At 44.1% G+C, this 286,688-nt stretch overlaps 13 protein-coding genes and 4 non-coding genes across 30 annotated transcripts; 6 read left to right on the plus strand and 11 right to left on the minus strand.

Annotated features, from left to right (window-relative positions):
• Positions 1-31,188: 31,188 nt before the first annotated feature.
• LOC106592861 (deoxyhypusine synthase) lies at positions 31,189-43,867 on the minus strand. Of its 2 annotated transcripts, none has more exons than XM_045719914.2 (10): positions 43,765-43,867; positions 42,806-43,008; positions 42,052-42,201; positions 41,621-41,742; positions 35,810-35,906; positions 35,577-35,663; positions 35,073-35,178; positions 32,890-32,993; positions 32,230-32,355; positions 31,189-31,914 (listed from the first exon to the last, which is right to left on the minus strand). In XM_045719914.2, the coding sequence occupies exons 2-10, from the start codon at positions 43,001-43,003 to the stop codon at positions 31,822-31,824; spliced, it is 1,083 nt and encodes a 360-aa protein (XP_045575870.2). In that variant the 5' UTR covers positions 43,004-43,008; positions 43,765-43,867; the 3' UTR covers positions 31,189-31,821. The 2 variants fall into 2 exon arrangements, with proteins under 2 accessions (XP_045575870.2, XP_045575871.2); XM_045719915.2 differs by having other exon boundaries at positions 43,670-43,802.
• Positions 43,868-44,450: 583 nt separating this feature from the next.
• On the plus strand, positions 44,451-45,067 carry LOC106606473 (guanine nucleotide-binding protein G(I)/G(S)/G(O) subunit gamma-12-like). The gene is made up of 2 exons (XM_014202686.3): positions 44,451-44,611; positions 44,918-45,067. The coding sequence occupies exons 1-2, from the start codon at positions 44,519-44,521 to the stop codon at positions 45,041-45,043; spliced, it is 219 nt and encodes a 72-aa protein (XP_014058161.1). The 5' UTR covers positions 44,451-44,518; the 3' UTR covers positions 45,044-45,067.
• Positions 45,068-45,643: 576 nt separating this feature from the next.
• LOC106606463 (F-box/WD repeat-containing protein 9) lies at positions 45,644-67,504 on the minus strand. Its single transcript, XM_014202674.2, has 8 exons — positions 66,945-67,504; positions 64,986-65,119; positions 63,053-63,200; positions 61,687-62,734; positions 61,227-61,375; positions 47,378-47,581; positions 46,738-46,803; positions 45,644-46,582 (listed from the first exon to the last, which is right to left on the minus strand). Exons 2-8 carry the CDS (start codon positions 65,105-65,107, stop codon positions 46,508-46,510), a joined length of 1,812 nt encoding a protein of 603 aa, XP_014058149.2. The 5' UTR covers positions 65,108-65,119; positions 66,945-67,504; the 3' UTR covers positions 45,644-46,507.
• Positions 67,505-67,898: 394 nt separating this feature from the next.
• On the minus strand, positions 67,899-104,692 carry LOC106606464 (transportin-2). Of its 2 annotated transcripts, none has more exons than XM_045719916.2 (24): positions 104,403-104,692; positions 95,445-95,544; positions 94,447-94,522; positions 93,951-94,100; positions 90,168-90,274; positions 89,527-89,660; positions 89,062-89,143; positions 88,605-88,727; positions 88,370-88,488; positions 87,767-87,827; positions 86,840-87,011; positions 85,407-85,559; positions 82,182-82,407; positions 81,554-81,725; positions 81,063-81,149; positions 79,421-79,528; positions 74,825-74,983; positions 74,505-74,592; positions 74,142-74,240; positions 73,020-73,115; positions 72,592-72,767; positions 72,214-72,288; positions 71,788-71,927; positions 67,899-71,588 (listed from the first exon to the last, which is right to left on the minus strand). In XM_045719916.2, exons 1-23 carry the CDS (start codon positions 104,453-104,455, stop codon positions 71,820-71,822), a joined length of 2,724 nt encoding a protein of 907 aa, XP_045575872.1. In that variant the 5' UTR covers positions 104,456-104,692; the 3' UTR covers positions 67,899-71,588; positions 71,788-71,819. The 2 variants fall into 2 exon arrangements, with proteins under 2 accessions (XP_045575872.1, XP_045575873.1); XM_045719917.1 differs by lacking the exon at positions 104,403-104,692 and adding an exon at positions 97,387-97,672.
• On the minus strand, positions 87,969-88,039 carry LOC123743624 (small nucleolar RNA SNORD41). The gene has a single exon (XR_006770480.1). It is a non-coding gene; the product is annotated as a small nucleolar RNA SNORD41 (small nucleolar RNA).
• On the minus strand, positions 89,753-89,823 carry LOC123743625 (small nucleolar RNA SNORD41). Its single transcript, XR_006770481.1, has one exon. It is a non-coding gene; the product is annotated as a small nucleolar RNA SNORD41 (small nucleolar RNA).
• LOC123743623 (small nucleolar RNA SNORD41) lies at positions 90,622-90,692 on the minus strand. The gene has a single exon (XR_006770479.1). It is a non-coding gene; the product is annotated as a small nucleolar RNA SNORD41 (small nucleolar RNA).
• LOC123743622 (small nucleolar RNA SNORD41) lies at positions 95,038-95,108 on the minus strand. Its single transcript, XR_006770478.1, has one exon. It is a non-coding gene; the product is annotated as a small nucleolar RNA SNORD41 (small nucleolar RNA).
• Positions 104,134-143,843, minus strand: LOC106568321 (interleukin-6 receptor subunit beta). The gene is made up of 15 exons (XM_045719918.2): positions 143,541-143,843; positions 140,393-140,491; positions 135,867-136,008; positions 118,903-119,054; positions 118,512-118,657; positions 113,933-114,077; positions 113,742-113,818; positions 112,356-112,593; positions 111,063-111,257; positions 110,838-110,939; positions 110,582-110,716; positions 109,968-110,108; positions 109,519-109,579; positions 107,360-107,432; positions 104,134-106,938 (listed from the first exon to the last, which is right to left on the minus strand). The coding sequence occupies exons 2-15, from the start codon at positions 140,463-140,465 to the stop codon at positions 106,606-106,608; spliced, it is 2,013 nt and encodes a 670-aa protein (XP_045575874.1). The 5' UTR covers positions 140,466-140,491; positions 143,541-143,843; the 3' UTR covers positions 104,134-106,605.
• A 1,737-nt stretch (positions 143,844-145,580) lies between these two features.
• LOC106606562 (relaxin-3) lies at positions 145,581-147,267 on the minus strand. The gene is made up of 2 exons (XM_014202852.3): positions 147,014-147,267; positions 145,581-146,058 (listed from the first exon to the last, which is right to left on the minus strand). The coding sequence occupies exons 1-2, from the start codon at positions 147,204-147,206 to the stop codon at positions 145,793-145,795; spliced, it is 459 nt and encodes a 152-aa protein (XP_014058327.2). The 5' UTR covers positions 147,207-147,267; the 3' UTR covers positions 145,581-145,792.
• A 4,038-nt stretch (positions 147,268-151,305) lies between these two features.
• On the plus strand, positions 151,306-179,245 carry LOC106606563 (MHC class II regulatory factor RFX1). The gene is made up of 19 exons (XM_045719922.2): positions 151,306-151,456; positions 156,917-157,179; positions 157,381-157,509; positions 158,485-158,597; positions 159,336-159,440; positions 163,901-163,998; positions 164,298-164,727; positions 165,574-165,755; positions 166,040-166,159; positions 166,546-166,679; positions 167,059-167,177; positions 169,788-169,897; positions 170,015-170,166; positions 173,392-173,489; positions 173,606-173,755; positions 174,325-174,533; positions 174,782-174,935; positions 175,074-175,119; positions 175,341-179,245. Exons 2-19 carry the CDS (start codon positions 156,939-156,941, stop codon positions 175,493-175,495), a joined length of 2,745 nt encoding a protein of 914 aa, XP_045575878.1. The 5' UTR covers positions 151,306-151,456; positions 156,917-156,938; the 3' UTR covers positions 175,496-179,245.
• Positions 179,246-181,961: 2,716 nt separating this feature from the next.
• Positions 181,962-193,302, minus strand: LOC106606571 (far upstream element-binding protein 2). Of its 3 annotated transcripts, none has more exons than XM_045719931.2 (18): positions 193,064-193,300; positions 192,342-192,447; positions 192,137-192,196; positions 190,757-190,793; positions 190,534-190,592; positions 190,032-190,103; positions 189,843-189,900; positions 189,480-189,651; positions 189,083-189,181; positions 188,805-188,912; positions 188,542-188,644; positions 188,290-188,390; positions 187,576-187,887; positions 187,269-187,372; positions 187,044-187,120; positions 186,287-186,508; positions 185,768-185,943; positions 181,962-185,566 (listed from the first exon to the last, which is right to left on the minus strand). In XM_045719931.2, exons 1-18 carry the CDS (start codon positions 193,187-193,189, stop codon positions 185,558-185,560), a joined length of 2,001 nt encoding a protein of 666 aa, XP_045575887.1. In that variant the 5' UTR covers positions 193,190-193,300; the 3' UTR covers positions 181,962-185,557. The 3 variants fall into 3 exon arrangements, with proteins under 3 accessions (XP_045575887.1, XP_045575886.1, XP_014058336.2); XM_045719930.2 differs by having other exon boundaries at positions 188,266-188,390; positions 193,064-193,298; XM_014202861.3 differs by lacking the exons at positions 181,962-185,566; positions 185,768-185,943 and having other exon boundaries at positions 186,368-186,574; positions 188,266-188,390; positions 193,064-193,302.
• Positions 193,303-193,801: 499 nt separating this feature from the next.
• Positions 193,802-221,939, plus strand: LOC106606569 (ATPase family AAA domain-containing protein 5). Its single transcript, XM_014202858.3, has 22 exons — positions 193,802-194,244; positions 194,452-194,514; positions 194,631-196,399; positions 196,723-196,813; positions 196,940-197,104; positions 197,378-197,516; positions 197,940-198,006; positions 198,130-198,311; positions 199,272-199,420; positions 199,541-200,012; positions 200,163-200,259; positions 201,502-201,584; positions 201,795-201,928; positions 210,556-210,712; positions 211,363-211,542; positions 211,729-211,968; positions 212,113-212,177; positions 212,414-212,603; positions 212,699-212,862; positions 213,043-214,046; positions 214,341-214,496; positions 220,761-221,939. The coding sequence occupies exons 2-22, from the start codon at positions 194,464-194,466 to the stop codon at positions 220,837-220,839; spliced, it is 5,634 nt and encodes a 1,877-aa protein (XP_014058333.3). The 5' UTR covers positions 193,802-194,244; positions 194,452-194,463; the 3' UTR covers positions 220,840-221,939.
• Positions 221,940-222,281: 342 nt separating this feature from the next.
• On the plus strand, positions 222,282-231,948 carry LOC106606572 (arf-GAP with dual PH domain-containing protein 2-like). Of its 4 annotated transcripts, none has more exons than XR_014392613.1 (12): positions 222,282-222,541; positions 225,041-225,171; positions 225,501-225,592; positions 225,995-226,083; positions 226,554-226,666; positions 226,949-227,098; positions 227,521-227,604; positions 228,274-228,336; positions 228,464-228,541; positions 228,658-229,072; positions 229,194-229,279; positions 231,817-231,948. XR_014392613.1 is itself a non-coding variant. In XM_045719934.2 (11 exons), the coding sequence occupies exons 1-11, from the start codon at positions 222,454-222,456 to the stop codon at positions 229,220-229,222; spliced, it is 1,146 nt and encodes a 381-aa protein (XP_045575890.1). In that variant the 5' UTR covers positions 222,283-222,453; the 3' UTR covers positions 229,223-231,948. The 4 variants fall into 4 exon arrangements, 1 of the variants encoding a protein (XP_045575890.1); XR_006770174.2 differs by having other exon boundaries at positions 222,283-222,541; positions 228,658-228,886; XR_006770172.2 differs by having other exon boundaries at positions 229,194-231,948.
• Positions 231,469-262,609, plus strand: LOC106606570 (mitochondrial Rho GTPase 1-A). Of its 6 annotated transcripts, XM_045719924.2 has the most exons (20): positions 231,469-232,254; positions 234,680-234,820; positions 235,063-235,106; positions 235,200-235,253; positions 235,459-235,511; positions 239,233-239,341; positions 244,128-244,229; positions 244,429-244,527; positions 246,035-246,143; positions 246,436-246,556; positions 247,080-247,164; positions 247,419-247,564; positions 247,756-247,856; positions 248,061-248,191; positions 248,600-248,683; positions 249,046-249,168; positions 249,534-249,736; positions 251,074-251,196; positions 258,891-259,022; positions 261,254-262,609. In XM_045719924.2, exons 1-20 carry the CDS (start codon positions 232,218-232,220, stop codon positions 261,369-261,371), a joined length of 2,115 nt encoding a protein of 704 aa, XP_045575880.1. In that variant the 5' UTR covers positions 231,469-232,217; the 3' UTR covers positions 261,372-262,609. The 6 variants fall into 6 exon arrangements, with proteins under 6 accessions (XP_045575880.1, XP_045575882.1, XP_045575885.1 ...); XM_045719926.2 differs by lacking the exon at positions 258,891-259,022; XM_045719925.2 differs by lacking the exon at positions 258,891-259,022 and having other exon boundaries at positions 231,503-231,872.
• Positions 262,610-263,083: 474 nt separating this feature from the next.
• LOC106606586 (uncharacterized) lies at positions 263,084-269,289 on the plus strand. 2 transcript variants are annotated; one of them, XM_014202882.3, is made up of 10 exons: positions 263,084-263,216; positions 263,878-263,955; positions 264,066-264,098; positions 264,318-264,404; positions 264,979-265,076; positions 265,685-266,025; positions 266,270-266,398; positions 266,608-266,703; positions 266,822-266,896; positions 267,524-269,289. In XM_014202882.3, exons 1-10 carry the CDS (start codon positions 263,154-263,156, stop codon positions 267,673-267,675), a joined length of 1,152 nt encoding a protein of 383 aa, XP_014058357.1. In that variant the 5' UTR covers positions 263,084-263,153; the 3' UTR covers positions 267,676-269,289. The 2 variants fall into 2 exon arrangements, with proteins under 2 accessions (XP_014058357.1, XP_014058358.1); XM_014202883.3 differs by having other exon boundaries at positions 267,527-269,289.
• A 2,828-nt stretch (positions 269,290-272,117) lies between these two features.
• Positions 272,118-282,351, minus strand: LOC106606574 (protein Njmu-R1). Its single transcript, XM_045719935.2, has 10 exons — positions 282,085-282,351; positions 281,351-281,434; positions 280,604-280,729; positions 280,095-280,223; positions 279,936-279,996; positions 279,483-279,602; positions 278,890-278,954; positions 278,581-278,714; positions 274,739-274,842; positions 272,118-274,596 (listed from the first exon to the last, which is right to left on the minus strand). Exons 1-10 carry the CDS (start codon positions 282,267-282,269, stop codon positions 274,384-274,386), a joined length of 1,221 nt encoding a protein of 406 aa, XP_045575891.1. The 5' UTR covers positions 282,270-282,351; the 3' UTR covers positions 272,118-274,383.
• Between the last annotated feature and the right edge of the window lie 4,337 nt (positions 282,352-286,688).

The raw sequence follows: 286,688 nt of genomic DNA on the forward strand, positions 1-286,688 counted from the left end.
GACTCAGCAGACTGGCATTCAGAGCCTCCCAGCCTGTTTGTACTAGACTCAGCAGACTGGCATTCAGAGCTTCCCAGCCTGTTTGTACTTGACTCAGCAGCCTGGCATTCAGAGCTTCCCAGCCTGTTTGTACTAGGCTCAGCAGCCTGGCATTCAGAGCTTCCCAGCCTGTTTGTACTAGACTCAGCAACCTGGCATTCAGAGCTTCCCAGTCTGTTTGTACTAGACTCAGCAGTCTGGCATTCAGAGCTTCCCAGCGTGTTTGTACTAGACTCAGCAGAGACACTCTGACTGACTGGTGCCTAGTGTCTGTGTATCCTCCTACGCTTTCCCAGAAAGCCAGTCATGCATAGGTCAGAGGTCTGCGACTGGTCAAGTTAACGGTAAGACAGTGAGAACACAGTGATGACATGGTTACATGGGTCGTATTAATTAGGGCACACAGTAGCAGAATGTTTTGAAACTGAAAACAAAAAGGAGCATTTCTAATTGAGCAAGTCTCTCCCTGTTCATGCCGTTTTCCTTGTATTTGTCATTTAGCAGACACTCTTATCCAGAGCGACTTACAGAAGCAATTAGAGTTAAGTGCCTTGCTCAAGGGCACATCAACAGATTATTCACCTTGTCGTCTCAGGGATTCAAACCAGCGACCTTTTGGTTAATTGACCAGCGCGCTTAACCGCTAGGCTACCTGCTGCCCCTCCACTTGGTTCCTAGTGAATACAGCCCTGTTGTGGGAGCACAGTGATGACATGTACACATACCTATTGTCATTGTTGAGGCTGTGTCTGAAATGGATGTGGAGGTGGTGAGGTCTTTCCAGAGTCAGGTCAACAAATAGACAAGACGTGGGCTGTGTCTAAGAGATTACTAAGATGTTATGTTGACTTTGTAAATCCTAACCTCAACAAATAGGCAGCATGTTCAAAACATCCCTATATCAGCAGAACCATCGGAGTTACAGACATTGAAACCACCAGAAACCACTAAAAAGACATTCTCTGGCCACATACAGTTAGGCTTATCTACATTTACCTCAGCTGTTCACTAACAACTGTAAAAAATAAAAACTGTACACTAACAATTTAAAAAAACAACTGTACAGTAACACTCAGAAACACAATACACATTCAGTCAGCTAGGTGGAGCAACGGCAACAGTGCAAACTAGGGTGTGTGTGTGTACACGCATGCATGCTTGCCTGTCTGCCAACATGTGTGTTTGCGTACGTACGTGTGTGTGTGTGTGTGTGTGTGGAGCCCAGTACATCCGTGCCATACCTGGTCTTTGTGGTAATGCGATGCCACACAAGGACACATTAAACCCCCCAGAGGCGCTGGTGGAGACTGACTACGTTCTAGATGTGAAGCCAGGCAACATCAAAGGATGGACAAGTTCAAAGCAGGCAGCAATTTATCAGAGCAGTAAAAACGGATAAAGGATCCACAGGTGATCATTTCTATTCAGTCTGTCTATACAGGCATGTTTAGCGTCTTCTATTCAGTCTGTCCCTGTCTATGCAGGCATGTTTAAACTCTCATTGTTGTTGGGTTTTGATGGGTGATTGCTCTCTCTTTCCCTATGTGTCTGTCTTTTTCTTTCTCTCTCTGCCTCTATTGTGCTCTCACTCACTCGCTCTCTCTCTCTCTTCAATAACATCTCTCTCCCGTCTTGCTCACTCTTTGCCTCTATTTCTCTCTCTCTCCCCCATTCATCCCTCCCTTCCTCCATCCATCCCTCCCTTCCTCTCCTGCCCTGCCCAGGTTGGAGTAGGGCCCCAGTAGTGCCAGTAGGGCAGCTGTGCCCAAGAGGAGAAACCGGAGCCGAGCCACGGAAGCACACGGGTAGAGGAGGGGGAGAGTAAGGGGGGAAGAGGAGGCGGGAGTCTCCGTAGCCATGGTGACTGTGTGTTTTTGTTAGCGGTGCGTGAGTCAGCCGAGCGATGAGTCACAGTCAGGAGGAAACACACACGGAGGCACTACAGACACACAGACACACTCACATGCACTCCCACTCACTGTGGAGCCAAATAAGGACAACTACACTAACATGCACACAGAGAGAGTAGAAAGAGAGAGAGGAGAGTAGAGAAGGAGAAAGGAGCATGAATGAAGAGAAGGAGAGGGAATAAGTAAGTCTGACTATGAAAAAGAAAGAGAGAGAAGCGCTGAACGATTAAAAATAGAGAGACATGCAGAGAGAAATACAAAAGAAGGGAGTAGAGAGAAGAGTGGAACCACAAGCAGACAAATGTGGATGGAGGGAGGGGAGGAGAGGGAGAGGTTGGAAGAGGGCACGGGCACATACCTCTTCCCAGGGGCACACTTTATGAGGGAGTCAGGGCGGAAATGAACACACCCTGTTAGTGCACACCTTGGCTTAGCTGACTAATCCTACAGTTACAGACTTAAGGCAGTGATTCCCAACTCCAGTCCTCCAGTACCCCCAACAGTACACATTTGTTTGTAACCTCAGACAAGCACACCTGATTCAACTTGTCATCTAATCATCAAGCCCTCAACGAGTTGAATCAGGTGAGTTTGTCCGAGGCTACAACAAAAATGTGTACTGTTGGGGATACTGGAGGACTAGAGTTGGGAAATGCTGCCTCTGGGGATTGTCCTATATGCCTACACATATACAGTTCCCTCCTGAATTATTGTCACCCTATGTAAATATGAACAAGAAAGGCTGTGAAGAAATGTCACTGTTGTTTGTCAGCTTGATCTTACACTCAAAATATAATATGCATCTAACCTTTAATTGAGTTGAAATTGTTTAAAGAAAAAAATCATCAAGAAAAAATAACTTTATTCAAAAACATGCGTGTCACAATTACTGCCACCCCTAGAAATTCTTATGAACAAAATCTAATTGATGTATATTCCGATTAAGATTTGACTTTTTAAAGTTTATCTGATTCTATGGGAACTCTTAAGTGGTCATCCATGACTTCCTGTTTCACTGGGGAATAAATATGCGGTGACACACAGGCTAAACTCCCTTAGTCATCCTTCAACATGGGAAAGGCCAGAGAACACACAAATGAAATGATACAAAAGGTTGCTGACCTTCACAAATCAGGCAATGCCTATAAAAAGATAGCTACACACCTGAAAATACCCATCTCCACTATTAGGGCAATAATTAAGAAATGTTAAACAACTGGATCTGTGATGAACCTGCCTGGAAGAGGACACAAGTGTTTTTTGCCAACACGAACAGTGAGAAGGATGGTTCATATTTGGAGAATTGCAGAAGTTGGTTACATCTTGGGGTCACCAAGTCTCCAAAACTACAATTAGACGCCACCTCCATGCCACCAAGTTATTTGGAAGGGTTGTCAGAAGAAAGCTTCTGCTGTCACCAAACCACAAGCGTAAGCACCTGGAGTTTGTTAAATGTCATTGGAACTTTGATTGGAACCAGATTCTATGGTCTGATGAGACTAAAATAGAGCTTTTTGGCCACAAACACCAGAGGTGGGTTTGGTGTAAAAAGAGCCATGGTCATGCAGAAAATAACCTAATCCCCACTGTGAAGTATGGTGGTGGATCAGTGATGTTGTGGGGCTGTTTTACTTCCAAAGGCCCTGGAAACCTTGTTAGGATACCTGGCATCATGGACTCTTCAAGTACCAGGAGATTTTAGGCCAAATCCTGTCTGCCTCTGTCAGGAGGCTAAAACTGTGTCGTCGCTGGATCTTCCAGCAGGACAACGATCCAACACATACCTTCAAATCCACATGAAAATGGTTCACTGACCATAGAATCAAGATTTTGCAATGCCATCCCAATCCCCTGACCTAAACCCCATTGAAAACCTGTGGGGTGAGCTGAAGAGGAGAGTCCACAAGCAAGGACCAAGGACTCTGAATGATCTGGAGAGTTTCTGTATGGAGGAATGGTCTCAAATCCCTTCCTATGTGTTCTCCCACCTCATCTAACATTGTAGGAGATGACTCAGAGCTGTTATCTTGGCAGAGGGAGGTTGTGTTCTCCCACCTCATCTAACATTGTAGGAGATGACTCAGAGCTGTTATCTTGGCAGAGGGAGGGTGTGTTCTCCCACTTCCTCTAACATTATAGGAGACGACTCAGAGCTGTTATCTTGGCAGAGGGAGGGTGTGTTCTCCCACCTCGTCTAACATTATAGGAGACGACTCAGAGCTGTTATCTTGGCAGAGGGAGGGTGTGTTCTCCCACCTCGTCTAACATTATAGGACACGACTCAGAGCTGTTATCTTGGCAGAGGGAGGTTGTGTTCTCCCACCTCGTCTAACATTATAGGAGACGACTCAGAGCTGTTATCTTGGCAGAGGGAGGGTGTGTTCTCCCACCTCGTCTAACATTATAGATGACTCAGAGCTGTTATCTTGGCAAAGGGAGGGTTCTCCCACCTCATCTAACATTATAGGAGACGACTCAGAGCTGTTATCTTGACAAAGGAAGTGTGTGTTCTCCCACCTCATCTAACATTATAGGAGACGACTCAGAGCTGTTATCTTGGCAGAGGGAGGTTGTGTTCTCCCACCTCATCTAACATTATAGGAGATGACTCATAGCTGTTATCTTGGCAGAGGGAGGTTGTGTTCTCCCACCTCATCTAACATTATAGGAGACGACTCAGAGCTGTTATCTTGGCAGAGGGAGGGTGTGTTCTCCCACTTTGTCGAACATTAGAGGAGACGACTCAGAGCTGTTATCTTGGCAGAGGGAGGGTGTGTTCTCCCACCTCGTCTAACATTATAGATGACTCAGAGCTGTTATCTTGGCAAAGGGAGGGTTCTCCCACCTCATCTAACATTATAGGAGACGACTCAGAGCTGTTATCTTGGCAGAGGGAGGGTGTATTCGACCACCTCGTCTAACATTATAGGAGACGACTCAGAGCTGTTATCTTGGCAGAGGGAGGGTGTGTTCTCCCACCTCGTCTAACATTATAGGAGACGACTCAGAGCTGTTATCTTGGCAGAGGGAGGGTGTGTTCTCCCACCTCGTCTAACATTATAGGACACGACTCAGAGCTGTTATCTTGGCAGAGGGAGGTTGTGTTCTCCCACCTCATCTAACATTATAGGAGACGACTCAGAGCTGTTATCTTGGCAGAGGGAGGGTGTGTTCTCCCACTTTGTCGAACATTAGAGGAGACGACTCAGAGCTGTTATCTTGGCAGAGGGAGGGTGTGTTCTCCCACCTCGTCTAACATTATAGATGACTCAGAGCTGTTATCTTGGCAAAGGGAGGGTTCTCCCACCTCATCTAACATTATAGGAGACGACTCAGAGCTGTTATCTTGGCAGAGGGAGGGTGTATTCGACCACCTCGTCTAACATTATAGGAGACGACTCAGAGCTGTTATCTTGGCAGAGGGAGGGTGTATTCGACCACCTCGTCTAACATTATAGGAGACGACTCAGAGCTGTTATCTTGGCAAAGGGTGTGTTCTCCCACCTCATCTAACGTTAGAGGAGACGACTCAGAGCTGTTATCTTGGCAGAGGGAGGGTTCACAGTACTACATGTACTAAATGCAGGGATGGCATTCATTGTGACATTTATGTTTTCAAATATAATAAAGATTTTTTTAACTAAATGAACGGTTCAATGCAAATTATATTTTGACTTTAAGATCAACCTGATAAACAACAATTACATGTATTTTTTCACAGCCTTTTTTGTTCATATTTACCTATCCTAATCTATATAATAGAGTGGTATCTGCTTTTGTCATCATATAGGCAGTGTTTCATTCTAGTTAGGGATAGTCCTACACCTACACACCAAGAGATGAACACCATCATCTATATAAAAGACAGGTTTCTGCTTTTATCCTATAGACCCATCAAACTCAACTCTGGACCTCCAAGGCAGTTCCACTCCTTATTTTCATCGTTCCCCTCTAATCAGGGACTGATTTAGACCTGGGACACCAGGTGTGTGCAATTAATTATCAGGTAGAACAGAAAACCAGACTGCTCCAGACCTCAGCCCTTGATTTTATTTGAATATAAATCATTATATCAAATCAAACTCAACACATCACTGAGTAACACTCTTCATACTTGCATCATGTTATGTTTTTTTTGTCATCAGCAAGAACTAGTGAGTTTTTTAGGATAAAATAAACTGAATAGAGCTAAGCACAGGCAAAATCCTAGAGAAAAACCTGGTTCAGTCTGCTTTCCAACAGACACTGGGAGACAAATTCACCTTTCAGCAGGACAATCATCTAAAACACAAGGCCAAATATTGCTTACCAAGACGACATTGAATGTTCCTGAGTAAACTAGTTACAGTTTTGACTTAAATTGGCTTGAAAATCTGTGACAAGACTTGAAAATGGCTGTCTAGCAATGATAAACAAAAACTTGACAGAGCTTGAATAATTTTTTAAAGAATTATGAGCAAATAATATATACAATCCAGGTGTGCAAAGCTCTTAGAGAATTACCCAGAAAGACTCACAGCTGTAATCCCTGCCAAAGGTGATTCTAACATGTATTGACTCAGGGGTGTGAATAGTTATGTAAATGAGCTATTTTGTATTTCATTATCAATACATTTTCAAAACTTTCTAAAAACATGTTTTCACTTTGTCATTATGGAGTATTTTGTGTAGATGGTTGAAAAAAATGTGTTTTATCCATTTTGAATTCAGGCTGTAAAATAAAAAAATATATGGATTAAGTCAAGGCGTATGAATACTTTATGAAGGCCCTGTATCTTAGTTAACTATCTAAGATGCACCAAATACATTTTCTCTAGCTCAGGGCTCCAGCTGTGCATTTGGTTTGCTAACTTGCTCACTATAGGTATCTGGCTTGCAAGATCAAGCTTCTTATTTACAGCAGAGACAATCAATCCCCTGCTGTATCAGGTGTGAGTAGCCTTTTGAGATACTGTAGTTGTATAACTTTATGAGCTGGGTTGTCTATCCATGCATTTAGTTTATGTCTGCTTGCGCTAGTTAGCATTTAGCTAGCGTCGGCTATAGCAATTCACTAGTAATTTGATAGCATTTGTTAGCATAAAAAAAAAACGTTTGGAAAGAAATAGAGCCCTTTTTTTATGTTTGGAAAGAAATGGTGCCCCTTGTGTTCACTACCGGTAATACTGTATACAACAGTATGGTACAGGAATGGTATGGAAATCTGGATACTGCTCAGCCCTAGTAAGCCCTGCTCTGTTCTGTCCTGTTCCCTTCCGTGACATACATCTCCTGTTTTTACACTATCATAAAAGCAGTGATATACTCAAGTACTCAACACTGAACATCATACATTTTTTCTCAGAGTGTCCCCGACTCCCCAACTGATGCTAAGATATGCTATACAACTGCTTTGCAGGACAGCCAATGAGATAGCAGGCCATGCATGGCTATAAGTCTTTACTATTTCGTGACCATGTGACCTGACCACCAAAAACTCCTACTAAGGCCCTATAAATAGTCTTCTAGCCCAGTCAGTATGGCATCGACAAGATGGCATTACATGTTCTACCATATGGTCCATTAGATCAGGAGGCTAATTGAAATGTAAATATGTCATATGCGCAATCGTTTGTTCTGTGTGGCCTGCCATCCATCTGTTGTATGTCATGGTAATGGTAAAGCAGACAATTCTATTAACATGGGGTTGTCCATGCAGGACTGACATTGTTACAACAAAGACTTCTGACTGGAGTGGGAGGTCAGTGGGAGGTCAGTGGGCAATGAAGAATAATACATGGATTTTAACACAGAGAGCGGTGGGGGGGAGGGAGAGAAAGAGAGAGCGAGAATGTGACAGAAATCATGAGAGAAACAATTGTGTGTGAGAGACTTAGAGAGATAAGGGTGTGCGTGCATGCGTGCGTGCGTGCATGTGCCTATTTACTTGCATAGATGCCTGCGTATGTGTGTGCCCATGTGTGTGGCACGCCCGTGTGTGTGTGTGATAGAGAGACCTTGCAAGAGCTATTTGATTGATGAACAAGAGGAAGTCACTGGGCTTGTGTCATTACAGATGACCTCAGACAGTTGAATGGAGGAACAAAACACAGACTTCCCCCCTTACCTCAACAGTTTACTCACGCCCACACAGTTTTACAATTAACTCAGTCAGTTCACTAGGATACCACTGCAATACATTCAACACAACACATTTCATTTCCTTCCTTTTCATCACCGTCACTGCTGTTTCACCACGGCTTGCAACACTACAGTTGTGGGTTGGATTCTCGTAGGGTCATGGATATGGTTTCCACAAATAATAAAATACGTGTTGTTTGAAAAATACATACAAACTTTATATAAAGTCTTCAGCTAAATGACCATATCATCACCATCACTATCATGCTCATCATTATAGTTGTCATCATCATCATCGTTATCGTCATTATCATCATCATTATCACTCTCTCTTCCCAGTGTGTTGTTCAGCTCTGCTGGAGTAGTCGACATAGAAATAGAATAACTAGACTAGACAGAGAATAGCTTCTCTAATCATTCCCAACATGACCTCATCTCTGGAACATCCACACCACAGTGTCTCTATTAGTGAGCTGAGATTAGTCTGTGCAGTGTTCATAACATGTAGTGTGTGTGTATGTCTCGGGACTGGGTGGAGAAGCCTTTATCAGAGGGACAGGAGTCAATATCATTTAATTACAGATATTAACTAACGAAGTAGAGAAGGAGACAGAGAGGGTGAGGGATAAATGAGAGAGGAGAGGGGGAGCAGGAGAGGGGAGAGGGGGAGGCAGAGAGAGGAGAGGGGGAGTCAGAGAGAGGAGAGGGGGAAGGAGGATGGCGGGGAAGAGACAAAAGGAGAGAGGGCAGAAGGATTGAGAGAGGGAGAGAAAAGGGGGATGAGGGAGAGAAAAGGGGGATAAGGGAGAGAAAAGGGGGATGAGGGAGAGAAAAGGGGGGATAAGGGAGAGAAAAGGGGGATGAGGGAGAGAAAAGGGGAGATGAGGGAGAGAAAAGGGGGATGAGGGAGAGAAAAGGGGGATGAGGGAGAGAAAAGGGGAGATGAGGGAGAGTAAAGGGGAGATGAGGGAGAGAAAAGGGGGGATGAGGGAGAGAAAAGGGGGGATAAGGGAGAGAAAAGGGGGATGAGGGAGAGAAAAGGGGGATGAGGGAGAGAAAAGGGGGATGAGGGAGAGAAAAGGGGGGATAAGGGAGAGAAAAGGGGGATGAGGGAGAGAAAAGGGGAGATGAGGGAGAGAAAAGAGGGGATGAAGGAGAGAAAGGTGGTTATGGCAGGATATATTTAGCCAGTGAAGGGGTAGAGGGCGGTCTCTTCTCAAGGGGTTTTCCAGGGTATATTTAGGCTAGGCCTCCACTAAAAGAGAAAGAAAAGGAATGATGTGCTTACAGTACAGAAGGACCACCAGTCTGATGTAACACTGTGCAATAAGGGACACACACGCCCCACTTTTCATCAGGGACACATGCTTCTGCTAACAAGTTAACAACACAAGACGGATTTTAGACTGCCAAATACCACAAGGCAACTGTGGACCCCATTTTATTTCAATATAAAAACTCCTTGAGACTTTTCAACACGTCCACCAACACTCAACTCCCAGACACCACAAACGGAGTGGACAGGGGGTACCGTCAGGAGCCAGTCTACAAGTCTGTTTTCCCCACACAAATGTAGCTAACGTAGTGAAAATTAAAGAGAGTAAGACAGACACCGCTGAAAAGTGACGCTAATAATAATGAGGCCAAAGCTGTGCGGTCTCAGTAGCATTAACGATAATAGCATGCGTACTGGCCGGGGAGCGGTGAGTGGAGAGCGAGCACCGAGCCGCAGTGACGTCATTGTGGTTCCACAGCACTTCCTGTCTCTGCTCTGCTGCAATGTTTGTGTGTCTTGTCTCCATGGCGACTGCCAACACATAAATACCAGAGAGAGAGAAGAGAAAAAGAGGGAGAGAGAGAGGGCGAGGGAGAGAGAAAGAAAGAGAGCGAGGGAGAGAGAAGGAAAGAGGGTGAAGGGAGAGAAATAAAGTGAGTGAAAGAAATGAAAGGAGAGTGAAAATGAGGACAAACTCATTACCCACCAAAGTCAAGTGGACCCAATCTAGCCCTCAGTGACTGGCTAACTGGACCCAATCTGGGCCTCAGTGACTGGCTAACTGGACCCAATCTGGGCCTCAGTGACTGGCTAACTGGACCCAATCTGTCCTTCAGTGACTGGCTAACTAGACCCAATCTGGCCCTCAGTGACTGGCTAACTGGACCCAATCTGGCCCTCAGTGACTGGCTAACTGGACCCAATCTGGGCCTCAGTGACTGGCTGAGGGAGGCATGATGGTCCTGACTTTACCACCCTGCACTGAGCCTGGAAAGCATTCTGTTGACGTGGTACCAAGAGAACAGAGACTGTGACCCCAAGTGCCCAGGTCTGGGTCTGTTCTGGGTCTGGTTTGGGTCTGGTCTGGGTCTATACAGTGCCTTAGGAAAGTATTCAGACCCCATGAATATTTCCACATTTTATTACATTACAACCTTATTCTAAAAAAAATCCTCATCAATCTACAAACAATACCATAATGACAAAGCAAAAACAGGTTTTTAGAAATTTGTGCTAATTTATTAAGAATAAAAAACTGAAATATCACATTTACATAAATATTCAGACCCTTTACGCAGTACTTTTTTGAAACACCTTTCGCAGCAATCACAGCCTTGAGTCTTCTTGGGTATGACGCTACAAGCTTGGCACATTTGTATTTGGGGAGTTTCTCCCATTCTTCTCTGCAGATCCTCTCAAGCTCTGTCAGGTTGGATGGGGAGCATTGCTGCACAGCTCTTTTCAGGTATCTCCAGAGATGTTCGATCTGGTTCAAGTCTGGGTTCTGGCTGGGCCACTCAAGGACATTCAGAGACTTGTCCCAAGGCCACTGCTGCATTGTCTTGGCTGTGTGCTTAGAGTCATTGTCCTGATGGAAGGTGAAACTTTACCCCCAGTCTGAGGTCCTGAGTGTTCTGGAGCAGGTTTTCATCAAGGATCTCTCTGTACTTTGCTCCGTTCATCTTTGCCTCGATCCTGACTAGTCTCCCAGTCTCTGCCGCTGAAAAACCTCCCCACACCATGATGCTGCTACTACCATGCTTCACCGTAGGGATGGTGCCAGGTTTCCTCCAGACGTGATGCTTGGCATCCAGGCCAAAGAGTTAAATCTTGGTTTCATCAGACCAGAGAATCTTGTTTCCCATGGTCTGAGAGTCTATAGGTGCCTTTTGTCAAACTCCAAGTGGGCTGTCATGTGCCTTTTACTGAGGAGTGGCTTCCATCTGGCCACTCTACCATAAAGGCCTGATTGGTGGAGTGCTGCAGAGATGGTTGTCCTTCTGGAAGCTTCTCCCATCTCCACAGAGGAACTCTAGAGCTCTGTTAGAGTGACCAAGGCCCTTCTCCCCCAATTGCTCAGTTTAGACAGGTGGCTAGCTCTAGGAAGAGTCTTGGTTGTTCCAAACTTCTTCCATTTAAGAATGATGGAGGCCACTGTGTTCTCGGGGACCTTCAATGCTGTAAACATTTTTTGGTACCCTTCCCTAGATCTGTGCCTCGACACAATCCTGTCTCAGAGCTCTACGGACAATTCCTTCAACCTCATGGCTTGGTTTTTGCTCTGACATGCACTGTCAACTGTGGGACGTTATATAGACAGGTGTGTGCCTTTCCAAATCATGTCCAATCAATTGAATTTACCACAGGTGGACTCCAATCAAGATGTAGAAACATCTCAAGGATGATCAATGTAAACAGGATGCACCTGAGCTCAATTTCGAGTCTCAAAGCAAAGGGCCTGAATACTTACGTACAATTTCTACAAACCTGTTTTCTCTTTGTCATTATGGGGTATTTTGTGTAGATTGATGATGATTTTTTTAGAATAAGGTTGTAACGTAACAAAATGAGGAAAAGGTCAAGGGGTCTGAATACTTTCCGAAGGCACTGTGTGTCCCGTAGTAATAATATTGATTTGTAGAGCAAAATGTAATGGAAAATGCACCCATCTTACTCAGAGTATCTTACAACAGTCATGTTTAGGAGGGCGTATAACTATGAACATTGCCGATAGAAAAGTCATAGAGCTGACTCTACGTGACAGAGAAGTATGTCTCTTCTACACCATATATCTCTATCTGAATGTTCCATAACATTTTGCCTCACTGAATGTGACCCAGGTCTGCAATGTAGTAGCCTGGGCCGCCAGTATTCAAAAAGTACCTTAGAGTAGGAGTGACAAATCTAGGATCAGTTTAGTCTTCTAGATCATAATGAATAAGATTATATGGGCAGGGAAGATCTGATCCTAGATCAGCACTCTTACTTTGAGACGCTTTGTGAATACGGGTCCTGGTCCTAGATCGGTATGGGCTTTAGCCAATTAGTCCTCTGCATGACAACGGTAGTCAGAGGAAGTTGGTGAAAGCATGCATTCAGATCTGGGACCAGTCTAGCAAAACCTTCAAAGAAGTTTGCTGAAACACATACAGATCTGGGTCCCATCCTCACTGAGTCTCAGTGTATTCCCAGTGTAGAGTGATTGAGAGATGAGGGAGTGGAGTCAGGTAGTAGTTCGGTCCAGTGGAGGGACGTCTCTCTCCACTCTCTCAGAGGAAGACCTATTTCCTCTCTGGAATGCTTGTATAATTGGATCCCTGCTGTCATGACAACCAAACGGGATCTTTTTTTTCGTGTCCCGGGGCTGAGTTTAGAGTCACTTATAGTTGTGTGACTCACTGTCTGAGACACACTGACTCTGACACTTCACATGACTACCTCTCACACACACACACACACACACACACACACACACACACACACACACACACACACACACACACACACACACACACACACACACACACACACACACACACACACACACACACACACACACGCACACACACAACAGACAATTACTCTCACATTCATTTTGAAGTCAGATTCAAAAAGATAAGTATTTTAATTTTGGAAAGTACTTGGAAATACACTTGGAAAGTATTGGCATGCATTTCAAAATACTAAAATACACTACACACCCATGCATTTAACCCAGATATTTGAAAATAGTACTTAAAATAAGTAAGCTATTTATAGGAAATTATTTTAAAATACTTTAAAATACTTCCAATAGAAGAAGTTGATTCGGGCCAGATTATTTAAAAATGGTCAAATACACAGAAAATGTGTATTTAACTAACAAATAATCTAATACACATTTTAACCCAGGTCTGACACACACACACACACACACACACACACACACACACACACACCACACACACACACACACACACACACACACACACACACACACACACACACACACACACACACACACACACACACACAACGCACACATAAGAGTCACGTGTTACACATTTCTCTCAATAAACTCTGAGCTGAAGGTGCAAACTGACCCAGCGTGAACATGTACTGTAACATAACATCCACATTCATTACACTGAACTACAACCCCTAAATGTTGCAAACAGGCATTCCTTTATGACCCCCCTACCCTTTACACACATACACTCCACAGACACACACACTGACACACACACTGAGCACACAATCCCATGCATGCACCTTGCACTGTGAACCTGGACCCTCAAGGACACACTCACACTCTACTTGAGCTTTGTTCTAGATTATAGCTCTGCATTCTATATTAGGACTCACATGATGACTTTTTCTGTCTAGACCATGACATTTCATATGCTACGACAGAGGAGCCTTCTTAGTGCTGAGACACACCACTGATTCAGTATCAGGGAGACATTACAGACAAATTCAGTCCATCTGACCCTGACGCACTCACGCACGCAACAAGTTCTTTTTCAGACAGGCCTTACACACATACACTCACACATGTACACACACACACACACACACACACACACACACACACACACACACACACACACACACACACATACACTCACACATGTACACACACACACACACGCACACACACACACACACACACACACGCACACACACACACGCGCACGCACGCACACACACACGCACGCACACGCACGCACGCACACGCACGCACACACACACACACACACACACACACACACACACACACACACACACACACACACACACACACACACACACACACACACACACACACACAGATGCAGATTATTACTGACATACACAAACAATACACGCTTCCCACAATTCAAAAGAAGTTCTATGACAACATAACAAATCCACACAAATCCATGAACATTATCAAATTTGTCAACTGTAATGTCAACCAAAAGACCCATTTCAAGACAAATGTATCTCTGTTATCATCTGCCTTACGGTAAGAATCATTACATATGCCTTTGTTAGTGTTGCTTAGAAACAACAAGTGTGTGTATATGTGTGTGTGAGCGTGTGTGTGTGAGGAATGTGTAACGTACACTACACACTGTGCTTACAGGGGCGTGGTCATCTAAGTAAGGCTCTTTCCTCACACACTACCCACCCTGAGGCTTGTGGCGGTAGGGGAGGAGTGGATGGAGGGAGGAGAAGAGAGAGTAAGGAAAGTCGTAAAGTCTTTAATAGCCTCTCTCAGAGGCTCGTCTTACACGCGGTTGAGGAGAGGAATGAGGAGGCAGGGAGTGGCTGTGTCAACACTGGACAGGTGCGGACCAAACCACACAGGCCCTCTCCTCTCCTTCCCTCCCCGTCCCCCCAAGAGTTACCAACCACTGAGCCTCACAGAGCCATGAGGACTCATAAAGATTGTGGTCCCTAAAAAATCTAAACGAGCACCTGTTGCTTCACAACAAAAACAGAAAGTGGAAACACATGATAGAATCAAACTTAATTGGGAGGCTTAAAAACAACAGAAAGAAGGGCCTCCCGAGTGGCGCAATGGTCTAAGGAACTGCAGCGCAGCGCTAGCTGTGCCACTAGAGATTCTGGGTTCGAGTCCAGGCTCTGTCACAGCCGACTGTGACTGGGAGACTCATGGGGCGGTGCACAATTGGCCCATCGTTGTTAGGGGAGGGATTGGCCGGCAGGGATGTCTTTGTCCCATCGTGCACTAGCGACTTCTGTGGTGGGCCGGGCACAATGCACTCTGACATGTTTGCCAGGTGTACAGCGTTTCCTCCAAACACATTGGTGTGGCTGGCTTCCAGGTTAAGTGGGTATTGTGTCAAGAAGCAGTGCAGCTTGGTTGGGCTGTGTTTTTGGAGGATGCATGGCTCTCGACCTTCGCCTCTTCCGAGTCCGTACGGGAATTGCAGCGATGAGACAAGATCGTAACTACTAATTGGAAACCACATAATTGGGGAGAAGGTGTACATTTTTTAAATAATAAGTAAAAACAACAGAAAGACAAAAATATGAGGCTTATTGAATTTGTGGACTTTGGTTCATAGTTTTCCACCTCAAGCATAATCTGTTACTGATGCAGTAACACAAAATAAAGAGCATAAGTCAGTGATATCCATTTCAAAGAAAACAGGTCAACCTAAAACAGTAAAGTATGTTAAGCATGGGCCAAGACATTACACAATGAACACCCCATAAAATGTTATCCTCTCAGCCCAGGCTAAGTCTTGGTGAAATAGCATTGCCCCTTTATTACCAGCATTACAGCTAATTGCCTCCCTGCCCTCTTTCCTGTGTGTTACAGCGATGTGGGGAAGGGGTGGACCCAAGCTTTGACGTTTACAAAAAGGAATCCCCTCAATGGCTGGGGCTGGGCTGCCCGACTCACTCAATCCGTCTGGCTCCCAGACACACACACACACACTCACACACACTGTCTACTCTGGGAGAGAGACAGAACAGAGAGAGAGAGAGAGAGAGAAGGAGAGACACTGCAACCTTGAAGTTCAACTCAGTCTCTGGGAGAGAGAGAGTGAAAGAGTGAGAGAGAGGCAAACAGTCTCCTCTCAGGTATGTAACACTTATATCTTCTATCACATAGGATGTTCTTTTTTTCACCATTGTCCCAGATAATGGTCTTATTGGATAATTGACGACTTTAACTTTGTTTAGTTTTTTAAGTGAGGATGTAGGCCTAGGTGTATGTTCCTAACAGGGGAGGGAACCACTTCACTTTTCACCAGCTGTTTGTACAACAACCTGTGGATCAGGCTTTTTACTTTTTCCAGTGAACGGTGGATATGCTTATCTGGATCTGCTACTCAAGTGTCGTTTGGATAAGCGACATATCGCCCTGATCTAAGAGTAATCTCTGCCGCCAATGTGAACATCCACCCAAAGGTCATGCTGTACATAGTTTCATTGTCTGTGACAGTCTGTCTAGTCTGTCCGTATGTCTGTCCGTATGTCTGTCCGTATGTCTGTCCGTCTATCTATCTATCTGTCCGTATATCTGTTAGTCTGTCTCTCGCTCTCTCTTTCTGTAAGTCTGTCTGCCTATCCGTCCGTCTGTCTGTCTACGTCTGTCAACCAGCCCTGAGTTAGTTGGGGGCTGAGAGCTCAGCGGATGTCATAAAAAGTTTGTTGGAAAAGCAGGCGAGAGAAGGACGTGGAGCAGACAGAGAGAGAGAGAGAGAGGGAGAGAGAGGGGCAGAGAGAGGAGAGCTCTGAACATTCCTGTCATTGTTCAGAAGTCCTGTAAGTCTGCTACAGCAGCCCAGAGAGGAGAGAACCTCCATGAAAGGGAATTATACAGATCACGGTTCTAGTCAAGGGTTTAGCCAGCCAGGATGTCTGTCTCTGGCTATCTGGCTCCCCCTCTCTGGGGCTCTCAGCATGGGTCTCTACTGGAGCTAACTGGGCCTCCAGTCCTAGACCTCCAGGCAGAGGGAGTGGTGGGGGGGTGATCATTTATCCTCTCACACTGTGCTCATTAAGGCTGCAAGTGTCACCGGACATTGGGGAGAGGGGTGGAGGAGCGGAGGGGTGGAAAGGTGGAAGGGCGGATGGTGACGAAGAGGAGAAAAATAGATGGAAGGAAGGGAGAGAGAGAGAGGAGAGGGAGGTGGAAGAGGGCGAGGAGAAGGAGAAGAGGTGCCGGACAGGAAGGTGGAAGAGGGCGAGGAGAAGGAGAAGAGGTGGAGAAGTAGAAGATGAGGGTCTGGAGCGAGGCCTGGTGTTTGGGGTGTCTAATTTGGGGTGTCTGCGTGTGTATGTGTGTATATACATGTGTGTAAGGCGGCATGGGCGTCTGTGGCAAAGTACAGTGGTGGTGGGGTTTGGCAGGGGATAAGGCCCAGGGTAGGGTTACAGCCGCTGGGCTGAAGGGAGAGAAGGATTGGCCGGGCTGAGCTGGGCTGGTACGGCCATCGAGCTTTTCGTCTGGAAATGCTTTTTATTTTCATACTAATGTACCACATGTGATGCGTTCCCTTGGTTGTTGGTTCGACTTCGAGTGAACTTTGAATTGGCTTTGATTCTGTTACCGCTGTTAAACATAACAATGACATTGACATCTTTCTGTGAATGTCCTTGAATGTCACGGAATCAGCACTAACTATGCCCTCGCACACATGCAAACACACACACACACACTTACTAGGAGGAAATGGAGGCAAGCACACACAAAGGAACGGGTGTGGTAGTGTATCAAGGTGTGTAGGTCTATAGAACTAGGTTAAAGCGAGTGTACCACACACTACTTCAGCTCTCTTGATTGAAGGACTGATTGAAAGGCTTAAGATGATTCATGGTCATTTACGGTAGGCCTCATCCTGTTTGTTACGATGTCATCTTAGCAACACCCCTGATCCCTGCTTATTTACAGTATTGAGCATCATGTAGATCATGGGAATACAGTAGTTTCCATAGTAACACATAGAAATATAATTCAACTAGACATTATGTTCCAGTCTATATTTATCTGTCTATGTACAGCAGTGGAGGCTGTTGAGGGGAGGACGGAGCATTCACTCCATTCCAGACATTATTATGAGCCGTCCTGCCCTCAGCAGCCTCCACCGATGTACAGTATGCTGTAGTCTGGAAAAACACAGTATTACACTTTGGTGAAAGTAGACCGTAGTGGTACGGTTGGTCCAGTTGGTTCTGTATAAGCTAACGGGAGCCAGTTCACACCACCAAGTTGAGTATGATGTCAGGCTGCTACAGTATCGCTTTGGATTCTGTTCTCCTTTTATGAGTCGCTAAGGTCAGAGTGCTGCTAACACACTCACTGTGTTTGCTCTAAAGGACATTGTGAAAAAAATGTTGTTTGTATATTGATTATATGCATACTCTGTGTGCATTGTACTCTGAAGTGTGTGTGTGTGTGTGTGTGTGTGTGTGTGTGTGTGTGTGTGTGTGTGTGTGTGTGTGTGTGTGTGTGTGTGTGTGTGTGTGTGTGTGTGTGTGTGTGTGTGTGTGTGTGTGTGTGTGTGTGTGTGTGTGTGTGTGTGTGTGTGTGTGTGTGTGTGTGTGTGTGATAGGCTGCCTGGATAGGCACACAGGGAGAAGATATGTGTTGAGACAACACACATTGAGATCCAGCTGTCTTCACAGAGTGTTTTCCACTTAGCGTTATGCCCTTGTGTAAACGGCTGTGTAAATGCTACTGCTCAACTCACACACACACACACTACCCAAATATCTGAGAACAGAGAGATTGGTGGCAGGAGGTGTCCACGTCTACACATAGAGAAACACACACACACACACACACCCTATACGCTCTTTTCCATATACACACACACATAGGCTACATACGTACGTATGCATGCACAAACACACACATCCACACACACACACACACACACAGCTTGTCATTGCTAACATACATCTGCTTCTGAACATCACACAGTCAGTGACTACATTTTCCTCCAATTCTTCGCTTTGCTCGGGATTCACAAATTACCAAATTATGATTAGTTGAGAATTAGCCAAAAACTCGTTGACTCAGAATGAGAGAGAGGGGGAAAGCAGTGAGAGATATTAGCCGTCTATCCCTTGAATAAGTGTTTGAGGTGAGGCGGCAGGGCGGCGTGCGTCACCAGCCATGCTGTCATTAAGAGGAGAAGAGGGAAGGAATGAGCTCATATACTAACGGCTGGGGGTTAGAATGGGGAAAGGGGAAAAAGAAGGCGCCAATGGAAAAGATGGGGGGGAGAGAGAGAGAGGGGGAGAGATCGATCCAGCTAGGAGATGAAAGGACATATGGGTACACAGCATAACTGGCTGATATGCTGCCAGAGAAGAGTTTCAGTTCTGGTCTTTCTTATAAGGGCACTGACAAAGACCTTGAATGACCTTCTGTCTCCAGCAGACTAAAGCTTTAGTAAATATTATGAACATGAAACTGTCTTGAAGGCAAAGTTATTCATATGTAACTCATACAGTTAGAAGCATAGATGCAATAAAAGACATCAGATACAACTCAATGATAAAAGGCTAGACATACTGTAGCCTAAATTGTGAAGAAAATTGAGTATTTCTCTAAATCAACTTGCAGCTTCCCTGTGTCCACTGACATGTGAACCAACAACAGTGGCCCTCAATGATGCAAAAACGATAACTCAGCAGGTAATTGAATCAGTCCCCAAATTGAAGTCAGTCACACTCCATACTGTAAGCAGAGAGAGCCAGAGCTAGAGAGAGAAGAATGACATACAGAAACTTCTAGTTGCTCGGTTTCTTCCCAGCAGCCACCCTATCACGTCTAGTCCTGAGCTGTTAATCAAGCTTTGATTGATTAATTGACCCACAGAGAGAAGCAGTGGTGGGACAGAACATTGGTTTGGCAGAGCAACCCAGGTTTTGGTCAGAAAGAGAGAAGCTTGTTAGCATTAGCATGTACTCATAGGGCTGTTATGCACCAGTACAGAGAGAGCGAGAGACGTTTGTTAGCATTAGAAGCGGTCATAGGGCTAGTCTGTTCCATCAAGAGATATTATTAGCATGTGCTGGGCTGGTCTGTCTGTAGGCTACCCAGAGATAAGAGAGATATGTTTGTTAAAGTTTGCATTAGCATGCCAGCCTGCAGGCTACACAGAGATGTTTGTCAGCATTAGCTAACAGTGAGCACTCATAGGGCTGCTTTATACACAGTTCATAGCGTGACCCGGTATGGAATATAGAACCTTTATCTCTGTGGAATCTTATCTCCGAGGGACCATTTACTTCAGGTAGTCCAAATACATACAAGTTACATTTAGACATAAATAGTAACTGTATATCAACATTTTGGACACAATCAAGTGAGCTGTGTACACATTTTGTAATGAGTGTTTATTTCACTGTTTATTATCTTTGGTTTGTGTTAAAACCGCCGGTCTGTTAGACATCAATGACACACTACATTAGCTAATTATAGTCTGACACTACTCTTCATTCACAGATCCAGCTTGGTAAAGTATATTAGGAACTTTACAGCTTTCAGTGCTACAGCTACCATTAGCATCTGCCTATACAGACGACAGTTATATAGCAAGTTAGCATTAGCGATGCTAACACGGGTGTACCTTGGCTGGCACGGCACGGCAGGCATTGTGTACAGACACACGACAGACACCAGACTAACTTATTTAGGGCCTGGAATTCCCCCCAAAAGGTGCTCTAATACTGACTCATATGGTGTGATCTAGAGTCACAAGACTAGAATAAAACAGCTCTCTAAAATTGATATCCGTCCATTAGGTAATGGTTAAATATAGCACTTTGGTAGTACTGGATGTACCAAACTCTGTCTTGACGTGTCATTCACTGTGGCAGAGGAAGAACCCAGCTCCTGTGAGGTTTTGCTGGGGCGGAGTTAAGGACAAAACCCCAGCTCCTGTGAGGTTTTGCTGGGGCGGAGTTAAGGACAAAACCCCAGCTCCTGTGAGGTTTGGTTGGGGCAGAGTTAAGACAAAACCCCAGCTCCTGTGAGGTTTGGTTGGGGCAGAGTTAAGACAAAACCCCAGCTCCTGCGAGGTTTGGTTGGGGCAGAGTTAAGAACAAAACCCCAGCTCCTGTGAGGTTTGGTTGAGGCAGAGTTAGGACAAAACCCCAACTCCTGTGAGGTTTGGTTGAGGCAGAGTTAGGAGTGGTCCTGTCCATGGTGAGTTATGGTTAGGGCAGAGTTAGGTGCAGATCCACTATGAGGTTTGGTTGGGGCAGAGTTAGGAGTGGTCCTGTCCATGGTGAGTTATGGTTAGGGCAGAGTTAGGTGCAGATCCACTATGAGGTTTGGTTGGGGCCGAGTTAGGAGTTAAGAGCAGCGCCACTGTACACTGAGTCAGTTTCCCCAGTCAGGGGCACAGCAGAGGGGCCCAGAGGGTACTGTATAACATCTTAATGGGAGTGACAGAGAGAGGGGCCCAGAGGGTACTGTATAACATCTTAATGGGAGTGACAGAGAGAGGGGCCCAGAGGGTACTGTATAACATCTTAATGGGAGTGACAGAGAGAGGGGCCCAGTGGGTCCTGTATAACATCTTAATGGGAGTGACAGAGAGAGGGGCCCAGTGGGTCCTGTATAACATCTTAATGGGAGTGACATACAGGACCCTTTGGGCCCCTCTCTCTAACATCTTAATGGGAGTGACAGAGAGAGGGGCACAGAGCGTACTGTATAACATCTTAATGGGAGTGACAGAGAGAGGGGCACAGAGCGTACTGTATAACATCTTAATGGGAGTGACAGAGAGAGGGGCACAGAGCGTACTGTATAACATCTTAATGGGAGTGACAGAGAGAGGGGCACAGAGCGTACTGTATAACATCTTAATGGGAGTGACAGAGAGAGGGGCCCAGAGGGTACTGTATAACATCTTAATGGGAGTGCCACTTGGCTATACTTCCTTCTGACCTAATTCTCTACACTATCATTGAAAAGCTATTTTTAAGAGGCCACAGGAAGCTGGGTCTTCAAGAAGCCACAACACACTGCTGAAAAAGGGTATCAACAATGACCTGGGAATGACGAAGATATGACAGTGCTGAAGAAACACACACACCCAGGCACACACACGTACAAACACACACACACACACACTGAGCTGGCTGGAGTTTTAGACATTGTGAAAGGAGGGACCAGGGGAAGATCCAGAACAACACCCTCATGGACTTATACAGAAACTATCTGTGGGTTTTCATCTGGTGTCTTTTAGGATAGCACATCTTAGTGTGCCATGGACACAGACACACACCTCCACCACAAACGCCTCAAGTCTAGTCAACCATGCTGCCGGCCAGGGGAATTCCTGGTAGAGTGATTTTTAAGACTAAAGACTGAATCACATTGCCAGGGATTTCCAATGGCCGGCATGAAGTATGCAACCTGGATCTAATGGGAATAAAGGTGTGTGAACAAACATATATATACACACACACACACACACACCTGGTTGTGCGGCGGCAGGACTTAGCACACATGTGAACACTGTAAGTTTACCTCCATGTTCACAGTGGTTAAGTTCTGCCGCCCTGGGGCCACAGCTTGTATGTCTGAACCCAGGAGAGGAGAGGGGGCAATGGGGAGGATCACTGGGACCCTTACCCCAGCCTGGATCTCTAAGAATGGACCTTAGTATTGCCAAAGTTCAACCAGTTAGTGTTTACGCCATTGTAATACTAAGCATTGGTGGACCTATTTGAAGCATGACATTAGGTAACACTTCATTTGGATAGTCCCAAGTAGATGGTTTGTAGATGTTCAATAACTGTCAGCAACATTTCAGCTAACTATCCATTACCCGTAACCATCTGCAGATCATCTGTTTGGGACTCTCTAAATAAAGTGTGGCCTGACATTATCAGGGCTGTTTATATGTCTGTCTGTAATTCTGATGGATCTGTTGGTCGCTCCTATCTCTCTATCAACTGGCTGTGTGACCAGGTGGGAAGTCGTTCATCCTCTCCAGGTGCATTAATGCTTCTCGGACTGTGTTCATGCATGAATAAAATAAGACAGAATTCATAGTCATCCATCAGTTTCTATTCTCTGTGTGTGTGTGTGTGTGTGTGTGTGTGTCTGTGTGTGTGTGTGTGGTGTGTGTGTGTGCCCCCAGTGCTTGTAATTGAAGTGTTGGTCTTACTTGTGGTTTTAGCAGGGAGTGTTTGTGTACCCACCGTTTCCTGTCATCCGAACAATACAAATTGAATGCTTTGATCACTCCGTGTGTAACTAAAACTTTCCAAATGTCAGTGTTTGGTTACTAGTGTCTATTAGTACAGTATAGGACATGTAGTGTATTCAAAGAACTGTGAAGGTCTCTCTCTCCTCATTAAGAGCAGTAGGTCAGCTATCTCACTGCTGTCTCTTCCTGCTGGGGTAGCTACTGTATGTGTTAGCATATTAACTACTCTGTGTGTGTACATCCGTGCCTGCATGAATGTGTATTATGTGTGTGTGTGTGGTCTCTCTCTGCCCCCTCACTGGGCCTGTCTCCCGTGCCTGCTGTGCTGATAATCAGTGTGTGAGGTTAGCTGGCTCAGTTCAGCAGGAACAGGGGCCTGGCCCATCCACAGTGGCTGGAGGCCAGAGAGAAACATACTAGAACAGGAGAACCATCCTGACCTGAGACCAGTGTTTCACTCCACTAAACCATCAGCAAGAGGTGTATTCATTAGTGCAAAACGTTTTGCAACAAAAATTACAATTTCTTATAGGACAAATTCAAGGTTAGTCCCTCCCAATTTGTCCAGTGTACTTGTTTGGTTCCTAGTGAATACACCCTCGTCTTCCTCCATCATATCCGTCTCTCCATCAACAAAAACGTAGCCATGCTTCTTAAATTGAAGTACGGGACAGGTGAACAGAAAACAGATTGAATTGTTGCATATGTTTTAATGTTATATTATTTAAAAAAATCCTAAATGTGTGTGTTTGATATGAAAGTATGCAAATAAAAGAATACTCTAAAATGCATTATCTTTTTCTTTGTGTTATTTCTCAAGTTTGTTATTTCCAATTAATACCACGGTAACAAAACCTATTCTACAGGTTTATAACAAGATGTACTATCTCTATTTATCTCTCTCAATCTCTATGTTCCTCTTCCTGTCTTTCTTTATCTCTGTGTCCCTCCTCTTTATCTTCCCCTATGTCCTCCTCCTGTTTTATGATCTTATTGTCCTTGACTTGTGCTGTAAACTCTCTCAGCCCTCACAGCAGATGTGATGTGGATTGAGTAACAACAGCAAAATGGAAAACTTCACATAATGTGCTTTCAGTTACATGTGCAAGTTGTGAAACTTCATAACTTAGGAAAAAATATGTTTTTTATTGTCACATATATCAGCTAGGTGCAGTGAAATATGTTGTTTTACAGGGTCGGCCATAGTAGTATGGCACCTCTGGAGCAATTTAGGTTTAAGTGCACATTGACAGATTTTTCCCCTTGTCGATTTCTGTAAACGAACCAGCGAACTTTCGGTTACTGGCCCAATGCTCTAACCACTAGGCTACCTGCCCCCTGAATAGACTAGTACATGTCATAATGTAGTACTAACTACATTGCTGAGCTATGTTTCTCCATTGGGACTTAATCTGTAAATATCTCAATATATTTGTGATATTAATCAATACTGTAATGATGAATAAAGGTTGCTAGAACAAAGTAACTCACAAATATTAAACAAAACACCACACACTAAAGACGATGCCTGCATGCCACACCCTTCTAGCGCAAATCATTTGCAATGATGAAACAACTGAAGCTTAGCTATCTGAACACATCATATAACACTTGTGGTGTACTAGAACATGGTGAACCGTGTTGTGAACCAAAAGGCAACGTGTCTCAACTGAATATCACACCACAATATTACATCACAATCCTCTGTTTCTGGCTTGAGGCTAAGGTTTGTAAAACGCTGTCTATTTTACATATATGGAGGTAGTGTTGCCAGATTTCATGACACTTTACAGATGAATCTGAGCCAAAATCCCACCAAGTCCATTAAAAGGTAGTCCAGTTGCAGGTGAGGAAAACTGCCCAATCTGGCACCACCATATGGGGTAACAAAAGACAGATGAGAGGGTTGACAGAGTTCATGTCTTCTTAAAGGGAGATATATAGAGTGAAATTGATCCCTATCTATGTTTTATTTTTTATTTATTTAACCTTTTAACTAGGCAAATCAGTTACGAACAAATTCTAATTTACAATGACGGCCTACACCAGCCAAACCCGGACGACACTGGGCCAATTGTGTGCCGCCTTATGGGACTCCCAATCAAGGCCGGTTGTGGATTTGAACCAGGGTATCTGTAGTGACTAACTAACTGTGGGAGGTTACCCACAGCAGGTGAGACAGGGTCAACCAAACGATCTATATCAATGGGGTCATATTATCACTGACTTCTACAACCACCAACCAACCCCACCCAGCCTGCGCCAGCTGTCGAAGCTAATGATCATAACGGCAAAGATGATAACGACACCGATTATAGAGGCAATGACGATAATGCTGATGATGGAGGTAAAGAGTTTAGCGTCGGTCCGGATGTTTGTATTCTCTGGGTCGTTGCCGGGCCAACGGAGAAAGTCTCCGTCAGCAGCGGCAACTGGCTGCGTCAGAGGTTACACCGCATCAATCAACTTCCTGTTTCTAAGAAAGCAGTTTGTAGGTGAGGCTAAAGATCTCTCTCTTTTTCTCTCTCTCTTTTCACTCTCTAGGTTGACTCCCTCTCTCTCACTCACTTTCTCTCTCTGTTATTTATTTTTATTTAAAAAATGTACAGGTCAAATCTGAGGGGTCAAGTGCCCCCCGCACTCCCTCACCTGCTGCCACCTCTGCACGTAGAGGCGTCATGCCCATAGGGGGCACAGGGGTACATGCCCCTTCAGATTTGTCCTGTAAAAATAAATGTATAGTGAATAAAAGGGTTTGTATTGCAAATAGAAAATAGAAAATGGAGGGGGGAAAAAAGTTAAATTTTTGGTTGTTGTTTCTTTGTAATACTACTAGCCACCTAGCAATTTTATGAATTTCACTATAACTAGCCCAGATAGGTTTCCAATCTCCAAACATCATAACTAGCTACCAAGAAGCCATTTCAGGCTATCAATCAAGTTAGAGTTGCTAGCTTGTCAAACTATCTACGATGGGATGCCTGCTAGCAAGGTTGGTAGACTTTAGAAAAGCAAGCAATTACTACATGTACTGAATAAAACTCACATTCCTTTCAATACCAAAAAAGATATAACCACCAGTCTGGAGGACACAGACAGCTCAAGAGATATGCTTAGATATGCAGAAAAAAAAAGTTAAATTCTCAACTTCCAGCAAGAGGCCTAGCCCCCGTCCGAACCACCCCCCGGCCATCTTCACAAACTTTGTGCCCCCTCAGATTTTGGGGGTGAATGACGCCCCTGTCTGCAGGTTAGCTTGGCATGGATCCAGGGCGGGAGTCCCCATGGCAACATAACAGATAAACAGTGAAGCAGATAAGAGCATGAGGATGCCGCTGCTAAAGAGTGTACACACAGGACATACACACACTACATACATAGAAAAATACGCACAACAACACACACACGCTGCACTAGACTCTCGACAGGCTCAACCCACCCTGCAGCTGTGCAGCCTGTCATCTTTCACTTTCCCTCTTTCTTTTTTCCTCCTCCCACTCCCTTTCTTTCTCTCTTTCGCTCTCTTCTCTGTCTCTCCCCCTCTTTCTCTCCCCCCTCTGCACTCTCTCTGTCTCTCTCTCCCTCTTTCTCTTTCCCTCCTTCCCTCCCTCTCAGCAGATATCTGCCAATCTGGCTGCTGTACAGACATAATTGCCATTATGACTGTTGTGGCCCCCACATCACACAGAGTAGTGATTGTTCAGCGAGAGAAGGTCCTAACACTGTCCGCTCTGTGGAGACGTCACACAACATTATCATAGCGTGACTAGATAATGCACACACACACACAGCCCTGAGCACGCACGCTCATTCACAGACACACTGCCGTGAGCACACATGCCCACACAGACACGAGACAACTATCCACGCAATATCTTCTCTCTCTCAGACTTTCTGTCTCCTCATCATCCAATAAAGCGCTAAACAAACATAAGCGTCTATACGTGATGGAAAATCCATACAGTGTGGCCTTTGTGCTGTCAATCTAATGTCTAGCCCTTGGTAAACACACCCTACAGCACACCGTGCCACACACACACACCATACAGCACACAAAGCCAATAGAAAATGAAAGGTAGATTAAATGGATGGAAAAGCAGTTTGGGAAAAAAGAGGAACTGCGGAGAGTGTGTGGGGGGAGGACACATTGAGGCTGAGGTTTGGGAAAATGGACCTTGTCCAAACATTCTATTCTGTTTTGTTTTATTCCCATCTTGGAAAGGTCAGATACATTTTGGGCAAAAAATTTATAAAACATTCCTGACGTCACTGTGGCTTTACATGAATAAACACATTTGTGGTTGTTTGGAAAAGTTCCATTTAAAAGGTTGTAATATAATGGGTCTGCATGGTGACGTGTAGGGTGGAAGTTTGGGTATATGGGAACTATGATTAGACATTGGAAGGCTCAACTCCCCTTAGGGGAACACTGATGGTACTATTTCAATGAGAGAAGAGTGCATACTCTCTCTACTATTGAGGTTAAGGTTATAGTGTGAAGTGACTGATGCCAGACTCATAAAAGCTGAGAATGTGTTGACAATTATTTAATCGTTATGTAATGCAGGTTTTTGGTTTTACTATCCTTGTGGGGACCAGATGGAAAATTAGCTGTCCTCCGGCTACACCATGGTGCTACTCTACAGAGTGCTGTTGAGGCTACTGTAGACCTTCATTGCAAAACAGTGTGTTTTTATCAATTATTTGGTGACGTGAATATATTTAGTATAGTTTTATCTAAAAAGGATAACTTTAATGTTTCACAATTTTTATTTTTATGAAATTCATTGAGGATGTTCCTCTCCTTCGTCCTCTGAGGAGCCTCCACTGCTCATGGTTACATTAAGACACCCAGGAGCTGGTGCGAGATATGGGTTTGAAAACGTACCTCAATGCAGGGATGGGATATGCCAATGTACTCCAAATTTGACCTTTACCCACACTGATACATAGAGGAGATTGAAATACTGCTAGTTTTCCCGGAAAACTGCCTTTTTCGTCCTCATGCTAGCTAGCAGTAGCCAATCAGTTCCTTTGTTGTTCAATATGAAGTGCCATTCCATAATGGCTGTTGTGGCTACTGCTAGCTAGCATGAGGACAAAAAGGGCAGTTTTCTGGGAAAACAGCAGTTTTTCAATCTTCTTGATGGACCAGTGTTGTAGAGTAGTGGTTAGTTTTAGGGTTAAGAGTTAGGGTTCTAATCAAGTCAAATCAAATTATATTGGTCACATACATGTGGTTAGCAGATGTTATTGTGCGTGTAGCGAAATGCCTGGCTTCTAGTTCTGACAGTGCAGCAATATCTAACAAGTGATATCTAACAATTTCACAACATATACCCAGTTACACACAAATCTAATTTCACAACACATACTCAATACACACAAATCTAAGTAAAGGAACGGAGTTAAGAATATATACATATTTGGACAAGCAATGTCAGAGCGGCATAGACTAAGATACCGTAGAAAGTATAGAACGCAGTATATAAATATGAGATGAGTAATGCAAGATATGTAAACATTATTTAAGTGACTAGTGTTCCATTTATTAAAGTGGCCAATGATTTCAAGTCTGTGTATATAGGCAGCAGCCTCTCTGTGCTAGTGATGGCTATTTAACAGCAGGATGGCCTTGAGATAGAAGCTGGTTTTCAGTCTCTTGGTCCCCGCTTTGATGCACCTGTACTGTCCTCGCCTACTGGATGATAGCAGGGTGAACAGGCAGTGGCTCAGGTGGTTGCCGTCCTTGATTATCTTTTTGGATTTCCTGTGACTTCAGGTGCTGTACTGTAGGTGTCCTTGAGGGCAGGTAGTTTGCCCCCGGTGATGCGTTGTGCAGACTGCACCACCCTCTGGAGAGCCCTGCGGTTGTGGGCAATGCAGTTGCCGTACCAGGCGGTGATACAGCCCGACAGGATGCTCTCAATTGTGCATCTGTAAAAGTTTGTGAGGGTTTTAGCTGACAAGCCAAATTTCTTCAGCCTCCTGAGGTTGAAGAGGCACTGTTGCGCCTTCTTCACCACGCTGTCTGTGTGGGTGGACCATTTCAGTTTGTCAGTGATGTTTACGCCCAGGAACTTAACTTTCCACCTTCTCCTCTGCTGTCCCATCGATGTGGATTGGGGGGTGCTCCCTCTGCTGTTTCCTGAAGTCCACGATCAGGTCAGGTTAGGTTAAGAGAAAATAGGAATTTGAATGGGAATCAATTGTTTGGTCCCCACAAGGATAGTAAAGCAAACGCATTTGTGTGTGTGTGTGTGTGTGTGCGTGTGTGTGTACAACCGGTAACGGTGCCAACAGACATTTCACAGAACAGCCCACATGATTCTTTCATTAACTCTTCAGGGGAACTGGGAGAGGCGGAACAACATAGACAACAGCCGTGATTGATGGAATGGTTACCTGACATGGCCTCTTGGATCTGGAAACCCATTCAATAACACCCACCAACTGAAAACACACACCAATGAACAAACACACTACCACACATCTCACCCCACAGTAGCATGTAATGGCAGTGTTAATGCCAATATCCTCTCACTGTCAATAACTACACCCTTGACTTGTTTTGAGCTTTATAACTTCATTTACTTACTACAACTGCGATAGGTTGCTGTCTCACCTGGCTATCTTAAGATGAATGCACTAATGTAAGTAGCTCCGGTTGCCAGAAGATACTGACCCTACTGTTACGCTTGTTTACACTGAGCTGCACTGGGGTCAGAACACAATCATGGTTACTTTAAGACACTTAGGAGCTGGCGCCAGATGTGGGTTTGAAAACGTGCATCAATGCAGGGATATGCCAATGTACTAAACATTTTGCCTTTATCCACACTGATACATCGAGAAGATTGAAATACTGCCCTTTTCATCCCCATGCTAGCTAGCAGTAGCCACCGCAGCTATTTTGGAATGGCTGTGTCAGCCAATCAGTTCCTTTGTTGTTCAACATGACGTGCCTTTCCATAATGGCTGCTGTGGCTACTGATAGCTAGCATTAGGACAAAAACGGCAATTTGGATAAAGGTACAATTTGGAGTATAGTGGCATATCCCATCCCTGCATTGAGGTACGTTTTCCAACCCATATCTCTTGCCGGCTCCATGGCGTCTTCATATAATCATGATTGTGTTCCGACCCCAGTGCTGCTCAGTGTAAACAAGCATAATGGTAGGGTCGGTATCTTCAGCACACATTCAACTCAGAGGGCTTGATGATTAATTAAATCAGGTGTGATTGTCCAGGGTTACAATAAAAATGTGTTCTGTTGGGGGGGGCTTGAGGACATGAGTTGGGAAACACTGTGCTAAATTACTAAAATGTAGTGTCTGCTGGTTTCTGTTTTTTCCTTTCAGTTAAGTACTAGACAACCAGGGGAGGGCAGTTCCTTACTAATTATTGACCTTATTTCATCAATTGAGTACAAGAGAGGAGCGAAAACCCGCAGACACTCAGTCCTCTGTGGAATGAGTTTGACATGTGACGTAACTGTTGTGCTGCTGTCATGTTGCTACCATGTTGTTATGTTGTTCTGCAACCACGCTGTGTTGTCATGTGTCGCTGCCATGCTATGTTGTCGTCTTAGGTTTTTCTTTGTAGTGTTGAATTGTCTCTCTTGTCGTGATGTGTTCTGTCATATTTTTATTTGTTATTTTTAATCCGAGCCCGTCGGCTTTTTGCCTTTTGGTAGGCCATCATTGTAAATAAGAATTTGTTCTTAAGTGACTTGCCTAGTTAAATAAAGGTTAAATAAAATAAATGTATAACACTGCACAACAAAAGTGAGCTGCCCAATTCAGTTTTTTTTTCTATACTTGTTGGTTTTTTGACCAATCAGATCAGCTCTTTTTACAATATTTGGGCAAAATATCAGAATTGAGCTGCCTGTACTCAGCTGTAGATTTGCTCACATGATGCTGATTCATGTAAAGTATAAACATTCTGACTGATTGGCAAGTACATCCATGTACACAATGGTAGCTAATGCCTCCAGATCACTGTCAGAGATGATATGCACTGTAGCTAGAAGAGTTGCGGTCAAGGAATATTGTATATGTGCGTGCAAAGTGTTTGAGGCAGGGGAGACCCCTTATGGTCATTTCAAGTACTACAGCACTGCTGAACATCGTTTTTGGGAGAAGAAAACAAGAGGTAGTAAGACAACATCAGATGTTTTATTCTGTAATAATGGAAACATTCTGAGGTTGTTTTTATTAATTTACATTTTTAGATATACATGAGTAGGTACTAGGTAATAAATAAATACATTTCACCTCAGGTAAGCGTTTCTTTGAATAACAGTGCATGCTCCCCTAAAGAGACCCTCTCACTAACTTAAAAAAATAACATCTCATAAGTTTACCATATAGTAATGTCTCACTCAGCAATGGCATTCTCATACGTGCCAGTATGCACGCATACACAAGCCTGTACACACACAACTCATTGCTACATGGCAATTCACGTCATTCAACAACAAAAACACTTTCACTGCGCTAAATGTACCCCGTAGCAAATACTTATTTCTGAAATATCGGAGAGAGAAGTCCGTAAACAGAACATCACATCTAAAAATAGACACAGGGAGAGATCACTGTCATATGATGCATTATCATGATGATGTGGCAAGTGACAATTAACCTTTTGAAAGTTCTATATCTTGAAAACTTGATTGCTGACATGCAAAACATTTTGGGACTGTATCAACAGTTGACTAATGAAACAAAAACATTTTTTTTTTGTGGATTATTCTTTTAAGTGTGGAGTGGGAACACCTTGGATAGTTTGGTTATTCTTTCTTGTCAGGAATCAGCTTGTCAGCATGGTGGGCAAACGTCTCAGCTACCAACAGTGGGAAGACTATGGAAGCATCAGCGTACACCTGGAGAAACAAAACAACACAGAAAGGAAACAGAAGATGGGAACGGAAAGAGATGGGAACGGAAAGAGCCATTGGACAAGGTTCAACATGAGTTTGTGTTTTATCTTTGGTCGATCTAATGCATCTATCAAGAGTTCTGGGGGCACTGCTCTCCTGCTTGACCCCGAGTTACACTTTCACGTCATCTATATTAGCGTAAGGTGAGGCCAAAAGCACATTTCCATCTTCAGGTGGCCAATAAAGTTAGATTATTTTCTATTCTATTCCATCCATTAACCTTCAGACTGGGGATAAGATAGCTGGTGAGTGAGTTACCTTGACTGGCTTGGCATCCATGCGGATCTTCCCCCAAGACACTGCCTCATCAGGCCTGGCCCCTGAGTCTGAACCATCAAACTCCTGCCCAGTGTTCACAAACACTGCATAGTCCGCTCCATTCCTCTGAGGGGGGGGGGGGGGGGGGGGGGGTTTACATTATAATAAATGGTTTGACCTGGTTGGTTAGTTACGGTTGCTAAGCACCTGTGGTGGGGAAGCTACTCTGAAAATAGTTTACCAAGCTACCAACTACTTTGAAAAAGTAGTTCACTACATCCAAACTACTACATGATAAACTATATTATCTCAATCTGAAATGTCCTCGACTTTCAAACGGCAAGAGCAGTAGTTCCAGTAGTTAGCTACACCGCTACCTGGCAGATAAGTCATTAACTACTGGAAACACTACGAAGATTTGAATGTAGTTCAACTACCACCAAGCTACTGCATAATGTAATTACATTACTAGTTGAACTACATGTAATTTACTACTCCCCAACACTGCTAAGCACGTCAACTTTCTAACTGGTGAATTGCGACAGCACAAAATTATAGGATAATAGGTGAATTGAACAGTTCATAATTTACACCAACATTATAATTAAGGAATATGATCATAGAGAACATTTTATAGTAGTAGTAATAGTAGTTACTTACCATCAGATTGGCATTGGCTATATGGTGTTTGACCAGGCCCCCACCCAGAATAATCATCCCTGTCCGTTTGGCAAACACTGCCTTGCTGTTCAACCTGCGGATATCTACAATACAGACCGTGTTATACATTTACATTTTAGTCATTTAGCAGACGCTCTTATCCAGAGCGACTTACAGTAGTGAATGCATACATTTCATTTTTCATACAATTTTTTTTTTTTTTTTTTTTTTTTTCTTCTTCTTCATACTATCAGCACAATACATTACACACCACCCTTCAACTACAAAACCAAGCACCAAAACAGTCACATATACTATTGAGTGCATAGATATCTGGAATGAATGTCACCAAGTGGCAAGTTTGTGGTGGATGAGATATGTACAGTAGAAGTCAGAAGTTTACAGTCACCTTAGCCAAATACATTTAAACTCAGTTTTTCACAATTCCTGACATTTAATCCTAGTAAAAATTCCCTGTCTTAGGTCAGTTAGGATCACCACTTTATTTTAAGAATGTGAAATGTCAGAATAATAGCAGAGAGAGTGATTTATTTCAGCTTTTATTTCTTTCATCACATTCCCAGTAGGTCAGAAGTTTACATACACTCAATTAGTATTTGGTAGCATTACCTTTAAATTGTTTAACTTGGGTCAAACGTTTAGGGTAGCATTCCACAAGCTTCCCACAATAAGTTGGGTGAATTTTGGCCCATTCCTCCTGACAGAGCTGGTGTAACTGAGTCAGGTTTGTAGGCCTCCTTGCTCGCACACGCTTTTTCAGGTCTGCCCACAAATTTTCTATAGGATTGAGGTCAGGGCTTTGTGATGGCCACTCCAATACCTTGACTTTGTTGTACTTAAGCCATTTTCCCCCAACTTTAGAAGTATGCTTGGGGTCATTGTCCATTTGGAAGACACATTTGCGACCAAGCTTTAACTTCCTGACTGGTGTCTTGAGATGTTGCTTCAATATATCCACATAATTTTCCTGCCTCATGATGCCATCTAGTTTGTGAAGTGCACCAGTCCCTCCTGCAGCAAAGCAATCCCACCACATGATGCTGCCACCCCCGTGCTTCACGGTTGGGATGGTGTTCTTCGGCTTGCAATCCTCCCCTTTTTCCTCCAAACATTACAATGGTCATTATGGCCAAACAGTTCTATTTTTGTTTCATCAGACCAGAGGACATTTCTCCAAAAAGTACGGTATTTGTCCCTTTGTGCAGTTGTAAACCGTTGTCTGGCTTTTTTTTATGGTGGTTTTGGAGCAGTGGCTTCTTCCTTGCTGAGCGGCCTTTCAGGTTATGTCAATATAGGACTCGTTTTACTGTGGATATAGATACTTTGTACGTGTTTCCTCCAGCATCTTCACAAGGTCCTTTGCTGTTGTTCTGGGATTGATTTGCACTTTTCACACCAAAGTACGTTCATCTCTAGGAGACAGAACGCGTCTCCTTCCTGAGCGGTATGACGGCTGCATGGTCCCATGGTGTTTATACTTGCGTACTATTGTTTGTACAGATGAACGTGGTACCTTCAGGCGTTTGGAAATTGCTCCCAAGGATGAACCAGACTTGTGGAGGTCTACCATGTTTTTTCTGAGGTCTTTGCTGATTTCTTTTGATTTTCCCATGTCAAGCAAAGAGGCACTGAGTTTGAAGGTAGGCCTTGAAATACATCCACAGGTACGCCTCCAATTGACTCAAATGATCTCAATTAGCCTATCAGAAGCTTCTAAAGCCATTACATAATTTTCAGGAATTTTCCAAGCTGTTTAAAGGCAAAGTCAACTTGTGTCATGCACAAAGTAGATGTCCTAACCGACTTGCCAAAACTATAGTTTGTTAACAAGAAATTTGTGGAGTGGTTGAAAAATGAGTTTTAATGACTCCAACCTAAGTGTATGTAAACTTCCGACTTCAACTGTAGTTACAATGTAAAGCAAGGCAAGTGTGTGGTCTCACATCACCAAAGGAAAGAACTAGCAGCAGCTAGCCTAGCGGTTCGAGCTTTGGGCCAGTAACCGAAAGGTTTGAATCCCTGACACGACAAGGTGAGAAATCGGTCGATGTGCCCTTGAGCAAGGCATTTATTCCTATTTGCTTCGGTAAGTTGCCATGGATGACAAAAACTGAAATGTTCACAGACAGAACCCCAGTCCTCATGTCTCCTCTCTCTCTTACCATCTACTATATCCAGCACCAGCCCAGGGTTTTTATATGAGTGGAAAAAGATCATGTCCCCAATGGATCCATCTGTCAGAGCAGGGCTGAACACTGGGATGTCATTCTGCAACAGAGGTTGAAAATCTATTGATTATATGAACACAGCCTATTGTAACTCAATGAGGGCTACAGGGAGGGAGGGAGGCAGAGAGAGAAAATGTGAATGACAATTTAGTGTATTAGACAGCACCCACAAACAACTGATACAGCAACAAATATGAACAATAATATTATGATCCGTTAACCTTGTAGAGGTCATTGTGATAGTGTAAGGTGAGGCCAAAGAGGGGCATGAGCCCCCTACTGTACATTATACTGGTGAGTTTAGAGAGGGGAATGATAAGGATAATTCACAAATGGAGAGAGAGGGCAAAGAGCACTGGTTTCAATTCATTCCACTGATATCTCCTGTTTTATATCAAGGACAGGCTGATGAGACCAGTGAGCCCCTCCAGTCCTCACCTTATAGGCCCAGTAGTAGACAGACTCTGGGTTGTTGATCTCTTTGCCCAGACGGTGGATCATCTTGGACGGGGTCCAGTGGGTGCCCTAAAGGGTTAAGAGGTCAAATGAATGTCACAATACCAGCAACACCGGGATGATAAACTTTTTTGATACTTTTTACCCCAATTAATACAACCCAGACACAGATACTAAAGATGACATTTCCTGTACGAAGAGTTAAATTAGCTCACCTCATCTTTCTGCTCCTGCACCATCTGGTCCAGAATGGGCATCAGCCAGTCCTCAAACTTACAGTAGTTATCATTAGGTACCAGGAGGTTACCTATCCTAGAAAGAGAGCGAGAGTGGAGAGAGGAGAAAAGAGAGAAAAGATTAATGACAATTTAGTGTATTAGACAGCACCTACAATAATAACAACTGGGTGGTTCGAGCCCCAACTGAGTGGTTCGAGCCCTCTTCACCGTTAACTCAGACACCAGCCAGCTTCAGCTCAGTCAATACCTGCCAGTCTGCACAGCGCGATATCAACCCAGAACATATCGGACTGCTTTTTCTCTACCACATCACCAGATTCCTGCCGCAAGCTCTGGACCATTACACCGGATCATCGGAGCTAGCTAGCTGCAACCGAGTGGCTACTACTGGCTAACGCCTCTGTCCCGAAGCAAGCACCAGTTAGCCTCTCCCAGCTAGCCGAAGAGGTCTACCAGCTAATTATTGGGCTACAATACTTATTTTGCCAATTGGCCTGGCCCCTTTATTGCCGACACGGAGCCCCGCCGATCCATCACGACTGCTCTGCAGACGTAATCGTCCGAGGTGGTTTCAACAGGCTTTTCCGTTGCGATGCCGCCGAAGACCCATCTGCTAGCCCCGGCCCGCTAGCTTTCTGAATCGCCATGTCTCCAGATCACCTAGCGTAGTAGCGACTACCGAACGGCTCCCTGACTCACCTATTGCTGCTCATTGGACCCTACGCATGCCTCTCCCTAATGTCAATATGCCTTGTCTACTGCTGTTTCGGTTAGTTATGATTGTCTTATTTCACTGTAGAGCCCCCAGCCCCGCCCAACATGCCTTAGATAGCTCTTTTGTCCCACCCCCCACACATGCTGAGACCTCACCTGGCTTAACTGGCGCCACCGGAGACACAACCTCTCTCATCATCACTCAATGCCTAGGTTTACCTCCACTGTACTCACATCCTACCTTACCCTTGTCTGTACATTATGCCCTGAATCTATTCTACCTCGCCCAGAAATCTGCTCCTTTTATTCTGTTCCCAACGCACTAGACGACCAGTTCTTATAGCCTTTGGCTGTTCCCTTATCCTAATCCTCCTCTGTTCCTCTGGTGATGTAGAGGTTAACCCAGGCCCTGTAGCCCCCAGCACCACACCTACTCCCCAGGCGCTCTCATTTGTTGACTTCTGTAACTGTAAAAGCCTTGGTTTCATGCATGTTAACATCAGAAGCCTCCTCCCTAAGTTTGTTTTATTCACTGCTTTAGCACACTCCGCCAACCCTGATGTCCTAGCCGTGTCTGAATCCTGGCTTAGGAAGGCCACCAAAATCTCTGAAATTTCCATCCCCAACTACAACATTTTCCGACAAGATAGAACTGCCAAAGGGGGCGGCATTGCAATCTACTGCAGAGATAGCCTGCAGAGTTCTGTCATACTATCCAGGTCTGTGCCCAAACAACTCGAGCTTCTACTTTTAAAAATCCACCTTTCCAGAAATAAGTCTCTCACCGTTGCTGCTTGTTATAGACCCCCCTTAGCCCCCAGCTGTGCCCTGGACACCATATGTGAATTGATTGCCCCCCATCTATCTTCAGAGTTCATACTGTTAGGTGACCTAAACTGGGATATGCTTAACACCCCGGCCGTCCTACAATCTAAGCTAAATGCCCTCAATCCCACACAAATTATCAAGGAACCTACCAGGTACAACCCTAAATCTGTAACCATGGGCACCCTGTTAGATATCATCCTGACCAACTTGCCCTCTAAATACACCTCTGCTGTCTTCAACCAGGATCTCAGCAATCACTGCCTCATTGCCTGCGTCCGTAATGGGTCCGTGGTCAAACGACCACCGCTCATCACTGTCAAACGCTCCCTGAAACCCTTCAGCGAGCAGGCCTTTCTAATCGACCTGGCCCGGGTATCCTGGAAGGATATTGACCTCATCCGGTCAGTAGAGGATGCCTGGTTGCTATTTAAAAGTGCTTTCCTCACCATCTTAAATAAGAATGCCCCACTCAAAAAATGTAGAACGAAAAACAAATATAGCCCTTGGTTCACCCCAGACTTGACTGCGCTTGACCAGCACAAAAACATCCTGTGGCGTACTGCATTAGCATCGAATAGCCCCCGCGATACGCAACTTTTCAGGGAAGTCAGGAACCAATATACACATTTAGTTAGGAAAGCTAAGGCAAGCTTTTTCAAACAGAAATTTGCATCCTGCTGCACTAATTCCAAAAGGTTTTGGGACACTGTAAAGTCCATGGAAAAAGAGAACCTCCTCTCAGCTGCCCACTGCACTGAGGCACTGTCACCGCCGATAAATCTACAATAATCGCTCATTTCAATAAGGATTTTTCTACAGCAGGCCATGCTTTCCACCTTGCTACACCTACCCCGGCCAACAGCTCGGTATCCCCCGCAGCAACTTGCCCAAGCCCCCCCCCCCCCCGCTTCTCCTTCACCCAAATCCAGACAGATGATGTTCTGAAGGAGCTGAAAAATCTGGATCCCTACAAATCAGCTGGGCTAGACAATCTGGACCCTCTCTTTTTCAAATTATCCGCCGAAATTGTTGCAACCCCTATTACTAGCCTGTTCAACCTCTCTTTCGTATAGTCTGCGATCCCCAAAGATTGGAAAACTGCCGCGGTCATCCCCCTCTTCAAAGGGGGAGACACTCTAGACCCAAACTGTTATAGGCCTATATCCATCCTGCCCTGCCTTTCTAAAATCTTCGAAAGCCAAGTTAACAAACAGATCACCGACCATTCGAATCCCACCATACCTTCTCCACTACGCAATCTGGTTTCCGAGCTGGTCATGGGTGCACCTTAGCCACGCTCAAGGTCCTAAACGATATCATAACCGCCATCGATAAAAGACAGTACTGTGCAGCTGTCTTCATCGACCTGGCCAAGGCTTTCGACTCTGTCAATCACTGCATTATTATCGTCAGACTCAATAGCCTTGGCTTCTCAAATGACTGCCTCGCCTGCTTCACCAACTACTTCTCAGATAGAGTTCAGTGTGTCAAATCGGAGGGCCTGTTGTCCGGACCTCTGGCATTCTCTATGGGGGTGCCACAGGGTTCAACTCTCGGGCCGACTCTTTTCTCTTTATATCAATGATGTCGCTCTCACGGCTGGTGATTCTCTGATCCACCTCTACGCAGACAACACCATTCTGTATACTTCTGGCCCTTCTTTGGACACTGTGTTAACCTGTTGGGTCTAGGGGGCAGCATTTGCACGTCTGGATAAAAAAAATGTACCCGATTTAATCTGGTTACTAATCCTACCCAGTAACTAGAATATGCATATACTTATTATATATGGATAGAAAACACTCTAAAGTTTCCAAAACTGTTTGAATGGTGTCTGTGAGTATAACAGAACTCATTTGGCAGGCAAAACCCTGAGACATTTTCTGACAGGAAGTGGATACCTGATGTGTTGTATTGACTTTAAACCTATCCCATTGAAAAACACAGGGGTTTAGGAATATTTTGGCACTTCCTATTGCTTCCACTAGATGTCACCAGCCTTTACAAAGTGTTTTGAGTCTTCTGGAGGGAGATCTGACCGAACAAGAGCCATGGAACGGTGATGTCCCATTAGACACCTGGCGCGCTACTTCATGTTGGGTACCCTCGTTCCAATACGTTATAAAAGGCTATGCATTCGTCCACCTTGAATATTATTCATGTTCTGGTTAAAAAAGGCCCTAATGATTTATGCTATACAACGTTTGACATGTTTGAACGAACGGAAATATATTTTTTCCCCTCGTTCATGACGAGAAGTCCGGCTGGCTTACATCATGTGCTAACGAGACGGAGATTTTTGGACATAAATGATGAGCTTTTTTGAACAAAACTACATTCGTTATGGACCTGTGATACCTGGAAGTGACATCTGATGAAGAGAATCAAAGGTAATGGATTATTTACATAGTATTTTCGATTTTAGATCTCCCCAACATGACGTCTAGTCTGTATCGCAACGCGTATTTTTCTGGGCACAGTGCTCAGATTATTGCAAAGTGTGATTTCCCAGTAAGGTTATTTTTAAATCTGGCAAGTTGATTGCGTTCAAAAGATGTAAATCTATAATTCTTTAAATGACAATATAATATTTTACCAATGTTTTCTAATTTTAATTATTTAATTTGTGACGCTGACTTGACTGCCGGTTATTGGAGGGAAACGATTTCCTCAACATCAATGCCATAGTAAAACGCTGTTTTTGTATATAAATATGAACTTGATAGAACTAAAAATGCATGCATTGTCTAACATAATGTCCTAGGAGTGTCATCTGATGGAGATTGTAAAAGGTTAGTGTATCATTTTAGCTGGTTTTATGGTTTTGGTGACCCTGTCTTTGACTTGACAAAACATTACACACAACTCTTGTAAATGTACTGTCCTAACATACTCTAAATTTATGCTTTCGCCGTAAAACCTTTTTGAAATCGTAAAACGTGGTTAGATTAAGGAGATGTTTATCTTTCAAATGGTGTAACATAGTTGTATTTTTGAAAAATTTGAATTTTGACATTTATTTGGATTCAAATTTGCCGCTCTTGAAATGCACCTGCTGTTGATGGAGTGCACCACAGGTGGCACGCTAGCGTCCCACCTAGCCCCAAGAGGTTAACAAACCTCCAAACGTGCTTCAATGCCATACAACTCTCCTTCCGTGGCCTCCAACTGCTTTTAAATGCTAGTAAAACTAAATGCATGCTCTTCAACCGATTGCTGCCCGCACCCGCCCGCCCGACTAGCATCACTATCCTACCGATCCTTGACTTCGGCGATGTCATTTACAAAATAGCCTCCAACACTCTACTCAGCAAATTGGATGTAGTCTATCACAGTGCCATCCGTTTTGTCACTAAAGCCTCATATACTATCCACCACTGCGACATGTATGCTCTCGTTGGCTGGCCCTCACTACATATTCGTCGCCAAACCCACTGGCTCCAGGTCACCTATAAGTCTTTGCTAGGTAAAGCCCCGCCTTATCTCAGCTCATTGGTCACCATAGCAACACCCACCCGTAGCACGCGGTCCAGCAGGTATATTTCACTGGTCATCCCCAAAGCCAACACTTGCTTTGGCCACCTTTCCATCCAGTTCTCTGCTGCCAATGACTGGAACAAATTGCAAAAATCACTGAAGCTGGACTTATATCTCCCTCTCTAACTTAGAGATTCAGCTGTCAGAGCAGCTTACCGATCACTGTACACAGCCCATCTGTAAATAGCACATCCCCATACTGTAATTGATTTATTTTTTTGCTCTTTTGCACCCCAGTATTTCTACTTGCACATCATCATCTGCACATCTATCACTCCAGTGCTAATGCTAAATTGTAATTATTTCGTCTCTGTGGCCTATTTACTACATTTGCACACACTGTACATAGATTTTTCTATTGTGTTATTGACTGTACGTTTGTTTATTCCATGTGTAACTCTGTGTTATTGTTTTTGTCGCACTGCTTTGCTTTATCTTGGCCAGGTCGCAGTTGTAAATGAGAACTTGTTCTCAACTGGCCTACTTGGTTAAATAAAGGTGAAATTATTAATTATTATTATAAAAAAACATGTTTTTAAATATGGCCAATATACCATGGCTAAGGGCTGTATCCAGGCACTCCGCGTTGTATCATTCATAAGAACAGCCCTTAGCCGTGGTATATTGGCCATATACCACACCCCCTCGTGCCTTATTGTGTAATTGTATTATGATCTGTGATCCATAGTCGAGGTGATAGTGCTCTACCTGTTGATGCCTCTCTGTCTCAGCTCTTTGCCAGACAGGCTGAACTCCCCCAGGTAGGTGGGGGCCAGACACTTGATGAAATCCTCCTCGACTCCCCCCGCTGTAGTCACTATCACGTCCACCTGTTAGGAAGGTCCACAAACACATGTAGCATTTTACTAGTGTATACGATCACCTATATGCACTGGCATCTTGAAGTGAGTGTTTAAGTTGTAGGGGTGTCAAACTTAATTCCTGGTGGGCTGCAGCCTCTGCTGGTTTTTAGTTTCAATAGGTGTCCAATTAAGACCTAGATAACCAGGTGGGGGCAGCTCCTACTAATCAAATTCCTTAATTGATCAAGTACAAGTGAGGAATGACAGCCAGCAGACACTGAGCGCTGGAGGACTGGAATTTGACACACGAGAGTGGGATGTTGTATAGGACTGTACCATTTTGTGCTGTGCCAGGTAGCGGATGGACTCCCTCACTCCAGAGCTGATGAGGTTGGAGGTATACCCCAGGAAGATGGTACAGCCCGAGTGGGAAGGGGAGGAGCCGCATCCTTCCTCTTCCTCCAGTGGCTCCAGACGCTTCTCAATCTGTGGTTATAAATAGATGACAGAAGGAGAGAAATATAGACCACATACAGTATGATAAAAGCTCTCTCTAATAAAGGGGTTTAAACATTTCTCCCTCTTCTTATTCCTCTCCCTCTTCCTCTCCCAATCCCCCAAAAAGCAAGGCCTAGAATCAGACAAGGAATGTCGTATGTCTACATAAATGGCAACAACTTGGATGCTAACATAACTCTCCACATCCCCAACTACTAGGCATCTTATGCCCTTATACGTCCTGGGATGTTTGGAGTAGGATCCCTAGTTCCCCCCTGTACACAGATCTTCGGTCAGGTGATTCTAGATCTGTACCGAGTAGATTGAGTCCTACACAGAGCGGGACATCCTCTAACCCAATGACAACACTAGCCTGCTCCCAGATCTGTTTGTGCTGTGTTGTCAACTCCTATGGTCATCAACACAAACAGATCTGGGACCAGGCTCTGAGAAGGCATCTCAACTCCCTAAATCTCTAGAGATGGATGTCGTCATCTAGCCTGGAATATAACCTTTTATGCTCCGTTTCACCATAGTTTTACTGAGCATATCAGTTAGGATTCCAGGCTAGATGGCCTCCAGTGAGTCTCACCATCTTGTTGATCTCCTGTATGGCATGGGCCACGCTGCTAGCCTGGAAGCCTGTGGTGAGGAAGGACTGGAGCAGAGCATGGTGGTCCACTCCCTGGTTGAAGTCATAGCCCTTGATACGGGGCATGTCGTCTGGGAGGGCCATGCTGGGCATCAGCACCGCATCCATGGCCACGAAGGGGGCGTGTTGTTCCGCCATGCCGTCTGTCAAAAACAAGGAAGCAAATCAAAAAGTTACGCAACGGTTGCATAAAGAGTGTTGAACATTCATTTTACCTAAGTGTCTGCAAAGATAGTTTTAGTGGCTTTCAACCTAGAATAGCTACAAGCAAAATGATCTGACAGCTGGAATCCTGTAGTTCATGTTGAAAAGGTTTGCAGTGTCAGCACCATTATCAACTCCTTAAATCAACTGTCAACTCCCTACAGTAGCTAGCTAAATCAACTGTCAACTCCCTACAGTAGCTAGCTAAATCAACTGTCAACTTCCTACAATAGCTAACTAAATCAACTGTGAACTCCCTACAGTAACTAGCTAAATCAACTGTCAACTCCCTGAATCATTCTGATTCTACTGTATAGCTGGTGGCAAGCAACAAAATTAGGATCATGCCTTGTAGTGTGCTTAGTAGCAACTTATAGAGACAGCATTCTAACGTCATCATTCAGCACATTTCATGACACCGAGATCAAAGTATAACAAGTATAGTAGACGTTAGTTAGCAACTAACACTCCATTCATTGCCTGCTGGCTGCCTGGCTTGCAACTAGCTAGCAGCTAGCTAGCAGCTAGCTAGCAGCTAGCTAGCAGCTAGCTAGCAGCTAGCTATCCATTCTCTATTGGCTTAAATACAATTACACTCACTGACAAAAGAAGCAACATAAAGTTTTTTGAATTAGAGAATGCTGAAACTAAAAAGGTAGCACTGTATAAAGACAGCCAAAACAATAGCAACACACCACAGGTCTAGCGCTCTGACACTCCCCATGCAGTAAACGAAACAACTACGGAAAGCGCAAAGGTTCAAACGTAGCAACGCATTCTGGTAAAAGATTGTGTTCTGTACGCATCCTTCCTATGCTTATCATTATGTGGGTCAACATTAATATCACACACACACACACACACACACACACACACACACACACACACACACACACACACACACACACACACACACACACACACACACACACACACACACACACACACACACACACACACACACACACACACACACACACACACACACACACTTCCTGTCCTGCCTGCTCCTTCCAGTCTCTTTTATCATCAGTGAGGGATGTGTGATGTTGATGTGACATTTCCAGGACTGTGTGTGTAACCTTTAAACCTGACACACATCACAGCAGCTTTGAAGTGGCCTCCACAGTAACAGCAAAGATCAGAGGGGGAAACCAGAGGTTAAAAAGGGAGGCCAGATGCCACTCTGACAGAAATTGGGACCTCAGTTGGACGTAGGCACACATAGCCTAGTGTTAGAGTATAACAGTAACTTTTACATTATTATTTCAAATCTGAATCCATATTTGGTGGTGGAACAGGTTTCTGTGTTCAGCAAGTTGTACATTTTCAACTCTCAACAATTGATTGCAATTCCATTAATTTATTTTCTCTCACTTTGGAGTGGAAAGAAGTGGAGTTTCAGCTTGCTGTCTGGGGCTAAAAGTGGGAGTCTCTCTGGAGGAGGGGATGTCAGGGAAGGTGTGCAGCAATAACAGTGTGATGCAGGCACGGAGGACTGTGGAACAACTACGAGTGGAGGCAAGCATGGAGAGGATCAAGGTGAGAGTACACTAAAGTAGCCTGTGTGTAATGAATTGGTTGGAAGTAGAATTTCAAATTAATTTGGAGAATGACAATTTTGTTGATCAGTACTTTCATTTGATGAATCAAAAATAAGATCAATTGTGGGAGCAGTGCAGTCTGATACAGAACGGATAAAAGAAAACGTGAACTTACCCCCAGCCTCATCTTAGGACACATCAGTAACTCTGTGTATATTGGGCATCACCTTTCTCCTGAATGTACAATAACCTCAGCTTTGAGACAAGCTTTGAGATATGGCTGTTCCTTACTTCTTCCTCCCAGATCTCCACAGCAGCTGCCCAGCTGGTGCAGTACTGTCAGGAGCACAGTCGCAGTGACCCCCTCCTCACCGGCATCTCTGCCTCCTCCAACCCCTTCAAAGACAAGAAGACCTGTGTCCTGCTGTAGAAAGGCTGCCTCAGGACACTGCTCTCTGGTGCTGCATTCAACAGTGCTTCATCATCAACATCAGTGAAACGTTTTGATGCCAGGCTACTTCAAAATGTCCTACTTCATCATGCCAGACAAGACATTAACGTGTTGGCTAAAGCAAAAACTGACTGGTTGGTACAGTATTGGTCATGCTGTAACTTCAGCATATGGCTTGCAGTCTAGAGTGTCTCAATAACAAAGGAGAGCAAACTGTTTATATCTTCTTCTTGACATTACAGAACCACAGGGTACACTGGTAAACAATGAATTGATTGAGTGTAAACATTTTATTCATAAAAGAAATCACACATAGCATATTCACAAAAGCATATTTATAAAATCTGAATCATTTGGATATTTTTATGCAGTCAGAGGACTCTCTTGCAGCAGGTGAAGAGGGGTCGCAGATAAGGAGTTGGCATGGAGATTGATTGTTGCTAAGGACAGACACTGTTGCCTCAGACTATCAGTGAGTGTAATAACAAAAACTTGTAAGAAATAATTAGTGAACAATGCAGTACTATTGGGTTTTGCACTCAAACGAGCCACTTGAGCGAGGTGGATGCTGGGACGCTACAGATTCAAATCAACGTTTATTTTGTCACGTGTGTAACGGTACAGCGCTTTCCTCAACAGTGCAGAATGAAATAAAAAACTAAAAAGAGCATCACGTAACACGGTAAGAGTTGGTAAAGTGGTTACCCTAAGAGAGAATGAGGAAGAACTCAGAACAGTGTAATTGACAAACAGGTGCTGTGGTACTGAGTATAAGAACGCCACTACACACATTATGACAGTTAGACCAAAATACCTTACAATCAGTGTGTCAGAACGGCTTGACTGATCCTTTCCATTGTGTTTCCGAATCCGTTTCAATTGTCAAAGAGAAAAATACTTCATCTATTTTCTAGAGACCAACTGTCTGGAATGCTGGTGGCAGAATGTCCTCATTTTAAATCAACAAGCTGAAATCAGGCCATTGAAAAATCTAAATCATGTACAAGTGTTTAAAACCCTTCAGTAGTGCTGTGCCTCAAATTAACTCCCAAATATACGCTTGAAGCTAAAACCCAGTTTATGCGAAATCTTTTGAACGAGTGCTGGGTCAACAACACAGGGACACAGACAGAACTACACCATACCATGAAGTGTTATTATCTTAGGCCTTTTCTTTTACATTTCTTTACATTAGCTAAGGAAGCCTTTTTGTGTGTTCTTTTCTTATTTTCTTTGATAAAATACATGGGAATCACACAGACACACTAAATATGTTTGGCTTGTATATCGTTTTTTGGGTAAAGCTAAGAGCACTGGTCCTTCACGTCAACATTCTCACAGCATACAGTATGAAGGTTTATCATGTAAATGACAGACCATTATATGTCAGTCATCTTGCATCACTTCAGGAACGTAAGTAGATTAGGGTGGGTGTGGCCCCCCTCACCTCCTGGCCCTCCACACCTCCACACACATTTCTCCTGATGCGATAGCCAGCACTCCTGCTTCCACACTCAACTACAGAGAGCGAGAGAGAGGACAGAGACAGAGAGAGAGAGTAAAACAGATCTTTCTTCAACCAGATCAAGGTAGGAGGCTAAGGAGAGAGGCTATCAGCCATCAGAATCTCAAAATAAAAAAAGTGATGTGAAAAAAAGTGATGTGAGACTCACCCCATTGACGCCTGCTTGGTGGTGCAGTGTGCACAGCGTCCTTGGAGGGGAACAGGGGAGATGCACCTGGAAGATGAATGGTTGATAAGATAGGAACAGGGAATGAAGGAACATGGATTTGTTCATTAATGTCATCAATGCACACGCTCTTTGATAATGGTTTAATGTTGTTTGTAACCGAATGGGCATTTTGATTTTCCTCTTTGAGGACAATAAAGTAGCGTATCCATTTATCTAAAACCCCCAAACTTTGTTTTGGTCTCACATACTGAATGCTCTGGCCATTGGCAGCTGTCCTTGCCCAATCGCGTTGTAGCACTGCTCATACTACAAGACACACAATCAACATTTCTGACGTCAAAAAATTATCGGGACCTCCGACAGGGGTCTGCAGAATGGAACAGCAATCATCGGTGAGTCCTTGACCCGCTCAAACAAACTACACGGGTCCTGACGTACTGATCCTAGTCCAAATTAATAAGATTTCACCCCTATCATGAAAATTAATCTGGGACGGCAAAAACATGGCGAATTCATGGCAAAATCGTGTAGTGTATGCCTGGCATAAACCAGAAAGAATGCCATGCCCACCATTGTTCCACAGCATTCAGACTGGTTTAACCAGGCTAACAGGACGTACCTTGATGGTGCGGTCAGCGGAGCAGGTGTAGAGGCTCCCAGGGGACCTGTGGATGCCGGTGACCAGTGAGGTGTGTCCCACATCGAACTGGGAGAGGGGCTTGAAGAAACCGGCCTGCATGGAGAAGGCATGGAGCATGCCCCGGTTGTCCCCCGCCCACACCTCACTGTCACTGTAGCACATTGACAGCAGGTACGAGCTCAGCTGGGGAGAGAGGAGACAAACCAGAATGAAGACACACATACTAACATATTATAGCCTGGTCCTGGATCTGTTTGTGCCGACTTGCCAAATCCTGTCATTGTTGAACCAAATAAGACAAAACAGCACAAGCGGAAGGGTCAGAAATTAAGGAACTTGTCTGTTGGCCCGGCGTTAAAGAACATTTTTATAAATAAAAAAGTGTACCAGTTTCATTTAAGGACCAAAAACTTGACAGCTGTGCCATATAGATTGCAAAATAGTTTGGAAGAGATTTTCGAGGTACCGAAACCATGGCACATCGTTTATGAACTGATATGCAAAATGACACCGGATTCAAAATGTAGAATGTTTTAATTATTATACAAAATTCTTGCAACCAATAGAATGTTATATATATGGGGGATTCAACCATTCCAGCTGTGCAGATTTTGCTGTGAAGAGACAGAATCATTAGATGACTTGTTTTGGTACTGTCCACATGTAGCTTGTTTTTGGTCGCAGGTTCAGGAATGGCTGAACTTTCAGAATTACCTGGAGCCAACTCTGCACATAGCACTGCTGGGTGATTTGAAGAGTCATAGTCAATCAATCAATAATATAAAACTTTTAGTAAAAAAATCTTTAATTTACAATCTGTAGAAATAATGATAATAGAAAGGTTCAGAACTTTTGTGAAACATCACAGCACAGTTGAAAACTATATGGACAGAGTTAAGAGATAGATGGGAGGGGTTGAGTGGAGCTGAAGGGTGGGACTAAAAACAACAAGATAGCTAATGTGAAATATTATGTACCTGTAAAATGTATATAGGTTCAGAACTTTTGTGAAACAGCAGAGTTAAAAACATATGGCAAATAGAAAAAATAAGTTTGGACACACCCACTCATTTAAGGGTTTTTCTTTATTTTTAATATTTTCTACATTTTAGAATAATAGTGAATACATCATAACTATGAAATAATAAATATGGAATCATGTAGTAACCAAAACAAGTGTTAAAAAAAATCTAAATGTATTTGAGATTCTTCAAAGTAGCCACCCTTTGCCTTGATGACAGCTTTACACACTCATGGCATTCTCTCAACCAGCTTCATGAAGTAGTCTCCTGTTTCCGGTCACAACTTGCAGACTTGTTTACGCTGCTGTGCGTTTTGTTGCCGATCTTACTTTGCTACCTGACGGTTTTTTACTTTTTCATTACCGTATATTTTTACTTTTTCCCTCACTCAACTTTTTTCATTCATATTTTTACTTTTTCCTCACTCAACTTTTTCACCCCGGAGGTTTTATCTGGACATGGTTCGTCAGGACTTCAAACAGCCGAAGCTAAGTAACATTAACATGATGCCTTCTAATTGCAGTCGTTGTACTTATAATATACAGGAGAACGATCGCCTTACGGCAAAGATAGCTGTGCTGCAAGCCCAGCTTCAGACGCAATCGTTAGGCAAGGGTAATTTCAGTGTAGGATAGGATGAAACAGCGTCTGTGCCACCAGTAAGTACAGATAGTAACGTTAGTATAAACCCCCACTTTCTCATGGCTTCTGGAGGGAAACGCTGTAGGAATGCTCAACCGGTGTCGCTTATTCAGCCGACAGAAACTTTCAACCGGTTCTCCCCATTAAGCGAGTCGGAGTCGGAGGCCGAGACTTCTCTGGTCTCTACTCCTCCCGTTGTGGGGTCTGAGACGCCGACGGCTCCCACCATTAGCTCTGACAAATTGAAAACCCTAGTCATTGGCGACTCCATTACCCGCAGTATTAGACTTAAAACTAATCATCCAGCGATCATACACTGTTTACCAGGGGGCAGGGCTACCGACGTTAAGGCTAATCTAAAGACGGTGCTGGCTAAAGCTAAAACTGGCGAGTGTAGAGAGTATAGAGATGTCGGCACCAACGATGTTAGGATGAAACAGTCAGAGGTCACCAAGCGCAACATAGCTTCAGCGTGTAAATCAGCTAGAAAGATGTGTCGGCATCGATTAATTGTCTCTGGCCCCCTCCCAGTTAGGGGGAGTGATGAGCTCTACAGCAGAGTCTCACAACTCAATCGCTGGTTGAAAACTGTTTTCTGCCCCTCCCAAAAGATAGAATTTGTAGATAATTGGCCCTCTTTCTGGGACTCACCCACAAACAGGACCAAGCCTGGCCTGTTGAGGAGTGACGGACTCCATCCTAGCTGGAGGGGTGCTCTCATCTTATCTACGAACATAGACAGGGCTCTAACTCCTCTAGCTCCACAATGAAATAGGGTGCAGGCCAGGCAGCAGGCTGTTAGCCAGCCTGCCAGCTTAGTGGAGTCTGCCACTAGCACAGTCAGCGTAGTCAGCTTAGCTTTCCCCATTGAGACCGTGTCTGTGCCTCGATCTAGGGTGGGCAAAATTAAAAATGGCAGGTGTTCGCTTTAGCAATCTCACTAGTATAAAGACCTCCTCCATTCCTGCCATTATTGAAAGAGATTGTGATACCTCACATCTCAAAATTGGGTTACTTAATGTTAGATCCCTCACTTCCAAGGCAATTATAGTCAATGAACTAATCACTGATAATAATCTTGACGTGATTGGCCTGACTGAAACATGGCTTAAGCCTGATGAATTTACTGTGTTAAATGAGGCCTCACCCCCTGGTGACACTAGTGACCATACCCCCCGTGCATCCGGCAAAGGCGGAGGTGTTGCTAACATTTACGATAGCAAATTTCAATTTACAAAAAAAAAATAATAATGACGTTTTCGTCTTTTGAGCTTCTAGTCATGAAATCTATGCAGCCTACTCACTCACTTTTTATAGCTACTGTTTACAGGCCTCCTGGGCCATATGCAGTGTTCCTCACTGAGTTCCCTGAATTCCTATCGGATCTTGTAGTCATAGCAGATAATATTCTAATTTTTGGTGACTTATTTTTTATTTTTTTATATTTTATTTTTGCATTTTCCAATTAAGAACATTCAAAACAAAAGTGAAAATATGTTAGACAACAAAGGACAAAGTGACGGTAACAGACGAGCGTAATAAAAAATAAAAATTATATATACGGGCATACATAATACATAAAAAACATAGATGATACATAAATCATAATAAAATAAATATTAATAATAATAATGAGACATTGATTCATATGGTCACCTGCTGTAAGCTACATATTATACATTACGTGTGAAACATTATATAAGAATTATATTGAGATTCAATCAATGTGGTGTGGGGGGAGATTCTCCATATAGTCAATAAAAGGTTGCCAAATTCTGTAAAATGTCTTTAACTTATTCCTCAAGCAGTAAGTGATTTTCTCCAGTGGGATACAACTATTAACTTCCGATAGCCACATTGCCACTGGTAGGGGGGAATCCGATTTCCATTTCAAGGCAATACATTTCTTGCCAATCGCTAGCAATATTTCTGTTAGCTTTATAGTATGACTTTGCCTAAGATTGGTGTTAGTATAGTTACCCAGAAGACAGACCTCCGGGTCTAAAGGGAATGCAACCCCGTGGATTGAGGATATGGTATCGCATACCCCCTGTCAGAAACCATGTAGTTTTGAACACTGCCAAGTGGAATGGAGGAATGTTCCTTCATCTGAGCCACATCTAAAACATAGGGAGGAGATATCAGGGTTGAACTTGTGCAGTCTAGATGGGGTGATATAGAGCTGATGGAGGAAATTAAACTGGATCAATCTGTATCTGGAGTTCAATGTGGATGTAACACCATCCCTGCATAGGTCACTCCATAGGCCCTCATCAAGATCAATACCCAGATCTTTTTCCCATCTGAGTCAGGGTTTATCTAGCTCAGGCAGTGTTAGTACTGACATTAGAGCATCGTAAACACGGGAAATGGTCTTGAGTAGTGGTTGGTCTGCATGGCAGAATTGTTCAATAGGTGACATCTTAGGTAGGTTCCATTGTCCCTTGAGAGTCACCCTAATAAAGTCTCGTAGTTGTAGGTAGCTAAAGAAGTCCCTGTTAGACAAGTGGTATTTCTGTTTCAGCTGTTCAAAAGACATAAGAACTCCCTCCTCATAACAGTGTTCCAGAAGAGTGATCCCCTTATCAGACCATGGTCTAAAGTTACTATTCTGGAAAAACATAGGGATCAATCTATTGTTCCATAAAGGGGTTTTAGGGGAGAGAAATCCCCCTCGTCCGAACAGCTCATGCAGTTTACACCATGCCAGGACAGAATGTATGATTACAGGGTTGTCTGTGATGGTTTTTATAGATTTTCTGTCCCATTTGTAAAACAATTCTGCCCCCGTGTCATCATTCATCTCAAGCTTTTCAATGTTCAACCATGAGGGGGAGGGACCATTGTCAAACCTCTGAGCCAGAAACCTAGACTGAGCAGCCCAGTAGTACATTCTAAAATTGGGGAGGTTTAAGACCCCTTGACCGTAATCCAGGGTCAGTTTGTCCAGGCTAACCATCGGGGTTTTGCCATGCCAGATAAACCGTCTGGTCAGCTTGTCAAGAGAGGAAAAGAATGCTGCGGGCACAGGGATAGGGAGAGATTGAAACAAATATAGAAATCTGGGCAGGATATTCATTTTAATCACATTGATTCTACCCAGTAGGGTGAGAGGCAAGTCCATCCACCTACACAGGTCACCCTCCACCTTCTGCAACAAGCCGGCCAGATTGAGTTTATAGAGGTTGTTCAGGTTACCATCCACCATTATGCCCAAATATGTGAAGCCCAGAGGCGACCATCGAAAAGGAAACTTGTGCTTGATGGTATGATGGTCAAAGACAGACAGCGGTAAGATTTCGCTTTTATCGAAGTTAACCTTATATCCAGAGAAAGAGCTATAACACTGTAGTAGGATCTGCAAGTGAGAGAGGGAGTGTTCTGGGTTTGTTAGAAATAAGATAAGGTCGTCCGCAAAGAGTGATAGTTTATGGGTATGGGGGCCCACCTCAAAGCCATGTATGTCAGGGCACGATCTAATAGCCTCAGCCAACGGTTCGATGGCGAGGGCAAAGAGGTGGGGGCTAATTGGGCAACCTTGTCTGTTCCCCCTATAGAGAGGGAAAGAGGAGGAAGTAATCCCATTGGTAGCAATCCTAGCTTTAGGAGATTTGTAGAGTGATTTTATCAAATTTACAAAAACGGTACCTAAACCAAACTTTTCCAAGACGCGAAAGAGGTATGGCCATTCAACCCTATCAAAGGCCTTTTCAGCGTCGAGGGAGACTGCGACACTAGGTATTTTGTTTTTGTTAGCAAGGTGAATTATATCAAAGAACCTTCTGAGATTATTGGAGGACAGTCTATTAATTATGAAGCCAGTCTGATCTGGGTTGACCAACAGGGGAAGACATGACTCCAGTCTCTTAGATAGCATCTTGGTGACCAGTTTACAATCTGTGTTAAGGAGAGAGATTGGTCTATAGGAGGCGCACTTTAGCGGGTTTTTCCCTTTCTTGTGGATTACAGTAATCACTGCTTGAGAGAAAGACTCTGGAAAGCAGTTGTCTTCCCCGGCTTTTTTAAGTACCTCCATAAGGTAGGGGACCAACAGCTCCCTAAATTCTTTATAGAACTCTGGAGGGAAGCCATCCTCCCCAGGAGATTTATTAGAAGGTAAGGATTTAATGGCTTCCACCAATTCAGGAACAGAGAAGTTTTCACTCAGGCGCTCTCTGTCTTCCTCTGACAGGCATGGGAGGTTGAGAGAGGAGAGAAAGGAGTCGATCTCCGACAGATCATCGCTTGATTGGGAAGTGTAGAGGTCTTCATAGTATTTCTTAAAGGTATTATTAATTTCGGTAGGGTCGAAAGATATCTCATTAGTAAGGATTTCTATAGCATTAATTGTCCTCTTACTTTCCTCTGCTTTCAGTTGCCATGCCAGTACTTTGTGAGCTTTCTCTCCAAGCTCGTAATAACGCTGTTTTGATTTAGTGATGGCCCTCTCAGCTTGATATGTGTTCAGAATATTATATTTCAGTTTTTTATTTACCAAAAGCCTATATAGATCTTTAGTCGGGCCTCTTTGGTAGGTTTTCTCCAGCTCAGAGATTTCAGATTCAAGGACATTCAGTTCCGCACCGTATTTTCTCTTCAACCCTTTAGTATAGGAAATGATCTGTCCCCTCAGATAGGCTTTCAATGTGTCCCAAAGAATGAAACTGTCAGGAGCGGAGGGTTTGTTTGTCAAAGTAAAAATATTGATCTGCTCTTTGATAAATGCACAAAATTCTGGTTGCTTTAGGAGTGTAGGATTTAGTCTCCATCTATATGCTCCGTTTACCTTGTTAGGAATGGAGCTTGATAATACCAGAGGAGAATGGTCGCTAAGCAATCTGGGGAGATACTCGATATCTAACACTCTATGAAACAGTTGGGTCGATAGTAAAAAGTTTCCTATGCGTGTGTGTGTCTTGTGTGAATAAAAAGAGTAGTCCCTATCCTGTGGGTGCAACTGTCTCCAGATGTCTAGTAAATTAAGATCTTTCATGAATGACATGGTGAGCTTGGCGGCTTTGGTAAGAAGGGAGGGTTTATCCGAGGACCTATCAAGGACTGTATCTAAACAAAAATTTAGATCTCCTCCAACCAGTAGCCATCCTGGTGGTGCTTGAGCGACCTGAAGTAAGACATTCTGTATAAACATATGGTCATCGAAGTTAGGAGCATAAATATTCAGCAGGGTCCAAGACTCTGAAAACATATGCCCCTGCACCAAAACAAACCTGCCCGAGGGATCAGAGATGGTGTTGTTGACGCAGAAGGGGATGTGTCTACTTATCAAAATTGCAGTTCCTCTTGCTTTGTAGTTAAAAGAGGACGCAAAAACTTGTCCTACCCATTCCCTCTTCAATTTCTTGTGTTCGCTGGCTGTAAGATGTGTTTCTTGTAGAAACACAATATCGGCCTTTCATTTCTTAAGGTATGTATAGACTCTTTTCCTTTTAATCGGGCTGTTAAGGCCTTTTACGTTGAATGTGACATATTTTAGTGGATTAAGCATAGGATGGGTTTCAAATATGTAACCGAATGGAAATCTCTCATATGTAAATAGTCAGGAAATGTTTCAACTTTGGTTTGAACACAGAAGTGACCTATGTGTCTCTTTAGGAAGGAAGCAACAATAAACATGGAAAAAAAGGGGGAAAAAAACCCACCCACCCCGATTGTCAGACTAAAACAACAATCCCAACAATCAAACATGAATCCACTTGTAGAGATAAGTTGCTGCTCGCTTTCCACCTTACACTTACTAGCTAAACCTTGGCGTAAACTAAAACCTGCGAGCTCTATAAATTGAAAACAAACGTTGTGAATAGGCATTTATGGCTGAATAATTACTTCCCACGGTAAGGGCTGCTTGAGTCTCTTTTCGGGAGAGGAGAAACATAAATGGGGGGGAAGCGGTGGGCCTAAACCCACTTATTGCTTCGTCCAGTGGATATTGACTAAACCAAAATATAGTCTCCTGTAAATGTAATAGAACTCACCCCGGGGAAAAACGGTTAGTTGAAAATGTACAAATCAATTATAGCGACCGGATAGCGGGGTAGACGGATCCGATATCAGCAGATCAGTCCAGATAAGAGAAAACAAACAGATTGGATCTTATTCCCCAGAGAGACCGTTTTTCAGTCGCGGTTCGGTTCTTTGAGAAAAGTGAATACTTCTTCCGGTGTGTTGAAGATATGGCATCGGCCTTTGTACTGAACTTTCATCCGCGCAGGGTGGATGAGGTAGCCGGTGATGTCCTTCTCCTTCAGTGCTTTGGCGGCAGGTCTGAACTGCTTGCGACGTCTGGCGAGATCGGCACTCATATCCGGGAAAAGGCTGACCCTCTTGCCATCGAAGGTGATGTCCCCTTTGGCTCTTGCGAGTTGCAGTATCTTCTCTCTGTCTTGGAAACGGAAGAACCTGACCAGAACGGCACGTGGGGGCTCCTCTGGCCGGGGTTTCGGCGCTGATGTTCTGTGGGCGCGTTCGATTTCCAGCGGCTTGGTGAAGTTGATTATGCCTAGGACATCCGGGATCCATTGAGTGAAGAAGCGGACCGGGTCACGGCCCTCGCTGTCCTCTTTCAATCCCACCACACGGATATTACTGCGTCTGCTCTGGTTCTCCATCTGGTCTACTTTGTTTTTGAGGTAGGCATTATCCTTCTGCAGTTCTATCAGAACCTGGTCATGTCGAGCGACGGTGTCCTCAACTGTGCTAATGCGCATCTCGGCCTCAGTCGTTCTCAGAAGGAGATCATTCATGGAGGATTTCAGGTCGTCGATGGAAGAATGGAGTTCAGCCGATTTCTTGTCAATTTTCATAGAAAGACCTTTGTTACCATCCTGAATTTCACGGAGGAGAGTAGCCAGCATGTCTTGCGAGGCTGCCGAGAGCAATAGTCTGGAACCGTCGTCTGAGATATGAGGGCTAATGCTAAACTTGCTAGCTGTGGCGTTATCGTTGTCTTGGGATTCAACAACGTTTTGGTCGTCCTTCTTGCCTCTCGGTCGGAGGTCCATGGCTCTTTGGGAAGGTAAGTATTTGACAATTTATCAGCCGATGTTAGAATATTGTTTCAACGTTGTTATTTAGGTAATAATAGGATCAATTTCAAGAGCTCGGTTTGTCAACGTCTGTTCAGCTCCGCGGCATCACGTGTCTCCATTTTTGGTGACTTTAACATTCACATGGAAAAGTCCACAGACCCACTCCAAAAGGCTTTCGGAGCCATCATCGACTCAGTGGGTTTTGTCCAACATGTCTCTGGACCTACTCACTGCCACAGTCATACTCTGGACCTAGTTTTGTCCCATGGAATAAATGTTGTGGATCTTAATGTTTTTCCTCATAATCCTGGACTATCGGACCACCATTTTATTACGTTTGCAATTGCAACAAATAATCTGCTCAGACCCCAACCAAGGAGCATTAAAAGTCGTGCTATAAATTCTCAGACAACCCAAAGATTCCTTGATGCCCTTCCAGACTGCCTCTGCCTACCCAAGGACGTCAGAGGACAAAAATCAGTTAACCACCTAACCGAGGAACTCAATTTAACCTTGCGCAATACCCTAGATGCAGTTGCACCCCTAAAAACATCTGTCATAAGAAACTAGCTCCCTGCTATACAGAAAATACACGAGCTCTGAAGCAAGCTTCCAGAAAATTGGAACGGAAATGGCGCCACACCAAACTGGAAGTCTTCCGACTAGCTTGAAAAGACAGTACTGTGCAGTATCGAAGAGCCCTCACTGCTGCTCGATCATCCTATTTTTCCAACTTAATTGAGGAAAATAAGAACAATCCAAAATTTATTTTTGATACTGTCGCAAAGCTAACTAAAAAGCAGCATTCGCAAATGGAGGATGGCTTTCACTTCAGCAGTAATAAATGTATGAACTTCTTTGAGGAAAAGATCATGATCATTAGAAAGCAAATTACAGACTCCTCTTTAAATCTGGGTATTCCTCCAAAGCTCCATTGTCCTGAGTCTACACAACTCTGCCAGGACCTAGGATCAAGGGAGATACTAAAGTGTTTTAGTACTATATCTCTTGACACAATGATGAAAATAATCATGGCCTCCAAACCCTCAAGCTGCATACTGGACCCTATTCCAACTAAACTACTGAAAGAGCTGCTTCCTGTGCTTGGCCCTCCTATGTTGAACATAATAAACGTCTCTCTATCCACCGGATGTGTACCAAGCTCACTAAAAGTGGCAGTAATAAAGCCTCTCTTGAAAAAGCCGAATCTTGATCCAGAAATTATAAAAAACTATCGGCCTATATCGAATCTTCCATTCCTCTCAAAAATTTTAGAAAAAGCTGTTGCACAGCAACTCACTGCCTTCCTGAAGACAAACAATGTATACGAAACGCTTCAGTCTGGTTTTAGACCCCATCATAGCACTGAGACTGCACTTGTGAAGGTGGTAAATGACCTTTTAATGACGTCAGACCGAGGCTCTGCATCTGTCCTCGTGCTCCTAGATCTTAGTGCCGCTTTTGATACCATCGATCACCACATTCTTTTGGAGAGATTGGAAACCCAAATTGGTCTACATGGACAAGTTCTGGCCTGGTTTAGATCTTATCTGTCGGAAAGATATCAGTTTGTCTCTGTGAATGGTTTGTCCTCTGACAAATCAATTGTAAATTTCGGTGTTGCTCAAGGTTCCGTTTTAGAACCACTATTGTTTTCACTATATATTTTACCTCTTGGGGATGTCATTCGAAAACATAATGTTAAATTTCACTGCTATGCGGATGACACACAGCTGTACATTTCAATGAAACATGGTGAAGCCCCAAAATTGCCCTCGCTAGAAGCCTGTGTTTCAGACATAAAGAAGTGGATGGCTGCAAACTTTCTACTTTTAAACTCGGACAAAACAGAGATGCTTGTTCTAGGTCCCAAGAAACAAAGAGATCTTCTGTTGAATCTGACAATTAATCTGGATGGTTGTACAGTCGTCTCAAATAAAACTGTGAAGGACCTCGGCGTTACTCTGGACCCTGATCTCTCTTTTGAAGAACATATCAAGACTGTTTCAAGGACAGCTTTTTTCCATCTACGTAACATTGCAAAAATCAGAAACTTTCTGTCCAAAAATGACACAGAAAAATTAATCCATGCTTTTGTTACTTCTAGGCTGGACTACTGCAATGCTCTACTTTCCGGCTACCCGGATAAAGCACTAAATAAACTTCAGTTAGTGCTAAATACGGCTGCTAGAATCCTGACTAGAACCAAAAAAATTTATCATATTACTCCAGTGCTAGCCTCCCTACACTAGCATCCTGTTAAGGCAAGGGCTGATTTCAAGGTTTTACTGCTAACCTACAAAGCATTACATGGGCTTGCTCCTACCTATCTTTCTGATTTGGTCCTGCCGTACATACCTACACGTACGCTACGGTCACAAGACGCAGGCCTCCTAATTGTCCCTAGAATTTCTAAGCAAACGGCTGGAGGTAGGGCTTTCTCCTATAGAGCTCCATTTTTATGGAATGGTCTGCCTACTAATGTGAGAGACGCAGACTCAGTCTCAACCTTTAAGTCTTTACTGAAGACTTATCTCGTCAGTAGGTCCTATGATTAAGTATAGTCTGGCCCAGGAGTGTGAAGGTGAACGGAAAGGCTGGAGCAACGAACCGCCCTTGCTGTCTCTGCCTTGCCGGTTCCCCTCTTTCCACTGGGATTCTCTGCCTCTAACCCTTTTACAGGGGCTGAGTCACTGGCTTACTGGTGTTCTTCCATGCCGTCCATGGGAGGGGTGCGTCACTTGAGTGGGTTGAGTCACTGACGTGGTCTTCCTGTCTGGGTTGGCGCCCCCCCCTTGGGTTGTGCCATGGCGGAGATCGTTGTGGGCTATACTCGGCCTTGTCTTAGGACGGTAAGTTGGTGGTTGGAGACATCCCTCTAGTGGTGTGGGGGCTGTGCTTTGGCAAAGTGGGTGGGGTTATATCCTGCCTGTTTGGCCCTGTCCGGGGGTATCATCGGATGGGGCCACAGTGTCTTCTGATCCCTCCTGTCTCAGCCTCCAGTATTTATGCTGCAGTAGTTTATGTGTCGGGGCGCTAGGGTCAGTCTGTTACATCTGGAGTATTTCTCTTGTCTTATCCGGTGTCCTGTGTGAATTTAAATATGCCTCTCAATTCTCTCTTTCTGTCTTTCTCTCGGAGGACCTGAGCCCTAGGACCATGCCTCAGGACTACCTGGTATGATGACTCCTTGCTGTCCCCAGTCCACCTGGCAGTGCTGCTGCTCCAGTTTCAACTGTTCTGCCTGCGGCTATGGAACCCTGACCTGTTCACCGGACGTGCTTGTTGCACCCTCGACAACTACTATGATTATTATTATTTGACCATGCTGGTCATTTATGAACATTTTAACATTAACATCTTGACCATGTTCTGTTATAATATCCACCCTGCACAGCCAGAAGAGGACTGGCCACCCCTCATAGCCTGGTTCCTCTCTAGGTTTCTTCCTAGGTTTTTGGCCTTTCTAGGGAGTTTTTCCTAGCCACCGTGCTTCTTTCACATGCTTTGCTTGCTGTTTGGGGTTTTAGGCTGGGTTTCTGTACAGCACTTTGAGATATCAGCTGATGTACGAAGGGCTATATAAAAATAAATTTGATTGATTTGATTGATTGATTGATTGCATTTCAATTAACAGGTGTGCCTTGTTCAAAGTTAATTTGTGGAATTTATTTATTCTTAATGCGTTTGAGCTAATCAGTAGTGTTGTAACAAGGTAGGGGTGGTATACAGAAGATAGCCCTATTTGGTAAAATACCAAGTCCATATTATGGCAAGAACAGCTCAAATAACCAAAGAGAAACAACAGTCCATCATTTCTTTAAGACATGAAGGTCAGTCAATACAGAACATTTCAAGAACTTTGAAAGTTTCTTCAAGTGCAGTCACAAAAACCATCAAGCACTATGATGAAACTGACTCTCATGAGGACCGCTACAGGAAAGGAAGACCCAGAGTTACCTCTGCTGCAGATTGCAGCCCAAATAAATTCTTCAGAGTTCAAGTAACAGACACATCTCAACAGCATCTGTTCATAGGAGACTGTATGAATCAGGCCTTTATGGTCAAATTGCTGCAAAGAAACCACTAAAGGATACCAATAAGAAGAAGAGACTTGCTTGGGCCAAGAAACACGAGCAATGGACATTAGACCGGTGGAAATCTGTCCTTTGGTCTGATGAGTCCAACCGCCGTGTCTTCGGGAGACGCAGAGTAGGTGAATGGATAATCTCTGCATGTGTGGTTCCCACCGTGAAGCATGGAGGAGGTGGTGTGATGGCGCTTTGCTGGTGACACTGTCAGTAATTTATTTTGAATTCAAGGCACACTTAAACATGGCTACCATGGCATTCGGCAGCGATACGCCATCCCATCTGGTTTGCGCTTAGTGGGACTATCATTTGTTTTTCAACAGGACAATGACCCAAAACACACCTCCAGGCTGTGTAAGGGCTATTTGACCAAGGAGAGTGACGGAGTGCTGCATCAGATGACCTAGCCTCCACAATCACCCGACCTCAACCCAATTGAGATGGTTTGGCATGAGTTGGACCGCAGAGTGAAGGAAAAGCAGCCAACAAGTGCCCAGCATATGTGGGAACTCCTTCAAGACTGTTGGAAAAGCATTCCAGCTGAAGCTGGTTGAGAGAATGCCAAAAGTGTGCAAAGCTGTCATCAATGCAAATGGTGGCTACTTTGAAGAACCTCAAATTTAAAAAATATATTTATTTGTTTTACACTTTTTTGATTACTACATGATTCCATGTGTGTTATTTCATTGTTTTGAGGTCTTAACTATTATTTTACAATGTAGAAAATAGTAAAAATAAAGAAAAACCATGGAATGAATAGGTGTGTTCAAACCTTTGACTGGTACTGTATGTATATTATTATTATTATTATTATTATTATTATTATTATTATAAATAAACAGTATTACTTTTTATATCTGTGTCTACACATACCTGTGATGACCTGAAGTACCCAAAAATACTTTGAAAGTCTCCAGTAATATACCCTGCCTTTGCAACCCTAAGTGTGGGGACTACATGAACAGTAAATTGTCAACCTAATACTGTGTGTGTGTGTGTGTGTGTGTGTGTGTATGCGTGTTTGCACCTGTAGTTTCTGTAGGGTTTTCCCTGCTCTTCGGTCGTAGATGACCACAGTGCGGTCTTTACTCCCAGATAGGATGTACTGCTCGTCTGCTACCAGGCAAAGCACCGCGTTGCTATGGAGACGCAGGCTCTTCACCAGAGGCTCCGCCACTGCAGCGCAGACAGATCATGACATCATCATCCAGCGACATCTGACAATGTTAGTCTGTCAAATTTCATAAACCCATTGATTTGCTCTAATCAGATGATATATTCTGAATGGGCAGTCCATTTGGCCAACCAAAGGATAACACATAGAAATATAATTACTGGAATGGGTAAAGGCCCTTAGTCCAATTACCCCTCAGTAAGTCTATTTCTATACGATAACCATTAGTATTGTTTGTGTTCACTTTTATCGACTGATATAATCTAATTTAGTAGAACAGAGACTACAAGTACCCATCTTATGAATCACTCACCTCTTGTGTCGTAGACGCTGACCTTCTTGTCGTAAGTGCCGGCCAGCAGCACGTCCTTCTGGGGGAGGGCCAGGCAGAGCACGGCAGCCCGGGCCCTGATTAGGCCCCTCTCAGCTCCTTGGGCCCCCAGGTCCCATAGCCTCACTGTGCTGTCGAAGGAGCCCGAGGCCAGCAGGGGTCCCCGGGCCGCCAGGCACCACACCCAGCCTTTGTGGGTGCTGAAGAGGCCCTGGCCCCCCAGTGTATGGAGTAGCCTGCCCGTGGAGCCCCCATCCCGTAGGTCCCACAGGTTCACGTTCCTGTCCCGGGAGCCTGAGGCACACACCGCCCCGTCGCCCCCTACCAAGAGGACCGAGTTGACCTCAGCGATGTGCCCCGAGGGGAGGGAGAGGCGCTCCAGGGCTGGGGGAGGACTGGGAGCGCGGCTGGACCCATTTCTCTCCCCCTCTCTTCCCAATCTCGGGCCCGCTATGTAATCTTGACCATCTCTATCCGCCAAAACTCCTACTCTCTCCTCCACCTCGATGGCCTCCAGGACACCTTGTTCATCATCTCTCTCCTCCTCCATCATGGCCTCGGCTGCAGCCTCCTGCCTCTCCTCTCCCTCCCCAACTCCCATCGGTAGATCCCCTTCCCTATCTTGCTGCATCTCTCCCTCCTCCATCAACTCCTCCCCATCCCACGGTACCGCCATCACGCCCTCCACTTGAAAACCCACCTCCTCTACCCCTTCATCCACTTGGGGCCTGCCCTCTTCCACCTCCTCCCACTCTCCAATCCCTTCCTCTGCCAGGGCCTCTCTATCCCTTTCCCTCTCCTGGGCCCTCTCCACCTCTCTCTCCCTCTCTGCCTGCTCGGCCTCCCTGGCGGCCCTCTCCCCCTGGCCCGTCCAGCAAGCGATCAGCTCCTCCATCTCCAGGCAGGCCGAGGGCCAGTCGAAGCCGTCCCGTGGCCCCACGGGGAAGGAAGCTCTGGGACCAGTTAGCCTGCGTGCCCGCAACTGCCACGCCGTGCTGTCCTTACCCACATTTCCCAGGGCATGACACACCTGTAAAGGGAGAGACATGGACCTGATTCACACTGTAGGGCTGGCCTGAATAGTACTAGGCTGGCTTGGAAATTGTATTTTCTCAAGATCCTTTCCAGCATGGTTCCAGCAGCTATGATGGATGTGTAACCAGGTCATGACAGCCCAGTACAGCTCAGATAGATAAAGACCTCAACCTCTTACTTTTTCAATTGTCACTAGCCTAGCATGGTTTCCAGTTTATTATGGCATTAGCCAACACTGTTGTCAATGGCATGCTAGACAAGCTAAAGCAGATCGGCATCCAGGAAAGGTATGACGCTGTCCACTGACACACACCTGTGGCAGGACCGTGATGACACACTGTGCCGGGAGGTGGGAGGCGATGCGTGCCACCATCTCCCATGGCAACGACAGCAAGCCGCTTCCTTCAGCAGACGGGGAGGGGCTCGGTTCAGCAGAAGGGAGCGGAGAGCCTGGGGGCAGCCTGTGAAAAAGAACAGTGTGTTATACCCTTCTTACACATCCATGTCAACCCAAACAGTATAGGCGCTGACACATTGTCTTTTCCAGCACGGTTCCAGCTACTATGGCGGGGGCATCAAAACCAAGCCAGCAGTGCTCATTACTGCACTACTAAGTACACTGCTCAAAAAAATAAAGGGGACACTTAAACAACACAATGTAACTCCAAGTCAATCACACTTCTGTGAAATCAAACTGTCCACTTAGGAAGCAACACTGATTGACAAATTTCACATGCTGTTGTGCGAATGGAATAGACAACAGGTGGAAATTATAGGCAATTAGCAAGACACCCCCAATAAAGGAGTGGTTCTGCAGGTGGGGACCACAGACCACTTCTCAGTTCCTATGCTTCCTGGCTGATGTTTTGGTCACTTTTGAATGCTGGCGGTGTTTTCACTCTAGTGGTAGCATAAGACGGAGTCTACAACCCACACAAGTGGCTCAGGTAGTGCAGCTCATCCAGGATGTCACATCAATGCGAGCTGTGGCAAGAAGGTTTGCTGTGTCTGTCAGCGTAGTGTCCAGAGCATGGAGGCGCTACCAGGAGACAGGCCAGTACATCAGGAGATGTGGAGGAGGCCGTAGGAGGGCAACAACCCAGCAGCAGGACCGCTACCTCCGCCTTTGTGCAAGGAGGAGCAGGAGAAGCACTGCCAGAGCCCTGCAAAATGACCTCCAGCAGGCCACAAATGTGCATGTGTCTGCTCAAACGGTCAGAAACAGACTCCATGAGGGTGGTATGAGGGCTGACGTCCACAGGTGGGGTTTGTGCTTACAGCCCAACACCGTGCAGGACGTTTGGCATTAGCCAGAGAACACCAAGCTTGGCAAATTCGCCACTGGCGCCCTGTGCTCTTCACAGATGAAAGCAGGTTCACACCGAGCACATGACAGACGTGACAGAGTCTGGAGACGCCGTGGAGAACGTTCTGCTGCCTGCAACATCCTCCAGCATGACCGGTTTGGCGGTGGGTCAGTCATGGTGTGGGGTGGCATTTCTTTGGGGGGCCACACAGCCCTCCATGTGCTCGCCAGAGGTAGCCTGACTGCCATTAGGTACCGAGATGAGATCCTCAGACCCCTTGTGAGACCATATGCTGGTGCGGTTGGCCCTGGGTTCCTCCTAATGCAAGACAATGCTAGACCTCATGTGGCTGGAGTGTGTCAGCAGTTCCTGCAAGAGGAAGGCATTGATACTATGGACTGGCCCGCCCGTTCCCCAGACCTGAATCCAATTGAGCACATCTGGGACATCATGTCTCGCTCCATCCACCAACGCCACGTTGCACCACAGACTGTCCAGGAGTTGGCGGATGCTTTAGTCCAGGTCTGGGAGGAGATCCCTCAGGAGACCATCCGCCACCTCCTCAGGAGCATGCCCAGGCATTGTAGGGAGGTCATACAGGCACGTGGAGGCCACACACACTACTGAGCCTCATTTTGACTTGTTTTAAGGTCATTACATCAAAGTTGGATCAGCCTGTAGTGTGGTTTTCCACTTTAATTTTGAATGTGACTCCAAATCCAGACCTCCATGGGTTGATAAATTGGATTTCCATTGATTCTTTTTGTGTGATTTTGTTGTCAGCACATTGAACTATGTAAAGAAAAAAGTATTTCATAAGATTATTTCTTTCATTCAGATCTAGGATGTGTTAAGTGTTCCCTTTATTTTTTTGAGCAGTATATAATGGAATTGTTCTGAAAGCAGAAGACTGTTGTGAGGGTCATCAGAGGTACTAACCCTAGCTGTCCAGGCCTGGAGGCTTCATTGGAGGGCTGTTTCAGTGGTGCCGATTTAGCTTCTTTCTCCCCTCTCCCGGCCCCTGCCTCATCTTGCCCCACAGTGACCCGAGGCTCAGACATCCACTCCACTTACTGCAGGAGAGTGCATCATACATTTTAGTTTAATTTCTGATTCTCAGCTAAGACGGTCTATCATTGATGACTGGCACAATTAAATTGTCAATTTTATTTTATTTTTTATCCATTTCACCTTTATTTAACCAGGTAGGCAAGTTGAGAACAAGTTCTTATTTACAATTGCGACCTGGCCAAGATAAAGCAAGCGGTTTGACACATACAACAACACAGATTTACACATGGAGTAAAACAAACATACAGTCAATAATATAGTAGAAAAATAAGTCTATATACAAAGTGAGCAAATGAGGTGAGATAAGGGAGGTAAAGGCAAAAAAGGCCATGGTGGCAAAGTAAATACAATATAGCAAGTAAAACACTGGAATGGTAGATTTGTAGTGGAAGAAAGTGCAAAGTAGAAATATAAATAATGGGGTGCAAAAGAGCAAAATAAATAAATAAATACAGTAGGGGAAGGGGTAGTTGTTTGGGCTAAATTATAGATGGGCTATGTACAGGTGCAGTAATCTGTGAGCTGCTCTGACAGCTGGTGCTTAAAGCTAGTGAAGGAGAAAAGTGTTTCCAGTTTTAGAGATTTTTGTAGTTCGTTCCAGTCATTGGCAGCAGAGAACTGGAAGGAGAGATGGCCAAAGGAGGAATTGGCTTTGGGGGTGACCAGAGAGATATACCTGCTGGAGCGCGTGCTACAGGTGGGTGCTGCTATGGTGACCAGCGAGCTGAGATAAGGGGGAACTTTACCTAGCAGGTTCTTGTAGATGACCTGGAGCCAGTGGGATTGGCGACGAGTATGAAGCGAGGGCCAACCAACGAGAGCGTACAGGTCGCAGTGGTGGGTAGTATATGGGGCTTTGGTGACAAAACGGATGTCACTGTGATAAACTGCATCCAATTTATTGAGTAGGGTATTGGAGGCTATTTTGTAAATGACATCGCCGAAGTCGAGGATCGGTAGGATGGTCAGTTTTACGAGGGTATGTTTGGCAGCATGAGTGAAAGATGCTTTGTTATGAAATAGGATGCCAATTCTAGATAGGCCAATTCTAGATATAGGTATTTGTAGTTGTCCACATATTCTAAGTCAGACCCGTCCAGAGTAGTGATGCTGGACAGGCGGGCAGGTGCAGGCAGCGATCGGTTGAAGAGCATGCATTTAGTTTTACTTGTATTTAAGAGCAGTTGGAGGCCATGGAAGGAGAGTTGTATGGCATTGAAGCTAATCTGGAGGGTTGTTAACACAGTGTCCAAAGAAGGGCCAGAAGTATACAGAATGGTGTCGTCTGCGTAGAGGTGGATCAGAGACTCACCAGCAGCAAGAGCGACATCATTGATGTATACAGAGAAAAGAGTTGGCCCAAGAATTGAACCCTGTGGCACCCTCATAGACTGCCAGAGGCCCGGACAACAGGCCCTCAGATTTGACACACTGAACTCTATCAGAGAAGTAGTTGGTGAACCAGGCTAGGCAATCATTTGAGAAACCAAGGCCGTTGAGTCTTCCGATGAGGTTGTGGTGATTGACAGAGTTGAAAGCCTTGGAAAGGTCAATGAATACGGCTGCACAGTAGTCTCTTATCGATGGCGGTTATGTTATCGTTTAGGACCTTGAGCGTGGCTGAGGTGCACCCACGACCAGCTCTGAAACCAGATTGCCAGACCCTAGGTCAATAGGGTCATGATTGCGCATTCATTGCTAACAAACGGAATAACTACAGTAAAAAAACTAAAATCTATACACCACAGTGGGATATTGCCCTAGTAATTTGATAGATACAGGCAACAAGTGTAACATGCTAGCAAGCTAGTTAGATGATGCACTTACCCACAAGTCCCTGTCACTTATGGGGAGGTCTGACAGACAGTTCATTTGACAGCAGTAGCCTTAGTCAGTCCCCGTATGCTTTTAAAAAAAAACTGTATGCTGAATATTTTCAATATGAGCCCGGTGCGAGACGAAAAAGCCTAACAGCTAGACAGCGACGGTTGCTACCGGGCGTTGGCTGGTACTATACTATCAGTGTCAAGCACGCTAACTTGCAAGATGGCCTTTGTTTGCAAATCAAGCGAGTAATCCTGGAACTGATCACATGCACAAGTTCACAACTGTGCTCACCAGCTCCTCGACATTTAAAGAAAACACTGACCGATCTCTAACTCAGGCTTTCAAAGAAATCGGTTAGACATGAGTTGCTAGCTACTGTAAGAAGTTGATCCTTCATTCAAATGAGGTTTCCACTAGCTAGACAGCTGTATCGTAAAAACGAGCATCTGGATCTCAATTTAAGGTGAGCAGTGTGGTTAAGGTTACCTATTCTAGAAATAGGTACGGTTTATGACTGCCAGTGGCGCGACGACCCTAACAAATGGGGTTTCTTTTCCGGCGCATTCAACATTTCGTCATCAGCCTAAAACGTAAACAAACTACAATCTGTTTTTTTTGTATGGCTATTTGTTTGTACACTAGCCCTTTGTTGGCTTTGTAAATTGTATTGTTCATTTAAGAAAAAAAAGCATAGGATCAGTTTTGACAGTGTTTACAATAAAGAATTGCATTCATACATTGAATGATAGGTCTGCACTTTAAGCGTAATCCATATGTTGTCTCAGAACAAGCCGAGTTCAGATCCTCTCATCTGATGGAAGCCATGAAAAAAGTATACCAAATGTGACAGGGCGCAACATTAACTTGGCAAAGCCAAACTCAATAATATGTCAGAAAATTGCTACATTAATGCTATAATCCCAAATTCATCTAAATAAAAAGAGTCCACATCGGTTTATTCCCAGCTTGATAGAAAACCTTTTATTTCCCCATTCTCAAAAGTAAACTAGAAAGTGATACATCAGTTAACATCCCACCTGCACCACAGTTGAGGAAAAAAATACCAGTACTACATCAAATTCATTCCTCAAGGCTCATATCTAGATTGAAACAAAAATACAGGAGTTTCACAATTCTTCCCTTCTTTCCCCAGGTATGCACCACGCTCTGTCTCCCCCTCTCAGTACTACCACTTTACATTAAACTTGACAAAATCAAATGGTCCGCTATAAAACAACGAAAACAAAAAAATTCTTTAAATAAAAAGAACATTACAGGGGGAAAAAACTTTTAAAGTCTAAAAAAACTTTGTGCGCTTCTTCTGCACAAAAACAAAAATATAAAAAAATAACGGTCATTTAAAATAAAAATGAACATAAATAAAAAAACAAAATGAACATCTCATTAGCCTTGGAAAAAAAGTAAAATGCCTCTACTTGTGGAAAACTGTTAAACTTGAGAAGTATAGATGGTTTTGAGATCAATGTTTCGCTACTACGATTTAAGAGGAGATTTAACACCGCTCAACATTTTTAGCCAATTCTTCCTGATAGGACCCAGTGTCACATTGGGAGCATTGTGCAAAGACTGTGGCAATTAGCCAGTATCTCTGTGCACACCTATCCTACTCTCAACCTTGGCGGACCAGACACCCACCCACCAACACTTGCATATCAGTTTACCCCTTTAGGATATGATTAAAGTGTCACCCTCTAAGGGTGGAAGCGGTTTACAAAAGTGTGTAAAGATTCAAAATACTGTCCAATCAACCACTTATGTACAAGTGGGTTGGTGTTAAAATCCATGTTATATGGATAAACACATTGTATACAGCTTACTTGAAATTGCATTTTCATAGGTACGCCTGACGCTTAAGGCAGTGTTTTCTTCACATTTTGAATATCTATTTTCATTGTGCGGCGTAAGATAAAGATGTCCATAGTTTAATTGACTCGCTAAATCTTAGCTAAGCTCTGAAAGAGAACTGATGTACGACTGGCAATCACAAACGGAGATGGTAAAATATGACAAGTGTTGATGATACACAGGGTGTCTCCAATATCTCAGGTGTGAGCTACATGTCCATCACCTTGTGGGAGGGCCGGTACAAAGTTAAGTCTAAACGGCACACACGCTTACAGTAAAATACAGACACTCAACGAAATAGTCCGACGTGACAGAGCTCCAGACATCGACAAAATACAAGACAATCACTCCCTCACGAATGTTAATGTATCCAATCTCAGGGGGAAACAGAGAGATTAGGATCAGTATAATAATACCCAGACATATCCTACACAGTATCCACGGGTTGAGGAAAACAGCCACCACCAACTGGACTAGAGCCAGTTTAACCTGGACTTTAAGTACTTCTACTAAAGATAGCTGCCCACTTTTATTATCACAGCATGCGTGGGTGCGTTGCATTTGATGAAGCTCTTAAAGACGTCCCCCTAGAAGGGCATGTATCCGCCTTTAATGAGATGATAGTCAAATAAAGCGATTATGGAAAAGCATGCAACTCAAGGTTGTTCGGGACCATGGACGAGATATGTATTATGTATTATTATGATAGCCGACCGACTCGTCAAGGTCTTTTTCCATCTTCGTGGACTCATTGCATTCTCCACTACATACTCATCATTCTGCTCACGTAGAAAAGGCTGGTACATTTTCTGTTGGACTGTCTGGAAACACTGGTGGGAAGTACATTTGATCCAAAATACTTGATGTTGGTCAGTCCTTCCCCTTTAAAAGGGCTTTCAAATGAAATCATACCCATTGATTCTTGAATATAACATATGCCTAATGCGTTTAGCTCAACTGTCAAACACCACCAGAACCCAAAATGAGCTTTTTAGTCCCGTTTGTTAATAAAAACGTATACAAACACTGTATAGCCTCAAAACACGGTTAAAACGATCATCTTGATACCATGGACAGTCAGTCCCTGTATCCATTACTCTGTCCATGAGGCTGAGCGTCGTTACATTTCTCCAGCCTCATCCCTCAGCTGTTTACCAAATCAGTGGCGGATTAGCCGTTTGGTATTGTTCAAAATGCTGATTGACCCTTTAAATCTTTTCCATCCATCTGATTGCATGCCTTACTTTTAAACCAAGCATATGAACGGAGGCATTAGCCTTAACCTAAAATTCTCATTTTGACCATTGCTTATACAATATCTTATTTATATCGTGTCTTACTTCAGCAAGCCATAACAGTCGTAAAAAAAACAAGTGCATAATTTCAATTCGAACCAGCAACTGATTTATTCTAAAGTTCTTCCTGAAGCCTTAATGCTCAAGTCCATTGTAAAAACTATAAAAACAAAAGTAGCAGCAAAACGGATTATGATTTTTACTACAGTATAACTGGTTGCAGGGATGTGATTCTTCCATCTTCTATAAGATCGATTGAATCTTGCGTCTCTGAACTATGGCATCGCTGGATCTCGACACTATAGAAACCCACCCGTCCTGTTTGTTAGGTCTGGCGACGGGGAGGGCTGGTCACAGAATAAGTACGATGGGGTGGCTAAATAACCTGGTGTTGTTACCTTAGAACAATAAGCTGACTACCATTGTTTCTAAAGGTAAAAATCTACTTGTAACAATGACATACGCACACACGTCACTTAAGAGGTTATCATTGCCATGCAAACCAATCAATCCCTTATTGGAAAAATGACCTTTGTCAGCACTACAGTAAAATGATTCCTGGTAGGATTGTGTCTGTCTGTTGTAGTAAAACTATGAAAGGAAAAAAAAGACTACATTTAAATTAGTATTTCTCAAAAAGTAAAATGAATTCAGCAAACGTGGGAAAAGGAAGAAAAACTGTCTAAATATACCCGTGTTTAATAGAGAAGTCCCAATATGAACAGGTATGGTACTGTACTGTCTATGAAAGCTTGAGTAGTAAAGGTGCAAATTACTCTTCTAGAACTCTCCCCGTTATTACGTTGAAAAGCATTTCATGCTTTCCCTTCTGAGGCTAGCCTTCGGGAAGCTATCATAAAACATTAGCGCTACTTCGGTATCCCACCCACAGCCTTTGTATAGATTATCAAATGACTATTGTAGAATGTATGCAAAGTGCTTGTGCACTGATTGGTCTTTCGGGCCAAGGCAACTACCTTCGCTTCCGGAACTAAGTCTAAGTGTGCCAGTCTACATATTATGTGAGTTGTGTTTTTAAACTGTGGCTCCTGGGCTGGTTTTTAGATTTCTCCTTAATTTACTTATTCCGGGGTTGCTGCCACCCCGCCCGCCCTCCCACCACAGCTCTCCTCTAACCTTGGTATCTAAAGAGTTATCGAATGGATTTAAGCCGTTCGCAGCCGACCCCTGCATATGCTTATCCTACCCTCCCTCCCCCTCTTACAGAACCCTGTGGCTTTGGTTACATCGGAGTATGTCGTCGGATTTAAGTTTGGCGTTTGAAATCCAGAGGCTTTCTCCCCAGTTTCCCTCCCAGTAACCCTCCCTCCCACCCACCCTCACAGAGACACACAGGGTCGTGGGACTTGTAGTCTGAATGGACAGGAGCCAGGGCCAGTCCCTCTCCTCCTGCCCCCACGATCAGGGCAGTGCAGTAACACAGATGGATGAGTTCCCCCAGTAACCCTCCCGTAGATTAAACCTGGAGAGGGGAGAAAGTGGGAAAGGGGGAGAGAGGAAGAGGAGCGAATAAGAAGAGGAGAGAAGAGGGAATAGGAAGAGAGAAGAAACAATGTTTTTATTTATTCAGGTGAACAGAGAGAACATGGAGTAAACATAACATTAGGATTTGGGGAAGGGAAGCTGATCCTAGATGAGTTCTACCTAAAGTGAGTCAATACCTGACAGGCGTGTCCTGTGTCGGCGAGGGGAACTACACGCCATAGCAGGCCGACAGCCTCTCCTTCAGCAGAGGGGGGAATTGTTCTGAGAACTGCTGCCAGTTCTCCTCGCCCACCTGGTCCTTGAAGCCATGGAGGATCTACAAAAACAACAAAGCTTGTAAATCAAGGTGAGATATAGGGTCAGAGGACTTCAACGACTGGCAAGCTGGTTCTCTTTTGTTTTCTTAGCACCACACGTCTCAGAGTCTAAAATATCCACAAGATATGTTCAGATTTCGAATGTCTGTAGAAAAAGATCATCACAGGCTGTGGAGAAAGCAGAGCACTAGGTCGACTTAGAACCCAGCAGTCTAGAACCTTTGTATTCTGAGGATCAAACATATGGGTGAGATTTGTTGAGGTTTATATCTCCGGAGTGCTTACCTTGTAGAACATGTCCCTCAGATCGTCCTTAGGACTAACCCAGGAGGCCACAGCATCACAGAAGAAAATGAAGTCCTGAAGAGACACCAAAGTTCATATGACAACATCCTCATCATGCAACATTCATATCGCTCATTTAGCATCCAATCATCCTTCAATGACACCAAACGCGCTACGTTGAATACAATGTGCCTTCTCTCACCAGTTATCTCAGTCTAAATTACATCCACACTAGTTATTCAGATTTGGAATGTCTGTTTAGAGTTCATTATAGACAAGAGCAGAGGCAACACACTCAGGGAATAAAAATATAACAAGTCCTGGCCCCAGTAAATACATGTTCCTGTGTGGAACAGTGTTCAGAAGCCCCCCCCTCACCTGAACCACTCCAGCAGGGTTGACTCCAATCATCATGCAGATTCCACGGAACGCAGAGTCTTTCTCCTCATTGTCCCTGATGTTCCTCAACGATGTGCACCAGGGTCTGATAAACTGTTGCAGCATGGGAGACACCTCCTGTGGACACACGTAGCCCAGCCTGCCGATCGTAATGGCTGTCCCAAGTGAAACACAGAGGAGTGATGATTTATGTGGCAATAACTAATTGGCCATAACAACAGGGTTTAGAACAATCACTTCAGTGTCAGAAGTGTTAGTCACACACTCAGACCTTAAACTTCCACATAGAATATTTCAGATTTCGAATGTCTGTTAGAGAGATCATCATAGGTGTGGACTGGAGCCTAAATACTGGTTTTGTCTATGGGGGTGGGGGGTTTAAGCATGCGTGTCTGTGAGTACCGTACCTGTATTCTCCAGGAGGGTCTTGGGTGTGTTAGGTCTGTTGATGATCTCCACCAGGTTGTTGAGGACCAGCCCAACATAGGGTTGCATGTCTGATCCTACAGGCACCAAGGAAAACACCACAATCATCCAGTTGGAAATAATGGCATTGCTCGCCATACATGGGTTCAATTACTATTGGAAATCTTTCAGATACTTTGAGCATTTTCTGAAGCCTGCCTGGAGTGGCAAATGGACAGGGTTTAAACTTTAGGGACTTTTCTATTGGTTCCTTTCCAACACAATCAAGCTTAAGTATTTCAAATGATTTCAAATATAATTTGAAGCCAGGTCTAAAATCAATCGATTCCTACATCAGCACTCAAGTATTCACTGTCATTTAGAGTATTTATAGTGTCATTACAATCATTCCTATCAAATCACCACTACCAACATGGATTACTGATGGAGTCAATCTGGTGGTGTTGCTTTCTGGCCAATTTCCCAAAATGGCCGCCATCTTTAAGCAATGGTTCCCCCTAGCTCAGCTGAGCAATCTTCTTCATCCTTCTTGTCAGTTGTCCCTGTAGAGGTATTATAGCACAATGTCGCTACACTGTACTACTGCTGGTCGGCCTGCCATGCTTGCACACACCTGCAGGCCTCACTGTTACCGAGTCCAATGGTAGCAGGACCCATCACTCAGGCATCTTGCAGCACACTGTAGTCAAGGAAGATTGGCTCACTAGTATGACAGAGGGTCATTGAGTTCATGGGTTATAGAGCAAGGGCAGCGAATCAAATCGGACAGAGTTAGCTACATGCTCCATCCAAAAGACACCAAACCCTAGCAGCACACGCCATAACACACAGCACCATAACCATCTGTGTGTTCATCCCTATGTTGTGACCTCACAGTCACACTCAGACCTTTCACTTCCACATACAACACTTCAGATTTGGAATGTCTGTTAGAGATCATCATAGGAGTGGATGGTCGCTGGTGGTCTGTGTGTGTTATGAGAGTTAGAGGGAGAGGAAAAGCAGAGATAGCGAGACACACATTTTAGAGTGGTTGTGAGGTAAAGAGTGGGTGTGTAAGAAATGAAGACTGCAGTAAGTACACACAGCAAGCAGTAACTCACCCATCTGCATGGCGATCTCGCCAATGGCCCAAGTAGCGTTGTTACACACAGAGATGAACTCTGGGTTCAGGTTCAGGCCCAGGATCGGCATGAACTCAGCTGGAGGGGAGAGACAGGTTTATATACAAACTAGTCACACAATCACTGGTATACACACACTCCCACAAACACACAGGTTCATTAAACAGTACACACAACTAGTCACACAACCAAATGTTATACACACACACCAACATACAAATAAAACAAACTACTAGTCAGTCCACACTCCTCAGCGCCAGTAACTGGTGATCTCCTCCTGATTATCAATCTACTCTTTCATGACATTGACAATTAATGTCTTCACTACTATGGTTGACTCACCAATGCAGGGTTTGACATGAGGGAAGCAGGCCTTGGTCAGGTCACCCAGCAGGGCAAAGGAGCTCTGTCTCACCTCTGGCATAGGGTCCTGGAGGAACGCACAGTTAGTCTCAAACTCAGACACACATCTGGTTAAAACAACTATTTTGAACTTTCCTTAACACTCCAAAAAGTAAGAATATCAACTTTCATGTATTTCTTTTGGCCAACGACAGAGCAGCACTGTACAAGCTATACGGCAACATATCCTCCTTCAAGTTGACTAACTTCACATTTTCAAAATGGCCGCTGACAGTTGGCACTTGGAGGCCCCTGAGTACCTGCATGCACTGGAAGAGCAGGGTCATGATGTTGCTGCGGGCCACCAGCTGGTCCACACTGGCCCCCAAGCCCTCGGCCAGGCCACTCAGCAGGTCCAGGGCCACAATCATGAAGTCCTTGTCAGGGGCTTCGTACTGGTCAGGGTGCTGGTTGTACATCTGGAGAGAGAGGAGACGGACAGAGAGTCAGTGGGTTTTGGTCACAGTTAGGATATGAAGCTAAAACGTACGATTTGTTTAATAAATTGCTGAATAAACGCAGTTTGTTCACACTAACTCATGCTTTGTGGTGTAGAATAAATTGACAAGTAACATTTGTTTATAGTAAAACAATTCCTATCTGAAACCAGGTTTCCATCCAACCTTTTCATGTGTGGAAAGTAAATGTCGGATAAAAAAAAAGTCACGACAGGCATGATGGAAAGAGAAAATTTGTCTAAACTTCCAAAATGTGGACGACAAAAAAAATACGCTCAACAAGGTGGAATCTTTTTGCTTAGGTAAAATCTATTATGCGAGAAATGGCAGTGGAAAAACTTGTGTAAATATTGATATAACCATCATACTGAAGGTTGAGTCACATGATGACATGTGGTCCCCCCACTACAACACAGGAAAGCATGCAGTTTATTAGGCTACAGATGAAAGTTATGAACTTCACAGGGTGGTTAACCTCCCTGGGCAAGGTGGGACGTTTGCGTCCCCCCTAGTCAACAGCCAGTGGAATCGTGTGGCGCAAAATACAAATACCTCTTAAACGCTATAACTTCAATTTCTCAAACATATGACTATTTTACACCATTTTAAAGACAAGACTCTCTTTAATCTAACCACACTGTCCGATTTCAAGAAGGCTTTACAGCGAAAGCAAAACATTAGATTATGTCAGGAGAGTACCCTGCCAAAAATAATCACACAGCCATTTTCAAAGCATGCATATATTTCACAAAAACCAAAACCACAGCTAAATACTGCACTAACCTTTGATGATCTTCATCAGATGACACTCCTAGGACATTATGTTATACAATACATGCATGTTTTGTTCAATCAAGTTCATATTTATATCAGAAACCAGCTTTTTACATTAGCATATGATGTTCAGAACTAGCATACCCACCATAAACTTCCGGTGAATTTACTTAATTACTAACGATTAACGTTCACAAAATACATAAATTATTTTAAGAATTATAGATACAGAACTCCTTTATGCATCGCGGTGTCAGATTGTAAAATAGCTTTTCGGCGAAAGAACATTTTGCAATACTCTGAGTAGATAGAAAACACACTGAAGTTTCTACAACTGTTTGAATGATGTCTGTGAGTATAACAGAACTCATATGGCAGGCAAAAACCTGAGAAAAATCCAACCAGGAAGTGTGGAAATCTGAGGTTTGTAGTTTTTCAAGTGATTCCCTATCCAGTATACAGTGACTTAGGGTTCATTTTGCACTTCCTAAGGCTTCCACTAGATGTCAACAGTCTTTAGAACGTTGTTTCATACTTCTACTGTGAATATGGAGCAAACAAGAGGGCCTGGAAGTTGATAAGTGAGATAATTACATGAGCTCAGAGGCGCGCACTCAAGTGAGAGTTAGCTGTGTTCCTTTTCTTTTCTGAAGACATTGGAATTGTCCGGTTGGAATATTACTTAAGATTTATGTTAAAAACGTCCAAAAGATTGATGCTATACATCGTTTGACATATTTCTAAGACATAAATATAACTTTTTTGACTTTTCGTCATGACATTTGCGTGCGCTTCCTGCATTTGGAGTAGTGGACTGAACGTGCGAACAAAAGTTGGTATTTGGACATAAATGATGGACTTTATCGAACAAAACAAACATTTATTGTGACCTGGGATTCCTGGGAGTGCATTCTGATGAAGATCAAAGGTAAGTGAATATTTATAATATTATTTCTGAGTTTTGTTGACTCCACAAAATGGCGGGTTTGGTTTCGTGTCTGAACGCCGTACTCAGATTATTGCAAAATTTGCTTTCGCCGTAAAGCTTTTTTGAAATCTGACACAGCGGTTGCATTAAGGAAAAGTGTATCTATAATTCTTTAAATAACTTGAACACTTTATCAACGTTTATGATGAGTATTTCTGTAAATTGATGTGCTCATTCACCGGAAGTTTTAGGAGGCAAAACATTTCTGAACATTACACGCAAATGTAAAATGGGGTTTTTGGATATAAATATGAACTTTATCGAGCAAAACACATGTATTGTTTAACATGAAGTCCTATGAGTGCCATCTGATGAAGATCATCAAAGGTTAGTGATTAATTTTAGCTGTATTTCTGGTTTTTGTGACGCCTCTCCTTGCTTGGAAAATGGCTGTGTGGTTTTTCTTGTTTAGGTGCTGTCCTAACATAATCTAATGTTATGCTTTCGCCGTAAAGCCTTTTTGAAATCGGACAATGTGGTTGGATTAACGAGAAGTGTATCTTTAAAATGGGATATAATAGTTGTATGTTTGAGAAATTTGAATTATGATATTTTTGTTGTTTTGAATTTGCCGTCCTGCTATTTCACTGGCTGTTGAATACTGTGTCCCGCAGGTGGGACGCTAGCGTCCCACATACCTCAGAGAGCTTAACCACTATGCTACCTACACGCAACAAGTCAATTGGATGGAAACATCTCTGGTGGGAAAACGCACATAATGTTTTTATGTAGAATATTTGCATGAAAATCTGGTCGCCAATTGGAAGGGAACCTAGCTATATCTGGCTTATCTTGTAACCGTTTGTTGCTATACATTAACATGGTTCTTCACTGAAGGCATGTCTGGTGATTTAATGTGTATAAACTGTACTAGAGAGAGCAATAGTAATGGTGTCTTTGTAGGTACTAACTCCACCATGGCTCGTAGGACAAAGCCTATGGGAAAACAAAACGTATCATTTTGGGGGGATAAACGGCAAAGATAAGGTCTGTGGTAAACACAGGCTTAGGAGATCTTATACATTTTGTTTTATGAGAATCTTCAACTAACGTTACTTCTTGTGAATTGAAGAATTAATGTAATCAAAACAAGCACATAAAGGCTTCATAATTCATAAAGGTTATGTCATTAACCTGTTAGGGCTAGGGGGCAGCATTTGTACGTCTGGATAAAAAAATGTACCCGATTTAATCTGGTTACTAATCCTACCCAGTAACTAGAATATGCATATACTTATTATATATGGATAGAAAACACTCTAAAGTTTCTAAAACTGTTTGAATGGTGTCTGTGAGTATAACAGAACTCATTTGGCAGGCAAAACCCTGAGACATTTTCTGACAGGAAGTGGATACCTGATGTGTTGTATTGCCTTTAAACCTATCCCATTGAAAAACACAGGGGCTGAGGAATATTTTGGCACTTCCTATTGCTTCCACTAGATGTCACCAGCCTTTACAAAGTGTTTTGAGTCTTCTGGAGGGAGATCTGACCGAACAAGAGCCATGGAACGATGATGTCCCATTAGACACCTGGCGCGCGAGTTCATGTTGGGTACCCTCGTTCCAATACGTTATAAAAGAGTATGCATTCGTCCACCTTGAATATTATTCATGTTCTGGTTAAAAAAGGCCCTAATGATTTATGCTATACAACGTTTGACATGTTTGAACGAACGGAAATATATTTTTTCCCCTCGTTCATGACGAGAAGTCCGGCTGGCTTAGATCATGTGCGAACAAGACGGAGATTTTTGGACATAAATGAGCTTTTTTGAACAAAACTACATTCGTTATGGACCTGTGATACCTGGAAGTGACATCTGATGAAGAGAATCAAAGGTAATGGATTATTTACATAGTATTTTCGATTTTAGATCTCCCCAACATGACGTCTAGTCTGTATCGCAACGCGTATTTTTCTGGGCGCAGTGCTCAGATTATTGCAAAGTGTGATTTCCCAGTAAGGTTATTTTTAAATCTGGCAAGTTGATTGCGTTCAAGAGATGTAAATCTATAATTCTTTAAATGACAATATAATATTTTACCAATGTTTTCTAATTTTAATTATTTAATTTGTGACGCTGACTTGACTGCCGGTTATTGGAGGGAAACGATTTCCTCAACATCAATGCCATAGTAAAACGCTGTTTTTGGATATAAATATGAACTTGATAGAACTAAAAATGCATGCATTGTCTAACATAATGTCCTAGGAGTGTCATCTGATGGAGATTGTAAAAGGTTAGTGCATCATTTTAGCTGGTTTTATGGTTTTGGTGACCCTGTCTTTGACTTGACAAAACATTACACACAACTCTTGTAAATGTACTGTCCTAACATACTCTAAATTTATGCTTTCGCAGTAAAACCTTTTTGAAATCGTAAAACGTGGTTAGATTAAGGAGATGTTTATCTTTCAAATGGTGTAAAATAGTTGTATTTTTGAAAATTTGAATTTTGACATTTATTTGGATTCAAATTTGCCGCTCTTGAAATGCACCTGCTGTTGATGGAGTGCACCACGGGTGGCACGCTAGCGTCCCACCTAGCCCATAGAGGTTAACCGACTGTGTTACCCGAGGTAACTCATTTCCAGTTTTTAGAACAAGCTGTCGAGCTCTATAGGTTCTTACCATGGCCTGAGCGAGGGTCTTCTGGACCAGGGTTACACAGCGCTGGTAGACAGGCTCACAGTAGGGCAGGAAGCCACTTTGCAGGGCCGTGGCCACCGACGACAGACACTGGGGAGGCACAGGGAGAGACAGGGTTAGTTTGGTGGGTGGGGGACGGTAACAACAAAAATACTGCCTGCATATCAACAGGTCAAAGTAGTGTCCTGTCAGTGTGTCCTTTCCTTCATTTGCACCGATCTTAAAAGGGACAGTTCACAAATTTGATGTATTTTTTTTATACCTAGGTAATTTGGAAAAAATATTCTTATTCTTAAAATTCCCTTTAAGATATAGCATTCTTTTACTGTTCCTGTGATTTCATATCAACAAAAGTAGTCAAGGAGAGGGAGTGTATTTATAACTTTTCAGATACAGAAGTCAGTCAGTCCCCGTTTAGACCTCATGAGCCAATACATTTTTAGCAAAATCACGTCCAGACGTCAACATTTTTTAATTTTTTAAACAAACCCAAGATCGACCAGAGCCTGTCGTTTCCAATGGGAGGAAATTAATCATAGTGGGCAGAACAAGCAAGAGGTGGGTAGCACCAAGCACCTGCTAGTGAGATTCTATTGGCGCATTCAAGTACATATTTGCATATTTTCGTGAGGGAATGCCTACTCTGAAGTGAGCATGTGCAATAACTAAATTTGCCCTTGCACTCCTAAACACACATTTGTTTTACTTTGGCAAAGGGTAAAGTCCCGAAAACACAGTCCAGTCTGTTACAGATTCTAGTTTTAGAAACAGAAAACTGTATGGAGATCAAATGTTCCATCGATGAAAACATGCAGAATGTCAGATTAAATACATCTCGCTCCATCTTCTCCCACGGCCGGCCACTGGGCTTCCTCTCATCACCATATCTGGTAGTGAGTGGAAATGCCAAGCGGATGCTTCACACATACATCCGGTGAAATATCTGTCTTTGTTCTATCCAACGCTTCTATCATTAAGATGTGTAGTACAATAAGATGTGCAGTATAATACAGACCATTGGAAGCACAACAGTCACCCGTTTTCATTGGTATGCTTTGAGTGGCTCTAAGAGCTAAAGATCCTTTTAAAAATCAATAAAAAATGACCTACAACAAAAAACCAGCCTAGTGCCTCATCTCCGGCACCAGTTATTTGTCAGCTGAAGAGGTTAAGGAGACCAGTCCTACCAACATGCTGCTGTGGATCAGAAAACGATCTCTAATTAGCATCATGTATGTTCAGATGAGAACATGTCATCACTTCCACAGCAGCAGCTAAACGCAAAGTCGTTCTGCAGTCTCCGTACACACACACACACACACACACACACACACACACACACACACACACACACACACACACACACACACACACACACACACACACACGAGCAACAGTCTACCAGCCACTTAAGGAGTTCTAGGCTTTTCCCCAACATGCCAGATTGTCCTTCACCAGAATATCATTATTGTTGGTGTCTGGCTCACGAGACTAGCAACAGCCATAAAGCAATGACAGCAAATACCATAAAATCACATCTAAGAATGATCCACCTCGTGATGCACCAAACATGGTTGTATATAATGTATATAATAATGTATGTATGTATATAATGATGTATAACCTCCAGAAGTGGAAAGAGATCCTTGTCCTCATCCTTCAGCTCATTCCATTTGGCAATGAGGGGAGGCATCAGCTTCTGGATGTACTCCTGTAGGGGGAGAGAGGAGACTCATTATACACTTCAGTAATAAAGATGAAACCTGTGTAAACCAACCAGGTTGAGGTTGTGACGTAGCGACAACCTACACGTGACATGATTTATACACGCGTCTTCTCTCACTAAACCACCTCAGAGTCTAAAATACATCCACACTGGTGATTCAGATATTCATCATAGAGGAGAGCAGAGAGGCAACCATCTTCACCATAAAGATGACCCTCTGAAAAGTAACCAAGGAGGTTGTGATACAGCAACAAAGCACCACAACAGAGGATGTTGTACATCATAAGACGGTTAGGAGTTGTTGGCCATGAAGCTGATCCAGCTTGCTGATCCAGCTTGCTGATGTTTCTAAGTGCTAGTTTTCTAACTAAGTGAAGATCCAGACTCACAGGCTGGTTGAGGTGGTGTCCTACGGAGTCGGCGAGCGTTCCGATGGCGTCGTAGAGGATGAGCAGGTTCTTGTGCTGGTACTTGCCGAAGGCGAACACCAGCGTGTCCAGGATGAAGCTGAGGTAGGGCACCAGCTCTGTACACGCCTCCTCCTCCAGGGTGGCAAACGCACTGAGGGACACAAAGGCCAAAGGGTCAGAGTACAAGAATGGACACGTCACACACACAGACATTAATACAATGGAAACACAATAACATCTGCTTTAACAACCAAGCTGGCCTATACACAACCCTTTAGGAGACCAGTCCTACCAATATTCTGCTGTGGATCAGAAAACGATCTCAAATTAGCATCATATGTTCAGGTGAGAAACATGTCATCACTTCCACAGCAGAAGTCAAATGCCCAGTCATTCTGCAGTCTCTGAACACACACCCCCTCTTGAGCGTTTAATTGAGCTTGCCTTGAGTGCCAGGGTTGAACTTTTGGGACTATTCTATTGGTTCCATCACAGCAGGCAAGCTCAATCAAGCACAGCTTAAGTAATTGGGGGGGGCAGGTCTGACTGTCATAGCTGAAACACATTGACAATGCCAAAAGGACCCTCCCCCACACACAGCACACACCTGCAGGCGGCCTCCTGCACCCTCTTGTTGCCGTCCAGTATCCTCTTGAGCAGCTCGGTCATCAGGGGTTTGAGGTGGGAGTCTGGGGGCTGGCTGACCACCCAGTGGGCGTAGCGGGACAGGGTCCAGCAGGCGATGGAGCGCACCAGGGCCTTCTTGTCACACAGGCACGCAATGAGGTGGGGGAGGAGCTCCGGAAGGTAGGGCACCATGCCCTGCATACAGCCTGGAGGAGAGGAGGGGTTAGAGAGAGAGTGTTTTTTCACAGTTCTAGAGGTAAGGCACCACAATGCATGGAATTTTACTTTACCTTCTATGATGCTATTTTAATATTTGGTTTGTGATTGGGGGTGGGGGGGGGATCAGTTTAGTAGGGAGGGTATGAGGGCAAAGCACATATTGGAGATAAAACCTCATAATATTAAGTGATCAGTTTAACCATGACACATTGTCTTTAGCTGGTGTATTTGTGAAGAGATTCAATTGAATATTGCCATCTGTGTATCGCTTAGGCAATGTTCAATTCCTCCTTTCATGACGATAAAGTTGGATAGAATTTGAATCTGGCTAGCCTGAGGCAAATTCTTTATTGACAACACTCAATTGTAGGCCAAGTCTATTATCAACACAAAGCCACGTGAAGGACAGCCAGTCATCTGGCTTAGTGTTTATACGTTTTAATATAAAATATACTCTCAAATGGAATCCAATTAGTGTACATCCTATTAGTGACGTGTTAACTGGGTCAGCGCAGTGGAAAATATATGGCATTACACCTACTCTGCATTAGGACAGTGACACGTCTCCCTATAATGTCAACATCTGCTGTCTGCCTATATGAGTGTGTTACTGACTAACAGACAGGGGGGTCATAAAGGGCTGAAGAATGAGAGAAAGAGAAGGTGTAGCCAAATCACAGTGGAGAGAGAGCAAGACAGAGACACAGTAGAGTGACAGGGGAACCAGACATTGGCTGGAGCAGCCACTGACAAAAAGGAACGACAGCACCACTGCCAAGTCAATCTGAACTGACCTATCACAACACGGAACTAGACAGAGTTCCACTAGCAGAGAGTCCGCAGGGACAGAGTGCAGTTTTCATTTCGTTGACACCTATTTTTCAGTGGCAATTGACGAGACGATAACTGACTAAACAAACCCAGAAAACACTACAATTCAGCAAAATTATTTTTCATTTAAGTTGATGAAAACAAGACAAAATACTGACTACAATCACTTGTTTTTTTTACCTGCTGCAGAGTAATGTGTTCTGCCAATTGGACTATTGGGAAGAGAATCCTGCGATATGTTATGCAGAACGATATGTTGGATGGACAAGGCTATGTATGTTTGAGCACATGGAAGTCACTGATTTGTGTTTACTATTGGTTAATGAGCCATGAAAAATGTGATGACTAAAATATGACGACAACGAAAATACATTTAGTGGACTAAAATGGTCCACTATTTCCATCATTTTAACAATAGCTACACTAAATCATTATTCAAATGACAAAAATGTGACTTTGTAATATTTCAGTCAAAATGAGTAAGACTAGACTAAATCTAAAAAAGAATGGCAAAATGAACAGAGTAGAGAGGTATGACTGTAGGAGACCTCAGGAACCAGACAGAGTAGAGAGGTATGACTGTAGGAGACCTCTGGACCAGACAGAGTAGAGAGGTATGACTGTAGGAGACCTCTGGACCAGACAGAGTAGAGAGGTATGACTGTAGGAGACCTCTGGATCAGACAGAGTAGAGAAGTATGACTGTAGGAGACCTCTGGACCAGACAGAGTAGAGAGGTATGACTGTAGGAGACCTCTGGATCAGACAGAGTAGAGAAGTCTGACTGTAGGAGACCTCTGGACCAGACAGAGTAGAGAAGTCTGACTGTAGGAGACCTCTGGACCAGACAGAGTAGAGAAGTCTGACTGTAGGAGACCTCTGGATCAGACAGTAGAGAAGTATGACTGTAGGAGACCTCTGGACCAGACAGAGTAGAGAGGTATGACTGTAGGAGACCTCTGGACCAGACAGAGTAGAGAGGTATGACTGTAGGAGACCTCTGGACCAGACAGAGTAGAGAAGTCTGACTGTAGGAGACCTCTGGACCAGACAGAGTAGAGAGGTATGACTGTAGGAGACCTCTGGACCAGACAGAGTAGAGAAGTATGACTGTAGGAGACCTCTGGACCAGACAGAGTAGAGAGGTATGACTGTAGGAGACCTCTGGACCAGACAGAGTAGAGAGGTATGACTGTAGGAGACCTCTGGACCAGACAGTAGAGAAGTATGACTGTAGGAGACCTCTGGACCAGACAGTAGATAAGTATGACTGTAGGAGACCTCTGGATCAGACAGTAGAGAAGTATGACTGTAGGAGACCTCTGGACCAGACAGAGTAGAGAGGTATGACTGTAGGAGACCTCTGGACCAGACAGTAGAGAAGTATGACTGTAGGAGACCTCTGGACCAGACAGTAGAGAAGTATGACTGTAGGAGACCTCTGGACCAGACAGTAGAGAAGTATGACTGTAGGAGACCTCTGGACCAGACAGAGTAGAGAGGTATGACTGTAGGAGACATCTGGACCAGACAGAGTAGAGAGGTATGACTGTAGGAGACCTCAGGAACCAGACAGAGTAGAGAGGTATGACTGTAGGAGACCTCTGGACCAGACAGAGTAGAGAGGTATGACTGTAGGAGACCTCTGGATCAGACAGAGTAGAGAGGTATGACTGTAGGAGACCTCTGGACCAGACAGAGTAGAGAAGTCCGACTGTAGGAGACCTCTGGACCAGACAGAGTAGAGAGGTATGACTGTAGGAGACCTCTGGACCAGACAGAGTAGAGAGGTATGACTGTAGGAGACCTCTGGATCAGACAGAGTAGAGAAGTATGACTGTAGGAGACCTCTGGACCAGACAGTATGAATACTAACACCATCATTAACAGTCAGGAGTTAATTAGAATGCATCATATCCAGAGGGACAGTCAACTCTCAATGGAGTGAGAGAGGAGAAAGAACCACTGTATACTGAACGTCACAGGATACAGAAGAGAGGAGAGCAACAGAGCAGAGTAGCAGACAGAGAGAGAGAGAGAGTCAAGAGAGAAAGAGTCCAAAGTGTGGAGGGGGAGACACACAGATGGAGAGAGACTGAACAAGAGATCTATGTGAAGTGTCAACAGTGTGATTGATTGATTTCCTAGTCCTTACCCTCAGCGATGGCGCCCAGCACCAGGATGCCAGACTCCTTTATGACCCAGTCAGGGGAGAAGAGAAGGCCCTTGAGCAGGGGCAGCAGGTGAGGCAGCAGCTCGTCTCGGAACACATTGGCCAGCACATCCAGCGCCGCCGCAGAACACTTGCCTACAGGGAGATAAGAGGGACAAACCTTTAAAAGGGATAGTTCACTCAAAAACATGACAAAACACTTGTTTACAGTTTTGCTCTGTACAGAAGTGCTCTGTGTTGAAAACTTAACTGCAGGGACATGCAGCATTTTGGGGGATTTTATTAACAGTGGACTAGTGAACAAAACACGAAGATGGTTTTAGAGTGAACTAGCCATTTAATATCATACACTTTTCACACTACTGAATCTGGGCCACGCCAAGTTGTAAAGGTCTGAACAGTAACAGATTCTCCAAATAAACCAACTAAGCTGGGCTGTACACCCATTCCTTTAAGGTGGGCACGGAGACCAGTCCTACCAACATGCTGCTGTGGATCAGAAAACGATCTCAAATTAGCATCATGTATGTTCAGATGAGAACATGTCATCACTTCCACAGTAGCAGCTAAACGCAAAGTCGTTCTGCAGTCTCCGTACACACACACACACACACACACACACACACACACACACAGTCTACCAGCCACTTAATGAGTTCTAGGTTTCTCCACAAGTCAGATTGTCCTTCACCAGAATGTCATTGATGTTGGCGTCCAGCTGACGAGACTAGCAACAGCCCTGAAGCAATGACACAGCAATTTCCATAAAATTGTCTAAGAATTATCCACCTTGTAATCTAGTTACGACACCGGTAAAAAGCGATATCATTTCGGTCAAGGCTACGTGAACTAACACTCATATACAGAATAACACTTCCATGTTTTATTTCTATACAGACACCATTGTGATAACAGTGGTCTTCCACCGTTCTGGTGCATCTCTGCATGCCAATCGCTACTGATGCCAGTAATCACTACTCTGGCTGTGCTGTTCAGGGTTCACACTGTCCAATGAGCACCTCCAGCTCTACTGCTAATGAGACGCTGGGGAGCAGTGCACTAACAGTGGAGAGAGCAGCCAAACAGGGAAGTAACCGAATCGGTGCTGTCAGGATGGTGTGAGTACTTTTGATGACACATTGTCCCACAGGGATGACTATCAAATGTATATTACGCCGTTTAGCCAGCACACGCAGACCAGACTCGCGTAGAGCCTGCAGCAGACCAGACTCGCGTAGAGCCTGCAGCAGACCAGACTCGCGTAGAGCCTGCAGCAGACCAGACTCGCGTAGAGCCTGCAGCAGACAATCCTCCTGCTCCATTCATCTACAGTATCAGTCTGTTTTCTCTAACGCATCTCCACCCTGGCTGCGGGGGTTTCAGTTACAGTCGGCTTTAAGTCATGTCCGACTCACGTAGGTTCCAGTCAGATAATGTATCGTCATCATCGTCGTCGTCTTCGTCGACGTCCTCTCCCTCCTCGCCCTCTCCTCCCTCGTGCTGCAGGGTGACGGTGCGAGACTTGTGGAAGCGGGGCTTGATGTCCTGCTCACTGTCCGGCACAGCCTCGTCCTCCTCCACATCACCCTGGAGAGAGAGAGAGATGTATCATTGCTATGCGTTTTATTTTTCTGGTCCGAGGTCTGTGCTGTGAAACATGACAGTATGCATAAGAGATGACTACACAGCACAAACATATCTGGGACCAGGCTAATATTTAATAACTTGGGCCAAATGTGGTTTCAGTTCAGGAGGCTAAGACATTGTCACTCTAAAAAGCATGCTGAACCATGGACATATGGACACAGCTTAGTGCCAGAAACAGCCAGAAGGGTATTAATGCAGTCAAATTAGTAACTGTGTGGCTTCTATGACCGAGGACTATGAGTCAGAGTAAGGAGTGCCTGGCAGGGGAAATCCCCTGTGGGTTAGCCTGGGTGATGTGTTGTGGAACTGGGAATGTGTGGACAGTTGGCAGAGGGAAAAACCGTGCTACACCACTAACTGGCATTAACCAGACACAACATTTAGGTCAGAGAGTACGAATACGTCAAACATCAGTCGAGTCTCAAGCATAAAGCTGTCACCACACCAAGAGTACCAGTAAGAAGAGAGAGGAGGGAAGGTGGGAGGAAAGACTTCTGGGTCGTGTTCATTAAGCACACAACTGAACAAATGGTCCGAAACAGGGAGGTACTGTCTTAACTGGTCCTTTTCAAAGCGGTCCTTTTTACGTTTCCCCGTCGCAAATGTTTTCTAGTGTGCCCTAATGAACACAACCCCGGTGGGGGGAAATAGGTGTGGTGTCATCATTCACACCCAGAACAGAGAGACAGGCTCACCTTCAGCAGGATAATGTCTATCTCAGAGTACTTCATGCCGTTCACCAGGATAGGAATGAGCCTACAGGAGGAGACAGAAAAGACACCATTAGTCAAGCAGTCTCCCTACTGTTGGTCAATCAGCAACACTGCATTTCTTGGTTCCATATAATAATTGATTGAAGTTACACAGCGTCAGATGTGGCAAGTGGGCTGCAGCTGTCTGGATCAGACAGTATGAATACAACAAGCATCACTGACCATCACAGTTAATGTGTTATGCATCATATCCAGACAGCATGGGAAGGGCAGAGGGTAAACGTCAAAATGAGGTCTGTACTGCAGCTAGCCAACCCTTTTGAACTGTAATCAACATTCTGTTCCTCTGAACATTCTTCTCTTTACGTCACCCCTAATAGAACACAGTACAGTGTGTAAACAGAATGAAACACACCAGGAAGTATAGGACCTCTATGGGTATGTTACTCTTACATGCTGTACTATTGACTAACCTCTGTTGCCCTCTACACCTCTGACCTGACCGTCCCCACTCTCTCTACATCACGTACAACCAACACAGTCCAGGTGATGCTGTATGTTACAGGTATGTTTAGGATTACTCACTGCACCAGGTGTCCAGAGAGCACCTCCTTGCAGATGGGCTGCTCAGCCAGGGTGAGCCAGAACTCACAGGCCTCCAGAGAAACGTTCTCATCCGGGTCCTGTGTGCGCTGCAGCATGTACTGGTGGGGGAGAGATACAGACACAGCAGTGTCAGGGGTTGGGATTGGCTGATGGGGTATGACAGTGTCGGACGTGCTGACCGGTAAATAAGTAAATAAGGAAGTGGTGGTCTCACCTGTATGATGCTGTGCATGTGAGGGATTAGCCGGTCGATACGGACCTCCAGCAGCATGACCAGAGCCCGGCACACGTTCTTCCTCACCTCGGAGTCCTCGTCTGTAGCCAGCGCAAACAGGCTCTGAGAGAGACGGAGACACGAAGAGAGAGAGAGAGAGACCAAGAGTGGCCAGAGAAGAAAATGAGACAGAGGTCAGTGTTGAATCTACAGCTATCCTCAACACCGTTGATTACAGTACACACCATCGGCTGTAGATTCTGGATTAGACAGTATGAATACAACAAGCGTCAATGACCATCACTGTCAAGGTGTTCTGCAACATAGCCAGATGAGCAGATCAGTGTTCTTCAGCATCACCACCATAGAAGTAGAACTACTAGAATGGGAATAGCCCATCAGACCACGGTGATTATATTTCTATGGTCAACAGTGTTGTGTGTTGCCTGATGCTCACCTCGATGAAGGTGTCGATGTTGTCCATCAGGGCCTGGGCTCTGCCGATGATGAACTGGTTCACACAGGCGATGGCATGAGATCTATAGGCAGAGAGAATAGCACCATGAGAAACAGAGTTTTATAAAGGGAGCAAATTAATGTCTTTGAAAACAGTGGGATAGTAGGTGGAAAACGTTTTGAAAATGACTCAAAAGTTCCACGCAACTACCTGAGCTGGTCCAATAAGAACATCTGTAATCCGGTGCAAAACGTTTTGCTATGGTGTGCTATGCTCTACTGGACACAACAGTGAGAACAGAGGAACAACCAATGGCGTCTGGATGCAGCCTGTTCACAGATCTGTTTGTGCTGTCTTGCCAACACCTATAGTCACTGGCATAACAATGACCATAGGTGTTGGCAAGACAGCACAAAGTGATCTGGGACCAGGATAGTCTGGAGGTACAGGGGACCTGGGACTGACCTGATCTTAGGGCTGCAGTGCTTGAAGAACTGCAGGAACTTGGGGATCATGATGTTTAGCGGACGGTTGAGTGCATCGCTCTCCAACAGCTCCGACGAGTCCTCGCAGATCTTCTGCAGGGCGCCAAACGAGCCCTGATCAAGAGAACACACGCAGACAGACAGAGTCAAACTCAGAGCAACAGAGGGGAATGATGTAGGATATTTGGAGGCAATAGGCTACAGGTCTGGATCAGACAGTATGAATACAACAAGCATCACTGGCAATCACTGTCAAGGTGTTCTGCATCATTTCCAGATGGCATGGGATGTGGAGAGAACGCTATTGAAACATTTAGCAGAGAGAGTAAAATACTTCTTAGGAGGTAAAGAGGGTTGCGGAGAGGTAGAGAGCGGGGCAGGAGAGGTAGAGAGCGGGGCAGGAGAGGTGAAGGAGAAGGGATATGAAGATGGAAGGAAGAAAAAAGGGACAGGGGAGGTAAGGGGAAAGAGAGGGTGACAGGGAATGAGGAAAAAATAGAAAAGCAAGGGAGGACGGAAAAATGAGAAAGAAAAATGAAGGGTGACAGATGGAAAAGAAAGGAGGAAGAGAAAGGGGGAGAGGCTAGAAAAAGATGAGTGTGGTAGGTAGGTAGCTCTGACCTCGCAGGTGTTGTAGTCCTCAGAGTTGAGCAGGTTACACAGCTGGGGCAGCAGCTCTGGCCAGGTCTGCAGCTCCCCTTTAGAAGTGATCGTGGTGATCAGGATACCTGCGAGAGAGGGATGAAGAGAGAGGTTAGGAACCAACAATCATAGGGTGGTCTGGTCTTAATACTCTCTGGGAGGGGACACTGCCGTTGTCACTGGGCACCATCATTTTGCATTGCCCAGTGACTAGGGTGGGCGGAGTTTACACATTTTAGACCATTCCATTGGTCCTTACGTGAAATCTCCACCCATCCAGGGCACCAGGTGAAGCAAAACGATTGAGCCCACTGATCTGGAAGAGGTGGACAGGTGAACGTAAACCCTCCTGAAGGCTTCCACCTATGCTGTCTTGTCAGACCAGATGTAGGGAAACAGGGATGTACAAGAGAGTTAAGGAATCAAGAGACCTCTGGATCAGACAGTATGAATACTAACACCATCATTAACAGTCAGGAGTTATAAAGAATGCATCATATCCAGAGGGCAGGATAGGGGGGTGAGAGAAATTTATTTTTGGGGAGATGAGGTGAAGATACAGTTGAAGTCAGAAGTTTACATACACCTTAGCCAAATACATTTAAACTCAGTTTCACAATTCCTGACATTTAATCCTAGTAAGAATTCCCTGTCTTAGGTCAGTTAGGATCACCACTTTATTTTAAGAAAGTGAAATGACAGAATAATAGTAGACAATTATTTATTTCAGCTTTTATTTTTTTCATCACATTCCCAGTGGGTCAGAACTTTACATACACTCAATTAGTATTTGGTAGCATTGCCTTTAAATTGTTTAACTTGGGTCAAACTTTTTGGGTAGCCTTCCACAAGCTTCCCACAATAAGTTGGGTGAATTTTGGCCCTTTCCTCCTGACAGAGCTGGTGTAACTCATTCAGGCTTGTAGGCCTCCTTGCGCGCACACGCTTTTTTAGTTCTGCCCACAACTTTTCTATGGGATTGAGGTCAGGGCTTTGTGATGGCCACTCCAATACCTTGACTTTGTTGTCCTTAAGCCATTTTGCCACAACTTTGGAAGTATGCTTGGGGTTATTGTCCATTTGGAAGACCCATTTGCGACCAAGCTTTAACCTGTTGGGGTGTAGGGGGCAGTATTTTCACGGCCGGATGAAAAAACGTACCCAAATTAAACTGGTTACTACTCTTGCCCAGAAACTAGAATATGCATATTATTAGTAGATTTGGATTGAAAACACTCTGAAGTTTCTAAAACTGTTTGAATGGTGTCTGTGAGTAGGCAAAAACCAGAGAAAAATCCAACCAGGAAGTGGAAAGTCTGAGAATTGTAGTTCTTTTGATTCTCTATCGAAACTACAGTTTCTGTGGGGTCACAGAAGGCTTCCATTGGCTGTCAACAGCCTTCAGAAAGTTCTTTCAGCATTCTCCTGTCACTGGACAGATAATAGGAGCTCAGTCAATCAGTGGACTGCCTGTGGACAAAGGGATTGGATATGCTCGATCCCGCGAGTGCGCCGTTCCTTCTTTTTCTTCTTGAATGAATATGCTATTGTCCGGTTGGAATATTATCGCAATTTTACATGAAAAATAACAAAGATTGATTTTAAACAGCGTTTGACATGCTTCTAAGTACGGTAATGGAACATTTTGACTTTGTCTCTGGTACCGCGCTCGCGCGTTATGCCTTTGGCTAAGTGATCTGTACGCACAAACAAAACGGGGGTATTTGGACATAAATATGGATTATTTCGAACAAAAACAACATTTCTTGTTGAAGTAGCAGTCCTGGGAGTGCATTCTGACGAAGATTAGCAAAGGTAAGAGCATATTTTATAATACTAATTCTGAGTTTAGGTGACCCCGAACTTGGCGGGTGTCTGTATAGCTTGCTGTGATGGCGAGCTATGTACTCAGAATATAGAAAAATGTGCTTTCTCCGTAAAGCTATTTTAAAATCTGACACAGCGGTTGCATCCAGGAGTAGTCTATCTATAATTCTTTAAATAATTGTTATATATTTCGTCAACGTTTATGATGAGTATTTTTGTAAATTGATGTGCACATTCACCGGAAGTTTTGGTGGGAATACATTTTCTGAACATCACGCGCCAATGTAAAATGCTGTTTTTGGATATAAATATGAACTTTATCGAACAAAACATGCATGTATTGTGTAACATAATGTCCTAGGAGTGTCATCTGATGAAGATCGTCAAAGGTTAGTGCTTCATTTAGCTGTGTTTTGGGTTTTATTGACACATGTCCTTGCTTGGAAAATGGCTGTGTGATTATTTTTGTCTATGTATACTCCTAACATAATCTAATGTTTTGCTTTCGCTGTAAAGCCTTTTTGAAATCGGACAATGTGGTTACATCAAGGAGAAGTGTATCTTTAAAATGGTGTAAAAATAGTTGTATGTTTGAGAAAAATGAATTATGACATTTTGTTGTTTTGAATTTGCCGCCCTGATATTTCACTGGCTGTGTCCCACGTAGCCCATAGAAGTTAACTTCCTGACTGATGTCTTGAGATGTTGCCTGTATATATCCACAATTTTCCATCCTCATGATGCCATCTATTTAGTGAAGTGCACCAGTCCCTTCTGCAGCAAAGCACCCCCACAACATGATGCTGCCACCCTCGTGCTTCACGGTTGGGATGGTGTTCTTCGGCTTGCAAGCCTCCCCCTTTTTCCTCCAAACATAACCATGGTCATTATGGCCAAACATTTCTATTTTTGTTTCATCAGACCAGAGGACATTTCTCCAAAAAGTATGATCTTTGTCCCCATGTGCAGTTGCTAACCGTAGTCAGGTTTTATTATGGCGGTTTTGGAGCAGTGGCTTCTGCCTTGCTGAGTGGCCTTTCAGGTTGTCGATATAGATACTTTTGTGCCTGTTTCCTCCAGCATCTTCACAAGGTCCTTTGCTATTGTTCTGGGATTGATTTGCACTTTTCGCACCAAAGTACATTCATCTCAAGGATACAGAACGCGTCTCCTTCCTGAGTGGTATGACAGCTGCGTGGTCCCATGGTGTTTATACTTGCGTACTATTGTTTGTACAGATGAACGTGGTACCTTCAGGCATTTGGAAATTGTTCCCAAGGATGAACCAGTCTTGTATACAATTTTTTTTTTCTGGGGTCTTGGCTGATTTCTTTTGATTTTCCCATGATGTCAAGCAAAGAGGCACTGAGTTGGAAGGTAGGCCTTGAAATACATCCACAGGTACGCCTCCAATTTACTCAAATTATGTCAATTAGCCTATCAGAAGCTTCTAAAGCCATGACATCATTTTCTGGAATTTTCCAAGCTGTTTAAAGGCACAGTCAACTTAGTGTATTTAAACTTCTGACCCACTGGAATTGTGATACAGTGAATTATAAGTGAAATAATCTGTAAACAATTGTTGGAAAAAGGACTTGTGTCATGCACAAAGTAGATGTCCTAACCGACTTGCCAAAACTATAGTTTGTTAACAAGAAATTTGTGGAGTGGTTGAAAAACGAGTTTTAATGACTCCAACCTAAGTGTATGTAAACTTCCGACTTCAACTGTAGCTACTAAAAAGGGAGGGACAGTGAGAAAAATGAACCACATTAAAGCAACAGAAGGACAGCAGTTGCCTGAGACAATGAGACAGATTTAACGCGTGTCACGACCCCACCCCCAGACCCAACTCACCCACCCACCTACCTACGCACCCAGACCTAACCCACCCACCTACGCACCCAGAGCTCTCACACACACACACTGACTCACCGATGGTGGCGCGGATGAGGGGCGACGGGTCGCCTATGTTGTTGAGGCATTCCTGCTTGATGAAGTCAGCCACGGCCGGAGGGAAGTTCTGGTAGTGGGCCTTCACATTGTTCTTCAGGATCAGACCACTCAGAGAACGAGTGGGTTCATCTGGAGAGGGAGAGCAGGAGAGGATGAGGTGCGGGGAGGAAAGGATGAGGTCGGGGGGGGGGAGAAGTAAGGAATGATGAGGTCATGGGGTAGAGGAAGAAAATAAGAATGTCAGAGATGCAGACGAAGACCACAGCAACGTGCATTCCAAATGACACGTAGCAGCCTAGAGAACCACTAATAACAAGGCTAGCAGATAATGACGGCATGCTGACCAAAGAATGGATACAGACAAAGAAACCCAAAACTACTTTTTGAGCTAAGAAGTAATACGTGTGCCCTAATGTACACGACTCAGGCTACCAGATGCTCAACTAGAACATATAAACTCAGACAGGGCTCTCACCTTCAGTTTTCAGTCTTGTGAGCACAAAGATTAGATAGTTGTTGAAGTCAGGGAACTGGTTGAGCTGTTCAAGTTTCTGACAGCGCAGTTAAGGGAAATATGACATCACAGACAACTCACACGATGCTCAACTCAAACAAATAACTAGGAGTACACTTTCACTGCAGCACTAATCTACGGGTGACATTTAGACAGGGGAAAAATACCACTTGTTGAAATACTAAGTGAGGCACTTATTTCATAAGTTAGGAATGCGACAGAGTTTGGAATGCAACGGAACTGCGATTTCGTCACATACCGGCTAAGTTTAATTCTAAAGCTGCAGAAATGGTTTCTGCACCTTTGTATAGGTTGTACCATATGGACAGTTTTGAAATAACTGCTGTTATAAGTAGCGTTACCCATGGTTCCTAATGAGGACAAGGGTTTAAGTAAGTAATAAGTTGGCTAGTGGGAGTTATGGATTGGAGGGTTAAGATTATATGCTATCCTAACAAAGGCTAAATCTATAGGACCAGACAGAGTAGAGAAGTCTGACTGTAGGATACCTCTAGATCAGACAGAGTAGAGAGGTATGACTGTAGGAGACCTCTGGATCAGACAGTATGAATACTAACACCATCATTAACAGTCAGGAGTTACATAGAATGCATCATATCCAGAGGGCAGGACAGTCAGTGTGACTGTCTTATAACAGTATCTCCACTTTAACATTGTCAATACAGGCCCCATAGACAGATCAATGCAAACTGAACTAGATGCAATAACCATAGAATAATATGCCATTTCGCAAGCTCTTTTATCCTAAGCGACTTACAGTAATGTGTGCATATATTTTACGTATGGGTAATCCCAGGAATCTAACCAACTATACTGGTGTTGCAAGCACAATGCTCTACCAACTGAGGACCACAGAAGAGCACACAGAAGTACCACTGCCATACAGGGCCCCATTCCACTAACCCCACCCTCCGGTCAGTGTCTGTACATGAGGATACTTGTTGCACGGCTCGCTGTGTGGCCGTGTTGGGGGACTGGGAGTCCTTGAGGAGCTGGAGGACCTGCTGGAGTCCCTGTTCGTCCGGCTGCCACTCCATCCTGCACGGGGACCACACACACAAAGTTACAGATATAGAAATGATGTCCCTGTTACTGATAAAAGATAATACAACAAGGAAAAGGAGTGATATAGAGAGTTCTACTAGAAGAGTCAGTCTGCAGGGACCGAGAGAGTATAGGACTATGACTGTATGAGAGACCTCTGGATCAGACAGCATGAATACCAACACCATCATTAAGTTACGCATTTTAAGTGTGCATCATATCCTATGGGTCAAGTGGTCTCAGAATTCTACAGTTAACTTAGTGTAATTAGCAATGCCAAAATGAGACAGGGTTGCATCATACATTTACTGCACCCTATTACTTACTGGTGCATTACTTTTGACCATGGCCCGTAGTGCACAATGGGGAATAAGGTGCAATTAGGGAAGTAACCATGGGCTGACTGACCTTTCTATAGTTTAAATAATTTACGAGGGTTTATAAACAGATGCTTCTTGTGTTGTGGCACAGATTGGCACTGGGATATATGACAAAACAAATCAATACTTATATGTAGACCTAAGAAACAGGCTACAAAATCTACATGCTCTTGCAGCCAGATTCCCAAATTGAACATTGAGGGATTCTATGATTAAAATATCGACTGCCAGACTAAACACCATGTGCTCATTAATGATGTGGAATTCAGTGGCATTATGCGACTGAAGGTGAGACATGCACATGGCCTGAGCAGGGCAAGCAAAAAAGCGCCATTTGCACTCGTTGCCCGGAGCATGAGCTTGCTTCTAACCGGAAACGGGTCTATAAGGCTGTGTAAACAGAGCACCAAATTTGTGGGAGCTTGAAGCTGGAGTTGAAATTGGTAATCGGATTGTGGCAAATAAAACGAGGCGATGCTCTGCTTTAGACAAGGAGTAAAATATCTCCGTGACCCAGCTTAACCGCCCTAATCCTGCCCCACCCCCCACGACACCCGGTTCCCTTCTGCCAGTGTGCTGCAATATAGTTAGTGATCCTTGGACTTAGAACGACTTTAAACAATTGCCGCCTTACAACTTTCTTTGGTCACAACACAAGTAACGTTAACCAGCGGATATTTAAACACCACAAACTATCTTGATAGTGGGAAGTTTAACTAACCGGACAACTATCTGACTAAAGTTGGCTCTATGGTTATATTACTTACGACATTCTAACTATAACTAGTCACGAAAACCCCGAAAGTACTGGCCATTCGGTAGCTTTTCGGATCAACGCAACTGAATTTAACGCTTCTCACCACGGCAGTCCCCGGCTTCAGCCACACACATGCAGTAAAAAAAAAGGCCAAATATGCGGCCTCGCCACTAACAAGCAATACAAAGATAGCTTTATAGCGTAAGTTAACTAACCCAAGGCAGTCGATATATTATTCGATTTAACATGTGAGAAAATTAACACCGACTGAGAAGTACTTGCTCGTAAGTTTAGCTAGTTACTCTACTGCTAAACATGGCTACAAACGTTAGCCAAGCTAACGAACTAATAACATATCTTTCCAAATTTGGCCAGTGGGCTACTTTGTTAATATCCAACTTTACAATAATCCCTAGCTAAATCCCATAGAGTATCGACAAACGGTAAATTCGTTGATGTTGCGTTTACTTGCTAGTGTGGCCCAATACATTCATGTGCTCTCGCTAGCTAATAAGCTAACGTTAGCTAGCTCACTAGCCGAAATTGTCAGTTTGTTAGCTAGCTAATGCTAACTAAGCTATTTCGATTCCCAACGCTTAACGTTACCTGCTTGCTAATGTGACCAATTATTCAGATATCAACCATATTTCGTCTTAATTTATTTAATATACCAATATAAACACATTACATGCTACGTACAATATTGATTTGTAGACTGAAGTTTGTCGACGGGGAAGCTTCTTTCTCGTGCTCGTCCTCTCTTGTACTACAGGTTTGAAACGAACACGCCGATTCTGTAGGACCCACTGACCCTTTCCGGTTTCCGTTCACTTTCTTCTTCTTCGGTGGGGATTAACGGCGGTTGGCATCCAATATAATGTTGCATTACCGCCACCAACTGAACCGAAGAATAAAATCATTATACTTTGTGATATAACAAATACTACACTCATAAAAAGAAACACCCCCGTTCCACTAATTTAACCTGATCTAATCCTACACCAGGCCAACAGCCTGGGAGGACAGGACACTACCATTCAACACACCCTGTAACTCTTCTGCAGTAAAATGTTGTAATCCCAAGTACTTCTCGGTAACTGCCACAGCAACGCTTATTTCTGTGACTTTACGTTCCATACCTATGGTACAGTTAATAACCATAGCAATGAACGCTAAAAAGCCAACCTTACTGAAGCACATTTCATTCGTATGCCTATCACTCTGTACTGGCAAAATTCTACTACTAACTGGGAGCCTCTTCGTATCCCTCACCCCTGACCCATCTTCCTCTACTTTCTTCACTGCCTCAGCATACAACACTTTCTCCACAACTCTGACCATGGCAATCTCAACCTGCCTCTCTCGCACCAGACACTTCTGATCTCCAGCAACATGGGCAGTTTACACACACCACTTCTTTCACTGATATTACACAATCCTTTGACTCAAGCCCTCCTGTATGTACACTTCTCACGCCTAGGAATCTTCCTCCTACACACTGCTGCAACATGACCATACACATGGCACTTGAAACACCGTAGTGGGTTCGGCCCAAATGCTCATACTGGATAACTGATATATCCTACCATTAATTTGTCGGGTAAAGTCTCAACATCAGATAATCAAATCAAATTTTATTGGTCACATACACATGGTTAGTAGATGTTATTGCGAGTGTAGTGAAATGCTTGTGCTTCTAGTTCCGACAGTGCAGCAATATCTAACAAGTAATCTAACAATTCCACAACAACCACCGAATACACACAAATCTAAGAAAAGGGATGGAATAAGAATATGTACATATAAATATATGGATGAGCTACAAAAGAAAAACCAGCTACATCGGACTACAAAAGGAAAACCAGCCACATCGCCGACACCGACATCCTGCTTCTGGACAAGCTAAACACCTTCTTCGCCCGCTTTGAGGATAACACAGTTCCACCGACACGGCCTGTTACCAAGGAATGTGGAGCTTTCCTTCTCCGTGGCCGCCGTGAGTAAAACATTTAAACGTGTTAACCATCGCAAGGCTGCCGGCCCAGACGGCATCCCTAGCCACATCCTCAGAACATGCGCAGACCAGCTGGCTGGTGTGTTCAAGGGCATATTCAATCTCTCCCTATCCCAGTCTGCTGTCCCTACATGTTTCAAGATGGCCACCTTTGTTCCTGTACCCAAGAAAGCAAAGATAACTGAACTGCTCCGTGGCTCGACGACTCATTGCGAGCTCACAGAACAGGGTTCCGGGCAGCCGAGCGGAAATGGAGGAAAACTAGCCTCCCTGCGGACCTGGCATCTTTTCACTCCCTCCTCTCCACATTTTCTTCCTCTGTTTCTGCTGCTAAAGCCACTTTCTACCACTCTAAATTCCAAGCATCTGCCTCTAACCCTAGGAAGTTCTTTGCCACCTTCTCCTCCCTCCTGAATCCTCCTCCCTCCTGAATCCTCCTCCCCCTCCCCCCCCTCCTCCCTGCGGATGACTTTGTCAACCATTTTGAAAAGAAGGTTGACGACATCCGATCCTCGTTTGTTAAGTCAAACGACACTGCTGGTCCTGCTCACATTGCCCTACCCTATGCTTTGACCTCTTTCTCCCCTCTCTCTCCAGATGAAATCTTGCGACTTGTGACGGCCGCCCAACAACCTGCCCGCTTGACCCTATCCCCTCCTCTCTTCTCCAGACCATTTCCGGAGACCTTCTCCCTTACCTCACCTCGCTCATCAACTCATCCTTGACCGCTGGCTACGTCCCTTCCGTCTTCAAGAGAGCGAGAGTTGCACCCCTTCTCAAAAATCCTACACTCGATCCCTCTGATGTCAACAACTACAAACCAGTATCCCTTCTTTCTTTTCTCTCCAAAACTTTTGAGCGTGCTGTCCTTGGCCAGCTCTCTTGCTTTCTCTCTCAGAATGACCTTCTTGATCCAAATCATTCAGGTTTCAAGACTGGTCATTCAACTGAGACTGCTCTTCTCTGTGTCACGGAGGCTCTCCACACTGCTAAAGCTAACTCTCTCTCCTCTGCTCTCATCTTTCTAGACCTATCTGCTGCCTTTGATACTGTGAACCATCAAATCCTCCTCTCCACCCTCTCCGAAGTGGGGAATCTCCAGCGCGGCTCAATCTTGGATTGCGTCCTACCTGACAGGTCGCTCCTACCAGGTGGCGTGGCGAGAATCCATCTCCGCACCACATGCTCTCACCACTGGTGTCCCCCAGGGCTCAGTTCTAGGCCCTCTCCTATTCTCGCTATACACCAAGTCACTTGGCTCTGTCATATCCTCACATGGTCTCTCCTATCATTGCTACGCAGACGACACACAATTCATCTTCTCCTTTCCCCCTTCTGATAACCAGGTGGCGAATCGCATCTCTGCATGTCTGGCAGACATATCAGTGTGGATGACGGATCACCACCTCAAGCTGAACCTCGGCAAGACGGAGCTGCTCTTCCTCCCGGGGAAGGACTGCCCATTCCATGATCTCACCATCACGGTTGACAACTCCATTGTGTCCTCCTCCCAGAGTGCTAAGAGCCTTGGCGTGACCCTGGACAACACCCTGTCGTTCTCCGCTAACATCAAGGCGGTGACCCGATCCTGTAGGTTCATGCTCTACAACATTCGCAGAGTACGACTTGCCTCACACAGGAAGCGGCGCAGGTCCTAATCCAGGCACTTGTCATCTCCCGTCTGGATTACTGCAACTCGCTGTTGGCGGGGCTCCCTGCCTGTGCCATTAAACCCCTACAACTCATCCAGAACGCCGCAGCCCGTCTGGTGTTCAACCTTCCCAAGTTCTCTCACGTCACCCCGCTTCTCCGCACACTCCACTGGCTTCCAGTTGAAGCTCGCATCTGCTACAAGACCATGGTGCTTGCCTACGGAGCTGTGAGGGGAACGACACCTCCGTACCTTCAGGCTCTGATCAGTCCCTACACCCAAAGAAGGGCACTGCGTTCATCCACCTCTGGCCTGCTCGCCTCCCTACCTCTGCGGAAGCACAGTTCCCGCTCAGCCCAGTCAAAACTGTTCGCTGCTCTGGCACCCCAATGGTGGAACAAGCTCCCTCACGACGCCAGGACAGCGGAGTCAATCACCACCTTCCGGAGACACCTGAAACCCCACCTCTTTAAGGAATACCTGGGATAGGATTAAGTAATCCTTCTAACCCTCCCCCCCTACCCTCCTCCCCAAAAAAGATATAAATGTACTATTGTAAAGTGGTTGTTCCACTGGATATCATAAGGTGAATGCACCAATTTGTAAGTCGCTCTGGATAAGAGCGTCTGCTAAATGACGTAAATGTAAAAATATAAAATGAACTAAATTACTTTCGCCGAGTAGCACACATCTTTGTCATCATGAAGTGCTTTGAGAGACTAGTCAAGGATCATATCACCTCTACCTTACCTGCCACCCTAGACCCATTTCAATTTGCTTACAATAGATCCACAGACGATGCAATCGTCATCTCTCTGCACACTGCCCTATCCCATTTGGACAAGAGGAATACTTATGTAAGAATGCTGTTCATTGACTATAACTCAGCATTCAACATTATAGAACCCTCTAAGCTCATCATTAAGCTCAGGAGGTTGAAGAAATTTGTCTTGGCACCTAAAACCCTCACAAACTTTTACAGATGCACAATTGAGAGTATCCTGTCGGGCTGTATCACCGCCTGGTACGGCAACTGTACCTCCCGAAACCACAAGGCTCTCCAGATGGTGGTGTGGTCTGCCCAACGCATTACCGGGGGCAAACTACCCGCCCTTCAGGACACCTACAGCACCCGATGTCACAGGAAGGCCAAAAAGATCATCAAGGACATCAAGCACCCGAGCCACTGCCTGTTCACCCCGCTATTATCCAGAAGGCAAGGTCAGTACAGGTGCATCAAAGCTGGGACCGAGAGACTGAAAAACAGCTTCTATCTCAAGGCCATTAGACTGTTAAACAGCCATCACAAGCACATTAGAGGCTGCTGCCTATAGACATAGACTAGAAATCACTGGCCACTTTAAGAAATGGAACACTAGTCACTTTGATAATGTTTACATATCTTGCATTATGCATCTCATATGTACAGTTGAAGTTGGAAGTTTACATACACTTAGATTGGAGTCATTAAAACTCGTTTTTCAACAACTCCACAAATTTCTTGTTAACAAACTATAGTTTTGGCAAGTCGGTTAGGACATCTACTTTGTGCACGACACAAGTCATTTTTCCAACAATTGTTTACAGATTATTTCACTTATAATTAATTCACTGTTTCACAATTCCAGTGGGTCAGAAGTTTACATACACTAAGTTGACTGTGCCTTTAAACAGCTTGGAAAATTCCAGAAAGCTCAGAAGCTTCTGATAGGCTAATTGACATAATTTGAGTCAATTGGAGGTGTACCTGTGGATACATTTCAAGACCTACCTTCAAACTCAGTGCCTCTTCGCTTGACATCATAGCAAAATCCAAAGAAATCAGCCAAGACCTCCACAAGTCTGGTTCATCCTTGGGTGCAATTCCCAAACGTCTGAAGATACCACGTTCATCTGTACAAACAATAGTACGCAAGTATAAACTCCATGGGACCACGCAGCTGTCATACCGCTCAGGAAGGAGACGCGTTCTGTCTCCTAGAGATGAACGTACTTTGGTGTGAAAAGTGCAAATCAATCCCAGAACAACAGCAAAGGGTGTATTGGGTATATGTTGTGAAATTGTTAGATTTTACTGCACTGTCGGAGCTAGAAGCAGAAGCATTTCGCTACACCCGCAATAACATCTGCTAAACACGTATGTGACCAATAAAATGTGATTTGATTTGACATCAAAACTCAAAAGAACAGACAGTGACTCTTCTGTTTCACCACGATAGCCACCAGGTCTGTGTCGCTCCAGACGGCAGGTGTCAGACACCAGGAATCTTTCACTTCAGCTGACCCATCTTCACCCCCACACTCCTTTCTATGGCGCCCTGTTCTTGAAAACAAAGCAAGTAAGGAGGGAGATGTAATATCTCTTGCCCCCATCTGCGTGGTCCGGAGTGCCCACTCCCTTTTTTAAATTAATGTAAAAAATGTTGTAACCTTTTATTTAACTAGGCAAGTCAGTGAAGAACAAAACAATCATCACAAGACCACTTCGGGTTACCTTCATCGATTCAACAGCACCAAACTCCTTTCCCACCAGTGGTATAAAGTACTTAAGTAAAAATACTTTAAAGTACTACTTAAGTAGGTTGTGGGGTATCAGTACTTTACTATTAACATTTTCTAAAATGTAGTTTTATTTCAATACATTCCTAAAGAAAATAATGTACTTTTTACTCGATACATTTTCCCTGACACCCAAAATTACATTTTGAATGCTTAGCAGGACAGGAAAAGTGTGCAATTCACACACTTATCAAGAGAACATCCCTGGTCATCCCTACTGCCTCTGATCTGGCAGACTCACTAAACACATATGCTTTGTTTGTAAATGGTGTTGGAGTGTGCCTCAGTCTATCTCTAAATAAAACAATCCAGAAAATGGTGCCGTCTTGTTTGCTTAATATAAGGAATTAAAATTACTTTTACTTTGATATTTAAGTATATTTAAAACCAAATACTTTTACTCAAGTAGTATTTTACTGGGTGACTTTCACATTTACTTGAGTCATTTTCTATTAAGGTATCTTCACTTTTACTCAAGTATGACAACTGGACACTTTTCCACCTCTGTTTCCCACCCATCCTGAAACCACATATGGGTCCGGTAAAAAACAGGTCCACTTTCTCCAAAAACGTCAGACTTACTGGATCAAATTCATCCTTATCCTGAACATCGGTGCAAGGCTCAGGCTCCAATATCGTCTCCATTCACTTTCCATAGACCTTTGTCGAAGTAAGGGAACTTCAAGTTGACCGTGGTGAGAGGCCAGTTTCATTTTTTTTAAAGGCCTCTCAAAAGGGACATAGTTATTATTTAGCTAAATATAAAAATATGTTTAATAAAACTAACAGCAATTAACTTTCAATAACAATTTTTTATAAAAAAGTTAAACTATGCTATTCTGAAATAGCATTTCATCTGACCTAATGAGCAGACATGATTGACAGTTGTAGTTCAAACTGAACAATGTAGACATTGTGTTGTCGTGTCTTTGGCATCATTAAATTGAAGACTGTTATTTTATCTAATCAATTCTCTGTAATTATTATTACGTGATTAACTAATCATATAAATGTAATTAATTAGGAAGTCGGGGCACCAAGGAAAATCTTCAGATTACAAAGTTATAATTTTTCTACTATAACTTTTCAGATATTTTCAATATCTGATCGATTAGTTTTCTAATTAATAAATTATTCTTTACCTCACGTCTCATTCCAAACGTCGTAAATTGTTGGTTATGTGCACGAACCCAGCCTTCACTATGAATCATCCATACATCAATTGTCTTAATCATTTATTTACTAACTAACTAAATAATCACAGAAATGCATAACAAACAAACAGTAGATACGGTTACAAGGAAGTGATAGGGGATGTGCCCTAGTGGGCTAAACCGATATGACGCTTGGTAGACAAAGGGACTGAGAAGGGCGTGAAAGACAAGATACACTACACAGTTGATAATTATAACAATTGAAATGCTAATCCTTTGCACATGAACGCTCACTCATTCGGGAATAATTGCAATCAATATATATATTTACACTCACTGTGTCGTCATGATCTCTGTTGGAATCGTCCGTCTTTCTGTTGGAAAGTTCATCTGAACTTCTCTTTGCGTCCCTGGAGTCTTTCGTGGTTAGAATGGACACTTCAGAGTCCCATTCAGAAATGTTCTTATAGAATAGATGTTTCGGTGGTTGTCAGTCTTCGCATTCAATCGACATAATTTCTAGCTGCAGAATAGTAATTAGTATCGAAGATTTGCTCTTATTCTGTCGATATCGATAGTCTGAGTTTAACCATTTCCACCAGTGTAGCCAATGCTCCATGTGGTTTGGTTAGGAATTCAACAACCGAGGAATGCATGGTCTCTACTCAAACCTTAGCCCTCTCGGTAATCGAGGTGCGCATGGTCCCTACTCAAACTTTAGCCCTCTCGGTAATCGAGGTGCGCATGGTCTCTACTCAAACCTTAGCCCTCTCGGTAATCGAGGTGCGCATGGTCTCTACTCAAAACTTAGCCCTCTCGGTAATCGAGGTGCGCATGGTCTCTACTCAAACCTTAGCCCTCTCGGTAATCGAGGTGCGCATGGTCTCTACTCAAAACTTAGCCCTCTCGGTAATCGAGGTGCGCATGGTCTCTACTCAATCCTTAGCCCTCTCGGTAATCGAGGTGCGCATGGTCTCTACTCAAAACTTAGCCCTCTCGGTAATCGAGGTGCGCATGGTCTCTACTCAAACCTTAGCCCTCTCCGTAATCGAGGTGCGCATGGTCTCTACTCAAACCTTAGCCCTCTCGGTAATCGAGGTGCGCATGGTCTCTACTCAAACCTTAGCCCTCTCGGTAATCGAGGTGCGCATGGCCTCTACTCAAACCTTAGCCCTCTCGGTAATCGAGGTGCGCTTGGTCTCTACTCAAACCTTAGCCCTCTCGGTAATCGAGGTGCGCATGGTCTCTACTCAAACCTTAGCCCTCTCGGTAATCGAGGTGCGCATGGTCTCTACTCAAACCTTAGCCCTCTCGGTAATCGAGGTGCGCATGGTCTCTACTCAAACCTTAGCCCTCTCGGTAATCGAGGTGCGCATGGTCTCTACTCAAACCTTAGCCCTCTCGGTAATCGAGGTGCGCATGGTCTCTACTCAAACCTTAGCCCTCTCGGTAATCGAGGTACGCATGGTCTCTACTCAAACCTTAGCCCTCTCGGTAATCGAGGTGCGCATGGTCTCTACTCAAAACTTAGCCCTCTCGGTAATCGAGGTGCACATGGTCTCTACTCAAACTTTAGCCCTCTCGGTAATCGAGGTGCGCATGGTCTCTACTCAAACCTTAGCCCTCTCGGTAATCGAGGTACGCATGGTCTGCAGTGGGCTTCTCCAGCTGGGGTTTATATTCGGAACAGCAGAAAAGGGCTGTCCCATGACGCCAGATCAATGTCTGTGCTCATGTGGCGGGCCAATGACAGTTACATTTGAAAGGGAATTGGATTCTCTTTCATTAAACAGTTTAAAATCACATTACATAATTTCACGAATAGTTTAATCTTTACTCATTCATTTTATACAATATTTAGATGCAAGCCTCAAACAGAGTTATGGTAATGTGGCTGTATTGTCTCTCATGATGTCACAAACATTAAACAAAATGGACCGGTCGTAGCGGAATTCTCCCCAGACCGTTTACACATTCTCCAAAACATGGATATTGTTCAGTTCTCAAGTTCTGTGAAGTAGAAGAAGTTCCTTTGTTCTACTGTGAAACCTCTCTCTATACTGCATGGCGGGGGGGAAGAGAGTCTCCTCCAGGAATTTATGACCTGAGATAACAGAGCCTGGGTGTAGGGGGAAGAGAGAGGTGGTGCTTGCTATATCCAAAGAGGGCCACGTCATGACAGTATACACTGTAGGCAACATGGTTTTTCACACAGGCATACATTTGCTGTAAAAAAAAGTTTACTGTTCCCAAACAACATTCCTTGTAGTTGGAGCATGGAAAACAAATGGTCGACTACATCCCTTTTCCTTTCCTTGAAAACAAGACGAGTGGCGTATTTCAACTTGTGTCGTGTTGTTTTTAGGGCAACCCTTTCCCATGAATCAGTGATCTGCATCAAGATCAACAAGCACAATATCCCACAATTGAGGTGTTTGGCCCTTGGGGTTCCGACTGAACAATGGCTGTCTTGTCGTTGCTATGAGGAGATCATACACACACCAAAAGAGTCGATCGGTAGCACCAGACAGACAGTAGGGTCATACACCCACAGGCATGAAATGCTTCTCATAGTCCGAAACAAACGGATCGTCCTCCAACAAGCTCCCGGACTCTCCCCCGTCCCTCTCCTCCTCGTCAGTATCAATAATTCTACTGTAACCCTTGTCAGCATCCTCCTCCTTTTCCACCTCTTCGTCAGTCCTTATGTGGGTGCGCTCCTCTCCCACCACCCCCTCTGTCTGTCCATTAGGGCTGGACCTATTTCTAGGACAGGCATTGGCATCCCAGAAAGGGTTTTCCACCACCTCCAGCTCAGAGATCTTTGGGTTAGACTCCAGAGGAGAGAAGATCGCCGTCGAGGAGCTGTTAAACTGGAGCAACGACAGGCAGGGAGTCAGACATTCATTTAGTCCTCTATGGTTGTATGTTATGCCTCTGACTGGTGATAATATAACTCAAGGGAATGGTATATTACTATCCCAATACAGCCCCTGCTACTGTATGTGGTATAATCAACATTTAGGTTCATGTAGTACGCACATTCTTTATTTTACAACAGGTTCTTAATGGAACATTACAAATAAGATACCATCCATATCTATAGGTAGTGTGTTCCATTGCCCTAAATGGCTGGAGGAAGAAAAACCAGGCAGGAAGACATGATGAACTCCGGGCCTCTGCCTGGGGCTCTGTCCACAACTAACTAGAATACTATAGACTAACTAATATCACACTCACTGATAGTAGATCAGTAATTCACAGCCACATAGTGATAGTCTGCTCTGCTCTCACCTGCAACTTCATCTGTTGGAGCAGTTTGCTGTTGCTGGGGTCAGGCACTTTCGCACAAGTCTTCATTTGTATACTACAGAAAATACACAACAGTATCATTCACATACTGCACACCAAAAGAGTTGTGTTCCTTCAATTGACATGTCCATTTGTATATCACCCTAAAAGTGGTAGAAATGTATTATCCATTATACAGTGGGGGAAAAAACTATTTAGTCAGCCACCAATTGTGCAAGTTCTCCCACTTAAAAAGATGAGAGAGGCCTGTAATTTTCATCATAGGTACACGTCAACTATGACAGACAAAATGAGAAACAAAAATCCAGAAAATCACATTGTAGGATTTTTAATGAATTTATTTGCAAATTATGGTGGAAAATAAGTATTTGGTCAATAACAAAAGTTTATCTCAATACTTTGTTATATACCCTTTGTTGGCAATGACACAGGTCAAACGTTTTCTGTAAGTCTTCACAAGGTTTTCACACACTGTTGCTGGTATTTTGGCCCATTCCTCCATGCAGATCTCCTCTAGAGCAGTGATGTTTTGGGGCTGTCGCTGGGCAACACGGACTTTCAACTCCCTCCAAAGATTTTCTATGGAGTTGAGATCTGGAGACTGGCTAGGCCACTCCAGGACCTTAAAATGCTTCTTACGAAGCCACTCCTTCGTTGCCCGGGCAGTGTGTTTGGGATCATTGTCATGCTGAAAGACCCAGCCACGTTTCATCTTCAATGCCCTTGCTGATGGAAGGAGGTTTTCACTCAAAATCTCACAATACATGGCCCCATTCATTCTTTCCTTTACACGGATCAGTCGTCCTGGTCCCTTTGCAGAAAAACAGCCCCAAAGCATGATGTTTCCACCCCCATGCTTCATAGTAGGTATGGTGTTTTTTGGATGCAACTCAGCATTCTTTGTCCTCCAAACACGACGAGTTGAGTTTTTACCAAAAAGTTATATTTTGGTTTCATCTGACCATATGACATTCTCCCAATCCTCTTCTGGATCATCCAAATGCTCTCTAGCAAACTTCAGATGGGCCTGGACATGTACTGGCTTAAGCAGGGGGACACGTCTGGCACTGCAGGATTTGAGTCCTTGGCGGCGTAGTGTGTTACTGATGGTAGGCTTTGTTACTTTGGTCCCAGCTCTTTGCAGGTCATTCACTAGGTCCCCCCGTGTGGTTCTGGGATTTTTGCTCACCGTTCTTGTGATCATTTTGACCCCACGGGGTGAGATCTTGCGTGGAGCCCCAGATCGAGGGAGATTAACAGTGGTCTTGTATGTCTTCCATTTCCTAATAATTGCTCCCACAGTTGATTTCTTCAAACCAAGCTGCTTACCTATTGCAGATTCAGTCTTCCCAGCCTGGTGCAGGTCTACAATTTTGTTTCTGGTGTCCTTTGACAGCTCTTTGGTCTTGGCCATAGTGGAGTTTGGAGTGTGACTGTTTGAGGTTGTGGACAGGTGTCTTTTATACTGATAACAAGTTCAAACAGGTGCCATTAATACAGGTAACGAGTGGAGGACAGAAGAGCACCTTAAAGAAGAAGTTACAGGTCTGTGAGAGCCAGAAATCTTGCTTGTTTGTAGGTGACCAAATACTTATTTTCCACCATAATTTGCAAATAAATTCATTAAAAATCCTACAATGTGATTTTCTGGATTTTTGTTTCTCATTTTGTCTGTCATGGTTGACGTGTACCTATGATGAAAATTACAGGCCTCTCTCATCTTTTTAAGTGGGAGAACTTGCACAATTGGTGGCTGACTAAATACTTTTTTCCCCCACTGTATGTTTTAGTTGAAAGGGGTATAACATATTGTTTGTTTTATGTTTTTGATCAAGACCATTGTTATGAATGGAGGGCACAATTGAAAGCCCAACTCAACTGCCCGTTCTCATTTCCACTTCCTCAAGTGTTTCCCCTTTTGTAAACCTATTTCGGGCATGGGTGAACTTTCAGAGAGATAGAGGAAGGAGACATGAGAGAGCACCACACCCTGTATGTGTTCAGTCGGCATGAAACGTTGCAAAGCCTTTTAAAACATTTTGTGTTAGTGTGCCCTAATGAACATGGCCCTGGTTCAAGACAATGAGAAAATAATCAGAATCAGGCTATTTGGGTTGAAGTATGGGAATCCAGTCTCTCACATTATGATGATCAATAGCAACATCCCTGCTATTATTCCTGGCACCAGATATTTGAGGTAACCTGTGACAACAAGGGGAGAGAGATGGGGGAGGTCAGAAGGCAAAATGACCAATTAGACCGCAATCCATGTTCATAATCACATACTGTAGCACAAAGGTCTATTTCATACAAGGCATGCATTCAATATTACACTGTTATTACTTTCTAAGGAACTTCAGGACCCTTTCTGTTTAAAAGGTGATGTTATATACAGTATTATACACAACCTATAATAATATATCTAGTTTGTTTAATAATATATAATAATTAGTGTTATACATGACCTCAGTGTCACCAGTTAGGTACATAAGCACTTAAAACATCTCATCACGGTTGTTAGAGAACCTATAACAGCTATATGCTTCTTGTCATCATTATCAAATTACTACATAGCAGAGTGGTAGAATACCATGGCTGTTCTCAGTAGAGAAGATGATGGTTTCACTGGGTCCCAGTCCAGCCTTAGTCTCAGCCCTGATCCAAACCTGGTGGTGACCCGATGTAAGTCCTAACAGATGGAAGCTGTTCTGGTCCCCACTCACGTTGTACACTGCAGATGAAGGAAAGGTTGAATGATTGGGAGCAAGGCCACTGATGTGTGGGTACCAGAGTGTGCAGCACGGTAGCCATTCTTATTTACAATGACGGCCTACCCTGGCCAAACCCGGACGACGCTGGGCCAATTGTGCGCCACCCTATTGGACTCCCAATCACGGCCAGATGTGATACAGCCTGAAATCGAACCAAGGACTGTATTGACACCTCTTGCACTGAGATGCAGTGTCTTAGACCACTGCGCCACTCGGGAGCCAATAATGACAATAGGAGTTGGCAAGACAGAACAAACAGATCTGGGAACAGGCAAAAATGTTTAATACTATTTAAGCTACTACAATGTAATGCTATATTTTATGGTAATGTACACAATGGGCAGTGGAGACTGCACTTTTATTATAACAATATAACATTGTAGCAACAAAAGATTTATCCCAGATGGTCCTCCACTGTCTTTGTGATGTTTACCTGTAAATTTGTTTAATACCAGCTGATAGCGCAGTATGAGCCCCGTACTCTGGGTCAGGGAGCCGTGTTGCCAGGACAAAGTCACATGTGTGTCAGAGATGTGCTGGGCCTTGAACTCAGTCACTTTGGGTGGGACTGAGGAGTGATTGAGAGAGAAGGAGATGGAGGTGAAATGGATAGAGGAATAGTCAAAAGCAGCAGAAAAATAAACTATAAATAAAAACTAAAAACATTTTACATGCTTTAATATACTTACGTCCATGAAGAGAATACGAGATTGCAGACGCAAGCAGGCAGCTACTGTTGATGAACACTGCAAACAATGACACATTGTAGGCAGTGTAGTTCACAAAATCACCTGTAGGTGGAGACAGAGACAAAGGCGATGCTGTCATCTTGAAACCAATTTGAAACATTACAAAATACCAATAAATATGTTCAGAGAGAAATGGTATTATAGATCAGTTTAAGCCACACAAACCTCTTAAAATGATTGATGTATGATTTTGGTGCACTTTTATCCAATCAAAGCCCTGTGTCGGAGGAAGTCCCACCTGCTTGTACTGCACCACATACTCATGCATGTTTTCAATGGGCTGGGGTGGCAGAGACCAGGATACATTGAGGCTCAATATATCCTGGTTCACAGTGAAGGATAGCTCTGGCACCTGTAGACCTAAGCGAAAGAGAAAATGTGTGAATCTGTGAAGACAGAAACATACAAACCTACACTCTATTATCACACTCACACACACCTTTCAAATCAAATCACATGCGCCGAATACAACAGGTGTAGACCTTACAGTGAAATGCTTACTTACAAGCCCTAACCAACAATGCAGTTTAAAAAAAATAACAATAAGAAATAAAAGTAACAAATAATTAAAGAGCAGCAGTAAAATAACAATAGCGAGGCTATATACAGGGAGTACCAGTGCAGAGTCAATGTGCGGGGGCACTGGTTAGTCAAGGTAATTGAGGTAATATGTACATATAGGTAGTTATTAAAGTGACTATGCATAGATAATAACAGAGAGGAGCAGCAGAAAAGAGAGGGGGGGTAATGCGAAAAGTCTGGGTAGCCATTTGATTAGATGTTCAGGAGTCTTATGGCTTGAAGCTGTTTAGAAGCCTCTTGGACTTGGTGCTCCGGTACCACTTGCCGTGTGGTAGCAGAGAAAACAGTCTATGACTAGGGTGGCTGTGGTCTTTGACCATTTTTAGGGCCTTCCTCTGACACCGCCTGGTATAGAGGTCCTGGATGGCAGGCAGCTTAGCCCCAGTGATATGCTGGGCCGTACGCACTACCCTCTATAGTGCCTTGCGGTCGGAGGCCGAGCAGTTGCCATACCAGGCAGTGATGCAACCAGTCAGGATGCTCTCGATGGGGCAGTTGTAGAACCTTTTGAGGATCTGAGGACCATTTCCAAATCTTTTCAGTCTCCTGGGGAATAGGTTTTTGTCATTCCCTCTCCACGACTGTCTTGGTGTGCTTGGACCATGTGAGTTTGTTGGTGATGTGGACACCAAGGAACTTGAAGCTCTCAACCTGCTCCACTACAGCCCCGTCGATGAGAATGGGGGCATGCTCGGTCCTCTTTTTCCTGTAGTCCACAATCATCTCATTTGTCTTGATCACGTTGAAAGAAAGGTTGTTGTCCTGGCACCACACGGCCAGGTCTCTAACCTCCTCCTCATAGGCTGTCTCGTTGTTGTCGGTGATCAGGCCTACCACTGTTGTGTCATCGGGAAACTTAATGATGGTTTCCCTTACCTGATGTGGGTAGAGCTAGGGGAGCAGGTTTGGTGGCACCCTGGGAATTGTAGACGGACACATCCACCCCTGATACACCCCGCAGAGAGGGTGTAAAGCGGCATCTCTTCTCTTGACAGACACAAAGGCCACCAGGCTCTGACATGGACACGTTCACAACCGCCACTGTCCCGTTACTGTGTGATAATGTCACCACGTACCCCAGCACCTTCCCCTGAGCCAACCAGCTGGGCATCTCCTGTGGATAGATACCAGACAGGGGTATTAGTTATAGCAGGCTATAGGGAAGGGGGTGTTTTGGGGAGGCAGGTAGCCTAGCGGTTGAGAGCATTGGGCCAGTAACCAAAATGTTGCTGGTTTGAATCCCTGAGACGACTAAGTGAAAAATCTGTTGATGTGCCCTTGAGCAAGGCACTTAACTCTAATTGCTCCTGTAAGTCGCTCTGAATAAGAGTGTCTGCTAAATTCTGTAAATGATTTGAAGTTCTTATGATTAGAAAATGCATAATCCTTTGAAACACTTGTCTAACCTGATTATATGGTATATGTGATATATGATTTTTTGTCCATTAAAATAACATCAAATTGATCAGCAGAAATACAGTGTAGACAATGTTAATGTTGTAAATGACTATTGTAGCTGGAAATGGCAGATTTATAATGGAATATCTACATAGGCGTACAGAGGCCCATTATCAGCAACCATCAGAGCCAGTTTGCGCTGCTCTGTGAAGGGAGTAGTACACAACGTTGTACTTGATCTTCAGTTTCTTGGCAATTTTTCACATGGAATAGCCTTCATTTCTCAGAACAAGAATAGACTGACGAGTTTCAGAAGAAAGTACTTTGTTTCTGGCCATTTTGAGCTAACAAATGCTGATGCTCCAGATACTCAACTAGTCTAAAGGCCAGTTTTATTGCTTCTTTAATCCGACAAGTTTTCAGCTGTGCTAACATAATTTCTAACGGGTTTTCTAATGATCAATTAGCCTTTTAAAATGATAAACTTGGATTAGCTAACGCAACGTGCCATTGGAACACAGGAGTGATGGTTGCTGATGCTGGGCCTCTGTACGCCTATGTAGATATTCCATTATTATTATTTTTTTTTTTTAAATCAGCCGTTTCCAGCTACAATAGTAATTTACAACATTAACAATGTCTACACTGTATTTCTGATCAATTTGATGTTATTTTAAATGGACAAAAAATGTGCTTTTCTTTCAAAAACAAGGACATTTCTAAGTGACCCCAAACTTTTGAACGGTAGTGTATGTGTGTGTGTGTGTGTGTATATATATATATATATATATATATATATATATATATATATATATATATATATATATATATTACCTATTATGATGGGATGTTGTGTTAACATACCTTCCACATAAGGGCACATTGAGAAAGCTCAGAGGTGACTCCACAGTCACTCCACACATCCAATGCTTTCACAGGTGCTGAGAAAGAGAGAGAAATAGTTGAATCATCTATCACCACAGAATAAGTGAACAAATATTTTCAAGCTGTGGAGACCACAGGATTACATTACCCATCAGCACCCACTGACAGACCTGACTCAGAACTCTGTGCTGTGTAGACTGAGCTCCAGTCACTCATCAGGGCCTGAGGGCCCTCACAGGCACAGCGCACCTGGAACTCATAAACAGTGTAGGGCCGTGGAGTCAGGAGCAGGAAGCTGCGTAGAATGTCCTCTTCCTGAGCAGGACATGAAAGAATGACACACAAAAGAACAGGGATGGGCAAGAGGCAGCCCCAGGGATGGGGGGGATGAGGGATTATTTTGGATTAAAAAGCAACTCCAGGCTACATTGCACATTTAATAGCTTATAGAAAGTAAAATTATAATGGAGCTATATATTTTTGAAATAGCTGGCCTTTTCTGCATGCAAATAGATTTTGACAAACAAATTGGTCCCAAAAAAATTGTGCGTGCGGCCCTAAGCCTCAAAAAGTTACCCATCCCTAACTCAGAAGGACAACATTCCCAGTGCAAAATTCCCAGATAATCGAGAGACAATGGTATTTCAATGTTTCATTTCCTACATCTAAGGGACTGAATGTTTGAAAAAATAAACAAGTGACCCTCCCCAATACCCAGAATAATAATTACAACAAAGTGGATAGCAGAGAACATGACTTTCATTTACCCTCACTCCTAGGACAGACCAGAGCCTTAGATATGCAGTTTTAGAAACTGTTCTTAGTTTTGTAAGCATTACATGGCAAAGTAGCCAAAGTTCTCTATCAACTGCAAAAATTGAACGCAACAGAACCAGTTACAACTGAAATACCTGATGATCAATGAACTAGAGAAAAAGCCATTCATTTTTTAACACAGCAACCACATATCATCAGTTAGCCCTATTTGTATTTGTATTTATTATGGATCCCCATTAGCTGCTGCCAAAGTGGCAGCTACTCTTCCTGGGGTCCAGCAAGATTAAGGCAGTTTATACAATTTTAAAAACATTCCAATACATTCACAGATATCACAACACACTGTGTGCCTTCAGGCCCCTACTCCACCACTACGCTTCCCCAGTTGTTTAGTTAATTTTCATTCCAATCTCCTTTGCATTAGCGTAGCCTCTCCTGTAGCCTGTCAAGGCAGTTTATACAATTTAAAAAACATTCCAATACATTCACAGATATCACAACACACTGTGTGCTTCTCCAACCAATCTCCTGATCCTCAACCCTCCTCTCCTCCCTTTCTGCATCCTTTGACTCTCTATGTCCCCTATCCTCCCGACCGGCTCGGTCCTCCCCTCCTGCTCCGTGGCTTGATGACTCATTGCGAGCTCACAGAACAGGGCTCCGGGCAGCCGAGCGGAAATGGAGGAAAACTAGCCTCCCTGCGGACCTGGCATCTTTTCACTCCCTCCTCTCCACATTTTCTTCCTCTGTTTCTGCTGCTAAAGCCACTTTCTACCACTCTAAATTCCAAGCATCTGCCTCCAACCCTTGGAAGTTCTTTGCCACCTTCTCCTCCCTCCTGAATCCTCCTCCCCCTCCCCCCCCTCCTCCCTGCGGATGACTTTGTCAACCATTTTGAAAAGAAGGTTGACGACATCCGATCCTCGTTTGTTAAGTCAAACGACACTGCTGGTCCTGCTCACATTGCCCTACCCTATGCTTTGACCTCTTTCTCCCCTCTCTCTCCAGATGAAATTTTGCAACTTGTGACGGCCGGCCGCCCGCCCAACAACCTGCCCGCTTGACCCTATCCCCTCCTCTCTTCTTCAGACCATTTCCGGAGACCTTCTCCCTTACCTCACCTCGCTCATCAACTCATCCTTGACCGCTGGCTACGTCCCTTCCGTCTTCAAGAGAGCGAGAGTTGCACCTCTTCTCAAAAAACCTACACTCGATCCCTCCGATGTCAACAACAACAGACCAGTATCCCTTCTTTCTTTTCTCTCCAAAACTCTTGAGCGTGCCGTCCTTGGCCAGCCCTCTTGCTATCTCTCTCAGAATGACCTTCTTGATCCAAATCAGTCAGGTTTCAAGACTGGTCATTCAACTGAGACTGCTCTTCTCTGTGTCACGGAGGCTCTCCGCACTGCTAAAGCTAACTCTCTCTCCTCTGCTCTCATCCTTCTAGACCTATCTGCTGCCTTTGATACTGTGAACCATCAGATCCTCCTCTCCACCCTCTCCGAGTTGGGCATCTCAGGCGCGGCTCACTCTTGGATTGCGTCCTACCTGACAGGTCGCTCCTACCAGGTGGCGTGGCAAGAATCCGTCTCCGCACCATGTGCTCTCACCACTGGTGTCCCCCAGGGCTCAGTCCTAGGCCCTCTCCTATTCTTGCTATACACCAAGTCACTTGGCTCTGTCATATCCTCACATGGTCTCTCCTATCATTGCTATGCAGACGACACACAATTAATCTTCTCCTTTCCCCTTCTGATAACCAGGTCTGGCAGACATATCAGTGTGCATGACGGATCACCACCTCAAGCTGAACCTCGGCAAGACGGAGCTGCTCTTCCTCCCGGGGAAGGACTGCCCATTCCATGATCTCGCCATCACGGTTGACAACTCCATTGTGTCCTCCTCCCAAAGTGCTAAGAGCCTTGGCATGACCCTGGACAACACCCTGTCGTTCTCCGCTAACATCAAGGCGGTGACCCGATCCTGTAGGTTCATGCTCTACAACATTCGCAGAGTACGACCCTGCCTTACACAAGAAGCGGCGCAGGTCCTAATCCAGGGACTTGTCATCTCCCGTCTGGATTACTGCAACTTGCTGTTGGCGGGGCTCCCTGCCTGTGCCATTAAACCCCTACAACTCATCCAGAACGCCGCAGCCCGTCTGGTGTTCAACCTTCCCAAGTTCTCTCACGTCACCCCGCTCCTCCGCACACTCCACTGGCTTCCAGTTGAAGCACACTCCACTGGCTTCCAGTCCACTGGCTTCCAGTTAAAGTGGTTGTTCCACTGGATATCATATGGTGAATGCACCAATTTGTAAGTCACTCTGGATAAGAGCGTTTGCTAAATGACGTAAATGTAAATGTAAATGTACCACATCTACAGTATTAAATCCATGTGTATGTATAGTGCGTATGTTATCGTGTGTGTGCGCATGTGTCTGTGGCAATGTTTGTGTTGCTTCACAGTGTCACGTTCTGACCTGTAAAGGTGTTATTTGTTAGTGTTTAGTATGGTCAGGACGTGGCAGGGGGTATTTTGTTTATATGTTTCGGGGATTGTTAGTCTATGTGTATAGACAAGGGGTGTTTGTTTAGAGTGGTCTAGAGGTTTGGTATATGTTCTATGTTAGGGCATTTTCTATGTTTATTCTAGTCACTCTGTTTCTATGTGCAGTTTTGTTCTTGACCTTCAATTGGAAGCAGCGGCTCCTCGTTGCTTCTGATTGAAGGTCCTATAATTAGGGATTTGTTTGTATTGTAGATTGTGGGTAGTTGTATTCTGTTTTGTGCTTATCACCTGACAGAACTGTTAGTGTCGTTTCCGTTAATTGTATACGTGTTTCATTTGTTTCTCCTTCTTCAATATTAAAAAAGAAAATGAGTATACACTTCCTTGTTGCGTCTTGGTCCTCCACACACGACACGCGTTACACACAGTCCCCGCTGTTCCTATATGCACTAGTAACTTTTCTTCATTTGGGAAACTATCATTTTAAAATGTATTCTATTTTATTCCATGATATTGTTGTTACAAAATAGATGTGTGTTGACTGTGATTAGGGCATGGGATTATAAGAGCACTGCTAGGCTAAATTAACAAACTAGGCATGCATAGCTCATCGCATGATCCTCAAACCAAAGACTGGCCAAACTCGTGTTTCTGAAAGTGAATTCAAAGGCAGTGTAGAATGACTATAATTGGTCCCAAATAATCTGTGTAAATTACTTGAATATGGCTAATTGTAAGGTCAATAACTCTGATAAATACCTCCATTATGGGCAACGAAACATGTTGTTTTTATTAAAATCAATTATAGCAGTAGGAAGCTTACCTCCAGTCCTCCTCATCTTTGCACTCTCCCTCTCAAACTGAACAGGACATCAGTAGGCCTAGTCCGCACATGTGTGTAATGCAGTGTAGGCTAGTTTTATATACACCATCCCAGCAGCAGATAAACTCAGGAAAAAAAGTACATTTTCTTAGAAATATAACTTTGCCCTGTGCTTCTCCAAGCATGCTCTTCGTATAGCCTAGGCCTAAAGCATAGGCTATGGATCATTTGATTGAGACCACACTAGTTGCACTTGATATTGCGCGCCAGCAGAGAATCAGGGATGAGGGGCAGCGTCGAGCACACATCGAGATATAATAAGCAACTAATTCTCAATATGACATTTAATCGATTACAAATTACATGACCCTCCCCTGGATTAAATTAAAAAAGACTAAACCCTCCCCGACTGAAATTGAAAAAACATCATAGGGTACATTTCGACCGCTCCCAAAATACCCTGTCTTCTGTCCTGAAGTGCACAGTACTCCCCGCGTTGGATTGGTGTAGGTTTTGGCGGGAGGGAGTTTCCAACATATTTCTTATACCGATCATTTTACTTTAAATCCATGAATGGAAGTGAACAAGTGCACACTTGGGGAAATGAACAAAACCCCAGCCATGCTCAGCTCACTCACCTGAGTCCAGCCCTGCTGGTCCTGGGTGCGATACTGGACCTCACAGAGTTGGTCAGAGCTGCCTTGATCATCATCACACTGCAAAATCCAGTAGATCTCCAGAGGCTGAGAGCAATGGTGAGTGATTTCAGGGGTGGGTGGCTTTTCTGGTAGAGGAATGGATAGGGAAGAGAGGACAGAGTGGGAGAGTGAAAGAAAGAGAGAGCAAGAGAGAAAGCAGGAGATAGAGAGAGGGTGGGGGAGAGAGTGAGGGTGGGGGGAGAGAAAGAGCACAAAAGAGAGTCAGTAAGAGAGCGAGAGAGAGAGACAGAGACAGAGCCTGAAAGTGTCATGTCTGTCCCTCTGAATAAATAGGGAATGTACAGAGAAAAGTCATCCCTGACTGACTCACTAATATCGCCAGTGTTGAAGGCAGCCATTGTAGACGTGGCAGAGCCATGCTGGTTCGCAGCTTTGACCAACACAGTCAGGTCACTGTAACTGGTGTAAAGTTCACGAGGGATCACACCACTTACATTGGTGCCCTCCACCGCGCTGCTAATGCTGAAAAGGAAGATGCAGGACACATAAATACACACCACTCAAACACCACATCTGACAGCACTGTGCAGACATACAGTCTTAGACCACAGACACAGACCTAGCTCCAACACACCAAGCATGCCACAGGGCTGCAGATAGGGCTGTGACGGTCATGGAATTTTGGATGACGGTTATTGGCCAGTTAAATGACTGAGGTCACCGTAACAACTGTTCACATAGCAAAAGAAAAGACACATTTTCTACTCTCTGCCGCTCCTGATTGCATGCGCTGCCATAGAAATACAATAAAACGGGCGTCCCCATCAAGTCAATGATGGCATAATGGGTGTGAGTGTACCCATAGGTGCAAAGCTAGTAAATTCACTCTGGAGAGCCAGAGAGCGCGCTCTGGGCGTTTGTAAATTAAAAGAGTTGTCAGATTGTCAGTTCGTAAATTCAGAGCGTTTCACTCTCGGAGCGTTCAGAGCACACACTGGACGCTCTGGCGGAGGAGTAGGTGATCCGAGCGTTCTGGCCTCACAATGGCAGTCAAGCACCCAAGCTAACTGGATAAAGTTTGCTAGCTTGCAAGCTACTTCCAGACAAAAGTGAGAGAACACCTCACTGACCATTTTACACACACTAGCAAAGCTGGTTAGGCTTTTTCCATGTTATCCAAAGCGTTGGTGACTGTAACTGTGCTGCTGGCAACAATTTAATCACGCTTAATTACACCGGCAATATTCAATGCTGTTGCGCATTCGTAAATTTGTCAGTTATTCTGCGCTCTGGCACACTGAGATGAGAGCTCTGAAAACGGAGTAGATGGCCAGAGCAAATTTACGAATGCACCCCTAGGGTGAAGATGGAACAGCATCACTAATCCGCGCTGAATCAACCATGGGAACAACTCTAACGTTGTATCTACGGTGTCTAGGCAGAAGGCAAGCGGTCTGAAGCATATCATAAGGCTGGTGAAGAAAAAATATATTTTAAGTGAATTCTACAAAAAAAATACACCAACCATCTAAACTCAGCAATAAAACTGTCAATTACTGTCAACTAAAACTGTCAACTGTCAAAATTAGTTTCAGCAAACTTAACATGTGTAAATATTTGTATGAACATAACTAGATTCAACAACTGAGACATAAACTGAACAAGTTCTACAGACATGTGACTAACAGAAATGGAATAATGTGTCCCTGAACAAAGGGGGGGGGGTCAAAATCAAAAGTAACAGTCAGCGGCCACCAGCTGCATTAAGTACTGCAGTGCATCTCCTCCTTATGGACTGCACCAGATTTGCCTGTTTTTGCTGTGAGATTTTACCCCACTCTTCCACCAAGGCACCTGCAAGTTCCCGGACATTTCTGGGGGGAATGGCCCTAGCCCTCACCCTCCGATCCAACAGGTCCCAGGCGTACTCAATGGGATTGAGATCCGGGCTCTTCGCTGGCCATGGCAGAACACTGACATTCCTGTCCTGCAGGAAATCACGCACAGAACGAGCAGTATGGCTGGTGGCATTGTCATGCTGGAGGGTCATGTCAGGATGAGCCTGCAGGAAGGGTACCACATGAGGGAGGAGGATGTCTTCCCTGTAACGCACAGCGTTGAGATTGCCTGCAAGCTCAGTCCGATGATGCTGTGACACACCGCCCTAAACCATGACGGACCCTCCACCTCCAAATCGATCCCGCTCCAGAGTACAGGCCTCGGTGTAACGCTCATTCCTTCGACGATAAACGCGAAACCGACCATCACCCCTGGTGAGACAAAACCGTGACTCGTCAGTGAAGAGCACTTTTTGCCAGTCCTGTCTGGTCCAGCGACGGTGGGTTTGTGCCCATAGACGACGTTGTTGCCGGTGATGTCTGGTGAGGACCTGCCTTACGACAGGCCTACAAGCCCTCAGTCCAGCCTCTCTCAGCCTATTGCAGACAGTCTGAGCACTGATGGAGGGATTGTGTGTTCCCGGTGTAACTCGGGCAGTAGTTGTTACCATCCTGTACCTGTCCCGCAGGTGTGATGTTCGGATGTATCGATCCTGTGCAGGTGTTGTTACACGTGGTCTGCAACTGCGAGGATGATCAGCTGTCCATCCTGTCTCCCTGTAGCGCTGTCTTAGGCGTCTCACAGTATGGACATTGCAATTTATTGCCCTGGCCACATCTGCAGTCCTCATGCCTCCTTGCAGCATGCCTAAGGCATGTTCACGCAGATGAGCAGGGACCCTGGGCATCTTTCTTTCTGTGTTTTTCAGTCAGTAGAAAGGCGTCTTTAGTGTCCTAAGATTAGATAACTGGGACCTTAATTGCCTACCATCTGTAAGCTGTTAGTGTCTTAACGACCGTTCCACAGGTGCATGTTCATTAATTGTTTATGGTTCATTGAACAAGCATGGAAAACAGTGTTTAAACCCTTTACAATAAAGATCTGTGAAGTTATTTGGATTTTTACGAATTATCTGTGAAAGACAGGGTCCTGAAAAAGGGACGTTTCTTTTTTGCTGAGTTTAGGTTGAAGATTACAAGGTTAACAACGGGGTTCTAATATCCCATAACTCTTTGCAATTCATGGGACCAACATTGCTAGTTAGCCTCGGCACCTAGTAGTTACAAAGGTTATGGATACTGACAAGATACATGTCTCTCCATCCTAGTTGTCCACAAAGTGGCGCTGCGGGCTGACTAGCTCCCGCCTATCCTTTATTTGTATTGGTGGATACATCTCATTATTGTGGTCCTTTTTTGACTATTGAAAGAGGGTTTCCGACATCAACCGCGTGTATTCAATAGACAGAGATGCTATGCTACTAGCTTCATTTCATGAATATGCATAGCCATCGCGACAACTCCAATATAAAGTGTTTTTTCTCAAAGTTGCCGGGACATCACATGTCCTACTTATATCAGTACACTCATAACAACTTAAGTATTACGAAACTTCTATTCGATCAAATAAACTTCACGTAGAAAATAAGCCATACATTTTTTGGTTGACCAAATTCGACACTCTCATTAACCTCCATGAAAAAACTCAGTGGGCGAAACAACGAAAAAACGCCACCTGCTGGAAAGAGACAGATTTTCCGCTGCGTTCAGCCTTTCTCATTCTCTTCATCTCTGGTAGTAATCAATGGCACTGGTCGAATGTGTTTTTTGTTTCGGACGCTTCCACATGGCATTACTACGTTGTCTTAACCTTGTATCAAAGACAGTACAGTATGAAGATAGGCTAAACTGCTTCTCCAATAGAAATCCCTGATCACACTTGTAGTTGATGTCATGGTGACGTTGGCTAGCTAAACTCATGTGAAGAAACACTTCCAATCAACTTCCAATATAGATCTTTTCTTAGACAATGTAGCAAACATTGCTAAGAAGATTGATAATGATTTCAGGGATTTTTGTGATGAGTTATCTGAAATTGAGATAGACTGTATTAAAAGCCTTAAGGACAATAGGTCCCCTGGAAATGATGGTTTAATAAGCGAGTTTTATAAAGCATTCAATGATAAATTCTTGCTATGTTTCAAGAATCCATAGAAAAAGGGGAGTTACCGGCTTCCTTAAAGCAAGGTGTAATTACTTTGATTCCCAAACCTAATAAGGATACTCTTTATATAGACAACTGGAGACCCATTTGCCTGTTGAATAATGATGGGTAATTATTTGCCCTTGTATTGCTAAGAGGTTGAAACGAGGCTTGCATCATATAATTGATGAAGAACAATCTGGTTTTATGCATGGTCGACACATTAGTAATAACATCAGGTTGATCTTAGATATGATTGACTATAATGACCTCATCCTTGATGAGTTTTCTTATGTTTGTTGGTTTTTATAAAGCTTTTGACAGTGTAGAACATGAGTTTATGTTCAAAGCAATTCGTTTTTTGGGGTTTGGTGATTTTTTTTGAAAGCAGTCCAAACTTTATATAGTGGTTGTACTAGCTCTGTAAAATTAGCTCACGGGACATCCCAAAGATTTGATATTGGCCGTGGCATTAGGCAGGGCTGCCCAATTAGTCCATTTTTATTGGATACTCAAATTATGGCTTTTCATAACAAGAAAGGGAATTATCAAGGAGTTTCAGCACTTGGCAAGGAATTTAAACTATGTCAAATGGATGATGATACCACCATATACTTCCTGTATTGAAGACTTTTCCTTAGTTTCGGGTTTGAAAATTAATATCAATAAGTAATTCTTATTTCCACTCAAGGATTGTGTTTTACAGGAAGTATATGGTATCCCAATTAAAGATAAGGTTACTTATTTTGGAATTGTTATATGCAAGGATGAAAAACAAAGGAGTGAATTAAACTTTAACCCCATTATTGAGAAAACAAAGAAGAAAATGAACCTCTGGTTGATGAGAGATATTTCATTATACGGTTGGGTTTTATTGTCCAAAGCTGAAGGGCTATCCAGATCGGTTTATGTCTCGTTATCACTTGACTTACCCCCTAAAATTGTAAAGGACTTAGATAAGATTCTTTATCATTTTATTTGGAGGAACATGCCTCGCCATCTACAAAAATATATTCTCACTAATACCTGTCACGTTCGTCATAATAATGATCGGACCAAAGTGCAGCGTGAGTAGCGTTCCACATAATTTATTACAAAGTGAAACTTTAGAAAAATACAAAACAAATAAAGAATAAACAAACCGTGACTAACAATGCAACTACACAAACAATATCCCATAACCCCCAAGTGAAAAACAAGCTACTTAAGTATGATCCCCAATTAGAGACAACGATTACCAGCTGCCTCAAATTGGGAATCACACAAATCATCAACATATGATAAAACCTAGAACCCCACATAGAAATAAATAAACTAGATCAACCCCCAATCACGCCCTGACCTACTCTATCATAGAAAATAAAAGCTGGTCAGGACGTGACAGTACCCCCCCCCAAAGGTGCGGACTCCAACCGCAAAACCTGAAACAAAAAAAAGGGAGGGTTATGGGGGGGTGTCTAGTGTCGGTGGCGGCTCTGGTGCAGGACGAAGAACCCTCTCATCCTGCGGATCCGCCAGCATTGGAGGCGGCTCTGGTGCAGGACGAAGAACCCTCTCATCCTGTGAATCCGCCAGCATCGGTGGAGACTCCAGACCGCCGACCGTTGCTGGAGGCTCCGGACCGCGGACCGACTCAGGAGGTTCCGGACCGGGGACCGTCGCCTGGAGGTTCCGGGCCGGGGACCGTCGCCTGGAGGTTCCGGACCGGGGACCGTCGCCTGGAGGTTCCGGACCGGGGACCGTCGCCTGAAGCTCTGGACCGGGGTCCGTCGCCTGAAGCTCTGGACCGGGGTCCGTCGCCTGAAGCTCTGGAACGGGAAGGCGCACTGGAGGCCTGATGCGTGGGACCGGCACAGGTGGCGCCAGACTGGTAACACGCACTTCAGGAAGAGTGCGAAGAGGAGGCACAGGACGTACTGGACTGGGAACGCGCATTGAAGACCTAGTGCGTGGATCCGGCACAGGTGGTGCCAAACTGGTGACACACACTTCAGGGCAAGTGCGGGGAGCAGGCACAGGACGTACCTGACTGAGGACACACACTTCAGGAAGAGTGCGAGGAGGAGGCACAGGACGTACAGGACTGGGAATGCACACTGAAGACCTAGTGCGTGGAGCCGGCACAGGTGGTGGCAAACTGGTGACACGCACTTCAGGGCGAGTACGGGGAGCAGGCACAGGACGCACTGGGCTGTGGAGGCGCACTGGAGACCTGGTGCATAGAACCGGTGCAGGATATACTGGACCGTGGAGGCGCACTGGAGATCTGGAGCATAGAGCTGGCACAACCCGTCCTGGCTGGATGCTCACTTTAGCCCGGCAAGTGCGGGGCGCTGGCACAGGACACACTGGGCTGTGAAGGCACACTGGTGACACAGTGCGTAGAGCTAGCACAGGATATCCTGGACTGTGAAGGCGCACTGGAGGCCTGATGCGTGAGGCCGATACAGGTAGCACCGGACTGGTGACACGCACTTCAGGGCGAGTGCGGGGAGCAGGCACAGGACGCACCGGACTGGGGACACGAACTTCAGGGAGAGTACGAGAAGGTGACACAGGACATACTGGGCTGTAAAGGCGCACTGGAGACCTGGTGCGTATAGCCGGCCTCAATTGTACCGGAACTTTAACACACTTCTCAGGACGAGTACGGGGAGCTGACACAGGTGGCATTGGACGACTAACACGCTCCTCAGGGTGAATGCCATGCATACTACGCCAAACCAACAGCTCTCTCTCTTCACTCTCCTCCAATTTATCCAACAATTCCTCGAAAGTCTCTAAATCTCCCCTCCGTTCACTCTCCTCCAATAACTCCTCAACGGACTCTGACTCACCCCAATATTCCTCTTCGCTCTCCGACTCGCCCCTTGCCGACCAACCCATGTGCCCCCCCCAAAAAATATTTTGAGGTTGCTTCTTGGGCTTGTGTCGTGGCCGCGAACCCTGTCGTCATCGCTGTCCTTCCTTCACCGCTTGCGTCTCCCGCCATGGAAGGCGATCCTGTCCTGCCAGTATTTCTTCCCAAGTCCAGGATCCCTTCCCATCCAGAATCTCTTCCCAAGTCCAGGACTCCTTCACCTGGTCATGCTGCTTGGTCCTGGTCGGATGGGATATTCTGTCACGTTCGTCATAATAATGATCGGACCAAGGCGCAGCGTGAGTAGCGTTCCACATAATTTATTACAAAGTGAAACTTTAGAAAAATACAAAACAAATAAAGAATAAACGAACTGTGACTAACAATGCAACTACACATAAACAATATCCCATAACCCCCAAGTGAAAAACAAGCTACTTAAGTATGATCCCCAATTAGAGACAACGATTACCAGCTGCCTCTAATTGGGAATCATACAAATCACCAACATAGAAAATAAAACCTAGAACCCCACATAGAAATAAATAAACTAGATCAACCCCCAGTCACGCCCTGACCTACTCTATCATAGAAAATAAGAGCTTTCTATGGTCAGGATGTGACAATCCCCAAGAACAAGGAGGTCTTGAGGTTTTAGATTTCAATACTCTAAATAATACTTTTAAAATAAATTGGATTCTGAAGTATGTTGGTTGGTCAGTTACTGAATGAGGATGAATATCTACTCTCATATGGGGAATTTCTTGATAAGTTTTAAATTCCAATAACCCCAAAAGAATATGCAATATTTTTTGATGCGATTCCAAGGAGGGTTGTATCTCTTTTAAATTCCTCTGTGGTTGGTGTAAGTAACATAGATTTACATGAAAATATATTCATTGGCAATATTAACATCAAAGATAAATGTAGTAATAAACAGATTAGGAATATTGTTTGTGATACTACAATTTCCTCAGCAAGATTCTTTCGGTCAAATATCTATGGTGATATACAGTGGGGGAAAGCTTGGAAAATTGCTAACAAATATTGTATCAGTAAAAAAGTAAAGGAAGTTTCATTTAAAATGTTAGATAGAATTATTCCTGTGAAACATGTTTTGGAAAGATTCAAGCTAAATATTGACTATAACTGTGATTTCTGTGGAATGGAGAAAGAGACCATTTTGCATTTGTTTTTTGCCTGTATTTACAGTACATTTTTTGGGATTGACATACAGAATTTTGTTACAAAAAAATAGGAAAGGTTGTACTATTTAATGGTTTTGATACAATTATTTATTTCAGAAATTCTGACATAGATAAAGATGTAGTATATTTAATTCAACTGCTAATAATACTAGGTACATTTCATATTCACAAATGCAAATGGTCTAATTCAAAACCAAACTTTTTTCACTTTATAAATGAATTTAAACAATGTGGCACTACTTTAACTAAAATGAAAAACAAAAAGACAATTAAAACTTGTGGTATTATTAATGAATATGATTTGTTTGTTTAGGATTCCTGGCAATGTAAATCGTTTGTATGTATGCTTGTTTGCATGTGACTATTCCTCTTTTGTTTGTTGATGTTTGTTAAAAAATAAATAAAAAATACATTTAACAAATTTAAAAACACGGTTGTCTCGCGTCGAACTGCGCATGTGCAAGCTGTCAAATCAAAGGCACTGTCACGTCCTGACCATAGTAAGATGTGATTTTCTATGGTAGAGTAGGTCAGGGCATGACCTACTCTACTATTGTGTTTTGTGTTTTTCTAGGTTTTCTATTTCTATGTTCTTAGGTTCTAGTTTTTGTATTTCTATGTTGGCTTGTTTGGGATGATCTCCAATTGGAGGCAGCTGGTCCTCGTTGTCTCTAATTGGAGATCATATTTAAGTAGGGGTTTTTCTTCCTGGGTTTTGTGGGTGATTATATATTTTGAGTAGTGTTTGTTTCTCTCTGTGTCACGGTTTGTTGTTTTGTCATTTTCAGTTATTTGTGTATTGCAAAGTTTCACGGATTTAATCAAATGTGGAACTACAACCACGCTGCACTTTGGTCCGCTCCTTTCGACCGCCATGACAGGCACTCCTTCAATATGAAGTAGTTTTTGACGAAAATTAAAACGTGTCATTTTGTCACCTTCACGAGGTTTGAGTAATAACAAGTTCAACTACTTAAAGCTACAATATGTAATTTTTTGGGCAACCGGACCAAATTAACATAGTTTTTAGTGTTATAGATCTGTCATTCTCATTGAAAGGAAGTTTAAGAAGAGGTACATATGTTCTATGTGCGCTATTTCTATGCTTTCCGTTCTTAAGTTTTGTTTTTGTGTCTTTTACTTTCGGTTTTGTACACAAGCTTCAAACAGCTAAAAATACTATATTGTTGGTTGTGGGAAAGATATTAGATGGTACAATGATTCTCCACACTGTACTTGCTTGTTTTGTCACAAACTGAAATTAGGCGAGCTATTAGAATTTTAGCAAACATAGTGCATCTTTAAGACATTGGATCGAATCTAGGTTGTCCCTTTCGATTTCAATAAAATTAACAACTAACGGAAGAATTTGTCATTTCTCTCATTGACTTCTCGAACCCCACGACTGGTCTGTTTGGTCTGTTTCTCAATCGTTCCCGGAAGTTTTGCGATTTTGTGGCTCTGGGTTTAGAAACTCTGTGCTTGTATTTTTTTTTTTTACCTAGACTACTAGTCTAGGTAAGAAAATACAAAGATTAAGGCATTGTAATAATTCCATGCAGAAGCATTTGAAAATAAACATTCATGGGATCAGCGCCATTGCTAACTAGCAACACTGGTCCCATGAATTGCAAAGAGTTATGGTAAATTAGAACACTGTTGTCTTAACCTTGAAATCTTCAACCTATATGTTGGCTAGATGGTTGTAGTATTTTTCCTTGCATTAGCATAAAGTGCTTATTTTTTCACCAGCCTTATGATATGCTTCAAACCGGTTGCCTTCAGCCTAGGCACCGTAGCTACAATGCTTGAGTTGGTCCCATGGTTGATTCAGAGCGGTACAACTTTCGCATTATTGTGACGTTTACCTTACCATCGTCAACCTAGGAGCAAAGCAGGAAGTAAAAGCAGGACACGTACCCATCAGTATGTGCTGTGATTTGTTGATTAAACTCAACTGACATTCCAATGTATGAGCCACATCAGTTAAAATCATTAGAATTAAAATTTTACATTACCATGGAAATTATTGCATCACAATAGAAGGCAGCCATTGCGAGAGTACCTATGAGTTTCCCAGTCAAATTGCCAGGGTTAGAGGTTCCAAGCCTGTTTTATTCATTCTACAGTATTTCTGTATGTGCTGATGCTGCAGGGAGAGAGGTTTTGCCTAGGCAACCGAAGACTTGTTTGTTACAACACCTTGCTTGTTTCAGCAAAGCGCAACGAAGTTTCATGATGTTAAGAGTCCATGTTACCGCAGAAACGGACTCAACCACAAGAACGCCCAGCAGTCCCATCTTCAGTCAGTTGTTTGTTCCACAGCATGGTTATGACAGTTATTTTATTTTATTGACAGTTTTCATCCATAACCGTCGATTACACAGTTATACAGTAATTGTGCCAGTCCTAGCTGCAGATTAGCATTGTGAATGCCCACCACCGCGAAAAATAAAGCCAAATTCCCACTTCCCACTTGGTTACGAATGCAGCATAAGAGTCCGCCTCTTATGGTGCATTTGTAATCAAGTGGAAAGTGGGAATTTACCACCATAGGGTTAGCTATAGGACTCTAGATGCATAAAACCTGTTTTTGGCATGGAAATTGCCAATGAGGGCTTAGAAAAGTAATAACACGTGATAATAAAAGTAATGATAAATACAAAATGAGTAATGACAACACGGGGTACCAGTACCGGGTCAATGTGCAGGGGTACAGTGCTTCGGAAAGCATTCAGACCCTGTGACTTTTTTCATATTTTGTTGCGTGACAGCCTTATTCTAAAATTGACTAAATCATTTCCCCCCTCATCAATCTACACACAATACCCCCAAATGAAAAAGCAAAAACAGTTTTTTTGATTTTTTAGAAGAATTTTAAACATAAAAAACTGAAATAATTGGATTGGAAACCCAAATTGGTCTACATGGACAAGTTCTGGCCTGGTTTAGATCTTATCTGTCGGAAAGATATCAGTTTGTCTCTGTGAATGGTTTGTCCTCTGACAAATCAATTGTAAATTTCGGTGTTCCTCAAGGTTCCGTTTTAGGACCACTATTGTTTTCACTATATATTTTACCTCTTGGGGATGTCATTCGAAAACATAATGTTAAATTTCACTGCTATGCAGACGACACACAGCTGTACATTTCAATGAAACATGGTGAAGCCCCAAAATTGCCCTCGCTAGAAGCCTGTGTTTCAGACATAAAGAAGTGGATGGCTGCAAACTTTCTACTTTTAAACTCGGACAAAACAGAGATGCTTGTTCTAGGTCCCAAGAAACAAAGAGATCTTCTGTTGAATCTGACAATTAATCTGGATGGTTGTACAGTCGTCTCAAATAAAACTGTGAAGGACCTCGGCGTTACTCTGGACCCTGATCTCTCTTTTGAAGAACATATCAAGACTGTTTCAAGGACAGCTTTTTTCCATCTACGTAACATTGCAAAAATCAGAAATTTTCTGTCCAAAAATGACGCAGAAAAATTAATCCATGCTTTTGTTACTTCTAGGCTGGACTACTGCAATGCTCTACTTTCCGGCTACCCGGATAAAGCACTAAATAAACTTCAGTTAGTGCTAAATACGGCTGCTAGAATCCTGACTAGAACCAAAAAATTTGATCATATTACTCCAGTGTTAGCCTCCCTACACTGGCTTCCTGTTAAGGCAAGGGCTGATTTCAAGGTTTTACTGCTAACCTACAAAGCATTACATGGGCTTGCTCCTACCTATCTTTCCGATTTGGTCCTGCCGTACATACCTACACGTACGCTACGGTCACAAGACGCAGGCCTCCTAATTGTCCCTAGAATTTCTAAGCAAACGGCTGGAGGTAGGGCTTTCTCCTATAGAGCTCCATTTTTATGGAATGGTCTGCCTACCAATGTGAGAGACGCAGACTCAGTCTCAACCTTTAAGTCTTTACTGAAGACTTATCTCTTCAGTAGGTCCTATGATTAAGTATAGTCTGGCCCAGGAGTGTGAAGGTGAACGGAAAGGCTGGAGCAACGAACCGCCCTTGCTGTCTCTGCCTTGCCGGTTCCCCTCTTTCCACTGGGATTCTCTGCCTCTAACCCTTTTACAGAGGCTGAGTCACTGGCCTACTGGTGTTCTTCCATGCCGTCCATGGGAGGGGTGCGTCACTTGAGTGGGTTGAGTCACTGACGTGGTCTTCCTGTCTGGGTTGGCGCCCCCCCCCCCCCCCCCCCCTTGGGTTGTGCCATGGCGGAGATCGTTGTGGGCTATACTCGGCCTTGTCTTAGGACGGTAAGTTGGTGGTTGGAGACATCCCTCTAGTGGTGTGGGGGCTGTGCTTTGGCAAAGTGGGTGGGGTTATATCCTGCCTGTTTGGCCCTGTCCGGGGGTATCATCGGATGGGGCCACAGTGTCTTCTGATCCCTCCTGTCTCAGCCTCCAGTATTTATGCTGCAGTAGTTTATGTGTCGGGGGGCTAGGGTCAGTCTGTTACATCTGGAGTATTTCTCTTGTCTTATCCGGTGTCCTGTGTGTATTTAAATATGCTCTCTCTAATTCTCTCTTTCTCTCTTTCTGTCTTTCTCTCGGAGGACCTGAGCCCTAGGACCATGCCTCAGGACTACCTGGTATGATGACTCCTTGCTGTCCCCAGTCCACCTGGCCGTGCTGCTGCTCCAGTTTCAACTGTTCTGCCTGCGGCTATGGAACCCTGACCTGTTCACCGGACGTGCTTGTTGCACCCTCGACAACTACTATGATTATTATTATTTGACCATGCTGGTCATTTATGAACATTTTAACATTTTAACATTTTGACCATGTTCTGTTTTAATATCCACCCTGCACAGCCAGAAGAGGACTGGCCACCCCTCATAGCCTGGTTCCTCTCTAGGTTTCTTCCTAGGTTTTTGGCCTTTCTAGGGAGTTTTTCCTAGGGAGTTTTTCCTAGCCACCGTGCTTCTTTCACATGCTTTGCTTGCTGTTTGGGGTTTTAGGCTGGGTTTCTGTACAGCACTTTGAGAATATCAGCTGATGTACGAAGGGCTATATAAAAATAAATTTGATTTGATTTGATTTGAAATTTGAAAATTTGAAATAATACATTTACATAAGTATTCAGACCCTTCACTCAGTACTTTGTTGAAGCACCTTTGGCAGCGATTACAGCCTTGAGTCTTCTTGGGTATGACACTAAAAGCTTGGCACACATGTATTTGGGGAGTTTCTCCCATTCTTATCTGCAGATCCTCTCAAGCTCTGTCAGGTTAGATGGGGAGAGTCGCTGCTCAGCTATTTTCAGGTCTCTCCAGAGATGTTCGGTCGGGTTCAAGTCCGGGCTCTGGCTGGGCCACTCAAGGACATTCAGAGCCTTGTCCCGAAGCCACTCTTGCATTGTCTTGGCTGTTTGCTTAGGGTTGTTGTCCTGTTGGAAGGTGAACCTTCGGCAGAGTCTGAGGCCCTGATCGCTCTGGAGCAGGTTTTCATCAAGGATCTCTCTGTACTTTGCTCTGTTCATCTTTGCCTCGATCCTGACTAGTCTCCCAGTACCTGCCGCTGAAAAACATCCCCACAGCATGACGCTGCCACCACCATGCTTCACCGTAGGGATGGTGCCAGGTTTCCTCCAGATGTGACGCTTGGCATTCAGGCCAAATAGTTAAATCATGATTTCATCAGACCAGAGAATCTTGTTTCTCATGGTCTGTGAGTCTTTAGGTGGCTTTTGGCAAACTCCAAGCAGGCTGTCATGTGTCTTTTACTGAGGAGTGGCTTCTGTCTGGCCCCTCTACCATAAAGGCCTGATTGGTGGAGTGCTGCAGAGATGGTTGTCCTTCTGGAAGGTTCTCCCATTTCCACAGAGGAACTCTGGAGCTCTGTCAGAGGGACCATCGGGTTCTTGGTCACCTCCCTGACCAAGGCCCTTCTCCCCCAATTGCTCTGACCGGCCGGCCAGCTGTAGGAAGAGTCTTAGTGGTTCCAAACTTCTTCCATTTAAGAATGATGGAGGCCACTGTGTTCTTGGGGACCTTCAATGCTGCAGAAATGTGTTGGTACCCTTCCCCAGATCTGTGCTTCGACACAATCCTGTCTCGAAGCTCTACGGACAATTCCTTCGACCTCGTGGCTTGGTTTATGGTCTGACATGCACTGTCAACTGTGTGACTTTATATAGACAGTTATGTGGCTTTCCAAATCATGTCCAATCAATTCAATTTATGACAGGTGGACTCCAATGAAGTTGTAGAAACATCTCAATGTAACAACCTCTTTCCAGAGGGGGGTGTGTGTGGAATCAGGAGCAGGAGAGCAGAAGGGTTCCAGGGAATCAAATGTATTTTAATACAGGCGGTCCCAAAAGCACAGCACAAAACGCACAAGGAAACCACACTAAATATATCATCCACCCACAGGGATTGGAACACAGTTCCCACAGAGGAGAAACCTCAACTCCGAAAATCTAGCGAACACAAATGTCCATGGCAAAACACATACCGTTCAAAACCGAAACCAAAATCCCGTGGTGCAGGCACGCACCCCTTACCGTACTAACTAGTAACAATCCCGCACACATCCTAACCTGCAGCGGGGAATAATATACACACCGAATCAGACACAACAAGACACAGGTGTGACAAACCAGACAGTGCTAAACGAAAAGGAAAAATGGGATTGGTAGCAGCTAGTAGACCGGCGACGACGACCGCCGAGCACCGCCCGAACAGGGAGGGGAGCCACCTTCGGTGGACGTCGTGACACTCAAGGATGATCAATGGAAAGAGGATGCACCTGAGCTCAATTTCAAGTCTCATAGAAAAGGGTCTGAATACTTATGTAAATAAGGTATTTCTGTTTTATATTTAAGAATTTTTTTTAAAGTAGAAAAGTAGAAACTAAAACTGTTTTCGCTTTGTCATTATGGGCTATTGTGTGTAGATTGATGAGGAAAAACGTTAATTTAATATATTTTCGTATAAGGCTATAACATAACAAAATGTGGAAAAAGTCAAGGGGTCTGAATACTTTCCAAATGCACTATACGTACATATAACTAGGAATAAAGTGACTAGGCAACAGGATAGATAATAGACAGTAGCAGCAGCATATATGTGATGAGTCAAAGAAGTTAGTGCAAATATGGTCAGTGCAGATTGTCCGGGTAGCTATTAAACTAACTATTTAGAGGTCTTATGACTTGGGGGTAGAAACTGTGTTGGTGTGTGTGGACCATGATAGATCCTTAGTGATGTGGACATCAAGAAACTTGAAGCTCTCGACCCACTCCATTACAGCCCTGTCGATGTGAATGAGGGGGTGCTTTGCCTTCCGTTTCCTGTAGTCCACGATCAGCTCCTTTGTCTTGCTCACTTTTGAGGGAGAGGTTGTTGCCCTGGCAGTCTCTGACCTCATCCCTATGGGCTGTCATCGTCGCTGATCATGCCTACCACCGTTGTGTCATCAGCAAACTTAATGATGGTGTTGGAGTCCCTGGGTGAACAGGGAGTACAGGAGTGGACTAAGCATGCACCCTTGAGGGGCCCCCGTGTTTAGGGTCATTGTGGCGGATATGTTGTTGCCTACCCTCACCACTTGGGAGCGGCCCGTCAGTAAGTCCAGGATACAGTTGCAGAGGGAGGTGTTCAGTGCCAGGGTCCTTAGCTTAGTGATGAGCTTGGAGGGCACCATGGTGTTGAACACTGAGCTGTAGTCAATGAACAGCATTCTCACATAGGTGTTCCTCTTGTAAAGGTGGGATAGGGCAGTGTGGAGTGCAATAGAGATTGCGACATCTGTGGATCTGTTGGGGCGGTATGCGAATTGGAGTCGGTCCAGGGTGTCTGTGATGATAAGTACCTTGATGTTCTTGGGCACAGGGACTATGGTGGTCTGCTTGAAACAAGTAGGTATTACAGACTGGCTCAGGGAGAGGTTGAAAATGTCAGTGAAGACACTTGTGTGGAGTAAAGGTGATCTAGAGTTTTGTCGTCTGTAGTTGCACAGGTGACATGCTGGTAGAAATGATGTAAGACAGATTTAAGTTTCCCTGGATTATAATCACCGGCCACTAGGAGCGCGGCCTCCGGATGAGCATTTTCTTGTTTGTTAATAGTGCCATACAGCTTGTTGAGTGCGGTCTTAGTGCCAGCATCGGTTTGTGGTGGTAAATAAACAGCTACAAAAATATAGATAAAAACTCTTTGTAAATAGTATGGTCTACAGCTTATCATGATGTATTCTAACTCAGGTGAACAAAACCTCGAGACTTCCTTAACATTAGAGAACGCACACCAGCCATTGTTAACAAAGAGACACACACCTCGGCTTTATACCTCTTCAAACAACACAAACAACGCAGTTTGCACTCGTTCAGTTTGTTTGCCAACTCATAGAAGTAGTAAAAAATGTTTTTGACTACTTCAAAATGGAGATGGCCTCAATGGCACTGCCTGAGCGCTCACAGATGCCATAATGGGAAATATATAAAGATGATATCGCTATCATTCTCTGTGTTTACCACATATGAATGGAAGAAAAGAAAATCCTCCAACTGGTAATTACTAGTGGGAAACTTGTCTGTTTCGCTCGCTTGAATGCTTTATCTGAGATTGATACGTCTTTCTGTCGGTGGCCTCTCTGTCAAATAAATTATCACTATTTCAATATTTTATTTGGACCGACAAGGTGGTACGGTAAGGCACATAAGTCCGGCCCTGGTACGGGCAGAACCATTGAGCCATCTCCATTTTCAATAAGTCCATTTTCTTCTTCTTCTACTTCTATGAGTTGACAAACAAACTGAAAGGGTGCATACTGCCATCTAGAGTGTGTTGTTTCAACAGGTATAAAGCCAAGGATGGTGATTTACTACCACCTACAGTTATGGAATGTTTACTCACGAGTATAATTCATTGGCTGATCCCTCCTGATGACCCAGATGGAATCATGTGATCCTTCCTTCACCCATAGGAAGTCCCACCCAGTTGACTACTTTAAAATGGTGAATCCTTTGATGACAATGTCCATGCCAAATGGGTTTTATCCATATAGAGTCCTCTGTCTAACGTTATGGTGGTAAACTCCCACTTCCCGCTTGGTTACAAATGCAGCATTAACCCATCAGTTTCTAAACACCACGAGTCACCGCGGGTTTCCAAACACAGCGAATAAACAGCTATTCTTGCATCTGTGTAGGAACAGTATATGATAGTTATGATGTATACAGGCTATAGTAGACATGTCTTTACCCCTCCGTAGAATTCCAGTGCAGGCTGTAGGAGGTGGGGATCTGTGGGTCCTGTCCTGGATCCCAGAAACAGTGGATATCTGCCTGTCGTCCCTCCGTATAGGGGATGTGACACTGGGGAGCGGAGGGAGGAGATGGAGGGCCTGCAGAGAGTGAGGGAGACAATGAGGGAGGTAGAAGTGAATTTCAATTGATAGAGTAAAAAAGACAGACAAAAAGAGACAAATCCAATCAAAGTTTATTTGTCATGTACACAGTTTTGCAGATGTTATCACAGATGCAGCAAAATTCAAGTTTCTATCTCCAGCAATATATAGCAATACAATAATAATACACACATAATCCAAAAGCTAAAAGAATTATGAAAAATGAAGACATATCAGAACAAGCAATGTCAGAGTCCGGAATATAAGTAATATATATATGAATAGTGTGTATGGACAGTATGTAAATAGAAAAGGTCTGTACAGCAGTAGTTTTGTAATTTTTTATTTCACCTTTATTTAACCAGGTAGGCCAGTTGAGAACAAGTTCTCATTTACAACTGCGACCTGGCCAAGATAAAGCAAAGCAGAGTTACACAGAGTTACACATGGAATAAACAAACATACAGTCAATAACACAATAGAGAAAAAGTCTATATACAGTGTGTGCAAATGAGGTAAGATAAGGGAGATAAGGCAATAAATAGGCCGTAGTGGCGAAATAATTACAATTTAGCATTAAACACTGGAGTGATAGATGTGCAGAAGATGAATGTGCATGTAGAGATGCTGGGGTGCAAAGGAGCAAAAAATAAAAAATAACAGTATGGGGATGAGGTAGTTAGGTAGGATGGGCTATTTACAGATGGGCTATGTACAGGTGCAGTGATCTGTGAGCTGCTCTGACAGCTGGTGCTTAAAGTTAGTGAGGGAGATATGCCATTCAGTGATTTTTGCAATTCGTTCCAGCCATTGGCAGCAGAGAACTGGAAGGAATAGTTATATAGGATGAGCCATGACTAGAATACAGTATATAAATATAAAGTGGGTAAAACATTATTACAGTGGCCTCCCGAGTGTCGCAGCGGTCTAAGGCACTGCAGTGCTTGAAGCGTCACTACAGATCCAGGTTCGATCCCGGGCTGTGTCGCAGCTGGCCGCGACCGGGAGACCCATGAGGCGGTGCACAATTGTCCCAGCGTCGTCCGGGTTAGGGGAGGATTTGGCCGGTCGGGATGCCCTTTTCCCATCGCGCTCTAGCGACTCCTGTGGTGGGCCGGGCGCATGCACACTGACATGGTCGCCTGTTGTACTGTGTTTCCTCTGACACATTAGAGCGGCTGGCTTCCGGGTTAAGCGGGCATTGTGTCAAGAAGTAGTGCGGCTTGGTTGGGTTGTGTTTTCGAGGACGCTTGGCTCTCGACCTTCGCCTCTCCCGAGTCCGTACGGAAGTTGCAGTGATGGGACAAGACTAACTACCAACTAGAGAGAAAAAGGGGTAAAACATTTTTTATAATAATAACATTATTAAAGTGACCAGTGTTCAATGACTCTATGTACATAGGGCAGCAGTTTCTAAGGTGCAGGGTAGAGTACCAGGTGGTAACCGGCTAGTGACAGTGTCTAAGGTTCAGGGCAGGGAACAGGGCGGAGGCCGGCTAGTGATGACTGTTTAACAGTCTGAGATGGCCTGGAGAAGCTGTTTATCAGTCTCTCGGTCCAGGCTTTGATGTGCCTGTACTGTCTCCGCCTTCTAAATGGTAGAGGTGAACAGGCCATGGTTCGGGTGACTGAGGTCCTTGATGAGCTTCTTAGCCTTCCTGTGACACCGGTGTTCTAGATGTCCTGGAGGGCAGGCAATTTGTCCCCAATGATGTGTTGGGCTGACTGCACCACTCTCTGGAGAGCCCTGCGGTTGAGAATGGTGCAGTTGCCGTACCAGGTGGTGATACAGCCCGACAGAATACTCTAGGTGGTGCATCTGCAGAAGTTTGTGAGGGTCTTAGGGGCCAAGCTGAATTTCTTCAGTCTCCTGAGGTTGAAGAGGCGTTGTTGACCATTTCAGGTCCTAAGTGATTTGCACGTTGGGGAACTTGAAGCTTTTGACCCTCTCCACTGCAGCCCAGTTAATGTGGATGGGGGCGTGCTCTCTCCGCTGTCCTTCGTTTTGTTGACGTTGAGGGAGAGGTTATTTTCCTGGCACCACTCCGTCAGGGCTCTCACCTCCTCCCTGTAGGCTGTCTCGTCATTGTTGGTAATCAGGACTACCACTGTTGTGTCGTCTGCAAATTTGATGATTGAGTTGGAGATGTGCGTGGCGATTTCACGGAAACAGATAGTGAGAGAGAAAGAGAGAAATAAAATCCAGATGACATTTATCTTTAAAGGAACTGTGCCAGTTTAGCGTTCCTTCTGTTGTCATTGCCATCCACTTGAATCTAGACCCCCCTCACACACACAATGTTGAAACCACAAGCACATACTGAGAGCGTTTCAAGGAACATGAAGCCCAAATAGGAAATGATAACAAGACAGAGATCTTGCGAGGTGGTGACACCCTTCCTCTCTCAGAGTTCCTCTCCTCTTCTAGTATCAGTATGACACATACAATCATAACCACACACCAAGGGTTGTGTTCATTAGGCACCAAACAGACGAAAAACGTCTGAAACAGGGAGGAACTACCTGGACTTGTCCAATAAGAAACACTCATATGCGTTTTCCATTGCAAAACTTTTCCATTGCCTTCTATAATGAACACAACACAAGGTCCATAGCATATGTGATATGAGTAACAGGGTGGTGATTAGGAACCATTTACTTCTTGGTCCCCTACGCATTAGTTAAGACTGATACTGATACGATCTCTATGGAAGGTTGTGTTGAATAAAAGGAAGGAAATGGGGATGCATAAAGTCTAGCAGATGTTATAGCGGGTGCAACGAAATGCTTGTGTTACATTGCATGTCAGAGCAAAAACCAAGCCATGAGGTTCAAGGAATTGTCCGTAGAGCACCGACTGTGTCGAAGCACAGATCTGAGGAAGGGTACCAACACATTTCTGCACCATTGAAGGTCCCCAAGAACACAGTGGCCTCCATCATTCTTAAATGGAAGAAGTTTGGGACCACCAAGAGACTTCCTAGAGCTGACAGCCCGGCCAAACTAAGCAATAGGGGGAGAAGGGCCTTCGTCAGGGAGGTGACCAAGAACCCGATGGTCACTCTGACAGAGCTCCAGAGTTCCTCTGTGAAGATGGGATAAACTTCCAGAAGGACAACCATCTCTGCAGCACTCCACCAGTCAGGCCTTTATGGTAGAGTGGCCAGACGGAAGCCACTCCTCAGTAAAAGGCACATAACAGCTCGCTTGGAATTTGCCAAAAGGCACCTAAAGGACTCTCAGACCATGAGAAACAAGATTCTCTGGTCTGATGAAACTAAGTTTGAACTCTTTGGCCTGAATGCCAAGCGTCTGGAGGAAACCTGGCACCATCCCTACGGTGAAACATGGTGGTGGCAGCATCATGCTGTCGAGATGTTTTTCTGCGGCAGGGACTGGAAGACTAGTCAAGATCGAGAGAAAGATGAATGGAGTAAAGTACAGAAAGATCCTTGATGAAAACCTGCTCCAGAGCACTCGGGACCTCAGACTGGGGCAAAGGTTCACCTTCCAACAGGACAACGACCCTAAGCGCACAGCCAAGACAACGCAGGAGTGGCTTCAGGACAAGTCTATGAATGTCCTTGAGTGGCCCAGCCAGAGCCCGGACTTGAACCCGATCGAACATCTCTGGAGAGACCTGAAAATAGCTGTGCAGCAACGCTCCTCATCCAACCTGACAGAGCTTGAGAGGATCTGCAGAGAAGAATGGGAAAAACTCCCCAAATACAGGTGTGCATTTTTGTTATACTGTTTATACATACTGTGTATTTACAATGCATTGAGAAAGTGCATTGAGAAAACTCAAGGCTCTAATCACTTCCAAAGGTCCTTCAACAAAGTACTGAGTAAAGGGTCTGAATACTTATGTAAATGTTATATTTCAGTTCTGATATTTTTATGGGGTATTGTGTGTAGATTAATGAGGGGAAAAAAACTAATTTAATACATTTTAGAATAAGGCTGTAACTTAAAAATGTGGGAAAAGTCAAGGGGTTTGAATACTTTCCAAATGCACTGTAAATACACAGTATGAAAAAACAGTTTAACAAAAATGCAATGTACAGTAGTAGATGTATTAAAATGAGATATGTGAAGAATACAGTACATGAATGCACAGTGTGAAAAACAGTATAAAAGAAACAGTTCAGTGTTTAATAATAAGAATGAACTAATAACAGAGACATACAATCAGATCAAACATATAGATCAGCATTACGGTTTAGTCCATCTAAATTATTTGAAGAAACCCCAGAGCTCAGGGAATGGTGGATCTGAGGGTGTGTCAAATAAAGATTATAAATAGTCACAAGGAGAATTTCCTGGTCACATGACTTTACCAGGAAAAAGATCTGGGATCAGTCCAGTGTGAAGGACTCACCTGGTTGAGGTAAGCAGGAGTGCAGTAAGAGCAGCAGGATCAGCAGGAGGCATGGTACTCTGGGCCATGCCATTACTCACAGCACTATGCCATCAGCACCTATGGAAAACACACACACCAAATGAGTGGTGAATGGCAGGTGTATGAATGTTTCAGAATTCTCACACACACACGTGGACACACACGCACAGACAAAACTTTTACACTTACACACACACACACACACACACACACACACACACACACACACACACACACACACACACACACACACACACACACACACACACACACACACACACACACACACACACACACACCCTTAAAGGTCCAATGCTGTCATGGACCTCGTAAGGATTGGACCAAGGCGCAGCGGGTAAAGTGCTCATCTTCTTAATTTATTTGAAGTAACGTGAACACTTAAACAAAAGTAACAACACGACGAAACAGTTTGTCGTGGACGAATCAGTATTAGTTGGGTAACATAGATAATTAAGATGTTTTATTAGTATAATATGCTTATTTGAGGTACTTGTCATTAGAAAGTGTCCATTGGACTCTGGTGTCTTTTCAGTTGCATGTCTACCTTAGCTGGGGCTCAGACACTTGGGGCCCAGAGAGGGGAGAGGTCAGACTTGTCGTCATGAGAATGTATCTTTACCTATTTCTTAAACCATGTGAAGGGATGGCGTGATTAATGGGGATCCAATGACTTGTCTCCACAATGTCTGTGAGCAAGTCACTCCCTCCTTTTCTTTATTGTGGGGAGGATTATGGCAGTAAATGGACCCTTGTATGTCCTCTCTTAGATCTCACACTTATCCTGTGATAATATATGGCCTAGAGGCTCACTCCCCCCAGTGAGCCTGTCCAGGAGTGGGGTCAAGAGGGGGTTTACTTGAGATGGGAGTATCTAGAGTTGACAATTGATATATGCCATTGGATGAAATAGTTATGTTCAATACCGTACCAGGGAGGGACGGTTCTAAGGAGACCAGATACTGGGCTATATAATGAACCCTGTTGACATAGCAGTTACTGTCTGATGTGTTTTATTGATATCTGTCATACAAAACTTAACCTTAGTGAACTGTTACTCAGTATCTGTGGTTTGTCAATGTACGTTGAAGGGGGTGTATCGTTGCTATAAAAGATCCCTGTAGCCATTCTGTAATCACCTTGTTCAATAGTTCATTCGAGAGAGTGCATTATTGAAGGTCAAGTACTTTTGCAAAAGTATCTTAAGTATTAAAGATGTAGTTTAACTCGGACTGGTGTGTTTGTAACTCTTCTCATTTGGTAATGCAGAAATTAGCCACCACAAGTTCCATAAGGCACACAGGCTATTCAGAAAATAACCACCCACAAAACACAAGTGAAAACAAACCCAACTAAATATGGCCTCCAATTAGAGACAACGACAACCAGCTGCCTCTAATTGGAGGTCATTGCCAAAAACCCAACATAGAACTAGAAAACTAGATATACACATAGAAATAGAAAATATAGAACATAAACCAAAAACACCGAAACATACAAAACAAACACCCCCTGCCACACCCTGACCAAACTACAATGACAAATAACCCCTTTTACTGGTCAGGACGTGACAAATGCAGCCAGATTTAATATCAATATCAAATAATTTCTGGGTAACAAATAAAAAGTACCTTACTGTGATTGTTTTCAATTGAAATGATCAACAACAACAACATAGCTTCTTAGCAAAGAGCAATTTATAAAGCAAGAATTTTGCTAGGACTGTCTGGGAGTGATCTGAGTAGGGAATGTCAAACTGAAAACTAGCTGTTATTGGCAAAGAGGTTTGAAACTCTCTTTCTTATTGGTCTATTAACTCATTTAATGCCAGGTGATGTCACCAGGCAGGTAAAATATCCATCCCACCAAAACAGGCTGAAATGACATTTCAAACAGCTCCTACACTAAAAGGGCATTATCATAATTTTCACAATTTCACAGTATTATTCCAACCTCATAGTGTGGAAATATATAATTGAAATAATATCAAAGTGGTCAACCGCCTCTGTTTTGGTAAAAAGATGAGGGATGGGCCTGGAGAAATGTAACCACTCTCAAATTCATAGACAGGGCTATGGATGCAAGGACTGACCATGCATGATATTAAAATTATAGTTTTAACCATGCTTTGGGGCTAGACAGTGTTTGTTTACATTTACATTGTTTACAAACATTGGAGTAAAACAAGAATGATCTTTGGTGGTAGGTGTTGTTCACACAGTAACGTGCAAACCTTTTCAGTGTTACAGCCAATGATTTATATATACACTAGATGACTGCTTGGGGGCGATGTGTTGAAGCCACTGTGCCTCCAGCTTGGCACTCCCTCCCTTACTGTTGTAAAAAATACTTTGGAAGCTATAAAAATGTATGTATTAATGTCAACATTCGTTTTTGCCACATGTATTCTATTATAGACATCTTAACTGACAAGGGAGAAATCTGTCGTTCTGCCCCTGAACAAGGCAGTTAACCCACTGTTCCTTGGCCGTCATTGAAAATATGAATTTGTTCTTAACTGACTTGCCTAGTAAAATAATACATACTTTAAAATTATATTATGTGTGCTTAACATAAACATTTTAAATATATACAAATGTCTTCCTTATTAAAGTACAATTTTTAGAGATTACTAATGTTACTGCCCCACTACAACAACAAAAATTACAAAAATACATGTAATTTCGTCCTTGAAATATTTAATGGAAATACTGTAGAATTTCATTCATTCCTATAGATTGGTGTTCCTACACTGGCCAATACATAACAATCAGCAATCCAGGGTTTATATACATCATTGGTTACATATCTGTCACTGTCTTCGCCACTGACATATCTGCCACTCTGTGTATTGTGTAGCCTACATACATATTTTTAAGCCAAAAGCACATGATGACAAAAGCATCTGGTTTCTATTAACCATTGTTGTCATGTTATGATGCAAATTAGCTTACCATAGCCATAAGTATAGAGATGAGAGTGAACATGCAAAGTCTTGTACTATTTCAAGTCTAAAAACGTTATACTGGTAGGCCTAATGATCAATATGATTTCGGCAAACTGTAAGTTATGTTGAAAAATAAGTGGTTCGAAAAATAAGAGCTATTACCTCGTCATCAAGAAAGACATCAAAATAACGGAACTTCCATCTTTCGCCAGCATTCTATTGTACATTGAATGAATTACGTGCGCAGAAGTTTGGGTGCTTTTCGCTGCACACTGGCTGTATTTCATTCCAAACGATGCTTCCTCCCTTGCATCCTCGCTCACTCCCTTTCACTCGAAATGATCAGACTGAATAGGTAAAAGCAATATGGCAGAAACTAGATTGGATATGTGTGTAGACCTAACTATTTCTCACGCGTACAGCTTGTCTATGATCCGCAAAGCGGAGTGTAATGAGCCCCGAAGGAAGTGGACACATCTCTAAAAAGCTCCGTGATCTGTCTATGACCCGCCTACTTTGTTTTACGGAAATTGCCTTTGGCAGCGATCCCCTATTGCATCAATTTTAACCCTACATAATAAGGGTGTTTTCACATATAGTCAGTCCTCTTTAAAATAACTGATCTCAGTCCTCTTTAAAGTGAACTCTGGTGTAAAAAAAAAAGCGAAATATCTCAGTTCTCTTTGTATTCACACTGCCCTTTCCTTTGAATGAGGACTCAACTCTTTTGCCAGTTCACTTCCCCTATTTTGTGGCCCGAATCCGTTTTGCATTTACATTTCTATGTTTAGAAGGGAACCAGGATCTTTTTCCAACATTCACTTAATGCACTGTGGGTTTTTCAAAGTGCAGGCGGAGCCGTTCAATGAGAAGGTGTTATCCGACAGCTAGATATACCTTATACCTACTTACATTTTGGAAGCTAATAGATTGCATTTAGTGAAAAGATGAGAGATAATAATTGTAATCAGAATATACTTTTAACATGTAAATAGTATTGGAAACATAATAAATGAATTTATGTAGGCCACTGCCACTTCCAGATTGTATCAGTTTTGTTCAGTTCCCTTAGGGGCTCCTTTGAGGGGTCAAGTGTGTTTTATTCCAGTGGGATTGTGCTCCATTTCAATGAGTCATTTTATTCAAAACGCAATATTTTTGTGCAGTAGAATTAAAAGTTGCTTTACACATGTCATAGGCCAACTCCATTATGTCCTATGGCCCTATGTTTTCCTATGTCATGATTCTGGCATTGGCCCTATCTGTGGCTGGTGGGAAAACATACCAAAAGTCAGAATGTTAAGCAAATCAAATCTTTATTAAAACCTTTATAACAGGTTCATAATCCAAAATAAAACAGATTTGACAGATTAAAAAATAAAATAAGGGCCATGTGAATGACGACAGTGAATGGACAAAAAGTATGAAGGATCCAAAAACAGCAATGGAGAAAGAGGTCTGGAAACCACATTTCATCACAGGTAGCCAAATTCCACACGTATAGAGACAGGAAGATATCGGTATTCAGTCCCAGTCGGTAATGACATAATAATAAGGAATTCCCGTAGACCACGCCCATAAATTGGGGGAAACCCGCAGATTTTTTTGTTATACAGAAATAACAAAACATGCCAAAATACTCCTGTGTTGTTCAATGTACATGTAGTAGCCAGGTCAGAAATTCCGACCTATGGTTCGCAATGGTCCCACGTTGGGAAATAGAGCCTGCGAGAAGAGCCCTGTGGCTTCAGGCTATTCGGTGTGGGAAATGTGGGGACGCGGTGTCCAAGTAGGCTATACGTAGCTATGTGTGTGGAAAACATGTCATCACGGTTAACACATTTAACTTGTTTAGCTCATACTGTCCGTTTGTAATTCCACTGGCTGGATAGTCAGATTGTTTGTGCTGTTGGTCTTGGCTAGCTTAATGTCCCGGTCGGTAGCTAGCTCTCACTCAAGTTGCTGCTAGCATTGTCATGAAAAAGGGCATAATAAGGGAAGCCCTACAATATTACGTTTTTCTAAGTAGTGAGAACGCTAGGGAGAGGCAATATTGAAAAGTAATCTTTAGACATGTTGTACTTTTCTTAAATTGAGTTTTGTAATTGACTAAAACAAGCAGACAATGAGAAACTTGCGTTTGAAAAAGATAACGTTTTTGCTGTGAGCCAATGAGGAAACCTAGGTAAACACAGGTTGTTTTACAGGCAGGTAGGGTCATCACGTTCAATCTAATACCGACTGGGTCTATATGGAGAATAAGGTTATATTCTCCCTGCACAGTTAACATGATACTTTAACTCGGAATTACTGGGGAGAGCAGTTAGAAAAACCGAGAGAGAGAGATATGAGAAAATACAAGGTATGTGTAGGGCTATGTGTGTGCATGGGAGGGGAGAGAATGCGGTGGATTCTCAGCAAATGGAGCTGATATCTCCCTTGCTGCAGCCCCACTTGCAGCAGGCGTTGGACAGGCCCACCACCACATCACGGCCCTTACGGTCTGACATACGGAGAGCCTCCAGTATCTCCTCTGAGATGAGGGAGCGGGCTGGCCTGCTGATGAACACCCCACCCTCCTGGACATGCTGGAAGGGACTCTCTGGGACCTGGGAGTCTGGGTTCCAGCCTTCAGATGAGTCCTCGTCATGGGAGCTGAAAGGGTCCTGAGGGAAGTCTCCTGAAATGCAGTTTATAATAGGAGTGTTTAAATGTGATATTGACTCTCAGTGCTGCTTAATTTATACATTCAAAAGGCAAAGATTACTGTGTTTCTATTTCAAATCAAATGTTATTTGTCACCTGTGCCAAATACAAGTAAAAAATAGATAAGTCATTTTTTTAAATAAAAGTAACAAATAATTAAAGAGCAGCAGTAAAATAACCCTAGCGAGGCTATATACACTGGGTACTGGTACAGAGTCAATGTGAGTAGCAGTAGCGTAAAAGGGGGGGGGGGGGCAATGTCTGAGTAGCCCTTTGATTATCTGTTCAGGAGGCTTATGGCTTGGGGGTAGAAGCTGTTTAGAAGCCTTTTGGACCTAGACTTGGTGCTCCGGTACCGACTGACACTCGGTAGCAGAGAGAACAGTCTATGACTAGGGTGGCTGGAGTCTTTGACAAATTTTTGAGCCTTCCTCTGACACCGCCTGGTATAGGGGTCCCGGATGGCACGAAGTTTGACCCCAGTGATGTACTGGACCGTACGCACTACCCTCTGTAGTGCCTTGCGGTTGGAGGCCGAGCAGTTGCCATGCCAGGCAGTGATGCAACCAGTAGGATGCTCTCGATGGGGCAGCTGTAGCACTTTTTGAGGATCTGAGGACCCATGTCAAATATTTTCAGTCTCCTGAGAGGGAATAGGCTTGTCGTGCCCTCTTCACTACTGTCTTGATGTGTTTGGACCAATGCACAATACATTTAAAAAAATGTAAAAAAATGTGTGGATGTTATACATTCCAATGGACAAAGCCAGTGATACAAAAAAAGCCAACATAGTTCTTTCCCTTTACTCAGCAAACCATAAATCACTGATAAATTGAATCAGGTGCATTACTGCTTGGCTAGAATCTAAATGTGCACAATTTAGAAACACAATGACCCAATAAAAGGCTTGTCCAGCCGGCATGCCTCACCTGCACTCCCGAGTGACCGTCTCCAGCGAGATCCTCCACAGGTGAAGATGACCGCCCGGATGAACTCCCGGCCACATAGCTTCACTCCATACGTGGGGCGCTCCATCCCCTGCACCCCAGCCACTAACAGACACACAGCTAATACCAGTGTTTTCCACATCATGTCCCAGGAGGTGAAAGAACGAGTGAGCATACAAGGAGAGAGAATAGATTCTTCAGTGGTAGACTGGGCTGTTTTTTTCTCAGTCTCTGTGGTGGCGAGTGTTGTGTGACTTCCCCAGTGACCTGGTATTGGTTTATAAAGGGGTCCTCAGCCATACGAGGTAGACATGGAACTTGCACACGCACATCCTCCCAACCAGGACAGTCATAGATAGGAGAGAGAGATAGACCCAGAGACCTTTATGGAGACAAAGCACTGACCAAAGGTGGCATAATTAGCCAATACTGCTCAAACGCGACGATGATGTCAGAGTAGTTTGTAATCTGATTACAGGAAAAACTAATTTTCTGGATGTCAAACCCACATTTCATTTGAATCCTCACCTGCACCTTTTTTGTGGTCATCAGCCACCTCACACTCACTTGATCACCAGACATTTCTGCTTATGCAAAGCAAGTGTTAATGTGCAGAGTTACAGTGTAGTGGTAACACTCCCTAACACGTTACATACAAATCCCATCCGGAGACCAGGGTTCAATCCCTGTGTCCACCCTTCCCACTGTTTCTCCCTCTTGTCTATTTCCTCACTATCTGAATAAAGTGTCAAAACACTTTAAAAATACACATTTAAACTTGATCAAATCTTCTACAGGGGTACAGTAGGAATGTTGGGTATGATGACACAGTTCAGAAGTGTGATGTCAAAATGTCGCTATCAAGAACATGTTTTCTCAAACACAAATACCCAGTTTAGTACTTACAGTATACTACAAATGTACATATGTGCTACATTTCAGTAGTGGATGATCCAGCCTCCAGACGGAGGAGGAGCTGTGACTGTGGACGACGACGAGGTGCCCGTTGAGGAGCTCCGTGGCCTGTCTGTCAGATGTCTCTACATCTATGCTCCCTCCTCTCAAGATACTACCTTTCTGAACTGCCAATCATCTGAAGGTGACCATTGCCAAAATACTGACAGATCCCTACATTTGTTTTGTTAAATAGTTTCTGGTTTATTTTGTTTTCAAAGTGACTTTGAGATTCTGCTTGTAATGAAAAGCGATAAATAAAATACATATGTTTATTATTATATAGAACTTACTTTCAAGTAAAACTTCAACTCTTCCCCTATACCACTTCACACCTTTTCAGTGCTGACTCTGTGTAACCCCAGCTGCTCTGATTATTCTCCCATGACTTGCTTCTCCCCTCATATTTCTTCATCTCTCTCTCTCTCTCTGAAAAAAGAGGGATGAAGTCACAGGTGGGGGTTTCACACAGCAAGGAGTAGGGGGTGCGTGCAACAGAATGAGGCAAAGCGGGTGACATTTTCAAAGGCAGATAGCATGGAAGTCATCATCTGAGTCAAACAAAGGCTGGGGCCCTATCTGTGTCACCGCATAGTTAAAGGTCTCCCGTTTCAGAATTGACAATGGATTTGTGAATTTGTAATTAATAGGTTGATAACAATGCGAACAACATGGTATTTCAGGGGGACGTTGGAGACTCATTTGCACATTGTCTAGTGGTGAGTGACCAGGTGAGGAGGTTAAGAGAGCGACATTGATGGCGACTGAATGTGTTTCTTTTTGGATAAATTGTTTGTGGCCAGTACGTAGACTTTGTCTGTATACGTGTGTGTGTGTGTGTGTATGTTTGTGTGTGTATTTGTGTGTATGTATGTGTGTGTGTGTAAACTCAGCAAAAAAATAAACGGCCCTTTTTCAGGACCCTGTCTTTCAAAGATAACGTGCCTTAGGCATGCTGCAAGGAGGCATGAGGACTGCAGATGTGGTCAGGGCAATAAATTGCAATGCCCGTACTGTAAGACAACGCTACAGGGAGACAGGATGGACAGCTGATTGTCCTCGCAGTGGCAGACCACGTGTAACAACACCTGCACAGGATCGGTACATCTGAACATCACACCTGTGGGATAGGTACAGGATGGCAACAACAACTGCCCGAGTTACACCAGGAACGCACAATCCCTCCATCAGTGCTCAGACTGTCCACAATAGGCTGAGAGAGGCTGGACTGAGGGCTTGTAGGCCTGTTGTAAGACAGGTCCTCACCAGACATCACCGGCAACAACGCCGCCTATGGGCACAAACCCACCGTCGCTGGGCCAGACAGGACTGGCAAAAAGTGCTCTTCACTGACGAGTCGCGGTTTTGTCTCACCAGGGGTGATGGTCAGATTTGCGTTTATCGTCAAAGGAATGAGCGTTACACCAAGGCCTGTACTCTGGAGCAGGATTGATTTGAAGATGGAGGGTCCGTCATGGTCTAGGGCGCTGTGTCACAGCATCATCGACTGAGCTTGTGCATTACAGGGAAGACATCCTCCTCCCTCATGTGGTACCCTTCCTGCAGGCTCATCCTGACATGTCCCTCCAGCATGACAATGCCACCAGCCATACTGATCGTTCTGTGCGTGATTTCCTGCAAGACAGGAATGTCAGTGTTCTGCCATGGCCAGCGAAGAGCCCGGATCTCAATCCCATTGAGCACGTCTGGGACCTGTTGGATCGGAGGGTGAAGGCTAGGGCCGTTTCCCCCCAGAAATGTCTGGGAACTTGCAGGTGCCTTGGTTGAAGAGTGGGGTAACATCTCACAGCAAGAACTGGCAAATCTGGTGCAGTCCATGAGGAGGAGATGCACTGCAGTACTTAATGCAGCTGGTGGCCACACCAGATACTGACTGTTACTTTTGATTTTGACACCCCCTTTGTTCAGGGACACATTATTCCATTTATCTTAGTCACATGTCTGTGGAACTTGTTCAGTTTATGTCTCAGTTGTTGAATCTTGTTATGTTCATACAAATATTTACACATGTTAAGTTTGCTGAAAATAAACGCAGTTGACAGTGAGAAGACGTTTCTTTTTTTGCTGAGTTTATGTGTGTGTATGTGTGTGTGTGTGTGTATGTATGTTTATGTGTGTGCAAGAGCACATTCCCTCCCCAATATTTCCCCCTAGACATAACTACGACAAAACAACCAACAAAAATTGGAGCTATGTCGGTCGCTGGGTCTGTACTTAGTCACTGGTAAGCTTTGAGGGGACTCCAATGGTAGGTACACCTACAGTTCATACCTTGGCAGTGGTTTTGTAGATTGCTTTATCACTGATCCCAACCCAGAGTCTCTCAGAGCATTCACAGTCAGCCCACTGACACACCTATCAGATCACAGCAAAATCCCAGTCTATTTGAAAAGCGCAATATTCAATCATGAGGCATCAAAGCCAAAGGGACTGCATAATACTAAGACATGCTATCGATGGAAGGAAAGTAGTGTAGAAACCTACCAAAAGACAATTGGGCATCAACAAATTCAATCCCTTTTAGAAAACGTTTCACTGCAATAGTTAAACTTGTCATTACAAAGCCTAAAGTATATCTGACCTTTCAGCTGCCTTATCAAATCTAAAAATGTCAAGCAGACAAACTAAGAAAATTAACAATGACAAATGGTTTGATGAAGAATGCAAAAACCTAAGAAAGAAATTGAGAAACCTATCCAACCAAAAACATAGACCCATGTATTTCACTGTGTTTCCCACGCCAATAAATCCCTTTACATTAAATGTGAGAGAGAGCAGGGAGAGAGAGAACCGAATCCATGTTTAACTGCTCATTTTTATTCAGTGTTCATATACAGCGTTGTTGTTTTAGACAACTAAATTCACTGATCACTCATCTGCAATATAATAGTTATGTCACTTTCGCTTAACCTTATTGCTCTAAAAGAGCTCGCTACACTAGGTCTAGGCCTACACAATAATAAAGTTGCATGCTTGCAGACCAGGTGACATTGAGGTCGCATTGTGTAACTTAATGTAACATTTTATTTCAACGTATTTGATCAAATAAAACGGCGATCAAACTGAAATACAGTGTTACTACCAAATCACAAGTTGATTGACATTAGAATAATGACATTTCTATCCCGGATATGGGATCCGCCTCAGTTGTTTTAATTTCATGTTCAAGCTGGACACCGGTTTCTCACAAATGTGATGAAGTGCTTTGTATCGGCAAATTATGTGGTACTACCACTTTAAAAGATGTTGGGAGTTGTCTGCCAATCAGCGCGAATGAGGGGGAGGGAAGAAAGCGGGTGGGTAGCAACAGTTGCCCCGGTGAGGACGAAGCGCCATAGCCACGGTAGCCCTGGCGACAAGAACCCAGCAACGAGAATCAACAACAACAGCCTGAATCCTTGAAAAAAATTAAAACAAAAATACCGGTGGGAAATTCACTTGGAATCAGAGGTGAAACTCTAAACATATTAGATAGCTTACGTGTGCGTCTAACATTTCAAATGAAACATTATGTTGGATGCTGCTGTTTTTTTTGCCTGTTTCAGTAGCCATTTATAGGAAACTGGTTGCCAACGTCTCTAGCTAGCTAACTGGCTTATCAATAGTGTCTCTTGAAACGCGGTGTCTGAGTGCATTATGCCTGACATGACGCTTTAATACCCAGGCCGTTGTTATGGCGATGTCAAATGCACGATATGGGTACAAAATGGCGGGTGTTGTAGATACGCGAGACAAGCTAATGACCGTTCGCTAGCTCAGCTGTTGACATGCAGCTTGCTGACCAGCTTGAAGCTAATGTTAGCTAGCAGGCTACGTGGAATACCACAGTAGTGTGTGTCAAATAATGTACTAACTTTACCTAGCTTATCAGCTTTAACGCAAAATGTCCTTCTGCCTGGCTGAGACAGAGGTTGACTAGTTAACCAACGTTAGCTAGCTAGTAGCTGCTAGCCAATCTCACTGCGAGCTGATAGTAGTAGCCTGGATAAAAAAAAAAAAAGCTAACTAAAGATGCATTGTAATTTGGTAAATAAAGAGAAATAGCCGGCCAGAGGTTTTAGTTCTCAAGCCCGTACGAAGGCAGGAAAGGTGGCTGGCACTGGGAAGTGAAGTCAAGCAAGCAATGTAAAGAGGGGCGTGTCAGTGAGGGGCGCGACTGACTATATTATGCAGATGCAAGTTACAGTGGCAAGGACCTTGAAATATGGGGAGGGGGGGGGACATTTGCGTTAATTCCAAACAGTAACTCATTCACTTGGATAGCTAAACTGAACTTTGTCCAAAATCTATATCTTCGTCTCATTTTGTCATCAGCAAAGGTCATATATAGTTATTTGCTGAGTATTGGCTACTCAATAAAACCCATACTATTGATAGGTTAAAAGGGGTGAAAATGGTAGTGTTCTTGAAAACATTTTTGCTTCACATCTGTAAGCATGCTATACTGTTATAAATTCCGCAGAGCAGTGTCTCTTCTGTATATGAGAGAAAGCGGCAGGGCAGGGTAGCCTAGTGGTTAGATTGTTGGACTAGTAATCGAAAGGTTGTAAGTTTGAATCCCCGAGCTGACAAGGTACAAATCTGTCGTTCTGCCCCTGAACAAGGCAGTTAACCCACTGTTCCTAGGCTGTCACTGACCTGCCTAGTTAAATAAAGGTTAAAATAAAAAGCGAGTGAGAGAAGTGTTTGGTACTTTAGGGAGAAATAGACATGTCAAGGCTATAGGCTGAATATTCTATTCTAAAAGAGTGGCCTAGATTCTGTAGTTCGTCCAGACACCATGTTATTACCCCTTCATTAACAGTGTAAATTACAAGTGAACTAAAAGTAAAAAACACCAATGCTTTACGCAGTGTCAATAGACAAGCAGAATGGAGACAGGTTTCCCCACTTTACTCATGTTGCAGTCCTGTGAAGCTCAGTTGGTGTGTTCGATTCCCACGAGGGACCAGTACAAAAAAAAGTATTAAAATCAATGCACTCACTACTGTAAGTCGCTCTGGATATGACAAAAATGTAAATGTAAGAAGCCTTCTGACCTGTAGCAGCAGCAATCACATTAGAGATGACTGCTCGCATTACAGGTAACGGGACACCAAATGCATGCCTTTCTTTCCCTTCAAGCCTTCTACTTCCCCACACCTCTTCTCTAGCTGTACCACTCTGGAGGGGAAATCTCAGTCATAAGTGAATTGACTCATTATTATGCCCAGACAGAATGTGTAAAGAAACAGAAGTTCCCCATGTGTATAGCAATTTCAATTATGGAATTAATTAGAAGCAGTGCTAGAATACATTCATTACGGTGGTATAATTGTTTAAAATGTATGTAAACTGTGTTTAAACTTCTCTGTCTGTATTCTGTCTCTAAATGTTTTCTATCACTAGCAGCACCATATCACCAAGTACAATTCAGAGTATGTGCAAATGCACATGGCGAATAAAGGTGATTCTGATTCTGAGACGGCAGTAAAAAGCCAGGTGTTGATAAGAAACCTCTCCTGCTGGGTTCCATCTGGCCTCACTGACTCAATCATTATCACGTTAAGGAACAGTCTGGATGATGATGATGATGATAGGGCTCCATTAAAGATAAAGCAACGATTTAACAATTGCTACAAAAAAAAAAAAAAAGTATTTCATCCCCTGCTGATTTTGTAAATTTGCCCACTGACAAAGAAATGATCAGTCTATAATTTTAATGGTAGGTTTATTTGAACAGTGAGAGACAGAATAACAACCAAAAAATCCTGAAAAACACATGTCAAAAATGTTATAAATTGATGAGCATTTTAATGAGGGAAATAAGTATTTGACCCCTCTGCAAAACATGACTTAGTACTTGGTGGCAAAACCCTTGTTGGCAATCAGAGAGGTCAGACGTTTCTTGTAGTTGGCCACCAGGTTTGCACACATTTCAGGAGGGATTTTGTCCCACTCTTTGCAGATCTTCTCCAAGTCATTAAGGTTTTGAGGCTGACGTTTGGCAACTCGAACCTTCAGCTCCCTACACAGATTTTCTATGGGATTAAGGTCTGGAGACTGGCTAGGCCACTCCAGGACCTTCATGTGCTTCTTCTTGAGCCACTCCTTTCTTTGCCTTGGCCGTGTGTTTTGAGTCATTATCATGCTGGCATACCCATCCACGACCCATTTTCAATGCCCTGGCTGAGGGAAGGAGGTTCACACCCAAGAGTTGACATGGCCCCGTCCATCGTCCCTTTGATGCGGTGAAGTTGTCCTGTCCCTTTAGCAGAAAAACATCCCCAAAGCATAATGTTTCCACCTCCATGTTTGATGGTGGGGATGGTGTTCTTGGGGTCATAGGCAGCATTCCTCCTCCTCCAAACACGGCGAGTTGAGTTGATGCCAAAGAGCTCCATTTTGGTCTCATCTGACCACAACACTTTCACCCAGTTGTCCTCTGAATCATTCAGATGTTCATTGGCAAACTTCAGACGGGCATGTATATGTGCTTTCTTGAGCAGGGGGACCTTGCGGGCGCTGCAGGATTTCAGTCCTTCATGGCGTAGTGTTTTACCAATTGTTTTCTTGGTGACTATGGTCCCAGCTGCCTTGAGATCATTGACAAGATCCTCCCGTGTAGTTCTGGGCTGATTCCTCACTGTTCTCATGATCATTGTAACTCCACGAGTTGAGATCTTGCATGGAGCCCCAGGCCGAGGGAGATTGACAGTTCTTTTGTGTTTCTTCCATTTGCGAATAATCGCACCAACTGTTGTCACCTTCTCACCAAGCTGCTTGGCGATGGTCTTGTAGCCCATTCCAGCCTTGTGTAGGTCTACAATCTTGTCCCTGACATCCTTGGAGAGCTCTTTGGTCTTGGCCATGGTGGAGAGTTTGGAATCTGATTGATTGATTGCTTCTGTGGACAGGTGTCTTTTATACAGGTAACAAACTGAGATTAGGAGCACTCCCTTTAAGAGTGTGCTCCTAATCTCAGCTCGTTACCTGTATAAAAGACACCTGGGAGCCAGAAATCTTTCTGATTGAGAGGGGGTAAAATACTTATTTCCCTCATTAAAATGCAAATCCATTTATAACATTTTTGACATGCGTTTTTCTGGATTTTTTTGTTGTTATTCTGTCTCTCACTGTTCAAATAAACCTACCATTAAATGTATAGACTGATCATTTCTTTGTCAGTGGGCAAATGTACACAATCAGCAGGGGTTCAAATATTTGTTTCCCTCACTGTATCTATAGCTACACTGAACAAAAATATAAATATAACATGTAAAGTGTTGGTCCCATATTTCATGAGCTGAAATAAAAGATCCCAGAAATGTTCCATACACACAAAAAGCTTATTTCTCTCAAATGTTGTTCACAAATTTGTTTACATCCCTGTTAGTGAGCATTTCTTCTTTGCCAAGATAATCCATCCATCTGACAGGTGTGGCATATGAAAAAGCTGATTAAACAGTATGGTCATTACATAGGTGCACCTTGTGCTGGGGACAGTGAAAGGCCACTCTAAAATGTGCAGTTGTATCACACAACACAATGCCACAGATGTCTCATGTTTTGAGGGAGCGTGCAATTGGCATGTTGACTGCAGGAATGTCCACCAGAGCTGTTGCCAGAGAATTGAATGTTCACTTTTCTACCATAAGCCACCCTAATGTCGTTTTAGAGAATTTGTCAGTACTTCCAACCGGCCTCACAACCACAGACCATGTGTAAGCACGCCAGCTCAGGATCTCCACATCTGGCTTCTTCACCTGCGGGATCGTCTGAGACCAGGTACCCAGACAGCTGATGAAACTGTGGGTTTGCACAACTGAAGAGTTTCTGCACGAACTGTCAGAAACAGTCTTGGGAAGCTCATCTCCGTGCTCGTCATCCTCACCAGGGTCTTGACCTGACTGCAGTTCGGCTTCGTAACCGACATGGGAAAATTCTCACCTTCGATGGTCACTGGCACGCTGTAGAAGTGTTCTCTTCACGGATGAAACCTGGTTTCAACTGTACCGGGCAGATGGCAGACAGCGTGTATGGCATCATGTGGGCGAGCGGTTTGCTGATGTCAACGTTGTGAACGGAGTGCCCCATAGTGGGGGTGGGGTTATGGTATGGGCAGGCATAAGCTACGGACAACGAACACAATTGCATTGTATCAATGCCAATTTGAATGCACAGATATATTGTGAAGTGATCCTGAGGCCCATTGTCGTGCCATTCATCCGCCGCCATCACCTCATGTTTCTGCATGATAATGCACAGCTCTATGTCACAAGGATCTGTACACAATTCCTGGAAGCTGAAAATGTCCCAGTGCTTCCATGACCTGCATACTCACCAGACATTTCACCCATTGAGCATGTTTGGGATGCTCTGGATTGATGTGTACGACAGCGTGTTCCAGTTCCCGCCAATACCCAGCAACTTCGCACAGCCATTGAAGAGGAGTAGGACAACATTCCATAGACAACCATCAACAGCCTGATCAACTCTATGCGAAGGAGATGCATCGCGATGCATGAAGCAAATGGTGGTCACACCAGATACTGATTGGTTTTCTGATCCACGCCCCTACCTTTTTTAAGAAGATATCTGTGACCAACGGATGCATATCTGTATTCCCAGTCATGTGAAATCCATAGATTTAAGGCCTGATGAATTTATTTCAATTGACTGATTTCCTTATATGAACTGTAACTCAGTAAAATCTTTGAAATGGCTTCATGTTGCTTTTATATTTTTGTTCATTGTAGATTAGCCTGGTCCCCGATCTGTTTGTGCTCTTGCCAACAACATTGCTGTCATTGTCAAGCCAAACACAATAATTCCGTCAGGAATTGGCAAGAGAGCAGAATAAGACTGGCACCCAGGCTTCAGCTAGATCTCTCAGCTAACAAGATTTTATTTTATTTTTCACATATTCAGTGTCTGAGTCCCAGTTCTCGTGATGGCCACGACAGGCTACGTTGGGGAGTTGCAGCCCGTGACAACCCAGCCCCAAGGGGCAGCGAGTGGGAGTGTGACGGTGGCCGGACAGTCCTCAGCCTCCGCTGCCCCACACACCGTGGTAGCTCCAACGCAGCAGTTCCTGGCCGAGCTTCAGACCACGGTGGGGGCTCCTGCAGCCACAGCAGGACAAACCACACCCCCTGCACAAGCCACTCCCACTGCGGGACAGAAGACAGCAGGTATTGTTTCTGCCAGTATAATGTTTCATTTGTTTGTAATACATTTATTAAATGTGATGTATAAATAAATATTTCTATAGTTTCATTGACACATTTATGTACTTTTACGTCATTTTGAGTGATGTCTTATAGGTATGCATCAATTCAGATGCTTATGACAATGTGTATCATGCAATAAATAAACCCTAGTGTCTGTATCAGTTGTCCAGGTGGCGCCCACACAGGCTCCTCCCCCCCAAACCCAGTATGTGACGGCTGAGATCCAGGGTTCCTCATCACAGGCCAACAACGCCCAGAACACCCCCCAGTACATCGTAGTCACCGTCACAGGTGAGCCGGGCTCAGCATCACATCACATGCTACTGACTGCAGACTTGATTTATCTGAAGTCATGACCGACACTAGACTGCTCCCAGATCTGTTTGACAACTCCTATGGTCATTGTCACGCAGACCATAAGAGTTGGCAAGAAAGCACAAACACATCTGAGACCAGGCTACATTATTGCGGCATTTCATTCAGAAACCTGACAATTTGTATTTATTTAATTTTATTGAACCTTTATTTAACTAGGCAAGTCAGTGAAGAACAAATTATTATTTACAATGATGGCCTACCAAAAGGCAAAAGGCCTTCTGCGGAAATGGGGGCTGGGATTAAAAATAAAAATAGAACACAAAACATGGTGCAAACATTATTTTAGCTTAGAATAGGTACAATATGCTTTATAGAAAATATCAATTATAAAACTAAAGATAAATTAGAATCAGATTACATTGGTGTCACGTTCTTTGATGGGCCTGAGAGAGAGGAAGTAACAAGTCTCACAGCTTCCTGTTCAAGCTCTGCTCTTGATCTTAAGAGAGCCGTTCTGTTTCACAGTTTCTACCAAATGAGTCTAAAAACCTGCAATGAGTGGAATGTCTCTGATCGCTGTGAACTCTGTCCCTGTGCTCTTGCTTATCATGAAGAGGTTGTGTACTGTAATATGTGGGTGTAGTGGCTCAGAAAGAAGTCACAGTTTCATATTAGCAGGTCTCGCTCTATCTCTCTCTCTCTGTTTTTCTCTCTCCCTTTCTCCCTCCCTCCACACCCCTCTCTCTCTCTCTCCCTTTCTCACTCTCTCTCCCTTTCTCTCTCTATCCCCCTCTCTCGCTCTCTCCCTTTCTCTCTTTCTCTCTCTCCCTTTCTCTCTCTCTCTCTCTCTCTGTTTTTCTCTCTCCCTTTCTCCCTTTCTCCCTCCACACCCCTCTCTCTCTCCCTTTCTCTCTCTCTCTCCCTTTCTCTCTCATTCTCTCTCCACAGAGGGCTCTCTTCATTCAAGTGACTCTGTGTCTGACTCCAGCCCTCCTCCAGCTGTGGTACAGCAGACTGGGGTTCCCACACAGGTGGTGCAGCAGGTGCAAGCAGCACAGCAGGTAGAGGTCCCTTCCCCTCTCTCATTCACACCTGGGTCATGTTCATTAGGCACCAAACAGAAGAAAACGGATTAAAACAGAGAGGTGACTATCTGGACTTTTTTCTGTTTCATGCCCTAATGAACATGATCTTGGTAGACACATGATATTGCAACAATTGCAACTCACTTGAAACCACACAGAAAAAAATGTTTATTATTCACAACTCATCATAAGACTTGGTGAAGCCAAAATAGTGCTGACATAAAGTATTTATGGTGTCTAGCATTGGTACACTATTATGTGGAAAATGAGAAGTGATAGTCTCAGCGGTTATGGGTTTTACGTCAACAACCTCTGGACAAACCAAGAATTGAGGAAAAAGTTTATCGAAACTAGCATTTGCTGTTCCCCGAGAGAACTTGGCCGGAAATAGCTCAAAAATACTTACTAGTCTCTCAAGCCTATGGTGTCTAATTGCTCTCAGATGGCAAAACAGTAACTCAGATGTTTTATTGTCACACACTGGATAGGTGCAGTGAAATGTGTTGTTCTACAGGGTCAGCCATAGTAGTACGGTGTGAAACATGTGTTGGACAAGTCAGGACATGGGAAGAATGGGAAGCATGAGGAAAAATGTTCAGTTCTCGTCAAACCCAGTTTGAGTTGATGTAACAGGGCTATTATCTTAGCTACCAGATGCTATTGTCTTAGCTACACACTGTGTGAATCTATCTGTGTTGTGTTTCCTGTCCTTAGAGGTCAGTGGTGCAAGCAACGTCCCAGATCACAGCCAAGACTGAACAGGGTATCACCACCCAGCTGAGTGTCACCAACCTGCAGCCTGTCCACCTCACTCAGGAGGTAAGACACACACACACACACACACTCTCAAAAATGCATAACACACACATTTTTTATTTATTTCACCTTTATTTAACCAGGTAGGCAAGTTGAGAACAAGTTCTCATTTACAATTGCGACCTGGCCAAGATAAAGCAAAGCAGTTCGACACATACAACAACACAGAGTTACACATGGAGTAAAACAAACATACAGTCAATAATGCAGTAGAGAAATAAGTCTATATACAAAGTGAGCAAATGAGGTGAGATAAGGGAAGTAAAGGCAAAAAAGGCCATGGTGGCAAAGTAAATACAATATAGCAAGTAAAACACTGGAATGGTAGATTTGTAGTGGAAGAAAGTGCAAAGTAGAAATAGAAATTATGGAGTGCAAAAGAGCAAAATAAATAAATAAATACAGTAGGAGAAGAGGTAATTGTATGGGCTAAATTATAGATGGGCTATGTACAGGTGCAGTGATCTGTGAGCTGCTCTGACAGCTGGTGCTTAAAGCTAGTGAGGGAGATAAGTGTTTCCAGTTTCAGAGATTTTTGTAGTTCGTTCCAGTCATTGGCAGCAGAGAACTGGAAGGAGAGATGGCCAAAGGAGGAATTGGCTTTGGGGGTGACCAGAGAGATATACCTGCTGGAGCGCGTGCTACAGGTGGGTGCTGCTATGGTGACCAGTGAGCGGAGATAAGGGGGGACTTTACCTAGCAGGGTCTTGTAGATGACCTGGAGTCAGTGGGTTTGGCAACGAGTATGAAGCGAGGGCCAGCCAACGAGAGCGTACAGGTCGCAGTGGTGGGTAGTATATGGGGCTTTGGTGACAAAACGGATGACACTGTGATAGACTGCATCCAGTTTATTGAGTAGGGTATTGGAGGCTATTTTGTAAATGACATTGCCGAAGTCGAGGATCGGTAGGATGGTCAGTTTTACGAGGGTATGTTTATTGGAGATGGATTGGAGATGTTTGATATGAGTCTGGAATGAGAGTTTACCGTCTAACCAGACACCTAGGTATTTGTAGTTGTCCACATATTCTAAGTCAGAACCGTCCAGAGTAGTGATGCTGGACAGGCGGGCAGGTGCAGGCAGCGATCGGTTGAAGAGCATGCATTTAGTTTTACTTGTATTTAAGAGCAGTTGGAGGCCACGGAAGGAGAGTTGTATGGCATTGAAGCTCGTCTGGAGGGTTGTTAACACAGTGTCCAAAGAAGGGCCAGAAGTATACAGAATGGTGTCGTCTGTGTAGAGGTGGATCAGAGACTCACCAGCAGCAAGAACGACATCATTGATGTATACAGAGAAAAGAGTTGGCCCAAGAATTGAACCCTGTGGCACCCCCATAGAGACTACCAGAGGCCCGGACAACAGGCCATCCAATTTGACACATTGAACTCTATCAGAGAAGTAGTTGGTGAACCAGGCGAGGCAATCATTTGAGAAACCAAGGCTATTGAGCCTGCCGATGAGGATGTGGTGATTGACAGAGTCGAATGCCTTAGCCAGGTCAATGAATACGGCAGCACAGTATTGTTTCTTATCGATGGCGGTTACGATATCGTTTAGGACCTTGAGCATGGCTGAGGTGCACTCATGACCAGCTCTGAAACCAGATTGCATAGCGGAGAAGGTGCGGTGGGATTCGAAATGGTCGGTAATCTGTTTGTTGACTTGGCTTTCCAATACCTTAGAAAGGCAGGGTAGGATAGATATAGGTCTGTAGCAGTTTGGGTCAAGAGTGTCCCCTTTTTGAAGAGGGGGATGACAGCAGCTGCTTTCCAATCTTTTGGAATCACAGCCGACACACGAAAGAGAGGTTGAACAGGCTAGTAATAGGGGTTGCAACAATTTCGGCAGATAATTTTAGAAAGAAAGGGTCCAGATTGTCTAGCCCGGCTGGTTTGTAGGGGTCCAGATTTTTCAGCTCTTTCAGAACATCAGCTGACTGGATTTGGGAGAAGGAGAAATGGGGAAGGCTTGGGCGAGTAGCTGTGGGGGGTGCAGTGCTGTTGACCGCGGTAGGGGTAGCCAGGTGGAAAGCATGGCCAGCCGTAGAAAAATGCTTATTGAAATTCTCAATTATAGTGGATTTATCAGAGGTGACAGAGTTTCCTATCCTCAGTGCAATGGGCAGCTGGGAGGAGGTGTTCTTATTCTCCATGGACTTTACAATGTCCCAGAACTTCTTTGAGTTTGTGTTGCATGAAGCAAATTTCTGCTTGAAAAAGCTAGCCTTGGCTTTTCTAACTGCCTGTGTATATTGGTTTCTAACTTCCCTGAAAAGTTGCATATCACGGGGGCTGTTCGATGCTAATGCAGAATGTCACAGGATGTTTTTGTGTTGGTTAAGGGCAGTCAGGTCTGGAGAGAACCAAGGGCTATATCTGTTCCTGGTTCTAAATTTATTGAATGGTGCATGCTTATTTAAGATGGTGAGGAAGGCATTTAAAAAAAATAACCAGGCATCCTCTACTGACGGGATGAGGTCAATATCCTTCCAGGATACCCGGGCCAGGCCGATTAGAAAGGCTTGCTCAAGGAAATGTTTCAGGGAGCGTTTGACAGTGATGATTGGAGGTTGTTTGACCGCTGACCCATTACGGATGCAGGCAATGAGGCAGTGATCGCTGAGATCTTGGTTGAAAACAGCAGAGGTGTATTTAGAGGGCAAGTTGGTTAGGATGATATCTATGAGGGTGCCCGTGTTTAAGGCTTTGGGGTGGTACCTGGTAGGTTCATTGATAAGTTGTGTGAAATTGAGAGCATCAAGCTTAGATTGTAGGATGGCTGGGGTGTTAAGCATGTCCCAGTTTAGGTCACCTAGCAGCACGAGCTCTGAAGATAGATGGGGGGCAATCAGTTCACATATGGTGTCCAGAGCACAGCTGGGGGCATGCACAAGACATAAACAGAACACCACACATAACACAGAAATAAACACACACTCATAACCATCCTTTGAGCTAAAGATAGTATATATAATTCAACAACCACACGCTGTATTGCATTGTATTATGTATTCATTTGGTCCTGCTGAGCCAGATCAACATCACAACATTTCCCTCCTGGTTGGTTCCAGAGTTCGCATAGCAAACTGAGAGAGAGGGATGAGACAGACGTAGGGAGAGACCGAGAGGTAGAGGAGGAGTGGACAACAGCAGAGCAGAGCAGGACAGACGCACAGTACTTTGCATGGGTGCCGTCAGACAGACATCCAGACATGCAGACAGACGGACACAGCCTCCAGGAGTACCCCTCCTACTTCCCCCTCTCCCTCCCCCTGGCCTTCCCTCCCTTCGCCTTGTCCCTGTCGGTGCTCTCGCTGGGCTGGGAGGGAATGGAGATGGGAGGCTACCCCACGGTCACCACAGCCCAAGGACAGCCACTCCTGTTTGACGCAGCCTCTGCCCTCAGAGTAGGTCTATTAGGTAGAATTTCTGGCTTAGTCTCCCACTACTAAGTGCAGTTTTAACTTAAAGATGCACTATGCAGAAATTGCTCCGCCATTTCCGGGCTCCCAAGTGGAGCAGCGGTCTAAGGGACTGCATCTCAGTGGAAGAGGCGTCACTACAGTCCCTGGTTCGAATCCAGGCTGTATCACATCCGGCTGTGATTGGGAGTCCCATAGGGCGCTGCACAATTGGCCCAGCATCGTCCGGGTTTGGCCGGGGTAGGCCGTCATTGTAAATAAGAATTTGTTCTTAAGTGACTTGCCTAGTTAAATAAAAGTTAAATAAAAAATTGTTTGCCTGATTTCAGTTTATGTGACAAAACAAGCAAGTATAAGTGTGGAGAATCATTGCACCATCTAAACCGCTGTGAAATATTCTTTTCGTAACCAGAAATATGGTATTTTCAGCTGTTTGAAGCTGGTGTACAAAACCTAGTAAAAGACGCAAAAATGAAACTTATGAACAGGAAGCAGAGAAATACATAGAACAGATCTACCACTTCTAAGACTTGTTTTCAGTGAGAATGACGGATCCATAACACAGTTATATGTGAATGGAATCGGGTCGCCCCAAAATGACTTATTGCTGCTTTAAATGGAAGTTAGGTATCCTAGAGAGGCTATCAGTGAGTAACAGAGTGGAGTGGGATTAAGGCAGAGACAACACAGTAGGTAGGAAAGAGCAATGTGAAGGGTAAGGGGAGCAGCCTGCAAGTCAAGGTCATTTTCCCATTGAAGTGAATGAGCCTGTGATTGATGTGGTATGCCTCATGATTGACTACGGTTGAAATATTTGGACACACTTCAAAGGAAATTGGAGGAGGGGGAGTAGATTAGTGTTTTGACCGTGTGTGTGTGTGTGTGTGTGTGTGTGTGTGTGTGTGTGTGTGTGTGTGTGTGTGTGTGTGTGTGTGTGTGTGTGTGTGTGTGTGTGTGTGTGTGTGTGTGTGTGTGTGTGTGTGTGTGTGTGTGTGTGTGTGTGTGTGTGTGTGTGTGTGTGTGTGTGTGTGTGTGTCCCAGGTGCAGCAGCAGCTCCAGCAGGTGCCAGTGCAGCATGTGTACACCAATCAGGTGCAGTATGTTGAAGGGGGAGACAACAACTACACCACCAGCACAATGTAAGCTTTCCTCTCCACTACTCTCTCTAACACTACCTGTCTATGGTGATATAATGCTATGCCACTATGCTTATATAGTTTGTTAACTGTTGCTAACTAGCTAGCTTGATCACCTCAACTTCTAAAACTAGACAGTGGAGTTGGCCAGACAGCACAGACAGATCTGTGACCTGTTTTTGTGATGCAGTGGTTTATCTTTCAAGACAACAGTTAAACTGCTGAATTTGAATCTATCTGTCTCTCTCTCCTCCCCTGCTCCCTTCATCCCTCCCTGTTCCCCCCCTCCTCCCTCTCTCCAGTCGTTCAGGCAGCTTCACCTACACAGACACCCCTCTGTACACCCAGACCACCGCCGCCCCTTACTACGAAGCCCCTCCCACCTCTGGCTCACAGGTCCCCACCACCGGCACACCCCTGACCGTCTCCGTGACAACGGGCTCCACCGGTGGTGTGTCTATGTATGTGGCTGGCACAGGCCAGATCGTGGCCAATCCGGCGGCCTCCGCTGGGGGTGGGGCGACGGTGGTGGCGACAGGGGGAACAGCCAATGGGACTGGGGAAGGGGCGGGGGCTAATGGAAGCGGGGGCAGCTATGTGATCCAGGGGGGGTACATGCTGAGCGGCAACAGTCAGGGGAGCTACTCCTCCCATAACGCCCGCTCCTCTCCTGCCACCGTCAGTACAACAGAGGGTGAGGAGGGTAGTGGCGTACCGTCGGCAGACAAAAAGGTATGAGGCAGAGACGCCAATCTCAATACTATTCTCTCACACACACCTATCAGTGTTCTACTATTCTCAGTACTAGACTGTAGGAGGGACATGGCTGTTCTACTAGTCTCAGTACTAGACTGTAGGAGGAACGTGGCTGTTCTACTAGTCTCAGTACTAGACTGTAGGAGGAACATGGCTGTTCTACTAGTCTCAGTACTAGACTGTAGGAGGAACGTGGCTGTTCTACTAGTCTCAGTACTAGACTGTAGGAGGAACATGGCTGTTCTACTAGTCTCAGTACTAGACTGTAGGAGGAACATGGCTGTTCTACTAGTCTCAGTACTAGACTGTAGGAGGAACGTGGCTGTTCTACTAGTCTCAGTACTAGACTGTAGGAGGAACGTGGCTTCATCATGTTTTCATGTTATAGCAGGGCATCTTATAGAAGAGAAACTTTGATTGAAATAAGACAACTCTGTATTCTTATTTAAATTCCTCCTATTGTAAACTGCCTGTTTGGCAAGCATCCCATCACTATTTCTATTTGTTTATGAGTAGTGTTAGGTTCTAGTTTTCACAGTACAAACTCAACGGACACTATGAAGCTTTAAACCAAGTTTATTCTGCCCAGAGGGTTAATACAGCTGCATTAGACAAACACATGGTTTCACCCATAGTAGTTTACATACCCCACTTTGGGTGGAGTCTCCTCCTCACTAAACATTGCATCAGTATTGCTAGGCAGGAAGCTGAGTGATCTGGGCCTTTAACGGTTCCTCCCCTTATCAGTACTGCTACATGGGATCGTTCTCCCTGCACTACTAACCCATCCATCTCTCCTCTCTCTGTGTCCCTCTCTGCCAGGTGCAGTGGCTGCTAGATAACTATGAGACAGCTGAAGGGGTCAGTCTGCCTCGCTCCACCCTCTACTGCCACTACCTGCTGCACTGCCAGGAGCAGAAGCTGGAGCCCGTCAACGCCGCCTCCTTTGGGAAGCTGATCAGATCCGTGTTCATGGGGCTACGCACGCGCCGCCTGGGCACCCGGTGAGACGGGTTATATCATACACACACACAGAAGCGCACACACAAACATACATACACACAAATACGTACAGATGAACGCACACAGGCACATGCATGTAGACACACACGTCGGTAGGCGCGCATACACACACACACACACACACACACACACACACACCACACACACACACACACACACACACACACACACACACACACACACACACACACACACACACACACACACACAGTGATGCCCCAAAAGCATAGGCTGAATCAGAGGCTGAGTTGTGTGTGTGTTCCAGGGGGAACTCCAAGTACCACTATTACGGCCTGAGGATCAAGGCCTGCTCCTCTCTGATCAGACTGATGGAGGACCAGCAGCACCTGGCCATGAGACAGCAGCCCTTCTCTCAGAAACAGAGGTGGGCTATCAACCTCTCTCTCTCTCTCTCTCTCTCTCTCTCTCTCTCTCTCTCACTCTCTGTCTCTCTTTCCTACCCTCTCATTCTTTCTCTCTCTCTTTCTCTCTCTCTCTCGCTCTCTCACTCTCTCTGTCTCTCGCTCTCACTCTCTTTCTCTCTCTCTCTCGCTCTCTCACTCTCTCTGTCTCTCGCTCTCACTCTCTTTCTCTGTCTCTCTCTCTCTCACTCTCTGTCTCTTGCTCTCTCTCTCTCACTCTCTCTGTCTCTCTCTCTCTTATTCCTTATTCCAAGATCTTCTTGTGTCATTTTGTTGTATCTCTCTCATTCAAGCCTCCCTGCTGTATAAAGGAACTTCATTATTTTCATCATAAACCCCTCCTCCCCAGGTTGAAGCCGGTGCAGAAGGTGGAGGGGATGACCAATGGCATGGCGGCAGGCTCGGGCCAACAGCAGCAACAGCAGCAGGGGGCGGGGCTCTCTGACATCAGCGCCCAAGTGCAGCAGTACCAGCAGTTCCTGGGTGAGGGGGTGGGGGGCGTCAGGTCTGTCAACACGAGGGGGATTTGGGGTAACACCTTATTGTACCGTCTTGTTGTTTACATCAAGTAACTACTTCACTTAGTGTTTATATGACCCCCAAAGAAACAGAAGAGTGATTAAAATGTACCTACTATGTAATAACATTTTACCATATTTTACCAAGTACAGTAGAGAAATACAAATATACAAATCTCAGAGTTATAGACTGACTGATTAACGGAATGGACAATATCGAACCGGGACATTTATTAAACGCTAACAAATGAACTTCAGTAGGTTACAGACAGTGCTAAAACAGGTCAGACATTTACAGTATCTGTGTAAATACACAATTAATATTGTCTTCTGTCCCCATGCAGACGCGTCTCGGACCCTCCCAGAGTTCCCTGACCTTGACCTGCAGGGGAAGGCCCTACCGGAGGGCATAGAACTGGAGCACATCAAGAGCTTCCAGCTGCTGTATCGGGAACACTGTGAGGTGCCTGTCTGTATGTCACACTGGTTGTTTATATGTACAGTATGTTACTGTGTGTCTGTCTGTCTATAGAGAGGCCTACCCCTGTCTGTCTGTCTGTACAGAGGCCTACCCCTGTCTGTCTGTACAGAGGCCTACCCCTGTCTGTCTGTCTGTACAGAGGCCTACCGCTGTCTATCTGTACAGAAGCCTACCCCTGTCTGTCTGTACAGAGGCCTACCCCTGTCTGTCTGTCTGTACAGAGGCCTACCCCTGTCTGTCTGTACAGAGGTCCTACCCCTGTCTGTCTGTCTGTACAGAGGCCTACCCCTGTCTGTCTGTCTGTACAGAGGCCTACCCCTGTCTGTCTGTCTGTACAGAGACCTACCCCTGTCTGTCTGTACAGAGCCTACCCCTGTCTGTCTGTCTGTACAGAGGCCTACACCTGTCTGTCTGTACGAGCCACCCGCGCGCGTCGAGCCCCCTGTCTGTCTGTACAGAGACCTACCCCTGTCTGTCTGTCTGTCTGTACAGAGACCTACCCCTGTCTGTCTGTCTGTACAGAGGCCTACACCTGTCTGTCTGTACAGAGGCCTACACCTGTCTGTCTGTACAGAGGCCTACCCCTGTCTGTCTGTCTGTACAGAGGCCTACACCTGTCTGTCTGTACAGAGGCCTACCCCTGTCTGTCTGTACAGAGCCTACCCCTGTCTGTCTGTCTGTACAGAGGCCTACACCTGTCTGTCTGTACAGAGGCCTACCCCTGTCTGTCTGTACAGAGACCTAGCACTGTCTGTCTGTACAGAGCCTACCCCTGTCTGTCTGTCTGTACAGAGGCCTACCCCTGTCTGTCTGTACAGAGACCTACCCCTGTCTGTCTGTACAGAGGCCTACCCCTGTCTGTCTGTCTTTCTGTCTGTACAGAGACCTACCCCTGTCTGTCTGTACAGAGACCTACCCCTGTCTGTCTGTACAGAGACCTACCCCTGTCTGTCTGTACAGAGCCTACCCCTGTCTGTCTGTCTGTACAGAGACCTACCCCTGTCTGTCTGTACAGAGCCTACCCCTGTCTGTCTGTCTGTACAGAGGCCTACACCTGTCTGTCTGTACAGAGGCCTACCCCTGTCTGTCTGTACAGAGCCTACTCCTGTCTGTCTGTCTGTCTGTACAGAGGCCTACACCTGTCTGTCTGTACAGAGGCCTACACCTGTCTGTCTGTACAGAGGCCTACCCCTGTCTGTCTGTACAGAGACCTACCCCTGTCTGTCTGTACAGAGCCTACCCCTGTCTGTCTGTCTGTACAGAGGCCTACACCTGTCTGTCTGTACAGAGACCTACCCCTGTCTGTCTGTCTGTACAGAGGCCTACACCTGCCTGTCTGTACAGAGACCTGCCCCTGTCTGTCTGTACAGAGGCCTACCCCTGTCTGTCTGTACAGAGACCTACCCCTGTCTGTCTGTACAGAGACCTACCCCTGTCTGTCTGTCTGCACAGAGACCTACCCCTGTCTGTCTGTCTGCACAGAGACCTACCCCTGTCTGTCTGTCTGCACAGAGACCTACCCCTGTCTGTCTGTACAGAGACCTACCCCTGTCTGTCTGTACAGAGACCTACCCCTGTCTGTCTGTACAGAGACCTACCCCTGTCTGTCTGTCTGCACAGAGACCTACCCCTGTCTGTCTGTACAGAGACCTACACCTGTCTATCTGTACAGAGGCCTACCCCTGTCTGTCTGCACAGAGGCCTACCCCTGTCTGTCTGCACAGAGACCTACCCCTGTCTGTCTGCACAGAGACCTACCCCTGTCTATCTGTACAGAGACCTACCCCTGTCTGTCTGCACAGAGACCTACCCCTGTCTGTCTGCACAGAGACCTACCCCTGTCTGTCTGTACAGAGGTCTACCCCTGTCTGTCTGTACAGAGGTCTACCCCTGTCTGTCTGTACAGAGGTCTACCCCTGTCTGTCTGTACAGAGCCTACCCCTGTCTGTCTGTCTGTACAGAGGCCTACCCCTGTCTGTCTGTCTGTACAGAGGCCTACCCCTGTCTGTCTGTACAGAGACCTACCCCTGTCTGTCTGTACAGAGACCTACCCCTGTCTGTCTGTACAGAGACCTACCCCTGTCTGTCTGTACAGAGGCCTACCCCTGTCTGTCTGTCTGTCTGTACAGAGACCTACCCCTGTCTGTCTGTACAGAGGCCTACCCCTGTCTGTCTGTACAGAGACCTACCCCTGTCTGTCTGTACAGAGACCTACCCCTGTCTGTCTGTACAGAGACCTACCCCTGTCTATCTGTACAGAGGCCTACTCCTGTCTGTTTGTCTGTACAGAGGCCTACCCCTGTCTGTCTGTACAGATACCTACCCCCTGTCTACCCCTGTCTGTCTGTACAGAGCCTACCCCTGTCTGTCTGTCTGTCTGTACAGAGACCTACCCCTGTCTCTGTACAGAGACCTACCCCTGGTGTATGTCATTGTTCATTCATCAGTTCTTGTATAGTCCTGTTATGTACATGTAATCTGTACGTCTAACTGTTGTTTCTGTCGGTCCAGCTGTCCTGTGCATCCTTTGCATAAAGGGAGGAGCTAAGCTAGTTGATACTGATGGTGCTGGTGTTGTCTCTTTGTTTCCAGGCTATTCTGGACGTGACGATCAACCTGCAGTTCACCCTGGTGGAGACCCTGTGGAAGACCTTCTGGAGGTTTGAAGAGAGCCAGAGTGGAGACACTGGCACACTGGCTGTGTACGTCTTGTCCTGGGACTTCAATATGCTACTAAAGCAACTCGTTTTTTTTATATATCAAGTCGTATTTTCGAGACTCTTGTGTCATTTTCTAACGTATCTGTATTGTTGTAACAGACATGATGAGTCTGAGAAGCGCCTGCCCAAGGACTGTCTAGTGATCCTGTGTAAGTACGACCCTGTGCTCCGCTGGAGCCGTGACTGTGACAACACCCTGTACCAGGGTCTGGTGGAGATCCTCATCCCCGATGTGCTGCGGCCCATCCCCAGTGAGTTAGAACGCACCACACAACACATCATACTGATAAAACTACAGAGCAGTATACAGGCCCTTCAGAAAGTTAGCAAACCTATTGTAAAGTGGTTGTTCCACTGGATATTATAAGGTGAATGCACCAATTTGTAAGTCGCTCTGGATAAGAGCGTCTGCTAAATGACTTAAATGTCTTGACTTTTTCCACATTTTGTTGTGTTAAAGCCTGAATTTTTTAATGGATTAAATTGAGATTGTTTGTCACTGGCCTACACACAATACCCCATAATGTCAACGTGAACTTACGTATTTAGACATTTTTACAAATGAAAATCTGGAATGTCTTGAGTCAATAAGTATTCAACCCCTTTGTTATGGCAAGCCTAATTAAGTTCAGGAGTAAACATGTACAGTGGGGGAAAAAAGTATTTGATCCCCTGCTGATTTTGTACGTTTGCCCACTGACAAAGAAATGATCAGTCTATAATTTTAATGGTAGGTTTATTTGAACAGTGAGAGACAGAATAACAACAAAAAAATCCAGAAAAACGCATGTCAAAAATGTTATAAATGGATTTGCATTTTAATGAGGGAAATAAGTACTTGACCCCCTCTTAATCAGAAAGATTTCTGGCTCCCAGGTGTCTTTTATACAGGTAACGAGCTGAGATTAGGAGCACACTCTTAAAGGGAGTGCTCCTAATCTCAGCTTGTTACCTGTATAAAAGACACCTGTCCACAGAAGCAATCAATCAATCAGATTCCAAACTCTCCACCATGGCCAAGACCAAAGAGCTCTCCAAGGATGTCGGGGACAAGATTGTAGACCTACACAAGGCTGGAATGGGCTACAAGACCATCGCCAAGCAGCTTGGTGAGAAGGTGACAACAGTTGGTGCGATTATTCGCAGATGGAAGAGACACAAAAGAACTGTCAATATCCCTCGTCCTGGGGCTCCATGCAAGATCTCACCTCGTGGAGTTGCAATGATCATGAGAACGGTGAGGAATCAGCCCAGAACTACATGGGAGGATCTTGTCAATGATCTCAAGGCAGCTGGGACCATAGTCACCAAGAAAACAATTGGTAACACACTACGCCGTGAAGGACTCAAATCCTGCAGCGCCCGCAAGGTCCCCCTGCTCAAGAATACATATACATGCCCGTCTGAAGTTTGACAATGAACATCTGAATGATTCAGAGGACAACTGGGTGAAAGTGTTGTGGTCAGATGAGACCAAAATGGAGTTCTTTGGTATCAACTCAACTCGCCGTGTTTGGAGGAGGAGGAATGCTGCCTATGACCCCAAGAACACCATCTCCACCGTCAAACATGGAGGTGGAAACATTATGCTTTGGGGGTGTTTTTCTGCTAAGGGGACAGGACAACTTCACCGCATCAAAGGGACGATGGACGGGCCATGTACCGTCAAATCTTGGGTGAGAACCTCCTTCCCTCAGCCAGGGCATTAAAAATGGGTCGTGGATGGGCATTCCAGCATGACAATGACCCAAAACACACTGCCAAGGCAAAGAAAGGAGTGGCTCAAGAAGAAGCACATTAAGCTCCTGGAGTGGCCTAGCCAGTCTCCAGACCTTAATCCCATAGAAAATCTGTGGAGGGAGCTGAAGGTTCGAGTTGCCAAACGTCAGCCTCGAAACCATAATGACTTGGAGAAGATCTGCAAAGAGGAGTGGGACAAAATCCCTCCTGAGATGTGTGCAAACCTGGTGGCCAACTACAAGAAACGTCTGACCTCTCTGATTGCCAACAAGGGTTTTGCCACCAAGTACTAAGTCATGTTTTGCAGAGGGGTCAAATACTTGTTTCCCTCATTAAAATGCACATCATTTTATAAAATTTTTGACATGTGTTTTTCTGGATATTTTTGTTGTTATTCTGTCTCTCACTGTTCAAATAAACCTACCATTAAAATTATAGACTGATCATTTCTTTGTAAGTGGGCAAACGTACAAAATCAGCAGGGGATCAAATACTTTTTTCCCCCACTGTACTTAACAAGTCACATAATAAGTTGCATGGACTCTGTGTTCAATAATAGTGTTTAACATGATTTTTGAATGACTACCTCCTCTCTGTACCCCACACATACAATTATATGTAAGGTGCCTCAGTCGAGCAGTACATTTCAAACACAGATTCAACCATAAAGACCAGGGAGGTTTTCCAACGCCTCGCAAAGAAGGGAACCTATTGGTAGATGGGTGAATATTCTTTGAGCATGGTGAAGTTATTAATTACACTCAAGAAGCCACTCTGGATTTCACCATGAGGTCGGTGGTGACTTTAAAACAGTTACAGAGTTTAATGGCTGTGATAGGAGAAAACTGAGGATGGATCAACAACCTTGTAGTTACTCCACAATACTAACCTAATTGACAGAGTGAAAAGAAATAATCCTGTACTGAAGAAAAATATTACAAAACATGCACTAAAGTAATACTGCAAAAGAATGTGGCAAAGCAATTCACTTTTTGTTCTGAATACAAAGTGTTATGTTTGGGGCAAATCCAATACAACACAGTACTGAGTACCACTCTCCATATTTCCAAGCATAGTGGTGGCTGCATCATGTTATGGGTATGCTTGTAATCGTTAAGGACTGGGGAGTTTTTCAGGATAAAAAAGAAACCGAATGGAGCTTACAGGCAAATCTTAGAGGAAAACCTGGTTCAGTCTGCTTTCCAACAGACACTTTCAGCAGGACAATAACCTAAAACACAAGGCCAAATCTACACTGGAGTTGCTTACCAAGAAGACAGTGAATGTTCCTGAGTGGCCGAGTTACAGTTTTGACTTACTGTAAATCTGCTTGAAAATCTATGGCAAAGCCTGAAAATGGTTGTCTAGAAATGATCAACAACCAATTTGACAGAGCTTGATGAATTTTTAAATTAATAATGGACAAATGTTGCACAGTCGATGTGTGAAAAGCTCTTAGAGACTTACCTAGAAAGACTGGCAGCTGCAATCGCTGCCAAAGGTGATTCTAACATGTATTCACTCAGGGGGTTGAATACTTATCTAATCAAGATATATTACACTAATCTATCTACATAACATGACATAGGCCTGGTGGAGATTCTACATAACACAATAAAACACAGAGATCCTCAACTCTCAAAGGTGGTTTGAGTTTAAGGACATTCCATTCACCACCACATAGGAGAGCACATTCAGTTCAGCCCTGTGTCAACCCCTCTCTCTCCTGTCCACAGGTGCCTTAACTCAAGCCATCCGCAACTTTGCCAAGAGTCTGGAGAGTTGGTTGACCAACGCTATGATGAACATCCCAGAAGAGATGGTCCGCATTAAGGTGTGTGTCTGCTTGCATGCGTGTTGGGCAGCATGTGTTGGTTTCTGCGGTGTGTGTGTGTTCTTGGAGAGGTCTTGTCACGCTCTCTTTTCTCACTTCCTCCTCTCATCCTCCAGGTAACGTCAGCCAGTTCGTTTGCCCAGACGCTGCGCAGGTACACCTCTCTGAACCACCTGGCCCAGGCAGCCAGGGCCGTGCTACAGAACACAGCTCAGATAAACCAGATGCTCAGCGACCTCAACCGCGTGGACTTCGCCAACGTTCAGGTCTGTCTGACCTAAGACCTGTGGTTACAGTGTATAGTAACAGACACTGTCCAGACCATAGACATGTCATTATATTGATATGATGCAGACCAGCACTGAGGGTGATCCCTGTAGTGTTTGTTTGGTAGATGTAGTATAATGTCCTAAAGCTCTGTGTGTTGTTGTCCTACTAACGTAACACAGGTGGCCTATATTACCTTGTCATTCAACTACTATATTTTGTAATTGTGAAGTGACAAAAATATAAGAGACAGGATACTGACGACTCTCTCTCTCTCTTTCTCTCTCCTTCCTCCCCTCTTTCTTTCTCTCTCTCTCCCCCTCCTCTGTCTCTTTTCCTCTACCCCTCCCCCCTCTCTCCCCCCTGTCTCTCTCCCTCCACCTCACTCTCCCCCTCCCCCCTCTCTGCCCCCTGTCTCTCACTCCCTCCACCTCACTCTCCCCCTCATCTCTCTCTTTTCCTCTCCCCCTACCCCTCTCTCTTTTCCTCTCTCCCCCATCTCTCTATCCCTCCACCTCTCTCTCCCCCTCCTCTCTCTCTCCCTCGCCTTCCCTCTCTCTCCATACAGGAGCAGGCGTCGTGGGTGTGTCGCTGTGAGGACCGTGTGGTGCAGCAGTTGGAGCAGGACTTCAAGCTGACCCTGCAGCAGCAGAACTCTCTGGAGCAGTGGGCTGCCTGGCTGGACGGAGTGGTCTCCCAGGTCCTAAAGCCCTACCAGGCCAGCACCGCCTTCCCCAAGGCAGCTAAGCTCTTCCTGCTCAAGTGGTCCTTCTACAGGTGAGAATGGGATTAGTCCCAACGAGTCCCATGACTGCTAAATACGGTTTAACATTTTCGGTAATTTCATACATGTTCAACTAGAATCAAATGGGAATAGGCAGGGAGAGAGTCCTCCAACTGGGAAATTTGGGAAAGGTCCTACAATTTTACAACGCTACTGTCCAGAGACGTATTTTTCCTGGTTAGTCAGGAAATCCAGATTTGTTTGTCCATGCCAAACCGATCTGTTCCTCCTCTCCATCCAGTTCCATGGTGATTAGAGACCTGACTCTGCGTAGTGCTGCCAGCTTTGGATCCTTCCACCTGATCAGACTGCTGTATGATGAGTACATGTACTACCTGATAGAACACAGAGTGGCCCAGGCTAAAGGAGAGACACCCATCGCTGTCATGGGAGAGGTACACACACATATACACACATACACACACGCGCGCACAGTGGCCCAAGCCAAAAAAGCTAATGTGCTGTTGATATTAGTTACCATTGTTCAGTTGTTACCATTCAGTTGTTACTGATTCATTTCCTATGTCTCTCAGTTCGCCAGTCTTGGCAGGAGTTTGAACCCACTGGATCCAGACAAAGGTAACTACCGTCCATGTTGTTTGATACAAAGCACATGCAGCCAGACATAAAGCTACTTATTGAGGATTTCCCAATCCCAGATCAATCCCTACCCTTACACATTTGTGGAGATCTGAGAGCATAGGGGGTAGGGGTTAGGGACTCATTTGGAATTGGGCAATGTATTCCTATAACCATGGTTTCTGATATTAACCTTCATCCCACTTGTGTGTGTCTCCCAGAAGAGGAAGAGGAGGAGGAAGAGGAGAGCGATGACGAGTGTCAGGAGCTGTCTCTGCCCTCTGACGGGGCGGGGCTGGGGGAGGAGTCTCTGGAGCCGCCTACCAAGCTGGCCAGAACCGACCAGAGAGTACTCTTCACCACGGGCCAGGACTGAACACACACACACACACACACACACACACACACACTGATACACACACTGATACACACTAACACACACACACACACACACTGATACACACATGCACAAACACACTTCCATTCACAGACTGACTTACACAAATACACACACATTTGTATACACACATACACCAAGATACCCTTATATACACTAATATGTACACTAGAGGTTGACACGGAGTGAAAATTTATTCCTGTTCTGTCTTGTCCTGTAAAAAATGTTTCCTGTAATGCCCGGATCCCGTTTCTATAACCCCAGAACTTTCCTGTCCCATTCTGATAGTAATCACTCAGGTCCCATGCAGATTTTTACACCCAGAAATCATTTCCTCCGTTATGCCTCGATTACACCAATAGCGGCATTGCATTTTGGTACACCAGATGTACATTCATTTCCACTGGAACGCTGTGTTTGCCTTGCAGCATTGCGTTGCAGAGGCAGTTGCAGTGCGTTCTGTGTGGTGGATTCGTTGGATATATCGAACGTATGCATCAGACTGTATGTGAAGACGGCCTGACAGAAATGGTAGCAGAAGGTGAATGTTGAAATGTGGAATACATATCCAGATGATGCTGCGTACCATTTAGCGTAATGACACTATCGTGTGATCGGGGCGTAAAGTAGTGACTGGCTCCAACTGAAGCGAGGCGTGAGAGTGAGCTGGAAGGAAGGAAATTCTCATTATATTTACATTTTTTTTATTTATTAAGTAAACGATATTAGGCTTACACAGTTTATTTGAATGAAATGCTCCACACATTACAATCCTGTGGATTGTGGATCCTGTGCTGTCCCGAACATGACTCTAGAACGTCCCATTCCTGACAGACCTGTTCCCATGTCAACCTCTAATGTACCGTTTCTACACACATTTCAGTGTAGATACTGTACACACACACACACAATGTTCATGCACTCAATGGAAATTGCTGCAGTCTCTACACATAGATGCTGACCCATCAGTGCACACACACACAGACACACACAGACATAAGGTCTATATGGCACAAGGCTGCTGTAAGCACAGATACCACACATGCATGGATGGGCACACAATCACCGGTCCGGCATTGCTGGACAAAGGACGCAGGGTGAACTTACACACACCTGCCCGACCCATGGAGTGAAGAGAAAGTGTGTGTTGTCACTTGGATGGATCTGTGTATTGAACAAGGACCTGCCATGTTTCTCTGTATTGGTGTCACTGGCTGACAACAGGGCAGCGCAATGTACATGCCAACCTAAACTACCCTCCAACAACTGTCTGCTGTACCAAGGTGGTCCTGAAGATGTGACGGTTAACAGTTTGTCCTCCCTTACCCAACCCTTCTGTATAGGGAGGAACGGAGGGAGGAAGAGGATGGAAGAGGAAATGGCTGCTTACCATTCTGCAGTTCTAGATTGTCCATTTAGCTGTCACTCTCATGTCAATCAAAGCCCAAGAGCCAGTCAGAAGGAGATGGGGCATGTGGGTGACAGCAGATAGACTGTAAAGAGAGTTGTGTGTGTGTGTTTTTGATGCCCGTGGGGTGTGTGTGTGTGTGTGTTTTTGATGCCCGTGGGGTGTGTGTGTTTTTGATGCCCGTGGTATGTGTGTGTGTGTGTGTGTGTGTGTGTGTGTGTGTGTGTGTGTGTGTGTGTGTGTGTGTGTGTGCGTGCGTGCGTGCGTGCGTGCGTGCGTGCTGGGGTCCTACTGCTGTGCTGTATTTTTAGGGTGCGAATGAACATGCGTGGATGTTTGTGATCGTGTGTGTGTCTTGTAACGTGTGTCTGGTTGTACGATTGTTGAGTCTGTGCTTCAGAAGAAGTGTTGACTGTATATTTGGTGGATATTTTAAAAGGCATTCGAAATCATTTTGGGTGAATGTTTTTATTGGTTTTTTTTTCATTTGATTTGTTCCTTTCCTGAAAAAGAGTGTCATGGTTTTGGGGGTTCCTGTCACAACCACTCACACGCACACAAAAGATAAAACCCTGGTTTAAAGGTTTCCATGCCAACCCCATGGATGTGGAAAAGTAGTCCCATAATTTCTCTCACCTGCAGTGTCCATCTGCCTCTGCTGCTGAATGTGCAGTTCTGTAAAGAGGGATCAGTTCAATATATATTCCTGTTTGTGTTTTCAAGTACTTCATTGCCATCAGTTTTATTGGTTTCTGTTGAGACCTTTGTGGCCTCTTGTCCACACGTCATTGCGCCAGCCTTATTTTTTATGTTTGTTTTGTCTTTCATTTCTGTGCCAAACATTTCTGATTTCAAATAATTACTTTGTTTGTTTACATATTCCAAGAAGGACTGTGCTGGACTGAGTTAGAATGCGATAATATAATTATATATATGTGTGTCACTATTTCCTTTTCATTGTCACAAAGTGAACCTTTCTTTGTCTGGTGATGTGGTGTCAATCTGTCACACACTAAGTATATTTTGTGTGTATGTGTATTTACTGAGCGTCGTTATTGAGTGTGAGTGTGTATGTTTGATTTCAGTTCTCCTCAAGTGAGCTCTCCATACATACACAGGCCCAGGGTCCTGCTTCGTTTGCACAGTCACAGTCAACGACTGTCCTTTTATATGGTGAGATGTCAGTAGCCTGGTTCCAAATATGTTTGTACTATCTTGCCAACTCCTGGTTTGACAATGACCTTATAAGTTGGCGAGACAGCACAAACCGATCGGGTACCAGGCTAGAATATAACAGTTCTGCCTATTTATCACAGACAGTCTCCACTTCGAGATCCCTATAGATCTCTCTCATGTACAGTACTGTATATCTGTGTCTGATGGAATCGCAGCGCACAGGTGTAAGGTATTCTGGGGAAGACCCTTACAGTCGGTGCCGTTGTTGTATGGGTTTAGCATGGTCCCAGATCTGTTTGTGCTGTCTTATAGAAGTTGGAATGACAGCACAAACAGATCTGGGGTCAGGCTCGATGTGAAACGAGACAGGGGAATCAGTCACCTTATCTTCCTCTACATCTCTCATTCTGTCTCACTCGTTTCCTTCCTGCTAATGTTTTTCTGCTGTTGATTTTTTGTTGAAGCCATTTTCATAGAACATTGTCCACCACTATCAGTTCGGTTGTTGAACATGTATTGTATAAACATTTCATTGCATTTAAGTGTCACAAGAATGTTTTCAAAGGCAGTAATGCATATCTTGAGCACTCAGTGTGGACCTCTAAACCAGCATGTTTAACCCTCAGCGTATGCTGCTACCACAGCTGATGATATGTCCTGCGGATCTCCCTATACAATGGCCATTCTTTTCCAGACAAAAATGTTTGTCATTTTTATAGAGTTCAGTTTCTTACTTCTAAAAACAAAAACGGTATTGTGTGGCAGTGTTTTATGAATTTGGTCCAATACACGTATGACTGTGCCTTTGGGAGGTTGTAGAATGCACTTCAAATGTTTTTAATTTTAAAGATAGAAAATAAATTAAGAATTTTTTAAGTTGTCACACCCTTGCCTTTGTTTTCTCCTCTGAAATGTACAGACTCGTTTCCGTTGGAGCAGGATGTGGGGACTCTACATTGTGATGTACAAAGACTGTACTTTCCATCACAGTGGCTGTGGTGTATTCATTAGTGCAAACTGTTTCAGAAAATAAATGTTTCTATTGGACAAATTGATGTAGGTCCCTCCCCATTTCGTCCTGTTTGCTTCTGTTTGGTTCCTAATAAATAGACCCCTCGTCTGTCACATAGCCTTTGTGGCAAGCACTGCTCAGAATCAAATTGTATTTTTCACATGCACCGAATACAACACTTGTAGACCTTACAGTGAAATGCTTACACACAGAAGAGCTCAGGTTCAGCTTCCTGTCCCCTTTCTGTGTGACAGGAATTGAGAAACTAATACTAACACACACACTTAACATTTTACATTTTAGTCATTTAGCAGACGCTCTTATCCAGAGCGACTTACAGTAGTGAATGCATACATTTCATACATTTTCTTTTCCAAACTGGTCCCCCGTGGGAAACGAACCCACAACCCTGGCATTGATCCCCCGTGGGAAACGAACCCACAAACCATGCTCTACCAACTGAGCCACACGGGACCACACACAAACGAAGGACCACAGTAAATACATTTTCCTGAAAACAGACTGTGGTCAAGTCACGTTGGGGTCTACATTGTAATAGACTGTGGTGAAAGCACATTGGAAGGATTTAAGTGGTTTACTTACTCTTTGATAGACATTTAGTTAATGTGTTGTCTACATGCTGATACTACTACAGTTAAGGTAGTCTCGCTGCTCTCGCATAGCCAAACAGGCACTAATTAACCTAGAACTCTGGAAGTAAATAAGAATTTGTTCTTAACTGACTTGCCTAGTTAAATAAAGGTTAAATAAAAATAAAAATAAATAAAAAGGTGAGGCTACATGAGGCAGCTCTCTAGTGACCCCTAGTAGTGGGAATGGGATAGTAATTTAACTAGGCAAGTCAGTTAAGAACAAATTCTTATTTACAATGACGGCCTACTCCAGCCAAACCCGGACAACACTGGGCCAATTGTGCGCTGCCCTATGGAACTCCCAATCACGGCCAGATGTTATACAGCCTGGAATCGAACCAGGTACTGTAGTGACGCCTCTTGCACTGACCAACTGGCAGGTGTCTTCCCTGACATTTTCAACATGTCCCTGATTGAGTCTGTAATACCAACATGTTTCAAGCAGACCACCATAGTCCCTGTTCCCAAGAACACGAAGGCAACCTGCCTAAATGACTACAAACCCGTAGCACTCAAGTCCGTAGCTTTGAAAGGCTGGTAATGGCTCACATCAACACCATATTCCCAGAAACCCTAGACCCACTCCAATTTGCATACCGCCCAAACAGATCCACAGATGATGCAATCTCTATTGCACTCCACACTGCCCTTTCCCACCTGAACAAAAGGAACACCTATGTGAGAATGCTATTCATTGACTACAGCTCAGCATTCAACACCATAGTACCCTCAAAGCTCATCATTAAGCTAAGGATCCTGGGACTAAACACCTCCCTCTGCAACTGGATCCTGGACTTTCAGACGGGCCGCCCCCAGGTGCTGAGGGTAGGTAGCAACACATCTGCCACACTGATCCTCAACACTGGAGCCCCCCAGGGGTGCGTGCTCAGTCCCCTCCTGTACTCCCTGTTTACCCACGACTGCATGGCCAGGCACGACTCCAACACCAGCATAAAGTTTGCAGACGACACAACAGTGGTAGGTCTGATCCCCGACAACGACGGGACAGCCTATAGGGAGGAGATCAGTGACCTGGCCGGATGGTGCCAGAATAACAACCTATTCCTCAACGTAACCAAGACTAAGGAGATGATTGTGGACTACAGGAGAAGGAGGACTGAGTACTCCCCCATTCTCATCGACGGGGCTATAGTGGAGCAGGTTGAGAGCTTCAAGTTCCTTGGTGTCCACATCAACAAACTAGAATGGTCCAAACACACTAAGACAGTCGTGAAGCGGGCACGAGAAAGCCTATTCCCCCTCAGGAAACTAAAAAGATTTGGCATGGGTCCTCAGATCCTCAAAAGGTTCTACAGCAGCAACATCGAGAGCATTCTGACTGGTTGCATCACTGCCTGGTAGGGCAATTGCTCGGCCTCCGACAGCATGGCACTACAGAGGGTAGTGCGTACGGCCCAGTTCATCACTGGGGCTAAGCCGCCTGCCATCCAGGACCTCTACACCAGGCGGTGTCAGAGGAAGGCCCTAAAAATTGTCAAAAACCCCAGCCACGCCAGTCATAGACTGTTCTCTCTACTACCCTATGGCAAGCGGTACCAGAGTGCCAAGTCTAGGACAAAAAGGCTTCTCAACAGTTTGTACCCCCAAGCCATATGACTCCTGAACAGGTAATCAAATGGCTACCCAGACTATTTGCATTGTGTGCCCCCCCCCAACCACTCTTTTACGCTGCTGCTACTCTGTTTATCATATATGCATAGTCACTAACTATACATTCATGTACATACTACCTCAATTGGCCCGACCTATTAGTGACCCTGCACATTGCCTAACCGGGCTATCTGCATTGTGTCCCGCCACCCCCTTTTACGCTACTGCTACTCTCTGTTCATCATATATACAGCCACTTTAACCATATCTATATGTACATACTACCTCAATGAACCCGACTAACCGGTGCCTGTATGTAGCTTCGCTACTGTTAATTTTCACTGTCTTTTTACTTATTTACTTACATATTGTTCACCTAATACCTTTTTTTTGCAGTTGGTTAGAGCCTGTAAGTAAGCATTTCACAGTAAGGTCTACACCTGTTGTATTCGGCGCATGTGACAAATAAACTTTGATTTGATTAAACCGCTGCGCCACTTGGGAGCCCAAACACTAGTCTTGCTCCTTGATAAAGCATTATGGAACACACTAACAGAAACAAAACTGGACATACAAGTTTGAAAATATGTTGACTTTTCACCCTTTTAATTCAACAGAATATTGCTGCTGGTGGTCATTTTACTCACAATATCAACACTGTGCCCTGCAAAATGCAGACTCCAATACAGTGCCCAAGCTGCCATTCTTCCTCAAGAGTTAGTGAATCAACATGTCTGGGTCATGTTCATTTGGGCACACCGTACCAAAACGTTTTGCAACAGAACATTTGCGCTTATTGGACAAGTCCAGGTATTCCCTCCCTGTTTCAGTCTGTTAGTCCCTTATGAACACGACCCTGAGGTTAACAACCTCAACAACCATAAATTGCCATCTTACTCATGACTTTAACCATAGCTTATTCCAGTGCAACCTTAACTCACTCTGAATAGGGCCAGGAGTTTTTCCCTGACCAGGGACCCTGGTTAGGGTTGCAAAATTCAGTGAACTTTCAATAAATTCCCTGGGTTTTCCAGAAATTCAGGTTGGAGGATTCTGGATTTCCTGCTTATTCCCTCCTGATTCCGGGAATCCTCCAACCGGTATTTCAGGGAATTTATTGAAAGTTCCTGGAATTCTGCAACCAGCCCCATTTAAAGCCTATAACTATGGCCAAAAGTTTTTCCCTGGGCAGGGAAAACTCCTGCCTCCAATGACCATCAGAAGGTGATCTAACTGGTGGGAGGTCAGGACATCCCATCAGAAGGTGGTGATCTAACTGGTGGGAGGTCAGGACATCCCATCAGAAGGTGATCTAACTGGTGGGAGGTCAGGACATCCCATCAGAAGGTGATCTAACTGGTGGGAGGTCAGGACATCCCATCAGAAGGTGATCTAACTGGTGGGAGGTCAGGACATCCCATCAGAAGGTGATCTAACTGGTGGGAGGTCAGGACATCCCATCAGAAGGTGGTGATCTAACTGGTGGGAGGTCAGGACATCCCATCAGAAGGTGATCTAACTGGTGGGAGGTCAGGACATCCCATCAGAAGGTGATCTAACTGGTGGGAGGTCAGGACATCCCATCAGAAGGTGGTGATCTAACTGGTGGGAGGTCAGGACATCCCATCAGAAGGTGATCTAACTGGTGGGAGGTCAGGACATCCCATCAGAAGGTGGTGATCTAACTGGTGGGAGGTCAGGACATCCCATCAGAAGGTGGTGATCTAACTGGTGGGAGGTCAGGACATCCCATCAGAAGGTGATCTAACTGGTGGGAGATCAGGACATCCCATCAGAAGGTGATCTAACTGGTGGGAGGTCAGGACATCCCATCAGAAGGTGGTGATCTAACTGGTGGGAGGTCAGGACATCCCATCAGAAGGTGGTGATCTAACTGGTGGGAGGTCAGGACATCCCATCAGAAGGTGGTGATCTAACTGGTGGGAGGTCAGGACATCCCATCAGAAGGTGGTGATCTAACTGGTGGGAGGTCAGGACATCCCATCAGAAGGTGGTGATCTAACTGGTGGGAGGTCAGGACATCCCATCAGAAGGTGGTGATCTAACTGGTGGGAGGTCAGGACATCCCATCAGAAGGTGGTGATCTAACTGGTGGGAGGTCAGGACATCCCATCAGAAGGTGGTGATCTAACTGGTGGGAGGTCAGGACATCCCATCAGAAGGTGGTGATCTAACTGGTGGGAGGTCAGGACATCCCATCAGAAGGTGGTGATCTAACTGGTGGGAGGTCAGGACATCCCATCAGAAGGTGGTGATCTAACTGGTGGGAGGTCAGGACATCCCATCAGAAGGTGGTGATCTAACTGGTGGGAGGTCAGGACATCCCATCAGAAGGTGGTGATCTAACTGGTGGGAGGTCAGGACATCCCATCAGAAGGTGGTGATCTAACTGGTGGGAGGTCAGGACATCCCATCAGAAGGTGGTGATCTAACTGGTGGGAGGTCAGGACATCCCATCAGAAGGTGGTGATCTAACTGGTGGGAGGTCAGGACATCCCATCAGAAGGTGGTGATCTAACTGGTGGGAGGTCAGGACATCCCATCAGAAGGTGATCTAACTGGTGGGAGGTCAGGACATCCCATCAGAAGGTGGTGATCTAACTGGTGGGAGGTCAGGACATCCCATCAGAAGGTGGTGATCTAACTGGTGGGAGGTCAGGACATCCCATCAGAAGGTGATCTAACTGGTGGGAGGTCAGGACATCCCATCAGAAGGTGGTGATCTAACTGGTGGGAGGTCAGGACATCCCATCAGAAGGTGGTGATCTAACTGGTGGGAGGTCAGGACATCCCATCAGAAGGTGATCTAACTGGTGGGAGGTCAGGACATCCCATCAGAAGGTGATCTAACTGGTGGGAGGTCAGGACATCCCATCAGAAGGTGATCTAACTGGTGGGAGGTCAGGACATCCCATCAGAAGGTGGTGATCTAACTGGTGGGAGGTCAGGACATCCCATCAGAAGGTGATCTAACTGGTGGGAGGTCAGGACATCCCATCAGAAGGTGATCTAACTGGTGGGAGGTCAGGACATCCCATCAGAAGGTGATCTAACTGGTGGGAGGTCAGGACATCCCATCAGAAGGTGATCTAACTGGTGGGAGATCAGGACATCCCATCAGAAGGTGATCTAACTGGTGGGAGATCAGGACATCTCTTATTGGAACATTATTCAAAACATTTGAAAAATAAAAAACGTGCAATGTAGAAGACCGTGTCACAGATCAAGGAAAACGAAAACTTCTAACACCATTCGTCTCCCGTGCAACAGGTTGAGTTAAACAGACTAGTGTTATGTGATGTATGCAGTAGGTAACTTCCCACTGTAGATATACCCGTGGCTATGTTAACTAGCGTTCCACAATCACTGAAGTCTTCCGCTGTGCAACCACACAAACACACTCATATAGACACGCACGTTAATCATCACTTGTGGGGACACATTCTAAACACTGTAGTCACACAAACAGAAAACTAAAATATAATTCACGGAACATAAAATCAAAAGCAAAGCTCAAAATGTATGAAGACCAAGCAACTTAGGTGATGGGAATGTTCCAAATGAAGGAGAAATCAAACTACCAAGTAATTAAAATAATCACCTTTAAAAGCAAAACCTCCCACTCTTAATCATTTTACCATTAAGGTAATCTTTATAAATCAATGTTAATTTCAGTAAATGCAGTATTAGTAGTGTAGGACTAGAAGTAAGTCACTTGAATAGACAGTTTGGCTGTTGTAAATCAAATTTAAAAAAGGGGAAAGTGCGATTTCATTGGGTGAGTGATGAGCATTTCAGGAAGTAAATCTGGCTTTCATGGTTTAGAGTTCAAATCTCCCAAGTTCATGTTTTTATTGACAGATGATGGAGAAAACAAGGGAAGATTTCAGGGAACCAAAATGAAAGATACCAGCCCAAGAAATCCATCCCATTATTCAGCTCACAGGCAAAGCAATAGTTTTTTCTTTTCGCATATTTATTTAAACAAGTGGTGAGTTGGTGGATGGGGAAAGGGGAGGGACAGGGAAAGGACTGCCAGCATAGAATCCCTTCAGAACAAAAAATATAGATATAATAAAATAAATAAAAAATGGCCGGATTCTGTTGACTGGTTGGGTTAAGTAGTAGTAGCCTTTCTTCATGAGTCTCAGCCGAGCCTCTCACTGTGTCTGGAGAGAAAGAACAGAGTAAGAGTACCGAGTCAGAGAACCACAACCAGTAACATCTTCAGCCTGGATGCCAAAAACAGACTGCAACCCAGGCCAGTACACCTCAGGACAGAACGCACACACCTAGGCAATATACAAAACCCAACTTGTTAGACATACACATCTGAGTACTCTCACAGTACACACAGAGTGTAACTTTACCTGCTGGCCTTGCTGAGGGGTTGCAGGCTGTCCTGGGGCCTGTCCTGTTTGGCCGTAGTAAGCAGCCTGCTGCCTGTAGTACTCTGCCCAGGCTGCACTGTAGTCCTGCTGGCCTCCACCTGGGGCTGCTGGGGCACCTGCTGCTCCTGGCCCTGCTGCAGAGCCTCCTGCCTGGGCTGGGGGAGCAGAGGAGAGGGGGTCTTATGGATGAAGAAGAGATATGCTATGATCGACATGGTTAACATGAAAGATTCATGTTCTTAAAGCGCTGGTTCACTTCAAAATTAAAGTTCGTCAAATGATTTTAGACCTTGAAAGTAATCTAAAGTCAAGCGTAGTCAACAGCCCACAACAGTAGACAGCTATACGCCTCGATACAAAATTAAAATGGGAAAGATAGACACGGTCTAAAATGACAAAATTAGACAGTGTCCAGCTTTCCTTTTCTAAGAGGGAAACAACTGCTCTCTTTCCTCCTGTGGTGTTATTCTAGTAACTATAGTAGACCAGTGGTCTCACCAACACCCATCTTCTTGTAGTACTCCTCCCAGGCCTTGGTGTAGTCAGGCTGGCCCCCAGGGGTCTGGCTGGCCTGGGGCTGGTCTCCAGGTGCTGGGCCACCAGCGGTGGGGTTGGTGGGGGGCTGGCCGGGCCCTGCTCCCCCTGGCTGCCCTCCCTGGTAGTACTGGCCATAATAGGCTGCCCAGGCTGCGTTAGGGTCCGTGGCACCGGCTGCCTTGCCTAAAAAAGATGGCAGTTGGAGGTGAGGTCCTCATAGGGCTGAGCGTGCCCTGCTACCTGCCTGAGCTTAGAAACCAGGGGGCAGAGAGAGATAGGGTGAGTTATTATCAATAGCCAACACAGAAAGACATTCTCCCATCACAGATGATTTTGATAATAGTTGCAGGGTTATGTACCACTAAAAGCTAGCCTGGCCCCAGTTTGTGCTGTACTCCTATGGACATTGTGACACCAGACAATGGAGTTGGCAAGACAGCAGAAACATATCTGGGACCAGGCTAACTAAAGCCTGCTCTCTGTTGTAACCACTGTTTTGAAATGACACGGAGATAAAACTATATGGTAGGAAAGCCCAAAAGAGACCACTGGTAGGCTGGGTGGAGTTGACTCCATATTGCTTTCCCTTTCTCAGTCTTTTCAAATAAGTGATTACAGCGAGAGAAAACATTGGGAGGCCATTGAAAGTTATAGTTCCAATGTAACCATTTCCTGTCCACAGTGAGGGTCTGAAAGGTCAATGTTGCAGGTCACTCACTGGGGTCGTGGGGTGCTTGGGGCTGCCACTGGTAGGTGTTGCCCCAGCCCTGTGGGGGGTAGCCATGAAGACCTCCACTTGGGGGGGATAGAGAAAACCCAGTTACTACTCAGTAGACTTCCATTGGTCCAATCAATGATTGTATCGTTGTAATGTAACATTTTAGCCAGTAGAGGCTTGTAAAAGCCAGAGTTTGTGATGACTACATTTCCAGTCTCCACTCACTGTGGTCCAGGGGCTCCTGGGGGTCCTGGGTTATAGGGATCAGGATTATAGGGACCCATGGGGCCTGGTCCACCAGGACCTGGACAAACAGGACAGAGGGGACCCTGGAAAGCACAACCAGTTAGATGCATGGACATTATGTTCACATCTATGGTGAAAAGACTGAAAGCAAATCAATCGCCAGTTTGACTCTATTGACTGTGCGTTGAAGCAATCATGTCCATTTCCCCAAATGAGTTTTCCAACACCACAAACCCATCCATCCTTCCGCCCTTTCCTCCTTACCCTGAGCAGGAACCCTGCATACCTCGATCTTGTCCTCGATGAGCTGCTTGGCGTGATCTATCTGCTGCGGAGAGCCTCGAATGACAAAGAGCTTGAAGTTAGGGTCCCCGTTGGGGGGCACCTGGCGGGAGATCTCCACAAAGGCCCCAGTCTGCTGGTTGATGGCCTTGATGTTCTCCCCGCCCCGTCCGATCACCAGGCCACACTTGTGGGCCGGAATGGAGAAAGTCATCTCCCCTCCTCCACCACCAGGGGGACCCCAGCTCCCCTGACCCCCTCGGCTGCGGCCCCTGCCGCCACCACTTGGGGACATGCCTGGAGGCCCGGGAGGACCCTGAGAAGGAAGGAGGGTGGAAGAGAGAGAAAGAGGGTCTTAATACAATTTATATTTAAGTCCTGGACGTCAGAAAGTCAGCGTTTGTTTAAGATGAGGATATTTACCTCCTAATAACAGTAATGTACTGTATGGGGAATTATGGGAACGCTCTAACACTAGGACTATCATGTGTCTAGGTTATGGAGTCCATTTGTTTACAATGTTCCATTTGTTTACAATGTTCCAGTGGTTCACTAAATGCGTTGAGTGTTGTATGTTCCACAAGGCATGGCATCATGGCAGCTCCAATACACTTGTATGTAAACAGTTCCAAGCTGGCGTGTGAGCAGTGGCTGTTTTTCAGATACTCTACGTGTGTGTGTGTGAGGTATGTACCCCCTGTCCTCCCTCCTCTCTGACCCTGATGCTCTGCAGTAGCTCCTGGATGATCTGGGCAGCATTGTCACAGCAGTCTGGTGGGCCCATGATGTGGGCCATCTTATCTGGACCTGTGCCATCATCTGCAAAGACAGGACATTTCCTCTGAGTCTTGTGCAACACCACATACAGAATGTAGAGCTTGTTAGTAGACACCACAGAACTTGTGGTTAAACCGTGTAAATGAGTTGAGTAGCAGTAGTTCATATGACATGACTATGAAACGTTATGTACCTGGTTTAAACTGAATCCTAACTCCTGCGTCGTTCTGAATCTTCTTGATCATCTCCCCGTTGCGACCAATCACCACCCCGACAGAGTGTCGCGGCACTGGAACCTAGCCAATCAGAGAGCAGGTTAGACAGTGCCAAATAGATTAGACTGATAGCTATAGGAAGGTGCTCACTCTCATTCGAATAAAACTTCAGACCTGTGATGGGGAATGTGAGTCCCTCTCCACACACACACACACACACACACACCCCCCTCTCACTTACGTCTATGGCTCCCCCACCTCCCCCCATGCGGGAGCCGTACTCGTTCCTGTCTCCGAAGCCAGGCTGATCCCTCTCCCTCAGTATCTCCTGCACCAACTCCATGGCTTGCTGAGCAGACCCACAGGACAGATTTCAAATTCAAACAACTTTATTAAGTCTCCTTAGGGAGAACAGCTATTAGCACATCAAAAGTTGCTACCAAATCCCCCATCTGCAGAGCTGCAGTACAGCATGCCAATTCAATATGGGATGCAGATTGTAGCAAGGCCTTGTGTTACCTCCACTTTGTATGGCTCCCCGATGATGCGCAGGGGCTTGTCCATGTTGGGTCCCTGAGACGCGTCCTGAATCAGGATCATCTTCACTCCTGCTCGCTCCTGTCAACGCCGCAGACAGACAGCATGGTCAGCTCTGCTCAACCAACCGATGGCAATGATTCACTCACAACTCCCGCTCAAATGGCCCATGAAATACTTGTGTAATGAGATACGAGAGTTTCCTGCTTATATTTCTATCATGCTTGCTTTGTAGATTTACCAACCAAAAAAGTAAATTTGCATGACTGCACACATCAGCCTGTTTGCGATGAAACTGTCAATATATCAAAACCCACGGCAATGTGTTGTGGAACACTTCTCTGGCTACTGGTGAGGCCGACTGACTGTCTGTATATACCTGTAGCTGTTTGATGGTCTCCCCTCCCTTGCCGATGATGAGGCCAGCCTTGCCTGCGGGAATCATCATCTCCTGCCCTGAGCCACTCTGTCCATTGGTCGCCTCGTGGAAGGATGAGGGGGGCGTGCCCCTCCCCCGAGACACAATCTCATCCAATAAAACCTTGGCTTTCCTAGTCAGAGTGGAAGAGAGAGAGGGGTGGGTCAACTCAACTGATGAGTGCAACAGCACACATTAATAGTGGAACTACAGAGATATGCCATACATAAAGATAGCGTTGTGTAAATTCAGTGGCTAGAGGTGAACAGCATCTTGGGATAACAATACAAAAATATCACAATTAGCTAGTAGGATCTCACTTACTGTATGGAGTCTGGGGACCCTGTGAGAGAGACACTCCTCTCTGGTAAACCTCCACTGTCTGAAAACAACCAACAGTCAATAACACACACACACACACACACACACAACCATAAAAACAGATGAAGAGTTCAACTATAGCTCTGCTCCTAACCATTGACTATAAAGGCCACACTTTCCACAGTCCCTCACCTGGGGCTATCTGAACCTTGCAGCCTGATTCCTGCTGGATCTTGTTGATCTGTTCTCCGCCCCGGCCAATGACTGGAGGAGAGGAAGAGAGGAGAGTTGTTATTTTTATTGATTCAGAAGTTCATGATGTGTCCAGTAATGTTCAAATTCAACACATGAACACGAAAAAACGAATCCAAATCAAATCTATTTGTCACATACACATGGTTAGCAGATATTCATGCGAATGTAGTGAAATGCTTGTGCTTCTAGTTCCGACCATGCAGTAATATCTAACAAGTAACCTAACCTAACAATTTCATAACAACTACCTTATACACACACACGCACAAGTGTAAAGGAATGAATAAGAATATGTACATAAAAATATATGAATGAGCGATGGCCGAACGGCATAGGCAAGATGCAGTAGATGGCATAGAGTACAGTATATACATATGAGATGAGTAATGTAGGGTATGTAAACATTATATAAAGCGGCATTTGGAGAAAGTGCACTTACTGAGTCCCACCATTCCATCAGGAACACTGTACTCCTCTGAGGTGGTTGTGAGCCTGGCACTGTGGGAGAGAGAAGCCAAGCACAACCGTTCGTTATCCAAATCATCAACATATTGTCACCATTAATCTTCTGCTGAAGAACTAATTCCAATCCCCAATACTATTTCACTTCATTTTAGAGACCTACTTGGATTGTTATGGATTAAATTATGCTAATGATTTACCTCTGCTGGGCCAGTGCTGCCAGTTGGGCTCCGATAGCTGTAAAAGGAAAGAGAGAAAGAAAGAGATATATATAGAGAGAGAGGACAAGGCTCAGATTACTGACACACTGCAAAATGAGGACAAGACAAACACAGGTGATGCTCACAGACACCGACCAGGGAAGAGGGGCCGGACAGTACAGACACCGACCAGGGAAGAGGGGCCGGACAGTACAGACACCGACCAGGGAAGAGGGGCCGGACAGTACAGACACCGACCAGGGAAGAGGGGCCGGACAGTACAGACACCGACCAGGGAAGAGGGGCCGGACAGTACAGACACCGACCAGGGAAGAGGGGCCGGACAGTACAGACAGACCAGGGAAGAGGAGCCGACAGTACAGACACAGACCAGGGAAGAGGGGCCGGACAGTACAGACACCGACCAGGGGAGAGTGGTGAAACAGTACTGACACCGACCAGGGGAGAGGGGCCGGACAGTACAGACACCGACCAGGGAAGAGGGGCCGGACAGTACAGACACAGACCAGGGGAGAGGGGCCGGACAGTACAGACACCGACCAGGGAAGAGGGGCCGGACAGTACAGACACAGACCAGGGGAGAGGGGCCGGACAGTACAGACACAGACCAGGGAAGAGGGGCCGGACAGTACAGACACCGACCAGGGAAGAGGGGCCGGACAGTACAGACACCGACCTGGGAAGAGGGGCCGGACAGTACAGACAGACCAGGGAAGAGGGGCCGGACAGTACAGACACAGACCAGGGAAGAGGGGCCGGACAGTACAGACAGACCAGGGAAGAGGGGCCGGACAGTACAGACACAGACCAGGGAAGAGGGGCCGGACAGTACAGACACAGACCAGGGAAGAGGGGCCGGACAGTACAGACACCGACCTGGGAAGAGGGGCCGGACAGTACAGACACCGACCTGGGAAGAGGGGCCGGACAGTACAGACACCGACCTGGGAAGAGGGGCCGGACAGTACAGACACCGACCTGGGAAGAGGGGCCGGACAGTACAGACACCGACCTGGGAAGAGGGGCCGGACAGTACAGACACCGACCAGGGAAGAGGGGCCGGACAGTACAGACAGACCAGGGGAGAGTGGTGAAACAGTACTGACGCCAACCAGGGGAGAGGGGCCGGACAGTACAGACACCGACCAGGGAAGAGGGTCCGGACAGTACAGACAGACCAGGGAAGAGGGGCCGGACAGTACTGACACCGACCAGGGGAGAGGGGCCGGACAGTACTGACACCGACCAGGGGAGAGGGGCCGGACAGTACAGACACAGACCAGGGGAGACAGTTGACATTCATGTAAGACATGGAGCAGGTTTAGTAGGTAGTAGGAGACATGAGGAAGAGAAACTTACAGAGAGCTGTGGCTGAGTCCACGTCACTCTGTGGAGCCATTTTCTTGCTCTCAGGTTGATCTGTGGGAAGAAAAAAAACAAGTAAACAAAGGTTGAATCTGATCTCACAATAATCTGTGTGCACACACACACTCCAGTTATCAGACGTTCACATTGGCAGTGGCCCTTTCACAGTCCCCAGCAGTGTGTGTGTGAATGTGTGTACCTGGGTCCTCCAGCTGTCGTTTCTGTGCTGTGAAGGGAAAGACGTCTGGTGCATTGATGTTGTTCATAGGGGCTACCCCTGCACATTCACCAATCTTGGCAGCAATCTGATGCACAAAAGTTGAAGTCACTTGAACACATAACAGATATTCAAAGAGCATATCATGACATGATGAGAATGTCTGATTTATTTGTGCTGGTCGTGGGTATTAACTAACGTTGAGAAGTAACTTCAAATATTACATGAGATGCTAATTGTTCGTGAGCTGAATGATGTCAATTCAACTCAAGTGGGCAAACTTGACAGTGTTGGCTGGTTAGCTGAGGATATATACTTTGTTGGGAATGCACTCAAAAACACAGACAAGCGGAGGGCTCGAAGCCCGCTTGTCTATCATCAGGACTTTGTCTTTGAATGCAGCAGAAGCAGCCAGCTCTCAACAACATTGGGAGACGGCTAACTCAACTTGCACGCACTGGAAACAACATCATAACGGTACTTCTGCAGTGGCACGTCAACTGGGTCTTCAAATTCACTTGACTTATAACGTTAACTAGGTAGCTATAATAATCATAACTGGCAACAGTATTGATTGCTCGCCAAACATAGTCAGCCAGCTTTGCAAGCTAACAACCACGAAACAAGACAATAGTCACATTTTCTTCACCCCTTCCCAGTGGCGCTCACGCGCATAGTTACACTGCCTCCCGCTTCTGTCTCACCTGCCGGGCCCGTTGTACCGCGTCTGCAAAGGCATCTTTTTTTATTCCACCACCGTTACCGATAGCTAGATGTCCGCCGAGAGGAGCTCCAGCCCCGGGTGCCTGTACCGAGCTGTACTCCGACATGTTTGCGGAGGGGAGAGAGAAGAAAATACGAAAGTTAAAGTGGTGTTTAGGCCAGGGCAGACTGCGCAGGAGCGGGAAGTCAGACGATCAAATATTCCGGGAGGGGAAAGCAACCGGAGATGGAGCACTGAGAGCGGGAACAAGGTTTAGATGACTTTTCTACAAATAATGTAAAAACATAAAGTTATAGTAACATTTTCTGAAGACACTTTATTACAAAATATGAATTTCAACCCCCAACGTTTCGGAAATTTTTTAAGATAACTTTTGTCAAAGGCAGTCAAAATAACCTTCACATCTTCCAATGACACGGACTGTCTATGCCTATACGGTTTATGGTCTGTGCACTGATCAGAGTATGAATTTGTAGCAGCTGTCATAATTTCCACCTGTACAGTACATTTATTAGCAAACCTTGATGGATCATCACTAATACAAGCAACGAATAACATCTACTTCACTCTCATTTATTTCAAAACTAGACAGCAGTAGGTTGATTTTTTATCTGCTTTTGCTGTATTTGTTTAGAAACAGAACTGCTAGTTATTTACAATATCACGTGGGGTGGAGCCTTGCGGTCAAAACATCAACAACTGTTCGTGACGTGTACATGTTCTGCCACTGTGAGTTGGTGACGCTGAAGCACAAGTCAATTTGGCGCCCTTTGGCTAGACGAGTCACGCGGGATTTTTGGAAAACTGAAGCCAAACTACCAGTGTACCCAATATACGGAATTATTGCATATATATGTGTGTAATTCGTCGTTAATATCTAGAATTTACTTTGCAGTTACATGTTAAAACTTCGTTGTAGTTTCGTTACGCGTTTTGGACAGCTTGCTAGCCGACTATTTTCCAACTAACTAACGTTAACCATGCCATCAAACAATAGTCGGATATAGCTAGCTAGCTAGCTAGCTAGCTAGATATTATATTAAGATATTTATTTCCGTAGACAGACAGACAGTTAGATAGCAAGCTATCAACTTTGCCACACAATGACAGTTAGCGTAGCTTAGAGGTTGTGTCTTCTAGAGGGATCAAGGAGAAGAGCTGGTAAGTTGTGTTATTTTGTTTTAGCTTACTTACGTTACCACATTCACCATTGACCTGTCACTTAACTAGCTAGTTATATCTATACAGTTGCTGCTTTTCTGGTTAACTGACTACTACTAGTTAGTAGGTAAGTTACCAAAGTACTTAACTGAACCAGAATGCCCCAACTAGTTAGTCACTGCAACTAAAACCATTTAATTATTTTAGGTCAGTGAAATTATGGCTGGTGTCGTTGCTATGGCATCTGTCATTGAAGATTTTGAAACTCAGGTATGTCCAACCAAATTCCATCTGTCTACAGAAGCCTGTGTCAACGCATTGGATACATTTTTTTAATTGCATAGTTTTAATAATTGGGAGTGTAATCATCTCACCTTGTTTTACAGCCATGCAAGAGATCACACAAAGATGCCCATGCTCCTCCTGTCAAGATGATCACAAACTACTTTTCCCCTGTGGTCAAGCCCATGGAGATGGAGAAACCCTTCTCCCCACCCAGGTCCAACAACATCATGGATTACTTCAGCCGGAAGACCACACCAGTTAGAGAGAAAGGTAGTACCCCAGAGCAGACTAAGGAGAACCGCTTGGGGCCCCAGCCCTCTAAATCACCAGCCAGCCTAGACAGCCCTGTGAGGTTGCCAGCCAAGTCCCCTCAGAAACAGGGCAGGAAGCCCATCAAAGTTGCCTGGCAGTTACAGGAGACTGATGCTGATGCAGGTTCCACTGAGACGGAGGGGTGTGTGGTCTTAGAAGGGCCAGGAGATGGTGAGGGGTCAGAGGGCAACGTATTGAGCAGCAGCTGTGGCTTCCTGGGTAGTGACACAGCTGCCCTGCTGGCCCAGTTCAGTGCTGATGCTGGCATGGCTGGAGACACCTGTGGTAAGAATGACCCTGGCGCGGCATGTCCTGAGAAGGCTCAAAAAGACAATCATCCCAAGGTGGACTCTAAAAAAAGGGCTCCTGCAAACAAAAAGGAAAGTTGCGACGGTTCTAAAATACCTAGAAAAGACAAGGTGACTGTCAGTAAGGCTAAAGCCAAGCAGCAGCAGCAGCAGCAGGAGGAGGATAAGGAAACGGAGGAGGATGTGCCTGAGGTCCAGGAGGCTGAGCTCTCTTTGTGTAATGCAAGCTTAGAGGTGAACGTGGGTGAGGCGTCTCAGTTGAACGGGAGCACCGTCACCATCTCCTTTGAGGACTTCCTGCAGACTCAGGGCCAGGGAGAGGAGAAAGTGGGGGAGAAAAGCGGAGTCGAGCCAGAAGACACGTTGGATGTACCCAAAGCCAATGAGTTTTGTCCCCTGCAGATATCTCCTCGAACCCTCACCATCCAAGCTGAGGTGCACACCATTTCCCCTGGCCACGAGCCAGTCCTGGTTGCAGAGAAAAAGATGGCCTCCATCTTCTCCAGGGAAAAAGAGGGGAGCCTAGCACCTGTAGTGGTGAAGACCGCTTCCTCTCCTCGTCCCCAGTCTAGACCGGAGCTGCCTGCCCCCAAAAGGAAGTCCAACGTGGTCCTGCAGGAGGAGGACCTGGAGCTCAGTGTCGTTGAGTCTGAATCATCCACTCCCATGTGCAGCCAGACTAAGCGGAAGCAGTTCATGAATGCTTTCAAGCAGCCAGCCAAGCCCGGCAAGGGCCCTGGGAAACAGCCTGTGGACAAGGCCTTGGGGGAGGCTGGGGAGGAGGCTGCTGAGGAGGAGAACCACTCTGCTGCCCCAACACAGGAGCAGCCAGGTAAAAATGCAGCTAAGAAAAAAACGCAGAGAAGAGGGAGGAAGAAGGCCTTGAAGCAGGAGTCAGTTCCCTCACCTGCGGCACAAGAAGACCATGTTCCCATGGAGACTGACACTGTGGAGACTGATTTTAAACCCAAAGGGGAGTCCAACACTGATGCTAAACCTGAAGCAGAGCCTACCACCTCCACACCAACAACAGTCAGGAGGTCCACCAGGGAAGCCCCTCGCAGGCAGACACCTCTTGTTGATCCAGTAACCCCAGTGAGGAAAACAAAAAAAGAAAGGGTGAAAGATGTTGCAGCAGTCACAGAGGACTGCCCGGTCCAGATGTCCACCCCGAAGTCAGACAAGTCCAGACACAGGGTGTTCAGAGCACAGATGGTCTGTCCACCAGACAAGACAGGAAGTCCCATCAGGTGAGGGATGGCCAAGATGTCTTTAAGCATAGTTTTTAATTGTCTCGCTTTTGCATCCTGTTGGTCAGTAACAGAGAGGCAATAGGTTTGGACATAGATTGACTCGTCCACAATGGAGGCCTGTCCCTAGTCTGGACACTGCTTTAAAGGCAGGACGATACATTACTACAGACAGTAGTGCTTTAGCTTCATGCTGACTTTGTAATATCTAGTTTGCATTGTATATGTTTGAAAATGTAAATGTTGGGCATTTCATTTGTTTTTGCTGTTTTTACTGCCTTTGCATAAACTATTATCACTTTATTGTTACCTTGAACCTTCAGGATGAAATTTACCAGAGTCGTCTTCCTAAGCTCTGCATCAAAGTCTGAGGGTGGAAGTGATATTGAGATCTTGAGTCCCCTAGCTACTAAGGTAGCCTCTGTTTTTTATCAGTTGGAATATGAAACCGATGTTTTGAATTAGCAGTTATAATTCAGCACACACTTTCCTTTCACTTGTAGTTTTTCTTCTTAAACCCATTTGAATCCTCTTGATCAGGAATCCAATGCATCCAAAAAGAGAAAAAAGGCGAAGAAGTTGGTGGAGAAAGCCCGGGAGATGCAGCATAGTAAAAAGGCAGCCGTGGACAAGGAGGGTCAGAGGTCTTTACGACGCTCCTCCCGGAGCCAGGTCTCAGTCAAGAAGAGCTACAGTGAAGACGAGGTACACTACAGTCCTAATGACATTTCAGTTAAAGATTGTAGGTTTTTCCTTACTTGGGAGAAAATGTTCTACTCTCGCTCAGTTGTACTGTACAATTCATGCTCCATTGATAACAGTTGTCATATTAGAGATGATGCATGTACTTTTCAATCAACCTGACTGTCTTGTTTCCTGTCCATTTCTCCAACTGTGAGACGAAGCAGAAGTACAGAAAGGCATTGTTTCATAGATAACCCGCTAACCCTTTATTTTTGCGAACCACTGTTTGTGCAGGACTCAGTGGTTTGTGTGGAGGATAGCCAGGATGGCTCTGCTCCGACTGCCAAGGAGAAGGGCAAAGCTCAGAAACGCAGTCTAAATGATGTATTGGGGAAAAAAGCACCTGCCAGCAAGGAGGCCAATAATCCAGCAGGTACTGTATCACTGTTGTTGACATAAGCCGTAACATGATTATAGAAAGAATCTATAATTTGCTCACCCTGAGGTGTTCTGGCTACAGGACGTACACAGGCTGTAGTTATTTTTTAGAAAGGGGATTTTTGACATTGCACAATTTATTTTCAAAGCCTGGAGGAGAAGGGGAAGTGTATTATTTGTGTAGCGTGACAAGGTGAAAGCCGTACTTTGTTATGATTGTTAATTAAGCATTTAATTGTTTAAATCATTATATTTGTTAAATGTCATTTGTATTTTGTGCACATATACTTGATGAAATCTTGTCTTATACGGGCTGAGCACCAATTGCTGTATGATTATGATTTTATTTATTTTTGGTATATGTATGTATAGAAGGACACTAACATTAATGTTTTGTGTATTTTTTTACCTTCCAAAGTGGCTCCCATGTTCCTTGGGAAAAAAGCACAGAGGACATCAGTCATATCCATCTTTGATGATCGCAGGTAAGCTTATTACAGACTTGCAGCTTATTACCAATAACACCGTTTGGTCTATATTCAACATTTTTGCAGACCTCAACAAGACCTTTGACCTTACACCCCTATTGTGCCTCTTACCCTTTCTAGCCGTGATGATTCAGAGAACTCTCAGGGTGATGAACAGTTCCGAGCCCGCAGAGACTTCCTGAAGAGTGGCCTCCCAGAGTCCTTCAAGAAGCAGATGGCCAAAACCGTTGCCACCAATGAGGCCTACGCAGTCTCCTGCTCCTCCTTCCAGCCTGTAGTGCATGTGCTGCAGATGTCACAGGGTGTGTGTTTTCTCCTTGCTATTTCTGTCCCTTCCATACAAGTGTACTTATTGGTTTTTATAAAGCATAAAGGTTGCAACACACTGATGTTTAGATTTTTTGAATGGCCATTTTTACTGACGTAAATCTTAAGAAACTGAAAGATAATGAGTGTGCACTGCACTGAGATTTTTATTACCGTAATTTCCGGACTATAAGCAGCAACTTTTTTCCCACGCTTTGAACTTCGCGGCTTAAACAATGACGGGGCTAATATATGGATTTTTCCCGCTTTCAATTTTTTTTTTCTCCAAAAAAACACATTCTGTGACGTGCTCAGTTTTTTGGCGGCATGAAGCTTTCATTAGACCAATGAAATTGCCGAACGGGTTAAGGTCAAACAACTTTTTTTGTTTACTGTTTAGATTAAATCGAGCGCTCTCAAACTTCCCATCATTCTGATTACGGTAGTCATTTTGTCAACCTAATCATGGCAAAGACACGGAGAAATGCATATGATGCAGCTTTCAAGTTGAAGGCGATTGATCTGGCTGTTGGAAAAGGAAATAGAGCTGCTGCACGGGAGCTTAGTCTTAATGAGTCGATGATAAGACGTTGGAAACAGCAGCATGAGGAATTGACTCAGTGCAAAAAGACAACTAAAGCTTACTGCAAATTTTTTATTTTTTGTTACAAGCCGTGTTTCGTTAAAGCCTGTGTAAAGTTCATTTGTTTCAATGTACCGGTAGGCACCTGCGGCTTATAGACATGTGCGGCTTATTTATGTTCAAAATAATATTTTTTTTAAATTCAGTGGGTGCGGCTTATATTCAGGTGCGCTCAATAGTCCGGAAATTACGGTAAGTAATTTGTGTGCCATAACTGGGATTTGAACTGGAAACAGCCTTTTCACCGCGCTTCCTGTTCAAGTGTTCCCTCTGTGTTTTCCATCTAATTATGTTTTTCTTGGCCCTTTGACAGAGTGTCCCCTCTGGAGTCTACCATGGCCTGTTTCTCCTCGCTTACACTTCCTGAAGGAGCTTCGATGTCAACCATCAAACCAGCTTCCATCCCTCGATAGTTCCACTTGCTGTAAGACTGAGCCAGCCTCCAGAGCCCACACTGAAAGGGTATGTTGTAATATTATTTTACACATTTCATATTTCACTGGTAATATTCCATGTAATATTTACAAGTGTAGTTTTGTTTGTTAATCAACTTTAGATAACTGAATAATTTGTTCTCAACAGGGGTCTGGCTGGCGAGAAGATTTCGCTGAGCCCATTCGTAAGCTCCTAATGGGGGAGATCAGTGCATCCAACCCTCCTTTCCCCGTCCAGCGGTTTCTCACACGCTTCCTGGAGAGGCGGACGGACCACCTCCAGCAATGCACAGCTTCAGAGGCAGACCCCGGTACCAAACTCTCCAGCAGTGCCCCAGCATCGACCGAGCCTGTGGGGGGAAAGAGGAAGAGAGTGGAAGAGGGTGAGGGGGCCGTGGGAAAGGTGGCCAAGAAGCAGAGGTCCAGGAGGTCAGAGGAAAAGATCATTGTGATCGAGGGGGACACCATCTCCCCCGAACCTAAGCCACCCAGGAGGGGAGGGCGAGGGAGGAGGCGCAAGCAACAGGAGAACGAGGAGATGAAAACACCACTCCCCTCCCAAAAGGACCCTGTGTTACTCCTGGAGGACTCGCCACTGGCTAGCAACTCTGTCAAAGATGGTAAGAGGGCAAATAAGAAAAGTAGTTCTCTGTAAAACCTCATATCTTGTAGTATCTGTGGTAGCTGAAACATGGCCTTTCAGTTAGATGCTTAAATGTGCTTCCTTTTCATAACATTACAACTAGTAACTGCTTTTTTTATTCCACCAGACTTCGTAAAAGAGGATGCGTTGTGGACAGAGAAGTACCAACCACAGCACTCCAATGACATCATAGGCAACACTGCCTCAGTCAGGAGGCTGCACAGGTAAGGGATTGTGGTGTATCTACTGAATGACTCAACTGAATAGCTCAGTAGCTAGGTGTACTAGGCACCCTGCTGGCTCTACACAGGTATTACAGATATACAGTACATGACCAAAAGTATGTGGACACCTGCTCGTCAAACATCTCGTTCCAAAATCAACGGCATTATTATGGAGTTGGTCCCACCTTTGCTGCAAAATAGCCTCCACTTTTCTGGGAAGGCTTTCCACTAGATGTTGGAACATTGCTGCGGGGACTTGCTTTCCATTCAGCCATGAGCATTAGTGAGGTTGGGCACTGATGTTAGGCCTAGCTCGCAGTCGGCAATCCAATTCCTCCCAAAGGTGTCTGTGCAGGCCACTCAAGTTCTTCCACACCAATCTCGACAAAACATTTCTGTGTGGACTTCGCTTTGTGCACAGGGCATGCTGAAACAGGAAAAGGCTTTCCCCAAACTGTTGCCACAAAGTTGGAAGCACAGAATCGTCTAGAATATCATTGTTTGCTGTAGCGTTAAGATTTCCCTTCACTGGAACTAAGGGGTCTAGCCTGAACCATGAAAACAGCCCCAGACCATTTATTCCTCCTCCACCAAACTTGACAGTTGGCACTATGCATTCGGGCAGGTAGCGTTGGCAGTGCGCATGATGATCTTAGGCTGCTTGGCCATGAAACCCATTTTCATAAAGCTCCCGACGAGCAGTTCTTGTGCTGACGTTGCTTCCAGAAGCAGTTTGGAACTCGGGAGTAAGTGTTGCAACCGAGGACAGATGATTTTTACGCACTTCAGCACTCGGCGGTCCCGTTCTGTGAGCTTGTGTGGTCTACCACTTCGCGGCTGAGCTGTTGTTGCCCCTAGACGTTTCCACTTTACAATAACAGCACTTAGAGTTGACCGGGGCAGCTCTAGCAGGGCAGAAATTTCAAGAACTGACTTGTTGGAAAGGTGGCATCCTGTGACGCTGCCACGTTGAAAGTCACTGAGCTCTTCATTAAGGCCATTCAGCTGCCAATGTTTATCTATGAAGATTGCATGGCTGTGTGCTCGATTTTATACACCTGTCAGTGACGGTGTGGCTGAAATAGCCGAATCCACACATTTTAATGGGTGTCCACATACTTTTGTGTATGTAAAAGGTATGAATCAATGGCTTTATGAGCTTTATTGAAAGCCCTTGTGTATTACATGCCATTAATTCAATGAATTTATCATGTAATTTTGCATAAACCAATCCGTTTGCAGTTGGCTGAGGGAATGGAAGCTCAGAGCTGACCGGGAAGAGAGGAAAAAACAGAAGGAAAAGAAACAGGAGGATGACAGCAATGGTAAGAGATGGTCACCTTGGAAAAAATGGTGGAGCCCTCTATTCTAAGATTTTGCTCTTGTATTTTCAGATAGCAGTATGACTGTTTGAGCACGAACACATTTTTCCCTCCTTTGCAATAGTTACATCATCCTATATAAAAGTAACTTTTTTTCAAAGTTACCACAGAGTAAACCTAAAGCAGCCTGATGTTCCCCTCTTGGCCACACAGACTCATGGGACACTGAAGACGGGGACTCTCAGGAGGTGAAAGACTTTATGTGTAACACGCTGCTGATCACTGGTCCCACGGGGGTCGGCAAGACCGCTGCCGTCTATGCCTGCGCCCAGGAACTCGGCTTTAAGGTCTGTTCACGCTTTACTCCACTTGCCTAACACAGCGGTCACCAACCTTTTATGCTTTGTGACCCACTGGTCTATTAAAAAGCTTTTTTTTATTTTTTTATCATGATGTTTCTGCATACAAATTTGAATGTACTTATTTTACACCCTCAATCAATCAAATGTATTTATAAAGCCCTTTTTACATCAGCAGATGTCAAAGTGCTATACAGAATCCCAGCCTAAAACCCCAAACAGCAAGTAATGCAGATGTAGAAGCACGGTGGCTAGGAAAAACTCCCTAGAAAGGCAGGAACCTAGGAAGAAACCTAGAGAGAAACCAGGTTATGAGGGGTGGCCAGTCCTCTAATGGCTGCGCCAGGTGGAAATTATAAGAGTACATGGCCATTAAGGCCAGGTTGTTCTTCAAGCTGTTCAAACTTTCATAGAGGACCAGTAGGGTCAAATAATAAATCAAATAACATTTTATTGGTCGCGTACACACATTTAGCAAATGTTATTGTGGGTGTAGCGAAATGCTTGTGTTCCTAGCTCCAACAGTGCAGTAGTATCTAATAATTACAGTGGTTGTGGAGTGCAACAGGTCAGCACCTCAGGAGTAAATGTCAGTTGGCTTTTCATAGCCGAGCATTCAGAGGTTGAGACAGCAGGTGCGGTAGAGAGCGAGCGAGTCGAAAACAGCAGGTCCGGGACAAGGTAGCACGTCCGGTGAACAGGTCAGGGTTCCATAGCCGCAGGCAGAACAGTTGAAACTGGAGCAGCAGCACAACCAGGTGGACTGGGGAGAGCCAGGTGCCATCAGGCCAGGTAGTCCTGAGGCATGATCCTAGGGCTCAGGTCCTCCGGGAGGGAGAGATGGAAAGAGAGAATTAGAGGAATCATACTTAAATTCACACAGGACACCAGATAAGACAGGAGAATATACCAGATATGAGACTGACCCTAGCCCCCCAGCACATAGACTATTGCAGCATAGATACTGGAGGCTGAGACGGGTGGGTCGGGACACTGTGGCCCCGTCCGACGATACCCCCGGACAGGACCAACCAGGCAGGATATAACCACACCCACTTTGCCAAACACAGCCCCCACACCACTAGAGGGATATCAACAAACCACCAACTTACTACCCTGAGACAAGGCTGAGTATAGCCCACGAAGATCTCCCCACCACACGAGCCCGAGGGGGCACAAACTGGAAAACCGGACAGGACGATCACATCAGTGACTCAACCCACTCAAGTGACGCACCCCTCCTAGGGACGGTATGGAAGAGCAATAGTAAGCCACTGACTCAGCCCCCGTAATATGGTCAGAGGCACAGAATCCCAGTGTAGAGGGGAGCTGGCCAGGCAGAGACAGCAAGGTCGGTCCGGTGCCTTGCCGTTCACCTTTGCATCCCTGGGCCAGACTACACTCAATCCTAGGACCCACTGAAGAGTTGAGTCTTCAGTAAAGACCTAAAGGTCGAGACTGAGTCTGCATCTCTCACATGGATAGACAGACTATTCCGTAAAAATGGAGCTCTATAGGAGAAAGCCCTACCTCCAGCTCTTCGCTTTGAAATTCTAGGGACAATAAGGAGGCCTGCGTCTTGTGACTGTAGTGTACGTGTAGGTATGTACAGCAGGACCAAATCTGAGAGATGGGTAGGAGCAAGCCCATGTAATGCTTTGTAGGTTTTTATTTTATTTATTTTTGTTTCACCTTTATTTAACCAGGTAGGCAAGTTGAGAACAAGTTCTCATTTACAATTGCGACCTGGCCAAGATAAAGCAAAGCAGTTCGACAACATACAACAACACAGAGTTACACATGGAGTAAAACAAATATACAGTCAATAATACAGTAGAAAAATAAGTCTGTACAATGTGAGCAAATGAGGTGAGATAAGGGAGGTAAAGGCAAAAAAGTCCATGGTGGCAAAGTAAATACAATATAGCAAGTAAAACACTGGAATGGTAGATTTGTAGTAGAAGAAAGTGCAAAGTAGAAATAGAGATAATGGGCTGCAAAGGAGCAAAATAAATAAATAAATACAGTAGGGGAAGGGGTAGTTGTTTGGGCTAAATTATAGATGGGCTATGTACAGGTGCAGTGATCTGTGAGCTGCTCTGACAGCTGGTGCTTAAAGCTAGTGAAGGAGAAAAGTGTTTCCAGTTTTAGAGATTTTTGTAGGTCGTTCCAGTCATTGGCAGCAGAGAACTGGATAGAGAACTGGAAAGAGGTTAGCAGTAAAACCTTGAAATCAGCCCTGGCCTTAACAGGAAGCCTGTGTAAAGGCTAGCACTGGAGGAATATGATCAAATTTGGGGTTCTAGTCAAGATTCTAGCAGCTGTATTTAGCACTAACTGAAGTTTTATTTAGTGCTTTATCCGGGAAGCTGGGGAGTACTGCATTGCAGTAGTCTAATCTAGAAGTGACAAATGCATGGATTAGTTTTTCTGCATTTTTGGACAAAAAAAGTTTCTGATTTTTGCAATGTTACGAAGATGGAAAAAATCTTTCCTTGAGGTAGTATTGATATGTTTGTCAAAAGAGATCAGGGTCCCCAGTAACGCCGAGGTCCTTCAGTTTTATTTGAGACAACTGTATAACAGCAGGTCTTTGTTTCTTGGGACCGAGAACTAGCATCTCTGTTTTGTCTGAGTTTGAAAGTAAAACATTTGCCGCCACCCACTTCCTTATGGCTGAAACACAGGCTTCCAGGTTAGGGAATTTTGGGGCTTCACCATGTTTTATCGAAATGTACTGTTGTGAGTCATCCGCATAGCAGTGAAAGTTGACATTGTGTTTCCGAATGACATCATCAAGAGGTAGTGTGCGTGTGTGTATATATATAGATATATATAGATATAGATATAGATATATATATAGATAGATAGATAGAAAACAATAGTGGTCCTAAAACAGAACCTCGAGGAACACTGAAACTTACAATTGATTTTTCGGAGGACAAACCATCCACAGAGACCAACTGATATCTTTCCGAACGATAATATCTTTGCTCCTAGACAAATGAGGGTTTCCAATCTCTCCAAAAAAAGGTGCTGATCGATGGTGTCAAAAGCAGCACTAAGGTCTGGGAGCACGAGAGCCTATGCAAAGCCTTGGTCTGACGGCATTTAAAAGGTCATTTACCACCTTCACGAGTGGCAAATGACCAGACTGATACATTTCGTATAATTTTTTATCTTCAGGAAGGCAGTGAGTTGCTGCGCAACAGCTTTTTCAAAAATGTTTGAGAAGAATGAGAGATTCGATATAGACCATTTTTAGTTTTTACATTTTCTGGGTCAAGGTTTGGCTTTTTCAAGAGAGGCTTTTATTACTGCCACTTTTAGTGAGTTTGGTACACATCCAGTGGATAGGAAGCCATTTATTATGTTCAACATAGGAGGGCCAAACACAGGAAGTAGCTCTTTACTTCTGCACCATCGAGGGCATCTTGACTGGTTGCATCACTGCCTGGTATGGCAACTGCTTGGCCTCTGACCTCAAGGCACTACAGAGGGTAGTGCGTACGGCCCAGTACATCACTGGGGCCAAGCTTCCTGCCATCCAGGACCTCTCTACCAGGCAGTGTCAGGAGACACAGGATTAAACAACTTGAGTGTCTCCATTTGATGCTAGGTCCTGGCAGTTCTGTGCAGACTCAGGACAATTAAAGTCACCCAAAATTAGAATATTATCTGCCATGACTACAAGGTCCAATAGGAATTCAGGGAACTCGGTGAGGAACGCTGTATATAGCCCAGGAGGCCTGTTAACCATAGAAATAAAAAGTGATTGAGTAGCAACATATCCGCCTTTGCGGCATGCGTGGGGGATATGGTCACTAGTGTAACCAGGAGGAGAGGCCTCATTTAACACAGTAAATTCATCAGGCTTGAGACATGTTTCAGTCAGGCCAATCACATCAATATTATGATCAGTGATTAGTTAATTGACTATGACTGCCTTGGAAGTGAGGGCTCTAACATTAACCTCTGTCAGGTATGTGGGTCAACAGCCAGTGGAATCGAGTGGCGCGATATTCAAAAACCTTAAAAATGCTGTAACTTCAATTTCTCAAACATATGACTATTTTACACCATTTTAAAGACAAGACTCTCGTTACTCTAACCACATTGTCCGATTTCAAAAAGGCTTTACAACGAAAGCAAAACATTAGATTATGTCAGGAGAGTACCCAGCCAGAAATAATCACACACCCATTTTTCAAGCTAGCATATAATGTCACAAAAACCAAAACCACAGCTAAATGCAGCACTAACCTTTGATCTTCATCAGATGACACTCCTAGGACATTATGTTATACAATACATGCATGTTTTGTTCAATCAAGTTCATATTTATATCAAAAACCAGCTTTTTACATTAGCATGTGACGTTCAGAACTAGCAAACATACCGAAAACTTCCGGTGAATTTACTAAATTACTCACGATAAACGTTCACAAAAAACATAACAATTATTTTAAGAATTATAGATACAGAACTCCTTTATGCAATCGCGGTGTCAGATTTTAAAATAGCTTTTCGGCAAAAGCACATTTTGCAATATTCTGAGTAGATAGCTCGCCATCACGGGCTAGCTAATTTGACACTCACCAAGTTTGGCGTTCACTAAACTCAGAATTACTATAAGAAAAATTGGATTACCTTTGCTGTTCTTCGTCAGAATGCACTCCCAGGACTTATACTTCAACCACAAATGTTGTTTTGGTTCAAAATAATCCATAGTTATGTTCAAATATCCTCTGTTTTGTCCGTGCGTTCAGGTCCCTATCCGAACGTTGACGCGCGGACGCATGTCGTGACAAAAAATTTCGGAATATTCCATTACCGTACTTCGAAGCATGTGAAACGCTGTTTAAAATCTATTTTTATGCGATTTTTCTCGTAAAATAGCGATAATATTCCGACCGGGAGACGTTGTTTTCGTTCAGACTGAAAGAAGAAAATGGTGTCTTCACGCGCACCGTGTCATTGTTCTCAGATCGACCACTATCCAAATGCGCTACTGTTTTTCAGCCAGGGACTGCAGAGTCATCATTCCCCGTTCTGGCGCCTTCTGAGAGCCTATGGGAGCCTTAGAAAATGTCACGTTACAGCAGAGATCCTCTGTTTTCGATAAAGAGGCTATAGAAGGCCAAGAAATGGTCAGAGAGGGCACTTCCTGTATAGAATCTTCTCAGGTTTTGGCCTGCCATATGAGTTCTGTTATACTCACAGACACCTTTCAAACAGTTTTAGAAACTTTAGGGTTTTTTCTATCCAAATCAAACAATTATATGCATATTCTAGTTTCTGGGCAGGAGTAATAACCAGATTAAATCGGGTACGTTTTTTATCCTGACGTGAATACTGCCCCCTACCCAAGAGAGGTTAAGTATCCCTATTTTGAGATGTGAGATATTACAATCTCTTTCAATAATGACAGGAATGGATAATGACAGGAATGGAGGAGGTCTTTATTCCGGTTTGCTAAGGTGAACACCATCATGTTTAGTGTTGCTCAACCTAGATCGAGGCACAGACACGGTCTCAATGGGGATAGCTGAGCTGACTACACTGACTGTGCTAGTGGTAGACTCCACAAAGCTGGTTAACAGCCTGCTGCCTGGCCTGCACCCTATCTCATTGGGGAGCTAGAGGAGTTAGAACACTGTGTATGTTGATAGATGAGAGCACCCCTCCAGCTAGGATGGAGTCTGTCACTCCTCAGCAGGCCAGGCTTGATCCTGTTTGTGGGTGAGTCCCAGAAAGAATTTGTAATTGGCCCTCTATCTTTTGGGAGGGGCAGAAAACAACATTTTTCAACCAGCAATTGAGTTGTGAGACTCTGCTGTAGAGCTCATCGCTCCCCCTAACTGGGAGGGGCCAGAGACAATTACTATATGCCGACACATCTTTCTAGCTAATTTACACGCTCCGAATAAGTGCACTAACTCTTTTGACTCATCACATGCTCTGCTGCTACTGTTTATCGATCTTGTGGACTAGTCACTTTACCCATATGTACATAAACTCAGCAAAAAAATAAACGTCCTCTTACTGTCAACTGCGTTTATTTTCAGCAAACTTAACATGTGTAAATATTTGTATGAACATAACAAGATTCAACAACTGAGACAAGCTGAACAAGTTCCACAGAAGTGGATATGTGTCCCTGAACAAAGGGGGGGGGGTCAAAATCAGAAGTAGCAGTCACTATCTGGTGTGGCCACCAGCTGCATTAAGTACTGCAGTGCATTTCCTCCTCATGGACCGCACCAGATTTGCTAGTTCTTGCTGTGAGATGTTACCCCACTCTTCCACCAAGGCATCTGCAAGTTCCCGGACATTTCTGGGGGGAATGGACCTGGCCCCCACCCTCCGATCCAACAGGTCCCAGACGTGCTCAATGGGATTGAGATCCGGGCTCTTCGCTGGCCATGGCACAACACTGACATTCCTGTCTTGCAGGAAATCGCGCACAGAACGAGCAGTATGGCTGGGCGGCATTGTCATGCTGGATGGTCATGTCAGGATGAGCCTGCAGGAAGGGTACCACATGAGGGAGGAGGATGTCTTCCCTGTAACGCACAGCGTTGAGATTGCCTGCAATGACAACAAGCTCAGTCCGATGATGCTGTGACACACCGCCCTCCACCCCCAAATCGATCCCGCTCCAGAGTACAGGCCTCGGTGTAATGCTCATTCCTTCGACGACAAATGTGAATCTGACCACCACCCCTGGTGAGCCAAAACCGCGACTCGTAAGTAAAGAGCACTTTTTGCCAGTCCTGTCTGGTCCAGCGACGGTGGGTTTGTGCCCATAGGCGACGTTGTTGCCGGTGATGTCTGGTGAGGACCTGCCTTACAACAGGCCTACAAGCCCTCAGTCCAGCCTCTCTCAGCCTATTGCGGACAGTCTGAGCACTGATGGAGGGATTGTGCTTTCCTGGTGTAACTCGGGCAGTTGTTGTTGCCATTCTGTACCTGTCCTGCAGGTGTGATGTTCGGATGCACCGATCCTGTGCAGGTGTTGTTACACGTGGTCTGCCACTGCGAGGACGATCAGCTGTCCGTCCTGTCTCCCTGTAGTGCTGTCCCTTGCAGCATGCCTAAGGCACGTTCACGCAGATGAGCAGGCACCCTGGGCATCTTTCTTTTGGTGTTTTTCAGAGTCAGTAGAAAGGCCTCTTTAGTGTCGTAAGTTTTCATAACTGTGACCTTAATTGCCTACCGTCTGTAAGCTGTTAGTGTCTTAACGACCGTTCTACAGGTGCATGTTCATTCATTGTTTATGTTCATTGAACAAGCATGGGAAACAGTGTTTAAACCCTTTACAATGAAGATCTGTGAAGTTATTTGGGTTTTTATGAATTATCTTTGAAAGACAGGGTCCTGAATAAGGGACGTTTTTTTTTTTTTTGCGCTGTTTATTTACCTCAATTACAGTACCTTGTTCCCTCTAAGCCTGCACGCAGCTCCCAAGTGGTTTCTTGCATCAAACAACAGTTTCAGTCACCTTATCTGAAGGACAAGTGGATAAACAGGTTATCAAGCCCTGCATGTTTTTTTTTTTTTTCAAAAGTTTCATATAATGTAGGCCTACATTGAGCACCACACATTTTCTGCTACTGTAGCCTGAATGATAGAACAGCTGTTTCCATGTTAAAATGTTATGGGATGCATTTTGTTGGTGGTGGACCACTCTGGTAGGCCTACATTATGATCAAATAGCCACAGCCTACTCAGTGTTGACAGTAAATGCACGCTGGAAGTTGCACAGCATTTTCAAAATGTTCAAGTTTGTGCTCAGCAGACCTGAAATTTGCTCTGTGACGAAAAAAATTGAGGGAACATTGCTTGTGTCCCTGCACATCGGCTGGGTACTGGTACCCCGCGTTCATAGCCAAGTTATCAGTACTCATTGTGTATTTTATTCCTTGTTTTTGTCTTTCTATTAATTTTTCTCTCTGCATTGTTGGGAAGCATTTCACTGTTAGTCTACACATGTGACATACAATTTGATTTGAAAAGAGTCCATATATTTGTACCTTGTTTCACCAAGTAAGCTGACTAAGAACGCATTGTAATTTACAGCAATGACCTGGGGAATAGTTAGGGGAGAGGAGGGGGATGAATGAGCCAATTGTAAACTGGGGATGATTAGGTGGCCATGGTATGAGGACTACATTGGGAATTTAGCCAGGACACTAGGGTTAACACCTCTACTCTTACGTTAAGTGCCATAGGATCTTTAGTGACCACAGAGTCAGGGCACCCGTTTAATGTCCCATCCGAAAGACTGCACCCTGGGGCATTGGGATATTTAGACCAGAGGACATTTTTTATTTAACTTTTATTTAACTAGGCAAAGGAAAGCGTGGTTCCTACTGGTCCTCCGACACCACTTCCAGCAGCATCTGGTTTCCCATCCAGGGACCGACCAGGACCTACCCTGCTTAGCTTTAGAGGCAAGCCAGTAGAGGGATGCAGGGTGGGATTCTGCAGGGTGGGATTCTGCTGGGTGCCCTCAAATCTTTTAACATCTCTGTCTTAGCTAATATATTACACAGACAGTTATGTATGCTACTTTGAAGGCAGGAAGTCTAACCTGTGTCACCCTTCTCCAGGTGTTTGAGGTGAACGCGTCGTCCCAGCGGAGCGGCCGTCAGATCCTGTCCCAGCTTAGGGAGGCCACCCAGTCCCACCAGGTGGACATCCAAGGGGTCAACGCCCATAAGCCGTGCTACTTCAGCAGCTCCACCGCCAGGCCTGGATCCTCACCACGTAAGTTTAGAAGAGGTTTGCCTTTCTTCTTGCAGCCCAGTGTTTCTTTGAACAAAATAATCTCTTAGGACTGCTTTGATAGAAAGTAGATTTAATTTTTTATTTGACCTTTTATTTAACTAAGCAAGTCAGTTAAGATCCAATTCTTATTTACAATGACGGCCTAGGAACAGTGGGTTAACTGCCCTTGTTCAGGGGCAGAACGACAGATTTTTACCTTGTCAGCTCGGGGTTTCAATCTCACAACCTTTGGGTTACAAGTCCAACGCTCTAACCGCTGGGCTACCTCCCGCCCCAGACAGTTCTACACGATAAAATCGGCCTAAATCTATGCTATCTTCAGGTTACATGCCAGTTTCATTTTACACTTACATGTAAGTCATTTAGCAGACGCTCTTATCTAGAGCGACTTACAGGAGCAATTAGGGCAGGAGTAATTCGAATGAAATGCCTTGCCCAAAGATTCATAGACAGATTGTTCACCTAGTTGGCTTGGGATTCAAACCAGCAACCTTTCGGTTACTGGCCCAACCGTCTTAACCGCTATGCTACCTGCCGCCAGTTTCTTGAGTTATGTGACCCATAGTGTATAAAGTAGGATTCCTAAAGATCCAGGTTGACAGGTGTTGATTCTGTTGTCCATCTCCCAGGGAAAGTGTACTCTCCTCGAAGGGTAGTGTCCTCCCCCAGGAAGCCCCCCCAGTCCCCCCGTGGAGCCAAGAGGGGAGGCCTGGCCCCCACCTCCCTGGCCAACTTCTTCAAAATGGGCCGACCTGGTCCCACCAACAAGGAACCTGCCAGTGCCAGCCAAGACCAGAAGCAACCAAACGGTTAGAATGAATTCCTTGTCCTTCTTCCTCCCTAGCTTGAGGTTTGTCAGTCAGGTGTTAAACAGTCTAGGTCCTAAATTAAACACAGCAGGGAAGCTTTATTCCCCTCAGTTACTATTTTGGATAAACCCAAATCTAGTCTGCATACACACGTCAGAACTAAATATCAGTGTTATACTCTTCCAGCTGTTCCCAAGAAGACCAGTAAAGCCAAGGAGAGTTCCAGTAAGACGGAAGAGCCTCAGAACGGGGCAGCAGCCATCACCAAGGACTCCTCCTCCAGTGAAGAGCAGAGCAAGAAGACAGCCACGTCACTCATTCTCTTTGAGGAGGTGGATGTCGTCTTCGACGACGACTCTGGGTTCCTGGCTGCCATCAAAACGTTCATGACCACCACCAAGAGACCAGTGATCCTCACCACCAGTGGTGAGTGGGGGAGCAATCCACATTTCATGGTGGAAGAAAGACTAAGTTGTGGTTCATGGTTGTATGTTTGTACACTGTGTCAAATGAATAGCACAGACCAGAAGGTGGAATGCACTGTGAGTTGAACCTGTTTCTCTCTTCTAGATCCCACCTTCAGTACCATGTTTGATGGCTACTTTGAGGAGATCCATTTCAAAACCCCCTCAGTGGTAAGAAAACCAATAAACTACAAACCTATTTTTTTTTTGCTTTTTTTTTGGCTTCTTGTCAATGTACTCAACAGAATAATGTTGAAGGTATATTTTAAGCATGCTTTCTAGTTGCACAGGAAGAATGTTCATTTTATAATAGGAAACTCGTATTGTAATTTGCGTATGTTAGTGTGTAACTCCTTCATACAGGTACATGAGTGTGTGTGGTGGTAACACCTCTTTCTCCTATACAGGTGAATGTGGGGAGCTACCTGCAGCTGCTGTGCCTGGCTGAGAACATGCGTACGGACGCCCGCGACGTCTCCTCTCTGCTCCATCTGAACGGTTGTGACATCCGCCAGAGCCTTCTGCACCTGCAGTTCTGGAGCCGCTCCACAGGGGGGCGGAAGCTATCCCGTCCCCTCCCAGACTCAGCCCCCACAGGTGAGGGCAGAGTAATGTTCACTAAATAACTGTATAAACAACGCTGCCAATTAATACTGATGGTGATAAATGTTATTTTTATGTTGCATATTCAGCGACACATTTCCAGCCAAAGACAGAAGAAACTGCAGGTGGCTCTGTGGTGAGTAAGGGGGTGACCCCAGCAGGACCCCTGCCCCCCTGTGACACAGGCTGCACAGAGAGCATGCTGGGGCTGCTGAACATGGAGCCAGAGAGGGACATGCAGGATCTGTTCAAGGTTGGTTGTCAAAAGTCCATCTCTTTTCTCCTTGTTGTCTTAAGAGGACACTCAAGATAATTTTTGACCGGTCTCTTGTGGTATGATCTCTCATAATTACAATCCCTGTCAAACCACCTTCTCAGAGTCACTTTATTATCTGTAAGTTAGTGTGGAAGTATTAATCTATTGTCTCCTCAGAGTCAGTCCATAGTGGAGCCAGGTTGCTGGGAGCTGCTGACCACCAGCAAGAGGAGAGGAATGGACCTGCTCTACTCCAACATGGAGGCCCTGCTTCCCCTACCCAACTCACACCTCACTGTCACAACCCACAGGCGGCCACAGGAAGTGAGCAACCGGACACAGGAAGAGTCCAGCGCTGAGCCACAGGAAGTAGCCACTAGTATGAATAGTATAAAGCCAGAGATTGATCCACCACTACCACCTCAGACTGAGGTTGATCCACTGCCCCACCCCAGGCTCCAGCAGTTGGCAGAGGGGTCAGAGACAGACGGGAGCCCGGTGAAGGTGTCCTCTAGAATGAAGAAGAAGCAGCTGGGTACCCGAGAGGACCTGGACCCCTTTCACTCAGACTCTGATACCGACGACGCCTTCCTCTCCCTCCACACTAAACCACCTCCCAACCCCCCTCAGACACAGACGGAAGGGGAGGATAGTCAGGACGATTCTACCATCAACAAGGTTGAATTAGAATCTGTGAAGGCTAGAGAGGAAGAGGTAAAGGAGAAGGCCCCTGCCCCGGTGAGGATGAGGGTGCCGCTCACCCCGGAGCAGAGGATGAAGAGTGAGCCTGTGTCCCACTGCCTGGGCTCCCTGGCAGAGTTCCTCGACCACATGTCCCTCCTGGACTCCTCCCTTTGCCTCCACACCTCACCTGTAGGTGGCGCCAGACACACACACAGGACATTCGGCCTGAGAGCTGAGACTAAAGACGGGATGAATGACGAGCCCAGGGAGGAGTGCCATGGAGGGAGCTGGGTGGAGGGGGAGAGAGCGAGGGAGATCCAGGCTGCTGTGGAGGCTCTGAGCTTCCAGAGGTGCAGAGCTGGGGTGGAGGAGGCATGGGGTAAAGCTCAGGGTCTAGAGGGGGAACTGGGGAAGGAGGCTGTGAACGAGCTCACACTCCCTGTGGTCCCGCACAGACAGGGCTTCAGACTCACCCAGAACAGCCCCTGTGAACCAAAGTGAGTCTTCTTGTCTGTTTGTCCTTCACTGTATGGCTTCTAATGATCAGTTGGCAGGGTATTGCTTACTATAAAAAGTATTATGAATGTATCATTTATATGTAAAATATTGTATTCGCGTATTAATAATTGATTTGATCATTGAGTATAATTTTAGTATTCAACATTTCAAAGAAAAGTTTCATTTGGTAATAAATTGAACACATTTATGTATTAAGCCCCTTTTACATCAGAAGTCATCATTAAATGCATTTTAAAGAATCTAACTTATCCTGTTTGCTGTTGTTCCTCCAGGGTTCTCCAGAGGAGGAGGAAGGTGATGGACATTCTACCCAGCCTAGTGGCAGGGACACTGGGTAACAGAGCTGCTGCAGCCCTGGACTTCCTTCCGTTCCTACGGACCATCTGCCGATCAGAGACGCTCAAGGAGAAGTTCAAGGTTAAACGCAGGTGAGAGGTCAGGGCTTATAGGTGCAGAGGTTAGGGGTAAGGTTAAGTGGAGGTGAGAGGTTAAAGGTTATGGATGTGGAAATCAGGATTAGAGTTAAACAGGGTTTTAGGGGGACGCCCAGCTCTGAACCACCCCAAATCTCTCATTCTGTATAGATTGATACCTAGAGACTAAGCTGCTCTCCATTCTGTATAGATTGATACCTAGAGACTAAGCTGCTCTCCATTCTGTATAGATTGATAATTACATACTTTTTAGTTTTTGTCTGTATACTGTGTACAAGACAGCCTAACCAATACTATTAAATCCTTGATATATATATTATATATATATATATATATACATACATACATACATACATACATACATACATACATACATACATACATACATACATACAATGCCTTTGGGAAAGTATTCAGACCCCTTGACTTTTCCCACATTTTGTTAGGTTACAGCCTTATTCTAAAATGTGTGAAAAAAATATTTTCCCCTCATCAATCCACACACAATACCCCATAATGATCAAGCAAAAAATGTTTTTTTTACAAATGTATACAAATAAATAAACCTTTACATAAGTATTCAGACCCTTTACTCAGTACTTTGTTGAAGAACCTTTTGGCAGCGATTACAGCCTCAAGTCTTCTTGGATATGATGCTACACGCTTGGCACACCTGTATTTGGGGAGTTTCTCCCATTCTTCTCTGCAGATCCTCAAGCTTTGTCAGGTTGGATGGGTAGCGTTGCTGCACAGCTATTTTCAGGTCTCTCCAGAGATGTACCGATCGGGTTCAAACCCGGGCTCTGGCAGGCCACTCAAGGACATTCAGAGCCTTGTCCCGAAGCCACTCTTGCATTGTCTTGGCTTTGGGCTTAGGGTTGTTGTCCTGTTGGAAGGTGAACTTTCGCCTCAGTCTAAGGTCCCGAGCGCTCTGGAGCAGGTTTTCATCAAGGATCTCTCTGTACTTTTCTCCATTCATCTTTGCCTTGATCCTGACTAGTCTCCCAGTCCCTGCCGGTGAAAAACATCTCCACAGCATGATGCTGCCGCCACCATGCTTCACCGTAGGGATGGTGCCAGGTTTCCTCCAGATGTGACACTTGGCATTCAGGCCAAAGAGTTCAATCTTGGTTTCATCAGACCAGAGAATCTTGTCTCATGGTCTGAGAGTCATTTAGGAGCTTTTGGCAAACTCATAGCAGGCCGTCATGTGCCTTTTACTGAGGAGTGGCTTCAGTCTGGCCACTATACCATAAAGGCCTAGTTGGTGGACTGCTGCAGAGATAGTAGCCTAGTGGTTAGAGTGTGGGGACAGTAACCGAAAGGTTTAATCAATGTTAGAATAAGGCTGTAACGTAACAAAATGTGGAAAAGGTCAAGATGTTGGCACTATTAAATTGCACCCCCTTTTGCTCTCAGAACAGCCTCTATTCATTGTGTCAAGTTGGATGTCCATTGGGTGGTGGACCATTCTTAATACACATGGGGAAACTTGAGCGTGAAAAACTCAGCAGAGTTGCAGTTCTTGACACAAACTGGTGCACCTGGCACCTACTACCATACCCCGGTCAAAGGCACTTACATTTGTCTTGCCCATTCACCCTCTGAATGGCATGTTACACAATCCATGTCTCAAGGCTTAAAAATACTATTTTAACCTGTCTCCCCCCCCCCATTCATTTACACTGATTTGAAGTGGCTTTAACAGGTGACATCAATAAGGGATCATAGCTTTCACCTGGATTCACCTAGTCTGTCATGGAAAGAGCAGGTGTTCCTGATGTTTTGTACACTGTTTTTTTTTATTATTCAGGCATAATGTAAGGGTATATCATTTTGATAGTGCTGGACAGAGGAAGTATATGGTATTTGAGTTAAGCCTTCAAACGGTTATGTTATGCTCTCACTCTGTTAATATAATGGAATAGGGAAGCTGTCAGTTTTAATAATTCAAATCAAATTAAGTGGGTCCTTACATTTGTCCTATTTCACACATGTACAAGCACATGTGTGAATTGGATATTTGTTTTTTGCTTATCCCACCCCTGAGAAAACCCTGAGAGTGGGGTCGGAGCCAGGGATCAGCCATTATTGACGGTGACCCTGGCGCAATTAGGGTTAAGTGCCTTGCTCAAACACATCGACAGATTTTTCACCTAGTCAGCTTGGGGATTTGAACCAGTGACTTTTCGGTTACTGGCCCATCGCTCCTAACTGCTAGGCTACCTGCCACCCTTGATGCATGTTTCCATCCTCACTTCTGTTTCATACCCTAGGCTGTGGGTCTGAGGTATGTTTCAGAATGACAGTAGTTATTTTAATCTAGTTTGTTTATTCCATAGAAACCCACAGGTCACTGGGGTCACTTTTCTTCATGCTCACTCAAAGAATTGGAAGCTTTCCCATTAGATCTAGATTCCTGAGAACAACTCCAGCTGCTGTCGCACACTTCAAAATAATTTATCCAGATAACTTGACAATACTGTAATCATTTAGTTTGAGATGGATGATAGATGGACAGATGTAGTCTCAACAAGAAAGGTTGTGTGCTTTGGGTTTGCTATTGTACTCGGTGGCACCTCTTACGTGTAGTTTAACCTCTCTGGGGTATGTGGGACACTAGCGGGACGCTAGCGACACACTATTCAACAGCCAGTGAAATAGCAGGGCGCCAAATTCAAAACAACAAATCTCCTAATTCAAATGTTTCAAACAACTATTATATCCCATTTTAAGATACACTTCTCGTTAATCCAACCACATTGTCCGATTTCAAAAAGGCTTTACGGCGAAAGCATAACATTAGATTATGTTAGGACAACGCCTAGACAAGAAAAACCACACAGCCATTTTCCAAGCAAGGAGAGGCGTCACAAAAACCAGAAATGCAGCTAAAATTAATCACTAACCTTTGATGATCTTCATCAGATGGCACTCATAGGACTTCATGTTACACAATACATGTATGTTTTGCTCGATAAAGTTCATATTTATATCCAAAACCCCCATTTTACATTGGCGTGTAATGTTCAGAAATGTTTTGCCTCCCAAATCCTCCGGTCAATGAGCACATCAATTTATAGAAATACTCATCATAAACGTTGATAAAATATTCAACCGTTATTCAAAGAATTATAGATACACTTTTCCTTAATGCAACCGCTGTGTCAGATTTCAAAAAAGCTTTACGGCGAAAGCAAATTTTGCAATAATCTGAGTATAGCGCTCAGATATCAAAACAAGCCATCCAGATAACCGCCATTTTGGAGTCAACAGAAATGACAAAAATTACATAAATATTCACTTACCTTTGATCTTCATTGGAATGCACTCCCAGGAATCCCAGTTCCAGAATAAATGTTTGTTTTGTTCGATAAAGTTCATCTTTATGTCCAAATACCTCAATTTTGTTTGCGCGTTCAGTCGAGTAATCCAAATCCACTGTGCTCGCGCAGTGAGTTCAGACAAAATCAAAAAAGTTTTATATTACAGTTCGTAGAAACATGTCAAACGATGTATAGAATCAATCTTTAGGATGTTTTTATCATAAACCTTCCATAATATTCCAACCGGACGATTCCTTTGTCTTCAGAAATGAAAAGGAACACACCTAACTCACGGGAGCGCGCGAGATTGAGCTCATGTCATTTTCTCAGTCATCTGACTCCATATGCTCTTATTCTCTCCCCATTCACAGTAGAAGCATGAAACAACGTTGTGAAGACTGTTGACATCTAGTGGAAGCCGTAGGAAGTGCAAAATGACCCCATTGACACTGTGTATGAGAGAGACAATCACTTGAAAAACTACAAACCTCAGATTTCCACACTTCCTGGTTGGATTTTTTTTTCAGGTTTTTGCCTGCCATATGAGTTCTGTTATACACACAGACATCATTCAAACAGTTTTAGAAACTTCAGAGTTCTCTATCCAAATCTACTAATAATATGCATATCCTACCTTCTGGGCCTGAGTAGCAGGCAGTTTACTACGGGCACGCTTTTCATCCGGACGTCAAAATACTGCCCCCTACCCAAGAGAAGTTAAGCTGAGGGTGGAAATGGGTAGAAGGATGTCTGTTTGGGGCTCCTGAGTGGCGCAGCGGTCTAAGGCACTGCATCTCAGTGGAAGAGGCGTCACTACAGTCCCTGGTTCAAACCCAGGCCGTATCACATCCGGCTGTGATTGGGAGTCCCATAGGCCGGCGCACAATTGGCCCAGCATCGTCCGGGTTTGGTCGGGGTAGGCCGTCATTGTAAATACGAAATTGTCCTTAACGGACTTGTCTAGCTAAATAAAGTAATTTAAAAAATAAAAAAAAGTTAAATGTTAGTCTATGGATAGGATGTGGGTTAGTGCATTTCTAATCACCCCCAGAATGGCTTTCTCTGTAGCTCGTGTCTATAAAAGTCTGAGGTGTGAGGTTGTGTATAGGATAAATATACACTTGAAGTCGGAAGTTTACATACACTTAGGTTGGAGTCAATAAAACTTGTTTTTCAACCACTCCACAAATTTCTTGTTAACAAACTATAGTTTTGGCAAGTCGGTTAGGACATCTACTTTGTGCATGACACAAGTCATTTTTCCAATAATTGTTTACAGACAGATTATTTCACTTATAATTCACTGTTTCACAATTCCTGTGGGTCAGAAGTTTACATACACTAAGTTGACTGTGCCTTTAAACAACTTGGAAAATTCCCGAAAATGATGTCATGGCTTTAGAAGCTTCTGATAGGCTAATTGACGTCATTTGATTCAATTGGAGGTGTACCTGTAGATGTATTTCAAGGCCTACCTTCAAACTCTGTGCCTCTTTGCTTGACATCATGGGAAAATCAAAAGAAATCAGCCAAGACCCAAGAAAAGAAATTGGAGACCTCCAAGTCTGGTTCATCCTTGGGAGCAACTTCCAAACACCTGAAGGTACCACGTTCATCTGTACAAACAATAGTACGCAAGTATAAACACCATGGGACCACGCAGCCATCATACCGCTCAGGTACCGCTTCATCTCCTATAGATGAATGTACTTTGGTGCAACAAGTGCAAATCAATCCCAGAACAACAGCAAAGGACCTTGTGAAGATGCTGGAGGAAACAGGTACAAAGTATCTATATCCACAGTAAAACGAGTACTAGATCGACATAAGCTGAAAGGCCGCTCAGCAAGGAAGAAGTCACTGCTCCAAAACCGCCATAATAAAGTCAGACTACGGTTTGCAACTGTACATGGGGACAAAGATCGTACTTTTTGGAGAAATGTCCTCTGGTCTGATAAAACAAAAATAGAACTGTTTGGCCATAATGACCATTATGTTTGGAGGAAAAAGGGGGAGGCTTACAAGCCGAAGAACACCATCCCAACCGTGAAGCACGGGGGTGGCAGCATCATGTTGTGGGGGTGCTTTGATGCAGGAGGGACTAGTGCCCTTCACAAAATAGATGGCATCATGAGGCAGGAAAATTATGTGGATGTATTGAAGCAACATCTCAAGACATCCGTCTGGAAGTTAAAGCTTGGTCGCAAATGGGTCTTCCAAATGGAAAATGACCCCAAGCATACTTCCGAAGTTGAGGCAAAAAGGCTTAAGGACAACAAAGTCAAGGTATTGGAGTGGCCATCACAAAGTCCTGACCTCAATCCTATAGAAAATGTGGGCAGAACTGAAAAGGCGTGTGCGAGCAAGGAGGCCTACAAACCTGACTCAGTTACACCAGCTCTGTCAGGAGGAATGGGCCAGAATTCACCCAACTTATTGTGGGAAGCTTGTGGAAGGCTACCCAAAACGTTTGATCCAAGTTAAACAATTTAAAGGTAATGCTACCGAATACTAATTGAGTGTATATAAACTTCTGACCCACTGGGAATGTGATGAAAGAAATAAAAGCTGAAATAAATCACTCTCTCTACTATTATTCTGACATTTCACGTTCTTAAAATAAAGTGGTGATCCTAACTGACCTAAGATGGAATTTTACTAGGATTAAATGTCAGGAATTGTGAAAAACTTGAGTTTTTAAATGTATTTGGCTAAGGTGTATGTAAACTTCCAACTTCAACTGTATATGAATTTACATCACATTTTAGTCATTTAGCAGACTCTCCTATCCAGAGTGACTTACAGTTGGTAATGTATTCTAGTAACCGTGTGTGCTGCACTGAAGGCCATCTAGGAACATGCTACAGTATGCTTGTCACTTATCTAAACAATTTGACTAAAGTTTGAGAATGTATTTCTCCCCCCACCTTAGGTTCCTCCACTACCTGGATGCCATTCACCTGGGCCTTCCCAAGGACACTCTACAATACCTAGCAGAGGACTTCCCTTGAACTAGAGAGAAGTGCACTGGTGTTTCTCAAATAGGGGGTTTAAGGACATACAGGTTGCCCATTTTGAGGCTTGATAACAGTATGAAAGCAATTATTAGCTGGGTTAATGTGATCCTAACTTGGGTCATATTCATTAGGTACCGAATGGAAGAAATCTGACACAAGGAGGGACTGACTACCTGAGCTTGTCGAATTACAAGGCAATTTTTTTTTTTTTTTCTTATTCCATTGAAAAATGTTTTGCTACGATGTGCCCTAATGAATATGACCCCTCAATTGCTACTAAATGACCAGAAATCTGCGGATCAATTCCCTCTTGGGACCTGGAGTGAGGTTCATCATGGATCCTTTTGAAGAGTGCTGAAACACTATTCACCTGTTCAATATGCATTTAGACAGTAATATAAAAACGGGAATGTGTTTTAGTGTAAATGTGTATCAGTACGTTTTATAGTTGCTTTTACGGAGATGTGCCTGTTTTTGTATTCTGCTGTGCATTTGGAAAAGTGTTTCATGAACTTATAAATTGAAGTGTTGTATGTTGAGAGATCATTTTAAGATTTTGAATAACATACTTATAGAAATACTTGTCGAAATTGTCAGTTTAAACAGCTGTGTTTTTGTTGTCAAACTACACTATTAACACAATCCTGTTCAAGCACTTCATATCACTTTTTTACTGTTCATATAATATAAATCCCACACACTTTACCAGTCGAAAGTGTTATTCATGAATTACAATGGCTTCATTATCTAATTGCAGGGTAGGATCAGTGATGTGTATATAATCTCTGGATTGTGGATGCTTTGTATTGGCCAATGAGAGGCTTCGAAGACACAAATCGGCCATATTGGCACTCCTCCGAAAAGCAGTCCTTAGTAATGAATTAAATTCTACAGTATTTTATTTAAATGTTTCATGGGCAAAATTACACGTTTAAGATTATTTTTTGTTGTAACTGAAACAGTACTTTCTAAAAGATATACTTTAAGGAAAATGTTTTAATATTTTGTCTTTAATGTTTAGCTTACATAATATAATTTAAACGTTTGTATTAAGGTGTCTGTAATAGAATAAACATGGCAAAAACAAATGTAAACATGGGTAAATGCATTTTTATAGCTTCCCCCCAAAAAAGTATAACGGTGGGGGGAATGCTAAAATGGAGTTGCGCAGTTGCTTCAAAACAGCGGCTTCTGTCAGTGTGTATATATAAATCATTGGGTAGGATGTCTTTTTAGATATATAAACATGAATCAAGTCGGGTTAGATTGATCACAATCTAATGTAACAAATGATTATGAAATATTTTTGTATTTACATATTTTGGTAAATGAATGTAATAAAACTTGGAAATAAAAAAGGACACGTGTAACAAGCCGCAGACGCAGCGTATCAAACAAAACCACAACTTTCATTTCTGTAGTGGGAGGTTACAAAATAAAATCACAAGCATTTTACGTTCGTCATGATCCTACATACAGTACTGGTACACACGTTCCAGTTTTCGTCCAAACTCACAGAAACGTCAACATTTGTATTTCGTTACGTAAACGGATAATTACACCACTCATATTTAACCAAAATCGATACAGATTTATATTCGCAAAATAATGGCAAACAAGGACCGAAACAAAACGATTTTGCTGGAATTGGGGAAACTGCCAGAAAACAATCAATGCGCAGACTGTGGCGCGCCAGGTGAGTGACAACGTAGTTCCATTTAAATCCTAGTAAATTCAAGATATGAGTTAGGGATGAAGTTGCCAATGAGTGTACCATTTGTTCACATGAATTAAATCAGCCCATGTTCTGACTTGTATGTGTGTGTAAACATTGCTTTCTCACTACTCAACAATAACTTCTACCTACAAGGCTTTCCCGCTCATTAGGCGACCGCCTGTGGCGGCAGATTGAAGAGGGTGTCATTTTCTGAGCTAAACTGACCAAGACGCACCTCCAACAACACACAACCTCGCGTAATTCTTTCTCAAAACAATGTCAATTTCTCTCAACCAGTGTCATATGGTGGTTTTAGGTGAGCGCTGATGACGCTCTGTGATAAGCCCCCACTTTGTTAAAGGCAGGGGCTCAAAATATTTAGCTTGTCCATTCCCAGCGCGCCTTTCTGGGGTGCTGTTGGAGAGACGCATCGCTGCCATACTCCACCAACTTTCCGTCCAAAAAAAAACGATCTAACGTAAATCATGTAGCAGATATAGTAGCCTATATGGTACAAATGGTATGTGGCCTTTTCTGTAGCCCACAGGCTGGAGATAAAAGGTATGACAATGTAGTGAGACATCATGCAGGTTTCTCAGATCAAATAGCCTAACTACATGACGCCCAATCAAATAAAAAAATGTCCTGACATGTTAACCAACAACATTTTGGGTGCGTTCGTAAATTCACTCTGGCGATCTACTCCCATTTCAGAGCACTCTCGTCTTTGTGCCAGAGCGCAGAGTAACATGAATTTACCAACGCGCAACACACGTTGAATATGACAGGTGTCAGTAAACGTCGACACAAATAAGTTATTAAATTGTTGCCAGCAGCACAGTTAAGTCACCAACGCTCTAGATAACATGAAAACAGCCTTACAATTGCCAGAGTGAGGTGTTCTCTCATTTGTCTGGAAGTGGCTAGCTAGCCAAGTTAGCTTGAGTTGTGAGGTCAGAACGCTCGGATCAACCCTACTCCTCTGCCAGTGCGCTCCGGGAGCGAAACACTCTGAATTTATGAACAGACAATCTGACAATGCTTTGAATTTACGGACACTCCAGAGTGAATTTACGAACACACCCACAGAGCGCACTCCAAAGTTAATTTATGAACACACCGTTGTAATGTGCGTACACATTCGAGCGTCTCTCAGACTATGTTATGCAAATTAGTTGCTGTATGTGATGATGACGCTGGGGCATGCTGAGTGAGAGTTTTTCGAGAGGCGCTTGTGTGTTTCTGGTTAGTGCTGGGGTGCGTTGTGTATATTAAAATAAATGACAACTTGATTATTTTATGGGAAATAATCGTCCTAGAATGTTTATGTTAGTCAACAAACTACATGTGAGTTTCGGTGGCCTTACAGGCTCATTACAATATTCTAAAAACAGGACAGGTCAAAGTAAAATGGACTATATGGAATGGATAATCAGGCTACAACTGCTGTCCAGGAGTTTCACCATAGGGGCTAAATTGTCATGATCAGTGGTTTCAAGTGTGCTGATCATAGTGAAAAATAAAATACTTCTGCATTTCGTGCTGTGTAAACCAGTGGAGGCTGCTGAGGAGAGGACAGCTCACAATAATGGCTGGAATGGAGCAAATGGAATGGCATCAAACACATGGAAACCATGTGTTTGTTGTATTTGATACCATTCCACCTATTTCGCTCCAACCGTTACCACGAACCCATCCTCCCCAATTAAGGTGCCACCAACCTCCTGTGGTGTAAACACATTGCAAATAGGCTCAGGATAACTCCTGATAAAGTTAGGTAGCTGATATTTAGAGCTTAAATAGCTAAATTGATTAGTCACAGGAATCAGGACTAATAAAGCAAATGCAACAGCCTGTTTTACAAACGGTGGGCCTAACACATGGATGGGCATTCATAAAATGACGCTGCAGGTGGACAGGGTAGGCAACACCCCAGTAAGCACGGACCAGCAGTTGTTTTTTGGTGCAGTCCAGCCGGCCTTGATTAGCATTGATTGGGCCCAAACATAGACATCTATAAATTATGTCTTTTCAAAATGAACCTGATTTCAAACGTCCGGAAAATACGTGTTTTCAACTTCAGGGAAAATACATATTTTTAACTTTCATTCAGAACCAAAAATGAACCTGATTTCAATGTCCGGAAAATACGTCTTTTCACCTTTCATTCAGAACCAAAAATGAACCTAACTTCAACGTCTGGAAAATACGTATTTTCAACGTCAGTTTGCTTACTGGTACAATTTCTAGTTTTGCAGGGGCAGCAATATTTTTGTCTTGCCTAGGGGGACCGAATAGCCAGGACCGGCCTGGTCACCATTGACTATTTTGATAGATATCAGTGATTTTCAGTGCTGAGTGACACCACACAGAGATGGTCATTCATTCTTTGATCTCTGTTTTTCCATGAGTTTTGAGTGATCTTGAGAGTCTTGTCTCTTTCTGGTGATCCTCCCGTCCTCTGCATACACTGTATAGATCCTGACTGGGCGTCCTATAAGCTGGGTGTATTCGTTTGTCTGAACTGCTCTGGAGTGCACCGCAACCTGTCCAACATCAGCCGCGTCAAATCCATACGGCTTGACTTCTGGGATGACGAGCTAGTGAAGGTACTGAATGGATCTCTTACAGCAGTGGTCAACACCAACCCTGGTTCTGGAGATCTACAGGGTGTTCAGGTGTCTCGTTCCAGCCCAACACTAACCAGATCAATCCATCAACAAATGATCATTAACTTTGTGCTGGGGTGGAATAAAAGCCTTCACAACCAGTATCTCTTCAAGACCAGGTTTTGTGACCACTACATGACAATTTCACTCCTGGTTCTCATCTTGGAGGACCACATTGGGTACTGGTTTGGTTTGCAATCTTAATCAATACAATGTATTTATGTCCTCTGTCAATTTCCTTCTTTTGGGGTGTTTGTTTGTGAATGAAGTTCATGAAAACCAATGGAAATGCCAGAGGCAGAGCCGTCTATGAGAAAGCAGTCCCAGCATTCTACTACCGGCCCCAGCAAGAAGACTGTGCGTAAGTGTTGGCATCCCAGGTCATTTCACTACTTCACTGACAAGTGCTCTTGGCACCGGGCATTCGTTTTTGTACAAACGAATGGCAGCATTTAGGGAAGTTGAAGGATGCTGACTTTGCGCACCAATGTAGAAAGGGGAAGGAAAGGATTGTATTGTTAAAAAAATAAAGAAGTGGAACTTCTGACAATGGAATTATAAATCATTTAACCAGTCAGTCAATTGTTGTCTCTCCCTCCCAATGAAAAATGATTTGTCTTTTGAAGGTTTAAGAAAAATAAATGCAATGGACAATACTTAGGGTTTCTATTCACCCTGTCTAAAACAATGCAGGAGAAACTGTGGACTCAATGATCCGATAAGCCTGTGAAACTGTAGAACATCTCATCCTTTTAACCCCCAGCGTCTTAAGGGAGCAGTGGATAAGAGCAAAATATGAGAGGATGGAATTTACCGGCGAGACAAAGTATCCTCCACTGGCCTACACCACAGGTGAACTGGCTTTACTGCTTGTCTGTGGACGTTCAAATGACATGTTATAACACATAGAACCTAATTTCTTCTATATTTCTGTATTATTTTAATTGTGGTATTCTGTACCTCAGTTGGTAGAGCATGGCTCTTGAAACGCCAGGATAGTAGGTTTGATTCCCAGGGCCACCTATACATGACAAATGTATGCGCGCATGACTGTAGGTCGCTTTGGATAAAAGCGTTTGCTAAATGACATGCATTGAAATTGAAATATTGTCCACAGTGAAGCATTTTGCAGGGTCAATGTAGTTTGTTCATCGTACACTGACAAGAAAAATCTATTCTTGTCACACTGACACTTCTGTAGACCTACAGCAGAGCATCGTTCACTTGAGTGAAAACCACACACAGAGACATGAGAGGCATACCCACATGTAATGAGGAATTACGGAAATGTAACAGAGTACACTTCTTTGGGTCCATTCCAGGTTTCTATGAAGGGATACTGTGGAAGAAGGGGAAGGAGAAGGGACAGTTTCAGAGAAGGAAGTTTGTTCTGTCTGAGAAGGAATTCACCCTGGCTTACTACAACAAGGAGGATGTAAGTGTGAGGTCATTGACATGCTGGGTAGCTTTGCTGCACGGCCAAGTTTCGAAACTGTTTATGGTCACATACTTAGAAAGTGTGACTACTGAAAGGTGAAAAGAGTTCAGTGCCATAGCTCTGCTAATATTTACAGGGGTTCACTTGTGAATCATCTTAACATCATTTGACTATGACATATGTTCAGTTTTCTCTCAAGTCAGGCTTACAAATAGTTAAGCCACATTGTTGAGTTTTCACTGGGCTTGCATTGTACGCATCATCACTCTGCGCCCTCAGCCATCCAAAGGGCCCAAAGCGCTCATCTCCATCAAAGACGTGAATGTGACCTTTCAACCTGAGAAAATTGGTCACGCCCATGGCCTGCAGATTACCTACCAGGAAGACAGCCACACCAGAAGTCTTTTTGTCTACCACGAAAGTGGAGAGGTGGGCATTTCTGTCTGTATTTCTCTCTTTATTATAGAAGAGTAGCTTTTGTATAGCCTGGTGATCAAAGATCTGTCACTGTGTGTTTTATACAACTCCTTTGCCATATGTTTGTTATGAAAGTGAAAACTACAGAGGAGTTTGATAAATCACAAACTGATCTCCTGGTAATACCAGGTGAGATTAGAGAAAGACGTTTGCCGTCACATGGCCTCATCCAAAACACGAAGTGGATAAGTGAGCAAGAAGCCATGCTAAAATATTTACAACTTTGCAAAACAAGCTTTTGTTAGTATTTTTGTCTGAGATCTTTGTTGATCTGCTTGTATTCACAGTTGGTTGGAGATAGTTTTTATGGCGTCCTCCTGTAGCAGATTATGCTGTATATCAGTGTGTAAAGCTTACTAGTCTTCCCTGCTCAGGAGATTGTCAACTGGTTCAATGCCATTCGAGCTGCTCGCTTTGCCTACCTGAAAACAGCATACCCCACAGGAAGTGATAAAGAAGTAAGTGTTTGTTAGACTATATTTCAGTAAAGTTTTTTTCAACCATGTTTGTACCGGCACAGTATCTCTATTTCCATCAAATCAGAGGCTACCAATGTCTCCCCCACATGAATTTTGTATTTTTATTTTCCCCTGTAGACCATTCACTTTAGGGTGTAAACATACTATACATTCCTGTATTATACTTATGATAAAATGTCTATTATATTCTACTGAGCCATTTACTTTATGTTGTTATTCTTAGATTTTCTTATTTCTTATTGTTGTTGCATTGTCGAGAAAGACCTTGCAAGTAAGCATTTAATTGGACAGTGTATACCATGTGTATCCTGTACATACGACTAATAAAACGTGAAACTATAGGGTGTTGTTATGCCATGTGAAGACAGACTTCTATGAATCAATGCATTAGAGGAAGGTCAACACGTTTCAGCTTTGAGAGTGTGTCACAAGATAGTATTTCCAGAAACTATTGGCTTGGTTTTATGTTGCAGAATACCAGTACATTTAGATGTAAATATTTCCTAAAGAACAGACAGTGGTTCCTAGTGCCTAAGGATAAATTCAGCAACCGTAGCGATCAATAACTACCGTTGCAAATAGCAATAAATGAATCGATGCTTATAAATGCTTCTTCTGTATTCCTCTTCATTATGTGTATTCTGACAGTTGAGGACTAGAATTACCAGAAACTACCTCAAAGAAGGATACATGGAGAAGACAGGTCCTATGGTAGGTAGTTACTTTGTGATTATCATACTAAATAATGACATTAGATAGAAGAAACGTAAAGTGACCTGGTTGTTACAATGTAATCGCATTATGAACACGGTGACATTAAAGTGTATCTGTTGGGAAGCAAAAGGAGACGTTCAAAAAGAGATGGTTCATCTTGGACTCCCAAGACAGGAAGCTCCTTTACTTCAAAAGCCAGCTGGTAAGAAAGGAATCCACCTCATCATCTCAAAAGGGTGTGTGTGTGTGTACCTGTGTGTATCCCTTGAATACTAAACTCTACACTATCAACATGTTGTGTGTGTCTGTTTACTACAGGATGCTGAGGAGCTGGGAGTTGTGTTCATCGGCACAGAGACCAATGGTTACTCAGTGAGTGAGTGCATTCCCAAAAGGACCAGAGGCAACAGGTGGAGGTGTGGAGTCACAGTGGAGACGCCAGACCGCCAGTTTGTCTTCATGTGTGAGCAGGAGAGGGAGCAGAGAGAGTGGGTGGAGGCCCTCAGACAGGTCATCTCTAAACCCATGCAGCCCCAGGACTACACCAGTAAGAGCCGTGTCACCAGTATTCACACCACAGGAGACTCCTGAGGGGAGGACGGCTCATAATAATGGGCAGAACGGAGCGGATGGAATGGCATCAAACACATGGAAACCATGTGTTTGATGTATTTGATACCATGCCACTGATTCCGCTCCAGCCTATACCACGAGCCCATCCTCCCAAATTAAGGTGCCACCAACCCCCTGTCTCTCTCACACACACACACTATGCATGTACTGTACATAGTATATATTCATACACCAAATGGTGAATAAACTAATGTACGCTTTTCTGGCTTGTCTTGTTTCAGCTGAAGCCAACATCCGAGGGAAGAGTTGACTTTCGAGAGAGAGCTGAGGGAAGAGTTGACTTTCGAGAGAGAGCTGACTTTAGAGAGTGAGAGAGAGATTCCACCAACATTGGCTGCAAAACCCACTCTGAAGATTATCTACACTGAACAAAAATATAAACACAACATGCAACAATTTCAAAGATTTTACTGAGTTACAGTTTATATAAGGAAATCAGTCTGTTGAAATAAATTAATTCAGACCTAATCTATGGATTTCACGACTGGGAATACAAATATGCATCTATTGGTCACAGATACAGAAAACCAGTCAGCATCTGGTGTGACCACCATTTGCCTGATGCAGCGTGACACATCCCCTTCACAAGTTGATCAGGCTGTTGATTGTGGCATGTGGAATGTTGTCCCACTGCTTTTCAATAGCTGTGCGAAGTTGCTGGATACTGGCGGGAACTGGAACACGCTGTCGATCCAGAGCAATCCCAAACATGCTCAATTAGTGACATGGCTGGTGAGTATGCAGGCCATGGAAGAACTGGGAATTTTTTGGATTCCAGGAATTGTGTACAGATCCTTGCGACATGAGGCCGTCCATTATCATGCTGAAACTTAAGGTGATGGTGGCGGATGAATGGCACAACAACAGGTTCTCGTCACGGAGTCTCTGCAGTCAAATTGCCATCGATAAAATGCAATTGTGTTCATTGTCCGTAGCTTATGCCTGCCCAAATCATAACCACACCGCCACCATGGGGCACTCTATTCACAACGTTGACATCAGCAATCCACTCGCCCACACAACGCCATACATGCTGTCTGCCATCTGCTCCGTACAGTTGAAACCGGGATTCATCCATGTAGAGCACACTTCTCCAGTGGCCATCGAAGGTGAGAATTTTCCCACTGAAGTCGGTTACGTAGCCCAACTGCAGTCAGGTCAAGACCCAGGTGAGGACAACGTGCACGCAGATGAGCTTCCCTGAGACAGTTTCTGACAGTTTGTGCCGAAATTCTTTGGTTTTGCAAACCCACAGTTTCATCAGCTGTCCGGGTGATTGGTCTCAGATGATCCCGCAGATGAAGAAGCCGGATATGGAGGTCCTAGGCTGACAAGGTTACTCGTGGTCTGCGGTTGTGAGGCCGGTCGGATGTATTGCCAAATTCTATAAAATGACGTTGGAGGCGGCTTATGGTAGAGAAAGTAACATTCAATTCTCTGGCAACAGCTCTGGTGCTCATTCCTGCAATCAGCATGCCAATTGCACGCTCCCTCAAAACTTGAGACATCTGAAATTCTCATCAACAGGATGTAAAGGGGCCTCCCGGGTGGCGCAGTGGTCTAAGGCACTGCATCGCAGTGCTTGCTGTGCCACCAGAGATTCTGGGTTCGAGCCCAGGCTCTGTCGCAGCCGGCCGCAACCGGGAGGCCCATGGGGCGGCTCACAATTGGCCAAGCATCGTCCGGGTTAGGGAGGGTTTGGCCGGCAGGGATGTCCTTGTCTCATCTCGCACTATCAACTCCTGTGGCGCACAGTGCACGCTGACCAGGTCGCTAGGAGTACGGTGTTTCCTCCGACACATTGGTGCGGCTGGCTTCCGGGTTGGATGTGCGTTGTGTCAAGAAGCAGTGCGGCTTTGTTGGGTTGGGTTGGGTGGTGTTTCGGAGGACACATGGCTCTCGACCTTCGCCTCTCCCGAGTTCGTACGGGAGTTGCAGCGATGAGACAAGACAGTAACTACTACCAATTGGATACCACGAAATTGGGAAGAAAAAGTGGGTATAATGAAAACAGGGATGTAAACAAATTTGTGCACAAAATGTGAGAGAAAGTTTTTTGTGGATCTGGAAAATTTCTGGGATCTTTTATTTCAGCTCATGAAACATGGGACCAGAGAGATTTACATGTTGTGTTTCTATTTTTGTTCGGGATATAAAAGAAATTCCATTATCACTGCATTGAATGTATCCCCTTTACTGACAGCAGGACTCTAAATATATTACTTCTTGGAGGAACATGTGGGTTGGAACATGTGGGACTGTGGGTTGTTTATGTACAATGCAAGTGTACAAAACAAGTGCACACGGGACACACAGCTCTGCCATTTTAATACGTAAGATTTGAGAATAACAATTTTACCTTCCATGAGACAGTACTGCCCCAATTCGTTTTTCAACAACAGTTTTTCAACAATTGTTGAAAAACGAATTGGGGCAGTACTGTCTCACCACAAATGATGGACAAATACTAGATGCTTTGCTCGGCATGGAAGGTAAAATTGTTATTCTCAAATCTTACGTATTAAAATGGCAGAGCTGTGTGTCCCGTGTGCACTTGTTTTATGTGTGAAGCCAGGTAAATTCTGTTGCTATGAGAAAGTAAACGTGTGTGTGTGTGTGTGTGCGCGTACATGTTATAAAATTAATATCAACTGGGATAATATCTAATACCAACTGTGATTACTTATATAATAACAACTGTATGTATTAGAAGGGTATGTTTTTAACCCTTGCTCTATCAATACACAATACAATCAAATCAAGCCACTACATTTGAATTCCAAGCCAATGTCACCACAGTAGCGCTAGAGGGTAGCTGATGCGTTGTCTATTATGTTTCGACAGATTTTGTCTGCTACTGTTTGCCGTAGTTGCCGGGTATTGGAGGTCAGCTGGAGGAGGTGTGCGTCTGAAATATTTCGTGCAAAATGTCATGAAAGTACAGAAAATAAAGGAATATAGCGTTTTAAACAATTATATCATTTACAAGAATGTGTATCGCTGTTGAGCGTGGAAATTCAATTGTACAAGTAGCGAGAGAAAAGATAACGAATTAACGGAGAAATTCCTCCGTCCGTTTTGTCCTACAAAGAAAGATGCGCCGACCACAGTTTGACAGCGCAGTCTAAACTGCGCAGGCCTGGCATTAGATAAACTGCTGTAGGGCGGCATCTGAAAGAATAGATTATATTTATGAAAGAACAAAGACTTTATTGATTTTTGAATTAAAAAAAACGGTTGCAAATATGAGGAAGGACGTGAGGATATTACTCGTTGGGGAACGTAAGTGGAAGATTCATTAAATATAGCTGGCGCTTGATGCCTACACAATAATTAGCTAGCATGCTAGCTAGCTTAACTCCGCGAATGCATTCAATTAATCAAAATACACTGTATATACGAATGTACAACTAGGTTGTGTGTTGTACTTGAATGACCGCACAACGAAGAATACCATTACATCGAACTGATTCAATGTGACATTGTGAAGACGTTTAGCCAACAAAATACCTAGCTAACTAGCAAATGCCGCAGTCAATGTGATTGGCTAGTTAATAAAGATTCTTGGTTTGTTCACTTAGTAATACGCACGCTGTAGTTGTTTAAAGTATGTTTGGTGTAACTTCTAGCCACAGTATTTAACTAGCTAGCTAGTAATGTAGGTTAGGATCGTATCAATAGAACACTCACTTAACCTTGCATGCGTTTTGCACTATCGATCTGTCCTCATGCACACTGTACTGTGTCAGCTTGACATTCCATGGAAACAGTAGAAATCAGGTTCTGCTCAGTTCTGTGTATTTTAGCCATTTGGCCACTTTGCAGCTTTTGGCCTCCACAATACACTTCTCACAAATCCCCATAGCCACATCTAGTGCACTTTGCAAATTAGAGCCAGATTTCATTTACATTCATCTTCACCTATATCCACAATGCATCAATCTTTAAGCTATGCCATTTACATTTGTCTTGAGAGGGACTATTGTCAATGATCACATTTTGTGGTAACGTGGGTAGGATGTGATAGAACTGAGACCTTTAAAGGAACTTGTGACAACACGCTGGTTGTCCTCCTTTCTGCCCTGTGTTCTTCTCACATCTGTTTATCAAATGCAACTGGCTGGCTGACCTACATTGACACATTCTCATAGACACATTCTCTTTGGCATTGCTGACAGGTCCCTTGAGAGGGCAGCCAAAACCGTACGTGTGTATGCTAACGTTGGTGATATCACTCAGCAACCAAGGATGCATTTACACAGACAGCCCACTACTGATCTTTTCCCAATTACTGGAAAAGGAGCTGATCTGATTGGTCAAAAGACCAAGTAGTAGTGTAGAAGGATCAGAATTGGGCAGCCTACAGGGAGGATGTCAGTGACATGACAGTGTGGTTCCGGAGCAACAACCTCTCCCTCAACGTCAGTAAGACCAAGGAGCTGATTGTGGACTACAGGAAACGGGGGAGGGGGCGAGCACTCCCCCATCCACATCCCTGGGGCTGCAGTGGAGCTGGTCGCTAGCGTCAAGTTCTTCAGTGTCCAAATCACTCAGAACTTAAAATGGCTGACACACACGTGCACTGTCATGAAGAAGGCGCGACTTCTTCCTCAGGAGGCTGGAAAGGTTTAGCATTGGCCTTCAAAGCCTCAAAGTTCTACAGCTGCACCATTGAGAGCATCTTGACTGGCTGCATCACTGCTTGGTATGGCAACAGTACCACCCTCAATCGCATGGCGCTACAGAGGGTGGTGCGGACAGGCCAGTACATCACTGTCATTCAGGACCTCTATATCAGGCTGTGTCAAAGGAAGGCCCGGAAAATCATTGAAGACTCCAGCCACCCATTCGCACGGCAAGCGGTACCAGTGCATCAAGTCTGACACCAACAGGCTCCTGAAGGGCTTCTTTCCCTAAGCCATAAGACTGCTAAATAGCTAACAAAATGGCCTCATGGACTATTGGAGTTGACTCTCTCTATGCGCTCTCACAGGACTCTAAACTCTCTCACACACACACACACACACACACACACACACACACACACACACACACACACACACACACACACACACACACACAAAAGCTTCATTTGCTCACACACACAGCATGCACATACATTTATACTGACTCTACGCACACGCACTCACATACATTCATCATATATGCTACTCTTTTTTTATCATATTTCCTGATGCTTAGTCACCTTACCCCTATACATATATACCTCTATCAGTATCTCTGCACATTGTAAATATGCTATTGGAACTGACCCTGTATATAGCATACTTACTTCATGTTGTTCTTATTTCTATTTCTCATGTTTGTGCTCCACCTTGTTATTTTTTGTTCCACATTGATATTGATTACTGCATTGTTGGGGTTAGAGCTGGCAAGAACGGCATGGCACTGTACTTGTGCACGTGACATTACCTTGAAACCTGCACATTGTATGGTACAATGTTGAGGTGACACTAAAGCTCAATTGATGATGTCTCCCTGTGATGGAGATCATCTCCTCATTGTAGCCTGGTTCCAGATCTGTTTGTGCCGTCTCGCCAACTCCTATGGTCATTGTCACTGTCATTGTCACATGACCATAGGAGTTAGCAAGACAGCACAAACAGATTTGGAATCAGGCTATCCTGTTTCAATCACACACTGATGCTTCTGTCTGACTCACACACTTGTCCTCTCGTCTCCACAGCCAAAGTGGGGAAGACGTCTCTGATCATGTCACTGGTCAGCGAGGAGTTCCCTGACGACGTTCCCCTTCGAGCGGAGGAGATCACCATCCCAGCAGACGTAACGCCAGAGAGAGTCCCCACACACATCGTGGACTACTCAGGTAACACCACAGACCATACAGCCTGAACATCCATCAATACTGAATGTTTAATACTGAACACTGTTCAGTGTTACTAGACTGCCCCTACAGACAGACTGTTATTTTTCAGACCTGGGATTCAGTCAATGCATGTTATGGCTGGAACTGTGTTCTACTGACGGTACTTACGACAGTGGAGTAGATGTGTCAGATTGACAAGACAATATCATACTGTCTTTGATGTTGTTGTCTTGTGTCTGTAGAAGCAGAACAGTCAGACGAGCAGTTGTATCAAGAAATATCGAAGGTTGGTAGGATACCATTTGAACCCTTTATTATCCCCATAAAGTAAACATTTATCCCCACCAACGCAGAATAACCTTGTCTCCATTTTTTACAGGCAAATGTTATTTGCATAGTTTACTCAGTCAACAACAAGAAGTCCATTGAAAAGGTCAGTTTATAAACCAAGCATTCTCTCTGACAAAGAATAACTGACATTCAGATGTCTTGATTTAGTAACAGCCCACTGCCTGCCCGTTGTTAACTCTGTTCACCATGTCGGCCATATTGAATTAAAGAGAGCGCCAGGCAGGCCTGTGTTCTGAGTCTTGGCCTTGCAGCATGTAACGGGGTTTGATATGTGTTTTCTCTCCTAGGTGACAAGCCATTGGATTCCCCTCATAAACGACAGGACGGACAAGGATAGCAGGTGTGTGTGCATGTGTGTGTGTCTCCCCTTGGTCAGGGACAGTGGAGGTATACAGTCTGCTACTAAATCCCCAGTGGATGTGGAAAAGACTGCTCCAACAGCTAAAGTGCTGGTGTAGTTTTTGACAGCTTTGCCACATTTCACTTAGTAGATTGAAACGGGTGTCAAGTCATTTCAATTACATGCCATTCATTATAAGACCAGCCTGCTATATGGACCAGTTATGTCATAGACAAGGGAAAGTACACTACCATGTACCTGTTTGTGTAACCTACTCCATATCAATGTGATAATGGAGGAAAGGTTACTGAATGACTAATGGCTATATAATGTAAGACCGTGTGATACGGCCTGCCGAGTGGTGCCGTGGTCTAAGGCACTGCGTCGCTGTGCCACTAGAGATCCTGGTTTGAGTCCAGGCTCTGTCGCAGACGGCCGCGACCGGGAGACCCATGGGGCGGGGCGCAATTGGCCCAGCGTCGTCCGGGTTAGGGGAGGGTTTGGCAGGCAGGGATGTCCTTGTCCCATTGCGCTCTAGCGACACCTGTGGTGGGCCGGGCGCAGTGCACGCTGACATGATCGCCAGGTGTACGGTGTTTCCTCTGACACATTGGTGTGACTGGCTTCCGGGTTAAGCGGGCATTGTGTCAAGAAGTAGTGCGGCTTGGTTGGGTTGTGTTTTCGAGGACGCACGGCTCTCGACCTTCGCCTCTCCCGAGTCCGTGCTGGAGTTGCAACGATGAGACAAGACTGTAACTACCAATTGGATACTTTGAAATTGGTGAGGAAAAAGGGGTAAAATAAAAAAAGACAGTGTGATACGATGGATCAGTTTTCCATAAGGGAAGCAGGTGGTCATGGACATTGTTGTCACCTCTAAGCTGTAAGTTGAATTGCAGCCCCCTCTGTCTCCTGTCATTGATTTAATATACCATTATACAGTATGTTGAGAGTCTGTTTCTATAGCGGCAGACAGCCAGACAACATTGATTTAATGTACCATTATACAGTATGTTGAGAGTCTGTTTCTATAGCGGCAGACAGCCAGACAACATTGATTTAATGTACCATTATACAGTATGTTGAGAGTCTGTTTCTATAGCGGCAGACAGCCAGACAACATTGATTTAATGTACCATTATACAGTATGTTGAGAGTCTGTTTCTATAGCGGCAGACAGCCAGACAACATTGATTTAATGTACCATTATACAGTATGTTGAGAGTCTGTTTGTATAGCGGCAGACAGCCAGACAACATTGATTTAATGTACCATTATACAGTATGTTGAGTCTGTTTCTATAGCAGCAGACAGCCAGACAACATTGATTTAATGTACCATTATACAGTATGTTGAGTCTGTTTGTATAGCGGCAGACAGCCAGACAACATTGATTTTAGGGTTGTCACAATACCAGAATCGCGATACTCTGAGGTATCGTGGCAAGGAAACAAAATATGAAGCGGACTATATTTCCTGAGGAAAACAGTCCTAATGTTTTTAGCCTCATGTTGTCACCTAGAATCACATGTTTATTTTTCATATAGAACACTATATTTTACATACAGTAGGTTTTAAAGGACCATAGAGTTTATTCTGCTTTGTGTGTTCCGGCAGACAGCCAGATAACGTTGTCTTGGATTGAGCCTGGATTTATTTAATAGGATCCGGTGTCAAGGCTAAATCTGCCTGGATTACTGTTAGACTGACAATCTATTGCAGTCTAGAACCCCTGAGGACAAACAAAATATTCCATTTTGAGACATTCTCAGACAATGACTTCTCATGATTGTTTTCTCAGAGCCCTAACTGTCTTCCTCCTCTATTGTTAATGACAATGAAATTCACCTTCCTTTTGAATGAATGGCTTGCAAGGCTGTTTTTCTCAGTCAAAATAAGATACTGGTCTGAAGTTGTAATGTTATTATAATGAGGTTGTAAAGATGTCATAATGATGTTGTAGTGATGCACAGTCGTGGCAGAAAGTTGAGAATGACACAAATATTAATTTCCACAAAGTTTGCTGCTTCAGTATCTTTAGATATTTTTGTCAGATGTTACTATGGAATACAGATGTATAATTCCAAGCATTTCATAAGTGTCAAAGGCTTTTAATTGACAATTACATGAAGTTGATGCAAAGAGTCAATATTTGCAGTGTTGACCCTTCTTTTTCAAGACCTCTGCAATCCGCCCTGGCATGCTGTCAATTAACTTCTGGGCCACATCCTGACTGATGGCAGCCCATTCTTGCATAATCAATGCTTGGAGTTTGTAAGAATTTGTGGCTTTTTGTTTGTCCACCCGCCTCTTGAGGATTGACCACCAGTTCTCAATGGGATTAAGGTCTGGGGAGTTCCCGGCCATGGACCCAAGATATCGATATTTTGTTCCCCGAGCCACTTAGTTATCATTTTTGCCTTATGGCAAGGTGCTCCATCATGCTGTAAAAGGCATTGATCGTCACCAAACTGTTCCTGGACGGTTGGGAGAAGTTGCTCTCGGAGGATGTGTTGGTACCATTCTTTATTCATGGCTGTGTTCGTAGGCAAAATTGTGAGTGAGCCCACTCCCTTGGCTGAGAAGCAACCCCACACATGAATGGTCTCAGGATGCTTTACTGTTGGCCTAACACAGGACTGATGGTAGCGCTCACCTTGTCTTCTCCGGACAAGCTTTTTTCCGGATGCTCCAAACAATCGGAAAGGGGATTCATCAGAGAAAATTACTTTACCCCAGTCCTCAGCAGTCCAATCCCTGTACCTTTTTCAGAATATCAGTCTGTCCCTGATGTTTTTCCTGGAGAGAAGTGGCTTCTTTGCTGCCCTTCTTGACACCAGGCCATCCTCCCAAAGTCTTCGCCTCACTGTGCGTGCAGATGCACTCACACCTGCCTGCTGCCATTCCTGAGCAAGCTCTGTACTCGTGGTGCCCCGATCCCGCAGCTGAATCAACTTTAGGAGATGGTCCTGGCGCTTGCTGGACTTTCTTGGGCGCCCTGAAGCCTTCTTCACAACAATTGAACCGCTCTCCTTGAAGTTCTTGATGATCTGATAAATGGTTGATTTAGGTGCAATCTTACTGGCAGCAATATCCTTGCCTGTGAAGCCCTTTTTGTGCAAAGCAATGATGACGGCACGTGTTTCCTTGCAGGTAACCATGGTTGACAGAGGAAGAACAATGATTCCAAGCACCACCCTCCTTTTGAAGCTTCCAGTCTGTTGTTCGAACTTAATCAGCATGACAGAGTGATCTCCAGCCTTGTCCTCGTCAACACTCGCACCTGTGTTAACGAGAGAATCACTGACATGATGTCAGCTGGTCCTTTTGTGGCAGGGCTGAAATGCAGTGGAAATATTTTTGGGGGGATTCAGTTAATTTGCATGGCAAAGAGGGACTTTGCAATTAATTGCAATTCATCTGATCACTCTTCATAACATTCTGGAGTATATGCAAATTGCCATCATACAAACTGAGGCAGCAGATTTTGTGAAAATTAATATTTGTGTTATTCTCAATTTTTGGCCACGACTGTAATGTTGTTATGATGTGGTTCAGTCGGTAGAGATTTGAGCTTAAAATGCCAATGGTCGTCGGTTCGATTCCCGCTGAGGCCACCCATACAGATTTTTTTTATGCACACATGACTGTAAGTCGTTTTGGATTTAAGCATCTGCTAAAAGGCATATATTATTTAAGATCATATATGATGTTGTTGCAGGGTACCACTGATCCTGGTGGGGAATAAGTCAGACCTGGTAGAACACAGCAGTATGGAGACCATCCTGCCCATCATGAACCAGTACTCTGACATTGAGACCTGCGTGGAGGTAAGAGAACACTGACTGGTTACACTGTTTACTGCCGCCATTTTGGGGCTAAACTGACGAGTGCCTAGCAAGAGTACATTGAGAATGACCATATAGCTAGGCTAATGAAAGTTGTTGTTACGCTTGAGTTGAGGCTCAATCAAAATGGTATAAAACCACTAGAAATGTATTTAAAGGGTCTCTGATCATCTGATGAATGGAATTCAGGACTACAGAACTTTGATCAACAATGGTTTCATATTCTATCCCGGTTCTGAAATCCAAACAGCTGAAAACGCCTGGGAGACTCCTAATGTTTCAGCTAACTCCTGACTCCAGTTAGAATGTTATCTCATGGCTGGTAAATTAGTCTGTCTTTCTGCTGCAGAGACCCTGGTAGTATTCATTATGGCACACAACATAAAACATTTTGCAACGTAAAATAAAAATAAGTGTTTATTGGCCAAGTCCACATAGTAAATTAGCCTTTTTCAGTCAGTTTTATTTGGTGCCTAATGAACATGACCCCTCTGTCTTTCTACTGAGTGACTGAGTGTGTGCACTGTGTGCTGAGACCCACTTCTATCATGGAGGAAAGTAGTTGGCTACATTACTCTTCCATTGGTCTCATGTGACAGCCCAGTCACATGTCCTCTGGCTAGATTAGTTACAGGATAAAAGTAGTGGAGGTGGAGGGGACGACGTGTTGGAACACACACACACACACATAGAATACACACAGTCAGATGTGTTAAAGTGACAACCTGGTCAGGATCCGTTATGCAGTTGTACTGCACAAGGTTCATGGGTACTTGTACGTGATGCAACACTGTTCAGTCTCTACATGTTTAACATCTGAACACTCTTCCGCCCTGTGTGGAATTAGCCCCTTGTCATGGCAACGCCACTGGTGTTTATAGCCTGGCTGTTTCTGGACCCTAGTTTCACATTGAGAGATGATGTTCTGCTTTCCATGACCTCATTTAGACCACTAAGAGTGGCTTGTGGCTTGAGTGGTTTTTTTCACTGAAGCACCATAAATCTGCACTGCACCTAAATGCAACAACTCAAGCTGATTGAGAACCAGTTGATGTGTATAACCAAGTAGTTAAAGAAGTGGGATAGGTGATTAGTCAGGTTTGTAATAGACATGGTTTACACCGTACAATGAAATGCCGCCTTAACCCTTTATTTCAACAGTGGCGGCTGATATCCTACAGTACCCATAATGCTCTGTAACACAATTGGTTTTAGCTTTGTAAATGTAACCTTTATTTAACTAGGCAAGTCAGTTAAGAACAAATGATTCTTTACAATGACGGTCGACCCCGGCCAAACCCAGATGACGCTGGGCCAATTGTGCGCCGCCTTATGGGACTCCCAATCACGGCCGGATGTGATGCAGCCTGGATTCGAACCAGGGACTGCAGTGACGCCTCTTGCACTGAGATGCAGTGCCTCAGACCGCTGCACCACTCGGGAGCCCTAAAGATGTTACTAAAGTGAACATGGTTTCCTGTCTCCTTACCAATACATGGTTGTTAGACCACAGCATGGGTCTGTCTCCTTACCAATACATGGTTGTTAGACCACAGCATGGGTCTGTCTCCTTACCAATACATGGTTGTTAGACCACAGCAGGGGTCTGTCTCCTTACCAATACATGGTTGTTAGACCACAGCAGGGGTCTGTCTCCTTACCAATACATGGTTGTTAGACCACAGCAGGGGTCTGTCTCCTTACCAATACATGGTGGTTAGACCACAGCAGGGGTCTGTCTCCTTACCAATACATGGTGGTTAGACCACAGCAGGGGTCTTTTTCTCTGTGTATTGTTCCAGCTGGTTTTGAGGTTACTGTATCTATGTGTTTGTCAGTGTATTGTTCCAGCTGGTTTTGAGGTTACTGTATCTATGTGTTTGTCAGTGTATTGTTCTAGCTGGTGTTGAGGTTACTGTATCTATGTGTTTGTCAGTGTATTGTTCTAGCTGGTTTTGAGGTTACTGTATCTATGTGTTTGTCAGTGTATTGTTCCAGCTGGTTTTGAGGTTACTGTATCTATGTGTTTGTCAGTGTATTGTTCTAGCTGGTTTTGAGGTTACTGTATCTATGTGTTTGTCAGTGTATTGTTCTAGCTGGTTTTGAGGTTACTGTATCTATGTGTTTGTCAGTGTATTGTTCTAGCTGGTTTTGAGGTTACTGTATCTATGTGTTTGTCAGTGTATTGTTCCACCTGGTTTTGAGGTTACTGTATCTATGTGTTTGTCAGTGTATTGTTCTAGCTGGTGTTGAGGTTACTGTATCTATGTGTTTGTCAGTATTGTTCTAGCTGGTTTTGAGGTTACTGTATCTATGTGTTTGTCAGTGTATTGTTCCAGCTGGTTTTGAGGTTACTGTATCTATGTGTTTGTCAGTATTGTTCTAGCTGGTGTTGAGGTTACTGTATCTATGTGTTTGTCAGTGTATTGTTCTAGCTGGTTTTGAGGTTACTGTATCTATGTGTTTGTCAGTGTATTGTTCTAGCTGGTGTTGAGGTTACTGTATCTATGTGTTTGTCAGTGTATTGTTCTAGCTGGTTTTGAGGTTACTGTATCTATGTGTTTGTCAGTGTATTGTTCTAGCTGGTTTTGAGGTTACTGTATCTATGTGTTTGTCAGTGTATTGTTCTAGCTGGTTTTGAGGTTACTGTATCTATGTGTTTGTCAGTGTATTGTTCTAGCTGGTTTTGAGGTTACTGTATCTATGTGTTTGTCAGTGTATTGTTCCAGCTGGTTTTGAGGTTACTGTATCTATGTGTTTGTCAGTGTATTGTTCCACCTGGTTTTGAGGTTACTGTATCTATGTGTTTGTCAGTGTATTGTTCTAGCTGGTTTTGAGGTTACTGTATCTATGTGTTTGTCAGTGTATTGTTCTAGCTGGTTTTGAGGTTACTGTATCTATGTGTTTGTCAGTGTATTGTTCTAGCTGGTTTTGAGGTTACTGTATCTATGTGTTTGTCAGTGTATTGTTCCACCTGGTTTTGAGGTTACTGTATCTATGTGTTTGTCTGTGTATTGTTCCAGCTGGTTTTGAGGTTACTGTATCTATGTGTTTGTCAGTGTATTGTTCTAGCTGGTGTTGAGGTTACTGTATCTATGTGTTTGTCAGTGTATTGTTCCACCTGGTTTTGAGGTTACTGTATCTATGTGTTTGTCAGTGTATTGTTCCAGCTGGTTTTGAGGTTACTGTATCTATGTGTTTGTCAGTGTATTGTTCTAGCTGGTGTTGAGGTTACTGTATCTATGTGTTTGTCAGTGTATTGTTCTAGCTGGTTTTGAGGTTACTGTATCTATGTGTTTGTCAGTGTATTGTTCTAGCTGGTTTTGAGGTTACTGTATCTATGTGTTTGTCAGTGTATTGTTCTAGCTGGTTTTGAGGTTACTGTATCTATGTGTTTGTCAGTGTATTGTTCCAGCTGGTGTTGAGGTTACTGTATCTATGTGTTTGTCAGTGTATTGTTCTAGCTGGTTTTGAGGTTACTGTATCTATGTGTTTGTCAGTGTATTGTTCTAGCTAGTTTTGAGGTTACTGTATCTATGTGTTTGTCAGTGTATTGTTCTAGCTGGTGTTGAGGTTACTGTATCTATGTGTTTGTCAGTGTATTGTTCTAGCTGGTGTTGAGGTTACTGTATCTATGTGTTTGTCAGTGTATTGTTCTAGCTGGTTTTGAGGTTACTGTATCTATGTGTTTGTCAGTGTATTGTTCTAGCTGGTGTTGAGGTTACTGTATCTATGTGTTTGTCAGTATTGTTCTAGCTGGTTTTGAGGTTACTGTATCTATGTGTTTGTCAGTGTATTGTTCTAGCTGGTTTTGAGGTTACTGTATCTATGTGTTTGTCAGTGTATTGTTCTAGCTGGTTTTGAGGTTACTGTATCTATGTGTTTGTCAGTGTATTGTTCCAGCTGGTGTTGAGGTTACTGTATCTATGTGTTTGTCAGTGTATTGTTCTAGCTGGTTTTGAGGTTACTGTATCTATGTGTTTGTCAGTGTATTGTTCTAGCTAGTTTTGAGGTTACTGTATCTATGTGTTTGTCAGTGTATTGTTCTAGCTGGTGTTGAGGTTACTGTATCTATGTGTTTGTCAGTGTATTGTTCTAGCTGGTGTTGAGGTTACTGTATCTATGTGTTTGTCAGTGTATTGTTCTAGCTGGTTTTGAGGTTACTGTATCTATGTGTTTGTCAGTGTATTGTTCCACCTGGTTTTGAGGTTACTGTATCTATGTGTTTGTCAGTGTATTGTTCTAGCTGGTTTTGAGGTTACTGTATCTATGTGTTTGTCAGTGTATTGTTCTAGCTGGTGTTGAGGTTACTGTATCTATGTGTTTGTCAGTGTATTGTTCTAGCTGGTTTTGAGGTTACTGTATCTATGTGTTTGTCAGTGTATTGTTCTAGCTGGTGTTGAGGTTACTGTATCTATGTGTTTGTCAGTATTGTTCTAGCTGGTTTTGAGGTTACTGTATCTATGTGTTTGTCAGTGTATTGTTCTAGCTGGTTTTGAGGTTACTGTATCTATGTGTTTGTCAGTGTATTGTTCTAGCTGGTGTTGAGGTTACTGTATCTATGTGTTTGTCAGTGTATTGTTCTAGCTGGTTTTGAGGTTACTGTATCTATGTGTTTGTCAGTATTGTTCTAGCTGGTTTTGAGGTTACTGTATCTATGTGTTTGTCAGTGTATTGTTCTAGCTGGTGTTGAGGTTACTGTATCTATGTGTTTGTCAGTGTATTGTTCTAGCTGGTTTTGAGGTTACTGTATCTATGTGTTTCTCAGTGCTCTGCCAAAAACCTGAAGAACATCTCAGAGCTGTTCTACTATGCCCAGAAGGCAGTGCTCCACCCTACAGGACCCCTGTACTGCCCAGAGGAGAAGGAGGTGAGGAGGCCAGAGGGAAAACTCTTGGTCCCTAGCTACCCTAACTATGTAGTCTGATCAGGAAATACTTTTCCTGGTCAGGTTACACAATCAAAATGTTTCCTAGCGCTACCATGGGTACACAGGCAACATCTACTTTTTAGCTCTCCAAAAATATCATATTTTACATATTTCAAATGTATACTTTGTGTTTTTTCAGATGAAGCCGTCTTGCATCAAGTCTCTAACTCGCATCTTCAAAGTGTCGGACCTGGACAACGATGGCATCCTCAACGACAAAGAACTCAACTTCTTCCAGGTAGGAGCCTCACTGTGGGAAAATAAACCTCGTGGGAAAACCTAACTTGGCGGTAGCTGCAGGCATGTGTGCTTGATCTGACTGAAGTGAAATAACCTGATTTACTTTGTTTTCCAATGGCAGTTTATTTTAACTTGAGTGGAAGAGAGAGGGAGGGATAGGTTATTAGTGGGTTCACCGGTAGCCTGCAGACAGGTGGTTGATTTAGAAACCCTTTCAGAGCATCTTTTGTCTTCTAGTAAATGGTACAAAGCTGTCTACATATCTGCTTGTGACTTCATATATCCCAAACCACATTACATTAGTAGCTGTGTCAGACATGTTGGAACAGACTGGTTCTTGCCCATTTTGGTCTCACCAGGCGTCTGTTCAGTTGTGTTTAGGTAATGTGTGTTGAGTGATTTATTGTTGAAGCACTTGGATGCAGCATTGTGCCTTGTGTAGGCTTTCATTCTTCACTGTAGTTCTGTGTGGATATAGTAGTTCAAATCAAATGTATTTATATAGCCCTTCTTACATCAGCTGATATCTCAAAGTGCTGTACAGAAACCCAGCCTAAAACCCCAAACAGCAAGCAATGCAGGTGTAGAAGCACGGTGGCTAGGAAAAACTCCCTAGAAAGGCCAAAACCTAGGAAGAAACCTAGAGAGGAACCAGGCTATGAGGGGTGGCCAGTCCTCTTCTGGCTGTGCCGGGTGGAGATTATAACAGCACATGGCCAAGATGTTCAAATGTTCATAAATGACCAGCATGGTCAAATAATAATAATCATAGTAGTTGTCGAGGGTGCAACAAGTCAGCAACTCAAGAGTAAGTGTCAGTTGGCTTTTTCATAGCCGATCTTTGAGAGTATCTCTACCGCTCCTGCTGTCTCTAGAGAGTTGAAAACAGCAGGTCTGGGAAAGGTAGCACGTCCGGTGAACAGGTCAGGGTTCCAGCAGGTCTGGGACAGGTAGCACGTCCGGTGAACAGGTCAGGGTTCCAGCAGGTCTGGGACAAGTAGCATGTCCGGTGAACAGGTCAGGGTTCCATAGCCGCAGGCAGAACAGTTGAAACTGGAGCAGCAGCACGGCCAGGTGGACTGGGGACAGCAAGGAGTCTTTATGCCAGGTAGTCCCGAGGGGAGGGGAGGGAGGGAGGGAGGGAGGGAGGGAGGGAGGGAGGGAGGGAGAGAGGGAGAGAGGGAGAGAGGGAGAGAGGGAGAGAGGGAGAGAGGGAGAGAGAATTTAAATGCACACAGGACACCGGATAAGACAAGAGAATCCCCCGACACATAAACTACTGCAGCATAAATACTGGAGGCTGAGACAGGAGGGGTCAGGAGACACTGTGGCCCCATCCGATGAAACCCCCGGACAGGGCCAAACAGGCAGGATATTACCCCACCCACTTTGCCAAAGCACAGCCCCCACACCACTGGAGGGATATCTCCAACCACCAACTAGTTGTTCTGTGTGGGTATAGTAGTTCTGTGTGGGTGACACATGGTGTGTTGTGTGTCTGGTAGAGGACGTGTTTCAACATGCCCCTGGCGCCCCAGGCCTTGGAGGATGTCAAGAACGTGGTGAGGAAGAACATGACGGACGGAGTCGAGGACAACGGACTCACGCTCAAAGGTGAGATTGACCACACTGTAGGCCTTCCCTTCTTCTTTCATTCACTTGCTCTATAATCTCTCTCTATTCTCTCTCCCTCTCTCATTCAATCTCTCTATTCTCTCTCCATCTCTCATTCAATCTCTCTCTATTCTCTGCCCACTCTCCCTTGTACTCTCTTCTGTAACCTTCACTAAAGGTCAGGCATGAATAACATTTAATAACCCTTTACCAGTGTACTGTGTCCATCTCTAACGTTGCGTCTGGGTGTATCTCTGACGTGTGTCCATTCTTCACCCTGATTGGCCACTAGGGTTCTTGTTCCTGCACACGCTTTTCATCCAGAGGGGTCGTCACGAGACCACCTGGACGGTGCTGCGGAGGTTCGGGTACGACGACGATTTGGAGCTTCACCAGGAGTACCTGTTCCCCCTGTGAGTGGACACTTGAACCCCCCTGGACCAGGGTCGTGTACATTAGAGCACATCGTAGTAAACCGCTTTACAGCGGAAAACAAAAACGACATGTTCTGGACAAGTGTAGATAGTAATAACTTTCACTCTGTGTTTGAGCGCTTTCTTCCATTTCACGCCTAAAGAACACAACCCTGCCGTACGTATGGGCAACTCTTACCTCTGGGCAGAAAGAGGGAAATGTACACCTGTTTTATGTAAGGCTGGACGAGCATAACAATGACTCTCTGGCCCCAATTGAGTTTCAGTCAATAGCAGATAAAGGACATCTGCTCTGCAGGCTCTCACTTTCTTTCCACTGTGTCAAAGATGTTAAGGTTGAAACCTACTGAACCATCAAGCTGTCTGTGGGTGCATCTTACACTACTTGTTATGACTTGCAAGTAGCACTAGGTCTTTCCCAGGGTGAGCCTTCTGAACAATGCCAGTTTAGCCATAGCACTTTTAATGAGATTAATCCGGAATGTTCTCTTGTCCGTGCCAGGCTAAAAATACCTGCTGACTGCACCACCGAGCTCAACCACAACGCGTACCTCTTCCTCCAGAGTGTCTTTGACAAGCACGACAAAGTAAGTCTTGGATGACATAACTCCTCCTACTGTTGTGTTACCTTCTGCCTCACACAGACAAATATTCACAGGTTTTCCCAAAGTCTCAGTTGGTAGTTTCCCGGAATCAGGAGGGAATATGCAGGGAGGGAATCCTCCAACCGGTTTTTGGGAAAGTTACCGGAATGTTGCAACCCTACACAAAGCTATCATATTTTTAGAACTGTGGTCCTAACCCGTGTGTGTGTGTGTGTGTGTGTGTGTGTGTGTTTCAGGACAGAGACTGTGCCTTGTCTCCAGACGAAGTAAAGGACCTGTTCAAAGTGTTTCCCTACATGCCCTGGGGTCCCGACGTCAACAACACAGTGTGTACCAACGACCAGGGCTGGATCACCTACCAGGGTTACCTGTCACAGTGGACGTGAGTTAGGCCAGCATACCCTGGACTACACTACCTGTTACCTCTGTCTAACTTGAATGATTTGGTAATGCAGTTATACAGCGCTTTGCTGAAACTCAAACTTCTTCACTTTCATATGCTACTGTAGATGTGTACCAAAGCCTCCCACAGACAGACACACACTAACAGGCTTTCAATTTCTGATTGGCCAGGTTAACGACGTACCTGGATGTGCAGCGCTGCTTGGAGTACCTGGGCTACCTTGGCTACTCAATCATCTGTGAGCAGGAGTCCCAGGCAGCAGCCATCACAGGTAATGTGAGCGTGCGTGACTAGGTTTATATGCTTGTCATGTACTTATGTATTGGTGTTAATTATTGTTGACTCTCTGTTTGTGCATTTGAAACCTAATTACATCTACGGTCACTACAGTTGTGTGCGTGTGTGTGTGTTTGTTTGCGCGCACATGCATCTGTATATCTCGTGCCCTCTTCCTGACCCGTCTCTCCTCCCTCAGTGACCCGTAACAAGCGCATCGACCTGCAGAAGAAGCAGACGCAGCGCAGCGTGTTCCGCTGCAACATTCTGGGAGCCAGGGGGAGTGGCAAGACCAGCTTCCTGCAGGCCTTCCTGGGTCGCAACCTGCTGGTGAGTCCCTGGAGCTACCGGACAACTGGGGTGTATTCGTTATGGCACACCCCAGCAAAATGTTTTGCAATGCGACAAATTCACATAGTCCCTCCCTGTTTCATCCAGTTTTCTTTTCCTAATTTTGGTGCCTAATGAACATGATCCTGGCTTTTCCATCGAAGGCTCACTGCTACCTGCTAAGCACACATTTCTGTTTCATAGCTACTCTGAAGTAGCCAGGGAGACACGGGCAGTCTGTTACTGTGTTACTAACTCCTTTAAGACATAGCAAACTATCTATTATTATTATTATTAGTAGTAGTAGTAGTATTATTATACAAACTTAACTATTTAGCAGTGAGGAATAAAATGTACTGTTGTATCAATATGGAGTGGTGAATGTGTGTTTTCTGTGTTACTTAACAGAAACAGCGGAAGATCAGAGAAGACCATAAATCGTTTTACTCCATCAACACCACGTATGTCTACGGCCAGGAGAAGTACTTACTGGTGAGGCTGTGCATCTCTCTTCCCGTATCATGCTTTCTGCCCGGTAACCAGATTAAAACCCCGGGAGATGCATTGTAATACAGTTGTATAATCTATAATACTGTGTTTTATGTGTTTCCAGCTGTCTAGCTGTAAATCATGAGTGTTTTCCCCTCGTATGTTTTGGAAACTAATATGTTCAGTGCTACACAGTGAATGTTAATCACCTGTCGAGTTACATACTATAGAACAAGACTGGTCCTGAGAGAGGCCTTTCTGCTGAAACGTTGACATTGAACGGTCTCAACTATTTCCCCCTTCTCCCCTCTTCACCCCTCTCTCCTCTTCTCCCCGATTCGCTCTCCTCTTTTGTCTCCCTGCAGCTTCATGAGGTGATGCCAGACTTTGACTTCCTCTCAGAGGAGGACCTGGCGTGTGACGTGGTCTGTCTGGTGTATGATGTCAACAACCCGCGCTCCTTTGAGTACTGTGCCAAGGTCTACAAGGTGTGTACAGTACCTCACTGACAAACTGTATCAAATCCATCAGTCCTTAGTTTAGTCCTGGGCCTGTATTCACCACATGTCTATAGTAGGATGACTGATCTTAGACCAGGTCTCCCCCCCCGTCCATATAATCCTATTCGTTATGATTTAAAAGGCAAAACTGATCCTAGATCAGCACTCCGCTTGAGACGCTTTGTGAATATGGGCCCTGATCCTTGAGTCACTACACTGGAATAGAGGGACTTCTCAGCTTTCAGCTTTTCACCTTCTGCAACTGTTTACCAAAATGTTATGATATCAACAATCCTTATCTCGTCTTGTTCTTATAACTAACCTCTGAACTTGAACCTTTTGACCTATGACAGCAATACTTCATGGACAGCAAGACGCCGTGCATGATGATCGCCTCCAAGTCGGACCTGCACGAGGCGCGCCAGCACTACAGTCTGACCCCGCTGGACTTCTGCCGCAAGAACAAGCTGCACCCGCCCCAACCCTGGACCTGCAACACGGTGGATGCCCCCAACAAAGACCTCTACACCAAACTCACCACCATGGCCATGTACCCGTGAGTATAGTCCCCTCAAAGACCATAGTGGTCCTAATCCCATCCTCTGACTTCTGTCACCCCGTCGTCTTTTCCTCCAGCCAGCCCTCTGTGACCTCGTTACGTCCTGTATGATGTCTCCAGACACCCCTGGTGACCCCAGCCCCCCATTGTCCTCCATGTCTCTCTCTAGTCCTACATTAAGTTGCTTCTTCCTGACAGGGGGAGATATTTTAGGTGCTGTTTTATTTCAGTTCCTTAGCGTTGGCCACTGTCAATGTGTTGTGGTACGGTAAGTTTAATTGTAAGATAATGACTAGGCCATTTGAAGTCCCAAAACGAAGGTACTCCACTGAAAATCCTTTGGCCTTGAAGGAAGTCTCCCCAGTCAGCTGTACTGAATGGGTGTTATTGACTTGTTGACAGTCTTAGCCATTCATTCTCTATGAGAGGTAGAGTTAGTCTTCTACTTCATTTAAGAGATTAGCCATTGGTTTAGATTAATGTCTATTTAATTGAGCCTTAAATCTCAGCTTTACGGGGAAGAACTCCAGTTATCTAATGTTAAAAGCATTGGCTTTCCCAAGGCATAGAGAGCTAAGAATCCAGGCCCTCGCTCTTCAAATGACTGGACTCTAGGATGATTGTGGTATTACCACTTAATGAAAGGTGTATGTTATTACAGAGGACATTTGTCTCCTCCTGTATGTTATTACAGAGGACATTTGTCTCCTCCTGTATGTTATTACAGAGGACATTTGTCTCCTCCTGTATGTTATTACAGAGGACATTTGTCTCCTCCTGTATGTTATTACAGAGGACATTTGTCTCCTCCTGTATGTTATTACAGAGGACATTTGTCTCCTCCTGTATGTTATTACAGAGGACATTTGTCTCCTCCTGTATGTTATTACAGAGGACATTTGTCTCCTCCTGTATGTTATTACAGAGGACATTTGTCTCCTTTTGTTTTCTTCAAGATCCTTTTTTTGAAGTTGAGGAAGAGGCCAACATTAGCCATACTTAAAAATGCCTTGTATGTGAAGAATGTTCCTCAAGATATGTAACTTTCATAATGCTCAGTACTTAGTTCTTACCACTTTCTCTGTATTACTGTACTTAGTAAAGTAATAACCAATCTTCTTTGCCTTTGTTAATGATGGAGTTATTGTATCATAACTCAGTAACCCAAAGTCCAAGTCCCCCCCCCCCCCCCCCCCTCCAATCTGGTGCTAGAACAGGGTCTGTCTTTCAGAGTTCTGCCATCCCACGGTGATGTTTCCACGGAAACATGTGAATCTGACTTGGTCTTTGTGTGTTTGTATGTGCGTGTGTGTGTTGTGATTGTGTCTCCTCAGCCACGCCAAGCTCCGCTGCATGTGTACCTGCAACAGGTGCACCTTCTGCATCTGTCAGAACATCCTCCGGTCCCAGCTACTGACAAACATAAAGGCCAAATTCTACAGTGTTGTTCTGAACAGGTCCATACTGTAAATACTATAGTGTTTAACAGCTCGTCCCCTCTCTCTCTCTACCCCCCCGACGCCCCTATGAGGCGGGAGGGGGGAAACTAGCTTTCTAACCTGGGTGAAGGTTTTTCTCCTCTTCTCCCTCAATGCTTCCTCATAGTCAGGTTTACACTGCATATCCACAACGGAAAACTAGAAATAAGTTGAAATTCTGAGATCTTATTTCGATCTCCAGGCCTGATTTGTACATCTCCATTGAATTTCATATGATTGTATGGGTGGGTTTATAAGACTGTATTCCAAGTACTCATATCGGCTATAGAGTTGACAAGAAGGTTTCAAGACTCCATTTATTTGCTCTCCTTATTTGCTTTTAACTCAATCAAGTGGATTGTCCAAGCTGCTTCTGTCCCTATCTCTCTTATAACAAGAGAGCTCAGTAACAAGAGAGCTCAGTCCAATGCAGCTAGTGTTGCCCCTCGATTTGTTTATTTTTATCACTGGTGTCAAAGGTCGTGGAAGGGGGTGCACTGAGTTTTGTTTTTATAGGACGACTGTGAGAAGGTTCTGGTGACTTTTTAAAAGGACATTCTACTCCAAAATGAATGATGCCGACACCGCTATCTATGATACCCCACAGAAAGGAGCCCAATAACATATATATTTTATGGCTGACTCTTTTACCATAGCCTATACATGGCACTCTACCAATGTTCCCTATAAACTGCACGCGCGTGTGGCTGCACACCTCATCCAGGACTGCCGCGCAGAAGAAATGCCTTGCTACACAGAGACCAAGAGATTGAACTTCAATAAGTTCACCCAATTAGTTTGCACTATATAGATTACATTTTTTTCTGTGATCTAATCAACATTATATCAGCCCGTTTTCAATGCAACAAACCAAAACAAATCTAACTTTGCAAGATTGAGTCTGTGATTTTTGTTGTTGGCAGAGCCAGAGCACAAACAGAGTAGAGTTCTATTGGTCAAGTAGCCCACAAGCTCTTTCAGTCACCCGCGAGTGAATGTGCTTTTCAGATCAGAGCCGCCTGTGTGCACATTAGTTGATATTCTTTGCGAGTTATTAGACCAGTTATAGATTTTGCCAATGCTAATTCTGTGTTCTTATACTCAAACAAAATAAATTGGGATCCCAATCAGGGCCCCTGGGCATGTGCCCGATTGGTAATCCAGCCATGCGTAAAGTACTCCAAAATTAGATCAATTTAGCTTTTATTTTGGTGATTTTCTAGTTCTCAAAGATTATATTATAAAATATATATATAAATAGGTCAATTATCTTTTCTACAAACTTTGTCTGGTTTTAGTCGTTTTAAGTTTAAACTGAAAGCATTTTTCTAAAAAGTATGTATATATGTGTGTGTGTGTGTGTGTACGTACATGCATACATACATACGTACATACAGTTGAAGTCGGGAGTTTACGTTACACCTTAGCCAAATATATTTAAACTCAGTTTTTTACAGTTTTTTTTTACATTTAATCCGAGTAAAAATTCCCTGTCTTAGGTCAGTTAGGATCACCACTTTATTTTAAGAATGTGAAATGTCAGAATAATAGTAGAGAGAGTGATTTATTTCAGCTTTTATTTCTTTCATCACATTCCCAGTGTGTCAGAAGTTTACATACACTCAATTAGTATTTGGTAGCATTACCTTTAAATTGTTTAACTTGGGTCAAATGTTTTGGGTAGCCTTCCACAAGCTTCCCACAATAAGTTGGGTGAATTTTGGCCCATTCCTCCTGACAGAGCTGGTGTAACTGAGTCAAGTCTGTAGGCCTCCTTGCTCGCACACGCTTTTTCAGTTCTGCCCACAAATTTTCTATGGGATTGAGGTCAGGGCTTTGCGATGGCCACTCCAATACCTTGACTTTGTTGTCCTTAAGCCGTTTTGCCACAACTTTTGAAGTATGCTTGGGGTCATTGTCCATTTGGAAGACCCATTTGCGACCAAGCTTTAACTTCCAGACTGATGTCTTGAGATGTTGCTTCAATATATCCACATAATTTTCCTCCCTCATGATGCCATCTATTTTGTGAAAGGCACCAGTCCCTCCTGCAGCAAAGCACCCCCACAACATGATGCTGCCACCCTCGTGCTTCACGGTTGGGATGGTGTTCTTCGGCTTGCAAGCTTCCCCCTTTTTTCTCCAAACATAACGATGGTCATTATGGCCAAACAGTTCTATTTTTGTTTCATCAGACCAGAGGACATTTCTCCAAAAAGTACAGTTTTTGTCCCCATGTGCAGTTGCAAACCGTAGTCTGGATTTTTTTATGGCGGTTTTGGAGCAGTGGCTTCTTCCTTGCTGAGCGGCCTTTCAGGTTATGTTGAAATAGGACTCGTTTTTAATGTGGATACTTTTGTATCTGTTTCCTCCAGCATCTTCACAAGGTCCTTTGCTGTTCTGGGATTGATTTGCACTTTTCGCACCAAAGTACGATCATCTCTAGGAGACAGAACACGTCTCCTTCCTGAGCGGTATGACAGCTGCGTGGTCCCATGGTGTTTATACTGGCGTACTATTGTTTGTATAGATGAACATGGTACCTTCAGGCTTTTGGAAATTGCTCCCAAGGATGAACCAAACAGAGTTTGAAGTTAGGCCTTGAAATACATCCACAGGTACACCTCCAATTGACTCAAATGATGTCAATTAGCCTATCAGAAGCTTCTAAAGCATTGACATAATATTCTGGAATTTTCCAAGCTGTTTAAAGGCACAGTCAACTTAGTGCATGTAAACTTCTGACCCACTGGAATTGTGATACAGTGAAATAATCTGTCTGTAAATAATTGTTGGAAAAGTTACTTGTGTCATGCACAAAGTAGATGTTCTAACCGACTTGCCAAAACGATAGGAATCTGTGGAGTGGTTGAAAAATGAGTTTTAATGACTCCAACCTAAGTGTATATAAACTTCCGACTTCAACTGTGTGTATGTGTATATATGTATGTGTGTGTGTGTATGTATGTATATATATATATATATATATATATATATATATATATATATATATATATATATATATATATATATATATATATATATATATATATATAGTGTGTGTTATAACATTTAAAAAAAAAATAAAAAATTGTGTTGTGGCAACAATTTAGCAGTGGTGGTGCGCCGCGGCAACAGTTTAGTGGCGGTGCGCCGCAGCTAAATAAATACTGTGGAAACACTGTAGGCTAAGGTAGTGATCCAAAAATAAAAGAACTCAGTCCGGCTTTAAACTTACTCTTCAAAGTTGTAATAGTAGAATGCACAAGGTACATTTTCAATATTGGGTAGTACTTCATCAGTTCCTCTTTTCATGTTAGTCAGAAATAGCCAGATCAACTAGCCCATGTCGGATGTGTTTTTGAGGTTTTTTTGCCCATAGATATTGTTTTTTTGCCACTCAAATATCACAAAAATACACAATAGACATGGCAAAATGTATAGAATTGTAAGAAAATTTGCTTTAAAACTGCACAATATTCTTTGAACATTGACACATTTTTTAGAATTGCAGGAAATAAGCTTTAAAATTCTCTCCACCAACGAGAGTTGTGAAGAGTTTGTGTCATGAACAGTGCTTGTGCCCATAGAAATATACATGATGTTGGAAGGGGCCCCGAGTGGAAAAGTTTGGGAACCCCTGGGCTAAGGTAACATAATACTATAGGTCTGCTGTAAGGTAACATAATACTATAGGTCTGCTGTAAGGTAACATAATACTATAGGTCTGCTGTAAGGTAACATAATACTATAGGTCTGCTGTAAGGTGACCTAGTTGTAATGTGGTTGTGTGTCTTCATCTCTGCTATAGCCTCACACAGCACTCCCACTCTGCTCTCACCACCGTGACACAAGGCTTTACCCAATTATCTGCCACACTACACCATCATCTAACACCTGTGGTGCTAGCCAGGGAGGTAACCGTGTGGTCGATCCCACCGTGTGGTTCTGTTGCTTTCCGTTTGAGCCAGTCTGAACTGAAGATGCATGTGTGCAGTCTGTTAACGTGTCTAATTGGCGATGGGTTGTGGGTAAATTACCCTCCTGTAGCAACACGGTGCAGTCTATCATCAAGTAACTAATGCATGAATTTTTAAGATATAAAAAAATGTCAAAGTTGCTTGGCAAGTCATTAATCTTTCAAGAGTTGAGCATACAAGGGGATGTTGAAGCCAACATGGCCCTTTTTCGTTTAAGAATGGTGTTTCGATCATGTTAAGTGGATATGCAAACTGTAAATTTGTACTAAAGACTAATTTGCATAGTGAGTGAGGGAGAAACGTCACCTTGCAGATCTTTCTGTTTTGGTTACTGAAGCTGTTGGTGAAACTGAAAGCCTCATAGAAGTCAGCTTGGGTTGGCTGACTGGTTATTCTCCTCTTCACGAAAGTAGATGTTGATATTTGGTTGAAATTGCATTTTCTAAATGTCTATCTTTTTTAGTTTTCTTTGACATTGAACTGTTTCCACCGCCAGAGGTGTGCATGGTTTGATTTCTATGATGATTTCAGTTTGGAGGTTGTGGAGTGATTCTCACTTCTTAAGTTTACACCCACAAGATACAGTTAGTCTATATAAGGTCCTATGTTAGGCCCTAAATTCACTCTCAAACGTGGCTCATACTGCAGCCCTAGTGTTATCATAGTCTAATAAACTGTGTAGATGAATTAGGTTATCTTATTTACAGTCCTGCTTCTCTTGTGGTTTAAACATTCTTTTTTTACTAAAAATACATCTTAATTTGTATGACAAATGTTTTTCTTCCATTCGTTACAAAGTGATTTTGCACTGTATATCGATCACATTTAATTTCATTGTGTTTCTGTTGTCGTGTTTTCTTGTTTTCATCCTATAGGTGTTCATACACATGTTTTTGGCTGCCCCTCTTTCTGTTCCTGTTGCATGTGTTTACCTCTTGTTAGTTGCATGCACCGGCTCTCTGTCTCGACGCTCTCTGTCTCGACGCTCTCTGTCTCGACGCTCTCTGTCTCGACGCTCTCTGTCTGTCTCGACGCTCTCTGTCTGTCTCGACGCTCTCTGTCTGTCTCGACGCTCTCTGTCTGTCTCGACGCTGTCTGTCTGTCTCGGCAATTCCAGTCCTCAGGGGCCTGACTGGTGTCACATTTGTCCCCCATCCCTAGCAAACACAGCTGATTTGCATTTTTAGCTGAAGATCATGATTATGTGATTATTGGAGTCAGGTGTGTTAGCTGGGACTGGGGGAAAAAGTGTGACACCAATCAGGCCCCCTGAGGACTGAAGTTGCCCAGGCCTGGTCTAGACGCTGTCTGTCTCATCTTCCAATCGGCTTGCCTTGGTCTTCAGCTCGCCACCGCCCCCCTATGGACGGCTATGCATAGGCTCCACTCAAATCAGCAGTCTGTTTTGAGCATTGGGAGGTATGGGAACTAGGCTAGTGCTTGGGGTTAGAGTGTGTGTGGTTTATGATGTGCAGGGTTTGGATGGCTTGTGGTGGCTCACCATTGCAGGGTTGACATTTCATTGTGCTTGTATATGCTTGTACAATAGAGTGTGTTGTGTGAAAGTGTAGATTACTATATGTATTGGTATGGTTTGGGAGGGTTACAATGGTTCCTACTAAGTTTACAATGGCTTCTGGGGACCCAGGCATGCCTGTTATAACACTATTGTGTTACAGTGAGGGGGAAAAAGTATTTGATCCCATGCTGATTTTGTACGTTTGTCCACTGACAAAGAAATGATCAGTCTATAATTTTAATGGTAGGTTTATTTGAACAGTGAGAGACAGAACAACAACAAAATCCAGAACACCGCATGTCAAAAATGTTATAAATTGATTTGCATTTTAATGAGGAAAATAAGTATTTTCACACTCTTAAAGGGAGTGCTCCTAATCTCAGCTTGTTACCTGTATAAAAGACACCTGTCCACAGAAGCAATCAATCAATCAGATTCCAAACTCTCCACCATGGCCAAGACCAAGGAGCTCTCCAAGGATGTCAGGGACAAGATTGTAGACCTACACAAGGCTGGAATGGGCTACAAGACCATCACCAAGCAGATTGGTGAGAAGGTGACAACAGTTGGTGCGATTATTCGCAAATAAAAGAAACACACGAACTGTCAAACTCCCTCGGCCTGGGGCTCCATGCAAGATCTCACCTCGTGGAGTTGCAATGATCATGAGAACGGTGAGGAATCAGCCCAGAACTACACAGGAGGATCTTGTCAATGATCTCAAGGCAGCTGGGACCATAGTCACCAAGAAAACAATTGGTAACACACTACGCCGTGAAGAACTGAAATCCTACAGCGCCCGCAAGGTCCCCCTGCTCAAGAAAGCACATATACATGCCCGTCTGAAGTTTGCCAATGAACATCTGAATGATTCAGAGGACAACTGGGTGAAAGTGTTGTGGTCAGATGAGACCAAAATGGAGCTCTTTGGCATCAACTCAACTCGCCGTGTTTGGAGGAGGAGGAATGCTGCCTATGACCCCAAGAACACCATCCCCACCGTCAAACATGGAGGTGGAAACATTATGCTTTGGGGGTGTTTTTCTGCTAAGGGGACAGGACAACTTCACCGCATCAAAGGGACGATGGACGGGGCCATGTACCGTTAAATCTTGGGTGAGAACCTCCTTCCCTCAGCCAGGGCATTGAAAATGGGTTGTGGATGGGTATTCCAGCATGACAATGACCCAAAACACACAGCCAAGGCAACAAAGGAGTGGCTCAAGAAGAAGCACATTAAGGTCCTGGAGTGGCCTAGCCAGTCTCCAGACCTTAATCCCATAGAAAATCTGTGGAGGGAGCTGAAGGTTCGAGTTGCCAAACGTCAGCCTTGAAACCTTAATGACTTGGAGAAGATCTGCAAAGAGGAGTGGGACAAAATCCCTCCTGAGATGTGTGCAAACCTGGTGGCCAACTACAAGAAACGTCTGACCTCTGTGATTGCCAACAAGGGTTTTGCTACCAAGTGCTAAGTCATGTTTTGCAGAGGGGTCAAATCCAATTATTTTCATTTTAATGAGGGAAATAAGTATAACATTTTTGACATGCGTTTTTCTGGATAGACTGATCATTTCTTTGTCAGTGGGCAAACATACAAAATCAGCAGGGGATCAAATACTTTTTCCCCTCACTGTACATGCTAACTCCTTTGTCAATGCCTGTTTAACCTTGGGAGAAGAGAATTAACGCACCAGAAATGGCATGCCACTAATACAGACGTTATTGAAGGCGGTCACACCACACTGACTAGCTGAGATACTATACTATTTAACACCTAATTGGTTTGAATCTTCTATATTTTTGGTTTACCCCATATATAAAAAAATATATATAATGCAATGACTCAAAGTAGCCTATTTCAACAAATTTGGAGAGCACACTGAATGTAAAGTATTTTCTAACCCTGTTTCTCCATCAATCTTAAGATTGAAGCCTGTCTTTTATTTGGCTGGCATGTTGCCAACTCAGCCATCGCATTGGACAAGATTTTTTAGCTGCGAGGTGTGGTGTGTGACCAAGAGGGTGTGGGGTGTGACCAAGCAGCTGCAAGGTGTGGTGGGGTGTGTTCTGTGGTGGTGTCATGTCCCGGTGTGTGTGTGTGTGGGGTTGGCGTTGAACTGCCCTACTGTGTGTGTGTGTGTGTGTGTGTGTGTGTGTGTGTGTGTACGTACAAGGTTACATGATGTGGGCGCCTATCTGTTGGTTGACGAGGAGTGCAGTCTGATCCAGCAGGTTCACACCATCAGTAATGTAGAGGAGTCTATCTACATGGAGTCTTCTGTCCAGCCCTATGGGCCTCAGGCCAGGTAAAACACAGCATGGAATCTTCTGTCCAGCTCTATGGGCCCCAGGCCAGGTAAAACACAGCATGGAGTCTTCTGTCCAGTCCTATGGGCCTCAGGCCAGGTAAAACACAGCATCTGACAGACTGGGAGCTAAGGGACAGCTGTTTGTCACTGGCTGGGTAGATGCAGGTATGGTGGACGTTGATGTGGCAACGGCAAGCACTGTTGGGGGAGGAGATTGCTGTAGCCTCCGTTATTATATAAAGAGGGGATTATAATGAAGGCTACAGACATCGGGCTACACATCTACGTACTCTGGCCTCAACCTTTTAATAAACAACAGCCTTTGATCTGTTTTCACCCAGTGTACCTGATGGAACTCACTGATTACCTTTTTAATGGGCATCTATCATTACTTTTGAAGGTACCGGTCGATGTCTTAGTCCTACAAATAGCTGGTTGGTCTGGTTTGTGTATGGCTGCTTGCTGAAGAAGCTCTGTTGGGCAGCATGCTGGTGGGAGGAAGGTATTGCTCTTCCTCTGAGGTACATGTCATGGTTAAGCAGGATAGCAGTTGTCTATTTAATGGACTCTTCCTGCTAAACCTGCTTGAATGGGTTAGGGTTTCTGCTGCTGTGGGAGTCTGTCAGATATCACTGTGTAGATGAATGGGTTGTTGAGCTGTGTGTGTGTGAGAGAGGGCGAGAGAGAGAATTGTGTGTGTGTGTGAGAGAGAATTGTGTATGTGAGTGTGAACACGAGATTGTGTGTTTGGCAATTTATAAGTTAGAGCTTTCTGCTAACCTCTGCACTTCAGAAATTCCTCTTGCTTCTAGAGCCTCTCCCCCTCCCCTCTCCCTCCCTTCTCCTTCTCCTCCTCCCCTCTCCTTCTCCCCCTCCCCTCTCCCCCTCTCCTCCTCCTCCCTTCTCCTTCTCCTCCTCCCCTCTCCTCCTCCCCTCCCCTCCCCCTCCCTTCTCCTTCTCCCCCTCCCCTCTCCTTCTCCCCCTCCCCTCTCCTTTCCCTCCCCTCTCCCCCTCCCCTCCCCTCCCCTCCCCTCTCAGCCTCCTGTCTTCCCTCCATGTTGTTGTTTCATACTGTTAGTACTGTATGTTATAGCCAGGCCTTCTCCCCCTCCCCTCCCCTCTCCCCCTCCCCTCCCCTCCCCTCCCCTCCCCTCCCCTCCCCTCCCCTCCCCTCTCAGCCTCCTGTCTTCCCTCCATGTTGTTGTTTCATACTGTTAGTACTGTATGTTATAGCCAGGCCTTCTCCTCCTCCCCTCCCCTCCCCTCCCCTCCCCTCCCCTCCCCTCCCCTCCCCTCTCAGCCTCCTGTCTTCCCTCCATGTTGTTGTTTCATACTGTTAGTACTGTATGTTATAGCCAGGCTCCATGTTGTTGTTTCATACTGTTAGTACTGTATGTTATAGCCAGGCTTGTGCTCAGAGGACCTAGAAACTGAGGCACTATATTCAGTCAGTACAGTCAAAATGCTTGTTCATTTCCACCTCGTGTACCTATTGAATGTGACCCGGACTTAGGGCTTTTCTCTTGTTTCTGTTTCCCTAGCAGAACCTCCTCCCCATCCCTCACGCTTTCTGTCCATAGCCCCACCTTTACTTTCCTCGCCTTTTGGCTTTCACCCAATATATAGTAGTTATTGTTAGATTGACCAAACAAATCTAATGTTCCAGTAACAGCCACTCACATGTTAGTGTATGCGGTACTGCTCGCATCACAGACTTAGCCTGGGTAAACTAGCCTGAACGCTGAACTCCCCATTCTAGGGAAGTGAACCAATGGTGAGCGCAGCGTTCAGTCTGGTTAACCAGGCTATCACAGACTAGCTCATTTTCAGAAGACAGCCTGGTTAAACATGATATATTGTCTTCTGAAAATGAGCTAGTCTGTGATAGCCTGGTTAAACATGATATACTGTCTTCTGAAAATGAGCTAGTCTGTGATAGCCTGGTTAAACATGATATACTAACTCATTTTCAGAAGACAGTATATCATGTAAAGAGGTTGTATTGGTACTACAACATTGGTACTATCGAACAGTTTGACTGTACCTCTGTTTTTGTAGAGATTTGTTTAGGAAGCTCAGAGAACATGACTTTGGTTTGTCATTTGTCAACATGTCCTCATGTGATTTGGAAACGAGGCTGTATTGTTGTATTCATTTCTTTATCCCCCCTCTCTCTCCTCTCTCTCTCTCTCTCTCTCTTTCTCTCTCTTTCTCTCCCCTCTTCTCAGGCACATGGCTCAGGCAGACCTGAAGAGCTCTACGTTTTGGCTAAGGGCAAGCGTGGGGGCAACCGTGTTTGCAGTCCTGGGCTTCGCTATGTACAGAGCTATCCTCAAACAACGATGATCTGGACAGACACAGGATGCATGAGATGACCCTTGACCCGCCCCCCACCGCCTAGTCTCTGCCCTTTGACCCCTCACCCCCTCCCTGAAAGAAAACATGACCTCCAACATCCCACAATCCTCTGCTCCCCTTCCCCAAAAAAGAGTCAACAACTGAATGAAACGGAACTTCCAGCCCATCTGAACCACCCTGATCCCACATCCACCCTACTGCAGAGGGAACAAACCAGAGAAACCATAGATTGATTTTATATATTTGAAACTGAGAAAAAAAACTAGTCATCTTTTGCAAACTGTTTTTTGTTTAAAAAAATATATATAATTCTTGATGTTTTTCTTTGGAAAAAATTTCACCACAAACTCACATTGTGTATATTGAACACCATCTAATCAATCTACTGCAGGCATTCTGGTATCGTGTGATCTGGTCTAGTCTTGGGGGTTTTTCTTCTCCAGGTCAGACAGTAGTAGTTGCTGGTTGTTTTTAAATCTGTGTAGAACCCAGCCTTTTTTCTCAGGTCAGTATTATAGCTGGTTTGACCCCCAGAGCCCGAGAAAGCAAAGAAGGCAGCCGCATACAACTCACTACAATATGGACTGAAAATATTTGTTTATAGAAGTGTGTATATATAGATATATATATTTGCTCGGGTACTTAGAGAAATACCCAACCAGATTACGGCGTGAATAAAGCTTGCCAGTGAATAAAACATTCAGCTCTGTAACACCTCAACAGTGAGCCTACAGGAAGAGCTGCAAAGTCAAAGCCATTTTTAATGTTGAAAAGGTCATGGGTTTCGTGCACACGTTTCAATTGCTATTAATTTATTAACCTGTTTTCTTTGGTTTATCTGTTTGGAATGGTTTGTTCAGCATTGCATGAAACAGACGCACTTCAAGAGGATAATGCATTAATTTTCCATGTATTTTTGTATATCTAGTATTATCAAAGCCGTTAATAATGACATCCATCATTCACTTACTCTGAAAGACAAAAGACTACAACATTACCATGACTGTATCTGCTTCTTCCTCGACTTGTTTTATTTTCCTGTTTTAAAATAGCTTTTTTCCTTTCATATTCTGATTTGTATTTTTATGTTCCACTATTATGCCTACAGATGACACTGTTATTAACAGCCATGCAGTGCACCTCTGACTCCCTCCTTGAACCATGAACGGAACTGTTTATTCTCATTGACTTTTCCAACATTTACAATAAAGAACTGTGTGATCTGATACAGGTGTCTGCAATATGATTTGATCCATTCATATAACATGCATATTATCCCCCCTCAAACTATTCCCTGTCTTTTAGCAGAGTGTCAGAACAGTGTGTAAATGTTGGAGTCATCTGATTTCTTAATCCACCGTACTTACATTTTCATTGTACAACACGTCACTTAAAGTGTAGCCTGCTTCTACTAATATTGAATCCTTTGAAGAATAATGTACTCTTCGTTGAGCTCAAAATTCTCAGTGGACAAACACCTAAAATGTGGGTACATATAACGGCTAGGCAGGCGCGTATAGTTCAACACACACATAGTCAACTTGACCTTAATATCCCATACGTTTCTATACCGAGTGACTGCAAACAAACATAGGTACAAACAAGCATTATGTGGGTCAGAATGGAGAAGTGGGTCAGAATGGAGAAGTGGGCAGGTGATGAAGCCAGTGATGTCCCAGTTCTCAGTGAAAGGGGGAAGTCACCCATCGACTGGTGATACTAAACAAGAACTGATAACAGGATTTAGTATAAGTGTTAACTTCTGAAGCGATGTCAACGGACAGGCAACAGCTGCTTTTCGAGGGCTTCTTGAAGAAAAGGAAAGATACAATGGTAAGACAAAACTCTCAAATATGTAGAAAAACTTGTCACATTATCAGCTCAATTACTGGACTCAGTTTACTTGGTAGTTGTTGGGGAATTGTTAGATATTACTGCACTGTCGGAACTAGAAGCACAAGCATTTCACTACACTCAAATTAACATCTGCTAATAATGTGACCAATAACATTTGATTTGATTTGTTGATGAATACTTACAAGTGACCGCTTTTCCAATATTTTTGTAAACTGCTTTCTATTTATGCCAGTATATTTTATACTACTGTGTTTTACTCTGCTATTGCCAGTCAGTCATGGTTTGTATCCAGAATCAGGTCTTCACTATCTGGAGGGACACTGAGTCTGTAGGGACACTGAGTCTGTGTTTTACTTTGTTATTGCCAGTCAGTCATGGTTTGTATCCAGAATCAGGTCTTCACTATCTGGAGGGACACTGAGTCTGTAGGGACACTGAGTCTGTGTTTTACTCTGCTATTGCCAGTCAGTCATGGTTTGTATCCAGAATCAGGTCTTCACTATCTGGAGGGACACTGAGTCTGTAGGGACACTGAGTCTGTGTTTTACTTTGTTATTGCCAGTCAGTCATGGTTTGTATCCAGAATCAGGTCTTCACTATCTGGAGGAACACTGAGTCTGTGTTTTTTCTCTTTTAGAAAATGAAGTGGTCAACCTATTGGTTCAGGCTCCAAAACACAACATTATTCTTCTACACTAAGAAACATGGGAGTGCTGTGAGTATCGCTCAGCTGTGAGAAGTCCTTCAACGTTTTCAGGCGAAGTTGAATGTTATTTACACTGTTCAAAGTAGTAATAGTCTTATGATCTTTTCTGTCCCCCACAGTCACACCTAAGAGGCCTGTACTACATCTACACTGTAAGTCAAACTGCTTTTATTTCATTTGGTCAGAAAGCCTTCATGTTCCTTCTAGCCAGACAGACAGGAACAATTGCCCTGGACTTTATTATACTTTTCCTTGTGTTCAATGAGCATTACCCACTATTCCATATGACCTAGTTACAGCTGCTTAATAGTATACTATTTACAAGTATGTATAGCACTTTGTCTGAAATAGAAGTGTTGTTGTTGGGTCAGGTGCAGTCCGTGCGTGAGATCCAGAGGGAGAAGCGTAAGCACTACGTGTTTGAAATCACCATGAAGAATGGGAAGAGGAAAGTACTGGTGAGTCACACAGACAGCTCTACTCCCACTTCAGGTGTACAGAACAGTGTGGTGTGGGCTGTACAGGCTGCCCTGTTGTTTCAGGATGTGGTCTGTTACCAGTGTCACTACAGAACCGTGTGGGCGCCGATGCCTGTGTAGGTTTAACATGTGGTTTCAGGATGTGGTCTGTTACTGTCACTTCATACTGACTGATGGGAATTTCCCAAGTGAAAGTACCAGGTGAAGAAGCTGTCTATTGTTCAGAAAGATCAATTCAACTGTATTCAAATCTTTTATCAGCTGTTTACATTTTAGTCATTTAGCAGACACTCTTATCCAGAGCAATTAGGGTTTGGTGCTTTGCACCTAGGTTTTGGACCTAGTTTGGCTTGGGGAATAGAACCAGAGACCTTTTGGTTATTGACCCAACGTTCTTAACCACTAGGCTAACTGCTGCCCAGCTGTGTGCTACAGTACTTGGATTGCTTAAAGTAATTTAACACTTCCTCCAACAACTATGGATGATCTTTTAACTCAGACTGTAACAATGTACTAAATTCATCCCTGCTACCCCCTGACCATGTGTCTGTAGGCTGCAGAGACAGCTGATCTGAGGAGGGAGTGGATTGGCCAGCTGTGGAGGGCCATGCATCTCTCAGGCCCAGGGGGCACAGACCCAGGCTGCATACGGTAACAGGAAGCTCAGGATTATTGAAACACTACTGCACTGTTTGTCATTACATTACACTGTAGTAATTTATCAGGAGCTCATATCTAGAACGACTTCCAAAAAGTTAATTCAAATTAGGCTAAATAACCTATGAGCATTGTAAGTTAAACCTTAAAAAATAACTGTTTGTAACAATCACAGTGCTAGAGTAGATGAAATCTGTGCAGGTGTATTTGAAGCCTGAAACTACTATATGGATATGGGAGGATTTACTATGCCGACAGCACAGGAGGTTGGTGCCACCTTCATTGTGGAGGACAGGCTCGTGGTTATGGCCGGAGTGGAATTTATGGAATGGTATCAAACACATGGTTTCTATGTGTTTGATGCCATTCCATGAGCGCCGTTCCAGCCATTATTATGAGCCGTCCTCCCCTCAGCAGCCTCCAGTGGCAGACAGAGCCTAAGCAACTGCTGTCTAAGATAATGCTTTATGTATTCCTGGTGAGCATTTGAGTACCTTGGAAGGCATTATCTGCCAAAATGTTGGTTTAATAAAATATAGTGGGAAACATTAGTTTTATTTCTGTCCATTTGAGTGTTGCCTGTCCATCTGTTTTGTCTCCAGACAGCAGGATGTGAGGTCTGATGACCTGAAGGTCAGAGGTCGCTTCAGCACCTATAACAGCTCAGAATGTGACAGCATGACGGAACCACTGGGGGTTCATCGACCCCTCTCTGCACCCCTCAACCCCTCCATCCCTGACCAAGACCAGGGAACCAGGAGTACCCACTGCCTCTCAGGCCCCCTCACCCCTGACCAAGACCTAGACCAGGGGGACAGGAGTACCCACTGCCTCTCAGGCCCCCTCACCCCTGACCAAAATCTGGTCAGGGCTACCCTCTCTCTCTCCCTCTCTGACGAGCTCAGTAGTGAGGAAGCCATATGCCAGAACACCATCTCACATTGTAAGTAGAGCATCAATGGGGTGCTAAATCCTCTGTAAACTCAGCAAAACTTAAGTGTGGAAATATGTTTGTTTTTTCATTCACATTTGCTGTGCCAAGCAGTTGGAGGAGATCAACGGTTTGGTTGTCTAGTGGAAAGAGGAAATGGGCACGTTGTGGCATTTAATGCTTTGGTGGTGAGGTGGGGAGCCAAGCTGTATCTTCAGCTCTGAAATACGGCAACATCTTTTCACTGTCATTTCAGATGGAGAGGAGGATGAGGACAGTGTCCATAGATTTAGAAGGAGATGTGAAGAGGAGAGAGATGAAGAAGAGGAGGAAGAGTGTAAGGAGGAAGAGGATCAGTATGACATTCTACCAGCCCCCCGGAACTGTGAGTACTACCCTCATGGTCACATCAGTGTGTCATTATATGTCATAAATCAATAAATTATCAATCATAAATGTCATAAATTCTTCCATTATGGAGACCACTGTATATGATAAAAAATACCAGTAGATATCATATTACATGATAATGACTTATGTTAATGGTCTGTGTTTGATAAATGACCAAAAACCTACCTGCTATTTCCTCTGTAGCTGAGTATCACATCAACCAATCAGATGAAGACTTGACTGATGGAGAGGACCTCTATGACTTCCCACTGTCCAATAGGAGGGCAAGTGACCGCCAAGGTGAGATTATGAAAATGTTTATTTTTCAATGTATTGGGTTTTAAATTCATTCAATATTTTTCATTTGTTTACCAGCAAATTAAAGTGTATTTGAGTTAATTTTCATGTTCTATCTCAGATTATAGCGAGATGACAGAGAGCATCTATGACGTCCCCAGTTCCCTAATGAGGAAAATGTCTGAACACACACTTGGTGAGTGTGACAGCAGCGTTCTAGTTCTTATTCCCTTTTCATACATTTCTGTTTGCTGCTAATTTTATAGACACACAAATGTAAGGGCCCTTTCAATCTATATCCTTGAATAGCACGGTGTAAAGGTCATTTACGATTTTATTTATTTATCCTTTATTTAACTAGGCAAGTCAGTTAAGAACAAATTCTTATTTACAATGACGGCCTACCCCAGCCAAACCCGGACGACGCTTGGCCAATTGTGCACCGCCCTATGGGACTCCCAATCACGGCCAGATGTGATGCAGCCTGGATTCAAACCAGGGACTTCAGTGACGCCTCTTGCACTGAGATGCAGTGCCTTACACAGTTGAGCCGACATATGCAGTGTTTACCGTGAATGCAGTCTCCGCTAAGAAAGAAACATTGCCTTTAAATGTAAATCACGCTGTAAGGCTGAACTTCCGCGATACGGATTGAATAGAGCCCTAACATATCCTGAGAATGGTATACTTTTATTTAAAGGAATGTGTAGAACCAGAAGCAAAGTAGACACTATTTCCCCCCTATCTACCCCATGCAAATCCTAACCAGACACATCATCAGTATTAACAAAAACACGCACATCTTTATCCCTCACTCTCATAGCAGAGCCATACCCTGGAGGTGAGATACTGGTGGAGGACAGGGGCCTCCTGGATGACATGATGGCCAGTCTGGGTGGAGGGACGGTGGGCTGGATAACAGGTGCTTCTACTGGCTCTGTGGAGCCCTACGGGCTGGCTCATCATGGCTCTTAGGACTGGTATATAGTATAGACTCTGGATAATAGAGACTGAATGAGTTTTCCTCATTCAAATTGTTCTATAAGGCTTGACACATTCTGTTAGAGATTTAAATATGTTTACATTTTATGAAAGAAATCTCATTTGTCATGATATTCTATTGACTTCTCTTTTAATACAATCTACTGTCAATGAAATACCATATTAAATAACTAACTTTATACTGTCAGTGTTCCACTTAGTATATAATGTCAGGAGAGAGGTACTATAGTATTCAGGCAGACCCTATCCTTTTTTAGGGGGTAGATCAGCTTTAATACTGCAGATAGATTGTGGCTTCTATCAATGTAATTGTCTCCATCATTTCCAATCCCCTATGTATTTGTTTTGTAAATATATACAGTATATATTATTTTAAATATATATATATTTTAAATATATTTTGCTTCTTTATTATTTTCCCCTAACCCTACCACCCCTCCCTTAATTGGAGTAAACAAATTAAGTATATTTTACTTCTTTATTATTTTACCCTAACCCTACAGCCCCTTCCCTACTTGGAGTAAACAACTTAAATATATTTTCCTTCTTTATTATTTTCCCTAACCCAACAATACTTAGGCTTCCATTTCCAGGTTATACATACTACATACATTTAATGGAAAATATATTTTACATTAGTTTCCTTCTGTTTGTTTTTACTCCCAGCCTTTAGCTACCCTCAACCCCTCCCATCTATCTCTGAAGACCATCCAATTTAGATTTTTTTATTTCACCTTTATTTAACCAGGTAGGCTAGTTGAGAACAAGTTCTCATTTGCAGCTGTGACCTGGCCAAGATAAAGCAAAGCAGTTCGACACATACAACAACACAGAGTTACGCATGGAATAAACAAACATTCAATCAATAATACAGTAATACAATACATTTCTGGCTGCCAAAAAAAAGGTTCTCATAGTTTCTACAGATTGTAAATTAAAGACAAACACCTTTGCTAAGAGTATTATTATACTATTGATCGATTGACTATGCCTTTTCAAATCACCCAGCAGAGCTATTTGCAGAGTTGGCTCCAAGTAAATTTGGCAATTTTTCTGCCATTTCTGAACCTGCGACCAAAAACAAACTACATATGGACAGCACCAAAACAAATGATCCAATTATTCTGTCTCTTTGCAGCAAAATCTGCAAAGCTGGGATGGTTGTAGCCCCATATATATAACATTCTATTGGTTGCAAGAATATTATATAATATTTTAAATGGAAAAACTCTGGCGTTGTTTTTTGGTCCTTAAATGAAACTGGTATACTTTGTTATTTATCACAATTTTCTTTAGAAAAATGTTGGTATTTAATGCAAGGCCGACAGACAAGTTCCTTACGTTCTCCCCTTTCTACTTGCCTCCTCCATTTTTGCGGTAATGCTGCAATCAGTTGGTTGTAATTTTGGATAGAGCAGACATTTCCATATATTTTTGTTAACTGCATGTATGAAATAACTCCACCAGTCCAATTTCTGATATAATTTACAAAGATTATACTGTCTTTTTTTAAATCAATTAGTATATTTGATTTCAACCATAATATTTCTTATGTCTTTTCTGGTGGATTAAACTGAAATTGCAACCAGCTTTCTATTGCTTGTTTTAAAAATAGTGATATTTTGGAGATTATTTCATTTTCAAATAACCGAATGTGAGAGGTTGTAATCTGAACGAAGGGAAAAAGGCCATTCTTGAAGACGGGGTGATTCACTCTTACTAATCTACTAGAGCAGGTATTCTTAAACTGGGGTACTACGCGCAATGCTGTCGGGGGTACGCCAAATAAAAATGTGATTCACATAATTTTGTAAAACATTTTTTTTATTATTTTTTTTATTCACATTTTCAAACAATCCATTTAGTAAGGCCCGCCTCCATAGAGACACATACCACCAGTTACTACCAGCAGTACTACACCTGCACCCGTCGACGACACAAGTTGTTCTGCTTCCACGAGCGTATCCAATGATAGCATCAGTAATTCTACATGTTGTTAGCCCAGCTAGCATGGACACTGACAGTTGTGAATCTGATGCAGCCGAAGAGCTACTGCCCCCTTACCTGGGAAAACACCGAACAACAGACAGGGACGTTGGACCATCAAAGAGGCGCAAATATAATGAGAACTACATTGATTTGGGGTTCACTTATATTGGGAGTAGTGCCTTTCCTCAGCCACAGTGTGTTATATGTGCAAAAGTACTATATCACAACTCAATGAAACCTTCACTCTTGCGCAGACATTTAGAAACAAAACATGTCAATTTGAGAAATAAGCCGCAGGAGTTTTTGGAGCGAGAATTAAGACGACTTTCGAGTAGTAAGACATGTATAAAAGCAACAGATACCATTAATAAGAAGAGGCTAGAAGCGTCTTATATGGTGAGCTACCGAGTGGCTAGGACAGGCAAGCCCCATACTATTGTGGAGGACTTAATGGGACAATGCTGGGTGGAAAAACTATACATACAATGTCTTCATCAAACATACACTGTTTCACGACGCATCAGTGACATGGCAGGAAATGTTTTGAAACAATTACTGCTTCGCATACAAGCCAGTTAATTATATGCGTTACAGCTGGATGAGTCAACAAACGTGGCAGGCCTGGCCTAGCTGCTGGTATGTCTGCTACGTTTATGGGGGTCAATTAAGGAAGACATCCTCTTCTGGAAACCAGGACAACAGGAGAGGATATGTTTAAAGTACTGGACAGCTTTGTGACATCAAATGGACTTTGGTGGTCAAGATGTGTTGGTATCTGTACTGATGGCGCAAAAGCCATGACAGGGAGACGTAGTGGAGTGGTAACGCGCGTGCAAGGAGTTGCTCCCGACGCCACTTGGGTACACTGCAGCATCTACCGAGAGGCTCTTGCTGCCAAGGGAATGCCTGACAGCTTGAAAGATGTTTTGGACACTACAGTGAAACTGGTTAACTTTGTTAAAGCAAGGCCCCTGAACTCTCATGTATTTTCTGCACTATGCAATGAAATGGGCAGCGACCATGTAACGCTTTTACAACATACTGCTGGATATCAATGGGCAAAGTATTGACACGTTTTTTTTAATTGAGAGACGAGCTTAAAGTTTTCTTTACTGACCATTTTCACTTGTCTGACTGCATGATGACAAGTTTCTCACACGACTGGCCTATCTGGGTGATATTTTTTCTCACCTGAATGATCTGAATCTAGGATTACAGGGACTCTCCACAACTATAATCAATGTGTGAGGCTATAATTAAGAAGTTGGAGCTCTTCTCTGTCTGCATTAACAAGGACAACACACAGGTCTTTCCATCATTGTATGATTTTTTGTGTGAAAATGAACTCAAGCTTACGGACATTGTTAAATGTGATATAGCGAAGCACCTGAGTGAGCTGGTTGCACAATTACACAGGTACTTTCCCGAAACAAATGACACAGACAACTGGATTCGTTATCCCTCTCATGCCCTGCTTCCAGTCCACTTACCCATATCTGAACAAGAGAGCCTCATCAAAATTGCAACAAGCGGTTCTGTGAAAATGTAATTTAATCAGAAGCCACTGCCAGATTTCTGGATTGGGTTGCGCTCAGAGTATCCTGTCTTGGAAAATCGCGCTGTTAAGACACTGATGCCCTTTTCAACCACGTACCTATGTGAGAGTGGATTCTCGGTCCTCACTAGCATGAAAACTAAATACAGGCACAGACTGTGTGTGGAAAATGATTTAAGACTCTCTCCAATACAACCCAACATTGCAGAGTTATGTGCATCCTTTCAAGCACACCTTTCTCATTAACCTGTGGTGAGTTATTCACAATTTTCGATGAACAAATAAGGTTTTATATGTAAGATGGCTAAATAAAGAGCAAAATGATTGATTGTTATTATATTATTATTTGTACCCTGGTCCTATAAGAGCTCTTTGTCACTTCCCTTGAGCCGGGTTGTGACAAAAACTCTCACTCATTCTAATCCTTAATAAATGTATTGTATGTGTGTGGCAGGCTTAAAATGATGGCAAAAAAGTGCGCTGACCCTGGTGCTAGAGGGGGTACGCAGCTGGAGGTTGAATGTGTGAAGGGGTACGGGACTATAAAAAGTTTGGGAACCACTGTACTAGAGAACCAGTTCGGATTTATGTATAGTTGTTGTACGATTGAAGCCTTTAGTGAGGTCTAATGCTTTAATATTTTAATCATTTCTGCCCGTCCAAATTCATATTCATTATATAAATAGGCTCATTTAACGTTGTCTGGCTAGACACTCCAAATAAAGTGGAATAATCTTTGCTCATATGATTTAAAAAAATAAATAATTGTTAGGTGTAAGCAGGGCCATAATTACATAGGTAAACTGGGACCCTGTTGTATCATATGGTCAGAAATCAGATCACATATTCATGATTCAGTCCACACAGAGGATTCACATGACTATTTATACAAGTCAAACCACAGATCAACATGATAGACTCCACATTAATAGACATTAAATTGTACAGGAGATTTAAATGCACAGTTAAAAGGTTGTATGATCAGTAATCATTGTCCACTACAATAGCTCACCGACTAACATGTCACTTGGTTCACAGTTTAAAGGACACACCTTCACAGACAATATTGCTTCATTTTCACCATGATATACTTTTAGAGACGTAGACACATTGATAGGAAAACAGAACCTACGTAGTTGCTGTCATACAGGCACAATAATCATGTGGGTTATTTAGCCCTGAACATACTATCATTACAATAGGACTGGTGAAGAGTTGTGAAGGTCATTGTAACTTAACATACAGTGACAGTAGATCACAGGAGGTTGGTGGCACCTTAATTTAGGAGGACGGGCTCATGGTAATGGCTGGAGAGGAAAGGGTGGAATGGTATCAAATACATCAAACACATGGTTTCCATTCGTTTGATGTCATTCCATTCACTCCGTTCTGGCTATTATTATTATGAGCCGTCCTCCCCTCAGCAGCCTCCTGTGAAGTAGATATACAACATGTTGGCCTCTACAACACTGTAATATTCCCTACTGAGGAATGTAAGGATTAACCACATTAACGAGTATCTTTAGATAAGACGAAGACTGCAGTCAGCAACAGAAAAACAAGCAGCGCATGAATTTAGTCATTTAGCAGAAGCTCTTATCCAGAGTGACTTACAGTAGCGAGTGCATACATTTTCGTACTGGTCCCCCGTGGAAATCGAACCCATAACCCTGGCGTTGCAAGCGACGTGCTCTACCAACTGAGCTACATGGGAATATGAGTGTGTAGCTATTTTTTTACTGGTGAAATTGAGTAAGTAACAAAAGCTGATTAAAGTGATTTGTGCATTGTTCCACTATGCAGAAAAGCAAGATTGTACTGTAGTATGTAGATAGCATACAGACATGCAGACAAAAGGCAAGCAAGCAAAACTAATCATTTAAAAGAAATACAACATTTTGACATGATGTAAGACAAGCGAAACAAATTATTCCGATGTTGAGATTTATAGTACCGTAAATTCCGGACTATAAGCCGCAACTTTTTTCTCACGCTTTGAACCTTGCGGCTTAAACAATGACGCGGCTAATATATGGATTTTTCCCGCTTTCAAATTTGTGGGTCCTGACTGCGTGGAGCATTGTCAAAAAATCCACTATCATCAACGGGTTTCGAAAGGCTGGACTGCTGCGTGTTGAAGAGGGCTCAGCGGGGGATTTGCCTCCGGGTGAAAGTGACGAGAGCGACAATGAAAACGATCCAATATCGGATGAAGCAATTCTGAGGCTATTCAACTCCGACACCGAAGGAGATGACTTCAGTGGTTTCAGTGCACAGGAGGAGGAAGATAGTGACCAATGACTTTCTTGGTTCTGCTACTGTTTACTGCTAATTTTTAATTTTTTGTTACAAGCCGTGTTTCGTTAAAGCCTATTTATTTTTGTTTCAAGCCGTGTTTCGTTAAAGCCTGTGTAAAGTTCATTTGTTTCAATGTACCGGTAGGCACCTGCGGCTTATAGACATGTGCGGCTTATTTATGTTCAAAATATATATATTTTTTAAATTCAGTGGGTGCGGCTTATATTCAGGTGCGCTCAATAGTCCGGAAATTACGGTATGTGTTAAACATACTTATAGTGTTTCCATTAGTTTATAGTACTGCATGTTTTAATACCAGCAAAGAAAACAATAGTGTTAACATGACTTTGGATATTTTTGTTTTTAGAGTTAATTCTGATCCAGATACAACATACTTGGTCTGTTTCTTCTGGGTAAATGCTATTCAATCACACCGCAAATGGAAGACAGTGACCACTGATTAAACACCAACGGCAAAGGAAAAGTGCCAAAAACAGATACACACTGACATCTAGCATGGAAGAGTTCCAGTGTGAGGAGACCTGGGTCAAATACTTCCAAATCCTTGTGCTGTGCTTGATTTAGTTAGTCTGGTACAAAAGTGGCCAACTCAAATCAAGCACACCCCTATTTCACACAGGTCTGGGCCTGTATTCACAAATCCACATCTCAGAATAGGAGTTCTGACTTAAATAGGATAATTTATAAATACAGGCCATGGTGTTGAGACTGGGTGGGTTAGTGTTGAACTATCGCCGCCCTCGAGGTGTCACTGTCAATTCGAGTTTAACTATCGCCGACCTGGTGGCTGCGGTGTGTCAGTGTCCCTCATCCCTATCTCATCCCTGGGCCTTCTGTTCGCTGAGGAACTCGTCCAGCACGCAGATGATGCTGCAGGCCTCAGGAAGGTCCCGGTGCTCGGCATGGGCGTTCTGGAGCAGCACGTCCCCATTCCCACAGCCCTGCAGGAACTGGCAGCAGCGGAACAGAGCGTAGTGACTCGACTCAGCCTGGCGGATGAACCGCTTCAGACTGTTCATGTCCTGGATGGCCTGGAGAGACAGGGGGAGGAGAAGGAGAGAGAAAGAGCATGGATGAGAAAACAGTAAGCCATTTTAAACATGGCCTGGACATACAGTATTTATATCATGTTTTAAAATGATCCACTTGTCTGTGTGCTGTGCGTTTGCCCACCTTGAGTTTGAAGTTCTCCAGGATCTGTCTGAGGAGGAATGGGTTACAGCGCTCTGCTGCGTTCAGGAATGCCTGGATCCAGTCATCACAGAAACGGTTACTGACTGTGGAAAAAGGTGTGAGAGGGATGACGGAGTGATTAGCCAGTGTGTAGTCTGTGACGATCATTCATGGAAAATGTATTGGTGATTCTATGTCTGTGTGTACATGTACAGTGCCTTCGGAAAGTATTCAGACCCCTTGACTTTTTGCCACGTTACAGCCTTATTCTAAAATGGATTCAATAATTATTTTACCTCAGCAATCTACACACAATATCTCATAATGATGAAGTGAAAACAGGTTTTTGTACATTTTTGCAAATGTATTAAAAATAAAAAACAGAAATACCTTATTTACATAAGTATTCATACTCTGCTATGAGACTCGAAATTGAGCTCAGGTGCATCTTGTTTCCATTGATCATCCTTGAGATGTTTCTACATCTTGATTGGAGTCCACCTGTGGTAAATTCAATTGATTAGACGTGATTTGGAATGGCACACACCTGTCTATATAAGGTCCCACAGTTGACAGTGCATGTCAGAGCAAAAACCAAGCCATGAGGTTGAAGGAATTGTCTGTAGAGCTCCGAGACAGGATTGTGTCGAGGCACAGATCTAGGGAAGGGTACCAACAAATGTCTGCAGCATTGAAGGTCTCCAAGAACACAGTGGTCTCCATCATTCTTAAATGGAGGAAGTTTGGAACCACCAAGACTCTTCCTACAGCTGGCCGCCCGGCCAAACTGAGCAATCACGGGAGAAGAGCCTTGGTCAGGTAGGTGACCAAGAACCTGATGACAGATCTCTAGAGCTCCTCTGTGGAAATGGGAGAACCTTCCAGAAGAACAACCATCTCTGCAGCACTCCATCAATTAGGCCTTTACGGTAGAGTGGCCAGACGGATGCCACTCCTCAGTAAAAGACACATGACAGCCCGCTTGGAGTTTGCCAAAAGGCACCTAAAGACTCTCAGACCATGAGAAACTAGATTCTGTGGCCTGATGAAACCAATATTGAACTCTTTGGCCTGATTGCCAAGCATCACGTCTGGAGGAAACCTGGCACCATCCATACGGTGAAGCATGGTGGTGGCAGCATCATGCTGTGGGGATGTTTTTCAGTGGCAGGGACTGGGAGACTAGTCAGGATCGAGGCAAAGATGAACGGAGCAAAGTACAGAGAGATCCTTGATGAAAACCTGCTCCAGAGCGCTCAGGACCTCAGACTGGGGTGAAGGTTCACCTTCCAACAGGACAACGACCCTAAGCACACAGCCAAGACAACGCAGGAGTGGCTTCAGGACAAGTCTCTGAATGTCCTTGAGTGGCCCAGCCAGAGACCGGACTTGAACCAGATTGAAAATCTCTGGAGAGACCTAAAAATAGCTGTGCTATTCATCCAACCTGACAAAGCTTGAGGATCTGCAGAGAAGAATGGGAGAAACTCCCCAAATACAGGTGTGCCAAGCTTGTAGTGTCATACCCAAGAAGACTCAAGGCTGTAATCGCTGCCAAAGATGCTTCAACAAAGTACTGAGTAAAGGATCTGAATACTTATGTAAATGTAATATTTCAGCTTTATAGATTTGCAGAAATTTCAAAAAAAAGTTTTTCTTTGTCATTATGAGGTATTGTGTGTAGATTGATGAGAGAATAAGATTGTAACGTAACAAAATGTGGAAAAAGTCAAGGGGGTCTGAATACTTTCTGAATGCTCTGTACAAAGACCTGTTTTGTAGAGTGGTGTGGCTACAGCTGTAACACAGATCTGTATTTGTGACTGTGGGAGAGTGTCTGTTTGTTAGAGTCGTTCCAATAGACCTGTGTGTGTGTGTATGTCCACAGGTTAGAGCAGTCACACAGACCTGTGTGTGTGTGTATATATGTCCACATGTTAGAGTAGTCACACAGACCTGTGTGTGTGTGTGTGTGTGTGTATATATCCACAGGATAGAGCAGTCACACTGACCTGTGTGTGTGTGTGTGTGTATATATATCCACAGGTTAGAGCAGTCACACAGACCTGTGTGTGTGTGTGTGTGTATATATATATCCACAGGTTAGAGCAGTCACACAGACCTGTGTGTGTGTGTGTGTGTGTGTGTGTGTGTGTGTGTGTGTGTGTGTGTGTGTGTATATATCCACAGGTTAGAGCAGTCACACTGACCTGTGTGTGTATATATCCACAGGTTAGAGCAGTCACACTGACCTGTGTGTGTGTGTGTGTGTGTGTATATATCCACAGGTTAGAGCAGTCACACTGACCTGTGTGTGTGTATATATCCACAGGTTAGAGCAGTCACACTGACCTGTGTGTGTGTGTGTGTGTGTGTGTGTGTGTGTGTGTGTGTGTGTGTGTATATATCCACAGATTAGAGCAGTCACACAGACCTGTGTGTGTGTGTATATATCCACAGGTTAGAGCAGTCACACTGACCTGTGTGTGTGTGTGTATATATATCCACAGATTAGAGCAGTCACACAGACCTGTGTGTGTGTGTATATATATCCACAGGTTAGAGCAGTCACACTGACCTGTGTGTGTGTGTGTGTGTGTGTGTGTGTGTGTGTGTGTGTGTGTGTGTGTGTGTGTGTGTGTGTGTGTGTGTGTGTGTGTGTATATCCACAGATTAGAGCAGTCACACAGACCTGTGTGTGTGTATATATCCACAGGTTAGAGCAGTCACACTGACCTGTGTGTGTGTGTGTATATATATCCACAGATTAGAGCAGTCACACAGACCTGTGTGTGTGTGTATATATATCCACAGGTTAGAGCAGTCACACTGACCTGTGTGTGTGTGTGTGTGTGTGTATATATCCACAGGTTAGAGCAGTCACACAGACCTGTGTGTGTGTATATGTCCACATGTTAGAGCAGTCACACAGACCTGTGTGTGTGTGTATATATATCCACAGATTAGAGCAGTCACACAGACCTGTGTGTGTGTGTATATATCCACAGGTTAGAGCAGTCACACTGACCTTTGTGTGTGTGTGTGTGTGTGTATATATATATCCACAGATTAGAGCAGTCACACAGACCTGTGTGTGTGTGTATATATATCCACAGGTTAGAGCAGTCACACTGACCTGTGTGTGTGTGTGTGTGTATATATCCACAGATTAGAGCAGTCACACAGACCTGTGTGTGTGTGTGTGTATATATATCCACAGGTTAGAGCAGTCACACAGACCTGTGTGTGTGTGTGTGTGTGTATATATATCCACAGGTTAGAGCAGTCACACAGACCTCTGTGTGTGTGTGTATATATGTCCACAGGTTAGAGCAGTCACACAGACCTGTGTGTGTGTGTGTGTGTGTGTGTGTGTGTGTGTGTGTGTGTGTATATATCCACAGGTTAGAGCAGTCACACAGACCTCTGTGTGTGTGTGTGTGTGTGTGTGTGTGTATATATATATATATCCACAGGTTAGAGCAGTCACACAGACCTGTGTGTGTGTGTGTGTGTGTATATGTCCACATGTTAGAGCAGTCACACAGACCTGTGTGTGTGTGTATATATATCCACAGATTAGAGCAGTCACACAGGCCTGTGTGTGTGTGTGTGTGTATATATCCACAGATTAGAGCAGTCACACAGACCTGTGTGTGTGTGTATATATCCACATGTTAGAGCAGTCACACAGACCTGTGTGTGTGTGTGTGTGTGTGTATATGTCCACAGGTTAGAGCAGTCACACAGACCTGTGTGTGTGTGTGTATATGTTCACAGGTTAGAGCAGTCACACAGACCTGTGTGTGTATATATCCACAGATTAGAGCAGTCACACAGACCTGTGTTGGAGAGTGTAGGAGGGCTGGTGGAGCAGTCTATGACCAGGTCAGTAAGAGCCTCTGAGGCCTTATACAGAGAGGCTGTGGTAGTGTCCTCCTGGACCAGGCCCTGCAGACTGGCTGCCTTAATGAACCTACACACACATGAACCATATTCATTTATATTCACAGCACATACTGTATATTCTTATAGTTTAACCACAGGAATAAAGACTAGGTGTTTTCAGATTATTTTCAGAAGTGATACTCATTTATTAAACAGAAATTCACCAAAAACCCAATTTGGACTGGACCTTTAAAGTAACTCACCTAGCAACATCAGCCTTGGTCCTGTCATCTGCATTGGTGACCTCCACATGTATGTGACTCAGAGCCTTCAAAACAATGACATGGGCCTGATCAGCGCTGCATTTTAAACAAAATTTTATTCTACAATGACATGGGCCTGATCAGCGTTACATATTTTTTTTAAAAAGCATTATCCGACAATGACAACCAGTCAAAATTATTCTTGGAACTTTATTTCTGCTCTAAGCTATACAGTGGCAACAGTGATGGCCATCAAAGAAAATGATGCGTTTTTAACTATGCAATTGTGTGACTGACGCCAACACATGTGAAGATGTTTTGTGACAATATCTCATTTTGCATTTTTATGTTTCCACTTCCCATTTGTTTTGTCAAGCAAGATTGCTACTAGTCAGTAAAGACTAAATTATATCTTTAGCTAGTGGACACAGCCCAAGTAAGAAAAGTGACTGGGTATATGGACAAGCAAAAAAAATGGCATAGTGAAGCATGGAGGGGAAGTAAATGTATTGAAAGAATGAGGGGGAAATCACTGGTACAGGGGGAATTAATCACTATGGTAACAATCAAATAATGGGTCAAAGGTGACTCACAGCATGTAGCAGGAAGCTGATGCTCCCCTGGACCATCTGCACCACTCTGAGGATGTGCATCACAGACTCCTCGTACCACATGCTCAGGTACGGCCTGATCTCAGTCTCTAGGTTCACCAGCTACACACACACACACACACACACAGAGAGAGATAACACTGTTTTAACCCTACACAGGGGCATGGGACTACCTATTTGTGTAGTCATTTTATATTTATAGTTAAGTAGGTCACACTGATAGCAAAACATTTCACAATGGAGAAGAAAAATCTGTGTTCTCATTTCACAACGTCAGGTAGTACCTCCCCGTTTCAAAACATTTTTTTCCCTACTGAACACAACCTAGATGAGTCCCCTTCAGATATAAATGTGTTTATTACAAAGGAGCCCTGTCCAAGAGATAATAGAATCCAGTACAATTATATTATTTTGGTGATTCCACTTCCTGCTTACCTCAGGAGTCTGTAGACTGCTCTGCAGGCCTTGCACGTACTTGTCCAGTTCAAGTCTAAACGTACGGTCGATTAAGGAAATGGTTTATGGTTTAATGAGTCTAGACTGACTCTACATAATTGTGATTCAGAAAGAGCTGCGTTAGCCTGTAAAGGATATAGGTTGAGGCCTTTCTCAGAGCCTCCCATGAGGCAGATCACATAGCCATTGCCGTCTGCATCGGGCTGCTCTGGGGATCTCTCCTGCTCCAGGAGACAGCAGTAACAGCCCACCGCCGCCTCTGGGACACTGGAATGGGACAACAAACACATTTATTATGAATGTAAAACACCGGGTTTACACTGCTTTAGAAGTGTGCAGGCTAATTGGTGCCACATTGCTTCAGATGTATACATAAGGAGAGAATACTTAGGTCTGATTCCAAATCAAGATCTTGCTTAGATAGATAGAGCCAGAGACACACAGGCCTATATACACAGGCCTGTATATAGTTACTATATTGCTGATACCATACCTAAGCAATCCAATCAGATCTGTGAGATGGGCTCAACAGGTCCCTAAGGATATTCAAGCTGGATTGGTTTGAAATTAGGTTCAACAAGTTCTTAAGGAAAGGAGAGATGGGTTGGTTTGGAATGAGGCCCTTAGTTTAAGTTAGTTAAGGTCACCTGAGCTCCACGGCGGCAATGTTTCCCATGCCCCCCAGCAGGGCTCCTTTGCTCAGCCTCCGGGAGATGTAGCATCGTAGCTCAGGCTCCGCCTCTACCGGCAGGCTGCTGTCCACTAGGGTGAGGCTGTTGGTGGGGCAAGAGTCAGTTACCATGGAAACGGAGTGACAGGCGACCAATCAGATCTGATGAGAAAGTGGGCAGCCAAAGAGGAGATGAAGAAGGAAGCCGACAAACAAAAGCCACATCAACACAACATGAAGGCTAGATACAGATATAGTGAAACAGAATCTTCCAGTTTCCATGTGAGTCACAGAGCCTATTTAAATCCTTCCTTCCCACTTCTCTTTCCTTACGGTCACTATGTAAGATGCATGATGTGACACTGAAATATCACGTTTTAATAACATAACAATATCATATTACAACTATATCATCAACTATATCATCATCATTATATAATCTGAGGCTGAAACAACTTGACGTCACAGAAAGACAACATCCCAAAAGAAGTAGGGTGAACAGTGTGTACAGAAGGAGGTAGATAGGTACTAGGCTTTGTGACTCCATATCCCAGATAGCCCGGAAGCACACTGATGACATCATGACAGGAAAGAAACAGTGTTGATTCCAGGTTGATAGGTTTCCAGCAGCAGGCCCATGGATACGACAGAGAAGGACAACACTGAAAGCCACAGAAATAGAATCACTAGAGAAACGGACGGGTCACGGGGAGACCTTGGTTACCTAAAGTCTTCCTGACTGGTACTGGCTGTGGAGTCTGTTCTTCTCTGGCTCCATGCCACGTTGCCCTCTGCAGCTGCCTCAGATCTAGACAGGTACTGTAGGTAGTTACTATACTCATGACTTGGTGGTTAGTTAGTGGAGAACAGAACAGCAAGTCTGAACTGACAGTACAGTAAGTCAGCAACAGGATCCACAGTTGATGTCCACAGAGAACCAGTGAATTTGGGAGAAAGTGGTTAAACAGTGACAGAGAAATTGGCCTCAATATGCAGCTGGACTAGCTTGATGATGTTATCACAGTCAGTGGAGGCTGGTGGGTGGAGCTATAGGAGGATGGGCTCATTGTAATGACTGGAATGGAATAAATGGAACAGGGTCCAACGTGTTGTTTCATACCGTTCCATACTGTTCCATTGCTTCCATTCCAGCCATTACAATGAGCCCATCCTCCTATAGTTCCTCTAATGACAGTGTATGTATACAGATTGTCAGAGTATTGAGACATTGGTGTGATTGGTAATGCATTTCCATTCATCCCTATGGAGAAGGGTGAGGGACCGAGGTCCATAGATTCTCTATAGCCTAGTAGCTAAGGCAAGTAAACATTACACGTCATCTGCAGATATTTGCATACCAGATAATGCCGTAGTTTAGGTCATTGTGTACTGTCAAAACAAAATGCTTGATGTAAAGTTAGATAAACTCAAACAGAACATTCAGATGGAGAAGATTACCTGGTGCCTTGGTAGAGATAAATGGTATAGTAACAGTTCAACTGTATTTTCTGATTATATCCCATCTCTTCGTTATCATAATCCGTATCCTTTTCTTCCACGTCAATTGAATCTTGGAAGGAGGACGTTTGCATGGAAGTTTGCGAGGTAAACATGATTCCTTCGCACGTATCAACAAATGACATATACCGAGAAATGACGTTCTGTTATATAGGATGCAGGTTGAACTGCATAAGAAATAATAACAATACTAGACATGTGAATAGACTAACAACTTCCTTTACTGAAGAGACGAGTCTATCATTATTTCTAAAGATCCATGATTTGACTCACGCATGCGCCGTGTAATTCCATGATTCCGTCGTTGTTTAAGGTCCGTGTAAAATTTGCTATGACATGATTTGGTCCAGGAAATAAACTGATCACATCAGTTATCAAAATGTCGTTGCACACTTATAGCCAAGTATCAATGGGTAACATTAAGTTCATGTTTCTGAATATACAAACATTGCCAAAATAACTTTTGGGATATTGACGTTCATTAGCCTGAACAGCCGCTAGTGGGCACTGTTTACCGGTCTTTTGAAGGTTTACTATCCGGTGACAGATGGACTGTTTTATATCTAGATTCCACAGTCACAAAGTCAAAATTGTCTGTATAATAAAAATTCATGTAAACAAATAAATGATTTTTGGTCTTAATTTAAGATTAGGCATAAGGTTAGCTGTGTGGTTAAGGTTAGGATTAAAAGTTAGGGTTAGGTATAAAATACTCCGGAGTGGCGCAGCAGTCTAGGGCACTGCATCTCAGTGCTAGAGGTGTCACCAAAGATGCCTCCTTTCCCACAGCACTGGGGATGCTTCCAGGGGAGCTGACACTGGGGTTATTACTAGGATTTATCTAGATGAATTACTTACATAAGTATTTATAAAGTTTATACAGAGACAATGACTGATAATTGCTGATTGTATGACTGTCTGCAGTACCCTTGAACAGCATTACCGGGAGTGAAAGACTTTAGTGTCTGTTCACATTCAATGGGTAAGCACAGGCTTAATACAATGAATGAAAAAGGACTGGTAAACACATCCATGATAAGCATGAGCTGAAGTCTGGTCAGTGTGGTGCTATTGATATAACCTGTGCATGGCTTGACAATTCTCATTATTTATTTCAAGTTAAAGCTGACAAAACTTTCCTTTTCAGTCCAGTGCAGCAGATATCTGTACACTCTTGCTTACAAATATTACTCTATTTATGTTTTAATCTTTATTATATCAATCAAGGCCTTGGTGATTTTGATCTGGTTGTGCAGTAGAACCAGTTGATTCTGGTAAAACTTAAATAAAAAAATTCAAAATTGGGCATCGGAACACAAAGCTCGTTTCAAATAAACACTGGGTCTAAATGAATTGTTTACGGGGTTACCATGTACACAGCTCTGATATTCCCACGGTCATGTGAATATTATTATAATTGTTTCTTTATTCTGTCATTGTTGCTAACTAGTAGGCAGGTAGTCTAGTGGTTAGAGCATTGGGCCAGTAACCAAAAGGTTACTAGATCGAATCCCCGAGCTGACAAGGTAAAAATATGTCGTTCTGCCCCTGAACAAGGCACTGTTCCTAGGCTGTCATTGTAAATAAGAATTTGTTCTTAACTGACTTGCCTAGTTAAATAAATGTAACAACAACAAAAAACAGGACATGAAATTCGCAGAGCAAAATTTGGGCGAGGCAACAGCCAGGCATTTAGGAATGGTAAAATAAAAAGGTCGAGCTTCAACGTTTGTCTGAGGTGGATCAGAAGAGGGTGAGACTAAGGTTGGGGGAGGAAAAAGGTTTGTAAGAAAATAGATGCCTAGTTCAAATAGAAGCCTGTCTTTACTAAGCGTTGGTTGTGTTCAGTGATTGAAACAAATTAACACCCAGGCTATTAATTGAGGTTTTACGGTAATTATACATTATTTCAATCCCATACCATGCTTTGGCTACACAGGCAGTCCAATTCTGATATTTATTTTTACTTATTGGTCTTTTGACCCATTAGATCAGCTCTGAAAAAGATGTAATGAAAATATCTGATGTGATTGGTCAAAAGACCAATTAGTGGAAAAAATATCAGAATTGGGCTGCCTGTGTAAACATAGCCTGACTAATGTTGCTAGCATATTATTTTCTTAAGTTTACTTTTGTAGTTGTGTTCGTCATATAGCAACAAGAAGATGCTGCAATACTGTACATTGAATTGTTGATTTATTTCCCCTGACCCCTTTGTTTACACTGTTGCTCTTTAGTTATTGGCACTCATTATTAGCCACAGTATTTCTGTTGTTAATTAGCATAATGGCCTAATTATTCACAGACCCACCTAGTACACACAACTGTGACAAATGCAGATTTTGTTGCGGACAAATCCGGTTATATTCAAATTAGAATAAAGAACTTTAAACATTAACATGGCGTGTCCATTTTGTTAATCTGCAGTGTATTTTACATAAAGTATAATATGTATCATTTACTTGCAATTGAGAATTGTATTTAACATTATATAAGGTGTGTGAACCAAACATATTGTATTTGACTAAATGAGGAGGTTTTAGGATCAACATGTCCTTTGTACTGGTAACAAAAATACCTCACCTGGATAGGCTTTTAACAAATTGTTTTATTTGACTAACCTCAATAACAGCACATATGGGTATTATGCATTGAATACTTGCTCTTAAGACGTCATTTTCATATGCATATGGTTAAGACGACATTAGACATTTTATACAGAATACTGCAACATTATTCAATATTTACATAATGCAGCAACAGGACCATGTACCCCTTATTTGTGTTCTAGGGTTCCCATTGTATTTACATTTTGCTGCTTGTATTTCTTGTCAAGTTATCAATTATTTGAGCAACCACCGCATCGAAAGAAAGGCCTGGGTAAATAAAAAGTGTTATTTTTGTTTGTATTTGGTAGAGAGGCAGAATGCTAAGGGATGAGCCTGATCTTGCTTCCCTTGGCTGTGCCTCGGACATACAAGTTTCCATTTTCTGTCCAACACTCTATACGTTTCAGCATTTGGACAACCGCAAAGTTTGTCCAAAGCTCCCCACCCGGCCACATCATTGTCATACATACAGTACCACAACATTATTTACCTTTTGCATAATGCAGCTTATTCGAACAGGACAATGTACTCCCTGTATGTGTTTCAGGGTTCCCCTTGTATTTACATTTTGCTGCTTGTTTTTCTTGTCAAGGGTCCATAATCAGCTGTTAACCATTCACAGTAGTGAAAATGTAAATCACATTCATTTAGTTACTCTCGTTTCGCTATGTAGTAGAAACCTTTTGGGAGCACATTTTGTGCTTATATGGACATAAAGTTGAAGTGTACTTTACTCCACCTGAACTTGAATGTCAAAAGCAACCACCCCATCGAAAGAGAATCCTAGGTAAAAAGTGACGTTTTCATTTGCATTTGGTAACAAGGCAGAATACAAGGGGATGACTCGGATCTTGCTTCCCTTGGTTGTGCCTTGAACAAACAGATGCTCATTTTCTGTCCATCCTTCAACACGTTTCAGCATTTGGACAACCTGTGTGGTTTTCCACACTTCCCCACCTCTCCACCTGAGCCTTCTCTCTGTGAGATTTCCCTTAATGTGCTTTTCAATAGCACTCCTATCAACAATCCTGTTCAGACCCCTTGCCTTTCCAAGAAAGAAGTGAGTCACTGTTCTGCTCTTTTTTTATTTCATTTTTAGCCAACGTAGTCTTTGAAGGTCCTCAATGGCTGACATTAAGACTTTTCTGTTTTTTGCAGAGCTAGGTTCATTGTCCTCTGGCCAGAATAAGCTTGAAAGCAAAAAGAAGGCACTTGCTGACTTGCTGTCTTCCCTGTAAAATCTCATGCTGAGATCTTGAACTAGCTTTGGAGAACCTGGTATAGCACAAGCAAGAGCTATCGGAGAGAAAATGTAGTTGAGCAGGTCTGTCTGGTCAAGTTCTTTCATTTTGGGGTTCTCTAGATACATGGAAATGATTTCCTCTAGCTTCTTGCCACACTCTCAGTCTTGCGGTCAGAGAGCAGGGAGAGGATGGTTGTGACATTCCCACCTCCTAACTCGTAAATTTTCATTCGTTTTTTGAACGGAGTGACCATTACATCTTCAGTGCAGTCAGGCATTGGACTGTCGACATGTAACGTCCGTCGTTAGAAGAAGGGCACCAAAGCGCAGCGTGGGTTGGGTTCATGATATTTTAATAAACGTGAATCAGCAAAACAATAAACAAAACACAACGAACTAACAGTATTGCAGGCTACTCACAACTATGCAAAATCAACTTCCCACAAAAGACAGGTGGAAAAAGGGCTACCTAAGTATGGCTCCCAATCAGCGACAACGAAGTACAGCTGTTCCTGATTGAGAGCCATACCAGGCCAAAACACAGAAATACAAAACAAGGATAGGGAACATAGAATGAACATAGAAATATAAAATATAGAACATACATCAAACCCCCAAAACACACAAAACAAACACCCCCTGCCACGCCCTGACCAAACTACTACAACAAATAACCCCTTTTACTGGTCAGG

Source organism: Salmo salar, chromosome 06, assembly GCF_965601325.2.
Source record: "Salmo salar chromosome 06, fSalSal1, whole genome shotgun sequence".
Taxonomy (NCBI): Eukaryota; Metazoa; Chordata; class Actinopteri; order Salmoniformes; family Salmonidae; genus Salmo; species Salmo salar.

What these genes read in the sequence shown, in the direction of transcription:
- LOC106592861 (XM_045719914.2), bottom strand. Translation starts at nt 43,003, where the DNA reads ATGGCGGAACAACACGCCCCCTTCGTGGCCATGGATGCGGTGCTGATG. An exon ending in TGCAGGAGCAGAAAGATGAG is followed by an intron (nt 35,664 to 35,809) that starts GTGAGCTAATTT and finishes TTAACCCTTTAG; the next exon opens with GGCACCCACTGGACCCCGTC. An exon ending in GGTGCTGGATATAGTAGATG is followed by an intron (nt 32,994 to 35,072) that starts GTAAGAGAGAGA and finishes TCTGTATTGTAG; the next exon opens with ATATCCGCAGGTTGAACAGC.
- LOC106606473 (XM_014202686.3), top strand. Translation starts at nt 44,519, where the DNA reads ATGTCAGGGAAGGTGTGCAGCAATAACAGTGTGATGCAGGCACGGAGG. An exon ending in CAAGCATGGAGAGGATCAAG is followed by an intron (nt 44,612 to 44,917) that starts GTGAGAGTACAC and finishes TCTTCCTCCCAG; the next exon opens with ATCTCCACAGCAGCTGCCCA.
- LOC106606463 (XM_014202674.2), bottom strand. Translation starts at nt 65,107, where the DNA reads ATGTCTGAGCCTCGGGTCACTGTGGGGCAAGATGAGGCAGGGGCCGGG. An exon ending in CAGCGTCTACGACACAAGAG is followed by an intron (nt 61,376 to 61,686) that starts GTGAGTGATTCA and finishes TCTGCGCTGCAG; the next exon opens with TGGCGGAGCCTCTGGTGAAG. An exon ending in ACCAAGCAGGCGTCAATGGG is followed by an intron (nt 46,583 to 46,737) that starts GTGAGTCTCACA and finishes CGCTCTCTGTAG; the next exon opens with TTGAGTGTGGAAGCAGGAGT.
- LOC106606464 (XM_045719916.2), bottom strand. Translation starts at nt 104,455, where the DNA reads ATGAACTTTCCAACAGAAAGACGGACGATTCCAACAGAGATCATGACG. An exon ending in CTCTCTGGACACCTGGTGCA is followed by an intron (nt 87,828 to 88,369) that starts GTGAGTAATCCT and finishes CTCCTCCTGTAG; the next exon opens with GCTCATTCCTATCCTGGTGA. An exon ending in GACCCTCCTGGAGAATACAG is followed by an intron (nt 72,768 to 73,019) that starts GTACGGTACTCA and finishes CACTTGGGACAG; the next exon opens with CCATTACGATCGGCAGGCTG.
- LOC106568321 (XM_045719918.2), bottom strand. Translation starts at nt 140,465, where the DNA reads ATGGCATGGCCCAGAGTACCATGCCTCCTGCTGATCCTGCTGCTCTTA. An exon ending in CTCCTGCTTACCTCAACCAG is followed by an intron (nt 136,009 to 140,392) that starts GTGAGTCCTTCA and finishes CACTCTCTGCAG; the next exon opens with GCCCTCCATCTCCTCCCTCC. An exon ending in TACATCAATCATTTTAAGAG is followed by an intron (nt 110,940 to 111,062) that starts GTTTGTGTGGCT and finishes CTCCACCTACAG; the next exon opens with GTGATTTTGTGAACTACACT.
- LOC106606562 (XM_014202852.3), bottom strand. Translation starts at nt 147,206, where the DNA reads ATGCTCACTCGTTCTTTCACCTCCTGGGACATGATGTGGAAAACACTG. An exon ending in ACGGTCACTCGGGAGTGCAG is followed by an intron (nt 146,059 to 147,013) that starts GTGAGGCATGCC and finishes ACTGCATTTCAG; the next exon opens with GAGACTTCCCTCAGGACCCT.
- LOC106606563 (XM_045719922.2), top strand. Translation starts at nt 156,939, where the DNA reads ATGGCCACGACAGGCTACGTTGGGGAGTTGCAGCCCGTGACAACCCAG. An exon ending in TGCGGGACAGAAGACAGCAG is followed by an intron (nt 157,180 to 157,380) that starts GTATTGTTTCTG and finishes TGTCTGTATCAG; the next exon opens with TTGTCCAGGTGGCGCCCACA. An exon ending in GACACTGGCACACTGGCTGT is followed by an intron (nt 169,898 to 170,014) that starts GTACGTCTTGTC and finishes TTGTTGTAACAG; the next exon opens with ACATGATGAGTCTGAGAAGC.
- LOC106606571 (XM_045719930.2), bottom strand. Translation starts at nt 193,189, where the DNA reads ATGTCGGAGTACAGCTCGGTACAGGCACCCGGGGCTGGAGCTCCTCTC. An exon ending in AGACCATCAAACAGCTACAG is followed by an intron (nt 189,182 to 189,479) that starts GTATATACAGAC and finishes CGGCGTTGACAG; the next exon opens with GAGCGAGCAGGAGTGAAGAT. An exon ending in TAGGATTCAGTTTAAACCAG is followed by an intron (nt 188,391 to 188,541) that starts GTACATAACGTT and finishes CTGTCTTTGCAG; the next exon opens with ATGATGGCACAGGTCCAGAT.
- LOC106606569 (XM_014202858.3), top strand. Translation starts at nt 194,464, where the DNA reads ATGGCTGGTGTCGTTGCTATGGCATCTGTCATTGAAGATTTTGAAACT. An exon ending in TCCATCTTTGATGATCGCAG is followed by an intron (nt 198,007 to 198,129) that starts GTAAGCTTATTA and finishes TACCCTTTCTAG; the next exon opens with CCGTGATGATTCAGAGAACT. An exon ending in TAGCAACTCTGTCAAAGATG is followed by an intron (nt 200,013 to 200,162) that starts GTAAGAGGGCAA and finishes TTATTCCACCAG; the next exon opens with ACTTCGTAAAAGAGGATGCG.
- LOC106606572 (XM_045719934.2), top strand. Translation starts at nt 222,454, where the DNA reads ATGGCAAACAAGGACCGAAACAAAACGATTTTGCTGGAATTGGGGAAA. An exon ending in TCTACCACGAAAGTGGAGAG is followed by an intron (nt 227,099 to 227,520) that starts GTGGGCATTTCT and finishes TTCCCTGCTCAG; the next exon opens with GAGATTGTCAACTGGTTCAA. An exon ending in TGGAGAAGACAGGTCCTATG is followed by an intron (nt 228,337 to 228,463) that starts GTAGGTAGTTAC and finishes TCTGTTGGGAAG; the next exon opens with CAAAAGGAGACGTTCAAAAA.
- LOC106606570 (XM_045719924.2), top strand. Translation starts at nt 232,218, where the DNA reads ATGAGGAAGGACGTGAGGATATTACTCGTTGGGGAAC. An exon ending in GATATTACTCGTTGGGGAAC is followed by an intron (nt 232,255 to 234,679) that starts GTAAGTGGAAGA and finishes TCGTCTCCACAG; the next exon opens with CCAAAGTGGGGAAGACGTCT. An exon ending in AAGAACTCAACTTCTTCCAG is followed by an intron (nt 244,528 to 246,034) that starts GTAGGAGCCTCA and finishes TGTGTCTGGTAG; the next exon opens with AGGACGTGTTTCAACATGCC.
- LOC106606586 (XM_014202882.3), top strand. Translation starts at nt 263,154, where the DNA reads ATGTCAACGGACAGGCAACAGCTGCTTTTCGAGGGCTTCTTGAAGAAA. An exon ending in ATGGGAAGAGGAAAGTACTG is followed by an intron (nt 264,405 to 264,978) that starts GTGAGTCACACA and finishes ATGTGTCTGTAG; the next exon opens with GCTGCAGAGACAGCTGATCT. An exon ending in TCTACCAGCCCCCCGGAACT is followed by an intron (nt 266,399 to 266,607) that starts GTGAGTACTACC and finishes TTTCCTCTGTAG; the next exon opens with CTGAGTATCACATCAACCAA.
- LOC106606574 (XM_045719935.2), bottom strand. Translation starts at nt 282,269, where the DNA reads ATGTCATTTGTTGATACGTGCGAAGGAATCATGTTTACCTCGCAAACT. An exon ending in TCAGCTTCCTGCTACATGCT is followed by an intron (nt 278,955 to 279,482) that starts GTGAGTCACCTT and finishes ATTGTTTTGAAG; the next exon opens with GCTCTGAGTCACATACATGT. An exon ending in TGGAGAACTTCAAACTCAAG is followed by an intron (nt 274,597 to 274,738) that starts GTGGGCAAACGC and finishes CTGTCTCTCCAG; the next exon opens with GCCATCCAGGACATGAACAG.